Source organism: Dunckerocampus dactyliophorus, chromosome 9 (assembly GCF_027744805.1).
Source record: "Dunckerocampus dactyliophorus isolate RoL2022-P2 chromosome 9, RoL_Ddac_1.1, whole genome shotgun sequence".
Taxonomy (NCBI): Eukaryota; Metazoa; Chordata; class Actinopteri; order Syngnathiformes; family Syngnathidae; genus Dunckerocampus; species Dunckerocampus dactyliophorus.
Genome location: NC_072827.1, coordinates 4,820,310 through 5,108,667, shown reverse-complemented (window position 1 = coordinate 5,108,667; position 288,358 = coordinate 4,820,310). Strand labels below are relative to the sequence as shown.

Genomic DNA, 288,358 nt, shown 5'->3' with positions numbered 1-288,358 from the left:
CAGCGTGGTGTGACACATTCATTTTGTCAGAAATGTCTTCTTCTCTGAGGCGGCCCACCAGAACAATCCATCTTTTAAATGGTAATAAATTCATTCATTCAACGTCCGTGACCACTGCTGCTTTGCACATCCTGGAGGAAAAACAAAGCAAAAAAAGCTCATTAGACCCCGTACTGACATGTGGACGCTTGTCTTGACTTTTCGCCACGCTACTAAAGGCCACGCCGCATCCCGCATTAGCGTCGGCGTGATGTCCTCGCATGCTTGTGTCCATCCATCTACGAAGTCTTCGGCAATGCAGCGATACATAAAGTATTGCCAGCTAAAATTAGTCCTCACTTTTTCCTGCGTGGGCTTCTCAGCGATATGCAGCCTCGCCGTTTGCTAACCTCTTTGTCTGTTTGGCTTTTAAAGCTTTCGCGCATTGTGCCGCGGTGTCGTCGTTTCCTGCTGAATTAAGTGTTTTTTTATTTCAAGCTGATGCTGAAGTGCGAAGACAAGTCATAATAATGAGTCATTTTTTTTGTGGCTGCACAATCAACGCCTTCTGGGGGTGAAAAAAAACACACAGAAATAACAAGCAAGGACTTGACAATCACACTCGGCTGCTTTGTTTAGCCTCCAGTCTGAGTGCTCCTAACAAAAGACACATTCTTGCTGTTTTTGTGTTGTTTTTAATTTGCAGACATTGAGTGTGTACGTATAACAGTGATGGACATATAAAGTGCATATTTACTGAAGTTAGGAGGTCATAGAACACAACACACAGGACACAGGACAAGGAACAGTGGTGTACAAAAGGATGGGAGGGTTGTGCCTTGTCAGCACATGTGTCACTAAATGTCGCCCTTCGCCACTTTGCGGTTCAAACATTGCGACCTCTCTCTTATCGCATTGTTTCAAAAGGTAATTAACTCATTTAATCCCAGCCATTTTTCAAAAGACATCCCCTTCAGTAGCGGCCATTTTAGATGATTTTGGCTGATCTTCCAGGGCACACAGAATATTGTGTTGTATGGTTATATAAACATGGAGCCTACCAAAAGAAACATCAGACTCCCGTCTTTCATCAGAAAATAAAATGTGTTTCTACCTTTTTCTGTTCTTTAGCAATCAGCAGAAGAACATAGGTAAGTTTCAAGAAAATATCAGTTCCCAACTAGAAAAGGGAGAAAACCAGCTTTTTGTGAAAAGATACACTACTGGTCAAAAGTTTTACAACACCCCAATTTTTCGAGTTATTTATTGCAATTCAAGTCGTTCAAGTCCAGTGACTTGCTTGAAAGTGGTGACGTGCCAGAGGTTAAAGAAAGAGGTAAGGTTTTCAGAATTACAGTGCTCCCTCGCTCTATTGCGGTTCACCTTTTGCGGATTTGCTGTTTCGCAGATTTTTTTTGTGCTTTTTTTTTTTATTACAGCATGTGAACGGCCTTTAAGAAGAATTCCATTGAGGGAAGTTGAGTGTCTCTCTTCCCTCTCTCGTCTGTCTGCACCGCTTATTGTTTTCTGCATCCTGATTGGCTGTAGACCGTTGTCAGTCAATCTTCTTTGTGCCGCCCCCTGCCATGTCTTCTGTGTCATTGCTAGCTTGCCTGCTTGCTAGCTTGTAAATGAATTTTCGGTTCAAAGGAGAAGGACTGCAACAATATAGGATACAAAAACACTGCAGTACAGCAGAACGGCGCCAGGACGAAAAGGCACGGTCACATGAGTGAAATACGCATACGTGACTTAAGAATTTCTGTGTCTGACCTGTAGGTTGATCACTAAAATTCAAAGGAAGGTTTAAAGTGTTTAAACAAGAGAGATATGTGAGAAAATGTTATTGCCTGTCTGAGAAAAGTGTACAAAGTGTATGGTGAGGGGTTTTACAGTCTTAAAATGTATACAGTCACACTTGTCTATAGCGGCCACTAGAGGGAGTTTGCAAAGGTGGCTGCTATAGACAGGTGGCCTCAATAGACAGGTTGGCGTCCAGTTTGAATGTTGACCAGTAGAGGGAAAAAAAAGAAAAAAAAAGGGAAAAAAATAATAGCAATGTTGACCAGTAGAGGGCACTGTGTGACTGCGGATAAAAGTTGTACAGCACAACTAGGCTTGTTATTATCCACGACCCACAGAACAAAGCTGTGCTAGTAATGTCTTACGCTTCTTTTTAATATTTTACTTTTTATACGGCAGAGTGTCATTACAGCTTTAGTTCATCAGGAAGTGACGGGAAGTGACGGTGGGCGTCCCGAGCAGGAGAGCTAGGCTCAGTGCTAGCTGTGAGTTTGGAGAGAGTTGGGAAGTGTGTTTATGTTGGCGTGGATGTAAAGTCCTGCAGTGTTCTCCGCTGTTAATAAAGCCATTAAAGTGCATCGGCGACGTGAGTCTCTCCTTCCCCACAACAAGCGGCATTACAGTATTGACATACATTGTGCACATTGTCTCACACCAGGAAATAAACGGTGTCATTTCTTACAGGCATTGCCTGGACAGCTATGTAGTGGGGCTTGTTTAACCTTTGCCTTGTGGGCAAGCAGGAAGGAGAGACGATGCTGAGAGATGTGTGTGTGTTCTGAGCTGCTGTCTGGTGGCCGCGTTCAATAAACAAAGTTGGCAGAAGCAACAGGAGAAGTTTCCTTCTTTGCGTATGTTTTTTTTTTTTTATTGTAGCGTCGCTGGGAGCACGTCCTGTTCCCAGCCTACTTTGCGGTAATGTTTTGGTGCAAATGCTCTTAAAGTTACATGTTTGACCAGGAAATAGCAAGCTCAAAAGAAGACGGCTTTTTTATGTGGAACAACTGACAGTTTGTGTGGATCTTGTGAATGATTGTGACTGAGCTAGGACTCAGTAATTAAAGTCTACACACGACGGCTTCATTGATTGAAAAACAAAACTTTTTCGTGCATGAAGCTTCTAATTGAGTTGGTAATTTGGCCGCTATATGCGGTCAGATATTGACCAAGGGAGACAAAATGGGTGGCCGCTGGCCGCGTTGGACAGGTGACTGCTATACACAGGGTCTTTAACATGTAAATTTGCCGCGGGGGATTTTTCAGTAGCCGCAAGAGGCAGGTGGCCGTTCTATAAAGGTGGCCGCTAAGACGGGTTTGACTGTACAACATAATTACAAACAAACGTATATAACATATTTAAGCAAATTTGATGAATCATGTCAGGGACCCCTGAACTGTTATTTACAAAGTGCCCACAAGGCTTGCTGGGTACTCCCTTTGATTCAACAATATGGTGAGATATTAGATGCACAACGATGTTCACGTTATCGTTTAAATCAGCGCACACTTACATGGAGTCCAGAACGCTTCATGAATATTTTCATGAATGAATCTACCGCTGCACAGAATGAAACCAACACCCATAAGTCATTAACTTCATTTTCTGTTGTTAAATACGCTTTAAAAACTTGAGATAATGTCTCACATTTCTTATGACACAAACCAAAAAGCTCTGTTTTCGGTTCACCCTCCTGCCACAGATAATTTGCAGACCTGTGGGAAACTGCAATATGTTGTGTATTTTGTGCAAAGAAAAAATCTTGCTGGTAATCTTTGAGAGTAAATGTGTTTAGTCAGCAGTAATGAGGTCTCTTGTGGGGAGGAGCAGATTGAATGTTGTAAACTAATTGCTGCTTGCATGCGTTGCTGCAAAGGTGAAAACAAAAGGAAGGTTTCTGCTGTGCACAGGCTTGAAGACACACGTACGCCACCGCCACACTGGCTGTGTTTCCTCAGTCCGTTCCATTCTGCAGTTTTCAGGCCACTGCAGCTGAAGACTTCCAGTCAGCCGGAGGCCGCCAGCAAAAGAATTTTAAATTCAACTCCTAATGTACTCGAATCCAGCAGAGCCCGGCCCGAATATCTGATGTGTCACTTTCTTTCTTTTCTTGCGTTGCTGTGGAGAATGTAGCGGCCGACTTCCCGAAGCCAGCCCAGGGTGTTTCATCAAGGGCCCCGATGAATAATGTATTCATTCTGTACAATTGACGCCGCTGATTGGAGCGAAGGCATGAATAATTTTCGGATTCTTCTGCACGGCGGCGACTCAGAGCGGGTCAAACAATGTCAAAGCGCGTGAAAGGAGAGCGCGTTGTTTAGTCGTCGGTCTGATGAGCTCCGCAAAAGTGAAATGAACTGACGGATTATGTCGCTTTTCAGGGCAAACAAAACCGGGGCTTGTTCTTTGTTGTGCTCGTCTCTAAGCTCCAAATTGCTTTCCGATAATAATGAAATATGAACGCTAGCCCCCAAACATCAATAAAGCCGCGCAGGAAGCCGTGCATTTGCGATGAGTTATTGGGGCTGATAATTGCTCACTTCAAGTTTTATGACTTTCCCACCGCGTTCATTTATAAGTGTCACCGTTTTTTCTTTATACTCAAACTAAAGGCAAAAGCTGGAATGCAATGAGAAGAACAAATGAAGGCAGAAAGTTAATCCCGTTTCAACTCATGACACATTGTCTGTGTTTCCATGGCGCCCAGTAATCCAACTATTGATAGCCTCCTAAATGGAAGCATCCTTGGAATGGAATAAAATGTCATTATTGTACTGAAATACCATAATCCCTCCTTTATCACGTTTAATTGGTTCCAGGCCCGACCAGGATAAGTGAATTTCCGCAAAGTAGGATTCCTTCTGTGGTTTCCATCGTGTAGTGGTTATCACGTTCGAAAGGTCCCTGGCTCGAAACCAGGTGGAAACAAGTTATTTCTGCTAGTGCGATTGGCTGGCGACCAGTCCAGGATGTACCCCACCTGTCACCCGAAGTCGGCTGGGATGGGCTCCAGATGCCCCCATGACCCTAAAGAGGAGAAGCGGTATAGAAAATGGATGGATAGAAGGATTCCTTCTTTGTAAATTTGTAAATGTAATATATTTGTAGTATCAGCATAGAAAACCTGTATACCACTTTCTTTAAAACATTTATTTAGACATGAAATAACACCCCTGTAGTCACCGTTACACTCCCATTACCCAATATAGTAGACATAATAGGAGAACATAAGGCATGTAAGACGTAGAAACTCTGTTTACCACCTTCTAAATACACCTTTCACCATCATGAGAGCCCTCTAGACATGAAATAACACTCCTATTGTCACCTATACACTCACACACACAAAGTTTTTGCCCCCTTTCTGATTTCTTATTTTTTTGCACGTTTGTCACACTTAAATGTTTCAGATCATCAAACAAATTTAAATATAAGTCAATGACAACACAACTGAACACTTTATGCAATTTTTAAATGAAATGTTTTATTATAAAGGAAGAAAAAAAATCCGAACCTACATAACCCTGTGGTCTGACGAGACAAAAGTTGAACTTTTGGTGTGTCCCATTACATCTGGAGTAAAAGTAACGCTGCATTTCAGAAAACAAACATCATAGCAAACAATAAAATATGGTGGTGGTAGTGTGATGGTCTGTGGCTGTTTTGCTGCTCCAGGACCCGGAAGACGTGCTGTGATAAATGGAACCATGAATTCTGCTGTCTACCAAAAAATCCTGAAAGAGAATGTCCGGCCATCTGTTGGTGACCTCAAGCAGAAACCAAATTGGGTTCGGCAGCAGGACAATGATCCAAAACACGCCAGCAAGTCCACCTCTGAATGGCTGAAGAAAAAGAAAATGAAGACTTTGGAGTGGCCTAGTCCAAGTCCTCCAATGTGGCTGAATGACAACAATTCTGCAAAGATGAGTGGGCCAAAATTCCTCCCCAGCGCTGTAAGAGACTCATTGCAAGTTATCACAAACGCTTGATTGCAGTTGTTGCTGCTAAGGGGGGCCCAACCACTTATTATCTTTGTGGGGGGAATCACTTTTTCACACAGGGCAAGCTTTGGATGTTTTCTCCCTCAATAATAAAAAGTTTCATTTCAAACTGCATTTTGTGTTCAGTTGTGTTGTCACTGACTAATATTTTTAATTTGTTTGATGCTCTGAAACACTGAAGTGTGACCAACATGCAAAAAAAGAAGAAATCAGGAATGGGGCTTCACTTTAGCACACCACTGTAAGTCTCTGAATTTATCCTTTTTAATAACGTTGTTATACTGAAGCTAACCAATAATAAATAAAATCGTTCTTACCATTAATGTAACTTCTGGTGTTGCATGTTTATGCACGGAGGATTACTACTGCAACAACACATCCTCAGTAGGGTAAAACTAAGCTGTCTCACGACGGTGTAAAGCCATCACACATTCCCTATTGGTGGGTGAACAATCCAACGCTTGGTGAGTTATGCTTCACAATGATAGGAAGAGCCGACATCAAAGGATAATAAAGCGATGTCGCTATGAATGCTTGGCCGCCACAAGTTCTTCATTATTTCCTCAGTAAATAGTCTAAATGTATGTGCCTTAGCCATTAGTTCCGTATTAGTTCTTCATTAGTTCTTAGTTTTTCAGTAACTAGTCTAAATTTATGTTTCTTAGTCATTAGTTTCTTATTCGTTCATCATTACTTATTCATTAGTTCCTCGATAACTACTGTATTTTTGTGTACATTATTGTAAAGTGTGACCCTGTATCTTTCTTTCTTTTTGCCATCTTCTTTGTCAAAAGGGTTTACTCGGCAGAATTAGCTAGCTGAGGGAAGTTTACCGCACATTCTAGTATTAATCGAGTTTTGGTGTCTGACACGTAAAAATATTGGCTATGGCCACCCGCACTGCGGTAGAAAATTGATGGATGGATTCAAATGCATAAAATAGTTTTGTATTTTGAACGTTAACACTGTGATTTCTGTAAAGATTTACTTTAAAATGTCAGCGGAAAAAAATAAATACCTTTTGTCGTGTTAGGAAATGTCTAAGAGCCAGATGCAGTCATCAAAAAGAGCCACATCTGGCTCATAGGTTCCCGACTCCTTCCTTAATGCGAAATGCGTTGACCATTGATGGCCAGAGGACGGTGATCTTGGCCAAGAATAAAGTGGAATATTTTGTAGCCAACTTTGCATTAGAGCCTTTCGTTAGCTGGAAATACACCTTCCTGTTACTGAACTTTGTTAAAAATCTGACGGAGAAGAAATGTCATTGACTGAATTTTGTTGTGAACTATAGGTCGTCTTTCCAACAATTGAGTTGTCGACAACCTTCCATTTGCATTTAAAAATAATTGGTTATTGTGGCAAATATTGGTGTTCAATTAAAAAACAGTTAATTGGGATTAATTTACTGCAAAGCCTCTAAATCTAAGTAATTAGATTATTTTTAAATCAAGTCCCAGCACTAGACGTATGTGTTGTCAGTGTTCCCTGCCATAAACATCTTACATGTCAATCTGTTGTGCAGCACCACTGATCAGCATCCTGGGTTCACAGTCACACTTATGTAAGAGACCCAATAACTCCACTGGGACCGGACTCGGAGAGGGGCGTCCATCTGCCTGCGTCAGGAAAGCTGTTGTGTTGAGTGTGCCAGGAAGTGACCTTCAGGACGTGTGAAGCTCTGCTGCTGCGGCTCTTGAAGCTGGAGGTGCCTCATGGATGTCAGCCAGAAAGGTTCCGTCAGCCTCCAGCGGATCCGTCATGGCCGCCAGGCAGGTCAGTCTGTCCCGTCCCCACGGTGATATGCCTTCCTGGATCAGAGGAAGCAGTCAGCTGCCTTTCTGACCCCCAAAACACCTCAGGGGAGGAGGGGGAAAGAAGAACCTGCAAGGTGTGACTTGTATTTTAGGCTCCTCAATCTCTTGTTACATTGAAATATTGGCCCCTGCTGTTTCTCAATGGTTTGGGTGAGTCATGCACTAAAAAACAAGGCTTCACCTCAAATAGCATCTGTGGCTTAGAAAAAACAGAAACGTTTCAATGTGCTCAAACACCGTCCCAGAATCCAAAATGGTACAGCCAATCCTGTTGTTCTGGCATCGCCATGTGATGCTCACAAACAGCCACGTAAATTCAGTACGTAATCTCTTGTTTAAGTGAATTTTTGCAAAGTAGGATTCCTTATTTATAAATGGAATATTTTAGTAGTTAGAGAATAGAAATCCTGCCTACCACCTTCTAAATACGTGTTTTAGCATGATTAGAGCCCTCTAGACATGACATAACACCCCTATAGTCACCTGTACACTCCTATCACCCAATATAGTGGACAAAATAACAGAAAACAAGACATTTAAGGCAAAGACCCGTGATTGTGTGTGTTGCTATAAATGTGTTCCGTAGGGGAGCTGAGTGGCAAGCGGACAGGAAGTGACGTCAGGAGACAGAGTTGAGTTTCAGCGACAGTATCTTGCCTTTTTATTAGGGATCATTGTACCTGGTGTGAGATCATTCAAAGCTGCAATAAAAGCCTGTTGTTCCGTCCATGTGTCTCACCCAACATTACAGTAACATTACTGACACTTAGTGACCGGTGCACGATACTACATATTACAACGTGCCTTTCAATGAGTCTTCTGAATGTCTCATATTTGTATTTTACTTCATTTTCGTCATTTGATGGAAAATCATTTTGAGTGAACTTGCATGTTTTTGGCGTAATAATAGGCCGTAGTGGCACAAAACAGTGATGATTTATTCATGAATATATTTTGTGAGAGCAAAGCCACAAAAATTTGACAAGGACAAACAAAGTCAAATAAGCGCCTGGTACTCTCTGCACTTGAGCAACGCTTCTCCCAGCTCCGATTTGAGGAACTACGCTAATGAGTGTGTTGAAGAAGCAATCAATGATTGATTGTTAGCTGAGTTTAGCTGTGAAATCAGCACAAATAACTCCCTGAGAGTTTTTGCAATTTGCGCGGAGACGCGAGCCTCCACTTAAAAGAGCATTAATCATAACCAAAGCCCGACTCGCTTCCAGTACAATTAGGCTCAATTGGAGCGCCAGCGCTCGTCCGTATCGCAGAATAACATTTTAATTTGGTTTTTGCCTCACAATGACGCTCACGCGCTCCTCGTCAATATTAATGCTAATTTGCATGCGTTCCTCCTGCTGTGCGCATACGAGGAAGGAGAACGTTGTGATCTCATCATCATGGAGTCTGATTTAAGATCACACCACCCCTTCCATTTTTTTATTTATTCTACAACAGGTGTGTCCAAAGTGTGGCTCAGGGGCCATTTGTAGCCTGAGGATTTTTTTTTATTTGCCTGCAGCAGATACAAAAAAATAAAACATATGTACAAGAATAAAGTTAAAATAAAATTATATATGAAATATACAGTAAAAGTCAGAATTTTACAAGAAAAAATAACGTCATTCTAGTAGCATAAACTTGAAATATTAAAAAAATAGATAAATACTGAAAAAAATCATATTATTATGAGAAACAAACAAAACAACGAATAAAGTTGAAGTTTTTTGAAAATTACGTTGTGGAAAAAAATTGCAATAAAGTCAGAATTACAAGAAGAAAATTTACAAGAAGAAAGCTGAAGTAGTTGGAAAATAATAAAAAAAAACTATCTGTAATTTTATAGTAATAAAGTCAAAATATTAAGAGAAAAAAATCATATTTTAATGAGAAAAAGTTGCGTTTTTTCAAGAATAAGGTCGTAATCTTATAAGGAAAGATAATGTCATTTTAGTAGCATAGAGTTGAAATATTAAAGAAAGATGTCATAATAGTCATAGTATTATGAGAAACACCCAAAATAGAATCAAATTGTCAATTTTGGAAAATTAGTTTGTTGAATACAGTTATGATATTATAGAAATAAAGTCAAAATATTGTGAGAATAAAGTATGTTTTAAAAAATGAAAAAGTAAAATTTACAAAGATTATTTATGAAAAATGGAAAAATCTAAAACAAAAACAACAGCATAAATGGGTAAAAAAAAAAAAGCAAAGAGTGAAGTTGATACTAATAATAGGCTTTTTCATCTACATGACAAAGCTGAGATGCACTTTTAAAAAAAATATATACAGTATCTAACATCTTAGCATGTTTCTTTACAAAAGGTCAAAGTTGCATCCTTTCATTTTTCACTATGTGGCCATCGCCCCTGCTCGCCCCTGCTCTACAAGCAACCGAGGGGTGCAGTCCAACGACACACTCGACTGTAACTTGGCAAAGGCGCGCGCTTCAAGTCGCCAAAGGCGCCTGCAGGTCGTGTTGCTGCATGTGTGCGCGTCCAACATGCAGCACGAGGCCGTCCAATTGTCCCCGTGGACTGAAAACAACTTGTGTCCAATTAACTTCTGAAAAGGGGAACTCATCTTTTGAACAGCCTAGGGGCGTGTTTTTTTTCTTTTTTTTCTGCGTGTTTAAAAGGCGCCGTGGAGCTGTGCAGCGAGCGCTGCATGGAACCTGAAAGATGAAATATTTAGCGGCTTTGGAGAAGAAACAACATGGGAGTGTTCTTCTTCAAAGCCTTGGAGCTAACATCTGTGGACTTGATGTGAATACATCCATCCATATATTATATGTATATAGCATGCACATGGTGTCATATGCGTGTCACATACAGCGGCATGTTGTGACAAAAGGCATGTCAAACATGTAATGCAGTACTTTCCAGGGAGCTAATATTAGTCTCTGACGTACAGTAGAAGTGCTTAATAACACAGACAAACGGGTGCATCTGTATTAATGATCTATCTTTGACAATCTATGAAAAGTTGATTTATTTACAGTAAGTAGTTCAATTGAAAAAGTGAAACGCTTATATTGTATCAAGTCACCACACTCAGAGTGAAATACAGTAGTAGTACAGTACTTTTGGAGCTCAATCCATGACGGCCAAGTGTCTCACTAACACTTTTCTTGCCGACTGTGCTCTCAACTCCTTTGACATCATCAACCAGCTCCTCCCTTGTCAAGGCATGCGCCCCTCAACTTTCTCACATTCATCCTAACCACACCAGGTGAAATCTTTGGAGCTCCAGAGCGAGGGTGATTGTTATTTTGGATTTCTTCCATTCATCAATGATTGCACCAGTCGTGCTCTCTTTCTCACCAAGCCTCAAGGTCTTATTGTCCATGCTGGTCTTGTGCAGGTCTACAGTCTTGTGGAATGCTCTCACAGTCCATTCCAGTCTTGTGTAGGTCTACAATCTTTTTAATGGTCTTGTAGTCCATTCCAGTCTTGTGCAGGTCTACAATCTTGTTGATGGTCTTGTAGTCCATTCCAGTCTTGTGCAGGTCTACAATCTTGTTGATGGTCTTGTAGTCCATTCCAGTCTTGTGCAGGTCTACAATCTTGTTAATGGTCTTGTAGTCCATTCCAGTCTTGTGCAGGTCTACAATCTTTTAAATGGTCTTGTAGTCCATTCCAGTCTTGGGCAGGTCTACAATCTTGTTGATGGTCTTGTAGTCCATTCCAGTCTTGTGCAGGTCTACAATCTTGTTAATGGTCTTGTAGTCCATTCCAGTCTTGTGCAGGTCTACAATCTTTTTAATGGTCTTGTAGTCCATTCCAGTCTTGTGCAGGTCTACAGTCTTGTGGAATGCTCTCATAGTCCATTCCAGTCTTGTGCAGGTCTACAGTCTTGTTGATGGTCTTGTAGTCCATTCCAGTCTGGTGCAGGTCTACAATCTTGTTGATGGTCTTGTAGTCCATTCCAGTCTTGTGCAGGTCTACAATCTTGTCGATGGTCTTGTAGTCCATTCCAGTCTGGTGCAGGTCTACAATCTTGTTGATGGTCTTGTAGTCCATTCCAGTCTTGTGCAGGTCTACAGTCTTGTTGATGGTCTTGGAGTCCATTCCAGTCTTGTGCAGGTCTACAATCTTGTTGATGGTCTTGTAGTCCATTCCAGTCTTGTGCAGGTCTACAATCTTGTGGAATGCTCTCACAGTCCATTCCAGTCTTGTGCAGGTCTACAATGTTGTTAATGGTCTTGTAGTCCATTCCAGTCTTGTGCAGGTCTACAATCTTTTTAATGGTCTTTTAGTCCATTCCAGTCTTGTGCAGGTCTACAATCTTGTTAATGGTCTTGTAGTCCATTCCAGTCTTGTGCAGGTCTACAATCTTTTTAATGGTCTTTTAGTCCATTCCAGTCTTGTGCAGGTCTACAGTCTTGTGGAATGCTCTCATAGTCCATTCCAGTCTTGTGCAGGTCTACAGTCTTGTTGATGGTCTTGTAGTCCATTCCAGTCTTGTGCAGGTCTACAGTCTTGTGGAATGCTCTCATAGTCCATTCCAGTCTTGTGCAGGTCTACAGTCTTGTTGATGGTCTTGTAGTCCATTCCAGTCTGGTGCAGGTCTACAATCTTGTTGATGGTCTTGTAGTCCATTCCAGTCTTGTGCAGGTCTACAATCTTGTTGATGGTCTTGTAGTCCATTCCAGTCTTGTGCAGGTCTACAATCTTGTCGATGGTCTTGTAATCCATTCCAGTCTTGTGCAGGTCTACAATCTTGTTGATGGTCTTGTAGTCCATTCCAGTGTTGTGCAGGTCTACAATCTTGTGGAATGCTCTCATAGTCCATTGCAGTCTTGTGCAGGTCTACAGTCTTGTTCATGGTCTTGTAGTCCATTCCAGTATTGTGCAGGTCTACAATCTTGTTGATGGTCTTGTAGTCCATTCCAGTCTGGTGCAGGTCTACAATCTTGTTGATGGTCTTGTAGTCCATTCCAGTATTGTGCAGGTCTACAATCTTGTTGATGGTCTTGTAGTCCATTCCAGTCTTGTGCAGGTCTACAATCTTGTTGATGGTCTTGTAGTCCATTCCAGTCTTGTGCAGGTCTACAGTCTTGTGGAATGCTCTCATAGTCCATTCCAGTCTTGTGCAGGTCTACAGTCTTGTTGATGGTCTTGTAGTCCATTCCAGTCTGGTGCAGGTCTACAATCTTGTTGATGGTCTTGTAGTCCATTCCAGTCTTGTGCAGGTCTACAATCTTGTTGATGGTCTTGTAGTCCATTCCAGTCTTGTGCAGGTCTACAATCTTGTCGATGGTCTTGTAATCCATTCCAGTCTTGTGCAGGTCTACAATCTTGTTGATGGTCTTGTAGTCCATTCCAGTGTTGTGCAGGTCTACAATCTTGTGGAATGCTCTCATAGTCCATTGCAGTCTTGTGCAGGTCTACAGTCTTGTTCATGGTCTTGTAGTCCATTCCAGTATTGTGCAGGTCTACAATCTTGTTGATGGTCTTGTAGTCCATTCCAGTCTGGTGCAGGTCTACAATCTTGTTGATGGTCTTGTAGTCCATTCCAGTATTGTGCAGGTCTACAATCTTGTTGATGGTCTTGTAGTCCATTCCAGTCTTGTGCAGGTCTACAATCTTGTCGATGGTCTTGTAATCCATTCCAGTCTCGTGCAGGTGTACAGTCTTGTGGAATGCTCTCATAGTCCATTGCAGTCTTGTGCAGGTCTACAGTCTTGTTGATGGTCTTGTAGTCCATTCCAGTATTGTGCAGGTCTACAATCTTGTTGATGGTCTTGTAGTCCATTCCAGTCTGGTGCAGGTCTACAGTCTTGTCGATGGTCTTGTAATCCATTCCAGTCTTGTGCAGGTGTACAGTCTTGTGGAATGCTCTCATAGTCCATTGCAGTCTTGTGCAAGTCTACAGTCTTGTTGATGGTCTTTTAGTCCATTCCAGTCTTGTGCAGGTTTACAATCTTGTTGATGGGCTTGTCGTCCATTCCAGTCTGGTGCAGGTCAACAATCTTGTCGATGGTCTTGTAGTCCATTCCAGTCTGGTGCAGGTCTACAATCTTGTTGATGGTCTTGTAATCCATTCCAGTCTTGTGCAGGTCTACAGTCTTGTTGATGGTCTTGTAGTTCATTCCAGTCTTGTGCAGGTCTACAATCTTGTTGATGGGCTTGTAGTTCACTCCAGGTCCGTGTTCCGTGGGGGTTAGACCGCTTGCTGGTGGGTAGAGAATCAAATGCAAATAATTAATAACTTTCATTGAATGTTTTTTGACATTATGGGAATAAAACTACCAGGAAGATGACGGACTGTCCATGTCTTTGTGGGAATCACACATTCAGCAGGGGATCAAATACTTATTTTCCCACTGTAAAAGTATTTTGATGCACCACAGCATGAGTGAATGTTCATGACTCTTAAGTGATCATTGTATTTTCTGTATTTTCTGTTGACGAAGATAGTTTGTTTGCGACGAGGGCTCACTCTCACATGTTGCTGTGGCTAAAAATAACAGAGTGACCGTGCCAAGCGCAGTTTTTTGGGGGTTTTTTTCCAGCTGACTTAATGGTAATCGGTTATCCGCGGACATTAATGAGGGTAACTGAACTAAACGAGTCAAAATGCAAGATGATTCATTTAGCGCAATTAAAAATGAATGGATGTAATGTAACAAGCATGAGGGCCCAGCATGTCAAAAGAAACGTGGCTGAATAATTCACACGTGGAGGGAAACATCGGCGCGGATAATGAGCTGACTGGGAAAGGACACGGCGCAGATGAAGCGCCACCATTAATGTGGGCCGGGCCTACTGATGGTCTACCTACTGATGTATTTTTTGCACATTTGATCCGATAGCATCCCCAGGGACACAAACAGCACATTTTTACACTTTGAAAAAGGTGTGCGGCGCGTGCGCCTCTTGCACACACTTTAGATCAAGACTCTGCATGCTTGCTGGTGTATTTATTTGAAAAAGGAAGCGTTAAACAGATGCCCACGTAAGGTAAAAGTGTGCTGGTGTTCTTCTTCAAAGCTTCTTTTTAGCTGTGGAGTTTCAACAAAGCGACACGTCGTCTCTCCCGGGAGGTCTGTTGTTAAACTTTAATTCATAACGTATCAATAATTTAACCTGAACCTGTTCCTTCAGAAACCTGCCCCCCGCCCTCCCCCAACACACACACACACACACACACACACACACACACACACACACACACACACACACACAGCAGCGGTGTTCTTCTGCTGTGCCGCATGCGCATTTAATGTGCAAACACAGAAATAAACATATTGAAATTGTGTTTGTGCAGAAATGACGGGCTGGGAGAGGCACTAAATGTCAGTTACACTTATCCAATGAGGACTGTACAGTATTTACACTTTGACAATTTGTCACAGCGGATACCCGCACATTTGCCATTGAGCATTCAGCATTCACGGCCCCTTTAGATTCGCTGATATATGGTGAAAGAAATCCGATTTTTTCCCCTGCAAAAAACACATCTCATTCACTAGAAGTCGGTAATTATTAATAAATACTTGATAACACATTAATCCCTCGTTTATGATGGTCCTGGTTCCGATTGTGATAAGTCAATTTTCTCAAAGCAGGATTTCTTTTTTATAAATGGAATATTTTGGTAGTTAGAACATAGAAAACCTGCATACCCACCTTCTAAATACACGTTTTAACATCATTAGAGCCCTCTAGACATGAAATAACGCCCCAATAGTCATCTTTACACTTCTATTACCCAATATAGTAGACATGCAGTCATCCCTCATTGATGGTGGTTAACTCGTTCAATATCAAAGACATATTTATACGTCTTTTACATTTTTTTGCGTAAGTGACAAAAAGAGGTGATGACACAACTGCACACTTAAAGATGTCACTTTTAGAGCCGTTTTAAGCCATAACAGCGGCCACAAGGTGACAGACGTGCATTTGATAAGAGCTTGGCATGGATCTTTTGCATGTAAAAACACACTCGACAGCAAGGAGGAGGTGAGAGAGAGCGTGGAGGAGTGTAGCGTGCAGGAGGTTACGCATTGTAGGGAAATTTTAATGCATGCACACGCGTGCACACACAGTTCAGTTACAAATGTTAAAAATTTTAAATTGTTCATGGTGTTATATTTGTAAATAAATAGATATTTTGTCAATGTAAAACAACCCTTTTTGTGCTGTTTATGTTGTGGTATAGTTGCTTAGATATTGTTTTTACACGACTGTCATGCACAGGCTACGGGATCACTGCAGGCACACAAGAGACGGCTGCCGCTTTACGCATATACAGGTAGCATGCTACCGTGCTAACTTGTTAGCCTCTCCCAACTATCTATTCTAAATTTAAGAAAAAGTTTGAAAACATGCCTCGTAGTGTCTGTGACTGGTATTAGGGTACGTTTATGTGGCAACAACCTTGTATAAAATGTCTTTCTCTTGTCATTATGACTTTATTCCCATAATATTTTTAACTTATCCTCGTAACATTATAAATTTATATGTTGTTTTGTTTTCATAATGTTCCGACTTTAAAAAAAATCTTTTTTTTTCAATATTTCAACTTTAATATTTCAAGCTACTGAAATTGTGTTTTTTATTCTCATAATATTGCAACATTATTTTAAACATTTTTTACTTTTATTCTTCGGGTTACACCTTTTGTCTCTTAATGTTTCGATTTTTTTCTTGTAAAATAATTTTTTGCATACATTTTCTTTTCACATTATTGTGACTTTATGTCTGTCATATTTTGACTTCATTCCCATATTTTAAACTTTCCCCCAACCTAATTTTCCAAAAATGACAACTTTATTTTGTTTTGCTTCCCATAATATTACAACTTTTAAATAGTAGCATTTTTCTTCTTTCACATTTCAACTCTGTGGTACTAAAATGACATAATTTTTCCTCATAATCTGACAAGTTTATTCTTCTAAAATTTCTTGTTAGAATACAACTTTTTGACTATTTGACTATTTTGACTTTATTCTCATAGAATTACAGCTGTTTTTTTCATTTCTGCAGTTTTCTTTCTCGTCATTATGACTTTATTCCCATAAAATTTTGACTTTATTCTCTTTTAAAAATATATTTTTTGCCAATATGCAACAAAAATTTTGTTTTTTTACTCACAATATTGCAACATTGTTCTCGTAGAAATGATGATTGTTACTCATGAGACTGCAACTTTTTTGTCTTAATATTTTGACTTTATTCTTGTGCTGATTTTTCCATTTTTGCTGTTGTTGTTTTTTTTATATTATATGTTTAGAAAATAAAAAAATCTGCCCTGACAGGAAACCCTGGGTTAAAACATTTGCAAAAGTGTTTTTTTTATTGGTTAGGATGAAGAAAAAGTTTGGGATTGCAAAAAAGTTATCATTGTTTTTCAGGTTGGGATAAATAAAAGTGTTGTTGAAGCAAGCCAAATGTAATGTGGAGATACGTGTTTTTCACTATCTAAGCGGTGAAGAAAATCCCCTCCATCAATTCCAGCATCAGTCTCCGCTGTGACCACACGGGAAAGGTGGTGGCCTCTTATTATGGTCCTCTTATTTCCTCCTCTGTAGCCGGTGTAAAAACAAAGCCGGCAGGTGAAAATCGAGCGAACGCCGCCGCCAAGAAAGCACACACTCGGGCCGCCATCGTCACGCAACTCGCAGGAAAGCAATTACGGCAAATCCCCGGAGTCCAATGCGCAGCGGGTCCGAGCACTTGATACTTGTTGATTAGGATCTGTGCAATGCACATTCGCATTTGAAGAGCCGTCAGAGCCCGCAGAGGACTGAAGACCGACAGACTTCAGCCAGCCTGAACCTGTCAATACTAATACTCAATAAGTGGCAGCTGGCTGTTTTTCCCTATTTTTTCCATTTTTTTGCCATGATCGATTCTTCATGACTCCAAAAAAATCAACTCTTGAGGGAAAGTGTTAATGGAATTCTAAGAGCGGAACGACAACACACAGGGTCCTTCTTTGCCCGCGGCAGTGTCGTCGTGAGTGTGACATCACAACGACATCTCTCCTGACACGTGCCAACCTGACTCATTTTCAACACATTACGACACTTTACCACCTTCGTTAGCAAGTGTCGCTCCAGACTGAGAAAAATAACATGTAAACAACTTTAGTCATCCACTTGATAATCATCGTTGTACTTTTCCGTGACCACCATCTTCAAAGCACTGCCACGTGCATGCCAGGCCACCAGCTGGCAAAGTCACTTTTGCAAAGAAACACATAGCAACCATCATGCTCGCGTCCTCCGTTTTCATACAGACTACTGTTTTTAGCTACTGTCCAAAACAAGAAGGGATCTCACTCTGGTATGAAACTCCAGCGAACCACAGTGAGAGCCATTAGCCACAAATGGCAAAAACATGGAGCAGTGATGAACCTTCACAGGAGCGGCCGGCCAACCAAAATGTCCCCAAGAGCGCACTAATGACTCATCCAGGAGGTCACAAAAGACCCCACAACAAGGCTGGTAAGAAATGCCACATTTCCGGTTACACAACGGCACTATGGTCCGCCATTGTTGTTTTGGTTGCGTTGTAGTTTTAGAGAAATGGTAATAATAGTACGATAATAAAAGTTGGGCTTTTTTGTGTGAAAATTGTTGTCAGAAACAAAATTTATTTTTTCTTGAGGCAAAAAGTATCGTGGGTAGGTATTGTGGGGCGCGGGCGCCATTTTAGGACAACAGCGTTTGTTTATATCAGAGTTGTCGAAAGATACACAACATAACAAACACATGGGCCGCACAAAAGAGAAAGGCGATGGAACGTACCGAGGCCAGGGTGCAAGACCTCCCAATTTTTCGGTTTAAAGAGAAGACTGTCTTCAATTCAGAGGTATGTAAATGTGACGGGAGTGGCTCTGTCATTGGCAGCGGCACACACACATCGATGATGATACTTTGTGTTTCTGCCTGTCTCATTTTCCATCCATAACACTAATTTCTGCTTCCAACAACTAAACATAAGCATTCAAACCTACTGTAGCATTTTCGCGACATCCACAGTCAGACAGAGCACACGTATCCTCGCTGGCGCACTTCTGCGACATCACTGCCGTCAGCTGTTGTTGTTTTTGTTTTTTTTTCCATTTTCTATATTAAACGGCAAGGTCCACGTCCATTAAACGTTGATATTTACTTTGATTTATTTTTTACATTTTTGCAAATTGTGGTTGCAGCAGTGTGTTTATTATTGTGTGTTATTTTGTTAATTGATGTTTTTTTTTCCCAACAAAATTAGGTAAAAGTGATGTTAAAAGTTCAGTTGTCCATTCATTTGTCATTTGTAATGATTTTTGCATCATTTTCTGTAAAACTATAATTATTGTCTCTAAAATGTGTTTTGTGTTAACATTTTTGGGCGTGGAACGGATGGATTGCATTTACATTATTTTTGACGCAAAAATTTGTTCTGGTTGAAGTCGGACCTTCTGGAACAGATTAATGACATTAACGAAGGCGCCACTGTAGTAATAAGTGTCGACAAAGTGTCTTTTGTACATTTTTTCCAGTGTCAGAATTGGCAGAGAGAGATGGCAAGAATTAAACAATAGAAGCACTGTAGAATTAAACAGTAGAAGTACTATTGCTTGGATTTTGCACAGGTTGCTATAGCTTGCACACGTAGAAGGCACACACTCGTATCCTAGACCAGGGGTCACATCCGATCCGTCAAGCGTCTTAATCCAGCCCATTTCCACATTCCTTTTTTGAAACCTTTACCATGGAAACTGTAGCTGGCAACATGACTTGCAGCGCCTTTGTGGCACGCTTGAGTTGCAGTCAGATGCAATCTGTAGCTTGTACAACAATGCAATCCAAACAACACGTCAACACACACGACGCACAAAGTAACCTAGCTACTGCACCATGTGGGTATACAAGCAAATATCTACACGCAATACCCATGCCTAAAAAACACCCATATGCAGTATTCCCGCCGCAAGGCATGCTGGGTAGCTTATGGTACTCTTTCTCCCAACATTTTGCAGTGTTTGTCACATTTTTGCTCGATTGCAAAATATGTCGATTAGGTCGTCAGAGAAGTAAACACGGAGGATTTAACGTACTTTTGATATCCAATGTTTTATTGTTCATTGTTCATATTGTTGTCGCTGGACTGCCCAGCATGCCTTGCAGGCATTTGGACAGAACAGTTTTAAGTTATGTGTTATGTTTAGCTCTTAGTTGATGATTTATGTGATGCGTTAACTTGCTGTGGATGTGTTGTTTTCATTTAGCTGCACGGTGAGCAAGTATTCTGTTCTGCTTGATGTCACCTATATATATATAGACGGCCCCGCCGCCAAATATTTTAACCCAACGTGGCCCGCCAGTTAAAAAGTTTGCCCACCCCTGCCCTAGACTGACATGAGTCGGAACCATTTAGATGCTGACACAGAGCCACACTACTGATCCACGTATGGGAGCGGTACAACCTCTGCAAGGGTGGGACCTGAGAAGGCACTTTCTAGTTCGAGGCTTCTTCCTTCATGCATTGGATGGACTGAAGTCCAGCACTGAGCTTTGTGACATCTTCCAGACAACTGATTCACTAAAGATTGAAAATACAGAAAAGAGTGTCCGATTAATCTCTTCTCGGGATAAACAAACTTGTATGTTTCACCACGTATGTATTTTCCGTATTTTCCAGAAGTCGCACTTTTTTCATGGTTTGGCTGGTCCTGCGACTTATACTCCAGAGTGATTTATATATAGATTTTTTTTACACTGGCAGCCACGAGAGGGCTCTCTAGGGTTGTGTGCCAGTATCTGCTACTCTTATCACTCCTGAACCACTGAAAAGATCAACTTAAACAGACAACTGAGAAAAACAGAACACGGATGCCCTCAAAAAGAAAATCATACTCTGCAGATCACAAGATGCACGTAAACTTGTAAACTTGTTATGTGGTTTAGGCTATAGTTATCTGAATAAGCGTTAATAGCTACGTTAACATACCAGCTATTCACGTTACGTTAACAGATGCCCATTTAGCTTGTTGTTAGGCCTGCCACGATAATCGATAAATCGATTAATCGAACGGGAAAAAAACAAGTCGATAAGTAAGACGCCCTTGATAAATTGACATGCGCATGTTTGCGCGTGTTTCATCTGCTCGTCTCTCTGTACCACACTGGCTGGATGACAAGAGGGTTCACTCTGCATCTGTTTGTGCCCATTGGTTCTATCGTGGAATGAACAGAGAGAGTAAGCCCTCATCTCATTCAGCCTCTTTGTGGAGGCGGGGCTACCAGTGAGTCGATACCGAGCGTTAGCTTTGTGAGGCAGCATACGCTAACATGAATGAGGGCACAGAAGTGATGGTTTCTGAGACAAATGCCACAGACGACAGCTGGAGTGTGGGAGCACATGAACATGAAGACTGACACGGACAGTTTTTGTCAACGGGGAAAAAAAACAATACCGATGGAGGTACTCGGGCAGCGGAGCCTTAGTTAGACAGTCTAAGGCGTTTGGTCGGCAAATATAAACAAGACAGCGCAAAATGATGCGTTCAGACGGTGTCGCTCGCTACATTGCAAAAGAAATGCAACCATTCAATACTATTATATGGCATATATGGCATAAATGTTAAACAACATACATACAGGTATCTTCTGTGTCAAGCTAATGTGGTTCACACAGGTACACTATACTTGAGTACCATCTAGTTGCTCAAATGTGAGTTACACCTCTCATAACAATAATGAAAAAAGTGTGTAAAAAAAAATTGTCTCAAAAAAATTGTCGATAGTATCGGTTATCGCTGATAATTTGTAGTGCAATTATCGACCGGCAAAATGTGTTCTTGTGATAGGCCTACTTGTAGCCCAGTGTTACTTATATATTTTTTTTCTTCTTCTTTGTGCATTTGTGGCTGGTGTGCACAACTGCATTCTGCACATACAGTACAAAAAAACACGCCTCAATTTGGGGAGCGCCAAAAATCACTCGGCCCAAAAAAAACGAACGTGCGGTTGTGACTTAGGGTTTAAGTGAACTCCAGTGCGATATGCTAACGTCTGTGAAGATTTGGGCATATTTCTTTTACATAAATTGCAGTTGTGATGTTGACATGTGATACGTAAGCGCCTGGCCGTGGGGCAACGCACCTTTCGCCCGCCGAGTGAAATAAAACGCTTTCAGCAGGTTTACGTGAAAACGCTCTTGAACTTTCAAAGATGGCACCACAGGCCTCGCTGTGTTTCCCCAAACAATTAAGAACATTTAATTACCGCCAGGATTTCTCCCGCCCTCCCTCACGCTTACAAGGCGGTGCTCCCGGTGAGGAGTCAAAGTGCCGTCCCGGCGCTTGTAAATGGCGTGTCTGCCTTATGGGCCCTGCGAGATTGTTGCATATTTATAAGAAGACGGGCCTCCAGATGAAAGGACTGGCTGGCGCTGCGGGCTCCGTTTCCAATGGCTCCCTCGGGACGCCATTACTGTAAACAAGCGTGTTGAGAGAGGTGAGGAGGGGGCGGGGCTTCATCAAATATTCTTTGTCTGCTTTCTCGAGATAAAGAGCTCATTTTTCACTTTTTGCCCCTCCGAGGTGAATCTTTGCTTGTTTTTGGCCACGTTGCAGCGTCACCACATGCCTGTTGGCTTTTTTTCTTCCTCTACACCACTGCTGAAGATGGATTATCAACACACACACACACGCACACACACACACACACACACACACGCACACACACGCACTGATGTAATAACCTCGATTAGCTTGTTGCAGCTGTAAGTCAACTCAGCGCTATGTATCTTTTCATGAATACGTGTTACTTTGCTTTCATCTCTTTCTTTTTCACTTCAATCACACACTTTTATCTTGTTTTTGAAATTTCCCACGACATATCCCTCCTGTGTTGTTTCATCAGCACTTGTTTGGCAGTTGGCGGGATGTAACCAAGCCCCACCCACAAGTAGGCCTGTCACGATAATTGATAAATTGATTAATTGAAGCATTAAAAAAAAACAGTTTGATAATTACGACGCCCTCGATAAATGAGCACTTGCATGTATCCGTGTGTGTTTCATCTGCTCATTTCTCTGTACCACACAGGCTGGATGACAAGAGGGTTCACTCTGCATGTGTCTGTGCGCATTGGTTCTATAGTGGAATAAACGGAGAGAGTGAACCCTCATCTTCTCTCATTCAGCCTCTTTGTGGAGGCGGGGCTACTAGTGAGTGGACACAGGATGCTAGCACCAAATTAGCGTGGTGAAAATGCATATGCTAACATGAATGAAGGCACAGAAGTGATGCTTTCTAAGGTGAACGCAACAGTTCCAGTGTGGGAATATTTCCGCATGACCGCATGAACACAGACAAACCGATATGTCGCATTTGTTCGAAAGTAGTGACGAGGAAGCAGGGGAACGCGACCAACTTGTACGCACACCTGAAACATGACCATCCTTTTCAGTTTTCCCAACTGGAAAAAAACAATTACCGCTGGAGGTGCAGCCAACAATTCGGAAAATGTTACAAATGTTTGACAGACAGTCTGAATTGCCTTGGAGAACGTACACGTCACAAACAGCAATTCCTGAACCGTATAACCGAGTGAAAGAAGACGTGTTGAAGGACATCAAGCTAACGTGGTTCACACAGGTACACTATACTTAATTACACCTCTCATAACAATAATGAAAAAAAATCCAATTGTCACGGTGGTTCAGTGGTTACCATGTTGGCCAACACAGTAACAGCCTGGAGATCGGGAAGACCTGGGTTTGATTCTCCCTTGGGCATTTCTTCTTTTTTTTTTTCCCCCTGTCCTGTCCAGCCTTTAAGGCAGATAGAATTGTAGATCTAAATGCCGTCAAGTGCTCAACAGATTTACTCTGCCATGGAGAAGTGTGATATACACTTCCCCTGTTATACAGAATTTATTTGACGTAGATGCTTGTTATTAAGCAAATTTGGAGCAACTGGACCGGAGCAGGAGGGGACAGAGAAGAAGAGAAAAGAAAACAGGGGGCGGGGGGGTGCGGGGATGAGAGGGGGACAAAAAAAAAAGAGACAAGAGACAAGGACAACAGCAGCAACAACAACAATTGTGACAACAAGAACAGAACAACAGAAACATACAGAACGACATCAGCAAATAAATGTCCGTGACGACTATAAAGACGAACAAGGACATAAGGACAAAAGACAAAACAATATCAACAACCACAATGACAACGCTGTCAATGACAGTCACACATAATAGTAGTCATGAAATGATGAACTATGATAGTGATCACAATGACAATACTGCATTGAAACAGTCACACATAATAGTAGTCATGAAATGATGAACTATGATAGTGATCACAATGACAATACTGCATTGAAACAGTCACACATAATAGTAGTCATGAAATGATGAACTATGATAGTGAACAGAATGATAATTACTGTAATGCACATCATTTAAAAAAAACTATAGTCATACTGGTGAAATCACCGTCGCTGTAATAAAACCAACAACATAATAACACCCTGGTTAACTCGGTGAGTAATGTGGGGAATTACGTATGTACTGTGAGTGTGCATATGTACGTGTGTACAGGTATCTCTGTATGTGAGGAAGACTTCATATATATATAAAGGCGTAGGAATGTGTGGGCGTGTAATTGTCACTGAGAATGCATGAAAGGAAAGGGGCCGCCCTCCACCTCCCAGAGAGCCCCGCCCCAAATAGCCAGGCCGAGCCCCTGCCGCCAGAAGGCCACCAGGCCCACAGGGGCAGGCAGCACAAAGATCAGCCCCCCAAGAGCCAGCCCAGAGCCAGCCCAGAGCCAGCCCTCCCTCCCGGGAAGACCAGCAAGGGGCCGCAGAGAGGTAATCCCAGCCAAGGACAGGGCACTGGCGGGCCAGAGGACAGCCAACCCCTGAGACCAGCTAGAGATCACACCCCACAAAGGCAGACGAGTACCGGGGGCCACACACCGGCAGGCCCAGAGACGCCCCCAAAACCGGAAAGAAGCCCGCCCACACACGCACATACACACTCCTACGCACCCACGTGCACACACACACACACACACACACACACACACACACACACACACTTGGGCATTTCTGTGTGGAGTTTGCATGTTCTCTCCGTGCGTGTGTGGGTTTTCTCCGGGTACTCCGGTTTCCTCCCACATTCCAAAAACATGCATGTTAGGTTAATTGGTGACTCTAAATCAGGGGTCGGGAACCTTTTTGGCTAAGAGAGCCATAAAAGCCACATATTTTAAAATGTATTTCCGGGAGAGCCACATAATATTTTTAATACTAAATGTGGGCATTTTTAAGCAAGACCTCTAAAGTCTCTAAAGTTATTCTTTTTATTAACATTGTTATACTGAAGCTATCCAATAATAAATAAAATACTTCTTACCATTAATGCGACTTCTGGTGCTGCGTGGTTTTGCACCGTACTCCGTATCTTTTTCTTTTCACCATCTTCTTTGTCAAAAGGGTTGGCTCTACAGAATTAGCTACTTCTTGACATCTCAATGATGCGCGTAGGCTACCGCATTATCCAGTCATAATCGAATTTTGGTGTCTGACCCGGAAAATATCGGAAGGACAGCTGGCACTGGCCACCCCGCATTGAGGTAGAAAATGGATGGATGGACTAAAACGCATAAGAAAGTTTTATATTTTGAGCATTATTTTTAACACTGGGATTTCTGTAATGTACTTTAAAGGTGAGCGAACAAAAAAAAAACTAAAATACATTTTTATCGTGTTAAGACATGTTTGAGAGCCAGATGCAGTCATCAAAAGAGCCACATCTGGCTCCCGAGCCATAGGTTCCCTACCCCTGCTCTAAATTGTCCATAGGTATGAATGTGTGAATGGTTATTTGTCTATATGTGCCCTGTGATTGGCTGGCGACCAGTCCAGAGTGTGCCCAGCCTGTCGCCCGAAGGCTGCTGGGATGGGCTCCAGCCCCTGCGACCCTAAAGAGGAGAAGTGATATCGAAAATGGATGGATGGATATGTTGTCAATAATATTATAATAATTTGTAGCACAAGACTATAAATTATAGTAATAGTTTGTAGCTCAATTATCGACCAGCAAAATGTATTATCATAACAAGAAAAGAAATAATCGTACAAAGAGAAGTAAATTAAATTGAATAAGGGGTTGCGGCAGCAAGGGATTGCTACGATTTAAGACTCTTTTTTTTTTTTTTTTTACGAAAAAAGTGGTAATCTTGTGAGAATAAAGTTGGATTTTTTTTAGAAAGAACATTGTAGTTGCAAGTAAAGTATAAAGTCAGTTTTTTTCAGCGAAAAAAGACGTAAGCTTCCGAGAATGAAGTCGTAATCTTACTGACAGCTTTATTCTGGTAGCATTACGACTTTTCAACCTTCTTCTCATTGTACACTCATTTATTTTCATTTGAGAGTCGTACTCGAACGAGAATAATGTTGTATTTGTTGAAGAAAAAAAAACTCGTTATGACCATAAAGTCGCAAAATGAAATTGTATTTTTGAGAAATTGGATTGTTTACCCGAATCAAAGTTTAAGGTAAAGGAACAGGTTGGAATTGTACAAGAAAAAACGTTTTCATTGTATGTGAATGAAGATGACATCATACAGTATTTCGAGAAAAATGTTGAAATCTTATGGGGTTTTTTTTTACCCACTCAATGTCAAAGACGTAGTTAAAAGTTTTTATACACCCGTTCCAAATTTGACAATGCTATATAGTTAGATGGTGTTGTATTTGTAAATAAATTGTTATTTTGAAAACAAACCCCAAACCCCTTTTTGTGTTGTTTATGTTGGTATAGTTGTTTAGATATTTTAGCTGTTGCAAAAGCAAAAAATATTTGTGTCAAAGTGAAAGTTCTGCTTGAAGCGTGACTTTGGTTGGTTTTCCCCTTTTGTAGTTGGGAACTGATATTTTCCTGAAACTTACCCATGTTCTTCTGCTGATTACTAAAGAACGGAAAAAGGTAGAAACAAAGTTCTTTTCCCGAGGAAAGACGGGAGTGAAACGTTTCTTTTGGTAGGTTCCATGTTTATACAGCCATAGAACACAATATTCTGTGTGCCTTGAAAGACCAGTCCAAATTGTCTAAAATGGCCGCTACTGGAGGAAGGGTTGTCCTTTGAAAAATGGCTGGGATCGAATGAGTTAAAGGCTACGGTCTTTTGAGTGCATTCTAGTTGACTTGACCTTGTAACGCCCTTTAATTTCCTTCTTATTCCTCCAAAAAGTCATCGCAAATAATGACAGTGTAGAGGTTGTTATGGAAATAAAGTGGGGCATATTGCGCTGGTGATTGATAACGCCGTGTCGCCATTAAGGTTGCTGTCTTGATTGATTAGTGTTTATCTTCATGAAAGTATTTAATAAATATACTGCTTTATTGGATTCGTGCTTACTGCTGCTGTTTGCCTTTTATGAAGAGCGCTGCAGTGTTGTTTAGTTTGCAGCAGCGCATCAGCTGGACAGATTTAGGGATATTACACTAAAAAAAACAAACAAACACAGAAGTACTGGAAGTCATCAGCGCTTGATGGTATGACGCTATTCCCAGCAGTCAGGTTGTTTTCCAACATTTTGGGATTTTTTTCTTTGTGTTTTGCAAAGCACGCGTGTGGCGACATGTTGTCCCCCCCGATAAAATTGATAGATGTGGAGGTCATTTATCACGGTGGTGACTGGCTAATGCTATCAGCATGCTGGCAGCGGCTTTTAATCATCCGCTTATGGATGAAGAAAGCGCTATATTATCCAATCTCAATCCATATCCCGCAGAGCATGAAATGTTATTAAAAAGTTGCAAAGCGCCTACACGGAGGGCGACTTCTCCCAACTCGAGAGGCTTTTTTTTGTAGGTCTTTGTGGCGACTGTGAATCTGCATGCAAGGAGAATATATTGTATCCTCCCAGCACCAAAAGGCTCCCAAATCAATTGTGCCGCTGAGCTCATATTTCATATCATATAGCTCACAAAGCTCTGATGCACACAATGCGTTAGCATTTTAACACAAGGGAGGCGAGGGGGAGCCGGGGACTCTATGGTGGAATCCTCTTGTAATTGCTGTGTTATTGCTGCTGTTTCTGTGCAGGTGTCCCTTTATTGAGACACCGCGGATGCTTGTGCTCGCCTGAAGAACATCCTGGAGGCTGACGAAGCTTTGCTGTGCTTCACATCCTGTATGATTAACCTCACATTTTATACTCTTTTCAAAGCACAGCGGTACCTCGGTTAACGTCCGCTCTGGTTAGCATGTTTTTCAGTTGACAACCAAAATTTTGGCTCCAATTTTGTCTTGGCTCGCATTCGCCCACTTGTTTAGCGTCCAAAATACCGGCCGGGTAGTTTACGTCGCTATCTTGGATCACGCGGCCAATAATTTCATTTAAAAATGCTATGGCCGCAACAGCAGCCCTTGTTATCATTATGATGATGATTATTGTTATGTTCTTATGTTATTGATCCATCAGGTCTGGTGCTTGTCTCACCCAACAATTACTGACACCTAGTGACCAAATTACAATACTACACTCACAAATTGAATGGTGGTCTTAATGGCTTATTTTTGTATTTTAATTCATTTAACTCATTCAGTCCCATCCATTTTTCGAAATTCAATCCCTTCAGTAGCGGCCATTTTAGACTATTTTGACTGATCTTTCAAGGCACGCAGGATATTGTGTTGGATGGATATATAAACATGGAACCTACCAAGAGAAAGATTAGACTCCCGTCTTTCATCAGGAAAAAAAAGTGTGTTTCTACCTTTTTCCGTTCTTTAGTAATCAGCAGTAGAACATAGGTAAGTTTCAGGAAAATATCAGTTCCCAACTAGAAAAGGGAGAAAACCATCTTTTTGTGAAAGGACACATGTCAAGCATAACTTTCACTTTGACACAAATGTTTTTTGCTTTTGTGACAGCTCAAATATCTAAACAACTATACCAACATAAACACAAAAATGGATTATTTACATCAAAATGACAATTTATTTACAAACATAACACCATGAACTATTTACAATTTTCCACATTTGGAACTGAACTATGTGTGCATATGCATGCATTAAAATGTCCCTACAATGTGTAACCTTCTGCACGGTACACTCCACGCTCTCTCACTTCCTCCTTCTTGTCATGTGTGATTCTTCCATTGAAATGATCCCTGCCGAGCTCTTATCAAATGCTCTTCTGCCACCTCGTGGCCGTTTTTATGGCTTAAAATTGCTCTGAAGTGAAATCCATTAGTGGAGAGTTGCGTCATCGGCTCTCTTTGCTTCTCGCGCAAAAAAACGCAAAAGACGTATAAATACGTTGTTGGGATCGGGCGCTCGGGATTATAAAAACGTATAACTAAGTCTTTCGTGTTGAATTACAAGCACCGTCAGAAATATGAGTGGAAAAAGAAGTACGACGTACAAGTTGGAATCTTCACTCTTATGAGCATTAAGTGATGTTTTTTTTTTTTTAGAAAGACAGGATGTAGTGTAGAAGGATAAAAGTCATGTCTTTACGAGAGAGAAAAAGTTGTCATCTTTCAGAATAAAAATTAATTTGTCAGTGGAGAAAATAATCTTGTAATTTTACATGAATATGAAGTTGTATTCATGCTGGAGCTTTGCTTTACGTTCCATAATGTATGTGTATGTTATGTATGTTCTGGTGTACAACAGGCTGAATCGATGTCCGCTATGTCCGCTAATCCTACGAGAATTAAGTACAATTTCTTGAGGAAATAGATGGTAGAGAAAATTTATCATCTTACATAAGTCTTTAAAAAAAATAAAAATAAAATAGAATAAAGTTACATTTTATGTGGAAGTTTTGAAAATTGCAAAATGTCTTACGAGAGAGAAAAACGTCGTAATCTTACAAGAATTAAAGGGGGGTTTTTTTCGAGAAAAAAGCTGTCCCCCATCCAAAAGTAAAATGTTTTTTTCGGAAAAAAGTTGTCACATTACAAGTGTAGTCAGAAATATCAATGGGAAAAAACTTCATGTTACGACGGCGTATTAGGGCCACATTGAAGAAAATAATGATTACGAGAGATTTTCAGAATAAAGTTGGAAATTTACGAGAAAAAGTTGTACATTTACAAAAAACCTGTAAATTTAGGAGAAAAAAGTTGTGCATTTACAAAAAAAAGTAGTCATTATATTAGCTTTGCCCAAGGTCAAAGGTCACGTAAGTCCGCCCTTTTCATAGCTGTCTCAGGCAATACCTGTTACTACGGAGTTTTAAAATAATCTGAGATTTTTGGAATAAATTTACGAGAATACGCTCTATTTTCCCTCTGACACGTACGGCACCATGACACCTAACATTAGCACTTTCTTCTCGGAAATGCACGACTTTATTCTTGTACATTTACAACTTTTGTTCTTGTACATTTACGATTTTTTTTTTCAGAAATGTACGACATTACTCTCAAAATCTTAGATTTTTTTTTTTTTTTTTACAATGTAATACTTTGTCGTAGTATGTTACGGGAACAATGTTTTTTTTTTTTTTAGATAACAGCTAAGATAAAAAAAGAAAAAGTTGGATTGTGCGATTGTAGTGTAGCGTAATGTAAATGATGCCCATGTATCACACGGAGTGGGACAGGAGGACACAAACATTAGCAACACTAGCATGTGATGCTACAGTGCTAACATCATGCTAGGTTAGCATATTTGCTGAAGAATAAACAAAATAAATCAAATGCATTTGATGGATAGCTGGCAGAGCTTTAAGATGTGCAGCAAAGCCTGTTTTTCTTTGTGGTGTGATTTTTTTTTAAGATGTGCAGTGAAGCCTGCCTGGACCAAAGAATTTGAAAAGACAGTGTTTGAGCGCCTTTCCTCTCAAAAGTGGAGCAAAAAAGTTATATTTTTATGACATTTGGTGCGCATAAACACATATTACTGTTAGAACATCATTAAAAGGTACCTTTTGTGTCATGGGGACCCTTAAACAATGGGAATACAGACCAGCATGGTTGTATTTTTGTGTGCGCGTGCATGTGTTAGCAGGATTACACCAAAAACAGCTCAACAGATGTCTGCACCTGGCAAATGCACAAACCCCCCCTTAAATTCTGCTTGTGATCCGATAAAGACTCAAATCCAGCGAGCGCGGCGATGTGAAAAATCATCCACGATCTTTATCCCGATTGGCATTTCACGGCTTCTCGCAATCCTAACCTAAAAAAAAATAAATAAATAAAAGACAGAGATTGTGTATAAAGCCATGTGAATACTAAAAAAAAGTGCAAGGCTTTTCGCATCTCTCTCTCCGTGCATGTATGTGTGTCTGTGTTAGTTGCACAGACAGAATACTTCCTGCTTCATGCGGGAGGACCACCATACAATGCTCCCAAAACAACATATACTGTATATTGCGGTTTTCCAGAAATGAATTCATAAACAAATACAAGTGATATGTAGTATTCTGGTCACGAGGTGGCAGTAATGACATTGATGAGCCATTACCTTTCATTACATTATCTTAAATGCTTGATTGTAGGGCTAACATACTAACCACTCGGCCACCATGCAGCTAACGTCCTTTTTTTTTTGTCGACATGTTAGTTATGTTGGGTACTTATTTTCAACAAACAGAAAGCAATGGATTTGCATGGAACTTTTTTATTTAAAAAGAGTGCGATTGTACCTAAAATTCACTTGATTTAGGAAAGCCTATTGTCATAAACACTATCAGAATTCTTTTTTGGTATGATTTGCATGTAAATGCGCTAGTTTTTTCATTTATAAACGAAAGGAGAGTCATATTTTCTTGAATCAAGTTTAATCATTTTACACGTTTGCACGGATTTTGTGACGCTCTATGAAATTTGCTGCGCAGCCTTCACATTGGTCCGAAATCAGCAAAATTTGAGATTTATTTTCTGTGTGTGAGTCCGTTCTTGAGAATAGAATAGAATATTAGGTAAGCAGTTTTTGCTCTTAAATTAAGGCAAATATATATTAATCTCTTGCTGAAGAAGAATGAAAATTAAGTTTTTAGCTTGTTTTTAGGAAAAAAAACAAGAAATGGTTGCTTAAAATGGGACTTTTTTACTTTCTTGAAATTTAATTTCGGCATATCTGAATCTGTATCTGCATCTGTTCACCCATCTAAATTATTATCTGTACTCGGAATGGCGGGGTATGAACCGGAAGTGGGCGTGGTTTAACCGGAAATGGGTGGGGCTGAAGTCTGTACAGACGTTGCTACATTTATTGTTTATTATTCATCTATACGTGTACTGTGTGTGTGTGTGTGTGTGTGTGTGTAAGCCATCTGTAAGAGTTCAAAAATAGCACGTTAACGGCGGTAACTAGTTTATTTCATTAATTACATTTTTGAGTGTACTATTTAACGCATACGCATCATGGCAAGCCACTGCTCTCTGTCATGATGACAGACAGCGGCCCAGTGTAGCTCCCCACAGAGTCTGACGCACCATATATGTATTTCCAACTCTAAACAAACGAAATAAACGTCTCTAGTCCATTCGTCATTGCAACGACACTTCCTCATTGCCACTAGATAGTGTCACTGCACAATAGGTTTACGCAATCAACTGGGTTCTGCGCATGTGTAGAACGCGTCTACGTCTGGTCGGCTTATTTTTCGGCAGTCACGTGTAATCATCGCCATCCGTCGATGTATTTTACGGCAGCTTTTTTTTATATTATATCCATGGTGCAAGTGGACAATTTATAAGCCCTTTTCTCTTTGTTCCATAAATGATTTAACTTTTTTTTCGCAACTGAAAAACATACACACAAAAGCAATTGCTAGGAAGATATCTTTGGATGGATGGTATTTCCCTGTTTAGAAAAAAACTCCCGCTAAATCCTCCAGATCAGGGGTCTCAAACTTGTGGCCCGTGGGCCATTTGCAGGCCGCCGAGTCACATTTTGCGGCGCGTGACTTGTCTTTAAAGATTACTGTAATACGGCCTGCGACAAGCCAATGTTCCTCGTAGGATGCACGCATAAGCCTACACTGAGCTTAGAGGGAGTGAATCACTTAAAAAATGTGGTAAAAAAATTCCACCCATTTTCTATACCGCTTGTCTTCATTAGGGTCACGGGTAAGCTGGAGCCTATCCCAGCTGAATGCAGCAAAATATAAACTGTGAAATGATTTATTTATTTATTTATTTGATTCCCCCTATTACTGTACCAAGATATTATTGTTATTGTGAGCCATGTATCGCGTGTCGTATCGTGAGGTTCCCCCAGATTCCCAGCCCTACTCCCAATACTTGATGTGGCCTAGCCTCACTCAGACTCTACCTCCAGCGGCCCCCAGGTAAATTGTGTTTGAGACCCCTGCTCTAGATTAATCCATCATCGCACTGCACTTATGTTTCTTTACATTGAACTATAACTGCATTTCATGTGTTTTATTGTATTTATTTGTGTATGTCACACGTAACCGGATATGATGTTTACGTCTGCGCTACATGTATTGCGTCAGTTTTACGTAGCTCAGTCTTGGTGGATGTCATAAGATGATAGAAACATCCCCATGATAAAGTATTTGACCTAAGAGTCACTTATAAAATAACCTCCCAACATATTACATATATTAAGTATGGCTATTGACCACTTATGTTCATACATTTAAAAACAACATTGCAGAAGCGCTGTCCTAAAAATTTCCTAAAGAAGGAAGTGACGTAGTGCTTGCACAATACGTTCTAGGTACGTATTGTGCACGTATTGCGCAGTGTGTTCTAAATAGCTTACACTTACCTGCGAAATGCATCTACATTTTTTGTTAGTATTCTTGTTTAAATCACACTTATATGTAAACATTAAAATACAATATATTTAAAAAACACTTAAAAAATTCCAAAAAAAAGACTTTTAGTAGTGCCTATTCTCTTTTGTTCCTTTTCCTTTAAGTTAACATGTGATTAAACGTAGCTTCCAATTACGACACGAGATGGTCACATGAATGCACCATGGCAGCCGCGGAGTTTTGAGAGTTGTCATAACATGGGCCTTCAACAAACAGTGTGTGTCTATAAACGTGAGTAACCTGGTTATTTGCCATTCATTCAATGCTAGACGGTGTTTGCACCGTATCTGTGGTCATCAAACCGTTCCCCAGTGGCAAAGCTCCTGGGGTGCACGAGAAAAACACAAAAATACACAACGAAACTACAAAAGTACAACATAAAACCTCCCGGACCTAGTTGCGGGGAAAATGAACAAAAACTAAGGATACTGCAGGTAACACGCTAGCAGGAAAAAGTGACAAAACTCAAATAGCTGCACAAAGCATAGGCAGAGGAAAAAAGGACTAAACTAGGTCGCTGCTGAACAATCAAGCAGGAAGTAATAAATAGAAAAACACTCACCACTGCAGGGAAAACACAACTGCAAGGAACTAGGATACACAAGGCAAAAACAGGACCAGAGAGTAGTAATACAAAGGACTACTGTAGATGCTGGGAAGAGCAGGTAGCTGGCGTAGGGCTGACAACAATCTGGCACCTGCATTGAGTCTGGCTGCAGCTTAAGAAGGGCAGCCGGCTAATTGCCTGCAGGTGTGCCCAATTAGTCCCTCCTGCAAACTCAGGGGTGTGCTGCAAAGAAACACAGCCATAGGGCAGCAGAGCAGCACACAGAACATGACAGTCCCCCCCCCACAGTGCCACAAAATGAGTCCTTTTGGAAAATCTGTCCACAATGTTCAGAATAACAGTATTACCGTGTGATGAAGGTCGTCCAGTGATGAAATCCAATGCTATGTGGGACCACGGCCGGTATGGTATCAGGAGAGGGTGGAGAAGGCCACCCGGTGGACGATGGTAGGACTTACTTCTGGCACATGGTGACGTGATGCTGTAATCTCGCGAGAGTGTGCGTGACGCGCAGAAAACAAACAAGCAGAACATAGCACTCTGAAAAACATCAACTACTAAAACATCCGCAAAGTACCTTGATGCAAAACCAACATATTAAACACCCTAAACCCGACCAAGCCAAAACTGGAAGATCTGGAGGAGTCATGGACAAGTCACTCAAGATCCCAAGTGCAGCCGCCCAGAGAACTCATCTGGAGAGATGTCGCCACCAGGCATCAGAGACATCCTCGACTCCATCGATAAGAGGCTGATTTACATGACGGCCGCCTCGCTCTCGTCGAGGTGCTCCACAAGGAATTCCAGGCTATCCGTGAATCTCTGGACTTCAGCCAAAGTCACCATAGGTGACCACGCCCCAGTCTCTCTTTTTCTTACTAACCAAACGAAAAGCGCACCTACTAGATGCTGGAGATTTAATACATCATTACTATAAGACTCAGACTTCCTAAAATACTTTGAAATGAATGTTGAATGTTTTTAGACTTTAATGACCAACCCGGCATCTCGGCTAGTATTCTCTGGGAGACAGCAAAAGATGTAATGCGTGGAAAAAACATTTCATATTCATCATATAAAAAAAAGAAAGAAAGATTACTGGAATCAGAGTTGGAGAAAAAAAATCCACCACCTTGAAACCGCTCATGCTGACTCACAAGATGAGCACTTCTTGAGTAATCTAAGAAAACTGAAATTAGACTTAAAAGAAATTACCAATAAGAAAATTCAGTTCCAACTGCAGAAACTGCGTTTGGAGAAGTTTGAGCATGGCAATAAACCCGGAAAATACTTAGCTAACCAACTAAAAGTCAATAAAGAAAAAAGCTCTATCTCCTCCATTAGAAACTCAGGAGGTCATATCACTCACCTCCTGGAGGAAATTAATTCTGTCTTTAGGGACTTTTATAAAAATGTATATACACCTCAGATTAAACCATCTCTCCCAGAAATTGAAACATTTCTCAACACCATAGAATTACCCAAATTAAATGACGAACAGGTGACAAACTTAGATGTACCCATTTCATGAATAGAACTTCATGATGCTCTACAGCGGTTGCCGAATAACAAAGCACCAGGACCCGACGGTTTCCCTGCTGAATTTTTCTTTTTCTTCTTTCTTGGTTTTGGAAATTAAAGACAGTTTATGCCCGCCTCCAAACATGAACTCAGGTACAATCAGTCTCCTGTTGAAACCGGATAAGGACCCAACACTACCTTCCAGTTATCGTCCAATTTCATTGATTAATGCAGATCTTAAAATCATATGCAAAGTCCAAGATTGTCCAAGACTGGAAAAAGTTACCCCTCATATAATACACCTTGATCAATCCGGATTTGTCAAGGGGAGACACTCAACTAGCAATGCATGCCGTCTAACCAATCTGATTGATTACTCTATAATCCGCAAATTAGAAACAACAATTGTTTCATTAAATGCTGAAAAAGTATTTGATAGAGTAAACTGGAAATTTCTCTTCGCAGCGCTTTAAAAATTGGGCTTTGTAGATTCATTTAGAACATGGATTAAAATACTATATAACACTCCGAAGGCCTCTGTTCGGACCAACAATCAGATCTCTCCAGAATTTACTTTACAAAGACGTACTGGACAAGGTTGTCCACTCTCTCCCTCACTATTTGCTATCTTTATCGAACCTCTTGCAGCCGCAATTCGACAACATATAAATATTAAAGGGATTTACACAACAAGTGTATCATAATTCACATTTTTCACTTCACAAATCTATCTCACTCATTAACAATTATAGCACCTTCTCAGATTATTCCATTAACTTGTCTTAATCCACAGTACTGCCCATTAATTTTGGTTTCCAGAGCACTCCCTCTATACCACTGTGTTCAGGGAACATTAAGTATTTGGGTATTAACATTTCCTCCAACCTGTCAGACCTGATCCGCTTGAATTATACTCCACTATTGAAGTCAATAGAAGATGATCTTGCGTGTTGGAGAACCTTGCCCATCTCACTTACAGGCAGAGTATCCACCGTGAAAATGATGATTTTACCAAAGGTTAATTATCTGTTTTCCATGATCCCCACCAAACCATCTATAATATGGTTCAAGTCATTAGACTCATATATAAATACATTTCTTTGGAAAAATAAGCCAGCACGAATAAGTCTCAAAACGTTACAAAAATCTAAAGAATATGGGGGCTTAGAACTCCCAAACTTCTCCAACTACTTCCTTGCAAACAGGTTACAGTATATCTTAAAATGGATCAACCCTAACCCATTGGATTATTTATGGCTAGACATCGAACAATCACTTAGCCACGAAATCCCAATTTGTAACCTGCCCTTCATTAGCCAAATCCTCCGGAAAAATAATTGTTTTAAAAGTATAAATGTATGCACCACTCTGACAGCTTGGTGGGAATTTCTAAAAATAACTACCTGTAGATCCTCGCTCACTCCTTGCCAATACACTCCCATCTGGAATAATCCTGACATCTTGCTTAAAAAGAAACCATTAAATTATCCGGCACGGCACAAAAAAGGAATAAATTGTATGAAAAATATTATTAAAGGAAACAACTTTATCTCATTTAACAACCTTGTTACAGAGTATAAAATAAATCATAAACATATTTCTTGAATACATACAAATTAAATCTATAACTAAAGAAAGTTTCAGGACTATCGCATGGGAAAGCAATCCCACCATAGACACATTTTTAAAAATATCTGCCCCTAAAACATTATCTAAATTATATATTCTACTTTCGAAAAACGACAACACAATCGGCGTTCCAATCTGCAAATAGAAGATTTATCTACAAGCTGTGACCCTGAATTCTGGAAGCAAATACTGTATGTCTCAATGCTTCCCGGTTAATCAAAAATCCCAACCTACAGCTGGTTCAGTTTAAAATCCTTCATAGAGTACACTACACAGGACATAGAATGTTTAGAATGGGCTTAACTGACTAACATCTTTACACACTGCTCAGACCATAGAGTAGATGACTACTTACACTGCATGTGGGCCTGTGCTCCCATTTATAATTTCTGCCACAGAGTGTGTGAGGACCTATCTTTGACACTTGGGTTCTTCATTCCTACTTCCCCTTTATTATGCTTGCTGGGCGATCTCTCCACAATCGATGTAGAAACAAACCAAACACAATGTCTCATCACCACATTAAGCATCGCCAAGAAAACCATTCTCATCAGTTGGAAATCAAGAAAGAAATTGAACATACAGTAGATCTTTACAAAAATCTCCTGTTAGATCATATAGCTATTGAAAGAATGTCTGCTGAATCTAAAGAACAACTGTCAGAATTTCAGTCTATATGGGCACCAATAATTAATTCCTTGACCTGACTCTCGAGGGGCTGAGGGCGTCTAGCTCTGCCCCTGGAGGTCTCGCTCGTCTGGCTTAGGGTGTGGTCCTGATCTCTGAGTGGCCCTGGCGCCTCGGGGGCGGGCTGGCGTGGGCTTGGGGTCCCTGGTCTTCTTGGCTGGGCTGCCTTCCTGGGGGCTGGTGGGTCCGGGTTGGTTGATGGGGTGGGGGCAGGGTCGGGGTGGCCGTCCCGGGGGCGGAGTGGGTCGCCCTCCGGGGTGGTGGGTGGGCGGAGTGCCGCATCTTGCAGGTGCCAGGTGCCTACTGCTGCAGGGGGGACCCGTGTGCGTCTGGTGGCGCTGGCTCTTCCTCCGCCTCCCTTGCCTCTGGGGGTGGGGCGGGGTCTGCCCTGGGCCCTCATGTTCGGCTGCCACGTGGGGTCGTCCGGTGTGGTATGTGCGGGGCGGCCTCTCCCCTCGGTGGGCGCACGGGTGCTTCAGCCCAGCTCCCTCTGCGGCGCTATCTCCCCTGGGTGGGAGGGTTTGATGAGGGAGGGCATTTTATTTCTTTTTATTTATTTGTATTATTAGTATTGTTTTTTTAAATTATTATTACTTATTTTATTATGTATTTTATATATTTATTTGTGTATGGTATGTGTGACATGTGTGGACTGTGTGATGCCCTGCTCTCTTTGTGGCCTGCATGCTGGGATGACCGGGGTGGTCTACAGTCGGGTGTGGTGGGGGAGTGGAGTTGCCTTGCGGAGGCTCCTTTGCCCCTGCCATTCTACTGACCTGTCGCCCCTCAATTTTAATCGCACAGTAGACATTTAGGCTTTGGGGGGGGCTGAGCAGGTGAGGGGTCGACCGTGCTGCAGGTCTCCCCCAATTTTAATTGCATCGTTAGCTATCGTCCACATACAGCCCTATCATATACATGCACACAGATACACTCCTCAGGGACACAGAGACCAGCTCTTCAGAGCTGTCCTCTTTTATTTATTCATATTTTAATTGCATAATAGACACAATCACACCTCATCACTTACACGGGTGGAGCGGGCTGGATTGGGGTAACTCCTGCCTGTTCCGTGGAACCTGACTGCCAGTGTCGGGGATGTGGCCGTGGACCTGTCCGTTGGCCGTCGCGGCGCAGTGGCTCGCCCGGGGTGGCCTGGCTTGTGGGGTGCTTTTGCCTGGTCCGCCTGCCCTTCTTTGGGGAGGCCCGTTGGGGCCGGTTGATGCCGTGGCTTCCGCCGGACGGGCAGCTTGCTTTGCTTCCCTCGGACTAACCTGGGCCGTGGGCACCTCTGCGCTCTTGGGGAGGATTCGGCAGTCTGCGGGGGGCGGTGTCGGTACTAAGGATGGCCCACATTCCGCCGTGGTGGCTTGTGGTTGCTGCGCTGTGGTGGCTGCTGGGGCGCCGTGCTGTCTGGTGGGGTCAGGCTTGATAATGCTTGGGTGACGTGTTGGGGGGGGGGGGGGGGTGCCCTGGGGCCAGGCCTGCTGGGGGGGGTGGTGCTCTGCTGGGTGCTTGGGCGTTTGTCGCCGCTGGTCGTTGTGCTCTGCTGGGCCGCTGTCTGCGTCTTTGCCTCCCCTGGTCTGTCTGCGGGCTTGTCGGGGGTGGGGATCCGGTGCGCCGGTGGTGCGTCGTCTGCTCTGGTGGCATGTGGGTGGTCTGGCTCCCGGTGGCTTGTGGGGTCCGGCTGCTGGTCTGATGCTGGTCTCGCCATCCCGGCTCCGGTGCTAAGCCTCCCTGCGGCTTGGGGTGCGGCACTCCCACTCCCTCTCCGGGATTTCCTGCCCCGCTGGTGTCGGTTGGCGCTGTGTGGTAGTTCGCCCGGCTGCTCTCCCATTTGCCCACCCGCTTGCTCATTTGATGGCTTTCCTCCTCGCCAGCTCCTCTGTCTGCTTTGCTGGTAGCGTCCTGCCGTTGGGATGGGGTGGCCTGGGATCTTCCTGCTCCGTGGTGGTCCATGTTCTCCGCGCCTCTGCTTCTGGGTTGTATGTCTGGTACCCCGGAGTCCCCTCCTCCGCTGTGCCCTGGGTCCCCGACAGGGGACGTCTGGCAGCGAGGCTTCCGGGTATCGGGCAGTTGACCACAGTGTGTGCGTGTGTGTGCGTGAGCGCGTGTGTGTGTATGTGCGTGCTTTTATTTATTTATTTTTTTATTTTTTATTTTTTGGGGGGAGGGGTACACAGGGGTTTGCTTCGTGGGGTCGGGTGCTGGGTGTTACATCTCTGCCGCCCGGGCCTCCGACAGGGGGCGGGGGGTGGTGCCTCCTGCGTCCCTGGGCGGGGAGGTCCTGTGTCGGGGGTCGGTCATGGGGTGGCCCGGGGAGGGCCAGGCTCCGTTTCTTGGGGAGCTACAGCTCCCCCGCAGTACAAGCAGAGGATTGCAAGGTCAATGTGCTGGCAGCTAGCTCGTCCTTAATGCAAGTGTGTAGGGATTTGTGAAAAATACCCCGTAACACCACGTCGTTATAAGCGCTCTCGGCTGTTAATACCTGGAAGTCCACAGAAAAAGCATCAACAGAGCGACCCCTCTGTATAATGTCCAATAGGTGGCTATCTGCCTCCCTGTCTTTGATAGGGTGATCAAAAACTCTCCGGATTTCAGACAAAAAATACGAAAAATTTGAGTGCACGGTTGGTTTGGCCTTGCTTACCGCCCTAGCCCATGCAGCTGCCTGGCCATTAAGTAAGCTCATTATAAAAGCTATTTTAGCTGAGTCCGTGGAGTAAGTACTGGGCTGCTGGTCAAAAACCAAAGAGCATTGATGTAATAATTGCTCGCATGACTCAGACTCCCCCGAGTAACTTGTAGGATAAGGAATGCTTGGCTCTCGGTGAGAGGAGATCAGCTGAGCGGACGTAGGTGGTGGTCTGTCCACGGCCGCCATAGTGGGAGCGGCGATGTTCACGTGAGGCTCTGGGCCTAGGGAACACTCGAGTCTCTCGGCAATGGCGTTAACAATGGAGGATAACGCTGCGAGTGCCGCCATTATCTCCTTCAAGGACTGCTCGTGGTTGCCCACCATTTGTCCCTGATGGAACAGGGCAGACCGGAAGTGCTCGAACTCCGCGGAATCCATTTTATGGCCAGATTGTTCTGTGACGGGCAGCTGGCTAATTGTCTGCAGGTGTGCCAAATTAGTCCCTCCTGCAGACTCAGGGGTGTGCTGCAAAGAAACATAGTCAGAGGGCAAAGACGCTCGCATCTCCTTCTGCGACGGAGCGTCGCGGCCATCTTGTTTACGTATGTGTTCCACAGTGGAAGAAGATGCCAGTGTCTTCGTCACCTGCATATAAACGCACAAGCGACAGTGCGCAGGGATACGGCGGGAGACAAGTATAACAGCGAGCAATTTGTCACAAACAAGATGCTTTTCGATGGGATGTATGCCTGTGTTAACAGGTAATCAAAAAAAATTGTTATGGGAACGGCTTGCTAGTGTAAAGACTTGTTAGTTTGAAAGAGTCACTGCCGTCTCGTACGAGAAGTGAAGGAACACGAGCAGTCTTTTTACTCGACTTTTCTGTCCCAGTGACCTTCAAGAAACAGCCGCGACTTTATGTGAGACGCCAGGCGAAGCCAATCTTTGGCGGCACGACAATATTACCTCACACAGCGGATGCAGCCACCGACCATAAATCACCGTCATGACAGGTGCTTGAACCTTGCAGAGCTGTATGGACTTAAGCGTGACTCGCTCTTTTTAGTCCCACACGGAAAATCAGGCCTTCAAAGTCTAAACCAGGAGTCCTCAATTACATCCAAGTATTTCAGAAAAAAATATACTCCTCAAAAAAAGGAAGGGGACATTAACATAACACATCCTAGATCTGAATGAATGAAATATTGTTATATATCTAATACTTTGTTCTTTACATAGTTGAATGTGCTGATAACAATATATCTATATATATGGAGGTATTTAACCCAGGGGTGCTATATTAGCTTGCATCTTTGCTGTTTTTTCCCCATTATTGCTGTTGTTTGGGGTTTTTTTCCTAAATATTTGAACTTTATTCTTTAAGTCATTCAATCCCAGCCATTTTTCAAAAGACGACCCCTTCAGTATCGGCCATTTTAGACGATTTTGACTTTCAAGGCATACAGAATATTGTGTTCTATGGCTATACAAACATGGAACGTACAGTACCAAAAGAAACATTAGACTCACATCTTTCATCAGAACAACAAAGTTTGTTTCTACCTCTTTCCTTCCTTTAGTAATCAGCACTGGAACATAGGTAACTTTCAGGAAAATATCAGTTCCTAACAAGCATAACTTTCACTTTGACACAATTTTTTTGCTTTTGTGACAGCTCAAATATTTAACTAGACCAACATAAACAACACAAAAAAGGGTTGTTTTTCATGAAAATAACAATTTATTTACAAATATAACACCGTGAACTATTCACAATTTTCACATTCAGAACTGAACTAAGTGTGTGCATGTGGGTGCACGCACGTGCGCGTGTGTGCGTGTACATGCAATACAATTTCCCTACAAGGCAACACCTTCTGCACGCTACACTCCAGGACGGTCTCTCACTTCCTGCCTTGCTGTCATGCGTGATTTGCCAACTCTGCCAAGTTGTTATCAAATGCACATCTGCCAACTATTGGCCTTTGCAAATGCTTGAGTGGGGAGTTGTGTCCTCACCTCTTTTTGTCTCTCATGTCAAAAAATGTAAAAGACATATAAATATGTTGTTGGTATCGGGCATTTTTAAAAAGGTATAAATACGTCTTTGGTATTGAATGAGTTCATTATTTAAATTTCTGAAAAACTACGATATAACGAAGGAGCGATAATCGAACAGCGATATGACTGTACATAGAAAATGTGCACACAAATTCTGTCTTGGTTTTAGTGCATTTCCTGGTTAGTGTACGTTATGGTGAATACACTGAGTGAGTCCAACTTTTTTATCACAAAACGCTCCTTGTTAGTGGAGAAACCGGAACCGGAAGTCATCGTGCCCCGGCTATGATTGACTCTGTATAGTTCTACTCTAGGTAATGTTTCTCATTGATCACGGCTATAAAATAAGTCACAATGGAGCCAAAGAAAGTGGCAAGTGGCAGCATTTTGATAAAGAAGGTGAGAAACGCTGTTGAATTCAAGGACTAACTCATGACAAAACAGGAATGTGGTGGTGGTTGATCTCCCTGCCACATTGTGTCTTTGGCAACAATCACGTCTTCCCTGAAGGTGAAAGTAATCTTCAATGTTCATTCATTTAGAATTGTCTTTTGCATGCAAACCTAGAAAATGGTGTTTGGTGTTGACATTTTTGGATGAACTGGGTTGACATTGTTTCTTATTGGAAAAATTTATTTGGTCACGTTTCGGTTAGAGTCTGACATTGTGGAACGTTTTTTTTTCTGAATGTTTTTTTTTTTTTTTTTTTTAGATGTTTGACAGGCCAAATGAAAAGCTTTGGCTTGGCTGCCTATTTAAGACCCCAAGTGCTCCAAAAACGATGAGAAGTCCTGAAGATTCATTCTCGCGAAGGTTTGCTTTAATCTAGATTTAATCCAAACTAATCCATCTCTAATTAGTGTGTTTTTCTGTGTGTGGGTTTTTTTTTTTGTAGAGGATACACGCACAGACGGTTTAATGCCCCTCGTGGGGGAACCATTGGCGCCGCCGATCCCTGTGCCCGGTTTCATTTTTCGTAAATTCCTGATCGAAAACGTGAGCCTGTTGGGAAATTATTATCACGAGCGTATCATTTTTCATACGGTGATTGGTTATTTTCTGTGAGGAATGAGAAGCAGCACACACACGCTCACACACGCACACACACACACACACACACACACACAGTGAAGGAGCAGGTGTAATGGAGGAAATGAGTACACTACTTACTATTCATGGTGCCACCACTCAAGTCTCTCTTCTTCTACTATCTTATCAGTGGAGGATGTTTCTCTGCAAAATATACTGCACATAAACTGTAACTCCTCAGAGCACAATGCTTCTGTCCTAACATGCGCTTATATCTTATTATTGTATTATTATCTTATGACAGCCCTGAGCAGCATATAAACACTTTGTATTTACTTGATATATTTATTTGGTGGCTTTGTGGTTAGCATGTTGGCCACACAGTCAGAAGATCAAGAAGATCTGGGTTCGAATCTCCGTTTGGGCATTTCTGTGTGAAGTTTGCATGTTCTGCCCGTGCGTGTGTGTGTTTTCTCCGGGTACTCCGGTTTCCTCCCACAATGCAAAAACATGCATGTTAGGTTAATTGGTGACTTTAAATTGTCCATAGGTATGAATGTGAGCCTGCGATTGGCTGGTGACCAATCCAAGGTGTACCCCGCCCCTCGCCCAAAGTCAGCTGGGATAGGCTCCAGCATACCCTAGTGAGGATAAGCAGCGTAGAAGATGGATGGATATTTATTCATCATGTAGTTATTAGGGGTGTCACGAGACACCAAATTCACGAAACAAGACGAGACCGGATCCTCGGGAACAAGACGAAATGAAATTTTAACATAACAAAATATGACTGGAGTAACCAGCGTTTTTTATTTAAAGGGTCCCATCAACATGATTAATCAACTTTGCTTAAATATGTTATATGTTGTTTTTTATTATGTTCTACAGTGTTCCATTTTTGAAAGCGAACTGTAAATTCGCAAAAATGACATTTATAGTTTATAGCTAGCTCTCGCAATTCAGCCTAGTTTCCAGAAGTGACGTCATCGGGGTGACAACTCTCAGCTAAAGCAATGTAAACAAACGCTTCTCGAGGTAGATGGTCGACTTGCCTTAGGATATTTTTCATCAAATTGTAGTCATGACAAAATGTTGTGTTGCTGCTCAATGTTCACAGCATCCGAGTGATACCGTAAGTCTGTTTTCTTTTCCAAAAGAGGAAGGTTTATGACAACAATGGACAAAGCAAGTGCAGAGAACTATTGACACATCGCTCAGATCTTGGCTATAATCACTGTAAACATCCTCTGTCTCGTACACCGCCACGTTTGTTTACCTGAGTGACAGTAATCCGATCGCGTCACTTCCGGAAATGAGACCGACTTCGTTCAAGGTTCTACGTGATGTTCTTCCACAAGCACATGGAGGGAACGAATGTGTTTGTAAGCGGTTTGACACCTTTGAAAATTTATTTACAGTAGCCTGTAGAGCGATTAGTTTCTGCTGATATTCCCCCACCTGTGTCTCATTGTCTCCTCTTCTGCTTTTTTTTTTAGCTCAGTTGTTCCTCCGCCTCGCTCTCGCCTGTCTGCTTACCATTTTTTTTTAGGTTTGAGAAAAGTTTTGTCAGTTTGGTTGCCAAGACACACGAAAACTGCAACACAGCGTGAACGCTCTTGTTGGCACTTTGCGGCGTGGGCTCTATCCCCAAGACACTGAAGGACCTCTCCAAAGCTAAACTGAAACATACCTACTTCCCTTGTTTGGGAACAAAATCAAATGTATCGCACAGCTACAGGTTCTATAAGAACATTTAGCAAATTAGAAGCTTCAGCAAGTCACGTGCATGCCTGCCCCCCTGCCTCCTGGCCCCAACGTTGAGGCATCTGTTTCTGAACACCTCACCTTCGTAAAGGGACAAAGATGACCGCATAGGATGGAAGCAATGTGCTGCCATTGTTTAGTAGAGATCAGAACGCCTCTGCACGCTGCAACTATTAACTCTACACTTTAGGTAAGGAACTTGACTAAAAATAAAACAATCATCACCCCGTTCAAAGTCTTACTGTTGCACTTGCACCTTTAGAAGAACTAGCAATGTAAACCAGGGGTGTCCAAAGCACGGTTTGTATTACACTAATTTTGCTTTGTCACCTATAACACAAAGCTTATATAGCTTATAGTACAATATAATAGGGATGCTCCAATCAGGTTTTTATGCCGATGCCGATAATGATCATCCATGAGTGACATCATCGGATACGGATACCGATCACATCGATTAAGTGTACATTTTTAAATGTACTATTGGCTGTATCAGGGGTTGCCAACGTTTTTTCTTGTGAGAGCTACTTTTACTAAATGAAAATGGCCGACAACAGCCGGCCATCCAGTCCAACTAATCCAACCACCTTTCGGGCTATCCGCCTGAGACCTCCGACTGCCACGCACACACGGGCAGGGGTCCGGCATTTGGCTCATTTTGGCCGCCCGATCGGTGATCACATCGTGAGTTGCGAAAAGTCACGACACCCTGGCAAGTGCCCACCCGCCAAATGCTGCACCAAACTTAAGCTTTTTAAGGCGTGTTTTGCAGGGTGCAAAACTTATATCACTTTCACAACGACAGGAAGTCCCACACGGCAGACATGCTTGGGTAAAGAGGGCGGGTGACGGCCGCTATAGGCTGGATGCTGCAATGGGGGTGAAATTGGCATATGCCAATACTTGCTTTGTCACGGAAACCACATGCACTGATCGGCGAATCGATCGGAGCACCCCTAAAATATACTGACCTACACTGCCTTTAGCATCTTTACAAAACGTAGCCCAAATATATATATATATATATATATATATATATATATATAAAATTATATTATATTATATTCTTATATAATATATAATAATTATAATAACGTAACATGTTTTAACTGTTTTGTTGTTTTTGTCTGAAAGATCCTCTTTTTCTTTAATGTTTTGACTTTACTGTATATTACTAAAAATATTTTATTTTTCCTCATAATATTATGACGTTATTCAAGTAAAATTTAGATGTTTTCTCATTAAATTACAATATTTTATTTATTTATTTATTTTTTTACTTTATTCTTGTAAAATTACAGCAGCTTTGTCCATTTCTGCTGTTTTTTTTTTTAAGTTTTCAACTATTTAAACTCTTAAATTTCCTTATGGCTTTATTCCCATAATATTTTGCCTTTATTCTTGGAACCTTCGAACGTTTTCGCCTCCCAGCTATATTCTGTATGCTATTGTGTAGCTGAATAAGTGTTAATGTGTTACGTTAACATGGCAAACACCCACTCAACCTGTTGTTCTGTGTGCCATTGTGCAGTTGTTTTGTGATAAAAATACATGCACTAATGCAGTGTGTTTATAACATGACAAGATGCGCACCATATTGTACTCTAACTGGGAAATAAATGCACGTGAACCGAGGAAAATTTTCTGTGTACATTTTTTACATTAACCAAAAAATATGCTAACCGAGGTTCCACAGTATTACCGATTTATGGTGGATTATTATTGGCTTTCTGTGGGAAAACATGGAAATTTAAAAAAATGTTTTTGGTGTGGAACTGGTCTTGGTGGTTTTGTGCCGTGTTGAGTGTTTTGGCTGTTGTGTCTCCAAATTGCTCAGATGACTCAAATAAAAAGACTTGTATCATCAGCAACATGAAGCCTTTATTTTGCTGCGGCGTGTCAGCACCAGTCTTCAGGTGACATTTTGACAGCGGAGGCGTTGCTACAGGAATTCACGTATTTATTTGCCAGTGCAGAGAAGCGCCACCGCAAAGGTGGCCGCCCCGATAGCTGCTCCACACTTGAGCTGCGTGAGAGAACGTGTTCTCTTACAAGCACCCTCTCAAACCTCCATCACATGCTCCCACACAATCAGCTCTCCAATCTCGCACATTTGGAGCTTGCGGCCATGCTGTGATGAGGTGTGTGTGTGTGTGTGAGAGAGAGAGAGAGAGAGACACTCAGAAACGACTTTGGAGAATGCTTCTTCAATTGGGACCAAAAAAGGCCGTTTGGGGGAAAAGCTCATTTGAGTTGAAAAGTGACATTGTAAGTAACTTGGAGCCTGGAGCGCCGACTGCAGCAGTGTACTTGAAGTTGCCTTTGCAGACAATCCTCAAGTCAGCCTCGCTTGCGCTTGACTGCATGTTTCTTCTTTTTTTTTTCCCCTGTCCTGTATAGCCTTTAAGGCAGATAGAATTGTAGATCTAAATGCCCTCACGTGCTCAACAGATTTACTCTGCCAGGGAAAAGTGTGAGATACACTTCCCCTGTTATACAGAATTTATTTGACTTGGATGCTTTGTTATTATGGAAATTTGGAGCGGCCGGACCGGAGCAGGAGGAGATGGAGAAAAAGAGAAAAGAAAACAGGGATCAGAAAGGGACAAAAAAGACAGAGACAAGGACAACAGCAGCAACAACAATTGTTACAATAACAAAACAACAGAAACATACAGGACTACATCAACAAATGTGTGTGACGACTATAAAGACCCTGACGGAAGGGGCAAAATAATATCAACAACCACAATGACAATGCTGCATTGAAACAGTCACACATAATAGTAGTCATGAACTGATTATCTATGATAGTGATCACAATGACAATAACTGTAATGCACATCATTTTAAAAACTATCATCATATTACCGACATCATGGCAGTGACATTGACAGCATGACACACTGCATCACAAACTATATAAACTTCTGTGTGGAGAACACTGTGCCCTCCAAGTTGGTGCGGTGTTTTCCCAACAACAAACCCTGGGTGACCTCCGAGATTAAGGCCCTGCTGAACAAGAAGAAGAGGGTCTTCAACTCGGGGGACAAGGAGGAGTTATGCAGAGTCCAGAGGGAACTCCGGCACAAGATCAGGAAGGGGAAGGACTGCTACAGGAGGAAACTGGAGAAGCGGCTGGAGGAGAATAATGCCAGGGAAGTCTGGAGAGGCCTGCAGACTATCACAGGCCATGGTAAAGGAGTGGGGAGAGACCAAGCCAGTGGGGACAAGATCTGGGCAGATGAACTCAATCTGTTTTTTAACAGATTTGAGTCTGCCCTCCCTCCCTCCCCTACCAACTCACCACTCTTCACCCCCACATCCCCATCCCAGCCATCCTCTACTCCCCTCTCCATAACTGATGATCAGGTGAGAAGTCAGTTGAGGAAGATCAAGGCAAGGAAGGCCCCGGGACCGGACGGCATCAGCCCCAGAATCCTCAAGGACTGTGCTGACCAGCTCTGTGGAGTTCTCAGGCACTTGTTCAACCTCAGCCTGAGCCTGGAGAAAGTCCCGGCCCTGTGGAAGACCTCCTGTGTGGTCCCGATCCCAAAGACACCGCGTCCCAAGGAGCCTAACCACTTCAGGCCTGTTGCCTTGACCTCTCACCTGATGAAGACCATGGAGAGGATTATCCTGCATCACCTGCGACCCCTGGTGGGCACTCAGCTGGACCCCCTGCAGTTTGCTTACCGGCCTCGGATCGGAGTGGACGACGCAGTGATCTACCTGCTGCACAGATCACTGCTACACCTGGAGGACAGCGGGAGCGCTGTGAGGGTCATGTTTTTTGACTTCTCCAGTGCCTTCAACACCATCCAGCCGTCACTGCTCAGAGTGAAGATGGAGAGTGTGGGAGTAGACCAACACCTGACTGCATGGGTTATAGACTACCTCACCAACAGACCACAGTATGTGAGGCTCCGTCACTGTGTGTCTGACATGGTACTCTGCAGCACAGGTGCCCCTCAGGGTACGGTGCTCTCCCCTTTCCTCTTCACCCTCTACACCTCGGACTTCACACACAACTCCACACAGTGTCACATCCAGAAGTTCTCCGACGACACAGCCATCGTTGGTTGTGTTTCAGAGGGGAATGATCTGGAATACAGGACGGTCATCAGGGACTTTGTCAGCTGGAGTGAGCTTAACCAGCTGCAGCTCAACACCAGCAAGACAAAGGAGATGATCATTAACTTCCAGAGGAAAACATCTCACTTTACACCGGTGAACATCCAGGGAGCGGACATAGAGTTGGTAGACAGCTACAAATTCCTGGGTGTTCACCTTAACAACAAGCTGGACTGGTCCGTCAACACCCACGCCCTCTACAAGAAGGGCCAGAGTCGCCTCCACCTGCTGAGGAGACTGAGGTCCTTTGGTGTGTGCAGGACTCTTTTACGGACCTTTTGTGACTCTGTGGTGGCCTCAGCCATCTTCTATGCTGTGGGCTGCTGGAGAGGGGGCAGCACGGACAGGGACAGGAGCAGGATAAATAGACTGATCAGGCGAGCTAGCTCTGTCCTGGACGGTCCTCTGGACTCCGTGGAGGAAGTGGGGGAGAGAAGGATGTTGGCTAAGCTGACATCCATCATGAACAACACCTCTCACCCGCTACATGACACTGTTGTTTCCCTGAGCAGCTCCTTCAGCACCAGACTGTTACACCCACGGTGTAAGAAGGAGAGGTTCCGCAGGTCCTTCATAGCCTGTCAGGCTCTACAACACCTGCACCACCTGAACCATGTTGTAGACACTATGCTTTCTTTACACTGTTCTCTTTACTTGTCTTGCTGCTGTAACAAGTAAATTTCCCCGCTGTGGGATAAATAAAGTACATACAATACAATCACTGTCGCTGTAATAAAACCAACAACATAATAACACCCTGGTTAACTCAGTGAGTAATGTGGGGAAGTACGTATGTACTGTGAGTGTGCATGTGTACGTGTGTACAGGTATCTCTGTATGTGTGCAAGTCTTCATATATATGAAGGTGCGCAAGTGGGTGAGCATGTAATTGTCACTGAGAATGCATGACAGGAGAGGGGCCCCCCTCCACCACCCAGCAAGCCCCGCCCCAAATAGCCAGGCCGAGCCCCCACCGCCAAAAAGCCACCAGGCCCACAGGGGCAGGCTCCCTGGATGTTCACCGGTGTGAAGTTAATGATCATCTCCTTTGTCTTGCTGGTGTTGAGTTGCAGCTGGTTAAGCTCACTCCAGCTGACAAAGTCCCTGATGACCGTCCTGTATTCCAGATCATTCCCCTCTGAAACACAACCAACAATGGCTGTGTCATCGGAGAACTTCTGGATGTGACACTGTGTGGAGTTGTGTGTGAAGTCCGAGGTGTAGAGGGTGAAGAGGAAAGGGGAGAGCACCGTACCCTGAGGGGCACCTGTGCTGCAGAGTACCATGTCAGACACACAGTGACGGAGCCTCACATACTGTGGTCTGTTGGTGAGGTAGTCTACAACCCATGCAGTCAGGTGTTGGTCTACTCCCACACTCTCCATCTTCACTCTGAGTAGTGACGGCTGGATGGTGTTAAAGGCACTGGAGAAGTAAAAAAACATGACCCTCACAGCGCTCCCGCTGTCTCCAGGTGTAGCAGAGCTCTGTACAGCAGGTAGATGCACTTCCTTGTTGCATTACAGAGTATTGTCTGCTAGAAATGAGCAGCTACTGATTAGTGTGCTAAAATGTTTTTATTTTCCATCACAGCGCCATTTTTTGCAGGTGAAATAAACCCTGTATGAAGTCACGTTACCATGGTAATGAACTGCCACACATTCGACAGTAGTCATGATTAAGAGAAAGCCCTCTGCATGGCTAACGTTATGTTAGTAAGGTACATTAACCTGAATTTCACTGATTTGCTCGACGTTAATGTTATCTTGTTTTGGATCTTTCGCTCCATTCGGGAGATGATGCAACGTATAAGAAGTGCTGTTGTGGTATGTAAGTGCCGCGTTACAATGGATAATGGATTACGTTATAATGGATGTCACGGTGTTCAACTTGCTGTTTAGCCACATTTTCTGTCTGTTTTTATGGCAACGATATTGCAACATTATTATTTGTTTTCCTTTGTTCCTTTCGTTGCCTTGTCGCATTCTCTGGCCTCGTCAAACTTTCTGTGTTTTCCTTATTCGTTGTCTGCGTCGGTGATGTAAGCGCGCTGGTGACGTAAGCGATTTTTTTTTTTTTTGTTGTTGTTTTTTTTTACCCCTGTCCTGTCCAGCCTTTAAAGCAGATAGAATTGTACATCTAAATGCCGTCAAGTGCTCAACAGATTTACTCTGCCAGGGAGAAGTGTGATATACACTTCCCCTGTTATACAAAATTTAATTGACTTTGACACGGCACGGGCACGGGCGGCAGAGATGTATCACCCAGCACTCGACCCCACGGAGCAAACCCCTGTATGCCCCCCCCCTCCAAATAAATAACTAAAATAAATAAATAAAAGTACACAACCGCACGCACATACACACTCCTACGCACCCACACGCACGCACATATACACACCCCTACGCCCCCACGCGCACGCACATACACACTCCAACGCCCTCAAGCGCGCACACCCACGCACGCACACGCACGCACACACACACACGCACGCACGCACACACACAATGGTCGACTGTAAGCGATTTTTCAAAATAGAAGTACTCTAATTATTTGACGAATTGTACAACATACTAACCAGAAACCATACTATCCAGAAGAATACCAGTAACTTGCACTTGTAATCCCATCACAAATGTGGCTGGGTTTGCGATGGACGGCTTTTCCAGCCCAAAGGCTTCAATCAATTGGACAAATTGGGAAAGCATGTCGAAGCAAAGACACAGCAATGCTGTCAGAGCATGCTCACTGCAGCTGTATTCAAGAAAACCAGGAAGTAGGAAGTCAGACTTTAATTACTGAGTCCTAGCTCAGTCACAATCATTCACAAGATCCACACAAACTGTCAGTTGTTCCACATAAAAAAAAGCCGTCTTCTTTGGAGCTTGTTGCAGACAGTGACACCGTTTATTTCCTGGTGTGAGACAATGTGCACTGGTCAATACTGTAATGCAGCTTGTTGTGGGGAAGGAGAGACTCACGTCGCCGATGCACGTTAATCACTTTATTAACAGCGGAGAACACTGCAGGACTTTACATCCACGCCAACATCCACACACTTCCCAACTCTCTCGACACTCACAGCTAGCACTTAGCTCTCCCGCTCGTGACGTTGCACTGTCACTTCCCGTCACTTCCGTATATATAGCCCACGAGTGAGATTTCTTAAAATTTTCTTCAAAAAAGTTTAAGATCAGCCAACCAAATCCAAATTCAAAAACAAAATATTAAAAACAAACATAAAAGACAATACAGTACTAGCACAGTTTTGTTCTGTGGGTGGTGTACAATGTAGTAGTTATTTACAACTTTTATCCGCAGTCCCACAGTGCCCTCTACTGGTCAACCTGTCTATAACGGCCACCTGCGTATAGCGGCCACTTTTGCCGTCTCCCTTAAGTGGCCGCTATAGACAGGTTTGACTGTGTGTATATATATACTGTATATATATATATATATATATATATATATATATATATATATATATATATATATATATATATTGCTGCCACATTTCTGCCATCTGTTGCAGCACACCCCTGAGTTGCTGTGAGGAGCTGATTGAACACACCTGTACCTATTTAGGACAAGCTTCTTAAGTTGCAGACAGCACTCTGGTGCCAGATTGTTTCCTGACGTCCTACCGTGTCATGCTCCTTCCAGCATTTCTGCAAACGTGTATCTCGGCTCTCTGGTCACCTAGCATTATCTGTACCTGTTCTTGTAAGTGCCTGTTTCCCTGCTTGGCTTTCTTCAGCAGAGGTATTCTCATTCTGGTACTTTTCTGCTAGTTATTTTTGGTAGCAGCTTCCTTATTTCTGACTGTGTCTTGTCTCCTGCTTGTGTCCGTGCCTCGCAGTGTTTTTTGTTCTTCCCGTGACTAGGTCCGGATGTATTTTAGTTGAACTTTGTATTTTTGCATTTTTGTTGTATTTTGTAATTTTGTTCTATTTTTGCCATTTTTTGGAATAAATTTTTGTTACACGGAACTCTCATCTCTGCATTACTGGATTCCATAGTTACGGCCTGCGGCCGCTCCTAACATCAACAATAATATAAACGCAACACTTGTTGTAGGACTGTTTTTGGTCCCATTTTCGTGAGATGAACTCAAAGATCTAAAACGTTTTTCCACATACAAAATATCACCATTTCTCTCAAATTGTTGACAAATCTGTTTAAATCTGTGATAGTGAGCACTTCTCCTTTACTGAGATAATCCATTCCACCTCGCAGGTGTGCCATATCAAGAAGTTGATTAGACACCATGATTAGTGCACACGTGTGCCTTAGACTGCCCACAATAAAAGACCACTCTGAAATGTGCAGTTTTATTACAAAGCACAATGTCACAGATGTCGCAAGATTTGAGGGAGTGCGTAATTTGGCAGTACATTCAACCAGCCTCACAACCGCAGACCACGTGTAACCACACCAGCCCAGGACCTCCACATCCAGCATGTTCACCCCCAAGATCGTCTGAGACCAGCCACTCGGAGAGCTGCTGAAACAATCGGTTTGCATAAACAAAGAATTTCTGCACAAACTGTCAGAAACCGTCTCAGGGAAGCTCATCTGCATGCTCGTCGTCCTCATCGGGGTCTCGACCTGACTCCAGTTTGTCATTGTAACCGACTCGAGTGGGCAAATGCTCACATTCGATGGCGTCTGGCACGTTGGAGAGGTGTTCTCTTCACGGATCACGGATGAATCCCGGTTTACAGATTTTAACAAAATGGACCAGTCTTCTGCATCATTTTTTCACTTTCATTTTTGGGGTGTCTTTGATTTCCCCCCTCTATAGGGTGATCATTTTCATTTCAATCAAATGAAAATATTCAGACCCCTTTAAATTTTTCACTCTTTGTGTCATTTCAGCTATTTGCCAAAATCCCAAAAGTTCATTTTATTTCTCCTTAATGTACACTCAGCACCCCATCTTGACAGAAAAAACAGAAATGTAGAAATTTTTGCAAATTTAAAAAAAAAGAAAAACTGAACTATGACATGGTCATATGACATGGTCATTGGTATTTAGACCCTTTGCAGCAACATTCATATTTAACTCACATGCTGTCCATTTCTTCTGATCCTTCTTGAGATGGTTCTGCTCCTTTATTGGAGTCCAATAAAGTATTTAATTAAACTGATTGGACTTGATTTGAAAAAGGCACACACCTGTCTACATAAGACCTTACAGCTCACAGTGCATGTCAGAGCAAATGAGAGTCATGAGGTCGAAGGAACTGCCCAAGGAGCTCAGAGACAGAATTGTGGCAAGGCACAGATCTGGCCAAGGTTACAAAAGAATTTCTGCAGCACTCAAGGTTCCTAAGCACAGTGGCCTCCATAATCCTCAAATGGAAGAAGTTTGGGACGACCACAGTTCTGCCTAGACCTGGCCGTCCAGACGAACTGAGCAATCGTGGGAGAAGAGCCTTGGTGAGAGAGGTAAAGAAGAACCCAAAGATCACTGTGGCTGAGCTCCAGAGATGCAGTAGGGAGCTGGGAGAAAGTTCCACAAAGTCAACTATCACTGCAGCCCTCCACCAGTTGGGGTTTTATGGCAGAGTGGCCAGACGGAAGCCTCTCCTCAGTGAAAAAACACATGAGACTATGAGAAATAAGAGTCACTGTTCTGATGAGACCAAGACTGAACTTTTTGGTGTTAATTCTCAGCAGTATGTGTGGAGAAAACCAGGCACTGCTCATCACCTGCCCAGTACAATCCCTACAGTGAAACATGGTGGTGGGAGCATCATGTTGTGGGGGTGTTTTTCAGCTGCACGGAGAGGACGACTGGTTGCAATTGAAGGAAAGATGAATACGGCCAAGTACAGAGATATCCTGGAGGAATTAAGTAGAGCTACAATATGCAAAAACAAGAAGGGGGAGTGAGACAAAAAGCATTTTGAAAAATAAATTTATTGAAACCAACAATTAAACTGAAATAGGTTGCTTATCAGCTGATCAAAAGTTTCAGACCATCACTCAAAAAATAACAAAAAGCTCTCCAAACCAGAACAAAAATGTTGTCAGTAGTACTCAGTAATGAGTAGCTACACCGTTCTTGTTCATCACTTCAAAAATGGCTTTGGGTGTGCTTGATGCGAGTGTTTCCAGGAGGCTAGTGGGAGCATTGCTCCAAGTGGTGAAGATGGCTTCACCAAGGGCATCAACTATCTGGGACTGATGGCCATTTTGATAAACTTCCCTTGCCATCCATCCCCAAATGTTCTCTATGGGATTTAAATGAGGGGAACATGCAGGATGGTCCAAAAGAGTGATGTTATTCTCCCTGAAGAAGTCCTTGGTCAAGCCAGCATTGTGAACTGCAGCGTTGTCCTGTTGAAGAACCCAGCTGTTACCACACAGACGAGGGCCCTCAGTCATGAGGGATGCCCGCTGCAACATCTGCACGTAAGCGGCCACCGTTTGACGACCCCGCACCACCTGAAGCTCCGGTGTTCCACTGAATGAAAAAGCACCCGAGACCATGATGGACCCCCCTCCGCTGTGCCGGGTAGAAAACATCTCAGGTGGGATCTCCTTGTCATGCCAGTAACGTTGGAAGCCATCTGGACCATCAAGGTTACATTTTTTCTCATCAGAGAATAAAACTTTTTTCCACATTTCAATGTTCCATGTTTGATGCTCCCTGATGGTTATTGCGCTGCAGTCGGCACCAGTAAGGGCCTTAATGTGGGTGGAAGACCGCCCTGTGTCTTCATGGACAGCCAATTGGATCCTCCGGCTCAGCGCAGGTGTGATTTTTTTTGGGTCAACCACTTGACTTTTATGTTCCATAATGCTCAGGATCTTTCAAAAAAAAGTACAATGACTGATTTACTGCTCCCAACCTCAGCAGCAATGGCACGCTGCGAGAGGCCTCGCTTATGCAGCTCCACAATCCCACCACGTTGAAAAAGAGAAAGTTTACACTGTTCAGGGCAGATGGCAGACAGTGTGTGTGGCTTTACTGCTCAAAAAAATTAGAGGAACACTTCGAAAACACATCACATCTAAAGTGGGGGGAAAATGATCTTGAATATCTTTCCTGATAATAAGTGGGTGATGTATTAGTAACAAAATGATGCCACATCATTTGATAGAAATGAAAATGATCACCCTATAGAGGGGGGAAATCAAAGACACCCCAAAAATGAAAGTGAAAAAATGATGCAGCAGACTGGTCCATTTTGCTAAAATTGTATTGTATTGTATTGTATTGTATGTACTTTATTGATCCCACAGCGGGGAAATTTACTTGTTACAGCAGCAAGCAAGCAAGACAAGTAAAGAGAACAGTAAAGTAAAGCACTACAACATGGTTCAGGTGGTGCAGGTGTTGTAGAGCCTTACAGCGGTCGGTATAAAGGACCTGCGGAACCTCTCCTTCTTACACCGTGGGTGTAACAGTCTACTGCTGAAGGAGCTGCTAAGGGAACCCACAGTGTCATGTAGCGGGTGAGAGGTGTTGTTCATGATGGATGTCAGCTTAGCCAACATCCTTCTCTCCCCCACTTCCTCCACGGAGTCCAGAGGACCGTCCAGGACAGAGCTCGCTCTCCTGATCAGCCTATTGATCCTGCTCCTGTCCCTGTCCGTGCTGCCCCCTCTCCAGCAGCCCACAGCATAGAAGATGGCTGAGGCCACCACAGAGTCATAAAAGGTCCGTAAAAGAGTCCTGCACACACCAAAGGACCTCAGTCTCCTCAGCAGGTGGAGGCGACTCTGGCCCTTCTTGTAGAGGGCGTGGGTGTTGACGGACCAGTCCAGCTTGTTGTTAAGGTGAACACCCAGGAATTTGTAGCTGTCTACCAACTCTATGTCCGCTCCCTGGATGTTCACCGGTGTGAAGTGAGATGTTTTCCTCTGGAAGTTAATGATCATCTCCTTTGTCTTGCTAGTGTTGAGCTGCAGCTGGTTAAGCTCACTCCAGCTGACAAAGTCCCTGATGACTGTCCTGTATTCCAGATCATTCCCCTCTGAAACACAACCAACAATGGCTGTGTCATCGGAGAACTTCTGAATGTGACACTGTGTGGAGTTGTGTGTGAAGTCCGAGGTGTAGAGGGTGAAGAGGAAAGGGGAGAGCACCGTACCCTGAGGGGCACCTGTGCTGCAGAGTACCATATCAGACACACAGTGACGGAGCCTCACATACTGTGGTCTATTGGTGAGGTAGTCTATAACCCATGCAGTCAGGTGTTGGTCTACTCCCACACTCTCCATCTTCACTCTGAGCAGTGACGGCTGGATGGTGTTAAAGGCACTGGAGAAGTCAAAAAACATGACCCTCACAGCGCTCCCGCTGTCCTCCAGGTGTAGCAGTGATCTGTAAAATGTCACTGTAGCAACTCAAAATGATTCTCAGTAGTTTGTGTGGCCCCCACGTGCTTGTACGCATGCCTGACAACGTCGGGGCATGCTCCTGCTGAGACTACGGATGGTGTCCTGGGGGATCTCCTCCCAGATCTGAACCAGGGCATCAATGAGCTCCTGGACAGTCTGAGGAGCAACCTGGCGGTGCCGGATGGACCTAAACATAATGTCCCAGAGGTGTTCTATTGGGTTTAGGTCAGGTGAACATGGGGGCCAGTCCATGGTATCAATTCCTTCATCCTCCAGGAACTACCTGCATACACTAGCCACATGAGGTCGGGCATTGTCGTGGACCAGGAGGAACCCAGGTCCCACTGCACCAGCGTAGGTTCTGACAATGGGTCCAAGGATTTCATCCCAATACCTAATAGCAGTCAGGGTGCCATTATCTAACCTGTAGAGGTCTGCGCGTCCTTCCAGGGATATGCCTCCCCAGACCATCACTGACCCACCACCAAAGCGGTCATGCTGAATGATATTGCGGGCAGCATAACGTTCTCCACGGCATCTCCAGACCCTTTCACGTCTGTCGCATGTGCTCAGGTTGAACTTGCTCTCATCAGTGAAGAGCACAGGGCACCAGTGGTGTAGTTGCCAATTCTGGTGGTCTATGGCAAATGGCAATCGAGCTCTACGGTGCTGGGCAGTGAGCACAGGGCCCACTACAAGACGTCGGGCCCTCAGGCCACCCTCATGGAGCCTGTTTCTGATTGTCTGGTCAGAAACATTCACACCAGTGGCCTGGTGGAGGTCATTTTGTAGGGCTCTGGCAGTGCTCATCCTGTTCCTCCTTGCACAAAGGAGCAGATACCGATCCTGCTGAGGGTTGAAGGACCTTCTACGGCCCTAGAGGGAGTCTGCAAAAGTGGCCTCTATAGACAGGTTGGCGTCCAGTTTGAATGTTGACCAGTATAGGAAAAAAAAAGAAAAAAAGGGAAAAAAATAATAATAATAATGTTGACCAGTAGAGGGCACTGCGGACTGCGGATAAAAGTTGTACAGCACTACTAGGCTTGTTATTATCATGGTTCATGGATCATGGTAATTCATCCTGAACCTGCATATGAGTCAAACAGTAGCACATCACATAATACAATTCACAATTTTGCATGTCCAAAAAGGAGTAGGAAGAAGCAAAGCTTATTTAATCCTACCCCTCATCAGTTTCACATCAGTTGCAATACATTTATTCACCTGTCCAACGCAGCCAGCAGCCACCCATTTTGTCTCCCTTGGTCAATATCTGACTGCATATAGCAGCCAAATTATCAACTCAAGTAGAAGCTTCATGCACAAAAAAGTTTTGTTTTTCAATCAATGAAGGCGTCGTGTGTAGACTTTAATTACTGAGTCCTAGCTCAGTCACAATCATTCACAAGATCCACACAAACTGTCAGTTGTTCTACATAAAAAAGCCGTCTTCTTTTGTGATTGCTATTTCCTGGTCAAACATGTAACTTTAAGAGCATTTGCACCAAAACATTACCGCAAAGTATGCTGGGAACAGGACGTGCTCCCAGCGACGCTACAATAAAAAAAAAACATATGCTAGCATGCATGCGGCAGCGGGAGCAAAACTGAGTTCGGTTGTACTTAACTGAAGTATTTTATCAGTTATCAGTTATTATTAAGCCTCTAGCTTCCTTTTCGTAAGTAAAAACCTTGGCTATGATTGCACTACATTGTCATGTAGACCTACAAAGTACACTTGGAAGAACAAGAGGTGAATAAATGTATTGCAACTGATGTGAAACTGATGAGGGGTAGGATTAAATAAGCTTTGCTTCTTCCTACTCCTTTTTGGACATGCAAAATTGTTTGACTCATGCATGTTCAGGATTAAAACCATGAACCATGATAATAACAAGGCTAGTAGTGCTGTACAACTTTTATCAGCAGTCCGCAGTGCCATCTACTGGCCATTTGTTTACAAATATAACACCGTGCAGTATTTATAATTTTCACATTTGGACCTGAACTAAGTGTGTGCACGCGCGTGCGCGTTAAAATGTCCCTACAATGCGTAACCTTCTGCATGCTACACTCATCCACGTTCTCTCACTTCCTCCTTGCTGTCATGTGTGATTCTTCCATCCATGTGATCTCTGCAGAGCTCTTATCAAATGCACTTGTGCCACCTTGTGGTAATTTTTATGGCTTAAAAGTGCTCTAAAATGTTAATGCCTTAGTGGAGAGTTGCATCATGACCTCTTTTTGCCTGTCGCGCAAAAAAACTTAAAAGATGTGTAAATACATTGATGGGATCGGGTGTTTGGGTTTATAAAAACGTATAACTATGTTTTTGGTGTTGAATGAGTTATTTATCGTGTGATTAATTGATTTATTGATTATTGTGACAGGCCTAACTGTCCCTCAATACTGGAAATATGTGTGGGACATAATGTGGCAGGGAGGGCGTTCTGCCAGCCTGGACAGGCACGATCCCACACCTGCACAGTAAGTGCAAAATGTATCGCAAAACCTCCGGTCCATGCAGGGCGGAGCAAAAAATACACGGTTGCATCTCATCTCTATGTGTACTTATTTTGAGAACATGTCAATGAAGTGGGTCAGAATTATCACAACAAATATCAATTTGGAGCTCAGTATTATAAAACGTGGCCTTCAAGCCAAATCAATAAATTCTCTGTGCCCGCTCAGCATCTCCGTAATTAGCTCATTTGCCAGTTTATTAGGTAAACAGATTAACTTGATGCAGAATAATACGTCAGCCTAATGACAAATCCTCCTTTCATGAGGATTATAGTGTTAGCTTTTTATACCGACTGGCTTTGAGAGAGAGATGGTGATTTCAACTAATTATTATGTCAGAGGCTGTAATTTGTGGAGGTTTGGGCCCGATTACGCGGGGAAGCCTGGCACAGCACTTTGGAGTATAAAGCATCAGTGGCGGCTGGGATAAGTGCCCAAAAATAACAGAAACATCAATACCTGCACTGTCTAATAATGACAACCTCCGCAAACAACGGTGCCCCCTGTGCCAGAACCACTCACCCCCAACTGTATACAACAGGGGTGTCAAGATGGGGGGACATTTGTGGCCTGCATTCTGAAAATATTATTTAAAAAGAAAAATCAAGAATCAAGTCAAAATATTAAGAGAAAATAGTTGTAATTTAACGAGAAAAATGTCAGTGTAAAAAAATGTATTAACACAAAAGACAAAACGGTACAAAATGTCCACAGGAGAAAAAAATACAACACAAACCTCCGGGCCTAGCCACGAAAAAAACTCAACTGAAAGTACAAGAACGGAAAGTGCTGCACACACGGATAGCAGGGTCAGTCAAAAATGTATAACAAAAAAAAAACACTGTAGAAAAACTAGCAGGTACAAGAAAAAAACAAAAATCACTGCTGCACTAATGCGAGGAGGAAGCACAAAATAAGATACGGGGGCAGGGTTGACCAGACAGGAACACAAGATAGCATGCGAACATGAGAAGACAAACAATTTGGCAATGGATAGCAAGCAAGACAGGCTCTAAATAGTCCCTGCATTGATTGATTACAGGTGTGCATGAGCTCCTCCCCTGGGTCGGCAGATGTGCTGCAACAGAGAAACAGTAGAGGGCAGCAAAACAACACCACAGCTCATGACAAAAAAAGTCGTAATTTTGCAAGAATAACATTAATATGATGAGGAAAATAACGTAATTTTAGTAGCATTAAGTTGCAATATCACCACTGAGTATTAGGGCCACATTTAAAAAAAAAAAAAATATTTTGAGAATGAAGTCGTAAATGTCCGACTTATTTTCTCATGAATTTACCAATTTGACGTCTTTATTTTTTCAGCTCCGTCGTAAAATATTAAAGAAAGATGTTATTTTAAAAATATAAATTAAATATATATATATATATATATATATAATAATATATATTATATATAATATATATATATATATATATATATATATATATATATATATATATATATATATATATATATATATATATATATATATATATATAATATAATATGAAAAACAAGTTGTAATTTTTTTGGAAAAGTAGGTTACCTGCATATTTACGACTTTATTCTTGTAAATTTATATATATATATATATATATATATATATATATATACAGTGGTATGAAAAAGTATCTGAACCTTTTGGAATTTCTCACATTTCTGCATAAAATCACCATCAAATGTGATCTGATCTTTGTCAAAATCACACAGATGAAAAAACTGTGTCTGCTTTAACTAAAACCACCCAAACATTTATAGGTTTTTATATTTTAATGAGGATAGCATGCAAACAATGACAGAAGGGGGAGGAATAAGTAAGTGAACCCTCTGCCTAAGGAGACTTAAAGAGCAATTGAAACCAATTTTTACCAAACAATTCAAGTCAGGTGTGTGCCCGATCACTGATGAGTGGTTTAAAGCTGCCCTGCCCACTATAAAACACACAGAATTGGTAAGAATTGTCTTGATGAGAAGCATTGTCTGATGTGCAGCATGGCTCGCTCAAAAGAGCTGTCTGAAGACCTGCGATCAAGAATTATTGATTTGTATAAAGCTGGGAAAGGATACAAAACCATCTCTAAAAGTCTGGATGTTCATCAATCGACAGTCAGAGAAGTTGTCTACAAATGGAGAGAGTTTGGCACTGTTGCTTCTCTCCCAAGGAGTGGCCGTCCACCAAAGATGACGCCAAGAGTTCAGCGCAGAATCCTCAGAGAGGTAAAAAAGAACCCTTGAGTGTCTGCTAAAGACTTACAGAAATCACTGGTACAGTCCAATATCTCTGTGCACACATCAACTATATGTAAAACAATGGCAAGAATGGTGTTCATGGGAGGACTCCACGGATGAAGCCACTGCTGTCTAAAAAAACATTGTTGCTCGTTCAATGTTCGCAAAAAGGCACTTGGACACTCCACAGAAGTTTGGGCAAAATATTTTGTGGACTGATGAAACCAAAGTTTAATTGTTTGGGAGGAACACACAACGTCATGTGTGGAGGAAAAATGGAACAGCTCACCAACATCGACACCTCATCCCCACCGTGAAGCATGGTGGAGGGTGCATCATGGTTCGGGGCTGTTTTGCTGCCTCAGGGCCTGGACAACTTGCAATCATTGATGGAAAAATGAATTCAAAAGTTTATCAGGATGTTTTGCAGGAAAACCTGAGGCCGTCTGTCAGACAGTGGAAGCTAAAAAGAGGATGGATGCTGCAACAAGACAATGATCCAAAAGACAGAAGTAAATCAACTTCAGAATGGTTTCAGAAGAACAAAATACACGTTCTGGAGTGGCCAAGTCAAAGTCCACACTTGAACCCCATTGAGATGCTGTGGCATGACCTCAAGACAGCGAATCATGCCAGACATCCCAGGAATCGGACTGAACTACAGCAGTTTTGTAGAAAAGAATGGGCCAAGGTTAGTCCTGATCGACGTGCCGGACTGATCTGCAGCTACAGGAAGTGTCTGGTTGAAGTAATTGCTGCCAAAGGGGGGGCCACAAAATATTAAATATCTGGTAAATATATTGGTAAAAATTGGTTTCAATTGCTCTTTAAGTCTCCTTAGGCAGAGGGTTCAGTTACTTATTCCTCCCCCTTCTGTCATTGTTTGCATGCCATCCTCATTAAAATATAAAAACCTATAAATGTTTGGGTGGTTTTAGTTAAAGCAGACAAAGTTTTTTCATCTGTGTGATCTTGACAAAGATCAGATCACATTTGATGGTGATTTTATGCAGAAATGTGAGAAATTCCAAAAGGTTCAGATACTTTTTCATACCACTGTATATATATATATATATATACTGTATATATATATATATATATATATATATATATGGAGTGCTCAAGAGAAGAAGCAAACCACTTCCTCCAGGACACCTTGAGTGACCCACTGAGGGAACAAGATCTAGGACCCAACAAAGCGCTCACCTGCCCTGCCCCACCGACAGCAGAGTTCAAGTTGACGGAGCCTAGCCTGAAGGAGGTTGAAGAGGTTGTCAAGGAGCCCGCTCAGCATCTTCCCCAGGCCCCAGCGGTATACCGTACCTCGTCTACAAGCGCTGCCCAGTGCTTCTCCAGCACCTGTGGAAGACTCTGAAGGTGATCTGGCGAAGGGAGAGTGGCCGACCAGTGGAGGTGTGCAGAAGGAGTTTGGATTCCCAAGGAGAAGGACTCGAAAAACATCAACCAGTTTCGGACAATCTCACTATTAAGTGTGGAAGGGAAGGTGTTTTTCAGCATTGTCTCAGAAAGACTGACCAAGTTCCTACTACATCGACACTTCAGTGCAGAAGGGGGGGATTCCTGGAGCCCCTGGCTGCCTAGAGCACACCGGAGTAGTGACACAGCTCATCAGAGAGGCCCGAGAGAACAGAGGTGACCTTACTGTGTTGTGGTTGGACCTGACAAACGCCTTCGGGTCCATCCCACACAAACTAGTGGAGCTTGCCCTACACCTCCACCATGTTCCCAGCAAGATCAAGCTCCTGATTTTGGATTATAACTCCAACTTCAGGCTCAGGTTCACTTCTGGGTCAGGAACATCAGACTGGCATCACCTTGGGAAAGGAATAATTACCAGTTGTACCATCTCTGTTACCCTTTTCGCATTGGCGATGAACATGGTGGTTAAGTGATGGACAAGTTCCGGTTTTCTATCTCTGGGTCTGCAATCCCATCCATCACAGAGCAACCAGTCAAGAGCCTAGGGAAGTTCTTTGACTAGAGCCTGAAAGATTCTGCTGCCATACAGGACACTGGCGAACAACTAGGGGCGTGGCTCACTGAAGTGGACAAGTCCGGCCTGCCTGGTAGATTTAAAGCCTGGATCTACCAGCACTCCATTCTGCCCAGAGTCTTGTGGCCTCTCCTCGTCTACGCAGTCCCTGTCACAACTGTGGAATCCTTCGAAAGGAAGATCAGCGGCTTTCTTCGGAAGTGGCTGGGCTTTCCGCGTAGCCTCAACAGCGCTGCCCTGTACGGGACAAGTAACACCCTCCAGCTACTCTTCAGTGGGTTCATTGAAGAATTCAAGGTGGTACGTACAAGAGAAGCCCTCCAGTATAGCGATTCCAGGGACAGAAAGGTGTCATCAGCTAGGATCGTAGTGAGGACAGGAAGGAAGTGGAGGGCAGAGAAATCAGTGGAGGTGGCAGAGTCACGCCTCAGGCAAAAAGCGCTGGTAGGGGCCTTGGCAACAGGGAGAGCAAGCCTGGGCTACTTCCCAAAGACCCAAGTGAGCCAGGCTCGGGGAAAGGAGAGACACCATCTACTCCAGGAAGAGGTTTGAGCAGGCGTGGAGGAAGAGCAAGTGAGCAGGGTAGTGGGACTCCGGCAGCAAGGGGCCTGGACAAGATGGGAGAGCACGTTGCAACGTAAAGTCACCTGGTCAAACATCATGCAGGCAGGTTTCCACCGAATCCGGTTCCTTGTGCAGGCAGTCTACGACGCCCTCCCGACACCAGCGAACCTCCATGTGTGGGGGAAGAAAGAGAGGCTGCCTGGAACATCTCCTAAGCAGCTGTCCAAAGTCCCTGGCTGATGGTCGCTACCGCTGGTGCCATGAACAGGTTCTGAAAGCAGTTGCTGAAAGCATAGCCTCGGCCATCAGCACCAGCAAAAAACACCATGCTCCAATCAAGGCAGATCCCTTCATCAAAGCTGGAGAGAGACCCCGGGCATGTCCACAGAGTACATCAGGACTCCTCCACTCAGCCACTGATTAGCGCTTGCACGTTGACCTGGGAAAACAACTGAGGTTCCCCCAGCACATCGCACCAACGTCTCTCCGACCAGACATGATCATTACCTCAGAGGCTTCAAAACATCTGATCATGCTGGAACTGACAGTGCCCTGGGAAGAGCGTATTGAGGAAGCCAACGAAAGGAAACGTGCCAAGTACCAGGAACTGGTGGAGGAGTGCAGGAGAAAGGGCTGGAGGACATTTTACGAGCCAATAGAAGTTGGCTGTAGAGGCTTTGCAGGACGTTCTCTCTGCAAAGTCCTAGGCCATCTGGGTATAACAGGTGCGGCCAAGAAGAGGGCCATCAAATCCGCAAGCGAAGCTGCAGAGAAAGCCACAAGGTGGCTGTGGCTCAGAAGGGCAGATCCGTGGGTTGCTACTGGGACGCAAGCCGAGGCATGATCAACCCCGACTGGGTCACCAGGGGGTGGGTGTCTGATGTTGCGAGACCCGAAACACCCAATGAGCCCAGGATACATCACTGATGATGCGTCCCAGTGCATCCAGGAGATGTTTCTTTCAAGTATGTTGTAAAATATTAAAGCCCTGTTATTATTTTTTTCAATATATAATATGAAAAATGCCCTGCGATTGGCTGGCGACCAGTCCAGGGTGTACCCCGCCTGTCGCCCAAAGTCAGCTGGGAGAGGCTCCAGCATGCCCCCGCGACCCTAATGAGGAGAAGCGGCATAGATGTCACGTTCCACGGGCTCTTTCTGGTTGCCCCCGTCTCCCGTGCCTTTTCTGTGTTTCTGTCCAGATCCTTAGTTCCTGGCTGGAGGCGGAGCTGCTGAACGCACCTGTAATTGAGTGCCTACGCCACTACTTAGGCTGACTACGGACAGCTGGAGAACGCCGGATTATTCCTTCGCTACACCCCGTTCCAGCCGTGTGTGTCCCTCAGCCTCGTACTGTTTCCAGTCTCTTGCTAGCGCTCAGCAGACCCTGCCTCCAACAGGCATTATTTGTGTTCTATTTTTTCATGGTGAACCTGTTTTGTCACCATCGCTTTACGTTGTGAATTCTGGAACAGAATAAATTCTGTGCTCACCTACCTGCCTCCAGCCTCTGCATTTGGGGTTCCCAGACCGGCACCTAACCGCACCGTGACAGAATAATCCGGCCATAATATGGAACCTGGTGACACGGACCCCCTTAAGAAATCACTTCGTCTCCAAGCGATGCGTCTCACCAAGCAAGAGGAGCAGTTCGGTGCACTTGGAGCCAGTGTGCAGGGGTTGGCCGAGCGACAAGACGCTCGTATGGCCGCACTTGAGTCGCAGCTCAACGCTGTGCTGTACGCCCTCCAGGGTCACCCGGCTCTCACTCTACCACAAGCCGCTGATGTCGCTCCGGATCATGCGCCCCTTCCTGTCCCCGAGTCCAGCTCGGCGGTCGTGTGCCCCCAGCTTTCTAAGCCAGAGCGATTCTCCGGGGACTCTGGGGACGTGCGCACCTTCCTGACCCAATGCGAGTTGCATTTCGAGCTGCAAGCGGCCGCTTTCCACTCGGAGCGCGCTCGCGTAGCCTTCGCCACGTCGCATCTCACCGGCAAGGCGGCGGCCTGGGCTATGGCAGAATGGAGCCGGCGATCGGCCATCTGTTCTTCCTTCTCCGCGTTTGCCAAATCCCTGGAGCAGATATTCCAGCGGAATCAACCCTGAGGCTGCGCCAAGGTCGCCGCAGCATATCGGATTACGCAATCGAGTTCCGTGCGCTCGCGGCGGAGAGCGACTGGAACCCCTCCGCGCTGTTGGATGTGTTCGCTGACGGACTCGCTGAGCGGATAAGGGACCACGTGATCCCTCTGGAGACTCCGGGGAATCTCGACGAACTGATCGCTCTGGCCGTGCGAATAGAGAAGCGTTTGGGCCACCGGGAGCAGGACCGCCTGTCCCGTCGAGCAGCACCAGGTTACGACCGGAACCTTTTCGAAGAGCGCCCTCTCTACAACCGGCCGCCATCCACCACGGGAACCACGCCATTGCTGGCGCCGGAGGAGCCCATGCAGCTCGGTGGGCACCGTCTCACCCCAGCAGAGAGGAGGCGGCGCATGCGGCTTCACCTCTGCATCTACTGCGGACAAGCGGACCACACCATCTCCCTCTGCCCCATTCGTCCTGGCCACCAACGCTTCCAGACCTCCACCTCGTTTCATCCTAGTTCGCCGATGGACTCACAGACTACGCAGCCGCCTCCTGCTGCTCCAGCGGCCACCCGATTGCATCTGCCAGGTACACTCGCATGGTCTGATATCAATGTCGATATCGATGCTTTTATTGACTCAGGCTCGGACGATTGTTTTATTGACGAGTTTTTCGTTGCTAATTCCGCTATACCTGTAGTTCCGCTAGCAACAGCTAAAGTGGTTCGTTCCCTGGATGGGCGTCACCTGGCTAATGTCACTCACAAGACACGCCCCCTCTCGCTCCATCTGGCTGGTAATCACCGTGAAATTATGACATTTTTTGTCATCCCCTCGCGCTCTGCTCCCGTGGTGCTGGGGCTTACATGGTTAGGCAGACACAATCCGCACATAGATTGGGCCAGACCTGCCATTGTTAGTTGGAGCGTGTTTTGCCACACGCACTGTTGCAAGGGGGTGTGCGCCTCCTCGCAGGAAAGTATCGACCTCACCTTGGTTCCTAACATGTATCATGATCTCAGAGAGGTTTTCAGTAAAGATAAAGCCACATCACTCCCCCCCCACCACCCTTATGATTGCTGTATTAATCTCCACCCGGGTGCGGTTCTCCCTTCCTCACGCCTGTATAATGTTTCTAAACCTGAAAGAGAGGCACTTGAAGAATACATCTCCTCCTCACTTGCCTCCGGTCTTATCCGCCCCTCCTCCTCACCACTTGCCACTGGTTTCTTTTTCGTTGAAAAGAAGGACAAGTCACTCCGCCCCTGCATTGATTATCGCGCCCTTAATAATATCACAGTTAAAAACAAATATCCACTTCCTTTATTAGATTCCGCATTTAACTCTCTGCATTCTGCAAATTTTTTCACCAAGCTTGACCTCCGCAATGCTTACCACCTCTTCCGCATCCGCGAGGGGGATGAGTGGAAGACTGCCTTTAACACACCATTGGGTCATTTTGAATATTTGGTTATGCCTTTTGGCCTCACGAATGCTCCCGCAGTTTTCCAGGGTCTCATAAACCATGTCCTCCGTGATATGCTTGGACGTTTTGTTTTTGCGTATTTAGATGACATTTTAATTTTTTCCACTTCTCTCGAAGAACACATTCAGCAGGTCCGGTTAGTCCTCCAAAGACTTCGCGAGAACAAGCTTTTTGTTAAGGCTGAAAAGTGCACTTTTCACTCTTCATCCGTTTCTTTTCTGGGGTTCATTGTGGAGAAGGGGCAACTCCAAGCCGATCCTGCCAAGATCCAGGCAGTGGTTGACTGGCCCACTCCTACATCACGTAAGCACCTTCAAAGGTTTCTGGGCTTCGCAAATTTTTACCGTCATTTAATTCGGAATTTCAGTCGGGTTGCAGAACCTTTGACCAGGCTCACATCTACTAAAGTTCAGTTTATGTGGACCCCAGACGCTAACTCCGCCTTTGAGAAGCTTAAGTCCTATTTCACCTCTGCTCCGGTTCTTGCTCACCCTAACCCTCACTCTCCTTTTGTTGTCGAGGTCGACGCTTCCGATACCGGCGTCGGGGCCGTCCTCTCCCAGCGCTCCACCATCGATCACGAGCTGCACCCCTGCGCCTTCTTCTCACGCCGCCTGACCCAAGCAGAACGTAATTACGATATTGGCAACAGGGAGCTGTTGGCGGTCGTCTTGGCGCTGCAGAAGTGGAGACACTGGCTGGAGGGCTCGGAGGTCCCATTTGTTGTACACACAGATCATAAAAACTTGGCCTACCTCCGATCTGCCCGGAGACTTAATCCCAGGCAGGCGCGCTGGGCACTTTATCAGGCCAGGTTTGACTTCACGCTAACGTTCCGCCCTGGATCCCAGAACGGCAAGCCGGACGCACTCTCCAGGATGCATTCCCCACCTATGGACTTACCTCAACTAGAGACCATCCTTCCTCAGTCCCGCATCCTGGGAGGCCTTCAGTGGGACGTGGAGAAGCGAGTGGCGGAGGCCATCAAGGACTCCTCTCCTCCGGGGGACTGCCCCGCTGGTCGCCTGTTTGTGGTCTCAGAGCTGCGCCCGGAGGTTCTACGTTGGGCTCACGAATCCAAGCTGGCTTGCCACCCGGGGGTATCACGCACAATCTTCCTCCTGTCTCAGCGGTTCTGGTGGCCTTCCCTCCGCTCGGACGTCAAGGAGTTTGTGGCCGCCTGTGCTAGTTGTGCCCGGAATAAGCCGTCCCATCAAGCCCCAGCGGGGCTGCTGCGCCCCCTGCCCATCCCCTCCCGACCGTGGTCCCATGTGGCACTGGACTTTGTGACGGGTCTCCCACCATCCAATGGCAACACGGTCATTCTTACCATCGTGGATCGTTTTTCCAAAATGGCCCATTTTGTCGCCCTCCCCAAGCTCCCCTCGGCACTGGAGACAGCTCAACTTTTGGTCAAAGACGTCTTCCGGCTTCACGGTATTCCCTTCGACGTGGTCTCGAACAGGGGACCACAATTCTCTTCGGCAGTTTGGAAGGCTTTCTGCAGGGCCTTGGGCACATCAGCAAGCTTGTCCTCCGGCTCCCACCCTCAAACTAACGGCCAGTCAGAAAGAGCTAACCAAGATTTGGAATCCGCCATCCGCTGCGTCTGCCACCAGCAACCAGCCTCATGGTCCTTCAATCTGCCGTGGATTGAGTATGCGCGCAACACCCTGGTCAGCTCAGCCACAGGCCTCTCACCTTTCCACGGGGCCTACGGGTACCAACCTCCAGCTTTCCCTTCGCTGGAGGCGGAGTCGGCGGTCCCTTCCGTGTCAGCCAACCTGCGCCGCGCCCGCCTAGCCTGGCGCAATACCCGGACAGCACTGGCACGTATGGCCGAGCGTAACCAGCATTTGGCCAATCAACATCGGTCGGTGGCCCCTGAGTACAAGACTGAACAGAGGGTGTGGCTATCTACTCGCGATCTACCCCTGCACACAGACTCCAAGAAACTACAACCCAAATACATCAGTCCTTACCCTGTGGAACGGTTCATCAGTCCCTCGGCCGTCATGCTGAGGCTCCCGGATAATTCATCCTACTTTCCATGTGTCCCTCATCAAACCAGTCAGTGTCAGCGACCTAAGCCCTCCGGAGGTGCCTCCTCCTCCTCCCAGGCTCATCGACGGCCATCCCACATTCACGGTCAAGGCCATTCTGGATGTGAGAAGAAGGGGCAGGGGTTTTCAGTACTTGGTCGACTGGGAGGGTTACGGCCCCGAGGACCGCTCGTGGATCTCTCGTGCCCTCATTCTGGATCCCCAATTACTATCCGAGTTTTACAGTCGCTTCCCGGAGAAGCCAGGTAGGCCGCCAGGTGGCGCCCTTTGTTAAGGGGGGGAAATACTGTCACGTTCCACGGGCTCTTTCTGGTTGCCGTGCCTCCCGTGCCTTTTCTGTGTTTCTGTCCAGATCCTTAGTTCCTGGCTGGAGGCGGAGCTGCTGAACGCACCTGTAATTGAGTGCCTACGCCACTACTTAGGCTGACTACGGACAGCTGGAGAACGCCGGATTATTCCTTTGCTACACCACGTTCCAGCCGTGTGTGTCCCTCAGCCTCGTACTGTTTCCAGTCTCTTGCTAGCGCTCAGCAGACCCTGCCTCCAACCGGCATTATTTGTGTTCTATTTTTTCATGGTGAACCTGTTTTGTCACCATCGCTTTACATTGTGAATTCTGGAACAGAATAAATTCTGTGCTCACCTACCTGCCTCCAGCCTCTGCATTTGGGGTTCCCAGACCGGCACCTAACCGCACCGTGACAATAGAAAATGGATGGATGGATTTATAGTATGAAATACACGCAAAACAGCAAATAAAGTTGAATTTTTTTGGAAAAAAATGTGGTTCAATAAAAGACAGTTCTAAATATTATGGAAATGAATTTGCAAGAACAAAGTTGAAATGTAAAAAAAAACCCAGCAGAAATGAAAACAAGCTGCTGTAATTTTATGAAAATTAAGTCAAAAATATAAATAAAAAAAAGTCCTATATTTTCTAGAATCAACTACAATGTAATGACGATGTGTATGTGTTGGCGGACGTGTGCACGTGGGCTTGCCTGCATGTTGTGTATATACAGAAGAACTTTTGGCATTTTTCTCAAATCAAATATGTGCCTTGGCTGAATGAAAGGTTGGGAAACACTCGTTTATGTCATGTTTCAAGTGTTCGGGAGGGTGTAAAGTCGGTGAAGAAGACCGCCGATATTAAATTTGTTCCGCTAAAAACTGTCCACAAGCAGCCGAGTCGCCGGCTAAATCAATTTCACAATCTTCTATAATTTCCTCTGCTTGTGTTCCTCGCTGTCAGCTTCTAAAAAGACCGTCCTGAGAAAGTAGAGCAGGACGTTGGGAGGTTTAGATCTTTTTTTTTTCATTTCCTTTTAATCGAAGTTAGGGAAAGTGACTCTGAAGAAGTACTCCAATAAAGTATTGAAGTACCCTTGACTGAGAAGCCTCTTGTTATATCACGTACTGTATTAAAACATTTCAATACAAATCCTTGACTGGAGGTCTTTCACAGGACTTGTCTCATTCACCTGCACAAAATTAAAAAATAAATCAGCTCCTAGAAACATAACAATGCTCACTTTTGATGGTACTGTTCTCTCCTTGGTTCATAACAGTCTGAATGAATTAACTTTTAATAACATGTTCAATTTTATATATATATATATATATATATATATATATATATATATATATGCACACTATATATATATACTGTATATATATATATATATACAAAAAAAACAACAAAGATGGAAAAAAACTGCTGTAATTTTACAAGAACAAAGTCCAAAAATGAAAACAAAACAATTGTAATCTAATCTTAAAAAAAAAGTCAGAAATGTACAAGAATTAACGTCATAATATAGAAAAAATAACATCATTTTAGTAGCATAAAGTTCAAATATTGAGGAAAAAAAGATGTCATTTTTTTAAAGTCATAATATTAGGAGAAACAACAATAAAAAAGTAAAAATGAATAATTTTGGTATTTCTGGAAAATTTGGTTGTGGAAAAATGTATAATGTTACGGGAATAACGTCAAAATGTTCTGGAAATAAAGTCATAATTACGGGAAGAAAATTTACAAGAAAAAAGCTGAACTACTTGAAAAATAAATAAATAAATAAATAAACAAGAGCAGAAATGGGAAAAACTGCTGTAATTTTACAAAAATAAAGTCTGAAAATTAATCCAAAACAGTTGTAGTCTAATGAGAAAAAGTAAAAAATATACAAGAATAATAGCAACAATAAAGACGTTAATTTTTAAAAGTGGTATCATATTAAGAGAAACAAAAAAAAAACCTGACTAAAGTTGTCATTTCTGGAAAATGAGATTGCAAAAAAGTTACAGTGTTACGAGGAAAAAGTCCAAATATGATGGGAATAAAGTCATAATTACACGGAAAAAAAAGACAAGCAGAAAGTTGAAATAGTTAAATACTTAAAAAAAAAAAAAAAACAACAGCAAAAATGGAAAAAACTGCTGTAATTTTTACAAGAAGAAAGTAAAAAAAATAAACTAAAAATTTCTGATCTAATGAGAAAAACTCAAGAAGAAAGTTGAAATCATTGAGAAAACCCCCCCAGCAGAAATGGAAAAAACATCTGTAATCATCGGTGAATAAAGTCAAAATATTAAAAGACGAGAAAACGAGAAAAAAGTCACAATTCAATCGTGTCGCTGTCGCTGTAGCTTGGTTAATATAGAAGAATAAAGTCAAAATATTCAAAGAAAAAAGTCTAAGGAGAATAATCTTGCAATAGAGATGAGATAAAAACACAGGCATAGTCATTCCGTAGCACAGCAAAATATGTTTAAAAAAAGGTGTAATATCAAAAACAAACAAAGTTTTATTTTTTTTTTTTTAGTTTGGGGACAAAATTTTACTATTATGTGAAAAAGTCCCCAAAATTAAAGTAAAATAAAAAAATCAACAGTAAAGTAAGAGTAATATTAGACTCTACAGTCATGGCCAAAAACATTGGCACCCCTGTGCTTCTGTCAGATAATGCACCACTTCTCCTTGAACAAACGTCTTTTGTTTGCACTCAAGCAACACAAAAAAAGCTGAGAAAAAACCCAAATTGATCATTCCACACAGAACAAAAACATTGGCACCCTCAATTTCATATTTGAGAGCACAACCTTTGGAAAAAAAAGAACTGAAATCAATCCCCTCCTGTAACCATCAGCAAGTTTCTTTCATCTTTCTATTGGAATTTTGGCCCACCCGTCTTTTGCCAGCTGCTTCAGGTCTAAGGGTGCCTTCGCCTGGCCTCACCCGCCTCCAAAACCAATTTAAAAAGGACCATCAACAAATGGTAAAGATAGTAACGCTGACGTTTGTGTGCTGTTGCTCAACACGGGTGTACCACAGGGTTCAACGCTGGGACCTATGTCATACAGTATATACATACGAAGCCCAACTGAATGTACCCCTTCCAGCTACGATGGGGTCTCTCCTGCTGTCAGCGCTGAAGCAACAGTTTTGAATAAAGTTACTGTAACCTAAAAGGAGCGCGTGCTAGCAGCTGTCAAGGTCAGGCACGAAGGCAAACAATGAAAAACACTTGACGGCTTGTCTAAGTCGTCACTCATGTTGTTGAATTTCTCTCACCTGCATCGGGCTCTGTGACGGCAACGGCCTTGAGGCGTACATTTCAAGTGCGGCGTGATGGACAAGATGGCAGCTGAGCCCCACAGGTGTACATATGCATGCGGGACGCCGCTGTTCTTTTGCTTTTATTCCAGCGTGTGACGGTCAGTCATAACAAGTATGCGCTAAAAAAAAAAAGAAGAAAAGAATGAAAAAGGTGCGACAAAACCACCTGCTGTCACCACTAATGTTGTCGCTTTTGTTGTTAAAAAAACAGTATTTACCCGAGGACCGGAGGACGCCAGTCATCTCCATGGCAACCGGCATGTTTCAGTTTGCCAACAGAGGTGTGGAGAAACACAATTTAGCACTTTGGGCTAAATGCCTGTCTGAGCACGGCGCCGTGTTAGCTCACATAGCTTGTTTGGTTTTCGCGACACCTCTCTTAAGAACGAGGATAAGGTCATGTGATATCTCCAACACGGCACAGACCCGCAGCCCTCTGGTAGCCATAGGTGGATTTGTACTCGCTTACTGCTTGGCAGCCGTGTTTTTTGGTCTTTCTTAATTCCTCGTTTCCTCCAATGCAGCCATGGCATCACCTTTAATGTCCCTTTACAAAACAGAGAAGTCATCTTTACATTCATTATAATTATTTCAGTCAATATTATTATTATAATAATAATTATCCTAATTAGACGCTAATTATCGGAATTAGGGCGGCCAGACTCAGCCACCATACGGCATATATGTTTATACATAAACATTAATCAATATACACTCAACAAAAATATAAATGCAACACTTTTGTTTTTGCTTCCATTTTTTATGAGATGAACTCAAAGAACTCTTCCCATATCCACAATATCACCGTTTCTCTCAAATATTGTTCCCAAATCTGTCTAAATCTGTGATAGTGAGCACTTTTCCTTTGCTAACCCACCTCACAGGTGTGCCGTAACAAGATGCTGATTAGACACCATGATTAGTGCACAGGTGTGCCTTAGACTGCCCACAAGAAAAGGCCACTCTGAAATGTGCAGTTTTGTTTTATTAGGAGATGGGGGGGTCTGGGGACTCAGAAAACCAGTCAGTATCTGGTGTGACCACCATTTGCCTCGTGCAGTGCAACACATCTCCTTGTCAAAGGGTTGATCAGGTTGTTGATTGTGGCCTGTGCAATGTTGGTCCACTCCTCTTCAATGGCTGTGTGAGGTTGCTGGATATTGGTGGGAACTGGTGTACGGTGTTGTATGCGCCGATCCAAGGCATCCCAAACATGCTCAATGGGTGACATGTCCGGTGAGTATGCTGGCCATGCAAGAACTGGGATGTTTTCAGCTTTCAAGAATTGTGTGCAGATCCTTGCTACATGGGGCCGTGCATTATCCGGCTGCAACATGAGGTGATGGATGTACTGCCAAATTCTCTGAAACGCCTTTGGAGACGACTTTTGGTCAAGAAATGAACATTCAATACATGAGCAACAGCTCTGGTTGACATTCCTGCTGTCAGCATGCCAATTGCACGCTCCCTCAAATCTTGCGACATCTGTGGCATTGTGCTGTGTGATAAAACTGCACATTTCAGAGTGGCCTTTTATTGTGGGCAGTCTAAGGCACACCTGTGCACTAACCATGGTGTCTAATCAGCATCATGATACAGCACACCTGTGAGGTGGGATGGATTATCTCAGCAGAAGTGATCACTGTCACACACTTACACAACAATATTTGACAGAAATGGTGATATTGTGTATGTGGAGCAAGTTTTACATCTTTGATTACGACTATATATATATATATATATATATATATATATATATATATACATATACATACATATATATATATATATATATATAGTCATAATATTCAGAGAAAAAAACAAAAAAAACAACTACAGTTTCATACAGTTTCAGTGAGTGAGTGTGTGGTGAAGCTATAGTCGCTAGCCGGCTAGTAGCTAGCCAGTGTGGTGTGGCGAAGTGTCACTACACCAGCAAAGTAGCTCTTGGGCGTAACAATGTTTACAACAATAATAATAATAACAATGTCGCTGTAGCTTGGTTAATATACAAGAATAAAGTCAAAACATTCAAAGAAAAAAGTTGTAGTCTAAGGAGAAATAGTCTTTTACGAGACGCCCATGGTCGCTCCTCTTCCATCACCTCCGGATAGAAGGAGTTTTACAAGAATAACGTTATAATATTATGAGGATTTTTGTTTTTTTTGCGTAAAGTTTATTTTTTAGAAGTATATCCATCCATTTTCTATACCGCTTCTTCTTTTTAGGGTCACGGGGGTATGCTGGAGCCTATCCCAGCTGACTTCGGGCGACAGGCGGGGTCCTGGACCGGTCGCCAGCCAGTTGCAGGGCAGGGCACATATTAGACAAACAACCATTCACATTAACTTTTTTGGAATGTGGGAGGAAACCGGAGTGCCTGGAGAAAACCCACACACGCACGAGGAGAACATGCAAACTCCACACAGAAATGCCCAACGGAGAATCGAACCCAGGTCTTCCCGATCTCCAGACTGTTACTGTGTTGGCCAACATGCTAACCACTAGGCCACCGTGCGGCCCTTTGTTGCGAAAAACATACCAAAAAAAAAACAACAAATAATTTTGCGGAATATGTTATAATGTTACGAGAATAAAGGCAAAATATTATGGGAGTAAAATCATAACTACAAGAAGAACATTTAAAAGAAGAAAGTTGAAATAGTTAGAAAATAAAAAAAAATAACCCACAGCAGAAATGGGAAAAACTGCTGTAATTTTACAAGATAAAGTAAAAACATTTCAACTAAAAAGTCGTAATCTCATAAGGAAAAAGTCTGAATTTTACAAGAATAACATCATAATATTACGAGGACAAATAACATAATTTTAGTAGCATAAAGCTGAAATATTAAAGAAAAAGACCATTTTTTAAAGTCATAATAATAGGCGAAAAAAACAAAAAAAAACAACAAAGTAAATTTGGTTGCGGAAAAAATTACAATGTTACGAGTATAAGAGTGTTATGAGAATAAAGTCAAAATTACAAAAAGAAAGTTGAAATAGTTGGGAAATTTAAAAATAAACATCAGAAATGGAAAAAAAAACTGTCACGTCTTCGGCCAGGCAGAGTTCTGGATTCCAGGACGCAGAGTAAACACACAGCGGTTGCTATACAAAAAGATTTATTACCAAGGGCAATAAATAAAAAAATACACACAAATGATACACAAAGGATAACAAAAAGACTCAGGGCATATTGCAAGAAGAAAACGGAAAATCACTGCCGAAAACTAAGGCAGGAATAAAGGTAGCAAGTAAACTTAGGGAGCTGCAATACAAAAACTATGCAGAACTAACTAGCGTTAGTTAGGTGTGTCTCATCAGCTCAATTAGTGGAGCAGCATGCACTGAAACAGACAGCAGACAGGCGGCAGCAGAGCGACATACACTGGACATGACAAAAAGCTTTAATTTTAGGTGAATAAAGTCAAAATATTAGTAAAAATATATCTATACAGCACAGTATAAAGTAAGATTTCCTTATTTACATTTATTCACACGGCAATCTATGACGATGTAGTTTTTGCCATAAAAGTAAAAGCAGCAGTTAAGAGAGATGCTAAAGAGAGAAGCACCTAAGAACGACCATAAAGGCACCTTTCATTGATCCAGTACCGAGGCAAGTCTGCAGTCAATGCTCATATCGACATTCTGGATGTTCTTATAGTATCCTTCAAGATCCCTTGTTTTCCTTTTTTTTTTTAGCATTTTTTTAGTGTTCTTGGAAACACCAAAAAAGAAATTCTCAAAAGAAACAAGTCAATGCAAATATGTCAAGGACACCTTTTAGTTTTCAGAGTGGCGGTCGGATGCGTTGCTGTTGGGGTGTTAGGGGCGATGGCTTGCAACAGTTCGGGCCTCAGTGGGATTTAGATGCTTTAAAAAAAAATATTTACATATCAAAAGTGCCCTTTGGAGTAGAGTCAAACCTCCAGCACATTCAGCATTCACGGGCCTGTAAATTTGCTGATTTTTTTATAAGAAAAATATTCAATATTTTTTTCCTCCGAAAGCAGATGGTTATTTTCCGCAGAAGACACATCTCATCCACCGTAAATTGGTCATAATTTATAAATGGGTGATGATATAGGTATAGAGTACACTGTATAGCATTCATGTACAGTCGTCCCTCGTTTATGGTGGTTAATTGGTTCCAGACCTGACTGCAATCAGTGAATTTTCACAAAGTAGTGTAAGCTATTTTTTGTGACGCCCTTATTTGGTACCACCCCCACAGGATGTGCTATTATTTTGAAGGCGGGAAGTGTTGTAGTGTGTGTTGAGGTGACTTGATGGAAGTGATGAGAGAGACTAACTGGCGAATAATAAACGTGCCTCCTGCAGCTCCGGCTCCTGTGCTTTTGTCCACTCTGCACTCCCACAATATTAGTGGAAATCTTCATCTGCTCTGTTACATTGGTGGCAGCGGTGGGATCTATCCAGAGAGGAAGCCCAGCTGTTTCTGTGACGGTAAAGCGTGAAGTTTAGGCAGTTAATGACAGTTAGCCAACCTGCTAACTTGTATTAGCTTAGCTGCTAAAGTAGTATAGTGAGGACGTGCACGGAGCTCACGTGTTGGCTCGCCGTGAGTAAGAAGGATGTGGAAGCGTGACGAAGACCTGCTGGATTACACATCCTCTCGCTTGGAGAGGCCTTTTTCCAGTAATGTGAAAATTTAACTGCCGCCACTGTTCTCTGGGGACGACGACGAAAGTTTCTCCTGCTGGCCAATATGAAGTGGCTGTGAGGGCGCTCGTGGCAGGTACCGGCAGCAACTATGATGATGAACTAGCCCGAATTCTCCCTACAAGATTATCCAAGGCTGCTTTCTTGCTGTGGGACAGTTTACCTGCGACAGTACAAGCGGATTATCCTACAGTAAAGGAGAAGCTGCTGGATGCTTTTCGACAGAGACATTTCCTAGACAACTTCAGAGCTAACCTTGCTGCTCGACGTCGTGCCCCGGGTGAGAGCCTGGACGTCTATGCCGCTGATATAGGGAAGCTCGTGGACGAGGCCTTCCCTAATTATGGGAAGCCGCACAAAAGGAAGAAAAATTTCGTAGATTTCTAGCTGGACTTGACCCATGCCTTAAGGCGAAATGCCAGGAGCAGGGAGCTTCTGATTTAGCTGAAGCCCTGATCATTGCAGGCCGCTGTGATATAGCCCGAGAAACTTTGAGAAGCGACTACACCTGCCACCCTGTCAGCGTACCTGCAGGTAGGGGTGCCCCCACCCAGGTGCATGTCATCTCAGAGGAGGCTCGCTGGCATCGTACCATGGAGGTGCTTGCAGAAGACATGAAGGAAATGAGGAAAGACATTCGAAGACTTTCGGCTGAAAATGAACGGCTCAAGTGTCGCGGCGGGAGCAGCGAGGTCTCCTCCCCCATCCCTGGGCGATGTCGATGCCAGTGTGGGGCCCGGGGTTGCCAGTCCTTGCATCCCTGGTCTGAGTCGCGAGGACGTTCGCCTTCTCCAGGATGGCGGGCCCGACGTGAGGACCAGTACACCGGACCAGATCGCCGCTCTCTATCTCCCTACTTTGACCGAGCTGCTTCTCCTGAGGGGCGGAGCCAAACACCGACCAAGACCAACAGCTTCTACGGCAACTCAGCAAGACGACAAGGGGTGAGATTCCTCTCTCCAGGCCGCCAAGACCCAGCCAACCCGCCGGGAAACGGGATGTAGCTGGTGTTGTGGCCCAGACACCAGCTACCACACCGGAGGTAACCTCTCCACCTTCTCAGAGTCACGTTGCTGCATTTTCTCCGCCCACTGAGCAACACGAGGGAGCATTGAAGGTACGGAACTCAATATTCTGATAGACTCTGGTTCCTCTGAATCATTCATTAGTGCCAATTTACGCCAGTCTGTTCCGGCCCTGCGCCAGCGCCCCCTTAGCACAAATATTATTGCAGCTAGGGCCGTAAATAGACAGCTACTGGACACACTAGGGACTGTGATGACTACATTACGCTTAGGTAATCAGACATGGCAGCATGTTTTCCATGTACTACGGAAGTCCACTCAAACTGCAATTCTCGGTCTGGACTTCCTGACGGCACACCACGCACTGTTGGATTTTAACTTGCTGAGCAATAAGGACTTGATTCCGGTATGTTGTAATGTGTCCCTCACGTCTACTTTAACACTGGCCCCATTGAGTGAGATGCTGGTCCCGGTGCGCGTCTCTCCCGCCGGGCCGGTTGACCACCTCCCTGAATTTATTGGTTACATTGAGCCTAACCCTCAGAGTAAGAGTGAGTGTGTGGTGGCTCACACGCTTAACTCTGTCAAAAATCGTGCTACAATGGCCCGACTGCTGAACCCTACCAATCAAGGCCTGACGCTGCGAGAGGGCACCCATCTCGGGGAGCTCTTCTCTGTGAATGAGGGGGAACTAGTGACACCTACAGTCCCCACCCCTGCGATGGTGTCCCGGGTGGCTGCAACTATAATTCTGCCGGTGTCCTTGGCAGAATCCCCTGTTAATGCTTTGCAGATGGGACAATTGAGGGCCCTGCTAGATGAATATAGCGACATTTTTAACACCTCCAAAGCAGTAACTGGTAAATGCACCCTTATAAACACTGCATTAACACAGGTGATCACCCACCTGTGAGACAGCAAGCCTACCGGGCCTCTCCTGAAAAGAGGGAGGAGATGGACAGACAAGTGGATGCATTGCTTGACGACGGGGTAATTGAAGAGAGCTGCAGCCCATGGGCCTCCCCTGTTGTTCTTGTAAAGAAAAAGAATGGTGATTGGAGATTCTGCATAGATTATAGACGCTTGAACAGCATCACAGTGAGGGACTGCCATCCCCTGCCTCGCGTGGATGACACTCTCGACGCACTGGCGGGGTCCTGTTGGTTCAGTACCTTGGATTTTTCAAATGGCTATTGGCAGACTGAGGTGGCTGAGGAAGACCGCCGGAAGACAGCTTTCACCACGGGGAGGGGCCTGTATCAGTGGCGGTCCATGCCCATGGGTCTCACCAACTCACCTGCCACATTTCAGCGCATGATGGAGCTGGTTCTTCACCTGGCAGGTGTGAATGGTCTATTTGGACGATGTGTTAATATTCAGCCCAACGTTTGAGGAGCACCTGGCCAGCCTGCGAGAGGTGTTCTCGCGTATACAGGCCACGGGGCTCAAGCTTAATCCCCGGAAATGTCACCTTGCGCGGGACCATGTGGTGTTCCTGGGCCATGTGGTTTCACGTCATGGACTGCAACCAGATCCGAGAAACACGGACAAGGTAAAGACTTGGCCCACACCACAATCACCCACTGAAGTGAGGGCCTTCTTGGGCCTGTGCTCGTACTACAGGCGATTTGTGAAAGACTTTGCTCATAAGGCTGACCCCTTGCATCATTTAATTGCAAAGATGTTTCTTTTGAATGGACTAATGATTGTAACGCAGCTTTTGAGTATTTGAAATCTGTGCTCTCGTCCGCCCCAGTAGTTGACATGCCGGATTATGCTGCTCCTTTTCAAGTGTACACTGATGCCTCAAATGAAGCTGTAGGGGCGGTGTTAGCTCAGGATAAGGAGGGGCTGGAAAGAGTAGTGGTTTATGCCAGCCAGTCACTTACTAACACCCAGCGACGTTGGTCTACATTTGATAAAGAACTATGGGCTGTAGTGTGGGCCGTCCGTTTAGTTTGGCATTATATTGGGGCGTCTGACTTTACTATAATAACTGACCACAAACCTCTTCTAGGGCTCCGGGGCATGGCCATTGACAAAGATCCATCCAGAAGAGGGCCAGATGGATCTTGGAGCTGGACCCCTTTAACTGGGTCATGCAATACATGCGGGGGTGTTCACCTTGACAACAAGCTGGACTGGTCCGTCAACACACACGTCCTCTACAAGAAGGGCCAGAGTCGCCTCCACCTGCTGAGGAGACTGAGGTCCTTTGGTGTGTGCAGGACTCTTTTACGGACCTTTTATGACTTTGTGGTGGCCTCAGCCATCTTCTATGCTGTGGGCTGCTGGAGAGGGGGCAGCACGGACAGGGACAGGAGCAGGATCAATAGGCTGATCAGGAGAGAGAGCTCTGTCCTGGACGGTCCTCTGGACTCCGTGGAGGAAGTGGGGGAGAGAAGGATGTTGGCTAAGCTGACATCCATCATGGACAACACTTCTCACCCGCTACATGATACTGTTTTTTCCCTGGGCAGCTCCTTCAGCAGCAGACTGTTACACCCACGGTGCAAGAAGGAGAGGTTCTGCAGGTCCTTCATACCGACCGCTGTCAGGCTCTATAACACCTCCACCACCTGAACCATGTTGTAGTCAATATGCATTTCTTTACACTGTACTCTTTACTTGCGTATCCTGCTTGCTGCTGTAACAAGTAAATTTCCCCGCTGTGGGATAAATAAAGTGCAAATACAAATACATTCATGTTGCGGTGAACTGGATCCAGGCCGGGGGCTCCCGTCCGCCTAGGGGGAAGCTGAGAGGCCGCTCCCGGTGGCTACGGAAGCTCTGGACGGAGTTCCCAAGGCTGTCGCTGGTCAATGGCCTTTTATGCCGAACGGTGAACTCCTGCCCCCTGGGGGAGGCCCAACATCAGGTGATCGTTCCTGCAGCACTGGTCCCTGAAATTCTCTTCCATCTGCATGGGGGCTCGCTTTCCGCACATTTCGCAGCCGAAAGAGTGTGGGAGCAGGCTCAAGAACGGTGCTACTGGCCTTCCATGCTCAAGGATATTCGGCAGTGGTGTGAACAGTGTGTGCCATGTCAGACTCGCAAAACCCCCGTACCAAAACACCGTGCTCCGATGGGGGGTTACAGGCTGTGAGGCCATTCCAAAGAGTGGCAATGGACATTTTGGAACTTCCCATGACATCTAGGGGAAGTAGATATGTGCTGGTGATTGAGGATTATTTTTCAAATTTGTCAACCTTTATGCTCTCCCCAATCAAACTGCTCAATCGGTTGCTCTGTGTCTGTTTGAGGATTATGTGGTAGTGTAGCCGGGCTCCCAGTGTATCCGCAGGTCCCGGCTATACTGCGTTGTGTTCTGGTGTACGATGGAGGGACACAGAGATGGCTTTGGAACAGGAGTTTATTCCTGCAGTGTGGTGGAATATACAATGAGGACATGCACGTGAGCTCCTCAACAGCAACGGGCCTGTACAAGAACAAGGCACATTCAGGACAATGCCCGACAGCACTCTCACGCACACCCCCACCCCCAATAAGAGAGAAAAACGTGGCTGTTAGCTAATTAGTTAGCTTGCTCTCCCACAGTCAAAAACACCCCCAAAACCACACTACACGACATATTATTAAAGAAACATAAATAAGTAACAACATAGGTCCCATTAGGTTAATATAAAGCAATATTTTAACCACTGAAATGTTATTAAAAAACTTAGTTGCTCCCACACCAACGTACCTGTCAGCCAGCACAAACATGGACTGACTGACAACGTGAGCAACAGTATGACATCCCCTGAGCCTTCAAAATAAAAGCTCATACCATGGCAAAGGAAATACGAAAATAAAGTTACAAATGTTAAATTATAACTTAAGAAGAAACCAAAACAAATCACAAAGTTGGGATTTTGGAGAAATTAACCCATAAACAAAAACATTACAGACAGGATAATACATGTTTTTTTCCGCATCTGTTACACTAGCACATGGCATCCCAGAGGCTGTACATAGCGATCAGTTTGAGGCAGAAATTGAACAAATGCTGTGTGAACTGCTAAGCATTAAGAAAACTCGCACTACACCATATAATCCCAAATCCGACGGTATGGTTGAGCGTTTTAATCGTACCCTTATCGATCAGCTAGCCAAATCGCTGCTGGCTTGCAGGGGTGAATGGAATGACTATTTGAAGCAGGTGGCTTTTGCTTACAACACGTCAGTTCACGCGAGCACGAGGTACACTCCCTATTACCTCGTACATGGTCGGGAGGCTCGGGTCCCCGTGGATGTGTTAGTGCCAAGGCAACCAGATAATGCTGTTTTTTCTGTCTCTCATGCTGACTTTGTCTCTACTATGGTAGAGAGGCTTGAGGTGGCTTTTGTGAACGCCAGGCAGAGTGCAGTAGTTGCTCACGAGAGACAGAAATTGTATCATGACTCTAAGGCCCGTCATAAACCGTACAGCATAGGGGCCTTAGTGTGGCTGCATAACCCCCAGGAAAACCGGATGAAACTGGCTCCCCATTGGAGGGGCCCCTTTAAGATCACAGGGGTCCTGGAGTCGGAGGGGGTGTCAGGCCTCACATATTGCATCAGTGACCCCCTCGCTGAGGATGGATGGGCGCAGGTAGTTCACTACGATAGGTTGAAACCATATGCCAGTGGTCTTATTCCAGAGCCCCCCTCAGAGACCCGCCCTTGCCCTACTCTTGGTTCACCTCCACGGTGGGAGGAGTTGCCTGCTTCTGTTGCGCAGGATGAGTATATGGTGGGATCGCAGGAGTATTGGCCATCCTTGCCTGTGTCGCGTGCAGGGAGGACCGTGAAACCTCCAGCGCGGTTCAGGGATTTTGTTACCTACCTTTGAGGCCTGGTGGTTATGTTCTTTTGCCGTTCTTTTGTGATTGTGTGTAATATTGTTTTTGTTTGTTTTTTTTTTCTTTTTCTCAAGGGCCGTTATGCACCTTTACTGTTTATATGCTGTATATGGCAAGTAAAAAAAAAAAAGATCAAACATGTCTGTGGGATATGTCAATTGCAGATGTTTGTGTTCTATGTGCCACTATTTGAGTTTACATTACTGAGTAAACAAGGATGTTTGATTTTGTTGGGGGGGAGGCATGTAAGCTATTTTTTGTGACACCCTTATTTGGTAGCACCCCCACAGGATGTGCTATTATTTTGAAGGCTGGAAGTGTTGTAGTGTGTGTTGAGGTGACTTTATTGGAGGTGGTGAGAGACAAGAGGGCGAAGATTATCAGAGCCCTGTAGACATGAAATAACATATAGTCACTTTTATACTCCTATTATTCTTTGTTTACATCACATTGCAAAGGCTACAGGATCACCGTAGGGACATAACAGACGGCTGCTGCTAGCATAGCAAGCTAGCGAGCTAACTACCGGTAGTTAGCCTCTCCAATTACATTTTTCAAAACTTAAAGTGTTTCAAACGGAGTGGAGAAGAAGGACTAAGAAGCCGAAAACTTACCACTCCCACGCGGAATGAGAGGAGAAACTTTTTTTCAGTTCGATCTGAGCCATGGCATGTCCTTCTCGGCCGTGTTGCCATTCTATGCCATTCTAGACGCCCTGCACCTCGGGCGCTTACTCCATTCAGTTTTTCTGTGATGTCATTGCCACGCTTTATATAGTGGATTTATACTTATGTACTTTATATTCATATAGTGTTGGACCACATCGAGTCACATCGAAAGTTGAACCCCACTTTAAGCCTTTGAAACTCATGGATCGGCGCTTCAGGACAAGATAAAAGATATGTATGATATACATTCACTTTATCTATCTATCTACAGATGAAATTTCAATAAAATCTGATTAAATATGTTAATTTTGCCCCGGAATTATTGTGTACATGCAGTTAGTAGTGTGGTGTGTGTAGTGAGGCCCAAGTGAAATGACACTTGCTTTACTTCCCAGACTTTTTGATGATCACAAAAATGTATATGGCTATTCTGTTGACTTGTAAAACAAATGTCACCGCCTAATTTATGATGTATTTTGTAGTGGGTCAATCACAGATTTTGTCTTGACTCAATGTTAAAGCAATGGGAACCAAAGGCACCACTTCCCACTATGAAATTTGCTCTAACTTCTTTAATACTTGGGGGAGGGAGGTGAATAAGGCATGAAATTACAGTTCAAGTGATGTTTTGTCAGATAGAATGAATCACAGACTTGATTTAATTCAACCTGTTAATTCATTCATGGTTAATTCAACCTGAAGTGTTGGTTGAACTTCATTCAAATTAAATGTGAATGCATTTGCCATTAATTGTTGTTTACTTGTTTGTTTACAACCATAATGAATTTATACCTGAATGTGATATAGTGAGGGACTGTTAAAGCCCCCCCATCCCCGCTGTCACTGTTCTTTGATGTCTAGGAAGAAAAATTGAGGCTGCTGTGGGACGTGTGGATGAATCACTGCTGTCTGTCATTGCTCATATTGGCTTTGTATCAGCGGATTGTCATGATTGAAAAGCTTTTTTACTTTTGTTTCTCTTTAGCATTTGCACATATTTTCAGAAGAGACAGCAATTTGTGGTTCTTTTCCCAACAGGATAATGCAGCGAGCTTGAATCACTTCATCTTGACTTCATTGGGAAGAGGAAGGCCTTTTACTGCAGCCACAGCATTTTGCACCATGCAGCCTACAATCCTCTTAGCTGTCGCCACGGTGCTGATTCCGATGTGGGGGGTGATGAGCACGTTAGGAAGCCCCAGCAGAGGATGGTCCCTGCAGGAGATGGAAAAAGAAAGAATAAACAAAGCCTTCCTCCCTGGTCTTTCTTTTTATGAGGTGAGGTGAGCTTGACCTCGGTAACGGTTCTGGATGAGTCACATCTAAAGCGGCAGCGCGGATGCTTCCCGTGTGGAGGGCTTGGACTAAAGCCTCCTGGTCCACAACTTGACCTGAAAAGAGCACCGTCAGCTGGAAGAAGAAGAGGCTTTGAAGCGGTGTGGCGCCCACCTCGGCTGATGTTGATCAGCGTGGCAGAAGGCTTCATGAGCGACAACTCTTTGTGGCTGATGAGGCCGCTGGTGTCGGAGGTCAGCTTGACGGCGAGCAAGACAAAGTCCGACCTCCTCAGCAGGTCGCTCAGGCTCTGGCAGTAATTGGCTTCGACGGCTCGCTCATCCTCCACGCTCCTGCAATGAAAGCGTCTCCGTTTTGTTCACCAGCAGGAGTCAAAGCGCCCTTTTGGCCTTTTACCTTTTGGTTCTGTTGTGGTAGAGGATCTTCATTTCAAAGCCTTTGCATCGCTGAGCGATCTTGTAGCCGATCTCCCCCATTCCGATGATTCCCAGAGTCGACCCTGTCACTTCCACTCCCATGAGGCTTTGAGGCATGCGGAACGTGCCCTTGTCGACGGAAATTTGATGACCTATGATCCGGGAAAACCACCACTCCAATCATTCCTCGCTTACGGTGATGGTAATGGTTTCATTTGTTTTGAACATGCATACAAGTTACATTGGAATACTGTACATCACATAGTACACCCCCCTGTTTCACGTCAACTGCAATACATTTGTTCACTTCCTGTATTCCTAATGTACTCTCAATTTTAACTACATCGAAAATGATAAGGCAGTATAACAATGTGGTACAATAGGAGTCATAGTTTAAAATCACAGTAATCTGTAATCACTGTGATCACTGTCTTGCTACTATATGTTGTACATTTCTAATGTGAGATTTCCAGCTCAATATTATCATCTATTGTGACCCCCCAGAAATGTATTTTCATTCCCCCGGTCAATGTCTACGCTGTCAATTTGTGTTTGCGCTTAAATGTCCTTTCTGCTATTACCAAATAACATTATTTTAGATTTACATTGGGTCATGGATAATCTGTTTTTATCAAACTCTCACATGTTTTTGTGACTTTTTTTATTAGCTCTTGTGTGCTTTCTCCAGAACAAAATGCAGTAGTTTATGGCGGTTAATTGGTTGCGGACCCGACCATGATAAGTGAATTTCTGCAATGAAGGATTCCTTATTTATAAAAAGAATATTTTTGTAGTCAGAGCATAGAAAACCTGTTTACCACCCTTTAAATACACCTTTTAAGATGATTAGCGCCCTCTAGACATGAAATAACACCCCTATTATCACCTTTACACTCCTATTACCCAATATGGTAAACACAATGAGTGAAAATAACATAATATAGAATCACACAGAGTTCCTTCCTGTTGGTTTTTTTACTTTCTGTTCTGTACAGTACTTCCAGACTAGTGTAGAACACAACATTTCATCATGACGCATTATCTGAATGTCTCATTTTTGCCTCCGAATGCGTCTTTGGCAGCTCTTATGCTGTCAACCTCTAGCGACCATCATTAAGGATAAAGATGAATGAATGCTAATGAATGCTAGAGGGGTCATGGATTGTTTCATGTTCTTGTTTTGGATTTCATGAGAGGGAAAAAATAATGTTCTCACCCTCAAGAATGTTCCTCGCGGAGGCCAGAAGCAGACCCACAGCTAAGTCCGCAGTGGCATCACTCACCACACCAGGCGTGTTGGCCACCTTCACCCCGAGGTCGTTGATGGAGCGCACGTCCATGTGGTCGACGCCCACCCCGCCGCTGACAACAGCCTTGAGGAAGGGCAGCGACCTTAACAGGTTGAGCTCCGCCTCTGGGTAGTACTTCCACATTAGCAGGACCTGGATCCTGGGAGCGTGAAGCTGCGGGTTTTGAAGGAAGTCCTTGTAGCAAACAATGTGGAAGTGTTGCCTGATGATGTCAGCCATGTCCTCCAGGAGGCCGAACTCGCCCCCCACCTCCGACACCAACGCCCATGGTCGCTCCTCTTCCATCACCTCCTGATAGAAGGAGTTATGTATAAAATGGCTGTAATTTGACAAGAATAAAGTCAAAGTATAAAGATGAAAAAGTCGTAATCTAATGAGGAAAAAAAGTCTCAATTTTCCATTCATCCATCCATCTTCTTCCTCTTATCCGAGATCGGGGCGCAGGAGGCAGCAGCCTGATCAGGGAAGGCCACACTTCCCTTGCCCCAGCCACTTCATCCAGCTCCTCCCGGGAGATCCCGACGTGTTCCCAGGCCAGTTGAACTACGTAGTGTCTCCAGTGTGTCCTGATTCTTCCCTGAGTCCTCCTACCGGTTGGACGTGCCCTGAACACCTCCCCAGGGAGGCGTCCGGGAGGCATCTTGACCAGATGCCTGAGCCACCTCATGTGGCTCCTCTCAATGCGGAGGAGTCTCTCCCGGATGACAGTGCTTCTCACCTTATCTCTAAGGGAGAGCCCAGCCACGACACGGAGAAAATTCATTTTGGCCGCTTTTACCTGCGATCTTGTCCTATCGGTCACTACCCAAAGCTCATGACCATAGGTGAGGGTAGGAACATGGCTGGACTGGTAAATTGAGAACTTTGTCTTTCGGCTCGGCTCCCTCTTCACCACAACGGACCGATGCAGAGTCTGCATCACTGCAGATGCCGCACCAATCCGCCTGTCGATCTCGTGTTCCATTCTTCCCTCACTCGTGAACAAGACCTCGGGGTACTTAAACTCCTCCACTTTGGGCAGGATCTCATCCCCGACCCGGAGATGGCACTCCACCCTTTTCCGAGCGAGAACCACTCTGACTTGGAGGTGCTGATTCTCATCCCAGCTGCTTCACACTGGGCTGTGAACCGATCTGGTGAGAGTTGAAGGTCATGGCTTGATGAAGCCAGCAGGACCACATCATTTGTAAAAAGCAGAGACCCAATCCTGCAGCCACCAACGCACCTAGAAATTTTATCCATAAAAGTAATGAACCGAATCGGTGACAAAGGGCAGCCCTGGAGGAGTCCAACCCTCACTGGAAATGGGTCCGACTTATTGCCAGCAATGTCAACCAAACTCTGACACCGGTCATACAGGGAACGAACAGCCTGTATCAGGTGGTGTGGTAGCCCATATTCCTGGAGTACTCCCCACAGAATTTATCGAGGAACACGGTTGAAGGCTTTCTCCAAGTACACAAAATACAAACTCCTATGCACCCTCAAGGAACCTGCTGAGGGTGTGGAGTTGGTCCACAGTTCCACGACCGATGAAAACCACACTGCTCCTCATGAATCCAAGATACAACTATGTGGAGGATCCTCCTCTCCAGAACCTTACCTTAAGGTCTAAAACCCCAAATACTCTTTTTTTGTTGTTGTTGCTGTTGGGTTTTTTGTTGTTTTTTAGGAGTAAGACTCACCTGGAGCAGCTCTTTCCTCGGGTGGGACACAAAGTTCTTGATGTTGAGTTTGCATTCGTGGTCACTTTTTCACCGGCCAAAGTGAGACATTAAACAAGACAAGTTAATGTGAAAACGTCTCCTCTCCACGGGGCGTACAGCACTGGGGTCAGCAAGTAGAGCAGTGGGGGGGAACCTGCGGTTCCGAGTGTTCCATGAAAAAACTTAACAATCGTTGAGTAGTCACAAATATGACAGGACATATTTAGCATTGATTGTTGTTAAGAAATAGTTGCGCAGCTTTAGCAAGGAGAGTAATTAAAATGGCATCATTTATTTCACAGTGCGTCCGCGTCTCCGTGTTCGTTATTGTGACAAATGTGACGCGATTACAGCGGCCTGCGGCTCGATGCATATGCATGAACATATCAATCTGGTCCGTGCACAAACATCTTTAACTGACTTTATCCACACGTGAGTGATAAGCAGTACGTCGTTTAGGACTTACCTGTTTCCTATGTGAGGAGCAAACTAAGATTTCCAGCGAGAAAATGAATGAGGAAATAACACATCATCATTATTTGTTTACTGATCCACTGCTGAAATGCAAACAATTCTCTGTTTAATCATCCTTTGCAGCAGGATCTCAGAATTACATTCAAATCTGTCAGTCCATCTGTTTCCGGAGAGCAAATATCTGATTAGATTTCTGAAAAAGTAGCCTGGATTTGCCAAGACATTGAGGCCTGCTGCAGGAAAAATGACTAACAGTGGAGTACACAATGGATCTCCGCACATTCACGATTCATCATTCACCGCCCCACAATTCATATTGTCCCCACAAAAGAATTCCCCTAAATCGGGTCCACACCAGACATTCATAAGTGAATTTGTTCAAAGTAGGATTCCTTATTTATGAATGGAATATTTTTGTAGTTAGAGCATACAAAACCTGTTTAAAATACATTTTAGAACAGTATTAGAGCCTTCTAGACATGAAATAACACCCCTACAGTCACCTTTACACCCCTGTTGCCCAATATAGTAGACATAATAGGAGAAAATAAAGACTCGTGCTCGTGTGTTGTTGTAAATGTGAGCTGTGCGAACCCGTATACAATACTACATATCATTACAACGTTTGTAATTTGAATGTGTGTTCTATTTGTATTTTAATTCATTTAGCCACTTTTATGCTTTAAAATGCCTAATTTTGGCACTAAATATGTACAATTTGCTTTAATGTGCTTTTGTTTTTTTTTTGTTTTTTTTTTTTTTGTTTTTTACTAATAATAGGCCATATTCAACCACAAAACAGCAAGATTTATTTTATTTATTTTTCTTTTATTTTGTTTGGTGGTTTTATTTTGAAACCTGGGCTTTTATTTTGCAAAATACACCGGAAGCTGAAACAGTTCCTGGCTCTTGGCAGCGTGATTGCCGACGCAGACTTGACAGGTCCTGTCTAAACATCCAACTTTCTTTCTCACGCCTTCATTTAACTTAAACTTCAAACTACCTCGTCGCGTGCGAGTGACTCCGTGCCTTTTGTCTTCATGTTTCAGCTAAAATCAAAAACTCCCAAACTGAATGGTTGTACTCTGTACTTCCTGGTTGTCTGCTACTCCTATTGTCGGGATAGCAAGCTACTACTGTGTTTGTCATGACGTACAAATTGAGTAAGTACGTGCAACGTTATTTAACACTGCAATGCTATATGTCAGTGTTGTTTGTACGCTGTTGTAACGTATGTTTCAAATCAGATAGCTGCACCTTCTTATACTTCCTTGTTGGGTCCCATCCATGTTCGTGTCCACCCACACTGTGTACATTTCTACTCTTGTATTCTAATTATTTATTCCACTGCGTTGTTCCTCTGGTATTGTCATCAGCCCATTCCATTGGAGGAGAACATGTTATTTACATGTGGTTGCAGTGCAGTCCTGATTTTATTATTTTAAGCAAGGACTCTAAATGGACAGGTTTTCTAAAGGCTGTCTGCTCAAGTTCCACTTCCGTAGTTTTGCCCTGCGCGGGTTTGCACCCATGATGGTGAGCAAGATTGTGAGCATGTACTCGGCACACTGCTAGGCCCTTAATTACGCCAATAGAGGGTCAAAAGGACCAGATTTGTCATGTTTGCAAAAATGTAAAAAATTATGTCAAATTAAATATCCTCTTTCTAGAACCAAAAAACAAGTACCTTGCCAGTTAATATAGAAGATGACAAAAAACAGCAGCTGGTGGCAGAGATGTTGACTCATGGATGATTTGTATCGCATTCGGCAGCATTAAAACCTAATTGGCACATCGCAAATACATATATATTCATTCTGTTCAGTAAATAACATTCATTCATTTAATCAAAGTGAATGCACAGCGCATAACTAGTGAATAGATTGTACACTTTTCAACGCCTAGCTTTGCCCAGCTCTCCTGCTCACCATCATGGCGGACTTTTCTGCTCCTTGGCTACTGCTTACCATGCTTGCTTACATGGATTTGCGTCTGACAAGGCAGTCCTATCCATTTAGAGAACTTGATTTTAAGGGTCCCTATACTTTTTTTTGTTTTGTTTTGTTTTATAATCATTTATGATATTTATTCAAACAAAAATTATGTCTTATATCGAGTAAAATGGATTAACACCATTCTTTTTTTAATTATTTTTTATTTATTTATTTATTTTATAGGGTCCCTATACTTGAGGGAGTCATTATTACTAAATGGTTCCAGAGCCTGGGCTGCATGGTGGTCTAGTGGTTAGACACTAAGAGCTTGGAGATCGGGAAGACCTGGGTTCGATTCTCCCCTGGGCATTTCTGTGTAGAATTTGCATGTTCTCCCCGTGTGCGCGTGGGTTTTCTCCGGGTACTCCGGGTTCCTCCCACATTCCAAAAACATGCAGATGAGGTTAATTGGCGACTCTAAATTGCCCATAGGTGTGAATGTTTGTTTGTCTATATGTGCCCTGCGATTGGCTGGCGACCAGTCCAGGTTGTACCACACCTGTCGCCCAAAGTCAGCTGAGATAGGCTCCAGCATGGCCCCGCGACCTTAATGAGGAAGAAGCGGTATAGAAAATGGATGGATTGGTTCCAGAGCCCAACCGTGATGAGTGAATCTCCACCAAATATCAGTCGTTATTTACAAATGGAATAGTTTTGTAGTTATAGCATAGCATCTTAACATTATTAGAGTCATCTAGACATGAAATAACACCCCTATAGTCACCTTTACACTCCTGTTACCCAATGTAGTACACCTAATGAGAGAAAATAACACATAATTATTGAGCAGGGGTGTCAAACTCGTGCCATGGAGGGCCGAGACACTGCATGTTTTCTTTCCAGCCTGTCACTAAAGAGGTGATTTTAATGATCAACACCTTCAGTTTGAGGGAAGGAGCTCATCAATTAAATCACGTGCTGAAGAAACTGGTTGGAGAGAAAACCTGCAGCGTCTCGGCCCTCCAGGGCATGAGTTTGACACATGTGATATAGACTCACACATTTGGAGAGTTCCTTGTTCTTCCCTTTTTTCTTACGGTACTTCCTGCTGTGGCTATTGTCTCATCAATGTAACATTACTGACACCAAGTGACAGTGTAGAATACTACAGTCAGTGTGTCTTAATGCCTTATGTTTGTTTTTTAGTTCTTGTTTTTTTTTTTCTGAACTATTAATAGGCCATAGTCAACCACAAAACGTCGAAGATTTATTAATGACTGACTGACAAGTGTACTTTGTTTTCAGGCATGGCAGTGTTTGACAACTGCACTGTGCTTTTCGAGCTGAAAAACTTGTCGTTCAAGGCGAAGAGGAGTGTGACGTCACTGGTGACCGAAAACGGAGGAAAACTTTGCTTTGTGGTCAACAAGCAAGTAAGTCCATCATTGTGTGCTGCAAGCTTTGCCTTCCTACTACCAACATTTGTTTGTAGGCACTTCCTGCTTGGTTTGCTTATGCGGAAAACCATAGTACTACTAACTTCACTCTCCATTTCTCGCGGAAATACCTATAGAGGTGATTCGGTTGAGAAATGTGGAATTAGTAGCAGGTAACTAGTTTTTACAGAAATGTTGAATTTGGGGGGAAATTTTGAATTTTCATTTCATAGAATGAGCGTATTTTAGCAAGAATGTCCTGAATTAGTTGACTGGTTTGATGTTGTAACACTTTGAATGGGTTGAGAAATGTGGAAGTATTTAGGAGTCTTTGGATCAAAGTATTTTTGAATTTTTTGAAAAGTATGAATTTTGGGGAATTGAAAGCCTGAATGTCTTGAATATGTTGAACAGTTTGATGTTTGAATGGCTTGAATCGGTTGAGAAATTTATTCGGACGTCCATTGGAAGAAGCTCATTGAAACAAAGCAGCAAAGCAGCATCGGTTGAGAAATTTGACAGTAGTAGCAGGTAACTAGTTTTAGCGAAAAGGGTGAATTTTGGGAAAATTTTCAATTTTTGTCCAGTATAAATGTTGGGAGTCTGAATGGCGTGAACGTGTTGAATAGTCTGATGTTGGAATGGATTGATTCGGTTGAGAAATTGAATCGGCCGTCCATTGGAAGAAGCCCATTGAAACAAAGCAGCATTGGGAAAAATTTTAAATTTTGCAAAATTTTTAAATTTTTTGTTCTGTGGCTCATAGCATGATTGTCCTGACTTTGTTGAATGGTTTGATGTTGGAATGAGGTGAATCGGATGAGAAATGTGGAAATAGTAGCATCTTCAGAAAGGTAACTGGTGTTACAAAAAACGTGAATTTTGCAAAATTTATGATTTTCTTTACATTTGAAAAAATATGGAGTTAATGTCCTAAACGTGTTGAACAGTTTGATGTTGGAATGGCTTCAATCGGTTGAGAAATGTGGGCCGTGAAAATTTTCTTAGAAAAAGAAAAATTTAGGTCCCGGAAAATTTGGAAAAAGTGGGAATTTTTTGAATGTCTAAAATAGTGAATTTTGTAGTGCTTAGTTAGTGGAACCTTTTCATAATTGGAATGTTTTGAATTCGTTGAAAGATTTAGAAACTGTGGATGTTTGAAAAATGGCCCATTCATTTTCAATGGGAACATTTTGTGGAAATGTTAGAATTTTGGGAAATGTGGAAATTTGAGAAACATGGAGAAAAGAGAGCACACTTGGCGTGAATAAGTGGAACACTTTTGTGTTGAAATATTTGGAATACGTTGAAAAATGTGGTTTGTGGAAGCAGCCAAAAAATGAGACGGAATAAAAAGAAGAAGAATTATTATTGTGTGAATGCCTTTGAAGGCATTCACACAATAATAATAGTAATTCTGATCTTATTATCATAATATTTTTACTTTATTTCAATTTTTTACGCAACCTAATTAAACTGTATTTTGTTGTTTTCTTTGGTTTTTATAATATTGTGATTTAAAAAAAACATTCATTAATATTACAACTTTACTGTATTAAAATGCCATTATTGTTCCTAAAAAAAATGTACGTCTTTTTCTCGTTAGATTACAACTTTTTTATCTTAATATTTTGACTTCATTCTTGTCAAATTACTGCTGATTTTTTTTCCATTTTTTGCTGCTTTTGTTTTTTTTTTGGTTTAGTTTTCTTGTTAAATGATATATTTTTTTGAATGTCCCGGGGTCCAATAAAAAAACAGCCAGAGGCCGCAAATGGCTCCCCTGGGCTGCACTTTGGACAGCCCTGTACGAGGTGACTGTGATAGTCTTTGCTGTGTCTGATAACAGTGTGAGTCACAGTAAAACATGACTACCACCAAAGCCGAAGCTTACAGTGGAATTTAAGGGAAATGCTGCTGGTGTAGAACACGCAGAAAATTCTGGAGCCACTCTTTATATTCCGTATGTGTGAAGAAGCAGCCCTAATGCTCCTTATACCTCTCACAGTGCTCCTTCGTGGTCGTCAGCGACGTGTCCCACCTGAGCACCAACAGGCTGCGGAGCATCCAGAAGTACCAAACGCCAGTGGTGGGTGTGGAATATGTACACACCTGTCTGAGAAGAGGCGTCCTCCTGCTTATCGAGGACTACAAGCTGGATACTTCCTCGCCTTCATCTCCCTCGCTTCCTCATACCTTGCCTGTTCAAGGATTCAACCATCAAGGTAACTTTTTTTGTGTTGTTTTTGTACTGTGATATATTTACAGACACTCACCCGCCATGACATGGCGTGCTGTGTCAAATATGATACCTTTACCAAGTCTGGACCAGAATGACAGTCAGTAGAGCACAGACCCCCACCAAGGCCAAACAATTGCAAACATGTAGGAGCTCACAAAATTTGATACACCCCTCTCTCACACTTTAGTATTTTATTATATCTTGTCAGTGACTATACTATAGTAAATAAACTTGGATATAACAAGAACATGTTCAACTTGTAGGGGTGTAACCATTCATTCGCTACATCGATTTATATTCCTACGATTCAACTACATCGATCTGGGTTCTCAAGTTTCCATTCAGAATGACATATATATCAATCTAACAGCGTTAAAAAGGTAATCCATCAATTGAATCGATACTAGGAATTGAAGAATTGGATTTAAGCACGGCAGGCTTTATATGTATGTGTGTCTTTTTAGCACTTTTAATAATAAACACTTGTTTCCGTTTGCCTGTCGGTGATGTCATCATCTTCCGGGTATGCGGTGGTCATGGGAGTTGTAGTGGACCTGTGAAACACAGTTCATTCGCTGCTGCTTCTTACACTGATCCGTACGTCAACATTGTCGCCATATTGGACGTGGCAAGAGTCGGCGCGGAGAAGATGCCTCATTCATGTGCTGCATTCATTCATTGTCATCTCCCTCTCTATGTTCAGACATACTCGCATACACATATGCACATGCATGAAGCATGTCAGTCATGAAGGGTTTGGATTGCACTATTTAAAGTTAAAAAATTATCATGACAAGCTATACCACCCTCTATTCATCCTGATTTTGTCTTGATTTTTCGGACATTTTTTGTACTCATTGATAATTTATTCTTAAGTATGTAAGCATTATTAATACATTTATATCGGATTCCCTTACAAAAGACAACGGGATTCTAGGAAATTTCACCTGCACTGTGCAGTATCCAGGTATTTATTTCACAGTCACACTGCTTGAATTTTTGGCTGAAAAGGTTTGAAAGCTACTGAATCATTTCGGATCGTATTGTTCTAAATGAACCAATATTGTCCTTGAATGGTATCGGCAACCATGAATCCAACTGTTATTAAAACGTATCGTTACACCCCTACCAATTTGTGTGGTTGGTGTGAATATTTAGGGTGAGTCTTAATCCTCTTGGGCATGGAATTGAGCAGACTGTTAGTGGAATCCTCTTCCACTCCTCCATGATGACATCACTAGAGGAGCTGCTGGATGTTACACACCTTGCACTCCTCCACCGTCCTTTCTTCCTGCCACTTGAGGAGATGCTCACTTAGCTTCACGTTTGGAGGAGACATACATGTCCACTCCTCCTTCACCATTATTTGGGGTGTGTTTGGACACTTTATCAGGTTGGAAAACTAACATCTGCTTCACAGTGTCACAATACATGTGGCAATTTAGCTTTCCCAAAAATGAACCACAGCTCTGCCAGTGCCGGCAGCACTCGTGCAGCCCTGGGCCGTGATGCTGCTACCACCACCAGTGGACTGGAACGTCAGAATGTCACAGAACATGTTGAAAGTCACGTGTCCCAAAAGTAAACCACAGCTCCCCAGCGCCGGCAGCACTCGTGTCCGGTGCAATTATCTTCCCACTCACTTGTGTTGCCAGATATGTACACAATCACGGCTGCGTGTGCAAAATTCCATATTTGCTCCGCCCCACAGGATGCTGAATTGGAATGACGGGAAGTGGAACTGAATTGACATAAATTTATTTAAATTCCTTACAGCCATGTAACAGGAAGAATTTGTCAAGCTTAGCAAATGTTTTGGGCTTAAATACTAAAAATACTTTGCAAGCACTAAAATAAACACAAATTCCCTCCATTTGGAACACAGTCATCCCTCGCTATATGGCAGTTCAAATATCCCCGCCTCACTGAATCATGTTTTTTCAAATAATCATTCATTCATAAATTTTGTTGTTGACTATGGCCTATTATAAGTAAAAAAATATTGAAAGACAAATTATATGTAGCATTCTGGTCGTTAGATAACATTACCTTTCACACTGCATGGAGATTGGCTACTGAGCCAGCAGAGCTGAACCGACATGCCAAGGCTGAGATCAAATGAAACACTTTCTTAAGTTTAGAAGAAGTATGCCAGCAGTGGCCGTCTGGTATGTCCCTGCAGTGATACCTTCGTTATGTGATATAAACAAAGAAAAGAGGAGTGTAACCTTGACTATAGGGGTGTTATTTCATGCTTACAGAGCTCTAATAATGTTAAATGATGTGTCTGTCATAAACGTGTTTTCTATGTTCTTACTACGAAAAAGTTCTATTTATTAACATTGAATCCTACTTCGCGGAAATTCAAAACATGATTCTGGCATAGACAAAATTATAATTTCATGGAATTTCCATTCTACTTTCTTGAAATCAAATTTGAATGCTAGTTCCTGTTTGCAACCTCAAATTCACATTCACGTAATTTAATTGGAATTTGGGAGACATTTTCAATTCAGTTCAGAATTTTGCCTGGTTGACTTTACACTGACTACTCGAAAGTACAGTATATACTGTACAAGTTTGCTTTCTCTGGCATTGTCCCTTGATGATATACAGTGGGAAGAAAAAGTATGTGAAGCCTTTGAAATTTCTCACATTTCTGAGCTTCATCTAAATGACAAGAATGAACAAACACACTCTGTTTAAACTAATCCTACACAAACAATTATGTGTTTTCTATTTGTATTGAAAATAACAGGTAAACGTTCACAGGACAGGGAGGAAAATGTAAATGAACCTCTAGGCAACAGATTCCCCGAGAACTAATCAGAGTTGGGTTTGAGCCAACCTGGAGTCCAAGCAATGAGACAAGATTGGAGGTGTGTGGCTTAAAGCTGCTCTGGCCAACAGAACACCACGCCAGTTTAGAATAGACTCTTGTCAACAAACGTTGCCTGATGTGAACCATTCCTTGCTTAAAAGAGCTCTCAGAAGACCTATGATTAAGAGTAGTTGATTTGTATAAAGCTGGAAGAGGTTACAAAAGTATGTACCGGTAGACAAGTTGTCTATAAATGGAGAAAGTTCAGCACTGGTGCTTCTCTTCCAAGGAGTGGCCGTCCTGTGAAGATGACTGCAAGAGCACATGCAGAATACTCAATGAGGTCAAAAATAACCCTAGAATGTCAGCTGAAGACTTACAGAAATCACTGGCACATGCCAGCATGTCTGTTGACAAATGTACCATACGTAAAATGTGAAACAAGCAAAGGTTTCACGGGAGAACACCAAGAAAGAAGGCAATTCTGTCTAAAAAAAATCCATTGCTGCGTGTTTTAAAGTTTGCTAAAGAGCACGTGAATGTTGCACAGCATCCATCCTCACTAGGGTCGCGGTGTTGCACAGCACTACTGGCAAAATAATCTGTCGACAGATGAAGCCAAAGTTGAATTGTTTGGGAGTAACACGTGTAGCTACGACACGTGTGGAAGAAAAATGGCACAGCACACCAACATCCTAACTATGAGGTAGAACCCACCGATTAACACATATCACTGATCAGTCAACATCGGTGAATATGTAATTGATATATTCACTGTTGCCCGTCCCTGTGTGTCTCTGTGCTGCACCTTGCTGGGGTACCTGGTCCCACCCCCTCACACACAGACCAGCGAGGTGCAGCTCTGCCAGTCACACTCACTCGGCTGCAGCACAGAAGACGACGAGAGAAACGGCGAAAGAAACTGCATTTTTTTTTTACACCATGGTAAGCTGTGACTTGCAATACAATATAACACAAACTACACTTTAGTGCCCCATGAGAATAACGTCTTTGCGGAATCACGTTGTCAGGGTCGTTTTTTCCAGTCATTTTTGCAGAGTGTATTACAGCGTTCTGACATGGTGTAAGTCGCATCTCTGTGAGATAAAGATAGATGCAACTGTTAATCCACATGTCTACTACTATTTAATGTAAGACTATTATATTTGTATTGTATTTGTATTTGTACTTTATTTATCCCACAGCGGGGAAATTTACTTGTTACAGCAGCAAGCAAGATACGCAAGTAAAGAATACATGGTGACTACAACATGGTTCAGGTGGTGCAGTTGTTGTAGAGCCTGACAGCGGTCAGGACCTGCGGAACCTCTCCTTCTTACACCGTGGGTGTAACAGTCTGCTGCTGAAGGAGCTACCCAGGGAAAAAACAGTATCATGTAGCGGGTGAGAGGTGTTGTCCATGATGGATGTCAGCTTAGCCAACATCCTTCTCTCCCCCACTTCCTCCACGGAGTCCAAAGGACCGTCCAGGACAGAGCTCGCTCTCCTGATCAGCCTATTGATCCTGCTCGTGTCCTTGTCCGTGCTGCCCCCTCTCCAGCAGCCCACAGCATAGAAGATGGCTGAGGCCACCACAGAGTCATAAAAGGTCCGTAAAAGAGTCCTGCACACACCAAAGGACCTCAGTCTCCTCAGCAGGTGGAGGCGACTCTGGCCCTTCTTGTAGAGGGTGTGGGTGTTGACGGACCAGTCCAGTTTGTTGTTAAGGTGAACACCCAGGAATTTGTAGCTGTCTACCAACTCTATGTCCGCTCCCTGGATGTTCACCGGTGTGAAGTGAGATGTTTTCCTCTGGAAGTTAATGATCATCTCCTTTGTCTTGCTGGTGTTGAGTTGCAGCTGGTTAAGCTCACTCCAGCTGACAAAGTCCCTGATGACCGTCCTGTATTCCAGATTATTCCCCTCTGAAACACAACCAACGATGGCTGTGTCATCGGAGAACTTCTGGATGTGACACTGTGACACAGGAGGTCTTCCACAGGGCCGGGACTTTCTCCAGGCTCAGGCTGAGATTGAACAAGTGCCTGAGAACTCCACAGAGCTGGTCAGCACAGTCCTTGAGGATTCTAGGGCTGATGCCGTCCGGTCCCGGGGCCTTCCTTGCCTTGATCTTCTTCAGCTGACTCCTCACCTGATCATCAGTTATGGAGAGGGGGGTAGAGGATGGCTGGGATGGGGATGTGGGGGTGAAAAGTGGTGAGTTGGTATGGGAGGGAGGGGGGGCACACTCAAATCTGTTGAAAAACAGATTGAGTTCATCTGCCCAGATCTTGTCCCCACTGGCTCGGTCTCTCCCCACTACTTTACCATGGCCTGTGATGGTCTGCAGGCCTCTCCAGACTTCCCTGGCATTATTCTCCCCCAGCCGCTTCTCCAGTTTCCTCCTGTAGCAGTCCTTCCCCTTCCTGATCTTATGCCTGAGTTCCCTCTGGACTCTGCACAGCTCCTCCTTGTCCCCCGAGTTGAAGACCCTCTTCTTCTTATTCAGCAGGGCCTTAATCTCAGAGGTCATCCAGGGTTTGTTGTTGGGAAAACACCGCACCAACTTGGAGGGCACAGTGTTCTCCACACAGAAGTTGATATAGTCTGTGATGCAGTGAGTCATGCTGTCAACGTCACTGCCATGGGGACTACAGAGCGCTTCCCAGTCTGTTGTCTGGAAGCAGTCTCTGAGCCTAGCACTGCTCTCCTCAGACCACTGCTTCACAGGCCTCTTCACAGGGGGTTGTTTATTCACTACTGGACTGTAGTCTGTGACAAGATGGACGAGGTTGTGATCAGAACGACCCAGCGGAGGGAGGGGGGATGAGGTGTATGCGTCCTTGATGTTTGCATACAGGAGGTCCAAAGTTTTATTGTCTCTAGTGTGGCATTTGACATACTGGGTGAAGGTGGGAAGAGCAGAGGACAGGGAAGCATGATTGAAGTCACCGGAGATGAGGAGGAGGGATTGGGGGTGCTGGTTCTGAAGTTGAGAGACGATGGTGTGGATCTGCTCTATAGCTGCAGCAGCGACCGCTGAGGGGGGGAATGGAAACAGTCATAGCAATAACATGTGAAAACTCCCTCGGAAGGTAGTATGGCTGCATGCTAACCGCTAACAGTTCCACGTCTCTGGTGCACAGTTGCTCCTTCACACAGATGTGTCCCGGGTGGCACCATCTATCATTCACAAACACAGCGATTCCCCCTCCCTTCTTCTTGCCGCTCTCGTTGCATTCCTGTCCGCTTGTACCAGCTGGAATCCGTCCAGTGTGATGTGTGAATCCGGAAAAAGTTCACTCAGCCAAGTCTCCGTGAAGCACATGAGGCTGCATTCCCGGTACTCCCTCTGCAGTCGGGTCAGCGCCGTTAGCTCTTCCATCTTGTTGGGGAGAGATCTTACGTTCCTCATGATGACAGATGGTAGACATGGCTTGTACCGTCTTTTCCGCTTCTTGCACTTCACTCCCGACCTGCATCCTCTTCTGCTCCTCCGTTGCTCCTTGGGGATCTCCGGCCTCTCCGCGCAGAGAGGGGAGCCTTGGTTGAATGGGGAGCCGTGGCTGAAGAGGTTTCCCACAGTTGAACTGAAAAGTTCAAAGAGCATCAAGGCGCAGACTAGAAAAGTAACAATATGAACCTCCATAGCTGCACACTCGACCAAATGAGACCAAAAGAAAAAGTAAGAAGAAGACTAAAATACTATAAAAACACTAAAAGGTGGAAGAAAAATACAGAGCTGCTGTAACCGGTTGCCACTCACACGACGCCATTTTATACAGCGGTTTAATGTGAAATCAAGATATATGCAATTGTTAACTCCCAGGTCCATCCTTAATATGAGACAGCGTCCCACAGTAGGATTAACATTATATATCCTGTGTATAGCAAAGCTTTTATTTCATATATCAGCCACTATATCGGCATTGGCCCCCAAAATCCCATATGGGTCTGGCTCTGCTATGAAGCATGATGGAGGGAGCATCATGGTGTGGCCGTGCTTTCCAAGTCCTGACCTCTCCCCGATTGAGATGCTGTGGTGTGACCTTGAGAGCTGTTCACACCAGACATCCCAGGAATCTTCCTAAACTGCGACAGTTTTGTACAGAGGAATGGTCCCAAATTCAACCTGATGGTTGTGCACGTCTGATCTGCACCGACAGGAAACGTTTGGTCATTTGGTTATTGCTGCCAAAGGATGTTCAACCACTTATTAAATCCAAGGCTTTGCTTACTTTTTCCTCTCATATCTTGTGAATGTTTACATGCTATTTTTTTTATAAAAATATGAAAACATATCGTCGTCTGTTAGGTGGTAGGGTGGCAGTGGCTCAGGAGGTAGAGCAGGTTGTCCAGAAACCGGAAGGTTAGCGGTTTGATTCTCGCTCCCTCCACCCAGTTACTGTTGTTGTCTCCTCGGGCAAGACACTTCACCCACCTTGCCTGCTGTGCTGCCTACACTGGTGTATGAATACGAATGCATGTTTGGTGGCGGTTGGAGAGGCCGTAGGCATGAATTGACAACCACATTTCCGTCAGACTACCCCAGGGCAGCTGTGCTACAGATGTAGAGTACCACCACCAGTGTGTGACTGAGGAGTGAATGAATAATTGCTTCACTTCATTGTGAAGTGCTTTGGGTACCTTGAAAGTGCTGTAAAATCTAATCCAGTATTATTATTGAAGAAGACTGCTTGTTTAATCGTGTGATTTAGATGAAGATCAGACTACATTTCATGACCAGTTGATGCATAAATAGAAGACATTTGAAAGGTTTCACATAATTTTTCTTCTCACTGTATGCTATCATAGAAATGTGAGGTAAATTATTGAAATTCTGTGAAAATGTGTTGACAACATTTTATGTACCATAGGAAGTAGTCGCACATGGCTGAGCGCATGCCAAAAAACACCTCAAAAGTCAGCACTGTTAGCGAGAGTGAGAGTCATCAAAGTCTTCAGCTCGCTCAACTAGCTCACCTTTGGCCGTTGTTAGATGTACTTGTTTAATAGGAGAGACCGGGGGAAAGAAACCCCCCCACCCCGCTCTGCACCAAAACACGTTCAGCAGCTGCTATGTCTATTGGCCACAAACTAAGGCTGTGATTTTTGCTGCACAAGTGTGTTAAAACATCAGCTAGTTAAGGTGTTTGTGTTAATGCACGAGCACAACTATTGTCAAAACACAAGTAAAGGTAATAAGTGTTGTGTGTGTGTGTGCATGCGTGCACATGTGTCGGCAGCACATTCACAAAGCGATTGACCGCATTGGTTCTTTGGTTCCTCAGCTTTGGACAAGAGGTCTATAAGACAGCAAATATGTTCAGCCAGGGATGTCCAAACTTTTTCCAGCAAGGGCCACGTAGTGAAAAATGAAAGGATGCAACTTTGCCACTTCAATGTTTTGTAAGAGGTTATATGTATTTCAAGAAAAAACACTGCACCTCAGCTTTGTGATAAAGGTGAAAAATGATACTATTTTTATGAACTTTGGTCTTTGCTGGGGGTTTTTTGGATTCCAGTTTTGCTGTTTTTTGTTTTTGCGTTTTCCATATATTGCCACTTTCTGCTAGTAAATTTTCTTCTTGTCATTATGACTTTCTTCCCATAATATTCTTTTATACTTTTTCCCCAGCCTAATTTTCCAAAATTGCGAGTTTATTTTGTTTTGTTTGTCATAATTTTACCACTTTTAAAAATCATTTTTTCTTGAATAATTCAACTCTGTGCTACTAAAATGACAATTTTTCCACATAATATTATGAGTTAATTTATTTAGTTTAAAAATAATGTTTTTTTCTTAATAATTGGACTGTATTCTCAAAAATTACAGCTGTTTTTTCCCATTTTTGCTGTTGTTGTTTTTTTAAATTTCAACTTTTCTTCTGGTGCTATTATGACTTCATTTCAATAGTATTTTGACTTTTTCTTGATAGATTACTTTTTTTCTCTTAATATTTTGTCTTTGTTCTTGTTAAATTACTGCCGATTTTTTTTAAAAACTCTATTTAATTAAAAAAAACAGCCACGGGCTGGAAATGGCCCTCGGACTGCACTTTGGACACCCCTGTCCTATAAGGAAAAAAAGACTTGAAAGCCTTATATAGTAATCATTTAGCTCATGTTATGCACGGCATATTAACTCATTCAATTCCAGTGACGAAGACGCTCGCATCTTCTTCTGCTGTGGAACACATGTAAACTAGATGGCCGCGGCACTCCATCGCGGATGAAGATGCGAGCATCTTCATCACATGCATACGAACAGAGAGGCGACAGTGCGCAGGTACACGGCAGGAGACAAATATAACGCTGAGCCATTTGTGAGGTCAGATTTTTTTTGAGGAGGCATTTTTATGATATAAATGTATTCCTCTTTCGAACGCATATTGTTTTTAGAAGCCAAACTCTTTACTTAAATAACCAAGCAACTAAGCAGAAGTACGTTCCTCATCACGGAAATCCGACTGACTGTTGATATAGTCCACTGCTGATGGGGATGTCATACAACCTCATATAAAAAAATCCCAATTATCTCTTTAAAACTTCTCTTAAAGTGACATCCATTTGTGTGCACTTGCGTCATCACCTTCGTAAAAGACGTATAAACACGTCTTTGGCATCGGGCGTTTGTGTTTATAAAAACGTATAAATACATCTTTGTTATCGAATGAGTGAAGAGACATGGCAGGCGAGCTTTGGCAACATCTTGCAGTGGTACTTGAATCCCTCACATTTGCTGTTTGGAGGAAAAGGAGCTGCAGGAGCAAAGATATGTGTAGGTGGGGAGGGGGAAAAAGGGCAAAAGATTTAGGTTTTTGCTTGCACAAACCCTACCTACCTTGATATATGCCCACAAGTGGTGCAGAGTGCAATAAATATGTGGTGCAGACGTGAGGACTAATGAAAAAAGAAAGAAATAAAAAAAACGCAGCACAGTGTGTACTCCTCTCCTTTGTTTACACAGTGCAGACAGATTGAATCAGATCCAACACCCACCCGGTTTCAGCTGAGTGACTCTTAGCTCTTGTCTATCACCGCCTTCATTTGCTCGTTGCACCGACACAAGTCAAGAGTTCTGTTCCCTGTTGGCTGATGTACGAGCCCCGTGATAAAGTCTCCGTGCCGGGCCCAGTCTGCTGTTTACATGGCGGCTGGAGGTCAGATGGAGGTTTCTAGCACCCGGCAGAGCAGTCACACATAAGGTTGTGTTTGTACATCAGGTGTGTGTCGGCGTGCCCAGCCACATTCCTTTGCGAGGCCGATGTCACGGGTGTGGATCCTGCATTCGTCCACATTTGTGCATGTCACACATCGTATTGTTGTATTCTGCTGCAGGTCACATGAGTTTTTCTGCTTTTTGCATTTGCAGCGCTTGCAGCCGACAGAGCGGTTGCCGAGCTCTCGGTGGATGAAAGCTTGCCCCCGGAGAAGAGTGGAGACATCCTGGGCAAGTTCAGGTGTGCACAGCCGTTATCACAACAGGATTAGTCATAGGGGAGCGGCGTTCCAATTGCCATTGCTATTGCACCTGTAGCGCTTTTCCACCCATTTAGGGCAGGATTTCCACTACTACTTCAACTCAAGAGACTAATTAGACCCATGCTTACAGTAATATACATGATGTACTGCCATAGTGTCAACATACATGTACACTGTACATGAAGGATGATAAACACATTATACTCTACATACAAGAAACATGAATGACAAAGCCCATTTGCCAAGACATTGCGTGCCTCCCTGATAATCATAGTTTTCAGCATTTTAATTTTGACAATCAGCAACCCAACTAAAAAAAAGCATTTTGGGAAAATCCACCCGTAGCATTAGAGCTGTGGATGCACTGATCCACATTTATTCTACTAGTATAAAATAATGTATTTACATGTACTGTATGTACTTGCATTGTTTGAAAATGACTATGGATATCTTTGTGAGGTTGGTTGTTGTGTAAGGCCTTTCCATATGAGCAATGTCAGAGAAAAATCCCCCCCATGTCACTGCCGTCTACTACGACAAGGCTTATCTGTGCAAAGCTCCTTCAAAAAGGGCTCTTGAATAACTCCAATAAAATACAGATCTTGTCATTTCTACTGTGGAATTTCCTAGGATTTACACGGAGTGGGACGAAGACATTCCCGCATATCCGGATGACTTCAGCGTGGCCAAGTATTCCATCTTTCAAAAGGTAACTCGGTGACAGTGAGCAGCATGGCTTTGCTGCACTGTAATTGTCGCCGGTAGTAATGCATGTTCTCCTTTTCGCAGAATGGCAGCAGCGCCTGCTGTGTGCTGGAGCTGCAGAGCGCCAAAGGAGAGAAAGGGCAGCAGTACCGCGTGGTGCGGTACCGTAAGGGAGATGTGGGGGCCAACGTAAGTTATTTTGAATCAAATGAACTGAAATATTGGACACATGGAGCTGGTGCTAACAGGAAACGGTGGAGAGGGACATGGTGGTGTTCCCGCCCACTTCAGAGGAGGCTGTGGAGGTCTACAGGACCCTGACAGAGTCTCTGCCCGCTTCCGGTCTTCAGCCGAGGATCGACATGCCCCAACAGGCCCGAGACCTGGGCTCAGCCCCCCTGCGACAGGTTTTCTACACCCCACCTCTGACTTTAAATCAAAAGTTACCACAAACATGCAAGTAATTATGAAAACAGTAGCAGCAAATTAGCCTCGAGAGGGCGCAAGTGAGACATAAAACATTATTATACCATAAAACAGCCCAAGCTTCCTCTGTGGATCAGAGGTAATACCGGCAACATTATGAGGCAACATAAAAGTTATTGTGAGGGGACACAAAGGCTGCACCAAACAAAAACTTCCCTCTGTTACCTTTCAAGGGTTCCTCGTTGCTGTAATGATGCGCCTCGTCAGTGGCTTCCTCTTTTAACACTAATAAATATGAACCCGATCGTAAGATGTGAGAAACGTGCAGCTCTCATTTTTTTAATGCATCAGAAGACATTTGTATGATTCACATTTGCAGATTTTCCTCAGCACCATCACTGATGCCTTCCTATGAAGTACTATTTGACTTCACAGGAATGAATGCTAATGGTGCACTTAAGTTGCATTCACGCGGCGATGCTGGAGCCAAGGACGCTCTGACACAGTCCCTCAAAGAGCCTCGGCTCCTCGGCCACCTCGCCGTTTTTCTGCAGCACTTTTGTTGCCGCCGATGACGTGGTTGATGCGTGGCTCTTTCGATTGGCAGCTGCTGCTGGAGGAGAAACTGAGCGCAGGAGTCTTGTCACACGATGTGGGCGTCTTTGTGGAGCTGCTCTGGACCGAGGCCCTGGGTTGCCTTGGCAACATCCTCCAAGTCCCTGTCAACAAACTCAGCCTCAATGACGTAAGGCTACCGCTTGTACTCACCACTGTCTAACCTCTCAGATAGCTCGTAAACAGTCGCGAGTGACTATCATGTCCATTCAGGCTTTTTCTGTGCTGCATATCTTGTTCACGGTCAGCAAGTCTTCAATGAGGACACAATTGTAGTGTTTGCATGCTCTCCCTGCGTTTGTGTGGGTTTTGCACGAGTATCCACGTCCCAAAAACATGCGTGTTATGTGAATTGTAGCCACTAAATCAGAGGTGCCCCAAGCGCAGCCATTTGCGCCCTGCGACTGTTTGACATTTGACAGGAAAAAAAACATCAGCAAAAATGGGAAAATCAGCAGTAATTTTACAAGAATAAAGTCAAAATATTAAGTGAAATGTTCAAGATTCAAGCCTTTACTATATTTGCATAATAAGAAATTCGATCTGCAATAAACCAGAATGTGTGGCTCAGGTGTGGCTTTCTCCATGTGACTCTTAGTTTCGTGGTAGGTTATGTTTTCACCCTGTGAGCATCATTGGCTTAACTTAGAGCTAGCAAGCCGCATTTACAGTAGTCTTTCCTGTCAAGTCGCGGGCAGCAAAATCTGACTTGGCGGGCCACAAATGGCCCGCGGGCCGCAAGTTTGAGACCCCTGTTCTAGCGAGGGGAAAAAAAGGCACCATTTTACGGGAATACACCCATAAAATTATGATGACAAATAATTTTTCTATTTTGTTGTTTTTGTAGCTTAGAGTTAAAATATTAAAGAAAATTTTTTTTTAAAGCCGCAATATTATGAGAAAGAAACAAAGCAAAATAAAGATATAATTTTTGGAAAATTTGGTTGGGGAAAAAGTTATATTATGGGAATAAAGTCACAATATTACATAGTTTACGAAGATGATTTAAGAAGAAAGAAATATTTATGTAAAAATACAGCAAAAATGGGGGAAAAGAGCTAAGTCTAAATTTTTTTTTCACCGATTTCACAAAGCTGAGATGCATTTTTTTATTTAGATATGCTGTATATAAAGTGGTGTGAAAAAGTGTTTGCCCTCTTCCTGATTTTTTTCCCTGTGTTTGTCACACTTAAACGTACCAGATCATCTAACAGATTTAAATAATTGTCAATGATAACACAACTGAAGACAAAATGTTTTGAAATAAAACTTTTTCTGATTATTAAGTGAGGAAAAAAAATCCAAACCTGCATAGCCCTGTGTGGAACAACAATTCTGCAAAATTCCTCCCCACCGCTGTAAGAGACTCATTGCAAGTTATCACAAACGCTTGATTGCAGTTGTTGCTGCTAAGGGGGGCCCAACCACTTATTAGCTTTAGGGGGCAATGACTTTTTCACACAGGGACATGTAGCTTCGGATTTTTTAATAATAAAAAGTTTCAATTAAAAACTTCTTTTTGTGTTCATTTGACTTGTCGGGGGGGGGGAACACATTGTAACTTCGTGGCATATCTACATGGGTTGGTGTACAAAATTCAAAGTAGCCGGTGCATAATGTAATTTTTCAATATGTGGCCGTCACTGGACACCCCTGCTTGGACACCTCTGATATACACGGTAATGTACATATTTAATTTGATGTAAGTCTCACCTGGCTGTAAGTCGCAGGACCGGCTAAACTATGAAAAAACTGTGGGCTTATACTGTATATTTTTGGTAAATTTCATTTGGAATGACGGCTGAAACGATGTGCATGTTTTTTTAGGTGAGCAGAGCAGAGGGCTTGTTGATTCAAGCTCAGAGAAACCTGCTGGAGGGGCAGCACATGGAAGTGGCCCGACTTCTGTTTGAAGTGTACACCCTGCTGCCACACAGGATGCCCACCATGACCCTCAACACCAAGCTTTTTTCTCAGAAGCTGGACCTGTGTCAGGTACACACACATGCACAAACGTCCAAAACAGATAAGCCTACATCGTGATGAATATTGCCGCCGTGTCACAAAACAGCACACCCAAAGAGGCTTTTTATTTTGCCTCCTCAATTTTGTGGCGCTTTTGAAGCGAGTCGAAAAAACGCTTTGATGAACTTGCTAAAATACCCTCGAGCTTGTTTTTTTTTTTTTAGTTGTTGCTGCTTTTGAGCATTTTAAACGCTCACAGCTTTCACGTGGCAAAGAATATGCTCGTTGAAATGTTTTGATTTCGCTGTCTTCGTAATGATTCAGGTGTAATTGTTAACATTGCTCTTGCTGTCACTTATTAGAGGTCAAATTCAGAGGCAAAAAAGACAACGTGAGATCACCTCAAAATAGCAAAATAACAGGAGGGAAGATGGTTCTGTTTGCTCCCCCTTCCATCATTAAGCCACAGGATGGAGAATCAAATTAGACCTGGCGCTAAAGATAACGCAACACTGACATTATAGACTGCCAAAGAAGGTGATGCGGGGTTGCCATGGGAACAACAAATGCTACTGTCTTTGTGGCAGGCATGTCCAAACATTTACTGAGAACTCAAAGGATGCGGCGGCCTGTGTGATATGTTTTCATTTGTAAACAGGCTGAAATGAATCCACCATGAATATGCAAAGATGATTTATTTTGACTTATTAATGGTATTTCATTTATTTTTTATTGTATTGTATTTTTTTGTATTGTATTATTCCCTTTATGTCATTGTGGAACCGCTACCGTGCTACGCCTTCTGTGGATTTTCTGTGAATTTTATATTATGCGAATAGAATGACAAAGATTTCAATTTTGAACCTTGCAAAAAAAATTTCTCTTTACAGTGTTCCCTCGTTTATCGCCGGAGATAGGTTCCCAAAATAACCTGCGATAAGTGAAATCCGCAAAGTAGCCAACTTAATGTTTTTACAATGATTATATATGTTTTAAAGCTATAAAACCCCTCACCATCCACTTTATACACTTTTCCCAGACAGGCATGAACATTTTATCACATTTCTCTCTTGTTTAAACACTCTCAAAATTGAAATTTTCTTTAATTTTAATGATCAACCTACTAGGTTGGACACAAGAAATTAAGTGACTCACACGTATTTCACTCCCTGACCGCGCCTCCTGGCACCGTTCAGCTGTAGCGTTTTTGTGTCCTTGTTAAAACATATCACTCCTGTCATCATATATCATATTTTACTCCTTCTTATCGTCCTCTATGAACTGAAGATTCATTTACAGTATTCCGTTATGGCGCCGTACACCGCAGAATTTCTACCTTCCTTCAGCATGTCTAGAAGTCCGACTTTTTTGTGGCTTCCCCTGCTATTTGGGGACAGAACGTTTCGTCGACATTGTGGGTTTTGTCAGGGACAAAACCACACAGCATTCAGAGTCACAGGTTAGCTTCTTTTGTTTCTTCTATTGTTTTCAATATTGGCGGTTAGCAAGCAGCTCACATGGTTAGCAAGTTTGCTCGCCATGACCACAAAAAGAGACGCCACAAAGGAGATTGAATGACAATGGTCTACAACCAATGAGGACGCAGAAGACAATGGGCGGTACACAGAGAAGAAAGGGAAGAGCAATTTTTTTAGTGTTTATTGAGGAGTATTTTTTAGGGCTCTCAATTGATTACATTATTTAATCGTGATTGATCAAATTTTGTCCATAGTTAACTTATAATTAATGACAGATAGAAATACATTTTTTAATCTATAATAAGTAGGGATGCCAATTTCTTGGTAAACGATTCAATAACTACCGTATTTTCACATAAGGCGCACCGTATTAAAAGGCGCAGTCTCAGTTACAGGTGCTATTTCTGTATTTAACATGTACATAAGGTGCACCGTATTATTGGCCGCAGGTATGCACGCTAAAACAGACCGTGTCGCTCAGAAGTCAGTGAGGAAGCGACAGTGCTTTATTTCTTTGGACAGATTAAGAGCAGAAATCTCATTCATTTTATCAAAACCACTTGAAATCAGGATGGTCATCATTCAACACAACAGTCTCAGTCATGGTGCACAACTAAAAACATCACACAGCAACGCAAAAACAGACAAGACACTACCGCTATTTGTGCAGAACAATAACTAACAACTATGTAGCTCATACATGTAACTTTAAGAGCATTTGCACCAAAACACTACGCAAAGCACGCTGGGGAACAGGAAGTGCTCCCAGCGACGCTATAATACGCTAGCATGCATGCTATCGTATGTTTTTAAAAAGGCAGCGGGAGCAAAACTGAGTTGGGTTGTACTTTATTGAAGTATTTAACAATGTACTCACGTTATTTTTGATCAATCCTCATCCACAAATCCATTAAAGTCCTCATCTTCTGTATCCCAAATAAATAGTGGGGCAAGTTCTCCATCAAACACGCCAGGTTCCCTCTCGTCATTGTCAGTCAGAGTCGGTCTTGTTGCCGTGCGGCACTTCAGAAATGATGCCGGTTTTTGTGAAAGCTCGAACAACACTGCATCAGAAGCACTGCCTCCGAGTCTTAGTGAAGCTTTGTTTGCTAGCTGTCATCCATCGCTCCCACGCCGCTAGCAAATTCACTTTAAACGGCGTGTTTACACTGATGTCCAGCGGTTGGAGTTCCTTCGTCAAGCCTCCTGGAATGATGGCAAGCTCCGAGTTAATTTGCTGCACTTGGTTTTTCACAGCGGCTGTGAATTGGGCGCGCATGGAGTCAGATCAACAAGGACGGTGACACGTGTGAAAAAAACATCCGGTCTCTTTCCGTACATGTCACTCAGTCACTCAGCCATTTTCTCCTCGTCCTTCCAGCCCCTTTGATTGGTCCGGCTGGAAACTTTTCTTTAGGCAACGTCTTCCTCTTAAAAATCACCACAGATGGCAGTTTCCGTCCATTACTATGGCAACCAAGCACAACAGTAAAAGCCGACTTCTCATGTCCCGTTGTGTGTATCGCTACCTTCTCTCCTCTACAGTGTGGTTCACCGGGATGTCGAAAGTGAGCAGCATGTCGTCCATGTTGGTGATGTAGTTGGGCTGGATGTGTTTTTCTGCAATGTTTTTACTGCAGCAGGAGTGGAAGATGGCCAGCTTTCCTTGTAATCCGCTGGATGTTGCTGTGCCACGGTAATCCTTGTCCGGATGGATAGATGGCGCGTTTCATAAAATATACTTATGTAACTACTGGGGGCGTGCGTCCTCAGTCACGTCCACCTTTCCTGTATATAAGCAGCGTGTCGGCAGGAGACGCTCTAAGTCAGTCGAGTGGCGCGCTCATAAAAGTCACACAGCAACACTCACAGATTTTCGAACTCGGTACACACATAAGGCGCACCACATTATAAGGCGCCCCGTCCATTTTGGACAAAATGTAAGACTTTTAAGTGCATCTTAAGGTCGTGAAAATACGGTACATTAAAAATAAAAATAATGTAAAGGGATATCAATTTTGGAAATACGGGCCATTATTTTATTCAAAAAATAATATAGAGTTAGAAATCCCCCAGTTTTTGCATGTTTAATGCGAGCATCAATTTGTCCCACTTAGTTTGACAGTCCTTGAACGCACCCTCTATCTTTCTCCCACGCTGCACACTGCATTCCCACTGTATTTCTTTCACCTCATATTTGCTCCCAAATTCTGATACTATGTGGGAATGCATAATAAATGGGAATGCATAATAAATAAGATCAATGAGATGGCTATACTGTACGTATACTGTACGTATGTTTTGCTGATGTGTTGAAAATTTGCCCTGGTGACTAGCTAGTGTGCTGCTACACATCCGTTCTGGTCTTGAGCCATGGTCACATTGACACAAGCCTCCAAATAGCTGTCCTCGGCTATGCCTGTCAGTAAATAGCGGCTCATAACCCTCATTTTAGCTCGCAGTTCAAAGCAAAAAATCAGCTGAGAGAAGCCTTGCATCTCGTTAGTGGGGGCACTCATATGCCAAGATACCACTGCATAAATGACAATACAGCAAGTACCTGCAATGCTCCAGTAACTTCTCGCTTCTCTCTGACAGGCGACGTACACCGTGACAACTCAAATCACAGCGACGGCAGATACAAATGACTTTGGTCTTGTTGCGAGAGCCATCTGCCAGGGCTTTGAAGCTAAACTTACCAATGAAAATACCCTTTTCTTTCTCCATTTCTGCTCAATATTTGCTCCCGCCTGTGGCTCCGCTGCTTTTCCTCAAACTGCGGTGTGGGCCGAGGGTCGAGGGTCAAACAGGATGTGTGCACGTTAATCGCGTGTCAAAAAAAATTGTCCCGTTGATGGAAACATCCGTGAACACGTTAACTATGACAGCCCTAGAATTTTTTTTTAATGTGGCGTGACCAATAAAAACTGTGCCGCTGTCCAAGTAATTATGATATTGTTATTTTAAGGCCAAATTCCAACCCAGGCCAATCCAACTTTATCTGTAAAGCACTTTGAAACAACCAGTGCTGTACAGAATAATAAATAAAAGACATAGTAAATAAGATGGATAAAAGTAACAGCCAAAATAAAATACAGTAAAAACAGAAACAGTTAAATGAGTCAAAATAGTATTACTACAATTATAGGCGTGAAAAGATACTACCCTATAAATCTTAACAAGTACAGTACTTATCTCATGAATATGGTGTCATTTAGTTGCTATGGAAACATCAGACACGCACAGCACACATCCACACTGTTCCTCCTTGACCAGTTAATCCGAGACATCCTGAACGTGAGCGAGATGACCCTGAGGAGCCCCACCCCTTCCAGCGTGGGAAAGTTCCGCGCCCTGCGTTGCAGCATCGAAGCGGTGGACCACGGCGGCCCAGAGTCTCGCGCTGTGGCGTCTCTGCTGCGGGACAGGTGAGCCTCTCTTTCACCTGCGTGTAATGTGTGACCAGAATGAACGAAAAGCGGCGTTCTGCGTCGAGACATTCAGTGTGGCGACTACCTTTTCACATGCGATGCTTTTGAAGCCTTTTCCGACAATCTCAGTAGAAGGTTAGCGCAGGTGTATGGAGCCATGTGCCGCAGTTTAATCCGCACGACGAGGCCTTTCAGCCACGGCTCCCGTGGGTCTCACTCACGCTTGATGATCCCCAGTGGGCTCATAAAAAGCTTGCTTTTCATCCAAAAGAGAGACACAGCCTGTGAACCTGCATTATTTTTGCCTGTTTTTTGCTTTTTTCAGCGCCGTGCAGATACATCAGGTGCTGCGAGTCAGCAGAGCCGTGGAGCTTCAGACTTTTAAAGGCCAGCTCGGCAACATCAAGTCCCTCCTCCACTCCTCCAGTGCCAGTAACTTTGTCGGAATTCTGTCAAGGTGAGCTGGAGCGCGACACACACACACACATAGATAACAACTTGTGGGTCTCAGGGGATCCAGCATATGCTGAAATCCATTCTGTAGGACCACATTAGTAACATCAACTTATGTTGAAGTTGACATCATGCACGTCAGTGTATGGAACCATGTGACTTCTTCCAGCTAACCAGCAAAGACTGGCACTGATAATAACAATAATAATACAGTAGCTCTTTAAAATTCCTGGCTTGTCTCTATTATGGTTTTTCAAATATATGTTTATTAATAAAGAATTGGTGTTTTGTGGCAGATTACAGCTTATTATTAGTAAAAAAAAAAAAAAGCAAATGTGACATACTTTTTGCCTAAAAGAAGCATTTTCAAGCATAAGATCGGCTAAACAATGTTAAATACAAATATAAGGCATTCCAATATGTAGTATTCTACACTGGTCAAAGGGTGTCAGTAATGTTGATGAGACAATAGCCACCACAGGAAGTGCTGTACAGAACAAGAAGTGAAAAAAAAAAAAAGTACAACAAAAAAAACAAGTAACTCTCCCAATGCTAACGTGTGAGTGTACATGACCCAAATCGCTGTGGTGGTACTAATGTATTTGTGGTGGGCCGCCAGAAATAAATAAACGTATCGGAAAGAGTGACATCACTTGCCATGATGCAGGGCAGATCTACAAGCACAATAGAAATCATGTTTTAAATGATTACCAATTATTGATTGGCTGGCGACTAGTCCAGGGTGTACCCCACCTCTCGTCCGAAAAGGCAGCTGAGGTAGTGCTCCAGCATACCCGTGACCCGAGTGAGGACAAGCAGGCACAGATAATGAATGGCTGGATGGACGTATTAAAACTACTGTCTTATCTTTGCCAAGGCAGCATTTTCCACACTGTTCTTTCGAATAATAATAATTACAGATGCACGATATCTTTATTTTTAAACTGATACCGATAATGTTCTGCTCCTCAAGACCGATTATGGTACCAATAACCCATAACGTTTCTATATCTACTTTTTAAAATTTTTATTTAAGTGTCGTGTGTGCACACCTGCAGGTAAGAAGGGCTGGAACAAATTAGGATTTGACCAAGTGTACCTGTTGATTTGTCCTAATCAAACATCATGACATTACTACTACCACGTCACTACTATCAGGAGAACCAGAGTATAGAGCGGGAGGAGCCACCTGCTGTGGCACACGCTCCGAGCAACCAGTGTGACGCCACGGAGGTCTCTGGAAAACCTTTTGCACTTTTCAAACGGCGCACCGCTGGCGCTTCAGGTGGCTGATAAGGTTTTTTGTGTGCTCGATGGTGCTTTTTCCTCTTCATCGTGGAGCATTTGGTACAGGGCCCTTCCTCTTAAAGTGGATGTTTGTTTACAAGTGAGCTCAGGGGAAGTTACGACAGGCCATTAACATCACAGGCAGGAGAAAAGAGCAGCGCTTAATTTGCTCACCATACCACGCCTCATTTTTTTAAATGATCGGTTATCAGAGGTTTTTTTGCCTCATTTAACCCCAGCCATTTTTCAAAAGACAACCCCTTCAGCACTAGCCATTTTAGAACATTTTGACTGATCTTTCAAGGCACACAGAATATTGTGTTCTATGGCTATATAAACATGGAACCTACCAAAAGAAAGATCTTTCATCAGATAAAAAGTTAGTTTCGACCTTTTTCTGTTCTTTAGTAATCAGCAGTAGAACATAGGTACTGTAAGTTTCAGGAAAATATCAGGGAGGGAAAAAAACAGCCTTTTGTGAAAGATAGATTTCAAGCATAACTTTCACTTTGACAGAAATATTTTGTGCTTTTGTGACAGCTCAAATATCTAAACAAATATGGCAACACAAAAAATTGTTGTTTTTCATCCAAATTACAATTTATTTAGAAATATAACACCATGAAGTATTTACAATTTTCACAGTTGGAATTGAACTATGTGTGTGCACGTGTACGCACGTGTGTGTGCATGTTCATGCGTTAAAATTTCCCTACAATTTGTAACCTTCTGCACGCTACACTCCTCCATGCTCTTCCACTTCCTCCTTCCTGTCATGTGTGATTTTCCCTTCACTTGATCTCTGCCGAGCTCTTATCAAATGCACTTTTGCCACCTGGGGGCCGTTTTTATGGTAAAGCGCTTTGAAGTGAAATGCATTTGCTCTTATTGCCTCTCGCTCAAAAGAACACGAAAGATGTATAAGTACGCTGTTGGGATTGGGCGTTCAAGATTGTGAAAATGTATAAAAATACGTCTTTGGTCTTGAATGATTTAATGTTATCCGGTTTATCGCTATGAAATCGTAATTCCCTCATATCGGTCCAATAATTATCGTGCACCCCTAATAATAATAATAAAAATAATAATAATACATCTCATTAGGCAGTCAGTGTGCGGGGAACGTACAGGCAAAAAATATCAGAATTGCATGATATGACATGATGAATGTTACCGTTCTCAGGTCATAAAGAATGAACCAATGTTTGTGTCCTCTGCCCTTTGTGTACTGATAAATGCACTGCAGTGGATTTCTATGTTGAAGGCAACAATGTGTTCTCAGGGGTCTGCTGCTGCCTTATGTTGGAGTGGAGCACCACGGCATTGACAGAACAGACGCTGGCAGCCTTGGAAGTGGTATCTACTTCAGCGATAGCATGAGGTCAGAAGAATGCCTTTTAAAACGTCCATAGACATCACGCATCCGACACCTTTTATTTGCTCTTTTTTTTCCCTCTTCTTGAAGATGCACATGGTCACTAAGCTATGTGTCCTCCTACGTCCTGCAGCACTTGTCTCAAGTACGCCAAGCCCAGCGCCACAGACGGCTCTCGGCTGCTCATGGTGTGCGACGTGGCCCTGGGGGATTGCATGGAGCTCCACCGGAAAGACCCCACACTGACTCGGGCCCCCGAGGGACACGACAGTGTGCGTGCCGTCCGCCGCACTTCCTTCATTCAGTCAGAGTTTGAGGTAGGGCTGAGGAGTGTGTCAGTGTGACAAAATAGTTTAATGAGCATACGTGCTGCAGCTGGAAGTGAAATATCAGTCAATCTATGGATATATCAATGGATTAATCAAACATTAATAATCAATCGATTGTGTAAAACACAACAATGAAAGATAAATGGAGTGCAATACTTGGGTGCAACCAGTAGAGGCGCTGTTGATTCCATCCTTTTTACTGGTGGCCTTGCCAAGAAAATCCACAAGTAATTGACACGGCCTTAAAAATGTCTATTTTTGACACACGGCTCGCTCCCCCTTCCCCTCTGAACACTCATGCTAGTGTGACGTTGATGTTCTCGTCCGATGTCAGTTCAACATTTGCAATAGAAGTGACGAAGTGAATCTTCAACTTGTATGACTTGGTTTTCCTGGTTTTGGTACATTGTCTTGATTTTCATATAATATTGCATATAACAAACTGGTCAGTTTGCCCTCTACTGTATTGTTCTGCGAATTTGAGTGCCCAGCAACTCACTGGTCTTAATAACCTGTCATTGGACCAAAAAGTGATTCTCTATTTTTTGTCAGAAATTTGTACATTTCTGACAATTTCCATATGAGTTATTGTGCAAACATGGTTCAAGCACGAATAAAGAAACTAACAGGCCTGCCAAGCTTGAGGACATTTGATGAGTATAGTCCCCCCCCGCCTCGTTCCACTGATATAGGTTAACATTGTGAGACACTTGTGGGACATACCGTTTTACATCCATGACGCACTTGCCATCAGGGTTATACTTAATATGAAAACCAAAGTGGTTCCAAATGCCAGATCCTGAAGGATGGTGGAGGATCTCGAATATCAGGTACATATTTAAGGCATTAGCAGGGTTCCCACATGTCCTGAAAAAACCTAGAAAATGATTGACCATTTTTAGTCATGGAAAACATTGAAAATGGAAAACAAAAATGCAAATGTTTTGGAAACAGTTATCCTGGAAAATGATTTATCCTCTCCCTGCCTTGTGAATGCAAACGGGTTAAAAGTTAAGCGCACGTAATCTCACCTCACATTATCTTCTGGGCAACATTACAGTGCTTATGACACCAAAAAAATGCTTGGAAAAAAGCAATAAAAAATAAGAGTCATCCTTAAAAGCATCCTTAACGAATGCACATCATGTCAAGCCACATATCTCAGTTGTGATGGCAGACGGAGCCACGATCGCATCCCCACTCTTTAAAACACATCAACAGCAGTGCAATTCCAACACCATATACAGTATCTATCTCCAACTCACAAAAACGTCTCTAGTCCACTCGACCTGGGAACGACACTTCCTCATTGTCACTAGACAATGAGGTGAGATACATTCACTGACACTTCGAAAATCACAGCGACGTTGGTGTGGTCTAAATAAACAGCAAGGCAAAGAAAGACAGTAAGTCCATATTCTTATATCTCAGTAACCTAACTCTTACTGCAGAGGTACAATTTGCTGCATTTAAGTATGCTCGGAAAACCCCAAAAAATACATCTACACCCAAAAAATGTGAATTCAACTTAAGTCACGTAGTGTCTTTGAATGTAACCTTTCATGGCTCATAATACCCTACCTGAACAAAACAAACGCACGAAAAGCAGCAGGCCCAGACAACATCTCTAAGGCGGTCCACTCCAGGTTTGCTCATCAGAGCTAGCTGATGTGCTTGCTGACATATTTAACCTGTCGCTTGCACAAGCATCTGTACCGACCAGCTTTAAGTCCACCACCATAGTGCCCGTACCCAAGAAGAGCAACATGACCTGCTTCAATGACTATCGCCCTATAGCACTCACTCCTATTGTAATGAAGTGCTTTGAAAGAATAGTCATGACCCACATCAAAAAGAGCATCCCGGGAACTGTGGACCCTCTACAGTTTGCATATCGCCAGAACCGGTCCACGGATGATGCAGTCAACACTGCCATCCACACAGCCCTTTCTCACCTACAGGGCCAGGACACATATGTCAGCATGCTATTTATAGACTATAGCTCTGCTTTTAACACAAACACAAACTCACAAGCTCCTCACACTTGGCCTGTCACCCTCCCTCTGTAACTGGGTGTTGAACTTTCTAACAGGCAGGCCCCAGTCAGTCAGAGTCCACAATCGCACATCCAGCTCAGGAATTGTGAGCACTGGGACCCCACAAGGGGTGTGTGCTGAGTCCGCTCCTCTACACGCTCTTCACCTACGATTGCGTGGCCTCCCAGAACAACACAAGCATCATTACATTTGTGGATGACAGCCATCGGCCTGATCACTGGTGGTGTTGAAACATCATACAGAAGAGAGGTGGCGGACCTCATAGCTTGGTGTCGTGATAACAATCTCCTTCTCAATACAGATAAGACTAAAGAGATGATGATCGACCCAAGAACAAGGGAAAAGGAGCCGCATAGACCCCTGTTTATTGATGAGACTGAGGTGGAGAGGGTGAAAACCTTCAAGTTCCTTGGCACACACGTCAGCGAGGACCTCACCTGGTCTCACAACACCCAACAAATTCTGAAGAAGTCCCAAAGGAGACTGTACTTCCTGAGAAGACTGAGGAAATTTGGCATGTCCACCACAATCCTGAGTTGCTTCTACAGATGCACTATGGAAAGTGTCCTTACAGCCTCCATCACTGTTTGGTACGGTAACTGTACAACACGTGATAGGAAGCCACTCCAGCGGGTGATCAAGACCTCACAGAACATTGTTGGGGCGGCCCTCCCCTCACTGCAAGACATTAATAAAACTAGAGTACTATGCAGAACACACAACCTCATCAAGGACAGCACACATCCATAACACTCATTATTCACACTCCTACCGTCAGGCAGACGCTACAGGAGTTTGAAGTCCAGGACCACAAGGCTGGCAAACAGCTTTTAGCCACAGGCCATCAGGCTTCTCAACGAAGCACTCACACACGCCGCACGCAACACACGCACACACTCATAGCACTTTATTTATTTATTTATTTATTTATTTATTTGTTTGTTTGTTTGTTTGTTTGTATTTATTTATGTTTCTTATGTTCTTATTCTATCTTGTGTTTTCTTTCTTTTCTTGGGAGAATGAACAGAATAAGAATTTCATTGCATAGTATAACTGCCTGTTTTACTATGCATATGACAATAAAACTCTTGAATCTTGAAAAGAAAGATTAGACTCTCGGCTTTCATCAGAAAAAAACATTTGTTTCTACCTTTTTCCATTCTTTAGTAACCAGCAGTAGAACATAGGTAAGTTTCAGGAAAATATCAGTTCCCAAACAAAAAAGGGAGAAAACCCAACTTTTTGTAAAAAGATACATTTCAAGCATAACTTTCACTTTGACATGAATTTTGTGCTTTTGTGACAGCTCAAATATCTAAACAACCATACCAACATAAACAACACAAAAAGGTGACAACACAAAAACATTAAAATAACAATTTATTTACAAATATGACACCATGAACTAGTTACAATTTTCACATTTGGAACTTAACTGGGCCGCACAGTGGTCTAGTGGCCACACAGTCACAGTCTGGAGATCGGGAAGACCTGGGTTCGATTCTCCGTTGGGCATTTCTGTGTGGAGTTTGCATGTTCTCCCCGTGCATGTGAGGGTTTTCTCCGGGTACTCCGGCTTCCTCCCACATTCCAAAAACATGCATGTTAGGTTCATTGGTGACTCTAAATTGTCCATAGGTATGAATGTGAGTGTGAATGGTTGTTTGTCTACAGACCCTTTCCAAAAAATCAGAATATCATGGAAAAGTTGTTTAATTTCCATAATTCCATTCAAAAAGTTTAACTTTCATAGATTATAGATTCAGGGCCCACAATTGAAATGATTTCAAGTATTTATTTGTTTATTTTTACATAATTTGGGCTTCCAGCTCATTAAACCCACGAAAACAGGAATTCAAAAAATTTGAATCCAAGAAGAAATCAGCCCAAATTTTGCAGGGCATGAATGTTTTAAACTGAGTGTCACACACTAATCATCTACTAAACTCAAATCACCTGCACAGGCTTCCCCAGGTGTCATTAAATTGCTTCAGTTTGGTTCAATTGTCTCAGTTGGGTTCAATATGGGGAAGACTGCAGACATGACAACTGGCCAGAAGACCATCATTGATACCCTCCATAGGATGGGTAAGCCACAAAAGTTCATAGCTAAGGAGGCTGGTTGTTCTCAGAGTGCTGTGTCCAAGCATATCAATGGAAAGTCTAGAGGAAGGGCAAAATGTGGCAGGAGAAGATGCACCAGCAAAAGAGATGACCGTGGGCTTCAACGGATTATCAAACAGGGAAGATTCAAGAATCTGGCAGAGATCGAGAAAGAGTGGAATGAGGCGGGAGTCACAGCTTCAAAAACCACCACATTCAGACGCATCCGGGAGATGGGCTACAACTGTCGGGTTCCTCGGGTCAAGCCACTTGTGAACCTGAGCCAACGTAGGAAGCGTCTCCACTGGGCCAAGGAGAAGAATGACTGGACTGTTGGCCAGTGATCCAAGGTCCTCTTTTCCGATGAAAGTAAAGTCTTTCATTTGGGAATCAAGGTCCAAGGGTTTGGAGGAAGACGGGTGAGGAACAGAACCCAAACTGCCTGAGGTCCAGTGTGAAATATCCACAGTCCGTCATGATTTGGGGTGCAATGTCCGGTGCAGGTGTTGGTAAACTCTGCTTTCTTAAATCCAAGGTCACCGCAACAGTCTACCAGAATGTTTTAGAGGACTTCATGATTCTTTCTGCTGAGGATCTGTATGGAGATGCAGATTTCATCTTCCAGCACGACCTGGCCCCTGCCCATACCGCCAGAAGCACCAAAACCTGGTTTGATGCCCATGCCATCACAGTGCTTGACTGGCCAGCCAACTCACCGGACCTAAACCCCATTGAGAATCTATGGGGTATTCTCAAGAGGAACCTGAGGGGCACCAGACCCAACAACAAAGAAGAGCTGACAGCAAGCATCAAGGAAATCTGGGCTTCCATAACTCCCAGGCAATGCCACAGGCTGATTGCTTCAATGCCACGTGGCATCGAGGCAGTGATTAAGGCAAAGGGGTTCCCAACCAAGTACTGAAGATTGACATATCGTTTTGAAAGTACCATATTTTGATTGATTTGATGTGATCCTAATTTCTTTCTTTTTTTTCCTGCAAAAACTGAGAAGTAAATGGTGATTTCTTCACAGTATTCAAATTTTTTGAATTCCTGTTTTCATGGGTTTTATGAGCTGGAAGCCCGAATTACGTAAAAATAAACAAATAAACACTTGAAATCGTTTAAATTGTGGGACCTGAATCTATAATCTATGAAAGTTTTACTTTTTGAATGGAATTATGGAAATTAAGCAACTTTTCCATGACATTCAAATTTTTTGGAAAGGGCCTGTATTTTACTACTCAATGTATTATTATTGGGATTTATATTACTACTGCATTGCTCATTATTACCTAGATTGCTACTACATCTTTCTATTCCTTGGGGTTGGGCGATATGGACCTTAGCATGTATCACAATATTTGTGGGCTGTATCAGGACATGATGGAGTCTTGTATAAAAAGCTAACCTGAACCCCTACACTGCGCTCCAAATGATAATGCAAATGATATTTTTCTCTGATCGCACATCACATCACATCAACCTTTTTAGAGTAAAATTTTTTGGCAAAAATTAAAAAAAAAAAAATTGAATTCCTGTTTTCGTGGATTTTATGAGCTGGAAGCCCAAATTACGTAAAAATAAACAAATAAACACTTGAAATCGTTTAAATTGTGGGCCCTGAATCTATGATATAGATTATATAATATATAATCAATAATCAATAATATTATATATATATAATATATCATATATACCCCTAAAGAGGAGAAGCGGCATAGAAAATGGATGGATGGAACTTAACTGTGTGTGCGCACGCGTGTGTGCATGTGCATGCGTAAGGCTTAACAATTACCTTAGTTTTGAGAGCATAATTTGCCAACTTTGTGGAAAACACTGTATTCCCGCGCACGATTCCTTCATTCAGATGTCTATGAGATAGCGGGAATGTAAAAAAACACAGAAATGGCGGCAGGCAGACGCGGTAGTTTGCTTTCGCGAAATGTTGTTTACAGACAACGTTGAGAAGCTAATTGCTGATGCTGTATCCATTAGTTTCACAACAGATATGTGTTAATTCCACGACAGGAGATATGTGATGATACACATATTGGTATCTGTTGGAAATTGAGAGTTGGACGATATCGGCAAAAAAGCCAGTATTGGTCATTTCTAGTTGTGGTGAGTAGTTATTAATGCACTGTATGTAGTACATTCGTTACATACATTTACAGCATAAGCGCTGTCGGCTGGCGCAGTTTCAGAAGTCAGTGCTGCCTCCGCCTGTTGACAAAGCGGTTCATTGGGCAACTTATATAACAGACACAACACAATAGGCCACAACAGGTATGTTTTTGGTTTGTCTGGCAGTGACTGACACTGACAGATGTATGCGAGATGCAAGACAAGTGAGAAGCGGTCCCTGTTTAGCTAGTCTTGACCCATACAACCCATACTATTCTAAGATTTATAGAATATATCCAGTGGAAATAATGTTTATTAACTTACTGCCACCTTGGCATGCTTTTACACGGCCGAGTGTCCTCTGGGTTTGTGACTTTGTGTTTATTTCCATCTGCATCAGTGCTGTTTGGGTCGAGGAAAGATAGTCAGGACAGCAGATGGTTGAAGCACCCTCTGGTAATACACCTTCACTCCCAAACTTTCTTTTATTTACAGTCCTCGAAATGTGCCGATAAGTGAATTTCCGCAAAGTAAGATTCCTTATTTATTAATGGTATTTTTTCTTAGTTAGAGCATGGAAAACCTGTTTGCAACTTTCTAAATACAACTTTTAACATGATGAGAGCCCTCTCGACATGAAATAACACCCCTATAGTCACCTTTATACCCAATATAGTCGACATAATAATAGAAAATAAGAAATCCACATAAATAAGATAGATTCATATGTTAGCATTGACAGCATACTTTCTGCGGTGGCGATTGTCTCATCAGTGTCACGTTAGTGACACCTAGTGACCAGTGTAGAATACTGTTTATGGTTAACACATTCACACAGGAGCTGCGGTTGGACACAACTCACACCAGTCGCTCGCACTCTCCACACTGCTAACATTCAGCTAAACACAGTCAACTCTAGCTTCGTCACACACGTCGCTTCCCAGGCCCCACTCAGTCAGATATTACACTACATAGCACATACTCTGAATGCCTTATATTTGTATTGCCATTACTGTCGCTATTTTTATGCTTGAAAATTCATCATTTCGATCAAAAATATATACAATTTGCTTGAATGTGTTTTTTTTTTTTTTAATAATAATAGGTCGTATTTGACCACAAAACTGTGATCATTTATGAATTCATACATTTTTGAAAACCACAATAGAGTGAGGGCACAATGTTAGAACCGCGATGTAGCGAGGGACGTCTGTATAACAACAGAAAATCAACAAAAATGCACCACCACAATATAAAAACACTGGATTCCATGCATAGTTCCAAGTTCTTGAGGTGACGTCACTTCCTTCTCCGGTTTCCGACAGGATTGTTTTTCAGTGGTGTAAAAAAGGATAAATATGTCAACATTGGAGCATACATCTAACACGGAAATATGACTTTCAGGGTTGTTTTGCACGGTAAAAATAACCAGTTGAGCATGTGTTTTGGTGTCATGAGCACTTTAAGGCACAGCGTGTCTATTTCTAGCCGGCACAGCGCCCCACTTTAAGCTACCAGCCAATCAAATTTGCATTTCCGCTTAGAGCAGTTGTGCAGCCCAGTGCTTCAGCTTCTGTTGACTTTGTCACGAGATTTAGCGACTTTTCAGACCCTGTTAAGGGCGCCTGGAGACATACGGTAGCGATCAACTATAACTTAAAAAGTGACGCTAGTATTGACCCATATGACTTGTCTGTGAAAATTACCAGGAAAATCATTTTCGGGAAAGAGCAGGAACCCTGATTACCCATGTTGCAGCATGCTAGCTTGGCATATACTGTAGCTTCCGTCTCAGCAGCTTGGTCTGAATGAATGTGGGAGGCGCAGCTTAATGGATCTGCACTTGGCACTGCAGCCTCAGGCGGAGTAGTCGAGTCCAGATCTTCATTGCTAGAAGTTGATAAAATCACATGTTGTTCGATGCATTGCATATCCTGAACCGAAACCAATGTAGCTAGTAGACTAGTAGCTCACAATGGATGAGTTGGCGCCCCCTGTTCTACACTGTGTTCTAAATTATTATGCAAATGACATTTTTCTCTGATTTTGCTAAATAGTCAATATAAATTCCAGTCATCATCATTCAGTCATCAAGCTTTAAAGTACAATTTGAATGTTATGGAACAACCCACCCAGTGATAACAGTATTTTTTTCAAAAATAAAAACTTAAAATGCACTGTTCCACATTATTATGCACAACAGAGTTTCAAAGCATGTCGCTGGTTGTTAAGAGACGAAAATGGTCATTTGTTGAATTTGCAGCTATAGGAGGTCATACTTACTGAACGCAAGAGCTATTTCAATCACTAACATTTGAACAAGCCAAGTTACATGTTAACATAAGATCCCTTCACAATTCTTACATTGAACTTGTGAGTTTTTGGAGCGTTTCTGCTTGAATTTCTTTGCAAGATGTCAGAATAGCCTCCCACAGCTGCTGTTTTGTTGTGATCTGCATCCCACTCTCATAGATTTTTTGCTTGACAATACTCCGCAGGTTCTCAATTGGGCTGAGGTCAGGGGAGAAAGGGGGCCAAATCATGAGTTTCTCTTTTTTATGCCCATAACAGCCAATGACAGAGAGGTAGGTATTCTTTGCATCATGAGATGGTGCACTGTCACGCATGAATGTCATTTTGCTACAGAAGGTACGGTTTTCATATTGTACCATGGAAGAAAGTGGTCAGTCAGAGACTCTGCATACTTTGCTGAGGTCATTTCACACCTTCAATGACCATAAAGGGTCTACCAGCTCTCTTCCAATGATTCCGGTCCAAAACCTGACTCAGCCATCTACTTGCTGACATCACAGCCTTGTTGAGATATGCTGGCCATACTCTACTTCATCCATCCGGACCACCCAAGGTTGCACGGCCCTCATCAGTAAAAAGGATTGTTTGAAAATTCATTTTCATGTATTTGTTGGCCCACTGCAACCATTTCTGCTTGTGAGTATTGGTTAGGGGTGGCTAAATAGTAGGTTTATGCATGACTGCAAGTCTCTGGTGGATCCTACACCTTGAGGTTCATGGGGCTTCAGAGGCACCAGCAGCTTCAAATACCTGTTTGCTGCTTTGTAATGGCTTTGCTCTCTTGATTCCAATCATTTGTCTGGCAGAAACCTTTCTCATTATGCCTTTATCAGCACAATCCTGTCTGTCTTCTGAATCAGCCACAAATTTCTTCACCATCCAAAAATGTTTGTGAATGATTGAATGTTTACATGCCATGTCCAAGGCATTGCAATATTTGACGCTTTTTTTGTCCTTTTTCTTTTCCGTATTGCTTGAAATCTGTGGCGTACTTAATCATGTGGAACATAATTTTTAAGTCATTTACTTTTATTTGGGCTCACCTGGCAAACTAATCGTCCTACATTGATATCAGTAATCCAAGAGATTCAAGAGATTCAAGAGAGTTTTATTGTCATGTGCATAGTAAAACAGCAGTTATACCATGCAATGAAAATCTTATTCTGTTCATTCTCCCAAGAAAAGAAAGAAAACAAATGAAAGAATAAGAACATAAGAAACATAAACACATAAACATAAATACCAATAAATTAAGCAACAACAACAGAAGAGACATTAATACAAGTAAATAATACAAATAAATAACTAAATAAATAAATAAAGTGCTATGAGTGTGTGCGTGTATTGCGTGCGGCGTGTGCGAGTGCTTCGTTGAGAAGCCTGATGGCCTGTGGGTAAAAGCTGTTTGCCAGCCTTGTGGTCCTGGACTTCAAACTCCTGTAGCATCTGCCTGACGGTAGGAGTGTGAATAATGAGTGTTGTGGATGTGTGCTGTCCTTGATGAGGTTGTGTGTTCTGCGTAGGACTCTAGATTTATAAATGTCTTGCAGTGAGGGGAGGGCTGCCCCAACAATGTTCTGTGAGGTCTTGATCACCCGCTGGAGTGCCTTCCTATCACGTGTTGTACAGTTACCGTACCAAACAGTGATGGAGGCGGTAAGGACACTTTCGATGGTGCATCTGTAGAAGCAACTCAGGATTGTGGTGGACATGCCAAATTTCCTCAGTCTTCTCAGGAAGTACAGTCTCCTTTGGGACTTCTTCATAATTTGTTGGGTGTTGTGAGACCAGGTGAGGTCCTCGCTGATGTGTGTGCCAAGGAACTTGAAGGTTTTCACCCTCTCCACCTCAGTCTCATCAATAAACAGGGGTCTATGCGGCTCCTTTTCCCTTGTTCTTGGGTCAATGATCATCTCTTTAGTCTTATCTGTATTGAGAAGGAGATTGTTATCACGACACCAAGCTATGAGGTCCGCCACCTCTCTTCTGTATGATGTTTCAACACCACCAGTGATCAGGCCGATGACTGTAGTGTCATCCGCAAATTTAATGATGCTGGTGTTGTTCTGGGAGGCCACGCAATCGTAGGTGAAGAGCGTGTAGAGGAGTGGACTCAGCACACACCCCTGTGGGGTCCCACTGCTCACAATTCTTGAGCTGGATGTGCGATTGTGGACTCTGACTGACTGGGGTCTGCCTGTGAGAAAGTTAAACACCCAGTTACAGAGGGAGGGAGACAGGCCAAGTGTGAGGAGCTTATTTGTGAGTTTGTGGGGGCTGACTGTGTTAAAAGCAGAGCTATAGTCTATAAATAGCATTCTGACGTATGTGTCCTGGCCCTGTACGTGAGAAAGGGCTGTGTGGATGGCAGTGTTGACTGCATCATCCGTGGACCGGTTCTGGCGATATGCAAACTGTAGAGGGTCCACAGTTGCCGCCGGGATGCTCTTTTCTAGTCTGTGATGTGCTGGAGCCCCGCCCACATGCGCCGAGGGTCTGAGGTGGAATAGTAGCCCTCCAGCTTCTGTCTGTACTGTCTTTTGGCCTCCCGTATGGACCTCCTCAGGTCATATCTGGCCTTTTTGTAGTCATCAGCGGTGCCCATGACAAATGCAGTCGAACGAGCACGTAGCTTAGCCCTTACATCACAGTTCATCCACTGTTTTTGGTTAGGGTATTTTCTGTAATACTTGGTGGTGCTAACAGTCTCTATGCATGTGCTAATGTAGCCAGTAACAGCAGAAGCATATTCATCCAAATCAACAGTACAATCTTCCCTCCCCGCTGCAGTTTTAAACACATCCCAGTTTGTGCAGCCAAAGCAGTCCTGAAGTACTTGATCAGTTTCTTCATTCCACACTTTAACTGCTGTACTTACAGGGGGAGCTTTTTTAAGAAGTTGTCTGTATGTTGGATAAAGGAATATAGAGATGTGGTCAGCCTTTCCAAAGTGGGGTCTTGGAACAGCCTTCAAAGCACCTTTCATGTTGCTGTAGACTTGGTCCAGGATGTTATTTTCCCTTGTGGGAAAGCTCACATGCTGGTAATATTTGGGGAGGACAGTCCTGAGGTTACAGTGGTTGAAATCGCCAGATATAATAAATACAGCGTCTGGGTGTTTGGTCTCATGTTTATCAATGATGTCATGCAGGAGGCCTAGTGCATTAGCAGTGTTAGCTCGTGGTGGGATGTAAACAGCAGTTAAATACACAGCGCTAAACTCACGAGGCAAATAAAAAGGTCTGCATTTCACCATCAGCAGCTCAATGTCCTGCAAGCAGTGCTTTTCCATCGTCTGTACGTCTGTGCACCACCGTTTGTTTACGTAAACACAGACGCCGCCACCTCTGTGTTTACCAGACGCTAAAGTCCGATCTCCCCGGTAAGCAGCAAATGATTCCAACTGGATCGCCGAGTCCGGTATATCCTCCGTCAGCCAGGTTTCTGTGAAGGTGAGGACACAGCATTCCCTGATCTCACGTTGAGCTGTAATCCTTGCTCGTAGTTCGTCCATCTTGTTTTCAAGAGAGCGGACGTTGGCTAGCAGCAGGCTTGGTAGCGGTGGCCTCGTCGCTCTAGCTTTTAGCCTAGCATGCAGGCCGGCTCGCTTGCCTCGTTTACGCCTCGGATGCTTTGCTCGCCGGGTATTCAGCTCACCAGGCCCGCAGGCTGCTGCGTTCTCCCGGCGCAGAAGAAAGGCAAAGTCTGAGAAGCTAAATGAAAGTTCATGGTGAACCCTGCCGATGTTCAAAAGTGTCTCTCTGTTGTAATATACTGGGTGAGTGTTTTGAATGTCCAAAATGAACAATAAAATAGCAAAAAATAGAAATAGAAAAATAGAAAAACACGGGAGAGTGTCACAGAGACGTCTGCCACGGAGGGCGCCATCTTTGATAACCCCAAAGAGCCCCAAGACACAATGCCATCCGTCAATTTCATTGAAAAACAAAAAAATGTATGTTTATGATACAAAAATCCTATTTGCATAATTATTTGGAACACTGTGTAAATGTCACGCCTGTTGCGTGGTCGTGCAGGTGTGAATCCCCGTATGCAGAGGCAGGACACTTCCAGGTAAGTAGAATGGCTTTACTGAACACTTTGCACACAAAAAGGTACAGCAACCAAAAACTACTGTGCAAAAATAAGAGTCCGAATGCACCGCGATAAACACTGAAATAATAATGGATAGAGGAACTAAAAGCTACCTGTGAGATAGGCAGGCCACTGAACGAGCAGGCAGGAAGGCTAGCACAGGATCAGCGTAACACAAAGATACTAAAATGCCTGACTCGAGAGTCAGCTGACATGAAGCGTAGTCGGTAGAGTCCAAAACAGAGGAATACTCCTACGCCTTCCTGCAGCAGCTGAGGAGCATAAATGCAAGTCCTGATGGGAAACAGCTGCGCTCCTCCAGTGGCTCCGCCCACCTCCGGAAAACCAGCATCTGAGAGACAGACCATAACATTGAGTAGTAAAGAGCATTTAACCAGTCTAAAGGGTCTACACACAATAAAGTGATAAGGAAAAGGCACACATGTCACAGCAGCGCGTGACAGTAAATATGCTTTTAAACATTATTAGAGCGCTCTAAGCATGAATTAACACCCTTATAGTGACCTTTACACTCATTTTACCCAATACAGTAGACATAATGACAAAAAATAAGACAGAAATAAGAAATAATATTGACTCATGTTATCATTGGGAAAGTTCCTTGTTGTTGTTCCGGTTTCGGGACAGTTCTTGCTGCGGTGGCTGCTGTCTCATCAATGTAAGATAATGGAACATTATTGACACCTACTCACATTTTAGAATGCAACATGTCACAACGTGTCTTTCAGTGTGTTTTCTGCATGCCTTGTATTTGTATTTTATGTAATTAAGCCATTTTTATGCTCAAAAATGGTTAATTTAGTCCAAAAATACGTTAAAAAAAATGATGTGCTTAAATAAGCATTTTTTTGACTGACAGGCCGTTGTCAATCAGAGTGAAGGCGGCATGGCAAAGGATGGCTTTAGACTGTAGGACACCTGAGCACAGCACTGGTGCCTTCAGCTTCTCTCCAGAAGGACTAAATATCTTTGTCTAGCTCCTGTTAGCACAAATATTGCTTCAGCATATCTTATGTCATCTTTTCACGCTCCAGGATGATGAGTACGTGGTGTACAGGCCTGAGCAGGTCCAGCTGAGATATGTGGTACGCTTCAGCGTGGATGGAGACCAAGTGAAGGGGTTCAGTCCCGCTATCGACACGTCGACTGAGACTCGCCTGCTCCCGACTGTCTCAGGTGAGCACAGCCCTTACATGCTGCGAGTCAGAGAGTCACGTTTGTTATTTATATTATTTATTTGATTTTTCTCTGCATTAATGGTGTCAGCGCTAGGTCGGCTTCAAGTGTCTTTGCCTTTAAATATCTGCCTTTGTCTGGTTCTGTGGAAGATGAATGAAAAAAAGAAAAAAAATTAGAATAACCTCAGGGGTCTGTGTGCACAAAGGCTGCTATTGTACCATCACTCCTAATTGGCACTTAAAGTTCCTCGCAATGAGTTTCCTCACAGGATCAGTTGGCAAAGTAGCTGAGCACAACTTTTAGCAACAACTCCTGCAACTAATAGAATACTTAATGGACCGTCCTGTTGTCCCCACGGCAGCCGAGTGTCAGCGAGCGGCGTGGAAAGTATTTGTCATTACAAAGGAGTGCAACGGATTCAAATGGCTCCTTTTTCAAGCCCACAAATTGGATCTTTTAGACAAAACATAGCCACTATTTGAATATGTTTGGTTGCCTGGAACACTCTGGAGGGGAGCTAATGACACCTGTAATGATATATTCTGTGCGTGTGTGTGTGTGTGTGTATGTGAAGAGGTGCTTGGTTCTAATGTTGGGATAGAAGGCATGCGGAACCCACTGGAGGATGTGACTGCAGGACTGCTGGACAGCTCGGGGCAGCAGCTCCCCCTGCAGGCCGTCCATGTGAAGTGCAAATTGGTGGATCTGCTCTCCCAGGTCGGGTGTGTCCTTCGTAAACATCACATAACCCCAATTGCAACCAGGAAGGCTAGCGTTTATGTACTGTATGGCTTCAATCTGCTTGCAGGTGATTATCTTCCAAAAGTACACCAATCACAGCACGGCGCCCATTGAGGCAAAGTATGTCTTCCCGTTGGAGGACTCGGCAGCAGTGTGTGCCTTTGAAGCCTTCATCAATGGGAAGCATGTGGTGGCACAGGTACACATCCAAACAACCACAACACATTAGCGGTACATTGTAGGCACATATAGCATTGAATTAGAGGTGTAGAGCAGGGGTGTCAAAAGTGAGAATGCCCCAAAAACATACTTTAACAAGAATAAAGTCAAAGCATTTAAGAGGAACAAGTTGTCGTCTAAGGAGAATAACTAAACTATAATATTCATGAGGAAAAATAAATAGCATAAAGTTGAAATATTAAAGGAAATTGTTTTAAAGTCATACTATTGTGAGAAATGACAATGAATAAAGTTATGAAAAAGTTATATGGTATGACAAAGTCAAAATGTTATGAGAGTCATAATTATGAGAAAAAAATGTACAAAAAGAAAGTTGAAATAGTTGCAAAATAAAACATAAAATCAATAGCAGAAATGGAAAAGACTGCTGTAATTTTATGAGAGTAATGTCAAAATATCAAGAGAAAAAAGTTGTATTCTAACAAGAAAAAAACCCGCAATTTTGCATTTTTTTTAATTATTATTATTATGTATTTTTTTTTACCCCTGTCCTGTCCAGCCTTTAAGGCAGATAGAATACGGGCAAATGCAAATGATCTAAATGCCCTCAAGTGCTCAACAGATTTACTCTGCCAGGGAGAAGTGATATACACTTCCCCTGTTATACAGGATTTATTTGACTTAGATGCTTGTTATTAAGCAAATTTGGAGCGACCGGGCCGGAGCAGGAGGGGACAGAGAAGAAGAGAAAAGGAAACGGGGGGGTGCGGGGATAAGAGGGGACAAAAAAAGAGACAAGAGACCAGGACAACAGCAGCAACAACAATTGTGACAACAATAACAGAACAACAGAAACATACAGAACTACATCAGCAAATAAATGTCTGTGATGACTATAAAGACCCTGACGGAAAGGACAAAATAATATCAACAACCACAATGACAATGCTGCATTGAAACAGTCACACATAATAGTAGTCATGAAATGATGAACTATGATAGTGATCACAATGACAATACTGCATTGAAACAGTCACACATAATTGTAGTAATGAAATGATTATCTATTATAGTGAACAGAATGACAATAACTGTAATGCACATCATTGTAAAAAAAAAACGATAATCATACTGGTGAAATCACCGTCGCTGTAATAAAACCAACAACATAATTACACCCTGGTTAACTCGGTGAGTAATGTGGGGAATTACGCATGTACTGCGAGTGTGCATATGTACGTGTGTACAGGTATCTCTGTATGTGGGGAAGTCTTCATATATATAAAGGTGCAAGAATGTGTGGGCGTGTAATTGTCACTGAGAATGCATGAAAGGAAAGGGGCCGCCCTCCACCTCCCAGAGAGCCCCGCCCCAAATAGCCAGGCCGAGCCCCCGCCGCCAGAAGGCCACCAGGCCCACAGGGGCAGGCAGCACAAAGATCAGCGCCCCAAGAGCCAGCCCAGAGAGCCCACCCTCCCCGGAAGACCAGCGAAGGGCCGCGGAGAGGTAATCCCAGCCAGAGACAGGGCACCGACGGGCCAGAGGACAGCCAACCCCTGAGACCAGCGAGAGATCACACCCCACAAAGGCAGACGAGTACCGGGGGGCCACACAACGGCAGGCCCAGAGACGCCCCCACAACCAGAAGGAAGCCTGCCTACGCCGGAAGCGCCAATCCACGCACTCACACAGTGGTCGACTGCCCGACACCCGGAAGCCTCGCTCTTTCCCCCGTTGGTAACCCAAGGAGCAGCGGAGCCGGGGACCCCGAGGTCCCAGACATACAACCCAGAACCCGCGGCGCGGGGAGCAGGAAGACAGGCCACCCCATCCCAACGGTAGGACGCCGCCAGCAAGGCAGACAGAGGAGCTAGCGAGGAGGAAAGCGGGCAAATGAGCAAGCGGGCGAGCAAACGGGCGAGCAGCCAGGCGGACCACCACACAGCGCCAGCCGACACCCGTGGGGCAGCAAACCGCGGAGCGGGAGCGGGAGTGCCACACCCCAAGCCGCAGGGAGGCCAAGCACCAGAGCCGAGACGGCGAGACCAGCAGCAGACCAGCCGACGGACCCCCGACCACACCCCCCACCCCGGCGCAAGCCCCCGGCATCCAGCCCGCCCCACCCATGTATGTGATAAGGTGTGGTTGTGTCTATTATGCAATTAAAAAATAAATAAATAAAATAAAATAAAAGATAGCAATGTTTTAATATTAAACCTGTAATGTTATTGTTGTAATATTATGACAAACAAACTAAAAAATATGAAGTTGTCATTTTTAGCCAATTAGGTTGTGGAAAAATGTATAATGGTACGACAATACCAAGTCAAAATATTATGAGAAAGTTGTAATTATGCAAAAAAAAGAAGAAAAAAGTTTAAATAGTTTGAAAATTAAAGAAATTAATCCATCACAGAATTGGGGAAAAAAACAGCTGTCATTTTATGAGAATAAAGTGAAAATATTAAGAGAAATATTAAGAGAGTTTAATTTTCCCATGAGATCATATTTCTCCTATTATAGAGAAATACTGTATGATTAGAAATACTGTACTGTATTAACTTTATGCATTATTTTAGCAGTTTGAAAATGTACAAAATCAGCAAATTTTAATATGTGATTTTAAAAATCAAGGGTTCGTATGTTCTCTTTACTCGCGTTATGAATTATCTTCACCCATCTTTTTTGCAGTACAGTGAGTGAGTGAAGATTGCTTTTATAATTATTACCCCATATCTCCACACAAAATGTCAGATATGGTAATACTAAGGAACAGTAAAGAGTGTGATTTTTGATCACGGACATATTTTGCTTTGTTCAATATTGAAGTATTTCTCGCCACCTTGTGTTGTCTATTTTTGATATGAGATGACCAACTCATTTTTTCGTCTATTATGATACCCAAAAATGTATTTTCTTTCACTCTTTCAATTTCCACTCCGTTTATTTGTATTTGATTGTACGTATCCTTCCTGCTATTTCCAAATAGCATTATTTTAGTTTTCCTGAAGTTCAAGGATAATCTGTGTTCATCAAACCATGTCTTTAATATGACCATTTCATCCTTCACCTTTTTAATGAGTTCTTGTGTGCTTTCCCCACAACAAAAGGCAGTGGTATCAACCGCAAATAAAACCAACTTTACATCCTTTGTTACTTTACAAATGTCATTTATATACAAATTGATCAGTTTTGGTCCCAGTATTGACCCCTGGGGTACTCCACACGTAATATTTAAACCAGATGTATATTTTCCTAGCTTTACAAATTGCTTCCTGTATGCTAGGTAGCTTTTCACCCAATTCAAAACCAATCCTCTGATTCCGTACTTTTCTAATTTTGTTGTTAAAATATTGTGATTAATTGTCAGATACATAAAATACTGCAACTGCACACCTTCTGTTGTGTATAGCAGTAGTGATTTCCTCCGTGATTTCAATCAGTGCCATAGAAGTTGAAATGTTAGCTCTGTAACCATACTGACTGCCTGCTAGTAATTCATTCTTATTAATATATTTGTCCAACCTGTTATTAAATAGCTACTCGATAATTTTAGAAAATTGTTCGGTAGTTTGTAAATTAATGTTTATCTCCATTTTTCTCCACTTTAGCTATTTTAATTTTGTTGGGAAATGTCCCAGTCTGAAACGATAAGTTACTAATATACAGTGGCTTGAAAAAGTATTCATACCCCTTGAACTTTCCCACATTTTGTCACGTTCCGACCACAAACATACAGTATGTTAACGCTTCTACAATCTCATTGATGACCCTTTTAATTGTTTCCATTTCGATTCCATGACAATCAGTTGATGTTTTTTGAAAAGGTTTATAATGGTGATAAAGTCCTAATTATGAGGAAAAAAACGTACAAGAAGAAAGTTGAAATCGTTGGAAGAAAGGGAAAAACAGCTGTCATTATATGACAATAAAGTGAAAATATTAAGAGAAAAAAAAATTATTTTGTAACAAGAAACCCCCCCACCCACAATTTTACAGCAATATAGCTGTAATGATATGAGGAAAAATAATGTCATTTTAGTAGCATGAAGTTGATTTTTTTTAAAGTTGGAATATTATGAGAACCAAATAAAACAATGATTAAAGTTGTTATTTTTAGACAGTTGGGTTGTGGAAAAGTTATCATGGTATGACATTAAAGTCAAAATATCATTAGAGAAAGTCACAAATCATGAGAAAAAAAATGTACAAAAAGAAATATGAAATCCTTGGAAAAAATATCAATAGCAGAAATGGGAAAGACTGCTGTAATTTTGAGATTAAAAGTTGTGTTTTAACAATATATATATTTTTTTTACAGCAATAAACCTGTAATACTATGAGGAAGAACAGTCATTTCAGTAGCATGAAGTTCTAAGTGGGAATATTGAATATTGGTAATAAATATCATTCATCCTTCCTTTCAAACGTTTGGACACCCCTGGCGTAGACCGTTAAATATGATATATGAATGACGCCATGCCAACGGTCATCCATATTGGGAAAAGCTTTACAACGTGGCAAAAAGCCCAAGAAAAAAGAAACCCACGCTGAGTTCTTATTGCCGGTGCTGACTTTCAAGCATTTCAACCTGCATGTTCTTGGCTGTCAGGTGAAGGAGAAAGAGCAGGCTCGCAGGGAGTACAAGCAGGCCATCGAGAAGGGTCACGGAGCCTACCTCATGGACCAGGACGCTCCTGTACGCACACGCCGCCACACACACGAGCAGTAAATACAGAAAAGCAGAGTCACACCTCACCTCCAATGTGGCCTCCTCCCTCCCTCGCAGGACGTCTTCACCATCAGTGTAGGAAACCTGCCGGCGGGTGCCACCGTGCTCATTAAAGTGACCTTTGTGTCCGAGCTCATCGTCAAGGACGGCGCCGTGCTCTTCTCCCTGCCCGGGAGTGTTGCGCCGTGGCGGGAAAGTGCAGCGCTCAATCAGACCACACAGGTAAAGGCTTTTAAAGGGATGCTGGCATGCTTTTTGTAATTTTATTTGGGCAAATTAAGCATCACAGTGGGTTTTTGCACTTTCAACAGGTGACTGTGGACAAAGTGTGTGTAACTGATGAATCAGCAAGTACAAGGTTTGCTTAAAACTCATTGGTTATTCCACATGAGCAATATTTTTTTTATATAAATGCATTATCCATGAATCTCCATCCTGTGGCACACCGAGTAAGAACAGCTTTTGTATGTGCTGAGCTTTTTTCCCCTCCTTCCTTGTGCCTTTAGCAGCTATGACTGATTAGCTAAAACGGCATTAAAATGCGGGGTTTTAGCACCCCCTGCTGTTTGGGCCAGCAAATGACAGCCTGCAAGTGTTTCATCATGCTGGACTCACCCATGAGTGTTGGCTGCTATTCTTAAAATGTGTTGAAATGTAAACGTGCATGTGTAGCGTGCGCTAACAATGTTGTTTGTTGCTTTCAGGGAGTTCAGCCTGGACATGTCCATTGAGATGCCTAATGAGATTGGCAGCCTGTCTTGCATCACGCACAAAGTCAAGATGAAGGTCCTTTGTCCCTTTACTTGTGTTTATTATTTAATAGGAACAAATTGTTGGGTTTTTTTTATGTCTTTGTACGCTTCATATTGAAAGTGGCGACACAAAAGCTTATTTTGATGTTTTTTTCTTCTCTCTGATGACGATATTTATAAAGTTTGTGTGATCCTGCAGAGGACCGACTGCAGGGCGGTGGTGAGCGTGCTGCCGGGGCAAGTCATGGGTCCGGATGGCTTCCAGCTGTCAATCACTCTGTCTGAGGTTCATCTGCCCAGGATGTGGGTGGAAAAACACCCTGACAAGGACAGCCAGGTCTGACAGTCCTGCCTTTCTGCCAGCTTTTATCCGTCTCCTTTTTTTTGTTTCTTCTTCTTTTTTTGTGTAACCATCTCGCACTTCATCCCTGCAGGCTTGCATGCTAGTTTTCTACCCAAACTTTGATGTCAAACCCAGCTCCAGATCTGATGAAGTTGTCATTTTGCTGGACACGTCCGAATCCATGCGGGGAGAACCCTTACGCTGGTCCCGGGTGATCGCCCTGCACATCATCAAAACCCTCCAGCTTAACTTCAAAGTCAACATCGTCTTGTTTAACACCGGTGAGTACCGGTTCTTCATGGTGTCATTCGGTCGGCATAAAAATCCATCACTGGCAATGTTCGAAGACATTGCGTGGTAATGCTTAAGAGATGACAAGCCGAAGAAAAACTGACCTGAGGTGGAAAGGCGCAAATGGCGAAATGCAGAATGAATGTAAGAGTAGAAGAAGTGCTGAAGCTGCGCGGGAATGTGCTGAAATCTAAAACAAATGAATGTATGAACGATACCTAGCATGATAGCACTAAGTGTTTATCTAAGTTTCTACTCATGAAAACGGCTAAAATGTTACTATGCTAATATAAGTTATACTAACGTTAACATGCAAAACCTAGCATGATAGCCCTGCATGTCTGCCAATGTTAACAACAATGAAAATTGCAAAAAATGCTACACTTTGCATGATAGCACTCGGTGTTTCTATGAGTTTGCACTTATAAAAAACATCTAAAAAAGTTAGAGTTGTGCTTGAGAAATGTGGCAACGGTTGCAGGTGGTTTTTCGAGAAAAGTGGGAAATTTGCATCAAGCGAACATTTTAGTGACGTGAAGAATAGGTCGCCCGAATGTGTTGAACAGTGTGATGTCGGAATGGCTTGACTGAACTGAGAAATCTGGACATTGAAATAAATCTTAGAAGAAGAGGAAGTAGTCTAACAAAAAAAAGTGTGAATTTTGCGAGAAAAAAAATGTAATGTGAAAAATGGTCTATTTTAAAGTCCTGAATGATGGTTTCATGGTGGAATGATTGGGATCAGTTGAGAAATGTGTGCATGGTGGTCCAAAATAAGATGAGCATCATACAATAGTTATAGTTTTACATCCGACCAAGGGCTGGGCAATATGACCTCAAAGCAATATCGTGATAAATTGGGCAGTTTTACCTCGATAATGATAAATGCACGATAAATCCCCAACCACTATATATCTTTGCCATCTGAAAATAATTGCAGGAAATGCAAATTAACTGCTTTTCGTTGATTTATTGACCCACTGGCACACATTACTTTCAATGAAATATAATGCACGTAATGGGACACACCTATTCCGCCTATAAAGCCTTCTGAAACCTCTAAAAAGCGCCAACAATGCTTCACTTCCATAATGTGCTTTGGGTGGTTACGACAGTTTTCATACTCACTTTACATTTGGTGTTCTTTTGCTCACCATCATCTTTGTGGAACCCAAAATAAATCTCCGTGGGTCTGCGGTCCTCAAATACTGTATGAAGGTATGGTACATACCTGGCATACTTCATCCTGTACACACATGTACTAAGCTACACATGCAGCCTCATACCATGACTGATACCACATCTCATGCACATTACTAATGGACACTTATCACACTGCACAACAAGAACCACCTTGATATCAACCCAACCTACCACAACCATGTCAGCTCATATTTTCCAATAATAATAATAGCATTTATAAATATCGTGACTTTCTCATTTTTCCAACAATTCTATTCGATTCCAGACAGTCCATTGTCATGTTACTTGCTGGATAGGTAGCCATCATTCAAATGATCATTTACACAATGATCATGAGGTTGAGAATTTCACATGTTCCTGCAGCCATGTGACCATCTGTTAGCGACACCAAATAAAGCATGGGATCATTAAAAAGCCGCACGGTGGTATAGTGGTTAGCACGTTGGCCACACAGTCACAGTCTGGAGATCGGGAATACCTGGGTTCGATTCTCCCCTGGGGCATTTCTGTGTGGAGTTTGCATGTTCTCCCCGTGTGTGCGTCGGTTTTACTCCACATTCCAAAAACATGCATGTTCGGTTAATTGGTGACTCTATGAATGTGAGTGAATGTGAGTGTGAATGGTTATTTGTCTATATGTGCCATGTGCCGTTGGCTGGCGACCAGTCCGGTGTACTCCGCCTGTCGCCCAAAGTCAGCTGAGATAGGCTCCAGCATACCCCCGCGACCCTAATGAGGAGAAACGGCATAGAAAATGGATGGATGGATCATTAAAAACTGCTACCAACAGCAAACTAATCGTGGTTTCCTACAAAGACACTTTTATCATGTTTTTATTATCTTGTTCTTTGTGAATTGTGAATTTTGCATAATTGGCAAAACATAATGTACATGTTTTGTTTTTGTTTTATTTATCCGGATATTTCAAGTCAAGTGTATCTTTCGGAACGGTGTTACGATGCATACAAACCGGAAAAAAAAGTATTTTTAGCGCATGAGTGGGAAAGCACTGCTCCAGTATCTCATTGATAACATAGCTGGTTAGCTACGTCAGCGAGTGCAGCTTGTAGGGCTGAGATGTCATCGCGCGTCAACACGAGTTGCCGATGTGAACCAAGAAAAGTTGTAGGAGACTGATGTATATACAGATGCGTCAAAATGTTACTCTAGTTTGATTCACTTTGTTTGGACTTATTTCAGGAGCAAAATGCGAACGAAAGGGTTGAAAAACGTAGTCGCACGTGTGCTCCCTTTTTGTTTCTTCTACTCGCACTATTTCTAGGTGCCTATGCGAGTGAAATGCTGGCACTGTACAGTCGCTCCTCCATCAGAACCATCAGCCATTCCCTCATCGTCTGTTTTCCTTCTTGTTCAGGCTGGATGGGTGAAGGAGTCACGTGATGACACACGCTGTACCTCGTCTTAAAGGGGAATGAACATAGCATACCAGCACACACGGTCAAAACAGACAAAAAATACTTTTATTTTCTTTTTTATTAAAACACCGAATTTACCGACATGGGCAAAATGACGTCAGTTATCGTAGTAAATTTTGGTCATGATAAATTTTACCTGCTAGGGCAAGCAAAAGCCAACACCTAACTATCAGTGAGCGTGTCACACAGTGAAATGAGCAGGAGTGTCACGAGACAGAAGGCTGGCTGTGCTTCCCAGCATGCTTTGTGGTACTTGTTTTGTGTAGGAGACACTGGAATTTAACAAAAAGGGACTAAGGGCAGCAATAGTGGCGACTACAGAGCATAATATCGACAGCTAAGGCCCAATAACAGCTGTAAAGGGAGGTTGCCTTAAACAAGGGCTGTCCAAAGTGCAACCAGAGGACATTTGCCGACCCCACGGTCTAAAAATATAATTAATAAAAAAAAAGTAAATAAAAACAATAACAGCAGTAACAGCAAAAATTGAAAAATAGCAGTAATTTTACAATAATAAAGTCCACATGTGAACAGAAAAACTTGTAATTTTTTTTACGAGAATAATATCGTAATATTATATATAAGGAATTGTAACATCATTTAGGTACTAAAAAGTTGAAATATTAAAGAAAAAAGACATTCCCTTTTTAAAGTCATAGTATTATAAATGAGAAACAAACAAGACAATGAATAAAGTTGTAATTTTTGGAAAATTAGCTTGTGAAAAATGTTATAATATTTTGAGTACGAAGCCAAAATACAGTGTTATGGGAATAAAGTCATAAATACAAAAATTATTTTATATTTACTAGGAAGCAGCAGAAATGGGGGGAAAAAACAGCTGTAATTTTACGAGAATAAAGTCAAAATATAAAAAAAAGACATTCTAATGAGAAAAATTATTATTATTGAAATTTTAACGAAAAAATAAGTTACTTTGTAAAACTTGCAATATTATAAGAAACACGCAAACTAAAAATAAAGTTGTCGTTTTTGGAAAAAGAGGTTGGGGAAGTTTTTGAAGTTTTATTATGGGAATAAATATGATAGTACTAACTCATTCAATACCAAAGACATATTTATACGAGAGAGTGTGGAGGAGTGTAGCACGCAGAAGGTTACACATTGTACGGAAATTTTTACACATGCACACGCGCGTGCACACACAGTTCCGTTCCAAATGTGAAAATTGTAAATAGTTCATGCTGTTGTATTGGTAAATAAGTTGTTATTTTGATGTTAAAAAAAAAAACTTTTTTGTGTTATGTTGGTGTAGTTGTTTAGACATTTGTGCTGTCACAAAAGCAAAACATTTGTGTCAAAGTGAAAGTTATGCTTGAAATGTATCGTTTCACAAAAAGCTGGTTTTCTCCTTTTTCTAGTTGGGAACTGATATTTTCCTGAAACTTACCTATGTTCTACTGCTGATTACTAAAGCACAGAAAAAGGTAGAAACAAACTTTACTTTTCTGCTGAAAGACGGGAGTCTATTGTTTCTTTTGGTAGGTTCCGTGTTTATATAGCCATACAACACAATATTCTGTGTGTCTTGAAAGATCTGTCAAAATTGTCTACAATTACCAGTACTGAAGGGGTTGTCCTTTGAAAAATGGCTGGAATTGGATAAGTTAATATCATAAAATAATATAATACAATAATGTTCCGAGAAGAAAATTTGCATTATTTAAGAAGAAAGTTGAAATAAATTTGGGAGTATGTGGCCCTCCCTGGTAAAACTTTGGATACCCACGCATCCCTTGCCGTAAACATTAAATGTAACTCTACTGCTTTCCCATGTCCCAGAAAAGATTAATTTAATTCCCAATTCTCTGAACTTTTGGGTGGAGGATTTTGGGGTGTCCACTGTATTCATGTATGTGTGATTGAGTGGGGTGTGTTTTTTTGTTTTTGTTTTTGTTTTTTTAATAATACTGTGTTGTCTTGTCAGATTACACGCAAGCTTTCGTGACAGCACTGCCGCTCCACGAAGCTCGACAGGCAGCAGAGGAGTTCATCCATGTCAGTTGTAACTACTGATGATCTTGTTTATGTTGAACTGAACTGTGACGTTATCATTCACTGGTGTTAAGACGTACACTATTTTCCAGACTATAAAGTCACTCTGGAGTATACTGTAAGTTGCATCAGTGAAGAAATGTGTCCTGAAGAAGAAAAAAACAGATATCCAAGTCGCACTGGTGGCATTAATTTAAATGTATTTCACAACATTCCAGAGCAAGAACAGTCACAAGCAAGTCCACCAAGCTCCCGTTCTCATTCCGCATCAATCACTCCTGTGAATTAGTCCAGAGCGCCCTTTCGTGGCTGTTGACGGTCACAGTTTTTCCCCTGGTTCAGTGTGTATAATTTTAATTGTAATAGAAGTTGAGAAATTGTATGAATGTACGTTTTGCACTGTTGGATCTTAAGGAGGTTTTAAAGTAGAGATTCAAAATTCAAAAAGAAGAAAGGAGACAAAAAAAATTTGAGGAAGCAATTTATTGCAACAAGAATTAAACTAAAAATCAGCTGATCAAAAGTTTAAGCCCAGAGCTTAAAAAAATGAAACCACACTAAAATAGAAATAACATTTTCAAGAAAAGGAGTGAGGAATGAGTAGCTGTGCTATTCTTGTTAATGAGCTGAAAAATGGGTTTGGGTATGCTTGATGCCACAGTTTCCAGGAGGCTGGAAACTATGGCACTGTTGCTCCAAGTGGCGAAGATGGCTTCACGGAGGACATCCACTGTCTAGAACTTATATCCATTTTTGCAAACTTCCCTTGCCATCCATCCCCAAATGTTCTCCATTGGATTTAGATGAGGGGAACACACAGGACGGTCTAAAAGAGTGAGCTTATTCCTCTGGAAGAAGTGCTTTGTGAAGTGCAGTGTTGTCCTGTTGAAAAAGCCAGTCATTACCACACAGACGACGAGGGCCTTCAGTCGTGAGGGATGCCCCCTGCAACATCTCCACATAGTCATTTGCCGTTTTATGCCCCTGCGCAACCTTCAGCTCCATTGTTCCATTGAAGGACCATGACGGAGCCCCCTCCACTGTCCCGTGTGGAAAACATTTCAGAAGGAATCTTCTTGTCATGCCGGTAACGTTGGAAGCCATCAATACTGTCAAGGTATAAAGGCATAAAACTTTCATCTATCTTTCAATGTCCCGTGTTTGGTGCTCTCCTGCAAATTCCAAACCTTGAAGGAGACCAGGTCTTTGAAGATGATGTTTCTTCTCTGGCAGATGCCTTCTGATGGTTATTGGACTGCACTCGGCACCAGTAACAACCTTCATTTGGGCCGAACATGTTCTTGTCGCTTGACAAACAGCCAACTTGATCCTCCGGCTCAGGGCTTGTGAAATCTTTTTGGGTCTACCACTTGATTTTTTTTGCTCCATAACCCTCAGGATGTTTGAAGAAGTTTGAAATGACTGTCTTACCGCGTCCGACCTCAGCAGCAATGGCACGCTGCGAGATTGCTTGCTTATGCAGCTCAGCAATCCCACCGCATTCAAAGGGAGCTGTCACGATCCATGAGTTAGCCTGCGTGACAGTTTAGTTTGTTTCCACTTTTATACCTTAGTTCCTGTTTGATGTTCTTATTTTGGTAGTGCTTCCTGTTTTGCCTGGTTTGTCTCCGCCTGCTTTGCTTTCTCCTTTATCAATTGCACCTGTTGCTAATTTGAGTTCTCCTTCTATTGAGTTGAGGTGCGTGGATCTCAGTTTGTTGTTGCATTGTTAGTGAAAGCCTGACACGCTACTGCAAACCTGTCGATCTTGAGTTCCTGCTGCTGCGCTGAAGCCATTATTATAACATACATTTTTCCTGCAATTGGTTCCTGCTTTCTGCATGCTGGGGTCATCGCCACAATGCCAAAGCCAAGACGTGACAAGAGCAAGCTTTTTTGCCTTTGGTATTAGGAGATCATGACAGTGTGAATACTTGACATTAAATCACATTCAATCCACATTTTTGCCAAGATTTTGCCTTTGAAAGGCTGTGTCCTTAAATGTTTGATTAGCTGATGAACAGCCTCTTTCACTTTAATGCTTCTATGCAATAAATTCCTTGCTCTAAACATTTTTTGTCTCACTCCCATTTCTTCTTTCTATATTTTGAAGCTCTACTTAGAACCTCCTTAAGGTCCAACAGTGCAAAATGTACATTTCAACTGGTCTTGAGATTTTGATCAGCAGTGTCTTTTCACACATTTGCTGCATGACCAGCCAAATGCCACTTATTGTCTGGAAAATACAGTAGGTTGTCATGCAAACTTGCTTCAGCTAAGCCAGACGTGGTATTACAAGACCTGAAATGTTATGAATAGAAAAATACTGTGCTCTGTTTTCAGGCTGTCTTGCCAGTGGGGGGCAGCACTGAGCTTTGGCGGCCCCTGCGAGCGCTCAGCCTGCTGCCTCCGTCGCGCGGCATCCGCAACCTGCTCCTGCTGTCTGACGGCCACCTCCAAGATGCGCAGGTCACCTTGCAGCTGCTCAGGGACAACGTGCAACACAGCCGCCTCTTCACGTGCGGCCTCAGGTCAGGAAGAATATGTTGTGTCTCTGCGGAGGTGGTATTGTGATGGTGATAGGCACCATGTCCTCTGCTGGTCTATGGTGAAGATACACTTAAGCTGTTGGGGGCATATTTTTGACTGACAAAGGATCCACATTTTGTTATTAGTTATGGTTATTTTGTGTGAATTCAATTTACTAAATTTAAATTTACTGCAACACCGGAAAGGGCCTGGCTGCTCAGTGCGATATAACATTACTTTGAATGAAATGTCAGTTACATATGTCGTATTTTAGCAAGTAGAACGTCAGCACAGTACCATGTAGGGCAGGGGCGTCCAAAAGTTTTCCACCAAGGGCCACACACTAAAAAAAATAAAAGGATGCACTAAGAAGTTTTAGATATTTCAAGACAAAACTGCAGCTCAGCATTGTGATATAGGTGAAAAACAGCCTAATTTTCCAGAAATTACAACTTTGTTCTCATATTATTGCAAAAAGTAATCTTTTTTCTTTAATATTTCAACTCTATGCGACTAAAATAATTTTTGTTTTCTCATAATATTACGGGTGTTTTCTTGTAAAACTATTTCTTGTTAGGAAACAACCTTTTTCTCTTAATATTTTTTCCTGTAAAATTACAGGCGTGTTTTTCCATTTCCCCCAACTATTTTAACTTTCTTCTTGTTAATTTTCTTCTCGTAATATTATGACTTTATTTCCATAATTCTTTTTAAAAAGTGTCTTTTTTTAAAAGATATTTAAACTCCCTGCTACTAAAATGACACTATTTTTCCTTATCATTTATTTGCAAATTTTTATATTTGTACTTTATTCTTAGAAAATTACTGCTTCCTTTTATGTATCGCGGACCAGTGAAAAAACAAATGGCCCCCAGGCCACACTTTGGACTCCCCTGATGTAGGGGACAGCTAAGCAACAACTGCTAAAGACTAGCATTAAAATGACCAGAGAAGCTTGCGAGTCCCGTAATTTCCAGACTATAAGACACTCAAAGAAATGCGTGATAAAGAGGAATAAAACAGAAGTGGCACTGGACAATAAGTGGCATGTACTGGTATTTACTGTGTGATGGAGCTGTCATCAGAGCCCCACTCTTAACATCATTCAATTCACAAGAGAAAAAGACGAAGCCAGTGGGAGGGGCCAATGTTTACACCTATATGTGTGACAAACTCAAGCTACGCAAGCTGAAATAAGTCACATTTTTTTAAGTATATGGATAAAGTTAAAACTTGTTTCATAAATGTCATAATGTTCTGGAAGAAGACCCTTTTAATACGTGACATGACGCCTCGATGCATCACGGTGTGTAGAAACGTACCAAACAGCTGTATTTTAACACCAAAACGTCATTTTTTGTATTCACAAATGAATGAAAATAGAGTCCAAGTCATACGTATTTTGGCCACTAGGTGTCGCCAAAAACACCCACCACTCCACTTTAACTTTAAGGCTTTAAGGAAAACAGCACTTTTTTGCAATTTTGCCGATCATCAACTATCCTTATGTGAAACATGGCCACACATTGATCCCTTTTCTGCACGTTCTAAAGAGAGAAAAACAGCTAGCATGTGGGACCTAACAATGCACGTAACGGGACACACCTATTTCGACTATAAAGCCCTAAAAAAGTCCTCCAAAAAGCACCAACAATGGTGTATTTACATGACTGACCTGTATATAAACCAAGCTACAGCGACATTGTTATTGTGGCAGCTAACAGGAAGAACTATTTTTTTGGTGTAATGACACAGAGCCACTACCGAAAAGGTAACGGGTCCACTTCAAAACAGTGCGATTGGACACCAATCTGTAGTGACTGGGCAAGCACGTGAACAACTAGGAAGCGACAACCAAATGATCTGTAAAGTATTAGCCCACATGCCATGTTTGTTTGTACACGGCTAGATGGACTGTGTGTACAGCGGTGATATCAAGCTCTATGTATCACAATCAATATCGTGGTGACTTACTCCATGGACGGTTGTCTGTCTGGTCCAGCTGGCCTGGCCTGGCCTGGGGCGTCTTTTCCCGTCGATTTTGGGTAGGTGGAAAAAAGTTTGTATCACTGCAAGGATTGTTACCGCTAACAATTCTTTGTTCGTTGTGATGCAGTCTCTCGGGAGCAATGTCCTCCTCGCCTTATACACCAAGCCTTTCCATCGATGGCAACACTGTATGCCACTCAGCGCATGGCTTGGCAAGCTCCACAGTTACACCACCAAGTCATGCCGGTCCTGACTCTGTCCCCTCACCCCGCTGTGGGCTCAGTGTCTAAAACCTGAAGTTCATCCTAAGTATATTCAGGCTTAGAAGTTAAGGTTCTGGATCCTCACTTGTCCAAAAGTAGTCGTCAGCGGCGACTGTGAAATAAATGCACCCGGGAAGGAAGATCCCGTAATGTTTCAAATGATCAGAGTATTTCAAAATACTGTGAGTATCACACGTTATCATGAATGTAGCTGTTACTGCGTGCTCATAGCATGTATATAAAACCATAAAACCTTGTTGAGGATATGTTTAGAGGGCTTTATAGTCAAAATAGGTGTGTCCCTTTAGGCGCATTGTTAGCTCCCTAATGCTAACTGTTTTTCTTACACCTTAACGACATTGTTCTCAAAGGTTCTATGATTGATGGTGACAGTTTCACCCTGCAACTGATACTGTCTTCAACAGGGAGCTTAAGTACGTTTAGCAGGTTTTTACCTTTACCTTTTACCTTTAATTTTAGCCCGACAGCCAATCAGCACATGCTGAGAGCCCTGGCTCAGGCCGGGGGCGGAGCCTATGAATATTTTGACACCAAAAGCAAGCACAAGTGGACGGAGAAGGTGAGAATAAAGGTCACTCTCGTACAAGATGCTGACTGACAATGCTAAATGACCGCTCTTTTTTTGTTGTTGTCACGTCTCGGTGGCAGGTGGCGTGCCAGTTGCGGCGCATGGCGTCTCCTGGCTGCAGGTCCGTGTCGGTGAAGTGGCATCAGTTCAGCTTGTCGGCGCCCCCTCCTGTGCAAGCTCCCAAACAGCTCCACGCACTCTTCAACGACTGCCACACGCTGGTCTATGGCTTTGTGCCGCACTGCACACAGGCAGGTTACCATGGCTTCTGTGAGTCACTTCTGGTTGTGGGATGTCACAGATTTAGTTGATGCATCAAAACACTGAAAGCGTCATCAATCATACAAGATAGAATGGAACCTTTAACCTTAAATAGTCCAGTGGAAATAGAATTTATCCATTGCAGGCCATCATAAACCCTTTACTTCACCCAAGTAATGTTTTAAGTTATATTTAAGTTAGACCTTCTTGTTTTTTTTAGGCTTCTTGTTAAATTATATTTTTAGAATGTGCCGCAGACCAATAAAAAAAAAAAAAAGGAAAAGGACCTCTCCTGGCTTATCATAACCACACAATGACTCTATATTATTTCTCAACCCGCACAGGTATCATATCATTAGATTTGCACATTACTTACAGACACATAGTCCCTAAGGCAGAAGCGCATTAGAAAACAAAAAGCGTCCAGTATGCTCTGTATCATTCAATTTGTGTGCCTAACTGTGCCACAAGCTCAAATTAATGAATTATTACGGCCACTAAGTGTCGCCAAAAACAACCACCACCTCACTTAGAAAACCTGCTCATGACTTTCTAAATGCGATTTTACCATTATTAGAGCTCTCTAGACATGAAACTTTACGCTCATTTTACCCAATATAGTCGATATAATCAGAAAATAAGACATTTAAGACATAAATAACATGTAAGACGTGGACAGGAAGTGACATCGTGGATTCAGAGTTGAGATTTAGCAGGAGTACGGCCATGTTCTTGTGATGATAATGACTATTATTATTATTGTGCTTGTTGTGAGATAAATAATTATAAAATAATAGCCTGTCATTGGCAGTCAAGTCCGGTGTGTGTTGCTAGTGACACCTAGTGGCCAGTGTAGAATACAGTTCATCAACATTTGTAATGCCTCAAACTGTGTTTAGAACATTTGTATGCATGAAAATGCTTAAATCTGCATTTTTTTGGACGTAGGCCGTAGTAACCACGAAACAGCCATCATTTATTCATTGATTTTTTCGAAATCGCGATAGGGTGTGCGATGTTGGAACCGCAATGGAGCAAGGGATGACTGTATAAGTCGCACCTGGCTATAAGTCACAGCATCAGCCAAACTATGAAAAAAAAGTGTGACTTACAGTTGGGAAAATCACTTGCATCAGGGCATGTTTTCTTTTCTCTGGTCACATTAATCGCTAACCTCCTAAATACTTGACGCAGGCCACCCTGCTGGGCGAGCTGAGCGGCCAGGAGCTGAGAACCGTGGTGTCAACTAGCGAACTGCAGACGACCAGTGGCACGGTAACCCTTACAGTGAGCTCCAGAAGTTGGTGTCTGTACATTAAGGTGTGTATTTGCATGTTTCAGTTTCTTCACAAGCTGACAGCGAGGGCTCTCATCAGAGACTACGAGGACGGCAGCTTGGATTGCAACCAAGTCGAACATGAGGTGCGTTTCTTTGGCAGTCACGTCATGAATCAGTCAAATGGAGATGACGTGGATTTCTATGTCTCCCCAGGGGAAGAAAACCCAGCTGAAATCTTTCATCGTTGACTTAAGCAAGGAGTACTCCATTCTGTCTCAGTTCACCAGCTTTGTGGCCGTTGAAGAAAGGGTTGGTTCTCACTTTGATTGAGCGGCCATCACCACACATTAGTCAAGTATTTTCCACCTTTTAGGAACCGGGTCAAGCAGAGAAGGCCTTCACAGACATCCCCAAGTTGTTGGCCGAAGAAGACGTGGACTTTCTGCCCTACATCAGCTGGACGTCTCATCAGAGCAGCGTGGAAGAGGAAGAAAAGGATAGCGACGTAAATGCCGCATGAACTTGGTTGTTCATTTTTATTATGAGCCTCTTTGTAAGTTGCTTTTGTCTGCCACTTCTTGCAGGGTTCACAGTCTGGATCAGACGCTCTCGTTTGCGAGTTGTCTCCCCAGTATGAACCCACGGTTTGTCTCGACTTTTTTCTTACGGACTTATTCATCAGCACACTTAGTGGCTCGCTGGCTGCAGCATTAGGCACTCATTAGCTCTCAGCGTGATGCACTGCCAACAGTGGCCCAAAGAACAGCCCAGATTAACAGCCCTGCAGATCTGTATACAGTGGATACCTGCACTGGTCTATTTTTTTCCCAAAATAGACCATTTTTTCCATAGAAAACACATCTCATTCACCAAAGGTTGGTGATAATTTATGAATACGTGATAATACAGGTCAAACTTACAGAATACCATATTTTTTAGCACTATAAATTGCATTTTTTTCATAGTCTGGCTAATCCTGCGATTTGTAGTTTCAGGTGCGATTTATATTGCAAAATATACATGTGCATGGATCAGATCAAGGGTACCCCAGTGTTACATTTAAAATTTGAAACTGGTGGAGAGACCTTGGTAATGTTATCAACACAAACTTCAAACATTGCAAAACACACACCCAACATACCAGAGCTCGAGACGTCTTCCATTTCCCATAGCAACCCTCCGAAGTTCACTCTTTCTTAAATGTAAAGTACATAACTCAGTGTCCACTCGGTGTTAGACTTTTGTTCAAATAATCTTATTTTACTCTTTTATACACAAAAAATTACTTTAGTTGCAGAGTTGAGTAATTATTCCATGAGTCTATATCCCATTGTAATCATCACGGGGTTTGTTTTTCCATGGAATTATGTTCTTCAAAACTTTCATTGGCAGGCGGACACAAAGGTAATGTACTTTTCACTCATGATTACACAACAGTTATAGAATAAAACACATTACAAACCAATTTCAGACATCATTCTTTAATTCTAAGTAGAAATCATGACAAAATGATCAGAGAAAATATTGTTAATTTCACAACAAAAGGAGACATGCTTTACATGTAACATTTCAATGTCCAAATATAGACACTTTTTACAACATAGCCGTGCTAGCGCAAAATAAAAACATGAACAGGCTTAATTTATGGTTTGGTAAGCTTCCTCACTCTATAAACGTCAGTGATAGGGATAGTACACGTTGTTAGAACAACTATTTCAAATACTACTACAAAGGGTACCCTTGATCTGAGCCATGCACATATACAGTATTCCCTCGTTTATCGCTGTTAACTGGTTTCAGACCTGACTGTTGATTGAATTTCCGTGATATATGAATCAAGGTTAATAAATGGAATATTTTTGTTTTTGCTGCATAGAAAACCTGTTTAAAACCTTTTAAATACCCTATAATCACTTTTACACTCATAACCAAATATAGTGAACATAATATTATACTGTATTGTAAGAGAAAATATGACAGAATTGAGACATAAACAAGTCGCTACAAAAGGCAGCATGTTTAGAAGCCATCATGGTGTTTACAGAAAAGTTGTCAGAAATCACTCACTCACAAGAGCAAAGATACTTTCCGCTGTGCAACAGCAAGGTAGGACGCACATGTGAGAGACACAACACGTGAGTGGATGCTGCATGATGGTGAGCCAATCAGTGCGAGGATGCTGAACAATAACTTCCTGTACTGTATAGTATGTGTACCCAGGCCTTGTATTTAGCATTTTATATGCTTAAAAATACTTTTTTTAAGCCAAGAATACATCAAATTTGCTTCAATATGCCTTGTTTTGACATCCACGAAACAGCATGATTCCTGAAAAACCATGGAGTAGTAAGGGAGTGATAATTAAACCGTGATATTGTGAGGGATTACTGTATAATTGAACATGTTTTTAAATGTTAATGCATACTGAATGACATGAAGAAAGGAGTGAACATTCCCGTCGACAGCCGTGAGAGGGCGCTGTAGGCTTGTGACAACTAGAGTCCCTGTATATAGAGAGTTACGACAGCTGAGATTACGCCGCCGTTTGTGTGACATCCTCATCAGCTGTCACTTTTCCCCTGCTTCATCCCCTGAGCCGGGCTCTGGCCAGTTTTTGGTGTTGAAATAAGTAGTGTCTGGTTGGCTGGCCTGTCAACTTTCACTTGTTTCCCAGTGTTGACATGCTACTCTTGGGACATTGGGCATCCTACTATTTTTTTCCCCAGAGGAACTGATGGAAATAATCTCTCTGCTACCTTTAAACCTGCATTAACTGTACAAGTGTTAAGTAACAATCTTATCTGACACATAAGTGTAAAAAGAAGTGAACCGCTGTAATGCTTGAAAACCATTAAAAGCGTGCATGTTAACATTGATAACAAATTTCACAAAAACGCTGCCACCTCCACCAAAAAAACTCAGAAGAAAGGCTTTTTTGACTCCAAAATAGAGGTTCCGCTGTCCTGTAAGAGGAGAAAGCCCTCACTGTTATTGCACATGCGCTGAATGAGAATTTAAAAGAATTTGAAGCTTGTCTTTTCTCTGTTCTTCTTCCTGTAGAGCCCCTCTTCTTCTCTGTCATCCCCACAAATGTCGCCAGTCTATTCACTGACGGCTCGTAGGAGGTTGAAGAGGGCTGCGATGGAGAGAGAGGCAGCTGTTGTGATGATGGATGCGGAGTCCAGCGGGACAGAGACGGAGGAGGAGGAGGGCGAGGAAGCCGCTGTCCTGATGAAGCAGGCGGAGTTCATCGAGATGGAGGAGGAGGCCGCCGTCCCGATGGAGTACATGGAGTCCAGGGAGACGGAGGAGGCCCCCGTCCTGACGAAGGATGCAGAGTCCAAAGCGACGGAGGAGGATGAGGAGGATGCCATAATGGGCTTTGGATTGTTTGACGACGAAGTAGCCCTCCCTGAAGCTTCATTTTCCAGCGGAAGAACCAGGCACAGTAGCCTTGGTGGATCATTTGATCTTGCTTCTCATCCTCTTCCTCCTCCTGGAACCACAGATCCAAATGCAAAAATATTTCCTAAATGTTTTGGCTTACCAAGTGCAAGTATCCAGCATGATGGGTCATCGGATGCCTCTCCTCTTCTGCGTGGAACTCAAGAAGCTAACCAGTTTCAATTCGGTATGCCCCCTAAACCCCAACCCATCCACCCATCCCGTGACTCTCCTCCACTGCCTCCTCCTCTTCTTTGCGGAGTCCATTCATCCTCAGATGCTCTTTCAGGACCTCCTCTGGCTCCTTTTCGTCGTAAAGCCAGACATCCAAATGTTAACCGACTTCAATTTGGCATACCACCTGTCCATCCGTCCTTTGATGCTCCTCCACTTCCTCCTCCTCCTCCTCCTCCTCCTCCTCCTCCTGGAGCCACAGATCCAAATGTCAAGGAATTACTTTTAAATCTCGGATCAGTTCCGCCCCCTCCGCTGCCACTTGGCCATGGAACCCTGCAAGGTCTGTCTGTGACTCCCGACTGTTATGAAAAAGCAAAAGAAACCAGCATCCAGCACAGTCAGTGGGCTCCTCCATGTGTGGAAGTCATGGAAGCAAATGTAAAGCTCCAACAGCAGCAAGTGGGAAAAGTTGAAGAGACGTATGAGTGGTTTGGTGGCTTTCTTGTCGGACAAGCATCGGCCGGTGTATCGACTCCGATGACTGGCGCACTTTTTGGAAGCAAAGCACCTTCAAGCCAAGGTTTTGGTTTTGGTTTTGGGGGTTCTTATAATGTGTTGTACAGTGCACCATTCACATGTAGTTCACAAGCAGGACTTGCTCAGCAGCTCAGCAGCCAAAAAAGCCAGTCTCAGTTCCAGTCTTCAGACCAATCTGCTGAAAACGAGTCATCGGCAGGTTTTTCTTTTGGGGGCCGAACTGCGATCAAATCCCCACCCTTTTTGTGGAGAACAGCGGCCGGCTCTGCAACGTCTGTGCCAAGACCCGGAGCTGTCCTCAGTCAGATGCCGTGGTGAGTCTCAAATCACGAACGCTTTCTAGAAACAGAGTTGAAAGAAGGTAACATCAGAGCCGTAACAGAGCAAAGACCACGCATGTGTAAAAGGATTGGCTTTCTTACTGATGTCAATCGAAACCGATATAGGCAGCAGCGCTTGCCCTCAAACTCGTGTCTGGCCATATCTGGTGTTTCCTTTACTGTGATGCCACTGGATGCATTTCACAAATAAACAGTACTTGTGCAGAGGCAGTCTGCCTCACTTCCGCGTCGGGGGGGGGGACATTAAATATGGCCACATATGCACTCGGTATCTTTGTTGAATTCCGCTGCATGCGGTTGTGTGAGTGTGAATGATGTGATGCATGAAGACATGAAATAGTTGAAAACAAGGCAGTCAAAGAGCCGTGAAAGCTTATCTTCCGCGTCGGACGTAATGAATGTAGCAGATGAAAATAACGCTTCTAACATGTCTCTCTCCATGAATACACTTTTGTATGCGTCCTTCATCACTTCACTGCGCTCTTTTCCCATGGGGGTGTCGCGTATGAACATGAATTTGTTGCAAACAATGGAATCATGTCACGCGTTCCAATATGGCTGGAGCAGACTTCATCCCCATCTTCTTTTTCTCTTGCAACAAAGCGGGCTTTGTTATCTTGGTGGTATATTTATGAGGCTTTTTGAATACGTGGACACCTGTACAGTTGGAACATTTTGATCAGGGGTGTCCAAACGTTTTACTTAAAAATGAAAGGATTCTAGGACCACTTTGAGATTTTGTAATGCTGAGGAATTAGATATATTTCAAGAAAAAAGTGCTTCTCAGCTTTGATAGGTGAAAAAGCCTATTATTAGTATCAACTTTGCTATTTGCTATTTTTTTCCCATTTTGCTGTTTTTTTTTAAATAATTTTCCACATATTCAACTTTCTTCTTCAGTAATCTTTGTAATTTTTTTAAATCGTGACTTTATTCCCATAATATTTATGTCACGATGTGGCTTACGCCAAAAAGGTTGGAACCCGTTATGCAGACTGACACAGCGCTAGTAAGAATACTGTTTATTACACAAAGTAATAAATGACAACAATACAAAAATAACTACAAAAAGATAACTAAGGAACACAGGGCTTGAGCCAAAAAACTACAAGGAACGAAAAACACTGCAAGGCAGGAAAAAGGGGACCAGCAAGGGGGACCAGTTGGGAGCCAAGGAATGAGGAACAGGAAGCAGGGTTGGCAAGGGAATAACTGGCGACTAGATCGTGGCTAGGCAGAGGTATATATGGGGAGCAGCAGATTGATCACAGGTGACCCTGATTACTCATCAGTGCAGCCATGACACTGCAAGGACAAAACAGAGGCGGCAGCAGAGTGCAACACAAACACAGAACATGACAGTACCCCCCCCCCCCCCACAAGTCGCCCCTTGGCGGCATACCTGGTTTGTCGGGATGGAGAGAGTGGAAGTCGCTGATGAGTGTTGGGTCCAGGATACAGGAGCGGGAGACCCATGAGCGCTCCTCCGGTCCGTACCCCTCCCAGTCGACCAGGTACTGCATCCCCCTACCCCTCTTCCTCGAGTCTAAAATGGCCCTTACCGTATACGCTGGGAGGCCATCGATCATCCGCGGAGGAGGCGGAGGCTCAGCAGGAGGACACAGTGGACTGGAGGATACTGGTTTAAGACGGGACACATGGAAGACGGGATGAATCTTGAGCGATGCAGGTAACTTGAGTCTGATGCAGCTGGGCTGATGATGGATTAAATCGTGTATGGTCCCACGAATCTGGGTGCCAGTTTCCTATTGGTGTTGGCTAAGGGTAAGTCCTTGGAAGATAACCATACTTCTTGGCCGGGTTGATAGTTCGGGGCCGGGGTCCTGTGACGATCTGCCAACCTGCGGTTGCGAGTTGTAGTGCGGGATAGGGCTGCTCTGGTCTCACGCCAAATCCGGTGGGCCCGGCGGATGTACTGATGGACAGAGGGAACAGCTACTTCTCTTTCTTGAACTGGAAACAAAGGTGGTTGGTATCCAAGGGCAGCTTTAAAGGGTGACATGCCTGTGGCTGTGCAGACGAGTGAATTGTGGGCATACTCGACCCAGGGGAGGTGGGTGGACCACGAAGATGGGTTGCGATGGCAGATGCACCTGAGAGCGGCCTCCAAGTTCTGGTTGGCCCGCTCAGTCTGACCGTTAGTCTGGGGACGGTATCCTGAGGATAAGCTCACCAATGCTCCCAATGTCTTGCAGAAGGCCTTCCACGCTTTAGATGCAAATTGAGGGCTACGGTCCGACACAAGGTCCATAGGGATGCCGTGTAGACGAAATACATGTTTGACCAGCAGGCGGGCTGTTTCCATAGAGGATGGCAACCTGGAATGTGCAATAAAGTGTGCCATTTTAGAGAATCTGTCCGCAATATTAAGTGTGACCGTGTGTCCTCGGGATGCCGGCAGGCCTGTGATGAAGTCACAAGGGCGGGACGGGACTGGGAGAGGTTGGAGCAGTCCTGCCGGCGACTGGTGGGAAGACTTGCTTCTGGCGCAGACTGAGCAGGCGGCGACGAAGGCTTTGACGTCTGACAACATGGAGGGCCAACAAAATCTTTGTGCCAGGATAAATCTGGTGCGTCCAACTCCTGGATGGCAAGCCAACTTAGAATTATGTCCCCATTGTAACACCTCTGACCTGAGACCGTCGGGCACGAACAACATATCCTCCGGGCAAACGTCAGGAATGGTAGTCCCGGAGTTGGCCTTTCTCTCCACCTCCCACCGGAGAGCCCCCAACACCCGAGCCACGGGCACGATGGTGTCCAGGGTCTTGTCTGCCTCCGCCGGGCCGTAGATCCTGGAGAGCGCATCAGGTTTGACGTTGCGGGACCCCGGCCTGTAGGTGATAGTGAAGTCAAATCTGGTTAGGAAGAGCGACCAGCATGCTTGGCGTGAATTCAGTCTGTGTGCTGATCTGATATAAGCTAGATTCTTGTGGTCAATGAAACGGTGAACGGTTTGGCTGCGCCCTCCAGCCAATGCCTCCATTCCCTCAGCGCAAGAACGATGGCCAGCAGCTCTCTATTCCCCACGTCGTAGTTTCCCTCTGCTTTGGTAAGGCGACGCGAGAAGAATGCACACGGGTGGAGCCTCTGGTCAGCCGGGGATCTCTGGGACAGGACCGCTCCCACTCCTGTATCCGAGGCGTCAAACTCAACGAAAAATTGAGCAGAGGAGTCAGGGTGAGACAGTATAGGGGCTGAAGTAAATAGCTGCTTAAGTCTACAAAATGTTCTTTCGGCCTCAGTGGACCATACAAATGGTTTATTAACAGATGTTAGCCTTGTCAGAGGTTCGGCAATAGAAAATTCCGGATAAACCTCCTATAGAAGTTGGCGAACCCCAAGAACCTCTGTAAAGGCTTCCTTGCTGTCGGAGATGGCCAATCGACCACCGCCTGAATCTTGGCGGGATCGGCTCGAAGTTTGCCGCTCTCCACAATGTAACCCAAAAAAGACACAGAATTGGCGTGGAATTCACACTTCTCAACTTTGACGTAAAGTCTATTTTCCAATAATCGAAGTAGGACTTGACGGACTTGTCGTACGTGTTCCTGCAAATCATGAGAGAAAATCAAAATATCATCGAGGTACACAAAGCAATTCTTATTGATAAGGTCACTAAGAACATCAATAATGAGATTTTGGAAGACAGCTGGAGCGTTGGTTAATCCGAAAGGCATAACAAGGTATTCGAAGTGCCCCAGGGGCGTATTGAAAGCTGTTTTCCACTCGTCTCCCTCCCGAATCCGGACCAGGTGATAAGCACATCGAAGATCGAGATTGGTGAAAAATTTAGCATTGTGCAATTTAGACTTTATTTCCATAATTGTAATAACTTCTTTCCAACATAATTACTCATAAGAAGTACGGCTTAAATATTTTTTTTTTCTGTAATATTTCAACTCTATGCTACTAAAATTTCGTAATTTTTTTTCATAATATTACAATGTTATAACATTTTAACTTTTTCCGCAACCTAATTTTCCAAAAATTTCAACTTTATTCTTTGTTTTGTTTGTTTTTCATAATATTAGGCATTATTACAAGTAGTCCCCTGGCCCCACTTTACACAAAACCTTTTTTTTTTTTTGCTTGTTTCTTGAACATGTTTCCCTTTATGATGGACTATCTTAGCAACATCTTTTCCCAAAACTCACTTGACGTCTCGCCACAAATACATTCGTTTGCTTGAGCTGGTGCCTACTGCAACCACATGTGATGTCATGTGCAACCCAGCAATAAGCTAAATACTGAAACATGCAATGTAAGTTACAGAAAAAGTGCCATATTTATTTCAAACATTTAGTCAAAACAAAATAGCCATTTCTGTGTCACAGTCAACTAAAATAACATTGCTATCAACAAGTAAAAGAGGTTATTCTTAATAAATCCACAAATAACAATTCCATTAAATATTGCTGGCAATGATAATTTGTAAAGCTGCATATTTCTACGTGGCACAAACTATATAAGAACAAAGTAAAGCGCAAAGTATGAAGCTAAAGCAACCAGTGAAATTATAAACGATGACACTGAGGGATTCTTCCATGAGGTGTGACATTAGATTCCAAGTATTAAAGGAAGACGCCTGACTTACTTGCCAATCATCATTGAAAACTAATAATAGAATGTAGTCATTAATTGATTACTGTAATTTGCGGTTTATAAGCCACTACTTTTTTCTCATGCTTTCAACCCTGCGGCTTATACACTGATGTGGCTAATATGTGCTCACGTCCGTGTGCTTCCGAGCAGCACGCTCATCATAGAGAACACGTGGAGAGATGTCGGGAGTTTCATGCAGTAAATTGTAATATCAAATGTGACCAATAGATGTCGTGGTATCCTCAGTAATGTTGAGCAAATGTCTGAAGAAGAGTCATTTACGTCCGTCCGGTATTCTGGCATGAGAACATGGCAGCACACCGCGGCTGCTCGAAGACTGTTGCTGGGCCACGCCAGGGGTCAGACTCAACATGAATGCCAGGAGGGGGCAGGACACACATTAATTATTCAACTACAGTACTATAAGAATGAAAACTAATTCACACATGCCTCCGTTTACGATCGGCCATCGTTTCAACAGATTGAGACTGGCAGTTCCCACCAGATGCGTATCATTTAGACAATATGCCAGTCATTTAGTTGCTTTCCACCGTGTTCTTCTTAATGATATACATGACCTCAAATGACTGAAGTGTCAAAGTATCCATATTTTCACGAGATAATCAATTTTAGAGCGTAAAGGTGCGGTATCGGAGGTACTGACATTTCAGTATCGATCTGCACGTAACTAGTTGGCAGATCTGTTAGTGTCTTTCGGCATGCATGAAACCTGGTGCCAGCACCTCATCATACAGTGGTTTGTACAAATACAATAATTCTGAGAGAAAATAATTGAGAGACGCTGCTTCATGCAAATATGTTAAGCGTGTCCCAAAAAGATAGACAATGACCGTGGTGGGACTGGGATATGAAGTCTGAACACCAGATACTCGTGCCTTCCATCCTGTTGTGTTAGAAGCAATTGTCGCTGGCAAGCAAGTATGGTAAGCGTCACTCCGGCCGCTGGCGTCAGGTACCAACCCGATGGTGGGACGACGTGGGAAAGTTGCAGAAGTCACCCGTTTCACTGGGTTCTGCGTTAAAAGGCAAAGGCGGATAAAAGTCCGACTTCTCTAACGGCTTTGGTGCAACTGTTTTGCAGGATCTCTGTGAAAGAGGCGCATGTTAGTGATTAAAATGTCCGATGCAGTGTAAGGCGCGTGTGTGGAACGTCACATGTTAATCACATGTTGCTATCATGTGTTTGCAGGAAAGGGGTGTCAGCAGGTGGCCAGAATCTGTTGAAATGGACAAAGATCTTCGAGATGCAGATTTCAGTAAGACACCTTCTGCACATTGGCACATTTTTTTAACGATACGATACTAAGTAAAATATCACAGACACCAATGCCAGTACAGCAACGAGCCGTTAAATAATGTACTATTTTAGCACTGTCTAAACTAATCAAAAACCCTGATTGCCTGTTTTACATGAACTACAGTGCCAGTCAGTGCTTACACAGAAGATCCTTGGGTTATACGCCACTTCTGTTCCTAACTCCTAAATCAATTCCAGTTTGCTAGGGATGCCATCCATCAGTATCAGCCAATTTCCATGGCCAAGTGTGTGATACTGTAGGCATATGCCGATCAGTGCCGATCACAACAATCAACCACCTTCTATGTTCGTGTATTTTGTCATTTAGTATAATTTTAACACGTAGCAACACGTAGTATCGGTACAGTTCAAGTCAACAAAATGACAGAGGCCAAATTTCTCCACCATTTTCACTCTGTCCATCAGTTATGTGATATGTCTTATTAATGAATGTTTTATTAATAAACATGACGGAAATTCTCAGGGGTTTCCAAACTTTTGCATACGACTGTATGTGTTGACACATACAAGCTATTACGACTTATTAGGTTATGATATTCACGTCAACATGTGGGAAATGTACTTGTATGGCGCTATCTGCTTACACATTAGTTAGACAGCTGCATAGCCATGTGAAATACCCACTAAATCTACACGACTGCGCTGCCAGATGTGGAACTCGCCTATTATTAGTAAAAACAATGTGCATATTTAAGTAAATCATATGCATTTTTTGCCCAAGTGAAGCATTTTCAGGTGTAAAAATTGTTCCATTAACTAAAATATAAATACAGTCAAACCTGTCTTAGCGGCCAACTTTATTGAACGGCCACCTGCCTATAGCAGCCACTGAAAAATCCCCCCCAGCAAATTTACATGTTATAGACCCTGTGTATAGCAGTCACCTGTCCAACGCGGCCAGCGGCCCCCCATTTTGTCTCCCTTGGTCAATATCTGACCGCATATAGCGGCCAAATTACCAACTCAAGTAGAAGCTTCATGCACGAAAAAGTTTTGTTTTTCAATCAATGAAGCCGTCGTGTGTAGACTTTAATTACTGAGTCCTAGCTCAGTCACAATCATTCACAAGATCCACACAAACTGTCAGTTGTTCCACATAAAAAAGCCGTCTTCTTTTGAGCTTGCTATTTCCTGGTCAAACATGTAACTTTAAGAGCATTTGCACCAAAACATTACCGCAAAGTAGGCTGGGAACAGGACGTGCTCCCAGTGACGATACAATAAAAAAAAAAAAACATAAGCAAAGAAGGAAACTTCTCCTGTTGCTTCTGCCAACTTTGTTTATTGAACGCGGCCACCAGACAGCAGCTCAGAACACACACACATCTCTCAGCATCGTCTCTCCTTCCTGCTTGCCCACAAGGCAAAGGTTAAACAAGCCCCACTACATAGCTGTCCAGCCAATGCCTGTAAGAAATGACACCGTTTATTTCCTGGTGTGCACTGGTCAATACTGTAATGCCGCTTGTTGTGGGGAAGGAGAGACTCACGTCGCCGATGCACTTTAATGGCTTTATTAACAGCGGAGAACACTGCAGGACTTTACATCCACGCCAACATAAACACACTTCCCAACTCTCTCCAAACTCACAGCTAGCACTGAGCCTAGCTCTCCTGCTCGGGACGCCCACCGTCACTTCCCGTCACTTCCTGATGAACTAAAGCTGTAAAAAGTAAAATATTAAAAACAAGCGTAAGACATTACGAGCACAGCTTTGTTCTGTGGGTCGTGGATATATTCTATCAGTTATTATTAAGCCTCTAGCTTCCTTTTCGTAAGTAAAAACCTTGGCTATGATTGCACTACATTGTCATGTAGACCTACAAAGTACACTTGGAAGAACAAGAGGTGAATAAATGTATTGAAACTGATGTGAAACTGATGAGGGGTAGGATTAAATAAGCTTTGCTTCTTCCTACTCCTTTTTGAACAGGCAAAATTGTGAATTGTACTATGTGATGTGCTACTGTTTGACTCATGCATGTTCAGGATTAAAACCATGAACCATGATAATAACAAGCCTAGTAGTAGTGTACAACTTTTATCCACAGTCCGCAGTGCCCTCTACTGATCAACATTATTATTTAAAAAAAAATGTCCCCCTTTTTTTTTCTTTTTTTCCTCTACTGGTTAACATTCAAACTGGACGCCAACCTGTCTATAGAGGCCACCTGTCTATAGTGGCCACTTTTGCAGACTCCCTCTAGTGGCCGCTATAGACAAGTTTGACTGTATAAGCCATTAAGACCACCATTGAACTTGTGTATGTAGTATTCTACATTGGTCACTCGGTGTCAGTAATTGTTTGGTGTGAGAATCACCAGACTTGATCTCAGAAACAGGATGTTAATGCAGGTTTAAATGATCTCACAACTGGCACAATAATAATACTCAGAATAATAACACAGGTTACTGTTGCCGCTATAGCGCACAACAAGCTAAAACTCAACTCATAACCCCCGACATCACTTCCTGTCCACCAACAATTCTGCTCCCCTACAAGGAGAACTGTCTTTAATGGCTTATTTTCTCTGATTATATCAACTATATTGGGTAATAGGAGTGTAAAGGTAACTTTAGTGGTGTTATGTCATGTCTAGAGGGCTCTAATAATGTTAAAGTGTATTTAGAAGGTGGTTAACAGGTTTTCTATGTCATAACTCTGAATATTCCATTTCTAACAATGGAATTGTGGAAATTCACTTATCACGGTCAGGTCTGGAACCAATCCGCAATAAACGAGCGATTACTGTAATCCATGTCATTGGTATCGGCCGATGTCACTCATGGATGATCAGTATTGGAATCGGCAGCAGAAAACCCTGATCAGAGCACCCATACTGACGACAAATGAGGAACGGGTACCTCTGCACGCTCTTTCCAGCGACCGCAAAGCAGCTGCACATCGTGCCAAACAGGAAACCGCAAACCAAAATAAGAGCACAAAACAGGCAGCGAGGCAAAAACTTAAGGAAAAGCAAAACTAAAGGCCAATCTCTCATGCGGAACATAAAGTGCTGATTACGCGAGGGGAGTGCCAGTCTATATGTTGGGCATGTCTTGCGCAATAGCATGAGAAAGGCTGCTACGACACTGCTAGCTAGTTAAGCGACGTAGGATGGATGAAACCACTCTCTTATTATCTTTGTAAAGGCAGAATCGTTGCTGCATCTTTAATATTGGATGTTGTTAGATTCAGCACGTGTACCTAAAGAAGTGTCCAGGTAGGGTATATGTAGCGAAAGAACATTAACCGTTCCGGTGGTGCAATGTTGATATCGCTGTCTTGCAGGACGGCTACTGGGAGCTGACCGCAGAGCTGGGCAGGTGCATTGACGTCGACCTCGACGTCCTTGCCAATGAGTTCCTCACAAGCAAAGGCATCCGCTCTCTCGGTGAGATGGTCTTCCATCCTTGTAGGCCGCACCTGCTTCAGGGAGCAGTGCAGTGAGCTCACGTCTTGTCTTGTGCAGGCGTGAAAGCCCACGCTGACATCCTGAGGCTGCTGGCGACTCTTGTGGTCCTGCAGCTGATGAGGTTGGAGAAGCTGCCGGAAGGCCAGCTGCTGCGTACGCTGTTCGCTTTCGAGGAACCTCCGATCAGGTAAGGGTCTTCACACCCACGGGCTCCTGGTTCTGGAAATGTAAACAGCCCTCAAAAAAAATTTTGGCGGCAGAAGCAGGCCGGCCCGCTGGCAGATCGTCAAGAATGCGGTGGACTGGGTCCGCTGGGCCGACCGCCAGTACCCCTGCGTCTGCAGCCGGCTTGAGATGGGTTCGACCTGGGAGTCCGTCACCCGCCAGCTCCTGGGCTACGAGGTCTTGCCCGCCTTGTCGCCTCTTGCTGGCCTGAACCTGAGGAGGAACACGTCCGCCGCATGTCCCCCTGTGGTCGTCCAGTGAGGACACCCGGCAGCATGGCAGGAAAGAAGGACGGGTCGCAACATTAGGTACACAAGCTGAAGCGATTCCACACGACAGTATTTATATACTTTTTGGTATTCAGTGTTCCCTGGTTTATCGCGGGGGATAGGTTCCCAAAATAACCTGCAGTAAGTGAAATCCGCAAAGTAGCCAACTTTATTTTTTTTTCAATGATTCTACATGTTTTAAGGCTGTAAAACACCTCACCATACACTTGATACACTTTTCTCAGACAGACATGAACATTTTCCTGCATTTCTCTCTTGTTTAAACACTCTCAAAGTCCAAACCTTTGTTTGAATTTTAATGATCAACCTACTAGGTTGGACACAAGAAATTATTAATAGTGACTCACACGTATTTCACTCTTCTGGTCGTGCCTCTTCATCATCCTGGCGCCGTTCTGCTCTACTGTAGCGTTTTTGTATTATTGTCAAAACATATTGTTCCTCTCGTCGTACTTTCCTCCTTCCTTCCTCCTTTCATAATAGCACCCTGCAGCCGCAACTGCTTCCTCTTCTGCCTTTTGGGTCCGACCGCAGGTACCTTTGACGGTGCAGAACATTTTGGAAACAGCAAGTCGGCGAAAGGTGAACCGTGATGTAGCGAGGGAACACTGCAGTACTGAATCTCGTTGGGTCGGCGCTTCTCAGCTGAAATTTTTGAAGTCACGTTTCTCACAATGTTTTTTTCCATGTCCTTCCCCTCCCGCTCAAGCTTGACATATATATATATATATATATATATATATATATATATATATATATATATATATATATGTGTGTGTGTGTGTGTGTGTGTGTATATATACACTGCTCAAAATAATTAAAGGAACCTGGACCAGGGCATCACTGCGGTACCTGGACGCATGGAGGAGATTCCAGGAGACAGGTAGTTACTCCAGGAGAGCTGGACAGGGCCATAGAAGGTCCTTCAACCCTCAGCAGGATCGGTATCTGCTCCTTTGTGCAAGGAGGAACAGGATGAGCACTGCCAGAGCCCTACAAAATGACCTCCAGCAGGCCACTGGTGTGAATGTTTCTGACCACCAATCAGAAACAGGCTCCATGAGGGTGGCCTGAGGGCCCGACATCCTGTAGTGGGCGCTGTGCTCACTGCCCAGCACCGTAAAGCTCGATTGGCATTTGCCATAGACCACCAGAATTGGCAACTACACCACTGGTGCCCTGTGCTCTTCACTGATGAGAGCAAGTTCAACCTGAGCACATGTGACAGACGTGAAAGGGTCTGGAGATGCCGTGGAGAACGTTATGCTGCCCGCAACATCATTCAGCATGACCGCTTTGGTGGTGGGTCAGTGATGGTCTGGGGAGGCATATCCCTGGAAGGACACACAGACCTCTACAGGTTAGATAACGGCACCCTGACTGCTATTAGGTATCTGGATGAAATCCTTGGACCCATTGTCAGAACCTACGCTGGTGCAGTGGGACCTGGGTTCCTCCTGGTCCACGACAATGCCCGACCTCATGTGGCTAGTGTATGCAGGTAGTTCCTGGAGGATGTCCAGGAGCTCATTGATGCCCTGGTCCAGATCTGGGAGGAGATCCCCCAGGACACCATCCGTAGTCTCATTAGGAGCATGCCCCGACGTTGTCAGGCATGCGTACAAGCACGTGGGGGCCACACAAACTACTGAGAATCATTTTGAGTTGCTACCATGACATTTTAGCAAAATGGACCAGTGTGCTGCATCATTTTTTCACTTTCATTTTTGGGGTGTCTTTGATTTCCCCCTCTATAGGGTGATCATTTTCATTTCTATCAAATGATGTGGCATCATTTTGTTACTAATACATCACCCACTTATTATCAGGAAACATATTCAAGATCATTTTCCCCCAGTTTAGATCTGATGTGTTTTCCAAGCGTTCCTTTCATTTTTTTAAGCAGTATATAAAGATGCCCTTTAATAACTAACACACGGGTGTCCAAAGTGCAGCCCGCTGCGGTTTTTATTGGCCCACGCCACATTATAAATGTCTAATTTAACAAGAAAACTTAAAAAAAAAAACCCACAACAACAACAAAAATGGAAAAAGCAACAGTAATTTTACAAGAATAAAGTCAAAATATTAAGAGACAAAAGTTGGAGTATAATGAGAAAAGGTCATAATATGATGAGAATAAAATGACATCATTTTAGCAGCAAAAGGTTGCAATATTAAAGTCGTAATATTATGAGAACCAAACAAAACAATGAACTCAGTTGTAATTTGTGGAAAATTTGGTTGCAGAAAAAGATGTAATGTTGTAATGTAAGAAGAAAGTCAAGGGGCAATGGGCAAGGGCAATGACGTAATTACAAGAATAACATTTACAAAAGGAAAGTTTAAATAGTTAAATTAGTTGAAATTTAAAAAAAAAGTGAAGTTAAAAAAACGACAACAGAAATGTAAAAACAGCAGTAATGTTTTCAGAATAAAGTGAAAATACTCAGAGATGAAAGTCGCAATTTTATGACAATAACTTGCAATATTAGGAGGGAAAATGCCATTTTAGTAGCATAGAGTTGAAATATTAAAGAAAAATGTTACTTTTTAAAAGTCATGATATTATGACAAACTAAAAAAGAAAATATAAATTCATTGTCAAATTCATGTCAGTCATTTTTGGAAAATTAGTTTGGGGAAAAAGTTATAATATGGGAATAAAGTCAAAATATGAGAATGAAGTCATATTATAAGAAGAAAATGTATGAAGATTATGAGGCAACAGCAGCAGGAATGGGGGGGAAAAGAGCAAAGAGTGAATTTGATTGTAGTAATTTGCTTTTTCACCGATATCACACCGCTGAGATGCACTGTTTTCTTGAAATGTATCGAACTTCTTAGCATAACTGCACAAAATAGCAAAGCTGCATCCTTTCATTTTTCTCTGTGTGGCCCTTGTTGGAAAAAGTTATTTGAATGGGACGGTGACAGATAGCCTGTAATGCTAAAATATTTAGCTGGTTGATAATTGTACTACAAATTATCGTAGAGAAATGATAATATCGACTTTTTTTAGACCATTTTTTCGTAAATGTTTTCATTAATTTTTTATTAAGTGTCATGTCACATTTGAACCCCTAGATGGTGCTCAAGTATAGTGTACTTTAGTACGTGTAGTGCATGCGCCTGTACAGACTCAACCTGTCTCTGTTAAGAAACAAAAACAAAACACTCCAATAAAACCTAGACACACACACACACACACACACACACACAGTTATGTAGTGTATTGTCCAATCAATGTAGCGGATCATGTTTGTGCTGGACCACCGCTGAGTTGTGGCGCAATATGCAATGTTGCTGATATGCCCTTCAACATGTCTTCTTTTACGCAGTTTTATTGCTGTTTGTGACATGTGCGTGTACGTTCTTCCAGGCAATTTGTACTGTCTGTCAAACATTTCCCCAAATGTTGGCTTTTCAACCGTATTGAAAGGTTGCATTTCTTTTGCAATGTAGCGAGCGACACTGTGATTTTGCGCTGTTTTGTTTAATATTTGCTCCGCCCGTCAAACGCCTCAGTAAGCATCGACTGTCTGGACGAAAGCTGTACTGCGCATCCACACTGGAACCGTGGCATTTGGCTTAGAAACTATCGCTCTTGTGCCTTTATTCGTATTTGCGTCTGCTTGCTCAACGCTAACTGCTAGTACTCGGTGTAGCCATTCACTACACAGGCCCCGCCTCCATGTACTGGGACAAAGACGCTGAGTAGCCGACAGGAGGTTCACTCTCTCCGTTCATGCCACTATAGAACCAATGTGCACGCACACATGCAGAGAGAGAGAGAGGAGCCTCTTTGTTAAAGATTCTCTTACGATATCAAATACCAACGTATGTACATACTCTATTTTATTATCTGAAGGGGATCAATCATCCAAACATCCTGTGATTATCTGTTTATTCTGGAGAAGTGGAAAAGTACTGTGAGTGGACTGAGAGAAAACGGTTGAGATAAAGAAGCACCTGGTCTGCGAGGCATGACCAAGGCTGTCAGGACAGGACAGCTCCAGGCAATTCAAGGACAAAAAGCACATTCCGCAGTCACGCGCTAAGCAGCCGCTTCCTCAACGGTCCACTCCCGGAACTACCTGTGACTAATATCGAAACTTAACTTACCACGTCCATCTATGTGTTACCATGCCCATCTATGTCAATAAAAAGAAGCAGGAGAGTGTGGCACGGATTCTCTCTCCTTGCGCAAGAAAATCTCAAGCCTTCCAGTCTGGGTCATTTTGTTAATTCACAGGTTGGGGGCAAGTTCCCCTGACACTCTTGTCATCCAGCCTGTGTTGCACAGAGAGATGAGGAAATGGAACAATATGCACATGTCAATTTATGGAGGCGTCCAAATTATTGACCTCGCTCTTTTCTATTGTTCGATTCATCGTTTTATCCATTATGGTGACAAGCCTAGCGAAGGAAAAGAAGGGCAAAATGGGAGGGTTGACAGAAGGGATGAGAAAGCGATGAAGCGTTTCTTTCGTCATGCATTTACTGTGTAATCAACTAGAGTTCACGAGAGGCTTGCCGCCGGAGCACACCTCCTCAACCCGGTGTGCGTGCACCGCCGTTGAAGCCTGCATCCAGCCTTTGCCTTTAGCGGGGGGGTCTCAAACTCAGTTTACCCGGGGGCCACTGGAGGTAGTCTGGGTGAGGCTGGGCCTCAGCAAGTATTGGGAGTAAGGCTCACGATAACGATCATATCTATAACGATATCGCGTATGCTGCAGGAAACACGTCCAACATGTTAGCTCACTTAAAGCGGCATCATTCGGCAGTGAACGTTACAGCTACAAGAAAGAATACCTTAGTTAGCTTAGTGCTAACACCGATAACGTCGGCATATAAACAACCTCTAGCAAACAAATCTGACCGGGCCAAAGCAGTAACACGTGGTATTGGAGTTTGTATAGCCACGAGATTACGACCACGTTCAGTTGTTGAGAGCGCTGGCTTTAAGGACAGTCATGGAACAAATGATTAGACCACCCTCGTTTCTCCAGTTTCATTTTCATTTTAATGCCTGATACAACTACAGGTACCTTTGTTTGGACAAATATAACAATAACAACAAAAAATAGCTCATAACCGTTCGATTTTTTGGCAGTACAATGCTGTAGCTATTCATGTTAGCAATTTGGTTATTATCAAGAAAAGCATGGAAGTTGCCGGATATCAGCTCTTAAATTAAACTCTTATGAGTTATATTTGTTATCATCATATTTGTCCAAACAAATGTACCTTTAGTTGTACCAGGCATTACAATGGATCAATAAACTGAGGAAACAAGGCTGGTCTAATCATTTTTTCCATGACTGTACATGATTACAGTTCTTGTACCTCGCTACAAAATACCATCACGTCCTCACTTTAGCCAGAAAGTTATACCAGCACTTTATGAAAAAGCTAATTAATTGTCCATAGGTATGAATGAGAGTGTGAATGGTTGTTTGTCTAAATGTGCCCTGCCATTGGCTGGCGACCAGTCCAGGGTGTACCCCGCCTGTCGCCCCAAGTCAGCTGGGATGGGCTCCAGCATGCCCCAGCTACCCTATTGAGGATAAGCGGTATAGAAAATGGATGGATGGACAGATGGTTGGACTTCACGTGCAACGGACAGATTTAACTAACTGTCCATTACATTTCACTAAGTCTAATTGGTCGCTTTTATTTATTTTAAAAAATGTGTTTGCATTTTTTTAAATAAAAGCACTTTAAGACATTTTTTCTGCCTTTTTTTGTGCCGAAAATGACCCACTTCAAGAAACTGAACCGAACCAAAATGACATATTAGTGTACCGTTCCACCCCTAGTATTTACTTACCTGTTACATGATGTGCTGTCATTTCGTGTGTGTGCGTTAGCACCACGATTGTAGGCAGTGTTCTGTTTCGTGACCCCCATTTCGCCATGTGACTCTTAGTTCCGTGGTAGGTTATGCTTTCACCCTGTGAGCATCATTGGCTTAACTTAGAGCTTGCGGGCCGCATTTTCATTCTTTCTTACATTCAAGATCCAAGAGAGTTTTATTGTCATGTGCATCGTAAAACAGCAGTTATGCTATGCAATGAAAATCTTATTCTGTTCATTCTCCCAAGAAAAGAAAGAAAACACAAAAAATAAGAACATAAGAAACATAAATACCAATAAATTAAGCAACAAAAACAGAAGACACATTAATTCAAATAAATAATACAAATAAATAAATAAATAAATAAAGTGCTATGAGTGTGTGCGTGTGTTGCGTGCGGCGTGTGTGAGTGCTTCGTTGAGAAGCCTGATGGCCTGTGGGTAAAAGCTGTTCGCCAGCCTTGTGGTCCTGGACTTCAAACTCCTATAGCGTCTGCCTGACGGTAGGAGTGTGAATAATGAGTGTTGTGGATGTGTGCTGTCCTTGATGAGGTTGTGTGTTCTGCGTAGGACTCTAGTTTTATAAATGTCTTGCAGTGAGGGGAGGGCTGCCCCAACAATGTTCTGTGAGGTCTTGATCACCCGCTGGAGTGCCTTCCTATCACGTGTTGTACAGTTACCGTACCAAACAGTGATGGAGGCGGTAAGGACACTTTCCATAGTGCATCTGTAGAAGCAACTCAGGATTGTGGTGGACATGCCAAATTTCCTCAGTCTTCTCAGGAAGTACAGTCTCCTTTGGGACTTCTTCAGAATTTGTTGGGTGTTGTGAGACCAGGTGAGGTCCTCGCTGATGTGTGTGCCAAGGAACTTGAAGGTTTTCACCCTCTCCACCTCAGTCTCATCAATAAACAGGGGTCTATGCGGCTCCTTTTCCCTTGTTCTTGGGTCGATGATCATCTCTTTAGTCTTATCTGTATTGAGAAGGAGATTGTTATCACGACACCAAGCTATGAGGTCCATCACCTCTCTTCTGTATGATGTTTCAACACCACCAGTGATCAGGCCGATGACTGTAGTGTCATCCGCAAATTTAATGATGCTGGTGTTGTTGTGGGAGGCCACGCAATTGTAGGTGAAGAGCGTGTAGAGGAGTGGACTCAGCACACACCCCTGTGGGGTCCCAGTGCTCACAATTCCTGAGCTGGATGTGCGATTGTGGACTCTGACTGACTGGGGCCTGCCTGTTAGAAAGTTAAACACCCAGTTACAGAGGGAGAGAGACAGGCCAAGTGTGAGGAGCTTATCTGTGAGTTTGTGGGGGCTGACTGTATTAAAAGCAGAGCTATAGTCTATAAATAGCATTCTGACGTATGTGTCCTGGCCCTGTAGGTGAGAAAGCGCTGTGTGGATGGCAGTGTTGACTGCATCATCCGTGGACCGGTTCTGGCGGTATGCAAACTGTAGAGCAGGGGTCACCAACGTGGTGCCCGCGGGCACCAGGTAGCCCCCCACGGCCACATGAGGTGCCCGCAAGCCTGCTTTTCATTCAGGTTTTCAGTTAACAACGTGAGAACACTAGAGAGAAAAGTATTCTGAAACATAAAATGTGAGTTGTGGATACCAGCATTTTGTGAATGTTTTGGTAAAACAAGCATATTTGATCTGTTTGGGTTGAAATAAGGTATGAAAATCTTTTCTACAAAAATGAGTAGCTCGTGGCCTTATTCATTTTCTAAAAGTAGCTCTCGCAAGAAAAAACGTTGGTGACCCCTGCTGTAGAGGGTCCACAGTTGCCGGGATGCTCTTTTTGATGTGGGTCATGACTATTCTTTCAAAGCACTTCATAACAATAGGAGTGAGTGCTATAGGGCGATAGTCATTCAAGCAGGTCACGTTGCTCTTCTTGGGTACGGGCACTATGGTGGTGGACTTAAAGCAGGTCGGTACAGATGCTTGTGCTGCTTTTCGTGGGTTTGTTTTGTTTAGAACCCTGCGCACATCAGCTGATGTCACCATGAGAGGTGAGTCCTGTGTGCTCCCCAGGTTCAGCCACCCTCTCTGCTCATCAGGAGTTTGGGTGTCAAAGCGGGCATAGAACTCATTCAACTCATCAGGAAGTGTGGTTTGGCTGGACGTGGCTACGCTACTCTGCTGTCGATAGTCTGTGATGTGCTGGAGCCCCACCCACATGCGCCGAGGGTCTGAGGTGGAATAGTAGCCCTCCAGCTTCTGTCTGTACTGTCTTTTGGCCTCCCGTATGGACCTCCTCAGGTCATATCTGGCCTTTTTGTATGTACTTTATTTATCCCACAGCGGGGAAATTTACTTGTTACAGCAGCAAGACAAGTAAAGAGAACAGTGTAAAGAAAGCATAGTGTCTACAACATGGTTCAGGTGGTGCAGGTGTTGTAGAGCCTGACAGCGGTCGGTATGAAGGACCTGCGGAACCTCTCCTTCTTACACCGTGGGTGTAACAGTCTGGTGCTGAAGGAGCTGCTCAGGGAAACAACAGTGTCATGTAGCGGGTGAGAGGTGTTGTTCATGATGGATGTCAGCTTAGCCAACATCCTTCTCTCCCCCACTTCCTCCACGGAGTCCAGAGGACCGTCCAGGACAGAGCTAGCTCGCCTGATCAGTCTATTGATCCTGCTCCTGTCCCTGTCCGTGCTGCCCCCTCTCCAGCAGCCCACAGCATAGAAGATGGCTGAGGCCTTTTTGTAGTCATCAGCGGTGCCCATGACAAATGCAGTCGAACGAGCACGTAGCTTAGCCCTTACATCACAGTTCATCCACTGTTTTTGGTTAGGGTATTTTCTGTAATACTTGGTGGTGCTAACAGTCTCTATGCATGTGCTAATGTAGCCAGTAACAGCAGAAGCATATTCATCCAAATCAACAGTACAATCTTCCCTCCCCGCTGCAGTTTTAAACACATCCCAGTTTGTGCAGCCAAAGCAGTCCTGAAGTACTTGATCAGTTTCTTCATTCCATACTTTAACTGCTGTACTTACAGGGGGAGCTTTTTTAAGAAGTTGTCTGTATGTTGGATAAAGGAATATTGAGATGTGGTCAGCCTTTCCAAAGTGGGGTCTTGGAACAGCCTTCAAAGCACCTTTCATGTTGCTGTAGACTTGGTCCAGGATGTTATTTTCCCTTGTGGGAAAGCTCACATGCTGGTAATATTTGGGGAGGACAGTCCTGAGGTTACAGTGGTTGAAATCGCCAGATATAATAAATACAGCGTCTGGGTGTTTGGTCTCATGTTTATCAATGATGTCATGCAGGAGGCCTAGTGCATTAGCGGTGTTAGCTCGTGGTGGGATGTAAACAGCAGTTAAATACACAGCGCTAAACTCACGAGGCAAATACAAAGGTCTGCATTTCACCATCAGCAGCTCAATGTCCTGCGAGCAGTGCTTTTCCATCGTCTGTACGTCTGTGCACCACCGTTTGTTTACGTAAACACAGACGCCGCCACCTCTGTGTTTACCAGACGCTAAAGTCCGATCTCCCCGGTAAGCAGCAAATGATTCCGACTGGATCGCCGAGTCCGGTATATCCTCCGTCAGCCAGGTTTCTGTGAAGGTGAGGACACAGCATTCCCTGATCTCACGTTGAGCTGTAATCCTTGCTCGTAGTTCGTCCATCTTGTTTTCGAGGGAGCGGACGTTGGCTAGCAGCAGGCTTGGTAGCGGTGGCCTAGTCGCTTTAGCTTTTAGCCTAGCATGCAGGCCGGCCCGCTTGCCTCGTTTACGCCTCGGATGCTTTGCTCGCCGGGTATTCAGCTCACCGGGCCCGCAGGCTGCTGCGTTCTCCCGGCACAGAAGAAAGGCAAAGTCTGAGAGGCTAAATGAAGGTTCATGGTGAACCCTGCCGATGTTCAAAAGTGTCTCTCTGTTGTAATGTACTGCGTGAGTGTGTTGAATGTCCAAAATGAACAATAAAATAGCAAAAAATAGAAAAACACGGGAGAGTGTCACAGAGACGCCTGCCACGGAGGGCGCCATCTTTGAAATCATCAACATTCTTACATTTACAGTAGTCTTTCCTGTCAAGTCACGGGCCGGAAAATCTGACTTGGCGGGCCGCAAATGACCCGCGGGCCGTGAGTTTGAGACCCCTGTTCTGAAGGTATGCGTTGCATTTAACTTTGATACTACGTAGATCCTTATAACAAATACCTTGTGAACACTAAAATGGACTTGTTATGCATTGTAATTTCACACCATAGAGGTAGGAAAAACCTTAAACTGGAGGGAAATTTTGAGATTTGGGTCTAGTAAACTTACTCTTTTTCAATTGAATTTTTGTTAATTCGTGTTAATTTTTATGTTAATTTTTATACCGAACCACAACAAATGTAGTAAATGAAGATACATGTATGTGTATGCGTGTGCTTTTTTGGGTGAAGCAAGATGGCCGACAATGGCTTCATGGGGTCAGCCGTGACGCCCCTTCCAATAGAATAGAGTTCAGTGCGTTGGACGTACTGCCCGGCCGAGGTCCCGCCCTCGAGAGCCATATACCTCACCGTGATTGGTTCGTTCAGCTCCGCACACGACAAGTGTCATTCGTATCGAACTTGCGGGCCACACTAACAACAATCTTTCATATTAAGACACGGGCCACCAACTATCGTCCCGGGGGCTGCAGTTGGCCCGGGGGCGCGAGTCTGAGACTAGATTGATCATTAAAATTACATTTATTTCTGAAAGCTATCATATTTTTCTTTTTTTTTCCTGTAAATCCTGTAAACAAAAAAATATATAATGAACGACAAAAATTCTATAAAACCGAAAAAAAATCAACTTTTACTTCACTGCCTGGCAGTCCAACGCCTTCCCGCCTTCACTCGCTCGCTCATTCATTCATTCATTCCTCGACTCAGCTCGGCGGAGGAGAAGCCGTGAAGCCGCTGACTCCGCTCGGCGCCGCCGCTTCTCCGCCGATCTTTGTTAAGAAATGAAGGAGGTGCTGTGATCTGTGGTCCAGCCTATGTCTGTCTGTAGTGATCTCGATCATCAACACACCTTTACAGTACATTGCTTAATGGATGTCTATGGAGCTTCCTGTCCCCCTCCTCCTATCCCCCTCCAGTGTTTCCGGTTTTCTTCATTCATATTTCATATTCATATTCCTTCTTCCCTGTTTCTGTAATCCCTGGAGAAGTTACGCTTTCTCCATATTCCACTTTTCAGAAAGAACTGTTAACACAGACATTGGAATGTGAATACAAATAATTAGTTTTCTCTCGTCAGCAACTACACGTGCTTTCTTTTCTTTCTTGTGGTTTATTTATTGATTATCGGTTGATTTATTTTCTTATTCTTAAAAAAAATAAATTAAAAAAATGAATTGAGAATAAGAAAATATGTCAACTACTCAGTTAAATACATTTTATTTATTTATTAGAAAATAAATCAACCAATCAGTAATCGATTAATTTGATTTATTACTGATTGGTTGATTTATTTTCTTATTCTTAATTTAAAAAATTTCAGCCGTCTATATCTGCCGTATGATTATTATTATTATTTTAACAGTGAGAAATACATTTTATTTCTAACTGATTGGTTGATTTATTTTCTAATTGTTGATTAAATTTTTCATGTTATTTTGTGTTAAAAAATAAAGATATTTGAGACCATTGGAATGTTTTTATCAGAGCTTTTCTTGTGGAAATCCTGATGCGGCCCAGCCTCACCCAGACTGCCTCCAGAGGCCCCCAGGTAAATTGAGTTTGAGACCCCTGCTTTAAATTATTTTCTTTTCAATGTTTTAAAAATGAAAATCACAAAATGCTTGATTTGCACATTCAACTGAAGTTGTTGAACACTGAACAAACAATAAACACAACAGTAAGTCAGCTTTGGGTTTTCGGCTGCACGTGTAGTGCCGTCCGTGTCCACTAGAGAGCCACGTTTATCTCTGAAGTAGCGGACACGGCCTCATCTATGAAACAAAGTAAGTAACCAAGCCTAATATAATCACATTGTCTCTTAATGTTCACCTCATTATGTAATAACGGCGCATTGTGTCATAATTGCCTTGCATTTTGTTCTAAAGTTATTGAATGCATTTTGCAATAACTTGTTACATGTTGCAAATGTGGACGCTGAAGTTTTTTGGCGCATTTTGTAATAAACCACTGAAATTGATGCCTCAATTACCAAAAAACAACATGAAGCATGTCACCTTATTTAGAATTCATTTGAAGAAAAGTAGAAGGGGCAACACGGGCTCCTCCTGACCTGAAAATAAAGATTGTTCAACATCATGGTTTATGGGAAGGCCACAAAAAGCTACCTAAGAGATTTCTGGTTCTGGTTGAATTTCCTTTGAACATGCATTCAAGTTACGTGATTATGCGTCATACGTCACAATTCCACATGTTCAAACGGAGAAGGAAGAAAGAAGCAAAGCTTCTTCAGTCCTACCCCGTTTCAGCTATCACGTTCCACTGTGACGAACAGAACGAGGAAATGGAAGAGCACAAACACAGTTATATACATTTTAATTTCAAATTTTGTATTTATTGTTGGTTTGTGTCTGTGTGATACTGCTGGCTGTAGAACAAATTGCCCCTTGGGGAGCATAAAGTTTACCTTGACCTTCACACATATCTTTCTCTCTTCCATGCTTTGTAAAGACATCAAACAAAAGGCAGCTAACAACGCACGTAATGGGACACACCTATTACACCTTCTGAAAAAACCTCCAAAAAGCGCTCCCTTTACATAATGTGACCTGCATATTAACCAAGCTACATTGTTATTATTAACACTGTTACACCCAAGAACTACGTTTCCTGGCGTAGTGACACCACGCCACGCCACACCGGCTAGTGAATAGCGTCAGCACACATTCGCTCACAATGCCTCAGGCCACTAGCGAAAGGTAACGCTACATGTTGGAGCTGCCGCCACTGCTGCTGGGTTTTTGACGCTAGGGGTAGCGTTCCTTTCTTTGTTGCTATTAGTGATGTGCGGATCGATACTAAAATATCGATACTGGCGATACCAGCTCTTTATGCTCTGATATCGACTCTCAAATCAAAATATCGATACTTCCGTCGTTTGAGGTAATGTTTGTCTGAAACGACCGATCGTAAACTGAGCCGTGTGTGAATTGTGAATAAAGTTTTCATTCTTCCAGTAGTTCTTAATAATTGATCATTGATTCGAATGGTTTTATTTGACTTATTTTCTTTTTTATTGTTTAGAATACCATTTTCACATGTTTTATCAGATTTTGTCCTCTGTTTTTCACTTGTTGTATATCAGCTTGGCTATATTGTAAATCACCCCAGGACCTCAATATATGTCAGGGTCTAAAATAGATTACGGTACTTAAATTACCGTAATTTCCGGTGTATAAGACGCTACTTCTTCCTTCCGCTACTTCTTCCTTAAAGTTTGAACCCTGCAGCTTATACAGCGCTACGGCTAATTTATGCCCATGTACTTAACTCGTGACTTCTCCTATACTTAAGTACTACAACTAATCGTTTAAATACTGTGCCGCTTGCTGAATGAATCATTGCAGCTCAATGAACTGCTTTGGTAGGAAAGCTAAATTCTAAACTCGCATTGGTACATGTTTGTATATTTCTCAGGTATGTATTTTGAGTGTTAAGTTGCTATGTGATGATTTTAGCGTTCTTTGTAAGATGAAACGGTGAGTCAGACTATCATGTGGCGTAATGACCTCCTGAGATTTCCGATGAGTTGACGAGCTCGTTGTGAGTTCCCTTGTAGCTTGTGATTGGCTCCTGTCAAATAAAGAGCTGCCTGGTCCTCACAGACTCGTGCGTGCCACAATATGTCTTTTTACGACGTGGACATGTGCGGCTTATAGTCCGGTGCGGCTTATATACACAAATCTGGTTTTCTCTCTACATTTAGTGGGTGTGGCTTACATACACTTACATTATGAATTGATTTAAATTTATAATGCCTTTAATTTGCATGTGTTATTTATCCTATGATATGAAATAGAATACTTTTCACCAGACACAGGAGGTGAATTTGTACAGTATCGGTAACAAATCGGTATCGCCGTTACCTGCCTAATTTTACTCGATATCTGATCGGAAACAAAATCAGTGGTATTGCACATCATTAGTTACTATGTGAAATCAATGTGCCCACGAAGGAAGCTCTGCAAATGCTTCAAATGACCAAAATACTATAAGTATGACATGTTATCATGAATCTGCCTCTTTCTACAGGCTCACAACATGGATAGAAAACCATAAAACCTTGTTGGAGCTTTTTGGAGGTGTTTTAATTGGCAGAATAGGTGTGTCCCATTACGTGCATCCATTACATGCCTGGGGTTGTGGATGATGGGAAAATTCCCAAAAAAGTGCACTTTTCCTTTAAGAAGACTGTCCGTTACCTCTTTGGTGTTATCAGATTTTGCAACTCCGGAAACAGTTTTCAAAATCCTAAAAATGAAAGTGATTTTTGTGCTGATGTGTTCTAATTGCATGCCAGTGTTTGTGGGGAAGACATAAATCTTTGCTACGTCTGCACAGGGAGTCCGGATGACTTCCATGCTCCTTTAGATGATTCGGCACACTTCAGAGAGGACAGGGCCCCCGATTGACAGTGATGTTCCCCACACAAAGGCGTGAAGTGGAGCGGCGTGAAGTGGAGCGGCGTGTCGCTGCGGTCTTGTGCTGCGTTTTTTACACAACAAAGTTAATGACAATTGGTCTCGTTTAATCCCGTGGGACAAACGTTTATTTACAACAGCGATAAAACCCCTTCTTTGACAATCCAGCCTTTTGTTGCTTTGATCAATGAAATTGCGCCCAATTGCATTAGGCTTTTTGAACAAGAATTAAAAAAAAACAAAAAAAACTCCATTCCAGGGTCTCTGCGGGTTTCAACAAGTCAAATTGAAGGCTTTTTTCACACTTTTTAAAAAATAGCATAATGAATACAATTGAAGACCCGTTGCACATCCATATTGGCAAAAAAAACCACATGAAGGAAAGTGGATACATTGTGAGCGGGCTGCAGGGTCTCCAGTTCCACTTTGTAGTTATGTTACAACGTGCTCAAAAATTGCATTTGTTCGAAATAAAAGTCACATGAATACGTTTTAAGATCTTTCAAAATCTCATTCAAGACATTTTATGAGATCTTATTTTTAGATGGTGCTCATGGGATACATTTCAGTAAGCGTTTTTATGACCGTAAAGTCGTTCCTCGACACTGCACCATGTGAGTTTTGTGGCTTCACTCGATTACGGTTTTTGCTGTCTTGGTTGACAATGTCCTTTCTTAGTAGAAAAAACATTTGCATATTTAACTCAAGATGTATTTACAGATGTATTAACTTACCTACTGTATGTCCTGTTCTACTGCTGATTACTAAAGAACGTAATCTAATCCGGGACGGGAGTCTAATGTTTCTTTTGGTAGGTTCCATGTTTATGTAGCCACAGAACACAATATTCCGTGTGCCTTAAAAGATCAGTCAAAACAAAAAATACAAATATAAGGCATTCAGAGGACGCATTCAAAGACATAATATGTAGTATTCTACACTGGTCACTAGGTGTCAGTAATGTTACTGTAGTGACAGGTCTATTGTGTGGTTCTGAGCTGAGTGTGGGCTATGGAGGGCAGTGACGTTCGGCACATTGGGTTAGGGGTAGAGCTAGCTTTTAGGAAATAAGGCCGTAAAAGACGAGAACTATTAAGTGTTGAAATGTTGATGCTGTGTTTTGAGCATCTGCCCGTAAGAAATAGTGCCCTGTGTCTATTTCAAAAAGGCTGACTAATTTACCACCATCCTGACATAGTGTCATTCAGCTGCCATTGCATTGACGAGAGTATGTTATGTCTTGTATATGTCTAATATGTCTGTTATGTGCGGCGGGCGCTGGACCCCGAATGCAGAGGCGGGAGGCAGGTGTACAGGTGAGTAAGTCTTTAATTAATCATAGGCTGAACACAAGGCGATGGTGTGGGAGTCAAGGGGCTGAACAAAGAGGGGGCACCATGAAGGAAGCACTGGAAAGAGCCGAGGGAGTTCTTGCCTGGGGGAGCCGGGAGTACTGGGCACACCTCCTGGGAGACACTGAGCACGCTGGACTACAGGTTTGGGGAATGAGGAGTCTGCCGGGACTGCCAGAAGAAGAAAAAGTCCAAAGAGCCAGAATGGGTGTCCGTGTGCGTGGCACAAACCGTTTGGGAATAATCCAGCGTCTCCCAGCTGCCATCCATCCGCTTAAAAGGATGTGCTGGCTCATCAGAGGCAGGTGCGCCCAGTAGTCCCGCCTCCAGCCGGAGAGAGGTCACCTGAAATGGTAAAGCACACGCCCAGGAGAAGGCAGGGAAACACAGGCGGCAGGGACAGGAAGTGAACCCTGACAATGTCTTACTTTATGTTATTTTGCCTGCTACATTGGGTAATGAATGGGGGTGTTAAGAAGACTATAGGGGTGTTGTTTCATGTCTACAGGGCTCTAATCATGTTAAAAAACACATTTGGAAGATCATCAACAGTTTTTATATGCTTTAACCAACAAAATATTCCATTTATAAATAAGGAATCCTACTTCACTTGTCACGGTCGGGTCTGGAACCGATTAACTCACACTAAATATTCCAACCACACAATTTAGACATGTTCACTGTGAGCTGGACTCACTTGTGTTGTCAAATACAATGGTGTGAAAAAGTGTTTGCCCCCTCCTGGTTTCTTATTTTTTGCATGTTTTGTCCCACTTAAATATTTCATTTCATCAAAGAAATGTAAATATTAGTCAGTGACAACACAACTGAACAAAAAAAAGTGTTTAAAAATGAAACTGTTATTAAGGGAGAAAAAACATCCAAAGCTCCATGTCGCTGTGTGAAAAAGTGATTGCCCCCTAAAGCTAATAAGTGGTTGGGCCCCCCTTAGCAGCAACAACGGCAATCAAGTGTTTGTGATAACTTGCAATGAGTCTCTTACAGCGCTGGGGAGGAATTTTGCAGAATTGTTGTCATTCAGCCACATTGGAGGCCTTTCCAGCATGAAGCGCCTTTTTAAGGTCATGCCACAGCATCTCAATAGGATTCAGGTCAGGACTTGGACTAGGCCGCTCCAAAGTGTTCATCCATTCAGAGGTGGACTTGCTGGTGTGTTTTGGATCATTGTCCTGCTGCAGAACCCAAGTTGCTTTCAGCCTGAGGTCACCAACAGATGGTCAGACATTCTCCTTCAGCAGAATTCATGCTTCCATTTATCACAGCAAGTCTTTCAGGTCCTGAAGACCCTCACACTACCGCCACCATATTTAACTGCTGCTATGATGTTTTTCTGAAATGCGGCTTTACTTTCACGCCAGATGTAATGGGACACACACCTTCCAAAAAGTTCAACTTTTGTCTGGTCAGACCACAGAGCATTTCCCCAAAGGTCTTGGGGATCATCAAGATGTTTTCTGGCAAAATTACGACAAGCCTTAATGTTGTTTTAGTTCAGAAATGGTGTTGGTCTTGGAACTCTGCCATGCAGGCCATTTTTGCCCAGTGTCTTTCTTATGGTGGAGTCATGAACACTGACCTTAACTGAGGCAAGTGAGGCCTGCAGTTCTTTGGATGTTGTTGTTGTGTGTTTTGTGACCTCTCAGATGAGTCGTCGCTGCACTCTCGGTGTTGGCCGGCGACTCCTGGATATGTTCACCATTGTTTTTTGTTTTCACTGTGTGTGAATAATGGCTCTCACTGTGGTTGGCTGGAGTCCCAAAGCTTCAGAGATGGCTTTATAACATTTTCCATACTGATAGATCTCAATTAATCTGAGTTATGTTTTAACAGGGGAGGCACATCACTCTTTCACACAGGGCCCATGTAGGTTTGGATTTTTTTTCTCCCTGAATAAGTTTCATTTAAAAACTGCAGTTTGTGTTCAGTTGTGATGCCATTGACTAACACTTCAATTAGTTTGATATTCTGAAATGTGCAAATAAATAAATCAGGAAGGGGGAAAACACCATGTATGTACAAAGTAATGGCGGTGTGCGTGACCGATTTGCTGATTTCATACTCATACAGAGCACGTCACGGAGGACCAATCAAATAAAACCACACCACTATCTTCCAGGAAGTTGTTCACACTTGTGCTATCGAGGCAGCATGGACGAGAAGAGGCAATGTGACGCTGACGCCTCCATCCGTCTCGCTGCATTTCGTGGTGAAAGTGCAGTGATCCCTTGGGAGGCGGGGCTTGAATAAATTTGCTCCATAAAGCCCAGAAGCACGTCCCGCCCTCGCCCTGGCACTGACTCTGCAACCAAAAGCCACCATGAACCCAACTCTGCTCGCCGCCTTCACCTTCCTGCTGCCGTTCAGCGCTGAGGCCCAGGAGCCCACCTGTCAAGTTGTCTGGTAGCACACTTATGTTGACTGTTGCTTTTTTGTTTGGTTCTTGTGTCTAACGCCTTTTTTTGCCCAGCAGGATGTTCAGGGTGAACTGTGTGCAACCTTTCAACGCGCTCATCGGCCAGGCGGCGGCCTGGAGCAGCCAGACCTGCAGGGACAGCCTGCAGGAGACGTGCATGTACCGGGTAAAAACGGCATATTCAATCCTCGCCACAACACACCCGGATTATGTCCAACCGATGCATGCATCCTAGGGCTGCTTTAAGTGGCGGTCGTATCGCTTCATCATTCAGTGGGCCCGCCTTTCACTCTTAGGTACACCATCTAGGGAGCACATTCTGTAAGTCTAGTCAAATAAGTCAATTCAATGACCACAATATGATTTCATTCAATAATGTCATCATGGACAACTTCATAAATGATTCCATTTTGTAATTCATGTGGACCAAAAAAAATATGTCAAAGATGCCAATTTGTGCAAAATATGAAAAATATGTTGAAAAAAATAATGCATGGGGAATATGGATATTTAATACGTACTTGTTAAATTCAGTATATATTGTCAAAGCCCAGTTGACACTATTTGGTCCTTTATTCCTACCTTTTTTTGAAACAAAAAAACCCACTTCTACTTACTTAAGCCCTGCAATGGAATTATTTAGAATATTGCAACTAAAGTGTCACAATCTTAAGGTGTAACATGTGTTTCAGCAACTAAATTTACCCTGTGTAGAAAATTATATCATTCTGTGCACTCTGTAAATAATTATAATACCAAAAATGTAACTATACAGAAATAGTAATAAATATAAACAGTTCATCAACATTCAAAGTATAACAATACTTAAAAAATACAAAGTTGATCACAGTATGCAAATGTATTTCTGTCTGCAAGATTAAAAATACAAAATAATAAACACATTTAGTTACAGTTAGTGATACGTGACAATGTGCTCCAAGGGAGTGCAAGAAAGTTGTTGTGTGACAAGTTGTGTTGTTGTGTTGTTTAGTTTGTGAAGTACTCGCCCTCCGTCCTCCAGATGACGCACACGTCGCCCAACACCAACAAAACCAACCAAATCACCTTCCAGTTCAGCCCACCGTCCTCCCCAAAGTTCTGCAAAGTAAAGGTGTGTGTGTCTTTTAGTCTAACATTCAAATGATTAGGTACACTAGCACAATGTCATCTCTGATGAGGGCTGTAGATGCTGTTCCTAATGTTTTGGCTACCTTGTGGACGTACATGAAAACCCTCCATCCTTGTGTCCTTCCCTGGCAGGCGTCTAGCAGCTCCTCAGTCAACACCACCGCCAGCAGCCCCAACGACTACTGCCTCCTCTACAACCTGATGAACGGTGAGTGATGCGTTCAAGGACCCGCAGCAATTCACTTGAGTTTCTGATGCTCTTTCCTCACCATACAGCCAGCGGGATGACCAAGGCGACCGGCTTCAAGGAGATCTGCTTCGGCCAAATGTGCCCCTCCAAGGAAACGGCCACGTGCCTCTAAGACGGATGGGCTCGCTGAGATGCCAACCACGTCGTCTGCTTCTTCCTGTTTATGCGCTATTGTCATTAAAGCTGTCAGCAATACTCACTGCTGCATTTTTTGTAGCGTTTGTCACCGTTAAGAACACCGCATCGGCGCTGGGGGCATGTTACACTTTCTGGATGACAAACATAGCGTAATGTTGTCATTCATGAATCACATCATTCCAGGTACGTCTTCAGAATTTTTACTTTTAAAAACTATACTGGCTATTTGTGGAGAAAATGATTGGGCCACTTGCATGCACTTCACCAAAAAAACGTTTATTTCACAAAATACAACTCCAAAAGCATGAACGTACAAATGCAATATACAAGCAAGTCTTCTCCCGGTGCAAAGCGTATTGCTGGGGTGTCCAAGGTGCGCCCCGGGGTCCATTTCGGGCCCATGGCACATTCTAAAAAATTGACTATAACAAGAATACTACAAAACAGCAAAAATGAAAAAATCTGCAGTCATTCTACAAGAATAAAGCCAAAATATTCTAATAAGAAGTTGCGAACTAACACGAAAAAGCCAATATTTTATGACAATAACATCCTAATATTAAAAGGAAAAATAACATACTTTTGGTCGCTTTAATTTGAATATTAAAAACATTTTTTTAAAGTCGTGATATTATGAGAACAAACAAAATGGAAAAATCGTCTGTAATTTTCCAAGAATGAGGTCATAATATTCATAGAAAAAAGTTCTAATCCAACAGTAAAAGTTGTACGGGAATAACGTTATTACATTATGAAGAAAAATAACATCATTTTAAGTTGTAATATTATGAAAAATAAACAAAACAAAGTTGTCATTTTTGGAAAACTTTACATGAAAAAAAGTTGAAATTGTTGGAAAATGAAAAACAAAAAAAACAAAAACAATTTTCCGAGAATAAAGTCATAATTTTAAGAGAAAAAAGTAATAATCCAACCAGAAAACGTCTTACGAGAATAACGCTACATTATGAAGAAAAATAACTAGCTTTTTTTTTGCCAACATCCGATATGCCAATATTGTCCAACCTTCAATTTCCGATTACGATATCAAACGATACCGATATGTGTAACGTCACATATCTCCTGTGGTGGAATTAACACATATCTGTTGTGAAGCTAATGGTTACACCATCAGCAATTAGCTTCTCGACGTGGCTGTAAACAACACTGTACAACAGTAAGCAAACATCTGAGAAATACTCGCAACTGGGCATGGCAAAGCGTGGCTCGAGGAACTCCACGTTTGGTGAATCCAGCGGCTGTGCATTTTCTGCCAACGACAAACTCCTAGACCAGTGGTCTCAAACTCACGGCCCGCGGGCCATTTGCGGCCCGCCAAGTCAGATTTTGCGGCCCGTGACTTGACAGGAAAGACTACTGTAAATGCGGCCCGCAAGCTCGAAGTTAAGCCAATGATGCTCACAGGGTGAAAGCATAACCTACCACGGAACTAAGAGTCACATGGCGAAATGGGGGTCACGAAACAGAACACTGCCTACAATCGTGGTGCTAACGCACACACACGAAATGACAGCACATCATGTAACAGGTAAGTAAATACTAGGGGTGGAACGGTACACTAATATGTCATTTTGGTTCGGTTCAGTTTCTTGAAGTGGGTCATTTTCGGCACAAAAAAAGGCAGAAAAAATGTCTTAAAGTGCTTTTATTTAAAAAATGCAAACACATTTTTTAAAATAAATAAAAGCGACCCATTAGACTTAGTGAAATGTAATGGACAGTTAGTTAAATCTGTCCGTTGCACGTGAAGTCCAACCATCTGTCCATCCATCCATTTTCTATACCGCTTATCCTCAATAGGGTAGCTGGGGCATGCTGGAGCCCATCCCAGCTGACTTGGGGCGACAGGCGGGGTACACCCTGGACTGGTCGCCAGCCAATGGCAGGGCACATTTAGACAGACAACCATTCACACTCTCATTCATACCTATGGACAATTAATTAGCTTTTTCATAAAGTGCTGGTATAACTTTCTGGCTAAAGTGAGGACGTGATGGTATTTTGTAGCGAGGTACAAGAACTGTAATCATGTACAGTCATGGAAAAAATGATTAGACCAGCCTTGCTTCCTCAGTTTATTGATCCATTGTAATGTCTGGTACAACTAAAGGTACATTTGTTTGGACAAATATGATGATAACAAATATAACTCATAAGAGTTTAATTTAAGAGCTGATATCCAGCAACTTCCATGCTTTTCTTGATAATAACCAAATTGCTAACATGAATAGCTACAGCATTGTACTGCCAAAAAATCGAACGGTTATGAGCTATTTTTTTGTTGTTATTGTTATATTTGTCCAAACAAAGGTACCTGTAGTTGTATCAGGCATTAAAATGAAAATGAAACTGGAGAAACGAGGGTGGTCTAATCATTTGTTCCATGACTGTCCTTAAAGCCAGCGCTCTCAACAACTGAACGTGGTCGTAATCTCGTGGCTATACAAACTCCAATACCACGTGTTACTGCTTTGGCCCGGTCAGATTTGTTTGCTAGAGGTTGTTTATATGCCGACGTTATCGGTGTTAGCACTAAGCTAACTAAGGTATTCTTTCTTGTAGCTGTAACGTTCACTGCCGAATGATGCCGCTTTAAGTGAGCTAACATGCTGAACGTGTTTCCTGCAGCATACGCGATATCGTTATAGATATGATCGTTATCGTGAGCCTTACTCCCAATACTTGCTGAGGCCCAGCCTCACCCAGACTACCTCCAGTGGCCCCCGGGTAAACTGAGTTTGAGACCCCCCCGCTAAAGGCAAAGGCTGGATGCAGGCTTCAACGGCGGTGCACGCACACCGGGTTGAGGAGGTGTGCTCCGGCGGCAAGCCTCTCGTGAACTCTAGTTGATTACACAGTAAATGCATGACGAAAGAAACGCTTCATCGCTTTCTCATCCCTTCTGTCAACCCTCCCATTTTGCCCTTCTTTTCCTTCGCTAGGCTTGTCACCATAATGGATAAAACGATGAATCGAACAATAGAAAAGAGCGAGGTCAATAATTTGGACGCCTCCATAAATTGACATGTGCATATTGTTCCATTTCCTCATCTCTCTGTGCAACACAGGCTGGATGACAAGAGTGTCAGGGGAACTTGCCCCCAACCTGTGAATTAACAAAATGACCCAGACTGGAAGGCTTGAGATTTTCTTGCGCAAGGAGAGAGAATCCGTGCCACACTCTCCTGCTTCTTTTTATTGACATAGATGGGCATGGTAACACATAGATGGACGTGGTAAGTTAAGTTTCGATATTAGTCACAGGTAGTTCCGGGAGTGGACCGTTGAGGAAGCGGCTGCTTAGCGCGTGACTGCGGAATGTGCTTTTTGTCCTTGAATTGCCTGGAGCTGTCCTGTCCTGACAGCCTTGGTCATGCCTCGCAGACCAGGTGCTTCTTTATCTCAACCGTTTTCTCTCAGTCCACTCACAGTACTTTTCCACTTCTCCAGAATAAACAGATAATCACAGGATGTTTGGATGATTGATCCCCTTCAGATAATAAAATAGAGTATGTACATACGTTGGTATTTGATATCGTAAGAGAATCTTTAACAAAGAGGCTCCTCTCTCTCTCTCTGCATGTGTGCGTGCACATTGGTTCTATAGTGGCATGAACGGAGAGAGTGAACCTCCTGTCGGCTACTCAGCGTCTTTGTCCCAGTACATGGAGGCGGGGCCTGTGTAGTGAATGGCTACACCGAGTACTAGCAGTTAGCGTTGAGCAAGCAGACGCAAATACGAATAAAGGCACAAGAGCGATAGTTTCTAAGCCAAATGCCACGGTTCCAGTGTGGATGCGCAGTACAGCTTTCGTCCAGACAGTCGATGCTTACTGAGGCGTTTGACGGGCGGAGCAAATATTAAACAAAACAGCGCAAAATCACAGTGTCGCTCGCTACATTGCAAAAGAAATGCAACCTTTCAATACGGTTGAAAAGCCAACATTTGGGGAAATGTTTGACAGACAGTACAAATTGCCTGGAAGAACGTACACGCACATGTCACAAACAGCAATAAAACTGCGTAAAAGAAGACATGTTGAAGGGCATATCAGCAACATTGCATATTGCGCCACAACTCAGCGGTGGTCCAGCACAAACATGATCCGCTACATTGATTGGACAATACACTACATAACTGTGTGTGTGTGTGTGTGTGTGTGTGTGTCTAGGTTTTATTGGAGTGTTTTGTTTTTGTTTCTTAACAGAGACAGGTTGAGTCTGTACAGGCGCATGCACTACACGTACTAAAGTACACTATACTTGAGCACCATCTAGTGGTTCAAATGTGACATGACACTTAATAAAAAATTAATGAAAACATTTACAAAAAAATGGTCTAAAAAAAGTCGATATTATCATTTCTCTACGATAATTTGTAGTACAATTATCAACCAGCTAAATATTTTAGCATTACAGGCTATCTGTCACCGTCCCATTCAAATAACTTTTTCCAACAAGGGCCACACAGAGAAAAATGAAAGGATGCAGCTTTGCTATTTTGTGCAGTTATGCTAAGAAGTTCGATACATTTCAAGAAAACAGTGCATCTCAGCGGTGTGATATCGGTGAAAAAGCAAATTACTACAATCAAATTCACTCTTTGCTCTTTTCCCCCCCATTCCTGCTGCTGTTGCCTCATAATCTTCATACATTTTCTTCTTATAATATGACTTCATTCTCATATTTTGACTTTATTCCCATATTATAACTTTTTCCCCAAACTAATTTTCCAAAAATGACTGACATGAATTTGACAATGAATTTATATTTTCTTTTTTAGTTTGTCATAATATCATGACTTTTAAAAAGTAACATTTTTCTTTAATATTTCAACTCTATGCTACTAAAATGGCATTTTTCCTCCTAATATTGCAAGTTATTGTCATAAAATTGCGACTTTCATCTCTGAGTATTTTCACTTTATTCTGAAAACATTACTGCTGTTTTTACATTTCTGTTGTCGTTTTTTAACTTCACTTTTTTTTAAAATTTCAACTAATTTAACTATTTAAACTTTCCTTTTGTAAATGTTATTCTTGTAATTACGTCATTGCCCTCATATTTTGACTTTCTTCTTACATTACAACATTACATCTTTTTCTGCAACCAAATTTTCCACAAATTACAACTGAGTTCATTGTTTTGTTTGGTTCTCATAATATTACGACTTTAATATTGCAACCTTTTGCTGCTAAAATGATGTCATTTTATTCTCATCATATTATGACCTTTTCTCATTATACTCCAACTTTTGTCTCTTAATATTTTGACTTTATTCTTGTAAAATTACTGTTGCTTTTTCCATTTTTGTTGTTGTTGTGGGTTTTTTTTTTTAAGTTTTCTTGTTAAATTAGACATTTATAATGTGGCGTGGGCCAATAAAAACCGCAGCGGGCTGCACTTTGGACACCCGTGTGTTAGTTATTAAAGGGCATCTTTATATACTGCTTAAAAAAATGAAAGGAACGCTTGGAAAACACATCAGATCTAAACTGGGGGAAAATGATCTTGAATATCTTTCCTGATAATAAGTGGGTGATGTATTAGTAACAAAATGATGCCACATCATTTGATAGAAATGAAAATGATCACCCTATAGAGGGGGAAATCAAAGACACCCCAAAAATGAAAGTGAAAAAATGATGCAGCACACTGGTCCATTTTGCTAAAATGTCATGGTAGCAACTCAAAATGATTCTCAGTAGTTTGTGTGGCCCCCACGTGCTTGTACGCATGCCTGACAACGTCGGGGCATGCTCCTAATGAGACTACGGATGGTGTCCTGGGGGATCTCCTCCCAGATCTGGACCAGGGCATCAATGAGCTCCTGGACATCCTCCAGGAACTACCTGCATACACTAGCCACATGAGGTCGGGCATTGTCGTGGACCAGGAGGAACCCAGGTCCCACTGCACCAGCGTAGGTTCTGACAATGGGTCCAAGGATTTCATCCCGATACCTAATAGCAGTCAGGGTGCCGTTATCTAACCTGTAGAGGTCTGTGTGTCCTTCCAGGGATATGCCTCCCCAGACCATCACTGACCCACCACCAAAGCGGTCATGCTGAATGATGTTGCAGGCAGCATAACGTTCTCCACGGCATCTCCAGACCCTTTCACGTCTGTCACATGTGCTCAGGTTGAACTTGCTCTCATCAGTGAAGAGCACAGGGCACCAGTGGTGTAGTTGCCAATTCTGGTGGTCTATGGCAAATGCCAATCGAGCTTTACGGTGCTGGGCAGTGAGCACAGGGCCCACTACAGGACGTCAGGCCCTCAGGCCACCCTCATGGAGCCTGTTTCTGATTGGTGGTCAGAAACATTCACACCAGTGGCCTGCTGGAGGTCATTTTGTAGGGCTCTGGCAGTGCTCATCCTGTTCCTCCTTGCACAAAGGAGCAGATACCGATCCTGCTGAGGGTTGAAGGACCTTCTATGGCCCTGTCCAGCTCTCCTGGAATCTCCTCCATGCGTCCAGGTACCGCAGTGATGCCCTGGTCCAGGTTCCTTTAATTATTTTGAGCAGTGTATATATACACACACACACACATATATATATATATATATATATATATATATATATATATATATATATGTCAAGCTTGAGCGGGAGGGGAAGGACATGGAAAAAAACATTGTGAGAAACGTGACTTCAAAAATTTCAGCTGAGAAGCGCCGACCCAACGAGATTCAGTACTGCAGTGTTCCCTCGCTACATCACGGTTCACCTTTCGCCGACTTGCTGTTTCCAAAATGTTCTGCACCGTCAAAGGTACCTGCGGTCGGACCCAAAAGGCAGAAGAGGAAGCAGTTGCGGCTGCAGGGTGCTATTATGAAAGGAGGAAGGAAGGAGGAAAGTACGACGAGAGGAACAATATGTTTTGACAATAATACAAAAACGCTACAGTAGAGCAGAACGGCGCCAGGATGATGAAGAGGCACGACCAGAAGAGTGAAATACGTGTGAGTCACTATTAATAATTTCTTGTGTCCAACCTAGTAGGTTGATCATTAAAATTCAAACAAAGGTTTGGACTTTGAGAGTGTTTAAACAAGAGAGAAATGCAGGAAAATGTTCATGTCTGTCTGAGAAAAGTGTATCAAGTGTATGGTGAGGTGTTTTACAGCCTTAAAACATGTAGAATCATTGAAAAAAAAATAAAGTTGGCTACTTTGCGGATTTCACTTACTGCAGGTTATTTTGGGAACCTATCCCCCGCGATAAACCAGGGAACACTGAATACCAAAAAGTATATAAATACTGTCGTGTGGAATCGCTTCAGCTTGTGTACCTAATGTTGCGACCCGTCCTTCTTTCCTGCCATGCTGCCGGGTGTCCTCACTGGACGACCACAGGGGGACATGCGGCGGACGTGTTCCTCCTCAGGTTCAGGCCAGCAAGAGGCGACAAGGCGGGCAAGACCTCGTAGCCCAGGAGCTGGCGGGTGACGGACTCCCAGGTCGAACCCATCTCAAGCCGGCTGCAGACGCAGGGGTACTGGCGGTCGGCCCAGCGGACCCAGTCCACCGCATTCTTGACGATCTGCCAGCGGGCCGGCCTGCTTCTGCCGCCAAAATTTTTTTTGAGGGCTGTTTACATTTCCAGAACCAGGAGCCCGAGGGTGTGAAGACCCTTACCTGATCGGAGGTTCCTCGAAAGCGAACAGCGTACGCAGCAGCTGGCCTTCCGGCAGCTTCTCCAACCTCATCAGCTGCAGGACCACAAGAGTCGCCAGCAGCCTCAGGATGTCAGCGTGGGCTTTCACGCCTGCACAAGACAAGACGTGAGCTCACTGCACTGCTCCCTGAAGCAGGTGCGGCCTACAAGGATGGAAGACCATCTCACCGAGAGAGCGGATGCCTTTGCTTGTGAGGAACTCATTGGCAAGGACGTCGAGGTCGACGTCAATGCACCTGCCCAGCTCTGCGGTCAGCTCCCAGTAGCCGTCCTGCAAGACAGCGATATCAACATTGCACCACCGGAACGGTTAATGTTCTTTCGCTACATATACCCTACCTGGACACTTCTTTAGGTACACGTGCTGAATCTAACAACATCCAATATTAAAGATGCAGCAACGATTCTGCCTTTACAAAGATAATAAGAGAGTGGTTTCATCCATCCTACGTCGCTTAACTAGCTAGCAGTGTCGTAGCAGCCTTTCTCATGCTATTGCGCAAGACATGCCCAACATATAGACTGGCACTCCCCTCGCGTAATCAGCACTTTATGTTCCGCATGAGAGATTGGCCTTTAGTTTTGCTTTTCCTTAAGTTTTTGCCTCGCTGCCTGTTTTGTGCTCTTATTTTGGTTTGCGGTTTCCTGTTTGGCACGATGTGCAGCTGCTTTGCGGTCGCTGGAAAGAGCGTGCAGAGGTACCCGTTCCTCATTTGTCGTCAGTATGGGTGCTCTGATCAGGGTTTTCTGCTGCCGATTCCAATACTGATCATCCATGAGTGACATCGGCCGATACCAATGACATGGATTACAGTAATCGCTCGTTTATTGCGGATTGGTTCCAGACCTGACCGTGATAAGTGAATTTCCACAATTCCATTGTTAGAAATGGAATATTCAGAGTTATGACATAGAAAACCTGTTAACCACCTTCTAAATACACTTTAACATTATTAGAGCCCTCTAGACATGACATAACACCACTAAAGTTACCTTTACACTCCTATTACCCAATATAGTTGATATAATCAGAGAAAATAAGCCATTAAAGACAGTTCTCCTTGTAGGGGAGCAGAATTGTTGGTGGACAGGAAGTGATGTCGGGGGTTATGAGTTGAGTTTTAGCTTGTTGTGCGCTATAGCGGCAACAGTAACCTGTGTTATTATTCTGAGTATTATTATTGTGCCAGTTGTGAGATCATTTAAACCTGCATTAACATCCTGTTTCTGAGATCAAGTCTGGTGATTCTCACACCAAACAATTACTGACACCGAGTGACCAATGTAGAATACTACATACACAAGTTCAATGGTGGTCTTAATGGCTTATACAGTCAAACTTGTCTATAGCGGCCACTAGAGGGAGTCTGCAAAAGTGGCCGCTATAGACAGGTGGCCTCTATAGACAGGTTGGCGTCCAGTTTGAATGTTAACCAGTAGAGGAAAAAAAGAAAAAAAAGGGGGACATTTTTTTTTAAATAATAATGTTGATCAGTAGAGGGCACTGCGGACTGTGGATAAAAGTTGTACACTACTACTAGGCTTGTTATTATCATGGTTCATGGTTTTAATCCTGAACATGCATGAGTCAAACAGTAGCACATCACATAGTACAATTCACAATTTTGCCTGTTCAAAAAGGAGTAGGAAGAAGCAAAGCTTATTTAATCCTACCCCTCATCAGTTTCACATCAGTTTCAATACATTTATTCACCTCTTGTTCTTCCAAGTGTACTTTGTAGGTCTACATGACAATGTAGTGCAATCATAGCCAAGGTTTTTACTTACGAAAAGGAAGCTAGAGGCTTAATAATAACTGATAGAATATATCCACGACCCACAGAACAAAGCTGTGCTCGTAATGTCTTACGCTTGTTTTTAATATTTTACTTTTTACAGCTTTAGTTCATCAGGAAGTGATGGGAAGTGGGCGTCCCGAGCAGGAGAGCTATGCTCAGTGCTAGCTGTGAGTTTGGAGAGAGTTGGGAAGTGTGTTTATGTTGGCGTGGATGTAAAGTCCTGCAGTGTTCTCCGCTGTTAATAAAGCCATTAAAGTGCATCGGCGACGTGAGTCTCTCCTTCCCCACAACAAGCGGCATTACAGTATTGACCAGTGCACACCAGGAAATAAACGGTGTCATTTCTTACAGGCATTGGCTGGACAGCTATGTAGTGGGGCTTGTTTAACCTTTGCCTTGTGGGCAAGCAGGAAGGAGAGACGATGCTGAGAGATGTGTGTGTGTTCTGAGCTGCTGTCTGGTGGCCGCGTTCAATAAACAAAGTTGGCAGAAGCAACAGGAGAAGTTTCCTTCTTTGCTTATGTTTTTTTTTTTTATTGTAGCGTCGCTGGGAGCACGTCCTGTTCCCAGCCTACTTTGCGGTAATGTTTTGGTGCAAATGCTCTTAAAGTTACATGTTTGACCAGGAAATAGCAAGCTCAAAAGAAGACGGCTTTTTTATGTGGAACAACTGACAGTTTGTGTGGATCTTGTGAATGATTGTGACTGAGCTAGGACTCAGTAATTAAAGTCTACACACGACGGCTTCATTGATTGAAAAACAAAACTTTTTCGTGCATGAAGCTTCTACTTGAGTTGGTAATTTGGCTGCTATATGCGGTCAGATATTGACCAAGGGAGACAAAATGGGGGGCCGCTGGCCGCGTTGGACAGGTGACTGCTATACACAGGGTCTGTAACATGTAAATTTGCTGGGGGGGATTTTTCAGTGGCTGCTATAGGCAGGTGGCCGTTCAATAAAGTTGGCCGCTAAGACAGGTTTGACTGTATTTATATTTTAGTTAATGGAACAATTTTTACACCTGAAAATGCTTCACTTGGGCAAAAAATGCATATGATTTACTTAAATATGCACATTGTTTTTACTAATAATAGGCGAGTTCCACATCTGGCAGCGCAGTCGTGTAGATTTAGTGGGTATTTCACATGGCTATGCAGCTGTCTAACTAATGTGTAAGCAGATAGCGCCATACAAGTACATTTCCCACATGTTGACGTGAATATCATAACCTAATAAGTCGTAATAGCTTGTATGTGTCAACACATACAGTCGTATGCAAAAGTTTGGAAACCCCTGAGAATTTCCGTCATGTTTATTAATAAAACATTCATTAATAAGACATATCACATAACTGATGGACAGAGTGAAAATGGTGGAGAAATTTGGCCTCTGTCATTTTGTTGACTTGAACTGTACCGATACTACGTGTTGCTACGTGTTAAAATTATACTAAATGACAAAATACACGAACATAGAAGGTGGTTGATTGTTGTGATCGGCACTGATCGGCATATGCCTACAGTATCACACACTTGGCCATGGAAATTGGCTGATACTGATGGATGGCATCCCTAGCAAACTGGAATTGATTTAGGAGTTAGGAACAGAAGTGGCGTATAACCCAAGGATCTTCTGTGTAAGCACTGACTGGCACTGTAGTTCATGTAAAACAGGCAATCAGGGTTTTTGATTAGTTTAGACAGTGCTAAAATAGTACATTATTTAACGGCTCGTTGCTGTACTGGCATTGGTGTCTGTGATATTTTACTTAGTATCGTATCGTTAAAAAAATGTGCCAATGTGCAGAAGGTGTCTTACTGAAATCTGCATCTCGAAGATCTTTGTCCATTTCAACAGATTCTGGCCACCTGCTGACACCCCTTTCCTGCAAACACATGATAGCAACATGTGATTAACATGTGACGTTCCACACACGCGCCTTACACTGCATCGGACATTTTAATCACTAACATGCGCCTCTTTCACAGAGATCCTGCAAAACAGTTGCACCAAAGCCGTTAGAGAAGTCGGACTTTTATCCGCCTTTGCCTTTTAACGCAGAACCCAGTGAAACGGGTGACTTCTGCAACTTTCCCACGTCGTCCCACCATCGGGTTGGTACCTGACGCCAGCGGCCGGAGTGACGCTTACCATACTTGCTTGCCAGCGACAATTGCTTCTAACACAACAGGATGGAAGGCACGAGTATCTGGTGTTCAGACTTCATATCCCAGTCCCACCACGGTCATTGTCTATCTTTTTGGGACACGCTTAACATATTTGCATGAAGCAGCGTCTCTCAATTATTTTCTCTCAGAATTATTGTATTTGTACAAACCACTGTATGATGAGGTGCTGGCACCAGGTTTCATGCATGCCGAAAGACACTAACAGATCTGCCAACTAGTTCCGTGCAGATCGATACTGAAATGTCAGTACCTCCGATACCGCACCTTTACGCTCTAAAATTGATTATCTCGTGAAAATATGGATACTTTGACACTTCAGTCATTTGAGGTCATGTATATCATTAAGAAGAACACGGTGGAAAGCAACTAAATGACTGGCATATTGTCTAAATGATACGCATCTGGTGGGAACTGCCAGTCTCAATCTGTTGAAACGATGGCCGATCGTAAACGGAGGCATGTGTGAATTAGTTTTCATTCTTATAGTACTGTAGTTGAATAATTAATGTGTGTCCTGCCCCCTCCTGGCATTCATGTTGAGTCTGACCCCTGGCGTGGCCCAGCAACAGTCTTCGAGCAGCCGCGGTGTGCTGCCATGTTCTCATGCCAGAATAGCGGACGGACGTAAATGACTCTTCTTCAGACATTTGCTCAACATTACTGAGGATACCACGACATCTATTGGTCACATTTGATATTACAATTTACTGCATGAAACTCCCGACATCTCTCCACGTGTTCTCTATGATGAGCGTGCTGCTCGGAAGCACACGGACGTGAGCACATATTAGCCACATCAGTGTATAAGCCGCAGGGTTGAAAGCATGAGAAAAAAGTAGTGGCTTATAAACCGCAAATTACAGTAATCAATTAATGACTACATTCTATTATTAGTTTTCAATGATGATTGGCAAGTAAGTCAGGCGTCTTCCTTTAATACTTGGAATCTAATGTCACACCTCATGGAAGAATCCCTCAGTGTCATCGTTTATAATTTCACTGGTTGCTTTAGCTTCATACTTTGCGCTTTACTTTGTTCTTATATAGTTTGTGCCACGTAGAAATATGCAGCTTTACAAATTATCATTGCCAGCAATATTTAATGGAATTGTTATTTGTGGATTTATTAAGAATAACCTCTTTTATTTGTTGATAGCAATGTTATTTTAGTTGACTGTGACCAGAAATGGCTATTTTGTTTTGACTAAATGTTTGAAATAAATATGGCACTTTTTCTGTAACTTACATTGCATGTTTCAGTATTTAGCTTATTGCTGGGTTGCACGTGACATCACATGTGGTTGCAGTAGTTTGACAGCCTCGTCATCGATACGCACGTCACTATTTTGTGGCTTTACAGGATCGATGTGGGTGACAGATGTATCTATCAAGCCTTTAAATAACTTTTTGACGGCTTTACATAGGAATGTTGTGGGTGACAGGTGTATCTATCAAGGCTTTACGTGACTTTAAGTGTATAGGAGTGATGCAGGTGACTGACTAGTGTTTCTATCGTGACGATAAATGACGTTTATGTCACGTCTGAATGAAAAGAAGGTCTTCTTGCAGGCTGCGATAAGAGTGGAAGGCAGGTGGACGCCGGAGGAAGCAGCGGAGGAGCAACGAAGACCTGAGGACCGACCGGTAAGACCTGATGAATATTGCCTACAAGGTATACCGTTAGAAAAGCAAAAAGGCAATTTTTTACTAAGTATTTGTTGAAATGGCTGGACAATATATTTTTATAGGGAAGGAATGGTATGGGTGACATTGACGTTTGATCATTTTAACGAAGTGGATCTTATAGTTCATCGTATCGACGACCACAGCAGTATTCATTCCTCTTTTTACACTTCTATGACACTTCTAAATCAGATATGAACGCTTTTAGCTCCATAAGAACTCCCGAGTCCTTAAAAAGTTTTTCAGTTTTCCTGTTCATCAAGCTTTAAGGTTATTGCATTGAAAAGGACAAGCATGACATTTAAAAAGTCATCACAGCAATAAGTAGGTGCATTCAGCTATATGGAGGACCAAATGGCACAAAATGAATAAAATAAATATGTCATTAATCAATTAAATCAATAAATAAATCATTCAATAATTAATTTAATGTAAAACAATATATTTATTTGGCTATTTATTTATGTAATGATTGAATTATTTCACTATTTAATGATTACACGTACTTGATGAATTATTCTGTGGCAACCACCCATCAAATTCTGTGGGCGGGGCTAACTCCAATCAAGCCCAATGATTGGCGTTAGGGTGACGTCATCTATGTCTGAGTCCGCTTGTTTCGGTCTATTAAATAAATGACACAAATAGTGAATTAATGACACATTGAATGAATTATTGAAAGCTCAATTTATTGATTTGATGAACGACACTTTTAATGATGTCATTCGGTCCCATGTGGTCCTCCATACAGCTTTTCACGTCACATTTCTTCACTGAGCTGTCAGTGTGTGACGCCATTATGGTTTGGTCACTTTCAATGTGAAGGACATGGTTGGCGATGAGAATGATTGGATGTAATAACGTGTGACATTTAAGCTGCAGGCGTCGAGTGGATTCATCCCTCCTGGGTCGGAGTAAGCTTGACAGAATGCCTCTAAAGCAGGGGGGTCCGAAGCTTTTCCACCGGGGGCCACATCCTGAAGAATGAAAGGATAGTTAGAGTGGTCGTGTGATGATGTTTGGGATGAGGTCAAAAAGCCTAATAGAACTTTTTCCTCAACCTATTTTGACAAAAATGGCAATTCTATTTGTTCTCATAATAATACACTTTTTAAAAATAACACGTTTTCTTTCATATTTCAGTTACTAAAATTACATGATTTGACTTTATTCTTGTAAAAAAAAAAGTTCTTGTTGGAATACAACTTTTTTCCAACATTACAAAATTGTAAAAGCCTTTTTCCCGTGACTTAATTTTTTTACTTTCCTATAAAATACTGCTGATTTTTCCATTTTCATTTTATATTTTTAGTTGAGCTGCGAGCCAATAAAACAGCTACGGGCCGCACTTTGGACACCCCCACTCTAAAGAGTATTTGTGTTGCAGCGTTCTTTTATTGACGGAGCATTGAAGTGTTTGATAAGTTATTGTGTGCTATGATCAAGCCTCAGCCTATCAACACTCCCTCTTGACGACAAACATTCTCACCAACTCCTGGACTCCTTCCTGGTCGAGGTAACGTCAAACTTTACTGCAAATCTTTCAAAATGCGTGTCTGATGACGTCGTGTCTTTCAGTAGAACGCTGCATGTGCGCCACGATGGGGACGCCTGGAGGGGCGTTCTTTCTCCTCCTCGTGCTGATCGCCGCAAGGATTTCAGGTGTCATGATCAATACGTCCTTTCATGCTGGATGCGTACACCAGCAGTTATTGAAATGGAACACTATCCACACTGTTATATACCAACTGGCAACACTCTTATTTACACCCGCTGACTACCTTTTCAAGGTGGCGCCAATGTTGCTACTCACACTGGCCAAATAATTGTAACTAGAAATACTTGTGGCGTAGCTGTTAGTTAGCAAAGAAGAGTTACAGTATGATCAATGTCATGATGCAGCAATGTCATATTAGTGAAGGTGACTGTCATGTATTTCCATATGTTGGCATATTACACACAGAACAGTTAAAATTGGATCCTCCACTCATCAGTCTCCTCGATTGTGGCGCTGACAAAATCCAAGTGGGCGTGGATTCAGCTAAGATGAGACTAATTGGTCGTGACCCACTCAATGGCAACCTGATTGACAGCACGTGTTCCCAGGCCAGGGAGAAAGATGGTGTGGTGTGGTACGAAGTTGGCACTCAGGAAGGTGCCTGTAGAAACACACTGAAGGTAACATTAATATTGCGGCTCTCACTTTATTCCCATAATATTTTGACCTTAACTTATCGCAACCTAATTTTCCAAAAATTATCAGTTTATTCATTGTCTTGTTTCAAAGTATTTTGTAGGGCAATGCTACACAAATGTCATTTGATTTGTTAGCAATATTATGAGATTATTCTTGTAAAATGCTCGGAATTATGACTTTATGATATTTTGACTTTATTTTTGTACACTTTTTCCATAACCTAATTTTCCAATTAATACATGTTTCTTGTCTTGTCATTCATATTTTTTTAAAGTTTATTTTGTAAACTCTTGCAAAAATATTTTGATTTTGTAAACTGTTTTTCCATTTCTGCTGCTGTTTTTTTATTTCCTAAATATTTATGTTCTTCTCGTACTCATGACTACTCCCATAATGTTTTGATTATGCAACATAACTTTTTCCACAACCTAATTTTCCAGAAATTCTGTTTCTCACTAAAAAAGTAGAAAATTGCAACTTTTTTCTCATTTTTTGGACTTTGTAAAAATGCTATTTTTCATGTTTGTTGTTTTCTTGTTAAGTTTAAAATGTGCAGAGGGCTGCAAAGACAAGCGTATATTTGAATGAAATGTTTTCATTTGTTTTTCAGACCAACGGCACACATGTCACCTACTCCAACACTTTATTCATCTACCCAGCAAACAGTTCTTCCGTTCTGCCAGCGAGTCTTCCTTTCTCATGCGAGTATCCCCTGAAGACAGACGCCAGACTGAATGTGGTCATCAGACCGACCGTGGTGTGAGTTGTCATGAATGAATGGAGATGAAATGATACAGGTTTCAGCCATGTTATGTCAGTATGGTGTAATTAGGGATGGAACGGTACAGTCAAACCACCTTACGGATCGACAGTTTTACCATATTTTTCTGTGTGGGCGCATGCGTGGGGGCGTGTGCGGGCCGGAGAAAAGCCCTGGTAATGTCCCAACACTTGACCTCAATGTGAATTATGTAAAGCAGGGATGCAGGGCCCACTTTGATATTTGTGTATATTTTTTACATTTTGTTTTGAAATGTTATTTCTACAATGAAAGCAGCGTGCTGCCATTGTTCAGCAGAGATGAGAAGGCTGCACATTAGTAACAGAGCAGCTTTACTAAAAATAAAATAATCATCACCCTGTTCACTCTTACTGTGCACCGTGTCCAAAGTGTGGCCCAGGGGCAGCCCGTTCCTAACACGAAGCTTGTATATAGCGTACAGTCCAATAAATGTACACAGCAAAGTGGCCCCCACATCCATTTTTGCATTTCTGTGTGAAGGACCAAAGAAGAGGTTGTCCAGCCCCAGGTCCCCGATGAGCCACCAAGCCAATCCGGAGCTGCAGAGGGGGTGCCACCACGCAGGCCAGTAACAGCGTTACATTTCCTCAGAACGTTAGAGCATTGCTCCACAAGCAGGCCCATAATAATTAGTATGAGCCGTAATAAAATGAACTTGCTTTATGAGTATGTGTGTCTTTTACTGACAGGGTGGACAATGTCTTTGTTGGCTCGGGTGCCAAACTGGGAACCTCCATGGTCCTGTTCAAGAACTCCTTCAAGAACTCCTTCGATGCAAAGACTTACGCAGCAGGTACGGTGGTCCTTCCGGTGGGCTCAGCGTTATATGTGGGGGTCTCTGTGAGAGATCCCCGCTTGGCGGTTGTTTTGGAGGACTGCTTCGCTTCTCACTCATCAGACACAAAGAGTCCTGGCCAACATCACCTCATCCAAAACAAGTACGTCTTTGCTTAGTTGGGGTGAATATGGAGACCAGATGCAGAATACTGATGATCAACTTTTTTATTAGAAGCCCCACTAACCGCCAGCAAGTGTTAGTGGTTGAGAGCGGCGTATCCCACCAGGCTCGTTTCTCCGCCCTGCTCTTCCTTCTTCAGGGAAAACACCAAGATGTTTACCTCCACTGCAGCCTCAGCCTGTGTGACAGAAAGACCACCTCTTGCAGTCCCAAGTTGGATCCGTCACTCAGTAACCTTAATTGTGGCTCTGACAAAATCCAAGTGGGTGTGGATTTAGCTAGCATAAGACCCACTGGTTATAGTGCTCTGACTGGCAACCTGGCAGACGGCAAGTGTTCCTGGACCAGGGACAAACATGGTGTCGTGTGGTACGACGCTGACGCTCAGACGGGTGCCTGTGGAAACACACTGACGGTAAAAAGCAGCACACGCACGTAGACATTTATTTTGAAGACCTACACCTTGGAATCATGTGGATGAAATCTGTTTTTCAGATCAACAGCACACATGTCATCTACTCCAACGCCTTATTCATCTATCCAGACAGCTGTACTTCCTTCTTTCTGCCCCTGGTTCTTCCTTTCTCATGCGCGTATACCCTGGACACACCCACAAGACTGAAGGCACCCATCAGACTGAACCTGCCGTGAGTTGTCATGAATAAATAGGACATTGACACAATTAGCTATGGTTTGGAATGATTCTAGTAAACTAGAAACTTGATGAATGGCCTGGGGTTGTATCTGACAGGTTGCTGTATTGTGTATTTACTACTAAAGTGTTTATTTAACACGGCATTTGTATATGTTGACTGTTTTGATACTGAAAGGAGTTCTGTGGAATTTTTGTGTGAAGGCCCAGCAAAGAGGTTGGTCACAACCAGGTCCCTGATGATCCATCAAGCCAATCCGGAGCTGTGAATGAGGACCCACCAGGCAGGCAAGTATAAGGCTTACATTTACACAGAATGTTAGCGCATTGGTCCATAATAACACGTATGAGGCAGAATAAGATGCGCTTCGCATGCAGCCACATAATAATGAGAGGAGAACTCGTGTCTTTTACTGGCAGGATGGAAGGTGTCTTTGTTGGCTCGGGTGCCAAACTGAAAGCCTCCATGGTCCTGTTCAAGAAATCAGACTATGCAGAGCCTTATGCGGCAGGCGCGGTGGTCCTTCCAGTGGGTTCACCATTATACGTGGAGGTCTCTGTGGACAAGAAAGATCCCAGCTTGGCGGTTGTTTTGGAGGAATGCTTCGCTTCTCACTCATCAGACCCTGACCATCTTGAACGAAACCTTCTCATCCAAAACAAGTATGTCTTTGCTTAGCATGGGTGAATACGGAAACAAAATGCAAAACACTGATAAATGCTGTTTTTCTTAGATGTCCCACCGACCGCCAGCGAGTGTCTGTGGTTATGAGCGGCTCATCCCTCAAGGCTCGTTTCATTACCTCGTTCATCCTTGTTGGAGAATCTGGAGATGTTTACCTCCACTGCAGCCTCAGCCTGTGTGACAGCATGACTTCTTCTTGCATTCCGGTGAGTCGCATACAGTTAGTTACAGTTGTGTTGTTGTTGAAGAACCTAGTTGGAATGTTATGTTGTTCCACACGTAGTCCTGCTCCGGCAGAGCCCGACGTCATGTCTTCAAGTCTTCTCCACTAAAGCCACTAACCATTGGACCAATCACTTGTAAGTGTTTTTTCATGAAGTTATCATGCTGCATTTTAACGTAATGTGGAAATAATGACCATGTTTTCCCTTCCTCTTTATTTCCAGGGGAGAAATCATCTGAGTGACATCCATGGCATTGGACTTTGAGTTTGATAGTCTACATGTAAATGTCAGAAAAGTGTGATTGAAAAATCAGCATTTTAGGTCCCAAGTGTTCAATGATGCTTGTATTTAATGACAAAGAACCCAAAATAGCAGAAATACTTTGAGCACTGTAAATAACGTACAATTGAAATGTTTCCCCGCTGAAGTACACGATTGACTTTTGGAATTTGTTAATGTTCTGGCTTTTTGGGTTGTTTTTGTTCTTTGTTTGGGTTGAAATAAGCTATGGAGTATATGGATGGATTTTTTGAGTGTATTCTATTGATTTTGTTGCATATTGATTGGATGACCTGCCCAGGGACTTGAGAAGGAAAGAAGCTGCATGCAGTTGGATCTGGTGTAATGCATGTCTTTAAGAATGTGCTCATGTCCCTGTTCAATGAACAATAAAGTGAATTGTTGCAGAGTCTCCAGGTGAGCGGCTCCTAAAATTCTGTTTACACTTACAGCTCCCTGCATAATCATTGGCACCCCTTGTTAATTTGTTTAGCTTCAAATCATATTTTCTAAAAAATAGGACCAAACAGAAAATTGTATTTAAGTATTTTTAGAAAATAAAAAAAACCCAGACTAAATAAATTTTCTACAGAGCAGAGCCTCTGTTTCTTTGAGACAGACCAAACAACCATCAGGTGCCCCCTGAAGTATGGGGAAGGATCGGTGATGCTGTGGGCCTGTTTCTCTTCCAAAGGCCTGAAAGAAAATCTGGTGGCCTCTGCCCAGAGCTGAAGATGGTCGTCACTGGGTCTTTCAGCAAGATAATGACCCTAAACATGTGGCCAAATCCACACAAATGGTTCACCAGACACAGAATCAGCCATCATACTGCCATGTGTTGGCATCATGACGTCACAATCCTGCCAGCAGGAGACTAAAAACCCAACCAGTGGGTACAAAAGGAAAATGATAGAGCACCCCTCAGACCCACTGTCAGCAGCATTAACTCTAACTTACAATATTGCTAAGTATTGGGCCAACAAACAGCCCTGGTGGGCAAAACACATCACGTCCAAAACTCAATGGACTTGTCAAGAAAATCAGACACTAAACTATTCCAACCCAGCATGCAGTGGAAACTGTGAGGCAACGTTTACACTTGAACACACCCTCCAAGATAGATCCGCTCTCCACCCAGAACAAATATGTCATTTGCTGGAACTTTTTTCAATTCATTGACAAAGCACCAAGTCACTGGTACAGATACAGTATGTGGATGACACATGGGCCAAAATTAGAAGCGAAGAGGTGCCAGCCTTCACCGAGCATATTAACTCTTTGGACAAACACATTCTGGACTGTGAAGAACACCGTGTCGGTGTTTACAGAAACCCCACACACGCTGACCAATACCTACTTTTTGATTCACACCACCCACTGGAACACAAACTGGGAGTTATCAGAACCCTCCAACACAGAGTTGCTAATGTTCCCACCAGCCCACAGGCCAAAGAGAAAGAGCATAAGCACCTGAGGGATGCGCTCAAAACCTGTGGTTACCCCAGCTGGTCGTTTGCGTTCCAGAAAGAACAAAAGCAAGGTGGATGAGGAAGAAAAGAGTAGCAGACGCACTAACATTGTCATCCTGGGAAACTGAGATTTCTGACAAACAACATACCAGTACACTTCAAACCTGCTGACACTTTGAGACATCAGAGGTTGGTCCACCCCAAAGACAGGACACCCCATACCCACAAGAACAATCTGGTGTCTGCTGTCCATTGCAGTGAGGAATGCATTGATTTCTACACTGGGGAAACCAAGCAGTCACTGAGCAGACGCATGGCAGAACACAGACAGGCTAACTCTTCAGGTCAAGACTCTGCAGTCTACCTGCATCTTAAAGAGACAGAGCACTCTTGTGAGGACAAAAATGTACACATTCTGGGAAGAGGCCCCTCTCCATCGTATCCTAACTTTCATCTTTTGACACCACGAAAGGGCCAAGCAACCATTCTGGACCCGCCTCCTCCTTTAGAGGAGAAATAGATTGGATCTTGTACCATGCTCTCAGACTACAGCTGTCTGACTGGTGTGTGTCCCACCTAGTCGTTGAGCATGAACTAGACTAGAGCTGTCCTATCTAGTCTGACCGGTGTGTGTCCCACCTAGTTGTTGAGCATGAACTAGACTAGAGCTGTCCTATCTAGTCTGACCGGTGTGTGTCCCACCTAGTTGTTGAGCATGAACTAGACTAGAGCTGTCCTATCTAGTCTGACCGGTGTGTGTCCCACCTAGTTGTTGAGCATGAACTAGACTAGAGCTGTCCTATCTAGTCTGAGTGGTGTGTGTCCCACCTAGTCGTTGAGCATGAACTAGACTAGAGCTGTCCTATCTAGTCTGACCGGTGTGTGTCCCACCTAGTCGTTGAGCATGAACTAGACTAGAGCTGTCCTATCTAGTCTGAGCGGTGTGTGTCCCACCTAGTCGTTGAGCATGAACTAGACTAGAGCTGTCCTATCTAGTCTGAGCGGTGTGTGTCCCACCTAGTCGTTGAGCATGAACTAGACTAGAGCTGTCCTATCTAGTCTGAGCGGTGTGTGTCCCACCTAGTTGTTGAGCATGAACTAGACTAGAGCTGTCCTATCTAGTCTGACCGGTGTGTGTCCCACCTAGTCGTTGAGCATGAACTAGACTAGAGCTGTCCTATCTAGTCTGAGTGGTGTGTGTCCCACCTAGTCGTTGAGCATGAACTAGACTAGAGCTGTCCTATCTAGTCTGACCGGTGTGTGTCCCACCTAGTTGTTGAGCATGAACTAGACTAGAGCTGTCCTATCTAGTCTAAGTGGTGTGTGTCCCACCTAGTCATTGAGCATGAACTAGACTAGAGCTGTCCTATCTAGTCTGAGTGGTGTGTGTCCCACCTAGTCGTTGAGCATGAACTAGACTAGAGCTGTCCTATCTAGTCTGAGCGGTGTGTGTCCCACCTAGTCGTTGAGCATGAACTAGACTAGAGCTGTCCTATCTAGTCTGAGCGGTGTGTGTCCCACCTAGTCTTTGAGCATGAACTAGACTAGAGCTGTCCTATCTAGTCTGAGTGGTGTGTGTCCCACCTACAGGTACACTGCAAAAACAAAACTTTATAAAATGAAGAACGGACACACACACAGAAAATATAGTGTTCTTCTTTTTTCTAATAAGCTAAAAATAAGCTTATTTGAATTATTCTTCAACAACAGATGAATATGTATTTGTGTTAAATTAAGAATACATCTGGTTTCTAAACTTTCTAAATGTAAGAATGGACTCACACACGGAAAGTACATCTACACTGCAAACAATAGAGCATTTCTTAAAGATTTGCTGATTTGGGACCAATGTGAAGGCTGCACAGCAAATTTCATAGAGCATACCGAGATTTATTCAGTTAAATCTAGTCATAAAATCTGTGTAAATGTGTCAAATTGTTCCACTTGATTCAAGAAAATATGACTCTTTTTATCTGGTTTCTAAATGTAAACGCTAGTGAATGTACATGCAAATCGAAGAATTCTGATAGCGTTCATGACAATATAGGTTTTCCTAAATGAAGTGAATCTTAGATACAATCACACTCTTTTTCAATAAAAGTTCATCCATATCATTTGCTTCACGCCTGTTGAAAATGAGTAAGCAACATAACTAACATGCCGACAGGGAAAGATGTTAGCTGCGTGGTGGCCAAGTGGTTAGAATGTGGACCCCCCCAGTCAGACAACCTGTCAGGTTCAAGCAACCTAAAACATTCACAACACAATGAGAAAGAAAAAAGAAGACAACAAGATTGCTTTTACTTGCGAGGAGAACAGACAGAGATGTACTCAGTTTACAACCTCGACCCGTTCTGAGCGCATCTCCTGCCTCCTGCCTTTTTATTCTGTTGGGGAGTTCCTAGTTACACAGAGCACGTTGCAGCTCTCAGGGGAGGGGGAGCACTCAAGCTGCGTGTGTCAATACAATCTTTAAAGTAACTGAGTGGGTGTGTAAGAGTGTGTGTGTGTGTGTGTGTGTGTGTGTGTGTGTGTGTGTGTTCACATCAACAAACAATCAAGATTGTGTATCTGTTAACATGCAGCGGGATCAGAAACAGGAGGTTCAAGTTCAAGTTCAGGTGGACCGGATGATACAGCAACGGTGTGTCTGTGTGTTTAAGATGAAAGTACATCATAAATCCAACAGTTACACCAGAACATTCCAAGCATCTCTGTTGTTTAGCAGTTCCTGTTTCTTCTTCTTTATCTACACCAGGGGTCTCAAACTCAATTTACCTGGGGGCCGCTGGAGGCAGAGTCTGGGTGAGGCTGTAATAAAATAATGAAATAAAATGTATTTCTTACTGTTAAAATAATAATAATAGTCATACGGCAGATATAGACGCCTGAAATTTTTTTTAAATTAAGAATAAGAAATTAAATCAACCAATCAGTAATAAATCAAATTAATCTATTACTGATTGGTTGATTTATTTTCTTATTCTCAATTCATTTTTCAAATTTATTTTTTTTTAAGAATAAGAAAATAAATCAACCGATAATCAATAAATAAACCACAAGAAAGAAAAGAAAGCACGTGTAGTTGCTGACTAGAGAAAACTAATTATTTGTATTCACATTCCAATGTCTGTGTTAACAGTTCTTTCTGAAAAGTGGAATATGGAGAAAGCGTAACTTCTCCAGGGATTACAGAAACAGGGAAGAAGGAATATGAATATGAAATATGAATGAAGAAAACCGGAAACACTGGAGGGGGATAGGAGGAGGGGGACAGGAAGCTCCATAGACATCCATTAAGCAATGTACTGTAAAGGTGTGTTGATGATCGAGATCACTACAGACAGACATAGGCTGGACCACAGATCACAGCACCTCCTTCATTTCTTAACAAAGATCGGCGGAGAAGCGGCGGCGCCGAGCGGAGTCAGCGGCTTCACGGCTTCTCCTCCGCCGAGCTGAGTCGAGGAATGAATGAATGAATGAGCGAGCGAGTGAAGGCGGGAAGGCGTTGAACCACTGAACTCTATAACTGGAATGGCCCCGATCGCTTGCTGCGCATTGGAGGCTTGAAGCCACCGGAAGTATAGAAGTCGCCATGTTGTTTCACCCAAAACAAGAAAGCCGCACAACTAAGAGGAGTTCGAGATGCCGTCTTGTGCTGCTATTAATTGCACAAATCGTGATACTCGTGAAAATCGCGAGAAGGGACTTACATTTCACAGGTAGGTAAATGCTTATGAATAATACAAATAGTTTAAAAATAGATACTTTAAATCTGTAAGCATCTTTTCATCGAAGTACTTGTAAATGAACCCTTATTCTCCTTTAGATTTCCACACTGCAATGCTCAACTTCTAAAGCAATGGCTAGTAAATATGCGGAGAGACAGGTGGATTCCTGCAGCCAGATCGCAACTCTGTTCAAGTCATTTCACCGAGGAGAACTTCGACAGGACCGGCCAGACTGTTAGATTAGGACAAAATGCAGTTCCAACAATATTTGACTTTACTGATCATCTTCAAAAGCAGGGGTCTCAAACTCAGTTTACCCGGGGGCCACTGGAGGTAGTCTGGGTGAGGCTGGGCCTCAGCAAGTATTGGGAGTAAGGCTCACGATAACGATAATATCTATAACGATATCGCGTATGCTGCAGGAAACACGTCCAACATGTTAGCTCACTTAAAGCGGCATCATTCGGCAGTGAACGTTACAGCTACAAGAAAGAATACCTTAGTTAGCTTAGTGCTAACACCGATAACGTCGGCATATAAACAACCTCTAGCAAACAAATCTGACCGGGCCAAAGCAGTAACACGTGGTATTGGAGTTTGTATAGCCACGAGATTACGACCACGTTCAGTTGTTGAGAGCGCTGGCTTTAAGGACAGTCATGGAACAAATGATTAGACCACCCTCGTTTCTCCAGTTTCATTTTCATTTTAATGCCTGATACAACTACAGGTACCTTTGTTTGGACAAATATAACAATAACAACAAAAAATAGCTCATAACCGTTCAATTTTTTGGCAGTACAATGCTGTAGCTATTCATGTTAGCAATTTGGTTATTATCAAGAAAAGCATGGAAGTTGCTAGATATCAGCTCTTAAATTAAACTCTTATGAGTTATATTTGTTATCATCATATTTGTCCAAACAAATGTACCTTTAGTTGTACCAGACATTACAATGGATCAATAAACTGAGGAAACAAGGCTGGTCTAATCATTTTTTCCATGACTGTACATGATTACAGTTCTTGTAGCTCGCTACAAAATACCATCACGTCCTCACTTTAGCCAGAAAGTTATACCAGCACTTTATGAAAAAGCTAATTAATTGTCCATAGGTATGAATGAGAGTGTGAATGGTTGTTTGTCTAAATGTGCCCTGCCATTGGCTGGCGACCAGTCCAGGGTGTACCCCGCCTGTCGCCCCAAGTCAGCTGGGATGGGCTCCAGCATGCCCCAGCTACCCTATTGAGGATAAGCGGTATAGAAAATGGATGGATGGACAGATGGTTGGACTTCACGTGCAACAGACAGATTTAACTAACTGTCCATTACATTTCACTAAGTCTAATGGGTCGCTTTTATTTATTTAAAAAAATGTGTTTGCATTTTTTTAAATAAAAGCACTTTAAGACATTTTTTCTGCCTTTTTTTGTGCCGAAAATGACCCACTTCAAGAAACTGAACCGAACCAAAATGACATATTAGTGTACCGTTCCACCCCTAGTATTTACTTACCTGTTACATGATGTGCTGTCATTTCGTGTGTGTGCGTTAGCACCACGATTGTAGGCAGTGTTCTGTTTCGTGACCCCCATTTCGCCATGTGACTCTTAGTTCCGTGGTAGGTTATGCTTTCACCCTGTGAGCATCATTGGCTTAACTTAGAGCTTGCGGGCCGCATTTACAGTAGTCTTTCCTGTCAAGTCACGGGCCGCAAAATCTGACTTGGCGGGCCGCAAATGGCCCGCGGGCCGCGAGTTTGAGACCACTGGTCTAGGAGTTTGTCGTTGGCAGAAAATGCACAGCCGCTGGATTCACCAAACGTGGAGTTCCTCGAGCCACGCTTTGCCATGCCCAGTTGCGAGTATTTCTCAGATGTTTGCTTACTGTTGTACAGTGTTGTTTACAGCCACGTCGAGAAGCTAATTGCTGATGGTGTAACCATTAGCTTCACAACAGATATGTGTTAATTCCACCACAGGAGATATGTGACGTTACACATATCGGTATCGTTTGATATCGTAATCGGAAATTGAAGGTTGGACAATATTGGCATATCGGATGTTGGCAAAAAAAAAGCTAGTTATTTTTCTTCATAATGTAGCGTTATTCTCGTAAGACGTTTTCTGGTTGGATTATTACTTTTTTCTCTTAAAATTATGACTTTATTCTCGGAAAATTGTTTTTGTTTTTTTTGTTTTTCATTTTCCAACAATTTCAACTTTTTTTCATGTAAAGTTTTCCAAAAATGACAACTTTGTTTTGTTTATTTTTCATAATATTACAACTTAAAATGATGTTATTTTTCTTCATAATGTAATAACGTTATTCCCGTACAACTTTTACTGTTGGATTAGAACTTTTTTCTATGAATATTATGACCTCATTCTTGGAAAATTACAGACGATTTTTCCATTTTGTTTGTTCTCATAATATCACGACTTAAAAAAAATGTTTTTAATATTCAAATTAAAGCGACCAAAAGTATGTTATTTTTCCTTTTAATATTAGGATGTTATTGTCATAAAATATTGGCTTTTTCGTGTTAGTTCGCAACTTCTTATTAGAATATTTTGGCTTTATTCTTGTAGAATGACTGCAGATTTTTTCATTTTTGCTGTTTTGTAGTATTCTTGTTATAGTCAATTTTTTAGAATGTGCCATGGGCCCGAAATGGACCCCGGGGCGCACCTTGGACACCCCAGCAATACGCTTTGCACCGGGAGAAGACTTGTTTGTATATTGCATTTGTACGTTCATGCTTTTGGAGTTGTATTTTGTGAAATAAACGTTTTTTTGGTGAAGTGCATGCAAGTGGCCCAATCATTTTCTCCACAAATAGCCAGTATAGTTTTTAAAAGTAAAAATTCTGAAGACGTACCTGGAATGATGTGATTCATGAATGACAACATTACGCTATGTTTGTCATCCAGAAAGTGTAACATGCCCCCAGCGCCGATGCGGTGTTCTTAACGGTGACAAACGCTACAAAAAATGCAGCAGTGAGTATTGCTGACAGCTTTAATGACAATAGCGCATAAACAGGAAGAAGCAGACGACGTGGTTGGCATCTCAGCAAGCCCATCCGTCTTAGAGGCACGTGGCCGTTTCCTTGGAGGGGCACATTTGGCCGAAGCAGATCTCCTTGAAGCCGGTCGCCTTGGTCATCCCGCTGGCTGTATGGTGAGGAAAGAGCATCAGAAACTCAAGTGAATTGCTGCGGGTCCTTGAACGCATCACTCACCGTTCATCAGGTTGTAGAGGAGGCAGTAGTCGTTGGGGCTGCTGGCGGTGGTGTTGACTGAGGAGCTGCTAGACGCCTGCCAGGGAAGGACACAAGGATGGAGGGTTTTCATGTACGTCCACAAGGTAGCCAAAACATTAGGAACAGCATCTACAGCCCTCATCAGAGATGACATTGTGCTAGTGTACCTAATCATTTGAATGTTAGACTAAAAGACACACACACCTTTACATTGCAGAACTTTGGGGAGGACGGTGGGCTGAACTGGAAGGTGATTTGGTTGGTTTTGTTGGTGTTGGGCGACGTGTGCGTCATCTGGAGGACGGAGGGCGAGTACTTCACAAACTAAACAACACAACAACACAACTTGTCACACAACAACTTTCTTGCACTCCCTTGGAGCACATTGTCACGTATCACTAACTGTAACTAAATGTGTTTATTATTTTGTATTTTTAATCTTGCAGACAGAAATACATTTGCATACTGTGATCAACTTTGTATTTTTTAAGTATTGTTATACTTTGAATGTTGATGAACTGTTTATATTTATTACTATTTCTGTATAGTTACATTTTTGGTATTATAATTATTTACAGAGTGCACAGAATGATATAATTTTCTACACAGGGTAAATTTAGTTGCTGAAACACATGTTACACCTTAAGATTGTGACCTTTAGTTGCAATATTCTAAATAATTCCATTGCAGGGCTTAAGTAAGTAGAAGTGGGTTTTTTTGTTTCAAAAAAAGGTAGGAATAAAGGACCAAATAGTGTCAACTGGGCTTTGACAATATATACTGAATTTAACAAGTACGTATTAAATATCCATATTCCCCATGCATTATTTTTTTCAACATATTTTTCATATTTTGCACAAATTGGCATCTTTGACATATTTTTTTTGGTCCACATGAATTACAAAATGGAATCATTTATGAAGTTGTCCATGATGACATTATTGAATGAAATCATATTGTGGTCATTGAATTGACTTATTTGACTAGACTTACAGAATGTGCTCCCTAGATGGTGTACCTAAGAGTGAAAGGCGGGCCCATTGAATGATGAAGCGATACGACCGCCACTTAAAGCAGCCCTAGGATGCATGCATCGGTTGGACATAATCCGGGTGTGTTGTGGCGAGGATTGAATATGCCGTTTTTACCCGGTACATGCACGTCTCCTGCAGGCTGTCCCTGCAGGTCTGGCTGCTCCAGGCCGCCGCCTGGCCGATGAGCGCGTTGAAAGGTTGCACACAGTTCACCCTGAACATCCTGCTGGGCAAAAAAAGGCGTTAGACACAAGAACCAAACAAAAAAGCAACAGTCAACATAAGTGTGCTACCAGACAACTTGACAGGTGGGCTCCTGGGCCTCAGCGCTGAACGGCAGCAGGAAGGTGAAGGCGGCGAGCAGAGTTGGGTTCATGTTGGCTTTTGGTTGCAGAGTCAGTGCCAGGGCGAGGGCGGGACGTGCTTCTGGGCTTTATGGAGCAAATTTATTCAAGCCCCGCCTCCCAAGGGATCACTGCACTTTCACCACGAAATGCAGCGAGACGGATGGAGGCGTCAGCGTCACATTGCCTCTTCTCGTCCATGCTGCCTCGATAGCACAAGTGTGAACAACTTCCTGGAAGATAGTGGTGTGGTTTTATTTGATTGGTCCTCCGTGACGTGCTCTGTATGAGTATGAAATCAGCAAATCGGTCACGCACACCGCCATTACTTTGTACATACATGGTGTTTTCCCCCTTCCTGATTTATTTATTTGCACATTTCAGAATATCAAACTAATTGAAGTGTTAGTCAATGGCATCACAACTGAACACAAACTGCAGTTTTTAAATGAAACTTATTCAGGGAGAAAAAAAATCCAAACCTACATGGGCCCTGTGTGAAAGAGTGATGTGCCTCCCCTGTTAAAACATAACTCAGATTAATTGAGATCTATCAGTATGGAAAATGTTATAAAGCCATCTCTGAAGCTTTGGGACTCCAGCCAACCACAGTGAGAGCCATTATTCACACACAGTGAAAACAAAAAACAATGGTGAACATATCCAGGAGTCGCCGGCCAACACCGAGAGTGCAGCGACGACTCATCTGAGAGGTCACAAAACACACAACAACATCCAAAGAACTGCAGGCCTCACTTGCCTCAGTTAAGGTCAGTGTTCATGACTCCACCATAAGAAAGACACTGGGCAAAAATGGCCTGCATGGCAGAGTTCCAAGACCAACACCATTTCTGAACTAAAACAACATTAAGGCTTGTCGTAATTTTGCCAGAAAACATCTTGATGATCCCCAAGACCTTTGGGGAAATACTCTGTGGTCTGACCAGACAAAAGTTGAACTTTTTGGAAGGTGTGTGTCCCATTACATCTGGCGTGAAAGTAAAGCCGCATTTCAGAAAAACATCATAGCAGCAGTTAAATATGGTGGCGGTAGTGTGAGGGTCTTCAGGACCTGGAAGACTTGCTGTGATAAATGGAAGCATGAATTCTGCTGAAGGAGAATGTCTGACCATCTGTTGGTGACCTCAGGCTGAAAGCAACTTGGGTTCTGCAGCAGGACAATGATCCAAAACACACCAGCAAGTCCACCTCTGAATGGATGAACACTTTGGAGCGGCCTAGTCCAAGTCCTGACCTGAATCCTATTGAGATGCTGTGGCATGACCTTAAAAAGGCGCTTCATGCTGGAAAGGCCTCCAATGTGGCTGAATGACAACAATTCTGCAAAATTCCTCCCCAGCGCTGTAAGAGACTCATTGCAAGTTATCACAAACACTTGATTGCAGTTGTTGCTGTGTGTGTGTCCGTTCTTCATTTTATAAAGTTTTGTTTTTGCAGTGTACCTGTAGGTGGGACACACACCGCTCAGACTAGATAGGACAGCTCTAGTCTAGTTCATGCTCAACGACTAGGTGGGACACACACCGCTCAGACTAGATAGGACAGCTCTAGTCTAGTTCATGCTCAACGACTAGGTGGGACACACACCAGTCAGACTAGATAGGACAGCTCTAGTCTAGTTCATGCTCAAAGACTAGGTGGGACACACACCACTCAGACTAGATAGGACAGCTCTAGTCTAGTTCATGCTCAACGACTAGGTGGGACACACACTACTCAGACTAGATAGGACAGCTCTAGTCTAGTTCATGCTCAACGACTAGGTGGGACACACACCGCTCAGACTAGATAGGACAGCTCTAGTCTAGTTCATGCTCAACGACTAGGTGGGACACACACCAGTCAGACAGCTGTAGTCTGAGAGCATGGTACAAGATCCAATCTATTTCTCCTCTAAAGGAGGAGGCGGGTCCAGAATGGTTGCTTGGCCCTTTCGTGGTGTCAAAAGATGAAAGTTAGGATACGATGGAGAGGGGCCTCTTCCCAGAATGTGTACATTTTTGTCCTCACAAGAGTGCTCTGTCTCTTTAAGATGCAGGTAGACTGCAGAGTCTTGAGCGGATCTATCTTGGAGGGTGTGTTCAAGTGTAAACGTTGCCTCACAGTTTCCACTGCATGCTGGGTTGGAATAGTTTAGTGTCTGATTTTCTTGACAAGTCCATTGAGTTTTGGACGTGATGTGTTTTGCCCACCAGGGCTGTTTGTTGGCCCAATACTTAGCAATATTGTAAGTTAGAGTTAATGCTGCTGACAGTGGGTCTGAGGGGTGCTCTATCATTTTCCTTTTGTACCCACTGGTTGGGTTTTTAGTCTCCTGCTGGCAGGATTGTGACGTCATGATGCCAACACATGGCAGTATGATGGCTGATTCTGTGTCTGGTGAACCATTTGTGTGGATTTGGCCACATGTTTAGGGTCATTATCTTGCTGAAAGACCCAGTGACGACCATCTTCAGCTCTGGGCAGAGGCCACCAGATTTTCTTTCAGGCCTTTGGAAGAGAAACAGGCCCACAGCATCACCGATCCTTCCCCATACTTCAGGGGGCATGAGGTGCTTTTCTGCACTCTTTTGCGTTCGCTTGTGTTTGCTGCCAAAAAGCTATCTTGGTCTCTGGACCGAACGGAAAAGGTTTTTCCATGCATGCCTCCCAAACACCTGATGGTTGTTTGGTCTGTCTCAAAGAAACAGAGGCTCTGCTCTGTAGAAAATTTATTTAGTCTGGGTTTTTTTTATTTTCTAAAAATACTTTTGAAGCTAAACAAATTAACCAGGGGTGCCAATGATTATGCAGGGAGCTGTAAGTGTAAACAGAATTTTAGGAGCCGCTCACCTGGAGACTCTGCAACAATTCACTTTATTGTTCATTGAACAGGGACATGAGCACATTCTTAAAGACATGCATTACACCAGATCCAACTGCATGCAGCTTCTTTCCTTCTCAAGTCCCTGGGCAGGTCATACAATCAATATGCAACAAAATCAATAGAATACACTCAAAAAATCCATCCATATACTCCATAGCTTATTTCAACCCAAACAAAGAACAAAAACAACCCAAAAAGCCAGAACATTAACAAATTCCAAAAGTCAATCGTGTACTTCAGCGGTGAAACATTTCAATTGTACGTTATTTACAGTGCTCAAAGTATTTCTGCTATTTTGGGTTCTTTGTCATTAAATACAAGCATCATTGAACACTTGGGACCTAAAATGCTGATTTTTCAATCACACTTTTCTGACATTTACATGTAGACTATCAAACTCAAAGTCCAATGCCATGGATGTCACTCAGATGATTTCTCCCCTGGAAATAAAGAGGAAGGGAAAACATGGTCATTATTTCCACATTACGTTAAAATGCAGCATGATAACTTCATGAAAAAACACTTACAAGTGATTGGTCCAATGGTTAGTGGCTTTAGTGGAGAAGACTTGAAGACATGACGTCGGGCTCTGCCGGAGCAGGACTACATGTGGAACAACATAACATTCCAACTAGGTTCTTCAACAACAACACAACTGTAACTAACTGTATGCGACTCACCGGAATGCAAGAAGAAGTCATGCTGTCACACAGGCTGAGGCTGCAGTGGAGGTAAACATCTCCAGATTCTCCAACAAGGATGAACGAGGTAATGAAACGAGCCTTGAGGGATGAGCCGCTCATAACCACAGACACTCGCTGGCGGTCGGTGGGACATCTAAGAAAAACAGCATTTATCAGTGTTTTGCATTTTGTTTCCGTATTCACCCATGCTAAGCAAAGACATACTTGTTTTGGATGAGAAGGTTTCGTTCAAGATGGTCAGGGTCTGATGAGTGAGAAGCGAAGCATTCCTCCAAAACAACCGCCAAGCTGGGATCTTTCTTGTCCACAGAGACCTCCACGTATAATGGTGAACCCACTGGAAGGACCACCGCGCCTGCCGCATAAGGCTCTGCATAGTCTGATTTCTTGAACAGGACCATGGAGATTTTCAGTTTGGCACCCGAGCCAACAAAGACACCTTCCATCCTGTCAGTAAAAGACACGAGTTCTCCTCTCATTATTATGTGGCTGCATGCGAAGCGCATCTTATTCTGCCTCATACGTGTTATTATGGACCAATGCGCTAACATTCTGTGTAAATGTAAGCCTTATACTTGCCTGCTTGGTGGGTCCTCATTCACAGCTCCGGATTGGCTTGATGGATCATCAGGGACCTGGTTGCGATCAACCTCTTTGCTGGGCCTTCACACAAAAATTCCACAGAACTCCTTTCAGTATCAAAATAGTCAACATATACAAATGCCATGTTAAATAAACACTTTAGTAGTAAATACACAATACAGCAACCTGTCAGATACAACCCCAGGCCATTCATAAAGTTTCTAGTTTACTAGAATCATTCCAAACCATAGCTAATTGTGTCAATGTCCTATTTATTCATGACAACTCACGGCAGGTTCAGTCTGATGGGTGCCTTCAGTCTTGTGGGTGTGTCCAGGGGATACGCGCATGAGAAAGGAAGAACCAGGGGCAGAAAGAAGGAAGTACAGCTGTCTGGATAGATGAATAAGGCGTTGGAGTAGATGACATGTGTGCTGTTGATCTGAAAAACAGATTTCATCCACATGATTCCAAGGTGTAGGTCTTCAAAATAAATGTCTACGTGCGTGTGCTGCTTTTTACCGTCAGTGTGTTTCCACAGGCACCCGTCTGAGCGTCAGCGTCGTACCACACGACACCATGTTTGTCCCTGGTCCAGGAACACTTGCCGTCTGCCAGGTTGCCAGTCAGAGCACTATAACCAGTGGGTCTTATGCTAGTTAAATCCACACCCACTTGGATTTTGTCAGAGCCACAATTAAGGTTACTGAGTGACGGATCCAACTTGGGACTGCAAGAGGTGGTCTTTCTGTCACACAGGCTCAGGCTGCAGTGGAGGTAAACATCTTGGTGTTTTCCCTGAAGAAGGAAGAGCAGGGCGGAGAAACGAGCCTGGTGGGATACGCCGCTCTCAACCACTAACACTTGCTGGCGGTTAGTGGGGCTTCTAATAAAAAAGTTGATCATCAGTATTCTGCATCTGGTCTCCATATTCACCCCAACTAAGCAAAGACGTACTTGTTTTGGATGAGGTGATGTTGGCCAGGACTCTTTGTGTCTGATGAGTGAGAAGCGAAGCAGTCCTCCAAAACAACCGCCAAGCGGGGATCTCTCACAGAGACCCCCACATATAACGCTGAGCCCACCGGAAGGACCACCGTACCTGCTGCGTAAGTCTTTGCATCGAAGGAGTTCTTGAAGGAGTTCTTGAACAGGACCATGGAGGTTCCCAGTTTGGCACCCGAGCCAACAAAGACATTGTCCACCCTGTCAGTAAAAGACACACATACTCATAAAGCAAGTTCATTTTATTACGGCTCATACTAATTATTATGGGCCTGCTTGTGGAGCAATGCTCTAACGTTCTGAGGAAATGTAACGCTGTTACTGGCCTGCGTGGTGGCACCCCCTCTGCAGCTCCGGATTGGCTTGGTGGCTCATCGGGGACCTGGGGCTGGACAACCTCTTCTTTGGTCCTTCACACAGAAATGCAAAAATGGATGTGGGGGCCACTTTGCTGTGTACATTTATTGGACTGTACGCTATATACAAGCTTCGTGTTAGGAACGGGCTGCCCCTGGGCCACACTTTGGACACGGTGCACAGTAAGAGTGAACAGGGTGATGATTATTTTATTTTTAGTAAAGCTGCTCTGTTACTAATGTGCAGCCTTCTCATCTCTGCTGAACAATGGCAGCACGCTGCTTTCATTGTAGAAATAACATTTCAAAACAAAATGTAAAAAATATACACAAATATCAAAGTGGGCCCTGCATCCCTGCTTTACATAATTCACATTGAGGTCAAGTGTTGGGACATTACCAGGGCTTTTCTCCGGCCCGCACACGCCCCCACGCATGCGCCCACACAGAAAAATATGGTAAAACTGTCGATCCGTAAGGTGGTTTGACTGTACCGTTCCATCCCTAATTACACCATACTGACATAACATGGCTGAAACCTGTATCATTTCATCTCCATTCATTCATGACAACTCACACCACGGTCGGTCTGATGACCACATTCAGTCTGGCGTCTGTCTTCAGGGGATACTCGCATGAGAAAGGAAGACTCGCTGGCAGAACGGAAGAACTGTTTGCTGGGTAGATGAATAAAGTGTTGGAGTAGGTGACATGTGTGCCGTTGGTCTGAAAAACAAATGAAAACATTTCATTCAAATATACGCTTGTCTTTGCAGCCCTCTGCACATTTTAAACTTAACAAGAAAACAACAAACATGAAAAATAGCATTTTTACAAAGTCCAAAAAATGAGAAAAAAGTTGCAATTTTCTACTTTTTTAGTGAGAAACAGAATTTCTGGAAAATTAGGTTGTGGAAAAAGTTATGTTGCATAATCAAAACATTATGGGAGTAGTCATGAGTACGAGAAGAACATAAATATTTAGGAAATAAAAAAACAGCAGCAGAAATGGAAAAACAGTTTACAAAATCAAAATATTTTTGCAAGAGTTTACAAAATAAACTTTAAAAAAATATGAATGACAAGACAAGAAACATGTATTAATTGGAAAATTAGGTTATGGAAAAAGTGTACAAAAATAAAGTCAAAATATCATAAAGTCATAATTCCGAGCATTTTACAAGAATAATCTCATAATATTGCTAACAAATCAAATGACATTTGTGTAGCATTGCCCTACAAAAATACTTTGAAACAAGACAATGAATAAATTGATAATTTTTGGAAAATTAGGTTGCGATAAGGTCAAAATATTATGGGAATAAAGTGAGAGCTGCAATATTAATGTTACCTTCAGTGTGTTTCTACAGGCACCTTCCTGAGTGCCAACTTCGTACCACACCACACCATCTTTCTCCCTGGCCTGGGAACACGTGCTGTCAATCAGGTTGCCATTGAGTGGGTCACGACCAATTAGTCTCATCTTAGCTGAATCCACGCCCACTTGGATTTTGTCAGCGCCACAATCGAGGAGACTGATGAGTGGAGGATCCAATTCTAACTGTTCTGTGTGTAATATGCCAACATATGGAAATACATGACAGTCACCTTCACTAATATGACATTGCTGCATCATGACATTGATCATACTGTAACCTTTACATCTGCTAGCATGGCTGTTCTTATCAGGTGACTAACATTCTGACACCACATGGGTCCACATTCAATATTCTCTATCATTCTGCTGTACAGTTGGTTGTAAAAAATGGAACATACCTGCACAGTAGGCCAGATAGCAAATGCGTGGCTTGACCAGTTTGTACACGTAGTAGGTGGAAACTGTTGTGGAGCACAGCTTGACATGGATGCTGTGTCTGTCGCTAGGGTTGCACTTTCCACGAGAGCAATAACACACGTCCCGAATCACAATTTCACCCAGCTGTGTGGGATGAGGTTCTACCATCGTCACTGGTCCACTGGTTCCACACTTATAGAGTTCTACTCCACATGTCTCAGGAATATGTGCACTCTTGTCCTCCAGGAACAGACGATACCAGCCCTTCCACTCAACTCTCTTGTCACATCTCTCCTTGCTTGAGTGGGCACTAAATTGTGTGGAACGCCAGTTGTCCCTCAGGTCAGTGTAGCTGTCATAAGGGTCGGCACAGGTCGTCTTCCCACCACGTTCGATGCAGTCCATGCCTGCTGGACATGTGGTGCCTCCACACGGGAACTGGACGGCTGGTGAAGAACAGACATGATATGTAACTGCATGCAGCTTGTAGTTTGCATTTCTTTTTTATTCATCAAATTCAAGACTTTGATGGTTTTGCAGATTACTACACGTTTAGCCAACACCGCTTGCGTTAGCCTGTTTTGCGGTTTACATCAAAATGTTGCCTCGGTGGGCGTACATTTTCCAGTCAGCGCCCACCTGTGATGTCATCGGCGGTTGTCTCTGTAGTTCTTTGCTAACTAACAGCTACGCCACAAGTATTTCTAGTTACAATTATTTGGCCAGTGTGAGTAGCAACATTGGCGCCACCTTGAAAAGGTAGTCAGCGGGTGTAAATAAGAGTGTTGCCAGTTGGTATATAACAGTGTGGATAGTGTTCCATTTCAATAACTGCTGGTGTACGCATCCAGCATGAAAGGACGTATTGATCATGACACCTGAAATCCTTGCGGCGATCAGCACGAGGAGGAGAAAGAACGCCCCTCCAGGCGTCCCCATCGTGGCGCACATGCAGCGTTCTACTGAAAGACACGACGTCATCAGACACGCATTTTGAAAGATTTGCAGTAAAGTTTGACGTTACCTCGACCAGGAAGGAGTCCAGGAGTTGGTGAGAATGTTTGTCGTCAAGAGGGAGTGTTGATAGGCTGAGGCTTGATCATAGCACACAATAACTTATCAAACACTTCAATGCTCCGTCAATAAAAGAACGCTGCAACACAAATACTCTTTAGAGTGGGGGTGTCCAAAGTGCGGCCCGTAGCTGTTTTATTGGCTCGCAGCTCAACTAAAAATATAAAATGAAAATGGAAAAATCAGCAGTATTTTATAGGAAAGTAAAAAAATTAAGTCACGGGAAAAAGGCTTTTACAATTTTGTAATGTTGGAAAAAAGTTGTATTCCAACAAGAACTTTTTTTTTTACAAGAATAAAGTCAAATCATGTAATTTTAGTAACTGAAATATGAAAGAAAACGTGTTATTTTTAAAAAGTGTATTATTATGAGAACAAATAGAATTGCCATTTTTGTCAAAATAGGTTGAGGAAAAAGTTCTATTAGGCTTTTTGACCTCATCCCAAACATCATCACACGACCACTCTAACTATCCTTTCATTCTTCAGGATGTGGCCCCCGGTGGAAAAGCTTCGGACCCCCCTGCTTTAGAGGCATTCTGTCAAGCTTACTCCGACCCAGGAGGGATGAATCCACTCGACGCCTGCAGCTTAAATGTCACACGTTATTACATCCAATCATTCTCATCGCCAACCATGTCCTTCACATTGAAAGTGACCAAACCATAATGGCGTCACACACTGACAGCTCAGTGAAGAAATGTGACGTGAAAAGCTGTATGGATATGGAGGATTGAAAGTGCCAAAATTAAATAAATAAATATATCATTAAATAATTAATTAAATATGTCATTAATTAATTAAAATGTATTTAATTCCAATTTTAATTAATTAATGACATATTTCATTAATTAATGACATATTTCATTAATTAATGACATATTTAATTAATTATCTAATGATGTATGTATTTATTTAATTTTGGCACTTTTAATCCGGTGTAGTGGCTCATGAATTTATTTTATCTGTCAACCTCGCCCATCAAATTCGGTGGGCGGGGCTAACGCGAATCTTGTCTTATCCCCTGCTTTGGTCTGCCGTGAAACCGAAAGTAGAAACATGGCGGCTGTGTTGATGGAGGATCTCCGTGAACTTTCTACAGAGTTGGTGAGAGATGTCTTAGACCTTGCAGAGTACGTGGAAGCAGGACCTGCTGACCCCGAGCATGTAGCGTGTAAAGCAGAGGAACTTATTGAAGTTGTTGGAGTTATTTCCGCACTTTCTGACCAAGATGTTGACCGTAGAGTGACTGCAAATTTAGAAGAAGTACTTCGCCGCTTTTCTGGTACCAGGGTGCAACAGGAGCACACACAGGGACCAGGGCGTTTGGCATTTGACATACCGAGGGCCGCTCTGGAACATCACGTTCATTGTGGATTACCAGCCTGTCAAATTGCAGCGATGCTCGGAGTGTCAAAGAGAACCATCAGGAGGCGCATGCAACAATACGGTTTAAGGTTTTTACATTAAATTCATGAGTTTTCAGTTTATGAATTGCCAGTCTCATCCACTCCGAAACGATATTACATTTAGTGAATCACTCGATGTTAATGTTTTTTGTTTGTACAGAAAGACAGACCTGTATTCAGCTGTGAATGATGAGGAGTTGGACCGTATTGTCAGTGAAGTCCACAGAAGACATCCAAACACCGGCTACAAGCTACATGCGTGTTCCAAGTGAGTACAATATGGGCAATATTTAACGATATACAGTACAACATCACTACCTCTCGTGTGATATTGCTTTTATACTAAAGTTCAACCACAGCTTTTAGCAGTGCTGAGTAAGGAAATGTTAATAGAGGGTGATGAAATAAATTATGTTAAGCTATATAGCTCCGCGGAAAAAAAAACGGTTCCCTTAGTCTGTTGCCAGGCAACGCAGCACACACCCTAGGCAATCACAGTGGTACTTTGTTGTTCCAGTACTGGTCAAGTATATTGAACAAGTGTTTCTAATGAAGTTGGCATTGAGTTTATGGTTATTTATTTTATTTTCCTCCCCTCAGTCTCAAGACTGCAAGAGTCTTTACGCAGAGTTGATGCAGAGGGAGTCTACATGAGGCGTCTAAGACTGCGTGTATTAAGATGACGGCAGTATTCTGTTCCTGGCCCAAACTGTTTATGGCATATAGATGGCAATCATAAGCTCATCAGGTCAGTGATACTAGCAGATAAATAATTCCTCTTTCTATAGATGTCATTAGAATTGTTTTACAATAAAGTTGTACCTTTTTGTCTTCACAATTGCCTGACAGATGGAGATTTGTTGTCCATGGTGGGGTGGATGGATTCAGTCGTTTAGTCGTCTACCTGACTGTGGCTGGCAATAACAGAGCTAGTACGGTCTTACAGAGCTTTATCGCTGCTGTTGAGCAGTACGGGCTGCCATCAAGGGTACGGTCTGATAAAGGGGGCGAGAATGCAGATGTAGCAGAATTCATGATCGGGAGCAGAGGTACAGACAGGAATTCGCACATCACAGGCAGAAGTGTCCACAATCAACGGTAAATAAATATGTTTGGCAACTAGGCTCACACAAGCAGCATACCAGTTGAATGTACTTCTTTGGCATATGTCACACAAATGATCACCTTGTCATTTTTTTTCCTAAACACAGAATAGAAAGGATGTGGAGAGATGTGTATGAACATGCCCTGGACCTCTTCTATCAGATCTTCACTTCATTGGAAGATCAGGGAACACTGAATCCAGACAATGAAGTCCATCTTTTTGCACTGCACTGGAGCTTCCTTCCACTAATCCAGCAAAGCCTCGACTCTTTCAGGGATGCTTGGAACTTTCATGGTCTTAGACCTGAAAGGAATCAGTCACCACAGCAACTCTGGAGAAGATACAGAGAGCAAGGCCCTGTGGAGGATCCTACTGAGGTTAAAGATCAGCTTTTAACACTTTTTAAATGTCTGTTCCTCCAAAGGAATTATTGGAGAAAATATTTTACTTCAGAGGTTAAAGCTTTCAAAGATCAACCTCTGAGCTGTAGTTTCTATTGTGTATATTCTGCATAACTACTAATTTAAGACTTTTTGGTCACCAAGTTGATGAGAAATTAAATGTTGCCTATTCAGTTTTATGAAAAAATTGTGTAATGATGTGTAAGACTAGTTTCAAGTACAAGATTGATCATGCTTGTCCTCCATTCAGGTTTATGAAGACTATGGGATCGACTGGAACGGACCTCAGTCTTCATGGAGGCAGTGTCAGTCCCCGAGGTTCAGCTGGCCCGTGAGCTCTCGCTGGAAGAGGTGGCCATTTTGCCAGCTCCAGGAGCTTCTGTAACTGATGCACTTAGATCATATGTAGAGACTGTGCAAGTTTTATCAAGAATCATAGCAGACTGATGTCCAACCTATGCTTTTATTTAGCATCTTACAACAAGCAAGCATAAACTGAAAAAGTTTGCTTTCCTTAAAAAAAGGGGTATAAAAAGCTGTTTTACTTTGAAGCTCTACCATAATCATTGTTAAGATCTTGTAAATGCACTTTATGCATAGCTCCACTCCTTTTCTTCCTGTCTCATTATTGGCCACAGAATGAATAACATGAATGCTGTTCTGTTAACACTGAAAGCTGAACGTGCAGAACTGTTTGGTTTTAGTAAGTGGAAAAAATATTATGAATTTATCAACTACTGCACAGTATGTTTCATGTTTTCAATTGACCTGACCTACTGAACAGTGCATTCAATGACATCTGTCTGAAAACTTCAACAAGTCCTAATCCAGTCTGTGCACTACTTATGGCAGAGACAAGTGCTTCCTTGAAGTCCATGTAGGCTTTGAAATGAGCTGGCAGCTTTAGTGTTTCAAAGCATGTGGCGGACGTAGGAAGGGTTCCCCCAGAGATCACTTTCAGTTCAGGAGGAATCTTCTCCCAGCCAACCCAGAATGTCAGCAGCTGGGCCAATGTACCTGATGAAGCTAAAAGTCATAAAATGGATTCAAGACAACATTTAGTTAAACTTTAATTGATCATATCTATCCATGAGACATGGAAGCATTTGTAAAGAGAGCAATACATTTTTCAAATAAGGTGTTAATACCCGTTTCAATGAACATCCTTAGAAAGCCAGTGAAGCGGCACGTGGACTCAATGTCAAAGTTTTCATCATCACTGTCCTCAGCTGGCCATGTGATTTTTTTCTAGGAGCATCTTTAAAAACACATTGTAATTATTTTAAAGTGAGAACTTTTTTGGTGAAGGAATATGCAGATCACATTCTTGGTAAATGGAAAAATAACCAGCTTAGTCATTGAAAACACATGTAAATTCATTAAGTAAAGTTACAAATGTAACTAAATTGACATACCTGGGGTGTGAACTGCATTTCAGCCATTTTAGGGAAAAGAAGTGAGACAACATCTGGCCTAGATGTCAGCAGGGGCCATACCATCACATCTTTCAGTCCCTTTCTCAGCTGTTTAATTTGGCGCATGGTCCTCCCAATGACCTAGGAGACAGGCCCGGCCCATATTACAGACAAAATCCTCAACCCAACTTTTACAAAAGTTGGCACAGTAGGTTCATAAAAGCATAATGAAGTGTTTTATAAAATCCATTCAAACTAGTACAGAATATGTCAATCCTTAATAAAGGTATTAACACATTTTCGAATAATGTATTCCATTTTATACATTTGTGCAACTGATGTCTTTAGTGCTCAAATGCCGTGGTGAACACTTGACTGTATCGCCTTTTTAAAGTATATTATTAAAAGGTAAATTCATAAAACCAGATGTGTTACATTTTGTTTTGTATAATCATTTTCCTACTGTGTCAACATTTACGAATTTTTTTTTTTTTTTTTTTTTTTTAATATGACACTGTTCTATCAGCACTTGCAGGAGTGAGAAATATTGAGGTAGTTAAAATGTATATGAATTAAATGCTGGTTTTCAAGAACTTTAACATGACAATGGGCAAAAACTAAAGATTATTTTAAATGTTTTCCATCTCTGCCAGTGTTGACATAACATAACAAGCCAGGGTTCACAACACTTTCCATAATTTCAACAACTACAGCAATGAATTTTGTCACTTAACCAGCAGGAACTCACTGCATGCAGTAGAAGTTTGTTATGTAGCCATCATCGATTTGTTTTGTTGACTGCCGGGAGATCCCAAGACAGGGAAAGATCTGAAACTGTGTGCTTCTGTTCTGGCGTAAGTTCTTCATGTTCAAGCTAAAATAAAAGACCATACAAGTTATTACATTTGCCCAAACAATTTTGCAAGGCAAAGTTTATGATACATACCAGTTTTATGATACTCCTGATGTGCAGATCAGGACAGTCTTCTGTAACAACAGTCGCTGTTTCAGGGTCCCCATTGAACAGTACATGAACTACAGCAGGACTTAATCCTGTGACACGGGGGCAGGAAACTGTGGGCCAATATCCTTCCGGTAACCCGGAAGAGGTCGCTTTCAATAAGCACCTCTGATGCTGCTGGAACAAGATGGTCAGGTTCACCCTCAAAAAGCAGTGTTCGGCCCATTCCTCCTGTAAAGTACCAAGAGAGCAGGGGATAAAGTCACAACAATTAACAACTGATATACATTTCAAAATTGCATCAGCTTAACATTCAAAATAGTAAGAGACTTACCAAGATCTAGACTGAATCCAAACTGCAGTTTGGATATTATTGTTGTCATAAAGTACCGCATCACTCCCTCTCCGACAGCAACATCACCTGAAACAAAAAACTAACACAGTGGAAACACAGTGGCTGACTAATGCAGTTAACTGGATAGGGTAACATAACTTTGGGTGTAATTCTAGAATAGCATCCTTAATATTTACTATTCCAGATAACAGAATATTGTGCTTTTCATAAGTGGTCATCAAATTATATATTTTTTTGGATCCCATTCTCCCATGTAACAATTCCATATAAGATACTTGAGTTGTATAAACTTTACTGATAGATTTATATTACCTACCAAGAAGAGTACAGTGAAGTGGACATGCCCATTCTTGCGGCTGTTTATAGAATGAGAGAAGTTCCCGTTCCCTGTCCTCTTCAGAGTCCCTTACATCCATTTTCATTCTCAATGGTTTTCCAGATGCATGTTTCTACAGCAGATTCTCTTTGAAAACTTTGGCAGCTTGAGCTGGTTCTTTAATAAGTTTCCATTCTAGACAACAATAATAAAGTTATCTATTCCAGAGAGACATGTGAGTTGGCATGTCACCTGCAGATACAGATATCCTCTCAGTCTACAGAAAAGGAGGAAAGTTCTGACAAACATCAGACCGAACATCTTCAGAATCTGTTACAAAGCTGAGCTGACATAAAAACAGCAAAACAACATTCTGAAGAAAAACTAAACATTTTAACAAAATATATAACCCAGTTGAGTGTTAGTGTGTAATTGTATTCTCTTATCTAATTATATCTTGCAGGTGTCATTTTTCTATTGACTGAGTTTAAGTTACACACCATCTTACAGCAACCCTATTGTGATGCCACAAACCATTGTCTGTTTCTTTGTGATCCAAGTCCTCGTCAATCACTGTTGGTACAACTGCACTCTCAGCTGATGTTCCAGGCCTCACTGGAACACTGTCACTGACTGGGGCTGTCTATCATTTTCTTCACTTCGGCCTCCCTCTTGTTCTCTCTCTGATTCCTACATCGGTGTCCTTGAAGTTAACAAAATTTAAATTAAGATCATATTTTATTATTTGTGTGCAAAACACTCGAAGAGAGACATTTTCCAAAATAAAAATTCAAATGCTACCCTTGCATTTCTTTAAGAATTACATACCCATTGCAACTCAATCTGTGCAGCTTCATCTCTGAAAAGAGAACTTCCTCTTGACAGGTGATGCAGGGGATGACTGGACCAGATGCAGTTTGTGAGCTCTCCTAACAACAACAAATTGTGTTTAACTAATGATTAAAAGTCACCAGTGAGCTTTGTTTTGATTATGTATAAAACTGTCTCTGTAAATCGATGTACACAATCTGTGGGTAGATCCTGTTGAAGTGGACGTATGTAGATTGTAGCCTGTCCAATCATCGTCGATGGATCTTTCAGATAGGCAATGGTGTATCCAGTGCTGGGACACGGAAGCAACACAAGATTTCGACTACGAGTAGATCCTGCAATTTTTAGAAATTCTAAGCCTCCCCCTTCTTTGAGCTTCGGAAACACTTCCATCAGTTTATTTGTTATAACCATGGGATCGTTGTCACTCCCTGTAAAAAAAAAGAAAAAAGAAGAAGAAGAAAAAAAAAAAAGACATAACTCATATTGACTCACCTCAAGCCCGTGACAACTATTATTCACACTATGAAAATAATTTTAACGAGCCACAGACAGTACAAACTATTTTTTTTGCTTTTGGTTTTGGCAAATTCCTAATTTCATACTGACCTGAAAATGTCACTTTTTGCTCTCAGAGTCCAGAAGTGAGGAGGTCTGCTTTAAGCAGTACGCTTGGAACTTTATCCGCCTTGTGGTCAGCCAAACAACAAAAAGTGTGTGTGTGTGTGTGTAGCTTCTTCGACGCACTTGGACTTGTGCTGGTCGTCTCATCATATTCCTTCTGGCTCCACCGTTATACGGCGCGAAGAGCCTTGCTACCTCGGCTGCAACACAGAAAAATGTCACAGCTCACTGGTCACCAATCAGCCTCAACGTCTATCTTGGCATGTTACTGCCAGCTAACACTATTTACCGATTAGCGAACTAGTTTTATGCTCCCGCCATTTAGCTACATTGAACATGTACACAGTAATGAGCCTACCGCAAATACACTTTCGATCCAACTCCAAATTGTTCTAAATTAACCTCTACCTGTGTCCTGAGTCATTGATTAGTAGCACACCTGGCTAACATTCAATTATTTAGCTTACCTTGGACAGGTGTAACGTGACGTGATGGAGCAGCAGGTATTTGCTGTGACTGAGCCGCCGGAGCCGGAGGAGTTCTGCTCAGAGCTTCTTCAATCAAATTCGCTGCTTCTCTCAGCAGCTCTGGGCAGGTTTTTGACATTTTGTCCTGCGCCTCACGCGATGTATCATCATTGGGGCTAGAGGACCGAGTTGTCAATAAAGTTTTGTTTGATAGAGTATCCAAACCAACGTAGAGGTGAATAGCGCCACCCATTGTATCAGAATGTGTTCACAAGCGCTGCATCAATCCATTATCTGGAATCGATTTGCCTTGACTTAATGTGCAGGCTAACCAATCAGGTGTTAGGATCTGCCCACCGACTTTGATGGGCGAGGTTGACAGATAAAATAAATTCATGAGCCACTGTACCGGATTAAAAGTGCCAAAATTAAATAAATAAATACATCATTAAATAATTAATTAAATATGTCATTAATTAATTAAAATGTATTTAATTCCAATTTTAATTAATTAATGACATATTTCTCTGTCTCATATTTCTATGTCATTAATTAATTAAAATGTATTTAATTCCAATTTTAATTAATTAATGACATATTTCATTAATTAATGACATATTTCATTAATTATCTAATGATGTATTTATTTATTTAATTTTGGCACTTTCAATCCTCCATATATGGAGGACCACATGGGGCCGAATGACATCATTAAAAGTGTCGTTAATCAAATCAATAAATTGAGCTTTCAATAATTCATTCAATGTGTCATTAATTCACTATTTGTGTCATTTATTTAATAGACCGAAACAAGCGGACTCAGGCATAGATGACGTCACCCTAACGCCAATCATTGGGCTTGATTGGAGTTAGCCCCGCCCACAGAATTTGATGGGTGGTTGCCACAGAATAATTCATCAAGTACGTGTAATCATTAAATAGTGAAATAATTCAATCATTACATAAATAAATAGCCAAATAAATATATTGTTTTACATTAAATTAATTATTGAATGATTTATTTATTGATTTAATTGATTAATGACACATTTATTTTATTCATTTTGTGCCATTTGGTCCTCCATATAGCTGAATGCACCTACTTATTGCTGTGATGACTTTTTAAATGTCATGCTTGTCCTTTTCAATGCAATAACCTTAAAGCTTGATGAACAGGAAAACTGAAAAACTTTTTAAGGACTCGGGAGTTCTTATGGAGCTAAAAGCGTTCATATCTGATTTAGAAGTGTCATAGAAGTGTAAAAAGAGGAATGAATACTGCTGTGGTCGTCGATACGATGAACTATAAGATCCACTTCGTTAAAATGATCAAACGTCAATGTCACCCATACCATTCCTTCCCTATAAAAATATATTGTCCAGCCATTTCAACAAATACTTAGTAAAAAATTGCCTTTTTGCTTTTTCAACGGTATACCTTGTAGGCAATATTCATCAGGTCTTACCGGTCGGTCCTCAGGTCTTCGTTGCTCCTCCGCTGCTTCCTCCGGCGTCCACCTGCCTTCCACTCTTATCGCAGCCTGCAAGAAGACCTTCTTTTCATTCAGACGTGACATAAACGTCATTTATCGTCACGATTAAAACACCAGTCAGTCACCTGCATCACTCCTATACACTTAAAGTCACGTAAAGCCTTGATAGATACACCCGTCACCCGCATCGATCCTGTAAAGCCACAAAATAGTGACGGGCGTCTCGATGACCGCTGTCATATTTAGTCCATTGAAGTAGTTCACCTGCTGCCTTGAAATTGAAATTTCGCCCAATTTAAGTGATGTATTTGTTTTGACTAGCAAAAGTAACATTATTCAATAAAATACCGCAGCAGGACTCGAACATCTGTCTCACGTGCCTCAATATGCGGCGTTATTTTCACACAATTAGTTTGCATTGTCACGCGCTACGGTGACACTTGTCGCCTGTTTTAGTTTTGTGCTGTTTTTCATTATGTGTACAGTATGAGATTGCTGACTTCTCTGTTCACTTGCTCAGACTGTGACACCTCCTGAGCTGGGCGGAGCTACCCAATTCTTGCAGCTGTGTTCAATCAGCAACCCTTTTTAGTCTCCTCACCTGCAGCCAGCCAGTGCTGGATTATTCTCAATGGTTGTGCTTCCAGACCATGTGCTTTTCTCCTGCTACCACTTACCTTATCCTCCTGTTGCAATTTCATCTGGCTACTCCCAACCAGCTCTGCCGTCCTGCTGCACCAGACCTCCGTCCAGCTCATGTGGTAGTTCCAGTACCTTTTTGTTCATTGCTGTCCGTGTTTTTGCCCACGGTGCCCTCCTTAGTTTTTGCACCGTCGCCCTGAGTTCCTGTTTTTGTCTCCTCTGTTTGCACATTAAATATATACTGCTAAAAAAAATTAGAGGAACACTTCGAAAACATATCAGATCTAAACTGGGGGGGAAATGATCTTGAATATGTTTCCTGATAATAAGTGGGTGATGTATTAGTAACAAAATGATGCCACATCATTTGATAGAAATGAAAATGATCACCCTATAGAGGGGGAAATCAAAGACACCCCAAAAATGAAAGTGAGAAAATGATGCAGCACACTGGTCCATTTTGCTAAAATGTCATTGAAGCAACTCCAAATGATTCTCAGTAGTTTGTGTGGCCCCCACGTGCTTGTACGCATGCCTGACAACGTCGGGGCATGCTCCTAATGAGACTACGGATGGTGTGCTGATATTTCCTACGTCAGTTTTTACCCGCATGTCCATACGGAATGATGGTGTGACATGACATTTATTCCCTCGGATGACTAAAATGTCCACTGAATTATGTTAATGTTTCTTTGTGTTACTCACGTTAGGATTTGGAGGAAGCCATGCTGCAGCTGCAACAGCAACTATGATGACCAGAAGAGTAACAGGCAAGTAGCACGGGCGCATATGGAATAAACTAAAGGTAGATATGATTTGAACCTTGTAATAATTACAATTGCAATGTTTTACAGGCTGAGACACCCACTGTCAAGACAAAGCGCACCCACTGAATAAGCAGGAAACGGCAGCACTCCTTTCTTTCTTTCACTACTTTTCTCATGTTATGTTGCATTTACGTCTGTGTAGGCTCTAGGTCGTACAGGAGTTGTCCAACGAGGGAAAGGCTTCTTGAGACGTCATCTGTACTTCTGTGAAGAAGGTGTCGGACGTTTCGCTCCTCATCCGAAGAGCTTCGGATGAGGAGCGAAACGTCATGTCATGTAATGCAGCTTTTGAGTATTTGAAATCTGTGCTCTCGTCCGCCCCAGCAGTTGCCATGCCGGATTATGCTGCTCCTTTTCAAGTGTACACTGATGCCTCAAATGAAGCTGTAGGGGCGGTGTTAGCTCAGGATAAGGAGGGGCTGGAAAGAGTAGTGGTTTATGCCAGCCAGTCACTTACTAACACCCAGCGACGTTGGTCTACATTTGATAAAGAACTATGGGCTGTAGTGTGGGCCGTCCGTCAATTTAGGCATTATATTGGGGCGTCTGACTTCACTATAATAACTGACCACAAACCTCTTCTAGGGCTCCGGGGCATGGCCATTGACAAAGATCCATCCGGAAGAGGGCCAGATGGATCTTGGAGCTGGACCCCTTTAACTGGGTCATGCAATACATGCGGGGGCCTTGTCACATAAACGCTGATGCCCTCTCAAGGCACCCCGACAGGGACACACAAGGTACGCCTGTCCAGGTGAACATTGTTGACACTCACCCCACAACAGGTGAAATGTCCCCCTTGGGTGCAGTGGTGCAGCCTGCTGAGCCTGGCACCAGGGGGCAGCCCCTGCATGTCCTTTTGGCTGACACTGAAGCCCTGAAAACACAACAGCAGAATGATCCCGACATTCGTGTTGTGAACTGGATCCAGGCCGGGGCCTCCCGTCCGCCTAGGGCGAAGCTGAGAGGCCGCTCCCGGTGGCTACGGAAGCTCTGGACGGAGTTCCCAAGGCTGTCGCTGGTCAATGGCCTTTTATGCCGAACGGTGAACTCCTGGTCCCTGAAATTCTCTTCATCTACATGGGGGCTCGCTTTCCGCACATTTCGCAGCCGAAAGAGTGTGGGAGCAGGCTAGAGAACGGTGCTACTGGCCTTCCATGCTCCAGGATATTCGGCAGTGGTGTGAACAGTGTGTGCCATGTCAGACTCGCAAAACACCGTGCTCCGATGGGGTTACAGGCTGTGAGGCCATTCCAAAGCGTGGCAATGGACATTTTGGAACTTCCCATGACATCTAGGGGAAGTAGATATGTGCTGGTGATTGAGGATTATTTTTCAAATTTGTCAACCTTTATGCTCTCCCCAATCAAACTGCTCAATCGGTTGCTCTGTGTCTGTTTGAGGATTATGTGCTAGTGTAGCCGGGCTCCCAGTGTATCCGCAGGTCCCGGCTATACTGCGTTGCGTTCTGGTGTACGATGGAGGGACACAGAGATGGCTTTGGAACAGGAGTTTATTCCTTCAGTGTGGTGGAATATCATTCAACAGACTAAAGAAGCAGAACAAAAGTATAAGACATACAAAAACAAGTTGACAACTATCTTGAGAGTGTAAGAGGGAATATTATAGTCACGTACTAAATAAGAACAAAAATAACATGAGAGCAACTTGGGGCATCTTAAATAGTATTATAAAGAACAACGTTACTATCCTCCCTATTTCATGGTTGGAAACACTTACAGGAATGACATGAATGCGGTAGCTGAAATGTTTAATGAATATTTTGTAAATATTGGACAAAAACTGGAAGAAGAAATTCCAAAACAAGACACAATTGATGAAGGGATTGATATTATTGATCGGAATCTTAATTCTATGTTTCTCACTGCTGTAACCAAAAAGGAGATCACTGACATTGTTAAACATTTTAAGGCAAAAACATCAACTGATTGTCATGGAATTGAAATGGAAACAATTAAAAGGGTCATCAATGAGATCGCAGACCCGTTAACATATATTAGTAACTTATCATTTCAGACTGGAATATTTCCAAGCAAAATGAAAACAGCCAAGGTGGTTCCAATTTTCAAAAAAGGAGACAAACACCAATTTACAAATTATCGACCAGTTTCCTTGTTACCACAATTCTCAAATTGTGGAGAAGCTATTTAATAATAGGTTGGACAAATTTATTAATAAGAATGAATTATTGGCAAGTAGTCAATATGGTTACAGAGCCAACATTTCAACTTCTATGGCACTGATGGAAATCACGGAGGAAATCACTACTGCCATAGACAACAGAAGATGCGCAGCTGCAGTATTCATGGATCTGACAAAAGCTTTCGATACAATTAATCACACTATTTTAATTTCAAAATTAGAAAGGTACGGAATTAGAGGTTTTGTCTTAAATTGGGTTAAAAGCTACCTAGCAAAGAGGAAACAATTTGTAAAGCTAGGAGAATATACATCTGGGAGTCTACACTATGTGTGGAGTACCACAGGGGTCCATACTGGGACCGAAACTGTTTAACTTGTACATTAACGACATTTGCAAAGTAACTAACAACTTAAAATTGGTCTTATTCGCCGATGATACCACCGCTTTCTGTTCTGGTGAAAGCACACAAGAACTCATTTAAAAAGGTCAAGGATGAAATGGTCATATTAAAGTCATGGTTTGACAGGAATAGATTATCTCTGAATTTAAGTAAAACTAAAATAATGCTATTTGGTAATAGTAGAAAGGACACGTACGACCAAATACAAATTAATGGAACGGATATTGAAAAAGTGGAAGAATATAAATTCCTTGGGGTTATAATAGATGAAAAAATGAGTTGGAAATCTCATATTAAATATATACAGCAAAAGGTGCCGAGAAATATCTCTATATTGAATAAAGCAAAATATGTTCTTGATCAAAAATCACTCCACACTCTGTACTGTTCCTTAGTATTACCATATCTAACGTATTGTGTGGAGATATGGGAAATAATTACAAAAGCAATCTTCACTCACTCACTGTACTGCAAAAAAGATCTGAGGATAATTCATAATGCAAAGTATAGAGAACATACAAACCCTTTATTTTTAAAATCACAGATATTAAAATTCGCAGATTTAGTACACTTTCAAACCGCTAGAATAATATATAAAGTTAATAATAACTCGTTACCCAAAAATCTAATTAAGTATTTCTCAATCAGAGAGGAGAAATATGATCTTAGACGAAAATTAAACCTAAAACATTTATATGCGAGAACAACGCTGAAAACCCACAGCATTTCCGTGTGTGGAATTAAACTATGGAACGGATTGAGTAAAGAACTCAAACAATGTACAGAGATGAGCAAATTCAAAAAACAATACAAGCAGTTGATGTTTGCTAAATACAAGGCAGAAGAGTCCTGATTGTTCTGTCAGGTTTGTTATTTTATTTTATTTTTTTTTTTATTTAATAAAATAGTATTTATTTATTTTTATTTTTTTTTAATAATTTTCTTTATTGTGTTTAAAAAAAAAAAAAAAAAAGAAGGAAAGGGAAAAAAAAGAAAAAGCTTTGTTCTTATTTATTTAGTATTGTCATCATTATTATCATTATTATGAATGTTCTTTCTTTTTTTGGGGGGAGGGCTATCTCACCGTTATCTATTATGTGTTATCCTGACTATCACTGAAAACATGACATGGAATCCAGGAAGTGAACTACATGTACTGTACTAGATGTAGAATGGATGGGGGGTAGGATTAAATAAGCTTTGCTTCTTCCTACTCCTTTTGGACATGTGGAACTGTCAAAGAATGATTCACGAGATGTATTCCATTGTAACCTTCATGTTCAAATAAACTAAACCAAACCAAACCAAACCAAACCAATATACAATGAGGACATGCACGTGAGCTCAACAGCAACGGGTCTGTACAAGAACAAGGCACATTCAGCACAATAAGAGAGAAAAACGTGGCTGTTAGCTAGTTAGTTAGCTTGCTCTCCCACAGTCAAAAACACCCCCAAAACCACACTACATGACATATTATTAAAGAAACATAAATAAGTAACAACATAGGTCCCATTAGGTTAATATAAAGCAATATTTTAACCACTGAAATGTTATTACAAAACTTAGTTGCTCCCACACCAACGTACCTGTCAGCCAGCACAAACATGGACTGACTGACGATGTGAGCAACAGTATGACATCCCCTGAGCCTTCAAAATAAAAGCTCATACCATGGCAAAGGAAATACGAAAATAAAGTTACAAATGTTAAATTATAACTTAAGAAGAAACCAAAACAAATCACAAAGTAGGGATTTTGGAGAAATTAACCCATAAACAAAAACATTACAGGCATGATAATACATGTTTTTTTTCCGCATTTTTTTCCGTTACATTCACCCCTCCTTAATTTCGCCAAAATCCTAAACATTTGAAGATAACAGCATGCAATAAATCAACCCATATCACGGGATACAATGTTCACACATACCCAAACCAAGATGACCTCTGCAATCACAGTCCTTAATACAGCATAGAAAGCTACTTACTAAATAAGCTAAGAGAGAACAGGAGTTGATCAGGCTGCTGTTTCTCCTAGTAAATGTAGAGCCTTTTACTCCACATAAGATCTTGGCACTAAATACCACTGTCGTGAACATGTCACTGCCAAACAAAGTACAAAACTACAGTATTGCCATGGGTCTATAGCCATATCAGAACAAATTCAACAAGGATTGAGATTTCCTAATAAACTCGTCCACTAAACCCTTAGAAAGCGGCTTCTGCACCATATTCTCTATCAATCTGTTTACTGCTTTAACAACCCTGCCCGTACGTGTCCTAACAACACGACCCTCAGGCCCTGAATCTTGGGCTGGTGGAAGACCACCATTCACTGTTGCGGCCAAGATGTCACAAGACCCTGTCTCTCTCATGTTAGGGACTCCTGTCAAGGGGCCCTTATAGTCAATGACTACCTGTGACTCCGAAAACCCACTAGGACTGGGTGAGTCTTTCAACGATGAGACCTTCTCACTTTGTCCCATGCTCCCGTCAACTACAGAGTCGGTCTGGGAGTCTTCGCACATCATGTGACCAGCGTCTCTGATTGGGAAACATGACATGTCATTCTCTTGTTCTGACTCCATTTCCTGTTCTAGTGACTCACTGTCAGCATTGAATGACAAACGCAGCCATGATCGAGTCCTATCCACAGAGTTCTTTTCTGCCAGACCATTCAAAGTGCTGGGTGGCCTATACGGAGACCCACCGTTCCCATCTGAGGCAACTGACTCAGCTTCTGCACTGGTCTGGTTAGGGAATGGTAAAAAGCTCACGTCCAGTATCAACTTCCGATGCACAACTTTGGTCTTCCCAGTCACATCTTCGATTCTGTAGATATGGGTTTGGGGATTGCAATCAATGATTGTATAAATTGTTGGTTCCCACTTATCAGCCAACTTCTTTTTCCCCCTTTCTGCTTTGTTGGCAAGCAAGACTCTATCTCCAACATGCAGACAAGTGCCCCGGACCCTTTTGTTGTAACCATCAGCTTGATGTAGCTGCTCTTTTCGTGCATGTCTCTGGGCAATAGCAGCAGCTTCATGAAGATTTGTCATAAGTTTGCTGGCATAAGATCTGCTGTCAACCACATTGGCATCCTTCAAGACCTGCTTGAAGACCATGTCGACTGGGAGTCTCGGAACTCGACCAAACATCAAATAAAATGGAGCATATCCAGTTGTTTCATGCACTGTGGCATTGTAAGCAAAAGTCAAGGTTTGTATCTGCTGTACCCAATGCTGTTTGGCTGCTAATGGCAAGCAACGTATCATGCTGCCAAGCGTTCTATTGAACCTCTGTTTGTCTGTTTCCCATGGGGTGATATTCTGTTGTATGTGACTTTGCCACCCCTGTGAGATTGAAAAGTTCTGATATGAGATTGCTTTCAAAATTGGCTCCCTGATCAGAATGGATCCGCTCGGGAAAACCATATATGCAAAACACATTATCCCACAACTTCTTTGCAACTTGTTTTGCCGTCTGATTTACACAGGGGAAAGCATGGGCCTCTTAGTAAAGTGGTCCGTTACTACCAGAACATCCACTGACCTCTGTTTGCTGTCCTCAGCGCTCCAAAAATCTATGCACACCAACTCCATGGGTGCGGAAGTGTGGATGCTCTCCAAAGGAACCCGTGCAGCTGGTTCAGGGGTTTTAGCGAGAATACATCGCTGGCAGCATTTCACATATTCTTTAATGTCTCTTTCGATTTGCGGCCAGAAAAAACGTTGTCTGGCGAGGTGTAGGGTCCTGGCTTGCCCTTGATGACCTGCAAGGTCATGCACACCAGAGAGAGCCTTGGTCTTCCAAATAGCAGGTAGGACAAACTGGTATCTTGTGTGTCTGGTCAATGGATCTCTGAGTCTATACAGGACGCCATCTTGGATTTTCAGATGGTGCCACTGCTTACATAGTGCTCGTGCCTTAGGAGCTAACCTACTTCTCTCCCTCCTAGATGGCTGTTTTCCACACGCCACAGATAGCAGGACCTCCTGGATGTCTGGATCTGTCACCTGACTGCGCCTGAGCTCTTCTGAGGACAGAGCTGACAGTGTGTCATGTCCTGAGGGCACCATCTGGGGAAGAGCCTTGATAAACTGAACGGCCCGTGTTTCTGCGGCCTTTTCCCAGTCAATGTGAGCCTCGAGCATGGACTTTACATCAGACGAAGTGACACCCAGGGTGACAAGACCAGAATTATCTGTCTGAAGACACTGAACTTTGCACCGAAAAACATCCTGCACTCCTCCTTTCTTTGTCCCATTAGCCTCTGCCAAGAGGTTCTCATATGGCTCACTGATCAGCCTTTGACTCACTGACCGGGTAAATGGATCTCTACTTAAAGCATCTGCCACGATATTCTTTGTTCCGGGGATATACTTGATACTAAAGGTGTATGGGGACAACTTGGCCACCCACCGTTGTTCGCACGCATCGAGTTTCGGTTTCGGCATTATGTATGTCAGGGTTATTATCAGTCCATACTGTAAAACAGTGACCCTTCAACCAATGGCCGAATTTTTCACAAACACTCCACTTCAATGCTAAAAATTCTAAGCGGTGGGCAGGGTACCTCTTTTGTGAGCCAGTGAGGGTCTTGCTTGCAAAGGCTATTGGACGAGCCTTGGTCTCTCCCTCCGGTATCTGAGACAAAACTGCCCCAAGACCATCGAGCGAGGCATCGATGGACAGGATCAGCGGTTTAGTGAAGTCTGGGTGAGTGAGGACTACACAGTTCAAAAGCTTCTCTTTGAGACTGACAAAAGCAGAGTTGCAATCATCAGTCCAGTCAGTCGGTTTAAGCTTTCTGAAGACTCCTGACTTTCCATTTATTTTACCAACCTTTCCCCTCCGTTTTTGACCTGCGGTGAGAGCAAACAGAGGCTTTGCAATTGAAGAGCAGTTTGGTATGAAGTGTTGGTAGTAAAATACCATCCCTAGAAATGACTTTACTCTTCGAATTGAAGGTGTGCAGCCATCATCTTCCATCAACTCTTTCTTTGCCATTTTGACAATGACTTCCACTTTATCAGGGTCAACAGCGACTCCATCTCCATCAATGACGTGGCCAAGGAATTTCACAGACCTTCGGAGCAGGTGACATTTTTTTGGGCTCAACTTAAGGTTGTGCTCTCTTAATCTCTGGAAGACGATCTCCAGCCTCAGGAGTGCTTCTTGTTCCGATGGGGCAAAGACTAACAGATCATCAAGATAACATAGCAAACTGCTGAAGTTGAAGTCCCCAAAAATGCTCAGCATCATTCTCATAAAGGATGCAGGACTATTACAAAGGCCTTGCGGCATCCTGTTATATTCATGCAAGCCCAGTGGTGTTGTGAAGGCGGTATACTTCTTGTCTTCCTTGTGCATGGGCAGGTTATAAAACCCTGATGTTAAATCCATAGTGCTGAAGACAGAGTTCCCACCAAGGGCAGCCAAACAGTCAGCCTGATGTGGCAGAGGGTGAGCATCCTTAATTGTATGTACTTTATTTATCCCACAGCGGGGAAATTTACTTAATTTAATGGTCCTTGCATTCAGCCATCGAAAATCTGTGCAAATTCGGAGGTCGCCATTCTTTTTCCACACCATCACTAGAGGGGAGGCAAATTCACTCAGTGATTTTCGAATGATTCCCTGCTCTTCCATCTCAGTGAGGACTTGGCGCAGTTTTTGATAATGAGCTGGAGGGACTCTGCGGTATGGGAGGCGGAAAGGACGGTCGTCTGTGAGTCGAATTCTGTGCACAAAGCCCTTGGCTTCACCACAATCCAGGGGAAAACATCCTCATATCGCTCCAGCATTTCCAGCAGTTGAGTTTTAGTAGAGTGGCTCACCTGGCAACTATCAATATCAACATGTCCCAAGCCAAGGTTCTTCAACTTCTGTTTTGGGTCAGTAGTAGCAGTACTTATGTTGTTTTGATCATGCTTTACTTCATCTGTGTCCTTCTTTCCCTGACAAGAGCCTTGAAACTGTGTGAAGTCTTCAGCGGCAATGCATGGAGAAAAATCTGCTAGCTTACAGTTTCTTTTCAAAGTGACGGGTTTTTCAGTGATATTGGTCACTTTCATGGGAGTCCAACCATCTCCCCACAAAGGTGTGACCACTCTGCCAATAACAATGCCTCGCGGGACACACTTACCAGTTGTGTGTTCCACCACCACCGTGCTACCAGGTGACATCAGGACATTACTGGGCAACCGGCCCCACAACAAGTATTCCTGTTTAGGCAGTAGTGTTACTGCCTGAGTCAACTTAACTGTGCCCACTTTATCTGGTACATCAGTCCCTCTCCACCTTGTCAGGTTACCCATCATCTTCAGAAACTGCTCACACTCTGCAGACTCCTGTCATCGTTCTTCATTTGATGGACTACATACTTCAACATGTTAGTGCCTATGATGATCTCATCTTCCTGTCCGGCAACTACCAGGACTGGAACCATGCACTTAACTCCATACAATTCCACTTCCAAGTCATACATGCCCTTTTGAGTCACCTGTACTCCCCCACAGCCGACAAGGATAACACGCTGTGTCATTTCTTGCTGTTGCGTCAGGATGTTCTCTGATACAAGTTTCTGTTCTGCCACTTCACTTATTGTGCAAGCCATTGATCCAGAATCAAGCAGTCCTCGCAACTGAACAGAACCATTGATTGTCACTGCAGCATGAAATAACTCGCCATACGGGTCAACTCTGTGGATGTTTTGAACTATGACTGCAATCATTTGGTATCACTTTACATACATTGGCATACACTTCCTTCAAATCTTCAACACATTTGAGGGTTGTTTCTTTGGCGCTCACACGTCCCCTCTCTATATGTGAGCCATCTGGTTTAAAGATGACACACCCTGTACATCTCTGGGTTGAGACTGAGTCAGATTGGGTCGGCCGTTCTGTCTTGACCTACGCTGTCGGAATTCTCGCTTCCAGTGACCTGGTCTGAAACAGCCCATGCAAAGGTTTTCCTGCCTGCAATGCATTGTGGTGGAATGATCAATGGCCTGGCAGACTTTACAAATCCTTTGAAAGACACGTGCTTGTTCCCTTCTAGGTTCTGTGGCCACTACTGCATGGACTTTCTGCTCCAACACACGGTCCAGCAAGCCGATGAGCGACTGAATGCAAGTATTCTCTGCTGGAGAAGTGGACGACAGCCCTGTCGCATTCTGTTCAACAGTGAACTCCCTCACCTTTTCGACAGTTACACCTTGCGGGGTTGAAATCTGAGCATGGGCCCCTACCTGCCTGTGCGGTGATGGGCGACGCATTTTACCTTGGGTCTTTGTTTTGGCCTCTCTCTGATGTTCTATGACAGGGGTAGGGAACCTATGGCTCGGGAGCCAGTTGTGGCTCTTTTGATGACTGCATCTGGCTCTCAGACATTTCTTAACACCATAAAATGTGTTTATTTTAATTTGTTTTCCTGACATTTTAAAGTAAAACATTACAGAAACAGAAACATTACAAAATTCAAAATATGCATTGTAATGCATTTTAACCCATCCATTTTTTTTTCTAGCGCAATGCCAGCTGTCCTTCCCATGTTTTCCGTGTCAGACACCAAAACTTGATTATTATTGGGGTTGTCCCTCCTTTAATCAAACCTTCTTTAATCAAATAGTCAGCTAGCTAATTGTGAAGAGACAACCCTTTTGATGAAAAAGGAAAAGAAAGAAAGATACGGAGTAGGTCACAAAACCATGCAGCACCAGAAGTTGCATTAATGGTAAAAAGTTATTTATTATTGGTTAGCTTCAATATAACAACATTATTACAAAGAATACATTCAGAGACTGATATTCTAAAATTGCTAGTATTCCTTAAATACTGTATACACACATTTGGTTGTATTCGGTGTTAAAAAATATGATATGGCTCTCACGGAAATACATTTTAAAATATGTGGCTTTCATGGCTCTCTTAGCCAAAAAGGTTCCCGACCCCTGTTCTATGAGGTGTTCCTGTATCTCATGTGATGTCCACTTCTCTGCTGTTCTACACTTGAGAACACTTGAGAGTGCAGTGTCAGGACAGTGTTTTACAAACATCATGGTGACTTCATGAGCAGGGTCCTCAATATTCCCTGTCTCCTTAGACACTCATCAGCCACATCCACTGCTTTGTTCAGGCGGATCCAATAAGCCATTGGACCTTCTCCTGCCAGAGGTAATGTGTTGTAAAAATCTGCAAGGGGCATTGTCGAATATGTTACCTCACTGAAATGCTGCTTAAGAATATCAAAAACAAGCTTGGGGTCTTCAGCAGGCTTTAAAGAAGGGATACTGCGGAGTGTGACCTTTACAACATCTCGAGCCTTTCCCATCAGTTTCGACGTTACCTCTTGTGAGTGTTCATGTGTTGGAATGCCCCTTTTCCTCAAATAGACATCCATAATTTCTTCCCATTCATGTATTGTGTGCTTATCAGTTCCATCACCCCTGAAATGTGGTGGCTCTTTGACATCAGCTTGCATCACAAACTTCATTCCAGATATTTAACTCAAGATGGGCCTCTGCTATATTTACACTAGATGTGGGAGTACTTTTGTCATTCTGACTACCTGCAGTCTTCTGTATCTGATTAGCAATGTTCTCACCAATTTGGTGGGCTAACTGTGTTATAAGGCTTCCTATGTCTGGGGAGTGGCTGCTTCCATCAAACCATTGCTGCCTGGGAGGAGATGCATCAGCGTGCATGTGGGTTAAACATGGTGTACTGAGACCAACCACTCCAGTTCCCCTCCCCATGCCTGTAAAACTAGTGACAGACTTAGGTTCATGCTGTCTTGGTGTGAGGCTTTCATGGTTCGCGTGAGTGGAAGATAAAACTGGGTGACCCACCACACTAACACCCTTAAGTGGAGTTGCATAACCTCCCAAACCCCGACCTCGCCCAAGACTTGCATGAACACTGTCATCATAGGTAAGCAATCCCTTACCAGCCTCACTGTCTGCCATTGTAGCCAATGTGTTCACTTTCATCCAGTGACAATATAGAAAGGCAAATGAAACTTATTTTACATACACACAAACAAATTTGCTAAATTCAGGTTCATGAAAAAAAAATATATCAACAGTCCTCAGTGGCTTCAGTGTGTAATCTATATATACTTTTTTTCCTCCAGCGTCAAAATCTTTACAGTGTCCCTACTGTACTTGTTCCAGCAACCACCGGTGATCACGCTGACGATGATCTGAAGAGAAGAAATCCCGGTCACGGCACCAATGTAGCCGGGCTCCCAGTGTATCCACAGGTCCCGGCTATACTGCGTTGTGTTCTGGTGTACGATGGAGGGACACAGAGATGGCTTTGGAACAGGAGTTTATTCCTGCAGTGTGGTGGAATATACAATGAGGACATGCACGTGAGCTCCTCAACAGCAACGGGCCGTGCAAGAACAAGGCACATTCAGGACAATGCCCGATAGCACGCTCACGCACACCCCCACCCCTAATAAGAGAGAAAAACGTGGCTGTTAGCTAATTAGTTAGCTTGCTCTCCCACAGTCAAAAACACCCCCAAAACCACACTACACGACATATTATTAAAGAAACATAAATAAGTAACAACATAGGTCCCATTAGGTTAATATAAAGCAATATTTTAACCACTGAAATGTTATTAAAAAACTTAGTTGCTCCCACACCAACGTACCTGTCATGGACTCACTGACGATGTGAGCAACAGTATGACATCCCCTGAGCCTTCAAAATAAAAGCTCATACCATGGCAAAGGAAATACGAAAATAAAGTTACAAATTTTAAATTATAACTTAAGAAGAAACCAAAACAAATCACAAAGTTGGGATTTTGGAGAAATTAACCCATAAACAAAAACATTACAGACAGGATAATACATGTTTTTTTCCGCATCTGTTACACTAGCACATGGCATCCCAGAGGCTGTACATAGCGATCAGGGCAGACAGTTTGAGGCAGAAATTGAACAAATGCTGTGTGAACTGCTAAGCATTAAGAAAACTCGCACTACACCATATAATCCCAAATCCGACGGTATGGTTGAGCGTTTGAATCGTACCCTTATCGATCAGCTAGCCAAATCGCTGCTGGCTTGCAGGGGTGAATGGGATGACTATTTGAAGCAGGTGGCTTTTGCTTACAACACGTCAGTTCACGCGAGCACGAGGTACACTCCCTATTACCTCGTACATGGTCGGGAGGCTCGGGTCCCCGTGGATGTGTTAGTGCCAAGGCAACCAGATAATGCTGTTTTTTCTGTCTCTCATGCTGACTTTGTCTCTACTATGGTAGAGAGGCTCGAGGTGGCTTTTGTGAACGCCAGGCAGAGTGCAGTAGTTGCTCACGAGAGACAGAAATTGTATCATGACTCTAAGGCCCGTCATAAACCGTACAGCGTAGGGGACCTAGTGTGGCTGCATAACCCCCAGGAAAACTGGATGAAACTGGCTCCCCACTGGAGGGGCCCCTTTAAGATCACAGGGGTCCTGGAGTCGGAGGGGGTGTCAGGCCTCACATATTGCATCAGTGACCCCCTCGCTGAGAATGGATGTGCGCAGGTAGTTCACTACGATAGGTTGAAACCATATGCCAGTGGTCTTATTCCAGAGCCCCCCTCAGAGACCCGCCCTTGCCCTACTCTTGGTTCACCTCCACGGTGGGAGGAGTTGCCTGCTTCTGTTGCGCAGGATGAGTATATGGTGGGATCGCAGGAGTATTGGCCATCCTTGCCTGTGTCGCGTGCAGGGAGGACCGTGAAACCTCCAGCGCGGTTCAGGGATTTTGTTACCTACCTTTGAGGCCTGGTGGTTATGTTCTTTTGCCGTTCTTTTGTGATTGTGTGTAATATTGTTTTTGTTTGTTTTTTTTTTCTTTTTCTCAAGGGCCGTTATGCACCTTTACTGTTTATATGCTGTATATGGCAAGTAAAAAAAAAAAAGATCAAACATGTCTGTGGGATATGTCAATTGCAGATGTTTGTGTTCTATGTGCCACTATTTGAGTTTACATTACTGAGTAAACGAGGACGTTTGATTTTGTTGGGGGGGAGGCATGTAAGCTATTTTTTGTGACACCCTTATTTGGTAGCACCCCCACAGGATGTGCTATTATTTTGAAGGCTGGAAGTGTTGTAGTGTGTGTTGAGGTGACTTTATTGGAGGTGGTGAGAGACAAGAGGGCGAAGATTATCAGAGCCCTGTAGACATGAAATAACATATAGTCACTTTTATACTCCTATTATTCTTTGTTTACATCACATTGCAAAGGCTACAGGATCACCGTAGGGACATAACAGACGGCTGCTGCTAGCATAGCAAGCTAGCGAGCTAACTACCGGTAGTTAGCCTCTCCAATTACATTTTTCAAAACTTAAAGTGTTTCAAACGGAGTGGAGAAGAAGGACTAAGAAGCCGAAAACTTACCACTCCCACGCGGAATGAGAGGAGAAACTTTTTTTCAGTTCGATCTGAGCCATGGCATGTCCTTCTCGGCCGTGTTGCCATTCTATGCCATTCTAGACGCCCTGCACCTCGGGCGCTTACTCCATTCAGTTTTTCTGTGATGTCATTGCCACGCTTTATATAGTGGATTTATACTTATGTACTTTATATTCATATAGTGTTGGACCACATCGAGTCACATCGAAAGTTGAACCCCACTTTAAGCCTTTGAAACTCATGGATCGGCGCTTCAGGACAAGATAAAAGATATGTATGATATACATTCACTTTATCTATCTATCTACAGATGAAATTTCAATAAAATCTGATTAAATATGTTAATTTTGCCCCGGAATTATTGTGTACATGCAGTTAGTAGTGTGGTGTGTGTAGTGAGGCCCAAGTGAAATGACACTTGCTTTACTTCCCAGACTTTTTGATGATCACAAAAATGTATATGGCTATTCTGTTGACTTGTAAAACAAATGTCACCGCCTAATTTATGATGTATTTTGTAGTGGGTCAATCACAGATTTTGTCTTGACTCAATGTTAAAGCAATGGGAACCAAAGGCACCACTTCCCACTATGAAATTTGCTCTAACTTCTTTAATACTTGGGGGAGGGAGGTGAATAAGGCATGAAATTACAGTTCAAGTGATGTTTTGTCAGATAGAATGAATCACAGACTTGATTTAATTCAACCTGTTAATTCATTCATGGTTAATTCAACCTGAAGTGTTGGTTGAACTTCATTCAAATTAAATGTGAATGCATTTGCCATTAATTGTTGTTTACTTGTTTGTTTACAACCATAATGAATTTATACCTGAATGTGATATAGTGAGGGACTGTTAAAGCCCCCCCATCCCCGCTGTCACTGTTCTTTGATGTCTAGGAAGAAAAATTGAGGCTGCTGTGGGACGTGTGGATGAATCACTGCTGTCTGTCATTGCTCATATTGGCTTTGTATCAGCGGATTGTCATGATTGAAAAGCTTTTTTACTTTTGTTTCTCTTTAGCATTTGCACATATTTTCAGAAGAGACAGCAATTTGTGGTTCTTTTCCCAACAGGATAATGCAGCGAGCTTGAATCACTTCATCTTGACTTCATTGGGAAGAGGAAGGCCTTTTACTGCAGCCACAGCATTTTGCACCATGCAGCCTACAATCCTCTTAGCTGTCGCCACGGTGCTGATTCCGATGTGGGGGGTGATGAGCACGTTAGGAAGCCCCAGCAGAGGATGGTCCCTGCAGGAGATGGAAAAAGAAAGAATAAACAAAGCCTTCCTCCCTGGTCTTTCTTTTTATGAGGTGAGGTGAGCTTGACCTCGGTAACGGTTCTGGATGAGTCACATCTAAAGCGGCAGCGCGGATGCTTCCCGTGTGGAGGGCTTGGACTAAAGCCTCCTGGTCCACAACTTGACCTGAAAAGAGCACCGTCAGCTGGAAGAAGAAGAGGCTTTCAAGCGGTGTGGCGCCCACCTCGGCTGATGTTGATCAGCGTGGCAGAAGGCTTCATGAGCGACAACTCTTTGTGGCTGATGAGGCCGCTGGTGTCGGAGGTCAGCTTGACGGCGAGCAAGACAAAGTCCGACCTCCTCAGCAGGTCGCTCAGGCTCTGGCAGTAATTGGCTTCGACGACTCGCTCATCCTCCACGCTCCTGCAATGAAAGCGTCTCCGTTTTGTTCACCAGCAGGAGTCAAAGCGCCCTTTTGGCCTTTTACCTTTTGGTTCTGTTGTGGTAGAGGATCTTCATTTCAAAGCCTTTGCATCGCTGAGCGATCTTGTAGCCGATCTCCCCCATTCCGATGATTCCCAGAGTCGACCCTGTCACTTCCACTCCCATGAAGCTTTGAGGCATGCGGAACGTGCCCTTGTCGACGGAAATTTGATGACCTATGATCCGGGAAAACCACCACTCCAATCATTCCTCGCTTACGGTGATGGTAATGGTTTCATTTGTTTTGAACATGCATACAAGTTACATTGGAATACTGTACATCACATAGTACACCCCCCTGTTTCACGTCAACTGCAATACATTTGTTCACTTCCTGTATTCCTAATGTACTCTCAATTTTAAATACATCGAAAATGATAAGGCAGTATAACAATGTGGTACAATAGGAGTCATAGTTTAAAATCACAGTAATCTGTAATCACTGTGATCACTGTCTTGCTACTATATGTTGTACATTTCTAATGTGAGATTTCCAGCTCCTATTATCATCCATTGTGACCCCCCAGAAATGTATTTTCATTCCCCCGGTCAATGTCTACGCTGTCAATTTGTATTTGCGCTTAAATGTCCTTTCTGCTATTACCAAATAACATTATTTTAGATTTACTTTGAGTAAATAATCTGTTTTTATCAAACTCTCACATGTTTTTGTGACTTTTTTTATTAGCTCTTGTGTGCTTTCTCCAGAACAAAATGCAGTAGTTTATGGCGGTTAATTGGTTGCGGACCCGACCATGATAAGTGAATTTCTGCAATGAAGGATTCCTTATTTATAAAAAGAATATTTTTGTAGTCAGAGCATAGAAAACCTGTTTACCACCCTTTAAATACACCTTTTAAGATGATTAGCGCCCTCTAGACATGAAATAACACCCCTATTATCACCTTTACACTCCTATTACCCAATATGGTAAACACAATGAGTGAAAATAACATAATATAGAATCACACAGAGTTCCTTCCTGTTGTTTTTTTACTTTATGTTCTGTACAGTACTTCCAGACTAGTGTAGAACACAACATTTCATCATGACGCATTATCTGAATGTCTCATTTTTGCCTCCGAATGCGTCTTTGGCAGCTCTTATGCTGTCAACCTCTAGCGACCATCATTAAGGATAAAGATGAATGAATGCTAATGAATGCTAGAGGGGTCATGGATTGTTTCATGTTCTTGTTTTGGATTTCATGAGAGGGAAAAAATAATGTTCTCACCCTCAAGAATGTTTCTCGCGGAGGCCAGAAGCAGACCCACAGCTAAGTCCGCAGTGGCATCACTCACCACACCAGGCGTGTTGGCCACCTTCACCCCGAGGTCGTTGATGGAGCGCACGTCCATGTGGTCGACACCCACCCCGCCGCTGACGACAGCCTTGAGGAAGGGCAGCGACCTTAACAGGTTGAGCTCCGCCTCTGGGTAGTACTTCCACATTAGCAGGACCTGGATCCTGGGAGCGTGAAGCTGCGGGTTTTGAAGGAAGTCCTTGTAGCAAACAATGTGGAAGTGTTGCCTGATGATGTCAGCCATGTCCTCCAGGAGGCCGAACTCGCCCCCCACCTCCGACACCAACGCCCATGGTCGCTCCTCTTCCATCACCTCCTGATAGAAGGAGTTATGTATAAAATGGCTGTAATTTGACAAGAATAAAGTAAAAGTATAAAGATGAAAAAGTCGTAATCTAATGAGGAAAAAAAGTCTCAATTTTCCATTCATCCATCCATCTTCTTCCTCTTATCCGAGATCGGGGCGCAGGAGGCAGCAGCCTGATCAGGGAAGGCCACACTTCCCTTGCCCCAGCCACTTCATCCAGCTCCTCCCGGGAGATCCCGACGTGTTCCCAGGCCAGTTGAACTACGTAGTGTCTCCAATGTGTCCTGATTCTTCCCTGAGTCCTCCTACCGGTTGGACGTGCCCTGAACACCTCCCCAGGGAGGCGTCCGGGAGGCATCTTGACCAGATGCCTGAGCCACCTCATGTGGCTCCTCTCAATGCGGAGGAGTCTCTCCCAGATGACAGTGCTTCTCACCTTATCTCTAAGGGAGAGCCCAGCCACGACACGGAGAAAATTCATTTTGGCCGCTTTTACCTGCGATCTTGTCCTATCGGTCACTACCCAAAGCTCATGACCATAGGTGAGGGTAGGAACATGGCTGGACTGGTAAATTGAGAACTTTGTCTTTCGGCTCGGCTCCCTCTTCACCACAACGGACCGATGCAGAGTCTGCATCACTGCAGATGCCGCACCAATCCGCCTGTCGATCTCGCGTTCCATTCTTCCCTCACTCGTGAACAAGACCTCGGGGTACTTAAACTCCTCCACTTTGGGCAGGATCTCATCCCCGACCCGGAGATGGCACTCCACCCTTTTCCGAGCGAGAACCACTCTGACTTGGAGGTGCTGATTCTCATCCCAGCTGCTTCACACTGGGCTGTGAACCGATCTGGTGAGAGTTGAAGGTCATGGCTTGATGAAGCCAGCAGGACCACATCATTTGTAAAAAGCAGAGACCCAATCCTGCAGCCACCAACGCACCTAGAAATTTTATCCATAAAAGTAATGAACCGAATCGGTGACAAAGGGCAGCCCTGGAGGAGTCCAACCCTCACTGGAAATGGGTCCGACTTATTGCCAGCAATGTCAACCAAACTCTGACACCGGTCATACAGGGAACGAACAGCCTGTATCAGGTGGTGTGGTAGCCCATATTCCTGGAGTACTCCCCACAGAATTTATCGAGGAACACGGTTGAAGGCTTTCTCCAAGTACACAAAATACAAACTCCTATGCACCCTCAAGGAACCTGCTGAGGGTGTGGAGTTGGTCCACAGTTCCACGACCGATGAAAACCACACTGCTCCTCATGAATCCAAGATACAACTATGTGGAGGATCCTCCTCTCCAGAACCTTACCTTAAGGTCTAAAACCCCAAATACTCTTTTTTTGTTGTTGTTGCTGTTGGGTTTTTTGTTGTTTTTTAGGAGTAAGACTCACCTGGAGCAGCTCTTTCCTCGGGTGGGACACAAAGTTCTTGATGTTGAGTTTGCATTCGTGGTCACTTTTTCACCGGCCAAAGTGAGACATTAAACAAGACAAGTTAATGTGAAAACGTCTCCTCTCCACGGGGCGTACAGCACTGGGGTCAGCAAGTAGAGCAGTGGGGGGGAACCTGCGGTTCCGAGTGTTCCATGAAAAAACTTAACAATCGTTGAGTAGTCACAAATATATGACAGGACATATTTAGCATTGATTGTTGTTAAGAAATAGTTGCGCAGCTTTAGCAAGGAGAGTAATTAAAATGGCATCATTTATTTCACAGTGCGTCCGCGTCTCCGTGTTCGTTATTGTGACAAATGTGACGCGATTACAGCGGCCTGCGGCTCGATGCATATGCATGAACATATCAATCTGGTCCGTGCACAAACATCTTTAACTGACTTTATCCACACGTGAGTGATAAGCAGTACGTCGTTTAGGACTTACCTGTCTCCTATGTGAGGAGCAAACTAAGATTTCCAGCGAGAAAATGAATGAGGAAATAACACATCATCATTATTTGTTTACTGATCCACTGCTGAAATGCAAACAATTCTCTGTTTAATCATCCTTTGCAGCAGGATCTCAGAATTACATTCAAATCTGTCAGTCCATCTGTTTCCGGAGAGCAAATATCTGATTAGATTTCTGAAAAAGTAGCCTGGATTTGCCAAGACATTGAGGCCTGCTGCAGGAAAAATGACTAACAGTGGAGTACACAATGGATCTCCGCACATTCACGATTCATCATTCACCGCCCCACAATTCATATTGTCCCCACAAAAGAATTCCCCTAAATCGGGTCCACACCAGACATTCATAAGTGAATTTGTTCAAAGTAGGATTCCTTATTTATGAATGGAATATTTTTGTAGTTAGAGCATACAAAACCTGTTTAAAATACATTTTAGAACAGTATTAGAGCCTTCTAGACATGAAATAACACCCCTACAGTCACCTTTACACCCCTGTTGCCCAATATAGTAGACATAATAGGAGAAAATAAAGACTCGTGCTCGTGTGTTGTTGTAAATGTGAGCTGTGCGAACCCGTATACAATACTACATATCATTACAACGTTTGTAATTTGAATGTGTGTTCTATTTGTATTTTAATTCATTTAGCCACTTTTATGCTTTAAAATGCCTAATTTTGGCACTAAATATGTACAATTTGCTTTAATGTGCTTTTGTTTTTTGGGTTTTTTTTTTTTTTTTTTACTTATAATAGGCCATATTCAACCACAAAACAGCAAGATTTATTTTATTTATTTTTCTTTTATTTTGTTTGGTGGTTTTATTTTGAAACCTGGGCTTTTATTTTGCAAAATACACCGGAAGCTGAAACAGTTCCTGGCTCTTGGCAGCGTGATTGCCGACGCAGACTTGACAGGTCCTGTCTAAACATCCAACTTTCTTTCTCACGCCTTCATTTAACTTAAACTTCAAACTACCTCGTCGCGTGCGAGTGACTCCGTGCCTTTTGTCTTCATGTTTCAGCTAAAATCAAAAACTCCCAAACTGAATGGTTGTACTCTGTACTTCCTGGTTGTCTGCTACTCTTATTGTCGGGATAGCAAGCTACTACTGTGTTTGTCATGACGTACGAATTGAGTAAGTACGTGCAACGTTATTTAACACTGCAATGCTATATGTCAGTGTTGTTTGTACGCTGTTGTAACGTATGTTTCAAATCAGATAGCTGCACCTTCTTATACTTCCTTGTTGGGTCCCATCCATGTTCGTGTCCACCCACACTGTGTACATTTCTACTCTTGTATTCTAATTATTTATTCCACTGCGTTGTTCCTCTGGTATTGTCATCAGCCCATTCCATTGGAGGAGAACTTGTTATTTACATGTGGTTGCAGTGCTGCCTTAAACACAGTCCTGATTTTATTATTTTAAGCAAGGACTCTAAATGGACAGGTTTTCTAAAGGCTGTCTGCTCAAGTTCCACTTCCGTAGTTTTGCCCTGCGCGGGTTTGCACCCATGATGGTGAGCAAGATTGTGAGCATGTACTCGGCACACCGCTAGGCCCTTAATTACGCCAATAGAGGGTCAAAAGGACCAGATTTGTCATGTTTGCAAAAATGTAAAAAATTATGTCAAATTAAATATCCTCTTTCTAGAACCAAAAAACAAGTACCTTGCCAGTTAATATAGAAGATGACAAAAAACAGCAGCTGGTGGCAGAGATGTTGACTCATGGATGATTTGTATCGCATTCGGCAGCATTAAAACCTAATTGGCGCATCGCAAATACATATATATTCATTCTGTTCAGTAAATAACATTCATTCATTTAATCAAAGTGAATGCACAGCGCATAACTAGTGAATAGATTGTACACTTTTCAACGCCTAGCTTTGCCCAGCTCTCCTGCTCACCATCATGGAGGACTTTTCTGCTCCTTGGCTACTGCTTACCATGCTTGCTTACATGGATTTGCGTCTGACAAGGCAGTCCTATCCATTTAGAGAACTTGATTTTAAGGGTCCCTATACTTTTTTTTGTTTTGTTTTGTTTTATAATCATTTATGATATTTATTCAAACAAAAATTATGTCTTATATCGAGTAAAATGGATTAACACCATTCTTTTTTAAATTATTTTTTATTTATTTATTTATTTTATAGGGTCCCTATACTTGAGGGAGCCATTATTACTAAATGGTTCCAGAGCCTGGGCTGCATGGTGGTCTAGTGGTTAGACACTAAGAGCTTGGAGATCGGGAAGACCTGGGTTCGATTCTCCCCTGGGCATTTCTGTGTAGAATTTGCATGTTCTCCCCGTGTGCGCGTGGGTTTTCTCCGGGTACTCCGGCTTCCTCCCACATTCCAAAAACATGCAGGTGAGGTTAATTGGCGACTCTAAATTGCCCATAGGTGTGAATGTTTGTTTGTCTATATGTGCCCTGCGATTGGCTGGCGACCAGTCCAGGTTGTACCACACCTGTCGCCCAAAGTCAGCTGAGATAGGCTCCAGCATGGCCCCGCGACCTTAATGAGGAAGAAGCGGTATAGAAAATGGATGGATTGGTTCCAGAGCCCAACCGTGATGAGTGAATCTCCACCAAATATCAGTCGTTATTTACAAATGGAATAGTTTTGTAGTTATAGCATAGCATCTTAACATTATTAGAGTCATCTAGACATGAAATAACACCCCTATAGTCACCTTTACACTCCTGTTACCCAATGTAGTACACCTAATGAGAGAAAATAACACATAATATTGAGCAGGGGTGTCAAACTCGTGCCATGGAGGGCCGAGACACTGCATGTTTTCTTTCCAGCCTGTCACTAAAGAGGTGATTTTAATGATCAACACCTTCAGTTTGAGGGAAGGAGCTCATCAATTAAATCACGTGCTGAAGAAACTGGTTGGAGAGAAAACCTGCAGCGTCTCGGCCCTCCAGGGCACGAGTTTGACACATGTGATATAGACTCACACATTTGGAGAGTTCCTTGTTCTTCCCTTTTTTCTTACGGTACTTCCTGCTGTGGCTATTGTCTCATCAATGTAACATTACTGACACCAAGTGACAGTGTAGAATACTACAGTCAGTGTGTCTTAATGCCTTATGTTTGTTTTTTAGTTCTTGTTTTTTTTTTTCTGAACTATTAATAGGCCATAGTCAACCACAAAACGTCGAAGATTTATTAATGACTGACTGACAAGTGTACTTTGTTTTCAGGCATGGCAGTGTTTGACAACTGCACTGTGCTTTTCGAGCTGAAAAACTTGTCGTTCAAGGCGAAGAGGAGTGTGACGTCACTGGTGACCGAAAACGGAGGAAAACTTTGCTTTGTGGTCAACAAGCAAGTAAGTCCATCATTGTGTGCTGCAAGCTTTGCCTTCCTACTACCAACATTTGTTTGTAGGCACTTCCTGCTTGGTTTGCTTATGCGGAAAACCATAGTACTACTAACTTCACTCTCCATTTCTCGCGGAAATACCTATAGAGGTGATTCGGTTGAGAAATGTGGAATTAGTAGCAGGTAACTAGTTTTTACAGAAATGTTGAATTTGGGGGGAAATTTTGAATTTTCATTTCATAGAATGAGCGTATTTTAGCAAGAATGTCCTGAATTAGTTGAATGGTTTGATGTTGTAACACTTTGAATGGGTTGAGAAATGTGGAAGTATTTAGGAGTCTTTAGATCAAAGTATTTTTGAATTTTTTGAAAAGTATGAATTTTGGGGAATTGAAAGCCTGAATGTCTTGAATATGTTGAACAGTTTGATGTTTGAATGGCTTGAATCGGTTGAGAAATTTATTCGGACGTCCATTGGAAGAAGCTCATTGAAACAAAGCAGCAAAGCAGCATCGGTTGAGAAATTTGACAGTAGTAGCAGGTAACTAGTTTTAGCGAAAAGGGTGAATTTTGGGAAAATTTTCAATTTTTGTCCAGTATAAATATTGGGAGTCTGAATGGCGTGAACGTGTTGAATAGTCTGATGTTGGAATGGATTGATTCGGTTGAGAAATTGAATCGGCCGTCCATTGGAAGAAGCCCATTGAAACAAAGCAGCATTGGGAAAAATTTTAAATTTTGCAAAATTTTTAAATTTTTTGTTCTGTGGCTCATAGCATGATTGTCCTGACTTTGTTGAATGGTTTGATGTTGGAATGAGGTGAATCGGATGAGAAATGTGGAAATAGTAGCATCTTCAGAAAGGTAACTGGTGTTACAAAAAACGTGAATTTTGCAAAATTTATGATTTTCTTTACATTTGAAAAAATATGGAATTAATGTCCTAAACGTGTTGAACAGTTTGATGTTGGAATGGCTTCAATCGGTTGAGAAATGTGGGCCGTGAAAATTTTCTTAGAAAAAGAAAAATTTAGGTCCCGGAAAATTTGGAAAAAGTGGGAATTTTTTGAATGTCTAAAATAGTGAATTTTGTTGTGCTTAGTTAGTGGAACCTTTTCATAATTGGAATGTTTTGAATTCGTTGAAAGATTTAGGAACTGTGGATGTTTGAAAAATGGCCCATTCATTTTCAATGGGAACATTTTGTGGAAATGTTAGAATTTTGGGAAATGTGGAAATTTGAGAAACATGGAGAAAAGAGAGCACACTTGGCGTGAATAAGTGGAACACTTTTGTGTTGAAATATTTGGAATACGTTGAAAAATGTGGTTTGTGGAAGCAGCCAAAAAATGAGACGGAATAAAAAGAAGAAGAATTATTATTGTGTGAATGCCTTTGAAGGCATTCACACAATAATAATAGTAATTCTGATCTTATTATCATAATATTTTTACTTTATTTCAATTTTTTACGCAACCTAATTAAACTGTATTTTGTTGTTTTCTTTGGTTTTTATAATATTGTGATTTAAAAAAAACATTCATTAATCTTACAACTTTACTGTATTAAAATGCCATTATTGTTCCTAAAAAAAATGTACGTCTTTTTCTCGTTAGATTACAACTTTTTTATCTTAATATTTTGACTTCATTCTTGTCAAATTACTGCTGATTTTTTTTCCATTTTTTGCTGCTTTTGTTTTTTTTTTGGTTTAGTTTTCTTGTTAAATGATATATTTTTTTGAATGTCCCGGGGTCCAATAAAAAAACAGCCAGAGGCCGCAAATGGCTCCCCTGGGCTGCACTTTGGACAGCCCTGTACGAGGTGACTGTGACAGTCTTTGCTGTGTCTGATAACAGTGTGAGTCACAGTAAAACATGACTACCACCAAAGCCGAAGCTTACAGTGGAATTTAAGGGAAATGCTGCTGGTGTAGAACACGCAGAAAATTCTGGAGCCACTCTTTATATTCCGTATGTGTGAAGAAGCAGCCCTAATGCTCCTTATACCTCTCACAGTGCTCCTTCGTGGTCGTCAGCGACGTGTCCCACCTGAGCACCAACAGGCTGCGGAGCATCCAGAAGTACCAAACGCCAGTGGTGGGTGTGGAATATGTACACACCTGTCTGAGGAGAGGCGTCCTCCTGCTTATCGAGGACTACAAGCTGGATACTTCCTCGCCTTCATCTCCCTCGCTTCCTCATACCTTGCCTGTTCAAGGATTCAACCATCAAGGTAACTTTTTTTGTGTTGTTTTTGTACTGTGATATATTTACAGACTCTCACCCGCCATGACATGGCGTGCTGTGTCAAATATGATACCTTTACCAAGTCTGGACCAGAATGACAGTCAGTAGAGCACAGACCCCCACCAAGGCCAAACAATTGCAAACATGTAGGAGCTCACAAAATTTGATACACCGCTCTCTCACACTTTAGTATTTTATTATATCTTGTCAGTGACTATACTATAGTAAATAAACTTGGATATAACAAGAACATGTTCAACTTGTAGGGGTGTAACCATTCATTCGCTACATCGATTTATATTCCTACGATTCAACTACATCGATCTGGGTTCTCAAGTTTCCATTCAGAATGACATATATATCAATCTAACAGCGTTAAAAAGGTAATCCATCAATTGAATCGATACTAGGAATTGAAGAATTGGATTTAAGCACGGCAGGCTTTATATGTATGTTTGTCTTTTTAGCACTTTTAATAATAAAGACTTGTTTCCGTCTGCCTGTCGGTGATGTCATCATCTTCCGGGTATGCGGTGGTCATGGGAGTTGTAGTGGACCTGTGAAACACAGTTCATTCGCTGCTGCTTCTTACACTGATCCGTACGTCAACATTGTCGCCATATTGGATGTGGCAAGAGTCGGCGCGGAGAAGATGCCTCATTCATGTGCTGCATTCATTCATTGTCATCTCCCTCTCTATGTTCAGACATACTCGCATACACATATGCACATGCATGAAGCATGTCAGTCATGAAGGGTTTGGATTGCACTATTTAAAGTTAAAAAATTATCATGACAAGCTATACCACCCTCTATTCATCCTGATTTTGTCTTGATTTTTCGGACATTTTTTGTACTCATTGATAATTTATTCTTAAGTATGTAAGCATTATTAATACATTTATATCGGATTCCCTTACAAAAGACAACGGGATTCTAGGAAATTTCACCTGCACTGTGCAGTATCCAGGTATTTATTTCACAGTCACACTGCTTGAATTTTTGGCTGAAAAGGTTTGAAAGCTACTGAATCATTTCGGATCGTATTGTTCTAAATGAACCAATATTGTCCTTGAATGGTATCGGCAACCATGAATCCAACTGTTATTAAAACGTATCGTTACACCCCTACCAATTTGTGTGGTTGGTGTGAATATTTAGGGTGAGTCTTAATCCTCTTGGGCATGGAATTGAGCAGACTGTTAGTGGAATCCTCTTCCACTCCTCCATGATGACATCACTAGAGGAGCTGCTGGATGTTACACACCTTGCACTCCTCCACCGTCCTTTCTTCCTGCCACTTGAGGAGATGCTCACTTAGCTTCACGTTTGGAGGAGACATACATGTCCACTCCTCCTTCACCATTATTTGGGGTGTGTTTGGACACTTTATCAGGTTGGAAAACTAACATCTGCTTCACAGTGTCACAATACATGTGGCAATTTAGCTTTCCCAAAAATGAACCACAGCTCTGCCAGTGCCGGCAGCACTCGTGCAGCCCTGGGCCGTGATGCTGCTACCACCACCAGTGGACTGGAACGTCAGAATGTCACAGAACATGTTGAAAGTCACGTGTCCCAAAAGTAAACCACAGCTCCCCAGCGCCGGCAGCACTCGTGTCCGGTGCAATTATCTTCCCACTCACTTGTGTTGCCAGATATGTACACAATCACGGCTGCGTGTGCAAAATTCCATATTTGCTCCGCCCCACAGGATGCTGAATTGGAATGACGGGAAGTGGAACTGAATTGACATAAATTTATTTAAATTCCTTACAGCCATGTAACAGGAAGAATTTGTCAAGCTTAGCAAATGTTTTGGGCTTAAATACTAAAAATACTTTGCAAGCACTAAAATAAACACAAATTCCCTCCATTTGGAACACAGTCATCCCTCGCTATATGGCAGTTCAAATATCCCCGCCTCACTGAATCATGTTTTTTCAAATAATCATTCATTCATAAATTTTGTTGTTGACTATGGCCTATTATAAGTAAAAAAATATTGAAAGACAAATTATATGTAGCATTCTGGTCGTTAGATAACATTACCTTTCACACTGCATGGAGATTGGCTACTGAGCCAGCAGAGCTGAACCGACATGCCAAGGCTGAGATCAAATGAAACACTTTCTTAAGTTTAGAAGAAGTATGCCAGCAGTGGCCGTCTGGTATGTCCCTGCAGTGATACCTTCGTTATGTGATATAAACAAAGAAAAGAGGAGTGTAACCTTGACTATAGGGGTGTTATTTCATGCTTACAGAGCTCTAATAATGTTAAATGATGTGTCTGTCATAAACGTGTTTTCTATGTTCTTACTACGAAAAGTTCTATTTATTAACATTGAATCCTACTTCGCGGAAATTCAAAACATGATTCTGGCATAGACAAAATTATAATTTCATGGAATTTCCATTCTACTTTCTTGAAATCAAATTTGAATGCTAGTTCCTGTTTGCAACCTCAAATTCACATTCACGTAATTTAATTGGAATTTGGGAGACATTTTCAATTCAGTTCAGAATTTTGCCTGGTTGACTTTACACTGACTACTCGAAAGTACAGTATATACTGTACAAGTTTGCTTTCTCTGGCATTGTCCCTTGATGATATACAGTGGGAAGAAAAAGTATGTGAAGCCTTTGAAATTTCTCACATTTCTGAGCTTCATCTAAATGACAAGAATGAACAAACACACTCTGTTTAAACTAATCCTACACAAACAATTATGTGTTTTCTATTTGTATTGAAAATAACAGGTAAACGTTCACAGGACAGGGAGGAAAATGTAAATGAACCTCTAGGCAACAGATTCCCCGAGAACTAATCAGAGTTGGGTTTGAGCCAACCTGGAGTCCAAGCAATGAGACAAGATTGGAGGTGTGTGGCTTAAAGCTGCTCTGGCCAACAGAACACCACGCCAGTTTAGAATAGACTCTTGTCAACAAACGTTGCCTGATGTGAACCATTCCTTGCTTAAAAGAGCTCTCAGAAGACCTATGATTAAGAGTAGTTGATTTGTATAAAGCTGGAAGAGGTTACAAAAGTATGTACCGGTAGACAAGTTGTCTATAAATGGAGAAAGTTCAGCACTGGTGCTTCTCTTCCAAGGAGTGGCCGTCCTGTGAAGATGACTGCAAGAGCACATGCAGAATACTCAATGAGGTCAAAAATAACCCTAGAATGTCAGCTGAAGACTTACAGAAATCACTGGCACATGCCAGCATGTCTGTTGACAAATGTACCATACGTAAAATGTGAAACAAGCAAAGGTTTCACGGGAGAACACCAAGAAAGAAGGCAATTCTGTCTAAAAAAAATCCATTGCTGCGTGTTTTAAAGTTTGCTAAAGAGCACGTGAATGTTGCACAGCATCCATCCTCACTAGGGTCGCGGTGTTGCACAGCACTACTGGCAAAATAATCTGTCGACAGATGAAGCCAAAGTTGAATTGTTTGGGAGTAACACGTGTAGCTACGACACGTGTGGAAGAAAAATGGCACAGCACACCAACATCCTAACTATGAGGTAGAACCCACCGATTAACACATATCACTGATCAGTCAACATCGGTGAATATGTAATTGATATATTCACTGTTGCCCGTCCCTGTGTGTCTCTGTGCTGCACCTTGCTGGGGTACCTGGTCCCACCCCCTCACACACAGACCAGCGAGGTGCAGCTCTGCCAGTCACACTCACTCGGCTGCAGCACAGAAGACGACGAGAGAAACGGCGAAAGAAACTGCATTTTTTTTTTACACCATGGTAAGCTGTGACTTGCAATACAATATAACACAAACTACACTTTAGTGCCCCATGAGAATAACGTCTTTGCGGAATCACGTTGTCAGGGTCGTTTTTTCCAGTCATTTTTGCAGAGTGTATTACAGCGTTCTGACATGGTGTAAGTCGCATCTCTGTGAGATAAAGATAGATGCAACTGTTAATCCACATGTCTACTACTATTTAATGTAAGACTATTATATTTGTATTGTATTTGTATTTGTACTTTATTTATCCCACAGCGGGGAAATTTACTTGTTACAGCAGCAAGCAAGATACGCAAGTAAAGAATACATGGTGACTACAACATGGTTCAGGTGGTGCAGTTGTTGTAGAGCCTGACAGCGGTCAGGACCTGCGGAACCTCTCCTTCTTACACCGTGGGTGTAACAGTCTGCTGCTGAAGGAGCTACCCAGGGAAAAAACAGTATCATGTAGCGGGTGAGAGGTGTTGTCCATGATGGATGTCAGCTTAGCCAACATCCTTCTCTCCCCCACTTCCTCCACGGAGTCCAAAGGACCGTCCAGGACAGAGCTCGCTCTCCTGATCAGCCTATTGATCCTGCTCGTGTCCTTGTCCGTGCTGCCCCCTCTCCAGCAGCCCACAGCATAGAAGATGGCTGAGGCCACCACAGAGTCATAAAAGGTCCGTAAAAGAGTCCTGCACACACCAAAGGACCTCAGTCTCCTCAGCAGGTGGAGGCGACTCTGGCCCTTCTTGTAGAGGGTGTGGGTGTTGACGGACCAGTCCAGTTTGTTGTTAAGGTGAACACCCAGGAATTTGTAGCTGTCTACCAACTCTATGTCCGCTCCCTGGATGTTCACCGGTGTGAAGTGAGATGTTTTCCTCTGGAAGTTAATGATCATCTCCTTTGTCTTGCTGGTGTTGAGTTGCAGCTGGTTAAGCTCACTCCAGCTGACAAAGTCCCTGATGACCGTCCTGTATTCCAGATTATTCCCCTCTGAAACACAACCAACGATGGCTGTGTCATCGGAGAACTTCTGGATGTGACACTGTGACACAGGAGGTCTTCCACAGGGCCGGGACTTTCTCCAGGCTCAGGCTGAGATTGAACAAGTGCCTGAGAACTCCACAGAGCTGGTCAGCACAGTCCTTGAGGATTCTAGGGCTGATGCCGTCCGGTCCCGGGGCCTTCCTTGCCTTGATCTTCTTCAGCTGACTCCTCACCTGATCATCAGTTATGGAGAGGGGGGTAGAGGATGGCTGGGATGGGGATGTGGGGGTGAAAAGTGGTGAGTTGGTATGGGAGGGAGGGGGGGCACACTCAAATCTGTTGAAAAACAGATTGAGTTCATCTGCCCAGATCTTGTCCCCACTGGCTCGGTCTCTCCCCACTACTTTACCATGGCCTGTGATGGTCTGCAGGCCTCTCCAGACTTCCCTGGCATTATTCTCCCCCAGCCGCTTCTCCAGTTTCCTCCTGTAGCAGTCCTTCCCCTTCCTGATCTTATGCCTGAGTTCCCTCTGGACTCTGCACAGCTCCTCCTTGTCCCCCGAGTTGAAGACCCTCTTCTTCTTATTCAGCAGGGCCTTAATCTCAGAGGTCATCCAGGGTTTGTTGTTGGGAAAACACCGCACCAACTTGGAGGGCACAGTGTTCTCCACACAGAAGTTGATATAGTCTGTGATGCAGTGAGTCATGCTGTCAACGTCACTGCCATGGGGACTACAGAGCGCTTCCCAGTCTGTTGTCTGGAAGCAGTCTCTGAGCCTAGCACTGCTCTCCTCAGACCACTGCTTCACAGGCCTCTTCACAGGGGGTTGTTTATTCACTACTGGACTGTAGTCTGTGACAAGATGGACGAGGTTGTGATCAGAACGACCCAGCGGAGGGAGGGGGGATGAGGTGTATGCGTCCTTGATGTTTGCATACAGGAGGTCCAAAGTTTTATTGTCTCTAGTGTGGCATTTGACATACTGGGTGAAGGTGGGAAGAGCAGAGGACAGGGAAGCATGATTGAAGTCACCGGAGATGAGGAGGAGGGATTGGGGGTGCTGGTTCTGAAGTTGAGAGACGATGGTGTGGATCTGCTCTATAGCTGCAGCAGCGACCGCTGAGGGGGGGAATGGAAACAGTCATAGCAATAACATGTGAAAACTCCCTCGGAAGGTAGTATGGCTGCATGCTAACCGCTAACAGTTCCACGTCTCTGGTGCACAGTTGCTCCTTCACACAGATGTGTCCCGGGTGGCACCATCTATCATTCACAAACACAGCGATTCCCCCTCCCTTCTTCTTGCCGCTCTCGTTGCATTCCTGTCCGCTTGTACCAGCTGGAATCCGTCCAGTGTGATGTGTGAATCCGGAAAAAGTTCACTCAGCCAAGTCTCCGTGAAGCACATGAGGCTGCATTCCCGGTACTCCCTCTGCAGTCGGGTCAGCGCCGTTAGCTCTTCCATCTTGTTGGGGAGAGATCTTACGTTCCTCATGATGACAGATGGTAGACATGGCTTGTACCGTCTTTTCCGCTTCTTGCACTTCACTCCCGACCTGCATCCTCTTCTGCTCCTCCGTTGCTCCTTGGGGATCTCCGGCCTCTCCGCGCAGAGAGGGGAGCCTTGGTTGAATGGGGAGCCGTGGCTGAAGAGGTTTCCCACAGTTGAACTGAAAAGTTCAAAGAGCATCAAGGCGCAGACTAGAAAAGTAACAATATGAACCTCCATAGCTGCACACTCGACCAAATGAGACCAAAAGAAAAAGTAAGAAGAAGACTAAAATACTATAAAAACACTAAAAGGTGGAAGAAAAATACAGAGCTGCTGTAACCGGTTGCCACTCACACGACGCCATTTTATACAGCGGTTTAATGTGAAATCAAGATATATGCAATTGTTAACTCCCAGGTCCATCCTTAATATGAGACAGCGTCCCACAGTAGGATTAACATTATATATCCTGTGTATAGCAAAGCTTTTATTTCATATATCAGCCACTATATCGGCATTGGCCCCCAAAATCCCATATGGGTCTGGCTCTGCTATGAAGCATGATGGAGGGAGCATCATGGTGTGGCCGTGCTTTCCAAGTCCTGACCTCTCCCCGATTGAGATGCTGTGGTGTGACCTTGAGAGCTGTTCACACCAGACATCCCAGGAATCTTCCTAAACTGCGACAGTTTTGTACAGAGGAATGGTCCCAAATTCAACCTGATGGTTGTGCACGTCTGATCTGCACCGACAGGAAACGTTTGGTCATTTGGTTATTGCTGCCAAAGGATGGTCAACCACTTATTAAATCCAAGGCTTTGCTTACTTTTTCCTCTCATATCTTGTGAATGTTTACATGCTATTTTTTTTATAAAAATATGAAAACATATCGTCGTCTGTTAGGTGGTAGGGTGGCAGTGGCTCAGGAGGTAGAGCAGGTTGTCCAGAAACCGGAAGGTTAGCGGTTTGATTCTCGCTCCCTCCACCCAGTTACTGTTGTTGTCTCCTCGGGCAAGACACTTCACCCACCTTGCCTACTGTGCTGCCTACACTGGTGTATGAATACGAATGCATGTTTGGTGGCGGTTGGAGAGGCCGTAGGCATGAATTGACAACCACATTTCCGTCAGACTACCCCAGGGCAGCTGTGCTACAGATGTAGAGTACCACCACCAATGTGTGACTGAGGAGTGAATGAATAATTGCTTCACTTCATTGTGAAGTGCTTTGGGTACCTTGAAAGTGCTGTAAAATCTAATCCAGTATTATTATTGAAGAAGACTGCTTGTTTAATCGTGTGATTTAGATGAAGATCAGACTACATTTCATGACCAGTTGATGCATAAATAGAAGACATTTGAAAGGTTTCACATAATTTTTCTTCTCACTGTATGCTATCATAGAAATGTGAGGTAAATTATTGAAATTCTGTGAAAATGTGTTGACAACATTTTATGTACCATAGGAAGTAGTCGCACATGGCTGAGCGCATGCCAAAAAACACCTCAAAAGTCAGCACTGTTAGCGAGAGTGAGAGTCATCAAAGTCTTCAGCTCGCTCAACTAGCTCACCTTTGGCCGTTGTTAGATGTACTTGTTTAATAGGAGAGACCGGGGGAAAGAAACCCCCCCACCCCGCTCTGCACCAAAACACGTTCAGCAGCTGCTATGTCTATTGGCCACAAACTAAGGCTGTGATTTTTGCTGCACAAGTGTGTTAAAACATCAGCTAGTTAAGGTGTTTGTGTTAATGCACGAGCACAACTATTGTCAAAACACAAGTAAAGGTAATAAGTGTTGTGTGTGTGTGTGCATGCGTGCACATGTGTCGGCAGCACATTCACAAAGCGATTGACCGCATTGGTTCTTTGGTTCCTCAGCTTTGGACAAGAGGTCTATAAGACAGCAAATATGTTCAGCCAGGGATGTCCAAACTTTTTCCAGCAAGGGCCACGTAGTGAAAAATGAAAGGATGCAACTTTGCCACTTCAATGTTTTGTAAGAGGTTATATGTATTTCAAGAAAAAACACTGCACCTCAGCTTTGTGATAAAGGTGAAAAATGATACTATTTTTATGAACTTTGGTCTTTGCTGGGGGTTTTTTGGATTCCAGTTTTGCTGTTTTTTGTTTTTGCGTTTTCCATATATTGCCACTTTCTGCTAGTAAATTTTCTTCTTGTCATTATGACTTTCTTCCCATAATATTCTTTTATACTTTTTCCCCAGCCTAATTTTCCAAAATTGCGAGTTTATTTTGTTTTGTTTGTCATAATTTTACCACTTTTAAAAATCATTTTTTCTTGAATAATTCAACTCTGTGCTACTAAAATGACAATTTTTCCACATAATATTATGAGTTAATTTATTTAGTTTAAAAATAATGTTTTTTTCTTAATAATTGGACTGTATTCTCAAAAATTACAGCTGTTTTTTCCCATTTTTGCTGTTGTTGTTTTTTTAAATTTCAACTTTTCTTCTGGTGCTATTATGACTTCATTTCAATAGTATTTTGACTTTTTCTTGTTAGATTACTTTTTTTCTCTTAATATTTTGTCTTTGTTCTTGTTAAATTACTGCCGATTTTTTTTTAAAACTCTATTTAATTAAAAAAAACAGCCACGGGCTGGAAATGGCCCTCGGACTGCACTTTGGACACCCCTGTCCTATAAGGAAAAAAAGACTTGAAAGCCTTATATAGTAATCATTTAGCTCATGTTATGCACGGCATATTAACTCATTCAATTCCAGTGACGAAGACGCTCGCATCTTCTTCTGCTGTGGAACACATGTAAACTAGATGGCCGCGGCACTCCATCGCGGATGAAGATGCGAGCATCTTCATCACATGCATACGAACAGAGAGGCGACAGTGCGCAGGTACACGGCAGGAGACAAATATAACGCTGAGCCATTTGTGAGGTCTGATTTTTTTTGAGGAGGCATTTTTATGATATAAATGTATTCCTCTTTCGAACGCATATTGTTTTTAGAAGCCAAACTCTTTACTTAAATGACCAAGCAACTAAGCAGAAGTACGTTCCTCATCACGGAAATCCGACTGACTGTTGATATAGTCCACTGCTGATGGGGATGTCATACAACCTCATATAAAAAAATCCCAATTATCTCTTTAAAACTTCTCTTAAAGTGACATCCATTTGTGTGCACTTGCGTCATCACCTTCGTAAAAGACGTATAAACACGTCTTTGGCATCGGGCGTTTGTGTTTATAAAAACGTATAAATACATCTTTGTTATCGAATGAGTGAAGAGACATGGCAGGCGAGCTTTGGCAACATCTTGCAGTGGTACTTGAATCCCTCACATTTGCTGTTTGGAGGAAAAGGAGCTGCAGGAGCAAAGATATGTGTAGGTGGGGAGGGGGAAAAAGGGCAAAAGATTTAGGTTTTTGCTTGCACAAACCCTACCTACCTTGATATATGCCCACAAGTGGTGCAGAGTGCAATAAATATGTGGTGCAGACGTGAGGACTAATGAAAAAAGAAAGAAATAAAAAAAACGCAGCACAGTGTGTACTCCTCTCCTTTGTTTACACAGTGCAGACAGATTGAATCAGATCCAACACCCACCCGGTTTCAGCTGAGTGACTCTTAGCTCTTGTCTATCACCGCCTTCATTTGCTCGTTGCACCGACACAAGTCAAGAGTTCTGTTCCCTGTTGGCTGATGTACGAGCCCCGTGATAAAGTCTCCGTGCCGGGCCCAGTCTGCTGTTTACATGGCGGCTGGAGGTCAGATGGAGGTTTCTAGCACCCGGCAGAGCAGTCACACATAAGGTTGTGTTTGTACATCAGGTGTGTGTCGGCGTGCCCAGCCACATTCCTTTGCGAGGCCGATGTCACGGGTGTGGATCCTGCATTCGTCCACATTTGTGCATGTCACACATCGTATTGTTGTATTCTGCTGCAGGTCACATGAGTTTTTCTGCTTTTTGCATTTGCAGCGCTTGCAGCCGACAGAGCGGTTGCCGAGCTCTCGGTGGATGAAAGCTTGCCCCCGGAGAAGAGTGGAGACATCCTGGGCAAGTTCAGGTGTGCACAGCCGTTATCACAACAGGATTAGTCATAGGGGAGCGGCGTTCCAATTGCCATTGCTATTGCACCTGTAGCGCTTTTCCACCCATTTAGGGCAGGATTTCCACTACTACTTCAACTCAAGAGACTAATTAGACCCATGCTTACAGTAATATACATGATGTACTGCCATAGTGTCAACATACATGTACACTGTACATGAAGGATGATAAACACATTATACTCTACATACAAGAAACATGAATGACAAAGCCCATTTGCCAAGACATTGCGTGCCTCCCTGATAATCATAGTTTTCAGCATTTTAATTTTGACAATCAGCAACCCAACTAAAAAAAAGCATTTTGGGAAAATCCAGCCGTAGCATTAGAGCTGTGGATGCACTGATCCACATTTATTCTACTAGTATAAAATAATGTATTTACATGTACTGTATGTACTTGCATTGTTTGAAAATGACTATGGATATCTTTGTGAGGTTGGTTGTTGTGTAAGGCCTTTCCATATGAGCAATGTCAGAGAAAAATCCCCCCCATGTCACTGCCGTCTACTACGACAAGGCTTATCTGTGCAAAGCTCCTTCAAAAAGGGCTCTTGAATAACTCCAATAAAATACAGATCTTGTCATTTCTACTGTGGAATTTCCTAGGATTTACACGGAGTGGGACGAAGACCTTCCCGCATATCCGGATGACTTCAGCGTGGCCAAGTATTCCATCTTTCAAAAGGTAACTCGGTGACAGTGAGCAGCATGGCTTTGCTGCACTGTAATTGTCGCCGGTAGTAATGCATGTTCTCCTTTTCGCAGAATGGCAGCAGCGCCTGCTGTGTGCTGGAGCTGCAGAGCGCCAAAGGAGAGAAAGGGCAGCAGTACCGCGTGGTGCGGTACCGTAAGGACGATGTGGGGGCCAACGTAAGTTATTTTGAATCAAATGAACTGAAATATTGGACACATGGAGCTGGTGCTAACAGGAAACGGTGGAGAGGGACATGGTGGTGTTCCCGCCCACTTCAGAGGAGGCTGTGGAGGTCTACAGGACCCTGACAGAGTCTCTGCCCGCTTCCGGTCTTCAGCCGAGGATCGACATGCCCCAACAGGCCCGAGACCTGGGCTCAGCCCCCCTGCGACAGGTTTTCTACACCCCACCTCTGACTTTAAATCAAAAGTTACCACAAACATGCAAGTAATTATGAAAACAGTAGCAGCAAATTAGCCTCGAGAGGGCGCAAGTGAGACATAAAACATTATTATACCATAAAACAGCCCAAGCTTCCTCTGTGGATCAGAGGTAATACCGGCAACATTATGAGGCAACATAAAAGTTATTGTGAGGGGACACAAAGGCTGCACCAAACAAAAACTTCCCTCTGTTACCTTTCAAGGGTTCCTCGTTGCTGTAATGATGCGCCTCGTCAGTGGCTTCCTCTTTTAACACTAATAAATATGAACCCAATCGTAAGATGTGAGAAACGTGCAGCTCTCATTTTTTTAATGCATCAGAAGACATTTGTATGATTCACATTTGCAGATTTTCCTCAGCACCATCACTGATGCCTTCCTATGAAGTACTATTTGACTTCACAGGAATGAATGCTAATGGTGCACTTAAGTTGCATTCACGCGGCGATGCTGGAGCCAAGGACGCTCTGACACAGTCCCTCAAAGAGCCTCGGCTCCTCGGCCACCTCGCCGTTTTTCTGCAGCACTTTTGTTGCCGCCGATGACGTGGTTGATGCGTGGCTCTTTCGATTGGCAGCTGCTGCTGGAGGAGAAACTGAGCGCAGGAGTCTTGTCACACGATGTGGGCGTCTTTGTGGAGCTGCTCTGGACCGAGGCCCTGGGTTGCCTTGGCAACATCCTCCAAGTCCCTGTCAACAAACTCAGCCTCAATGACGTAAGGCTACCGCTTGTACTCACCACTGTCTAACCTCTCAGATAGCTCGTAAACAGTCGCGAGTGACTATCATGTCCATTCAGGCATTTTCTGTGCTGCATATCTTGTTCACGGTCAGCAAGTCTTCAATGAGGACACAATTGTAGTGTTTGCATGCTCTCCCTGCGTTTGTGTGGGTTTTGCACGAGTATCCACGTCCCAAAAACATGCGTGTTATGTGAATTGTAGCCACTAAATCAGAGGTGCCCCAAGCGCAGCCATTTGCGCCCTGCGACTGTTTGACATTTGACAGGAAAAAAAACATCAGCAAAAATGGGAAAATCAGCAGTAATTTTACAAGAATAAAGTCAAAATATTAAGTGAAATGTTCAAGATTCAAGCCTTTACTATATTTGCATAATAAGAAATTCGATCTGCAATAAACCAGAATGTGTGGCTCAGGTGTGGCTTTCTCCATGTGACTCTTAGTTTCGTGGTAGGTTATGTTTTCACCCTGTGAGCATCATTGGCTTAACTTAGAGCTAGCAAGCCGCATTTACAGTAGTCTTTCCTGTCAAGTCGCGGGCAGCAAAATCTGACTTGGCGGGCCACAAATGGCCCGCGGGCCGCAAGTTTGAGACCCCTGTTCTAGCGAGGGGAAAAAAAGGCACCATTTTACGGGAATACACCCATAAAATTATGATGACAAATAATTTTTCTATTTTGTTGTTTTTGTAGCTTAGAGTTAAAATATTAAAGAAAAATTTTTTTTAAAGCCGCAATATTATGAGAAAGAAACAAAGCAAAATAAAGATATAATTTTTGGAAAATTTGGTTGGGGAAAAAGTTATATTATGGGAATAAAGTCACAATATTACATAGTTTACGAAGATGATTTAAGAAGAAAGAAATATTTATGTAAAAATACAGCAAAAATGGGGGAAAAGAGCTAAGTCAAAAATTTTTTTTCACCGATTTCACAAAGCTGAGATGCATTTTTTTATTTAGATATGCTGTATATAAAGTGGTGTGAAAAAGTGTTTGCCCTCTTCCTGATTTTTTTCCCTGTGTTTGTCACACTTAAACGTACCAGATCATCTAACAGATTTAAATAATTGTCAATGATAACACAACTGAAGACAAAATGTTTTGAAATAAAACTTTTTCTGATTATTAAGTGAGGAAAAAAAATCCAAACCTGCATAGCCCTGTGTGGAACAACAATTCTGCAAAATTCCTCCCCACCGCTGTAAGAGACTCATTGCAAGTTATCACAAACGCTTGATTGCAGTTGTTGCTGCTAAGGGGGGCCCAACCACTTATTAGCTTTAGGGGGCAATGACTTTTTCACACAGGGACATGTAGCTTCGGATTTTTTAATAATAAAAAGTTTCAATTAAAAACTTCTTTTTGTGTTCATTTGACTTGTCGGGGGGGGGGAACACATTGTAACTTCGTGGCATATCTACATGGGTTGGTGTACAAAATTCAAAGTAGCCGGTGCATAATGTAATTTTTCAATATGTGGCCGTCACTGGACACCCCTGCTTGGACACCTCTGATATACACGGTAATGTACATATTTAATTTGATGTAAGTCTCACCTGGCTGTAAGTCGCAGGACCGGCTAAACTATGAAAAAACTGTGGGCTTATACTGTATATTTTTGGTAAATTTCATTTGGAATGACGGCTGAAACGATGTGCATGTTTTTTTAGGTGAGCAGAGCAGAGGGCTTGTTGATTCAAGCTCAGAGAAACCTGCTGGAGGGGCAGCACATGGAAGTGGCCCGACTTCTGTTTGAAGTGTACACCCTGCTGCCACACAGGATGCCCACCATGACCCTCAACACCAAGCTTTTTTCTCAGAAGCTGGACCTGTGTCAGGTACACACACATGCACAAACGTCCAAAACAGATAAGCCTACATCGTGATGAATATTGCCGCCGTGTCACAAAACAGCACACCCAAAGAGGCTTTTTATTTTGCCTCCTCAATTTTGTGGCGCTTTTGAAGCGAGTCGAAAAAACGCTTTGATGAACTTGCTAAAATACCCTCGAGCTTGTTTTTTTTTTTTTTAGTTGTTGCTGCTTTTGAGCATTTTAAACGCTCACAGCTTTCACGTGGCAAAGAATATGCTCGTTGAAATGTTTTGATTTCGCTGTCTTCGTAATGATTCAGGTGTAATTGTTAACATTGCTCTTGCTGTCACTTATTAGAGGTCAAATTCAGAGGCAAAAAAGACAACGTGAGATCACCTCAAAATAGCAAAATAACAGGAGGGAAGATGGTTCTGTTTGCTCCCCCTTCCATCATTAAGCCACAGGATGGAGAATCAAATTAGACCTGGCGCTAAAGATAACGCAACACTGACATTATAGACTGCCAAAGAAGGTGATGCGGGGTTGCCATGGGAACAACAAATGCTACTGTCTTTGTGGCAGGCATGTCCAAACATTTACTGAGAACTCAAAGGATGCGGCGGCCTGTGTGATATGTTTTCATTTGTAAACAGGCTGAAATGAATCCACCATGAATATGCAAAGATGATTTATTTTGACTTATTAATGGTATTTCATTTATTTTTTATTGTATTGTATTTTTTTGTATTGTATTATTCCCTTTATGTCATTGTGGAACCGCTACCGTGCTACGCCTTCTGTGGATTTTCTGTGAATTTTATATTATGCGAATAGAATGACAAAGATTTCAATTTTGAACCTTGCAAAAAAAATTTCTCTTTACAGTGTTCCCTCGTTTATCGCCGGAGATAGGTTCCCAAAATAACCTGCGATAAGTGAAATCCGCAAAGTAGCCAACTTAATGTTTTTACAATGATTATATATGTTTTAAAGCTATAAAACCCCTCACCATCCACTTTATACACTTTTCCCAGACAGGCATGAACATTTTATCACATTTCTCTCTTGTTTAAACACTCTCAAAATTGAAATTTCCTTTAATTTTAATGATCAACCTACTAGGTTGGACACAAGAAATTAAGTGACTCACACGTATTTCACTCCCTGACCGCGCCTCCTGGCACCGTTCAGCTGTAGCGTTTTTGTGTCCTTGTTAAAACATATCACTCCTGTCATCATATATCATATTTTACTCCTTCTTATCGTCCTCTATGAACTGAAGATTCATTTACAGTATTCCGTTATGGCGCCGTACACCGCAGAATTTCTACCTTCCTTCAGCATGTCCAGAAGTCCGACTTTTTTGTGGCTTCCCCTGCCATTTGGGGACAGAACGTTTCGTCGACATTGTGGGTTTTGTCAGGGACAAAACCACACAGCATTCAGAGTCACAGGTTAGCTTCTTTTGTTTCTTCTATTGTTTTCAATATTGGCGGTTAGCAAGCAGCTCACATGGTTAGCAAGTTTGCTCGCCAGGACCACAAAAAGAGACGCCACAAAGGAGATTGAATGACAATGGTCTACAACCAATGAGGACGCAGAAGACAATGAGCGGTACACAGAGAAGAAAGGGAAGAGCAATTTTTTTAGTGTTTATTGAGGAGTATTTTTTAGGGCTCTCAATTGATTACATTATTTAATCGTGATTAATCAAATTTTGTCCATAGTTAACTTATAATTAATGACAGATAGAAATACATTTTTTAATCTATAATAAGTAGGGATGCCAATTTCTTGGTAAACGATTCAATAACTACCGTATTTTCACATAAGGCGCACCGTATTAAAAGGCGCAGTCTCAGTTACAGGTGCTATTTCTGTATTTAACATGTACATAAGGTGCACCGTATTATTGGCCGCAGGTATGCACGCTAAAACAGACCGTGTCGCTCAGAAGTCAGTGAGGAAGCGACAGTGCTTTATTTCTTTGGACAGATTAAGAGCAGAAATCTCATTCATTTTATCAAAACCACTTGAAATCAGGATGGTCATCATTCAACACAACAGTCTCAGTCATGGTGCACAACTAAAAACATCACACAGCAACGCAAAAACAGACAAGACACTACCGCTATTTGTGCAGAACAATAACTAACAACTATGTAGCTCATACATGTAACTTTAAGAGCATTTGCACCAAAACACTACGCAAAGCACGCTGGGGAACAGGAAGTGCTCCCAGCGACGCTATAATACGCTAGCATGCATGCTATCGTATGTTTTTAAAAAGGCAGCGGGAGCAAAACTGAGTTGGGTTGTACTTTATTGAAGTATTTAACAATGTACTCACGTTATTTTTGATCAATCCTCATCCACAAATCCATTAAAGTCCTCATCTTCTGTATCCCAAATAAATAGTGGGGCAAGTTCTCCATCAAACACGCCAGGTTCCCTCTCGTCATTGTCAGTCAGAGTCGGTCTTGTTGCCGTGCGGCACTTCAGAAATGATGCCGGTTTTTGTGAAAGCTCGAACAACACTGCATCAGAAGCACTGCCTCCGAGTCTTAGTGAAGCTTTGTTTGCTAGCTGTCATCCATCGCTCCCACGCCGCTAGCAAATTCACTTTAAACGGCGTGTTTACACTGATGTCCAGCGGTTGGAGTTCCTTCGTCAAGCCTCCTGGAATGATGGCAAGCTCCGAGTTAATTTGCTGCACTTGGTTTTTCACAGCGGCTGTGAATTGGGCGCGCATGGAGTCAGATCAACAAGGACGGTGACACGTGTGAAAAAAACATCCGGTCTCTTTCCGTACATGTCACTCAGTCACTCAGCCATTTTCTCCTCGTCCTTCCAGCCCCTTTGATTGGTCCGGCTGGAAACTTTTCTTTAGGCAACGTCTTCCTCTTAAAAATCACCACAGATGGCAGTTTCCGTCCATTACTATGGCAACCAAGCACAACAGTAAAAGCCGACTTCTCATGTCCCGTTGTGTGTATCGCTACCTTCTCTCCTCTACAGTGTGGTTCACCGGGATGTCGAAAGTGAGCAGCATGTCGTCCATGTTGGTGATGTAGTTGGGCTGGATGTGTTTTTCTGCAATGTTTTTACTGCAGCAGGAGTGGAAGATGGCCAGCTTTCCTTGTAATCCGCTGGATGTTGCTGTGCCACGGTAATCCTTGTCCGGATGGATAGATGGCGCGTTTCATAAAATATACTTATGTAACTACTGGGGGCGTGCGTCCTCAGTCACGTCCACCTTTCCTGTATATAAGCAGCGTGTCGGCAGGAGACGCTCTAAGTCAGTCGAGTGGCGCGCTCATAAAAGTCACACAGCAACACTCACAGATTTTGGAACTCGGTACACACATAAGGCGCACCACATTATAAGGCGCCCCGTCCATTTTGGACAAAATGTAAGACTTTTAAGTGCATCTTAAGGTCGTGAAAATACGGTACATTAAAAACAAAAATAATGTAAAGGGATATCAATTTTGGAAATACGGGCCATTATTTTATTCAAAAAATAATATAGAGTTAGAAATCCCCCAGTTTTTGCATGTTTAATGCGAGCATCAATTTGTCCCACTTAGTTTGACAGTCCTTGAACGCACCCTCTATCTTTCTCCCACGCTGCACACTGCATTCCCACTGTATTTCTTTCACCTCATATTTGCTCCCAAATTCTGATACTATGTGGGAATGCATAATAAATGGGAATGCATAATAAATAAGATCAATGAGATGGCTATACTGTACGTATACTGTACGTATGTTTTGCTGATGTGTTGAAAATTTGCCCTGGTGACTAGCTAGTGTGCTGCTACACATCCGTTCTGGTCTTGAGCCATGGTCACATTGACACAAGCCTCCAAATAGCTGTCCTCGGCTATGCCTGTCAGTAAATAGCGGCTCATAACCCTCATTTTAGCTCGCAGTTCAAAGCAAAAAATCAGCTGAGAGAAGCCTTGCATCTCGTTAGTGGGGGCACTCATATGCCAAGATACCACTGCATAAATGACAATACAGCAAGTACCTGCAATGCTCCAGTAACTTCTCGCTTCTCTCTGACAGGCGACGTACACCGTGACAACTCAAATCACAGCGACGGCAGATACAAATGACTTTGGTCTTGTTGCGAGAGCCATCTGCCAGGGCTTTGAAGCTAAACTTACCAATGAAAATACCCTTTTCTTTCTCCATTTCTGCTCAATATTTGCTCCCGCCTGTGGCTCCGCTGCTTTTCCTCAAACTGCGGTGTGGGCCGAGGGTCAAACAGGATGTGTGCACGTTAATCGCGTGTCAAAAAAAATTGTCCCGTTGATGGAAACATCCGTGAACACGTTAACTATGACAGCCCTAGAATTTTTTTTTAATGTGGCGTGACCAATAAAAACTGTGCCGCTGTCCAAGTAATTATGATATTGTTATTTTAAGGCCAAATTCCAACCCAGGCCAATCCAACTTTATCTGTAAAGCACTTTGAAACAACCAGTGCTGTACAGAATAATAAATAAAAGACATAGTAAATAAGATGGATAAAAGTAACAGCCAAAATAAAATACAGTAAAAACAGAAACAGTTAAATGAGTCAAAATAGTATTACTACAATTATAGGCGTGAAAAGATACTACCCTATAAATCTTAACAAGTACAGTACTTATCTCATGAATATGGTGTCATTTAGTTGCTATGGAAACATCAGACACGCACAGCACACATCCACACTGTTCCTCCTTGACCAGTTAATCCGAGACATCCTGAACGTGAGCGAGATGACCCTGAGGAGCCCCACCCCTTCCAGCGTGGGAAAGTTCCGCGCCCTGCGTTGCAGCATCGAAGCGGTGGACCACGGCGGCCCAGAGTCTCGCGCTGTGGCGTCTCTGCTGCGGGACAGGTGAGCCTCTCTTTCACCTGCGTGTAATGTGTGACCAGAATGAACGAAAAGCGGCGTTCTGCGTCGAGACATTCAGTGTGGCGACTACCTTTTCACATGCGATGCTTTTGAAGCCTTTTCCGACAATCTCAGTAGAAGGTTAGCGCAGGTGTATGGAGCCATGTGCCGCAGTTTAATCCGCACGACGAGGCCTTTCAGCCACGGCTCCCGTGGGTCTCACTCACGCTTGATGATCCCCAGTGGGCTCATAAAAAGCTTGCTTTTCATCCAAAAGAGAGACACAGCCTGTGAACCTGCATTATTTTTGCCTGTTTTTTGCTTTTTTCAGCGCCGTGCAGATACATCAGGTGCTGCGAGTCAGCAGAGCCGTGGAGCTTCAGACTTTTAAAGGCCAGCTCGGCAACATCAAGTCCCTCCTCCACTCCTCCAGTGCCAGTAACTTTGTCGGAATTCTGTCAAGGTGAGCTGGAGCGCGACACACACACACACATAGATAACAACTTGTGGGTCTCAGGGGATCCAGCATATGCTGAAATCCATTCTGTAGGACCACATTAGTAACATCAACTTATGTTGAAGTTGACATCATGCACGTCAGTGTATGGAACCATGTGACTTCTTCCAGCTAACCAGCAAAGACTGGCACTGATAATAACAATAATAATACAGTAGCTCTTTAAAATTCCTGGCTTGTCTCTATTATGGTTTTTCAAATATATGTTTATTAATAAAGAATTGGTGTTTTGTGGCAGATTACAGCTTATTATTAGTAAAAAAAAAAAAAAGCAAATGTGACATACTTTTTGCCTAAAAGAAGCATTTTCAAGCATAAGATCGGCTAAACAATGTTAAATACAAATATAAGGCATTCCAATATGTAGTATTCTACACTGGTCAAAGGGTGTCAGTAATGTTGATGAGACAATAGCCACCACAGGAAGTGCTGTACAGAACAAGAAGTGAAAAAAAAAAAAAGTACAACAAAAAAAACAAGTAACTCTCCCAATGCTAACGTGTGAGTGTACATGACCCAAATCGCTGTGGTGGTACTAATGTATTTGTGGTGGGCCGCCAGAAATAAATAAACGTATCGGAAAGAGTGACATCACTTGCCATGATGCAGGGCAGATCTACAAGCACAATAGAAATCATGTTTTAAATGATTACCAATTATTGATTGGCTGGCGACTAGTCCAGGGTGTACCCCACCTCTCGTCCGAAAAGGCAGCTGAGGTAGTGCTCCAGCATACCCGTGACCCGAGTGAGGACAAGCAGGCACAGATAATGAATGGCTGGATGGACGTATTAAAACTACTGTCTTATCTTTGCCAAGGCAGCATTTTCCACACTGTTCTTTCGAATAATAATAATTACAGATGCACGATATCTTTATTTTTAAACTGATACCGATAATGTTCTGCTCCTCAAGACCGATTATGGTACCAATAACCCATAACGTTTCTATATCTACTTTTTAAAATTTTTATTTAAGTGTCGTGTGTGCACACCTGCAGGTAAGAAGGGCTGGAACAAATTAGGATTTGACCAAGTGTACCTGTTGATTTGTCCTAATCAAACATCATGACATTACTACTACCACGTCACTACTATCAGGAGAACCAGAGTATAGAGCGGGAGGAGCCACCTGCTGTGGCACACGCTCCGAGCAACCAGTGTGACGCCACGGAGGTCTCTGGAAAACCTTTTGCACTTTTCAAACGGCGCACCGCTGGCGCTTCAGGTGGCTGATAAGGTTTTTTGTGTGCTCAATGGTGCTTTTTCCTCTTCATCGTGGAGCATTTGGTACAGGGCCCTTCCTCTTAAAGTGGATGTTTGTTTACAAGTGAGCTCAGGGGAAGTTACGACAGGCCGTTAACATCACAGGCAGGAGAAAAGAGCAGCGCTTAATTTGCTCACCATACCACGCCTCATTTTTTTAAATGATCGGTTATCAGAGGTTTTTTTGCCTCATTTAACCCCAGCCATTTTTCAAAAGACAACCCCTTCAGCACTAGCCATTTTAGAACATTTTGACTGATCTTTCAAGGCACACAGAATATTGTGTTCTATGGCTATATAAACATGGAACCTACCAAAAGAAAGATCTTTCATCAGATAAAAAGTTAGTTTCGACCTTTTTCTGTTCTTTAGTAATCAGCAGTAGAACATAGGTACTGTAAGTTTCAGGAAAATATCAGGGAGGGAAAAAAACAGCCTTTTGTGAAAGATAGATTTCAAGCATAACTTTCACTTTGACAGAAATATTTTGTGCTTTTGTGACAGCTCAAATATCTAAACAAATATGGCAACACAAAAAATAGTTTTTCATCCAAATTACAATTTATTTAGAAGTATAACACCATGAAGTATTTACAATTTTCACAGTTGGAATTGAACTATGTGTGTGCACGTGTACGCACGTGTGTGTGCATGTTCATGCGTTAAAATTTCCCTACAATTTGTAACCTTCTGCACGCTACACTCCTCCATGCTCTTCCACTTCCTCCTTCCTGTCATGTGTGATTTTCCCTTCACTTGATCTCTGCCGAGCTCTTATCAAATGCACTTTTGCCACCTGGGGGCCGTTTTTATGGTAAAGCGCTTTGAAGTGAAATGCATTTGCTCTTATTGCCTCTCGCTCAAAAGAACACGAAAGATGTATAAGTACGCTGTTGGGATTGGGCGTTCAAGATTGTGAAAATGTATAAAAATACGTCTTTGGTCTTGAATGATTTAATGTTATCCGGTTTATCGCTATGAAATCGTAATTCCCTCATATCGGTCCAATAATTATCGTGCACCCCTAATAATAATAATAAAAATAATAATAATACATCTCATTAGGCAGTCAGTGTGCGGGGAACGTACAGGCAAAAAATATCAGAATTGCATGATATGACATGATGAATGTTACCGTTCTCAGGTCATAAAGAATGAACCAATGTTTGTGTCCTCTGCCCTTTGTGTACTGATAAATGCACTGCAGTGGATTTCTATGTTGAAGGCAACAATGTGTTCTCAGGGGTCTGCTGCTGCCTTATGTTGGAGTGGAGCACCACGGCATTGACAGAACAGACGCTGGCAGCCTTGGAAGTGGTATCTACTTCAGCGATAGCATGAGGTCAGAAGAATGCCTTTTAAAACGTCCATAGACATCACGCATCCGACACCTTTTATTTGCTCTTTTTTTTCCCTCTTCTTGAAGATGCACATGGTCACTAAGCTATGTGTCCTCCTACGTCCTGCAGCACTTGTCTCAAGTACGCCAAGCCCAGCGCCACAGACGGCTCTCGGCTGCTCATGGTGTGCGACGTGGCCCTGGGGGATTGCATGGAGCTCCACCGGAAAGACCCCACACTGACTCGGGCCCCCGAGGGACACGACAGTGTGCGTGCCGTCCGCCGCACTTCCTTCATTCAGTCAGAGTTTGAGGTAGGGCTGAGGAGTGTGTCAGTGTGACAAAATAGTTTAATGAGCATACGTGCTGCAGCTGGAAGTGAAATATCAGTCAATCTATGGATATATCAATGGATTAATCAAACATTAATAATCAATCGATTGTGTAAAACACAACAATGAAAGATAAATGGAGTGCAATACTTGGGTGCAACCAGTAGAGGCGCTGTTGATTCCATCCTTTTTACTGGTGGCCTTGCCAAGAAAATCCACAAGTAATTGACACGGCCTTAAAAATGTCTATTTTTGACACACGGCTCGCTCCCCCATCCCCTCTGAACACTCATGCTAGTGTGACGTTGATGTTCTCGTCCGATGTCAGTTCAACATTTGCAATAGAAGTGACGAAGTGAATCTTCAACTTGTATGACTTGGTTTTCCTGGTTTTGGTACATTGTCTTGATTTTCATATAATATTGCATATAACAAACTGGTCAGTTTGCCCTCTACTGTATTGTTCTGCGAATTTGAGTGCCCAGCAACTCACTGGTCTTAATAACCTGTCATTGGACCAAAAAGTGATTCTCTATTTTTTGTCAGAAATTTGTACATTTCTGACAATTTCCATATGAGTTATTGTGCAAACATGGTTCAAGCACGAATAAAGAAACTAACAGGCCTGCCAAGCTTGAGGACATTTGATGAGTATAGTCCCCCCCCGCCTCGTTCCACTGATATAGGTTAACATTGTGAGACACTTGTGGGACATACCGTTTTACATCCATGACGCACTTGCCATCAGGGTTATACTTAATATGAAAACCAAAGTGGTTCCAAATGCCAGATCCTGAAGGATGGTGGAGGATCTCGAATATCAGGTACATATTTAAGGCATTAGCAGGGTTCCCACATGTCCTGAAAAAACCTAGAAAATGATTGACCATTTTTAGTCATGGAAAACATTGAAAATGGAAAACAAAAATGCAAATGTTTTGGAAACAGTTATCCTGGAAAATGATTTATCCTCTCCCTGCCTTGTGAATGCAAACGGGTTAAAAGTTAAGCGCACGTAATCTCACCTCACATTATCTTCTGGGCAACATTACAGTGCTTATGACACCAAAAAAATGCTTGGAAAAAAGCAATAAAAAATAAGAGTCATCCTTAAAAGCATCCTTAACGAATGCACATCATGTCAAGCCACATATCTCAGTTGTGATGGCAGACGGAGCCACGATCGCATCCCCACTCTTTAAAACACATCAACAGCAGTGCAATTCCAACACCATATACAGTATTTATCTCCAACTCACAAAAACGTCTCTAGTCCACTCGACCTGGGAACAACACTTCCTCATTGTCACTAGACGGCCCGTGAGATGCATTCACTGACACTTCGAAAATCACAGCGACGTTGGTGTGGTCTAAATAAACAGCAAGGCAAAGAAAGACAGTAAGTCCATATTCTTATATCTCAGTAACCTAACTCTTACTGCAGAGGTACAATTTGCTGCATTTAAGTATGCTCGGAAAACCCCAAAAAATACATCTACACCCAAAAAATGTGAATTCAACTTAAGTCACGTAGTGTCTTTGAATGTAACCTTTCATGGCTCATAATACCCTACCTGAACAAAACAAACGCACGAAAAGCAGCAGGCCCAGACAACATCTCTAAGGCGGTCCACTCCAGGTTTGCTCATCAGAGCTAGCTGATGTGCTTGCTGACATATTTAACCTGTCGCTTGCACAAGCATCTGTACCGACCAGCTTTAAGTCCACCACCATAGTGCCCGTACCCAAGAAGAGCAACATGACCTGCTTCAATGACTATCGCCCTATAGCACTCACTCCTATTGTAATGAAGTGCTTTGAAAGAATAGTCATGACCCACATCAAAAAGAGCATCCCGGGAACTGTGGACCCTCTACAGTTTGCATATCGCCAGAACCGGTCCACGGATGATGCAGTCAACACTGCCATCCACACAGCCCTTTCTCACCTACAGGGCCAGGACACATATGTCAGCATGCTATTTATAGACTATAGCTCTGCTTTTAACACAAACACAAACTCACAAGCTCCTCACACTTGGCCTGTCACCCTCCCTCTGTAACTGGGTGTTGAACTTTCTAACAGGCAGGCCCCAGTCAGTCAGAGTCCACAATCGCACATCCAGCTCAGGAATTGTGAGCACTGGGACCCCACAAGGGGTGTGTGCTGAGTCCGCTCCTCTACACGCTCTTCACCTACGATTGCGTGGCCTCCCAGAACAACACAAGCATCAGTACATTTGTGGATGACAGCCATCGGCCTGATCACTGGTGGTGTTGAAACATCATACAGAAGAGAGGTGGCGGACCTCATAGCTTGGTGTCGTGATAACAATCTCCTTCTCAATACAGATAAGACTAAAGAGATGATGATCGACCCAAGAACAAGGGAAAAGGAGCCGCATAGACCCCTGTTTATTGATGAGACTGAGGTGGAGAGGGTGAAAACCTTCAAGTTCCTTGGCACACACGTCAGCGAGGACCTCACCTGGTCTCACAACACCCAACAAATTCTGAAGAAGTCCCAAAGGAGACTGTACTTCCTGAGAAGACTGAGGAAATTTGGCATGTCCACCACAATCCTGAGTTGCTTCTACAGATGCACTATGGAAAGTGTCCTTACAGCCTCCATCACTGTTTGGTACGGTAACTGTACAACACGTGATAGGAAGGCACTCCAGCGGGTGATCAAGACCTCACAGAACATTGTTGGGGCGGCCCTCCCCTCACTGCAAGACATTAATAAAACTAGAGTACTATGCAGAACACACAACCTCATCAAGGACAGCACACATCCATAACACTCATTATTCACACTCCTACCGTCAGGCAGACGCTACAGGAGTTTGAAGTCCAGGACCACAAGGCTGGCAAACAGCTTTTAGCCACAGGCCATCAGGCTTCTCAACGAAGCACTCACACACGCCGCACGCAACACACGCACACACTCATAGCACTTTATTTATTTATTTGTTTGTTTGTTTGTTTGTTTGTTTGTTTGTATTTATTTATGTTTCTTATGTTCTTATTCTATCTTGTGTTTTCTTTCTTTTCTTGGGAGAATGAACAGAATAAGAATTTCATTGCATAGTATAACTGCCTGTTTTACTATGCATATGACAATAAAACTCTTGAATCTTGAAAAGAAAGATTAGACTCTCGGCTTTCATCAGAAAAAAACATTTGTTTCTACCTTTTTCCATTCTTTAGTAACCAGCAGTAGAACATAGGTAAGTTTCAGGAAAATATCAGTTCCCAAACAAAAAAGGGAGAAAACCCAACTTTTTGTAAAAAGATACATTTCAAGCATAACTTTCACTTTGACATGAATTTTGTGCTTTTGTGACAGCTCAAATATCTAAACAACCATACCAACATAAACAACACAAAAAGGTGACAACACAAAAACATTAAAATAACAATTTATTTACAAATATGACACCATGAACTAGTTACAATTTTCACATTTGGAACTTAACTGGGCCGCACAGTGGTCTAGTGGCCACACAGTCACAGTCTGGAGATCGGGAAGACCTGGGTTCGATTCTCCGTTGGGCATTTCTGTGTGGAGTTTGCATGTTCTCCCCGTGCATGTGAGGGTTTTCTCCGGGTACTCCGGCTTCCTCCCACATTCCAAAAACATGCATGTTAGGTTCATTGGTGACTCTAAATTGTCCATAGGTATGAATGTGAGTGTGAATGGTTGTTTGTCTACAGACCCTTTCCAAAAAATCAGAATATCATGGAAAAGTTGTTTAATTTCCATAATTCCATTCAAAAAGTTTAACTTTCATAGATTATAGATTCAGGGCCCACAATTGAAATGATTTCAAGTATTTATTTGTTTATTTTTACATAATTTGGGCTTCCAGCTCATTAAACCCACGAAAACAGGAATTCAAAAAATTCGAATCCAAGAAGAAATCAGCCCAAATTTTGCAGGGCATGAATGTTTTAAACTGAGTGTCACACACTAATCATCTACTAAACTCAAATCACCTGCACAGGCTTCCCCAGGTGTCATTAAATTGCTTCAGTTTGGTTCAATTGTCTCAGTTGGGTTCAATATGGGGAAGACTGCAGACATGACAACTGGCCAGAAGACCATCATTGATACCCTCCATAGGATGGGTAAGCCACAAAAGTTCATAGCTAAGGAGGCTGGTTGTTCTCAGAGTGCTGTGTCCAAGCATATCAATGGAAAGTCTAGAGGAAGGGCAAAATGTGGCAGGAGAAGATGCACCAGCAAAAGAGATGACCGTGGGCTTCAACGGATTATCAAACAGGGAAGATTCAAGAATCTGGCAGAGATCGAGAAAGAGTGGAATGAGGCGGGAGTCACAGCTTCAAAAACCACCACATTCAGACGCATCCGGGAGATGGGCTACAACTGTCGGGTTCCTCGGGTCAAGCCACTTGTGAACCTGAGCCAACGTAGGAAGCGTCTCCACTGGGCCAAGGAGAAGAATGACTGGACTGTTGGCCAGTGATCCAAGGTCCTCTTTTCCGATGAAAGTAAAGTCTTTCATTTGGGAATCAAGGTCCAAGGGTTTGGAGGAAGACGGGTGAGGAACAGAACCCAAACTGCCTGAGGTCCAGTGTGAAATATCCACAGTCCGTCATGATTTGGGGTGCAATGTCCGGTGCAGGTGTTGGTAAACTCTGCTTTCTTAAATCCAAGGTCACCGCAACAGTCTACCAGAATGTTTTAGAGGACTTCATGATTCTTTCTGCTGAGGATCTGTATGGAGATGCAGATTTCATCTTCCAGCACGACCTGGCCCCTGCCCATACCGCCAGAAGCACCAAAACCTGGTTTGATGCCCATGCCATCACAGTGCTTGACTGGCCAGCCAACTCACCGGACCTAAACCCCATTGAGAATCTATGGGGTATTCTCAAGAGGAACCTGAGGGGCACCAGACCCAACAACAAAGAAGAGCTGACAGCAAGCATCAAGGAAATCTGGGCTTCCATAACTCCCAGGCAATGCCACAGGCTGATTGCTTCAATGCCACGTGGCATCGAGGCAGTGATTAAGGCAAAGGGGTTCCCAACCAAGTACTGAAGATTGACATATCGTTTTGAAAGTACCATATTTTGATTGATTTGATGTGATCCTAATTTCTTTCTTTTTTTTCCTGCAAAAACTGAGAAGTAAATGGTGATTTCTTCACAGTATTCAAATTTTTTGAATTCCTGTTTTCATGGGTTTTATGAGCTGGAAGCCCGAATTACGTAAAAATAAACAAATAAACACTTGAAATCGTTTAAATTGTGGGACCTGAATCTATAATCTATGAAAGTTTTACTTTTTGAATGGAATTATGGAAATTAAGCAACTTTTCCATGACATTCAAATTTTTTGGAAAGGGCCTGTATTTTACTACTCAATGTATTATTATTGGGATTTATATTACTACTGCATTGCTCATTATTACCTAGATTGCTACTACATCTTTCTATTCCTTGGGGTTGGGCGATATGGACCTTAGCATGTATCACAATATTTGTGGGCTGTATCAGGACATGATGGAGTCTTGTATAAAAAGCTAACCTGAACCCCTACACTGCGCTCCAAATGATAATGCAAATGATATTTTTCTCTGATCGCACATCACATCACATCAACCTTTTTAGAGTAAAATTTTTTGGCAAAAATTAAAAAAAAAAAAATTGAATTCCTGTTTTCGTGGATTTTATGAGCTGGAAGCCCAAATTACGTAAAAATAAACAAATAAACACTTGAAATCGTTTAAATTGTGGGCCCTGAATCTATGATATAGATTATATAATATATAATCAATAATCAATAATATTATATATATATAATATATCATATATACCCCTAAAGAGGAGAAGCGGCATAGAAAATGGATGGATGGAACTTAACTGTGTGTGCGCACGCGTGTGTGCATGTGCATGCGTAAGGCTTAACAATTACCTTAGTTTTGAGAGCATAATTTGCCAACTTTGTGGAAAACACTGTATTCCCGCGCACGATTCCTTCATTCAGATGTCTATGAGATAGCGGGAATGTAAAAAAACACAGAAATGGCGGCAGGCAGACGCGGTAGTTTGCTTTCGCGAAATGTTGTTTACAGACAACGTTGAGAAGCTAATTGCTGATGCTGTATCCATTAGTTTCACAACAGATATGTGTTAATTCCACGACAGGAGATATGTGATGATACACATATTGGTATCTGTTGGAAATTGAGAGTTGGACGATATCGGCAAAAAAGCCAGTATTGGTCATTTCTAGTTGTGGTGAGTAGTTATTAATGCACTGTATGTAGTACATTCGTTACATACATTTACAGCATAAGCGCTGTCGGCTGGCGCAGTTTCAGAAGTCAGTGCTGCCTCCGCCTGTTGACAAAGCGGTTCATTGGGCAACTTATATAACAGACACAACACAATAGGCCACAACAGGTATGTTTTTGGTTTGTCTGGCAGTGACTGACACTGACAGATGTATGCGAGATGCAAGACAAGTGAGAAGCGGTCCCTGTTTAGCTAGTCTTGACCCATACAACCCATACTATTCTAAGATTTATAGAATATATCCAGTGGAAATAATGTTTATTAACTTACTGCCACCTTGGCATGCTTTTACACGGCCGAGTGTCCTCTGGGTTTGTGACTTTGTGTTTATTTCCATCTGCATCAGTGCTGTTTGGGTCGAGGAAAGATAGTCAGGACAGCAGATGGTTGAAGCACCCTCTGGTAATACACCTTCACTCCCAAACTTTCTTTTATTTACAGTCCTCGAAATGTGCCGATAAGTGAATTTCCGCAAAGTAAGATTCCTTATTTATTAATGGTATTTTTTCTTAGTTAGAGCATGGAAAACCTGTTTGCAACTTTCTAAATACAACTTTTAACATGATGAGAGCCCTCTCGACATGAAATAACACCCCTATAGTCACCTTTATACCCAATATAGTCGACATAATAATAGAAAATAAGAAATCCACATAAATAAGATAGATTCATATGTTAGCATTGACAGCATACTTTCTGCGGTGGCGATTGTCTCATCAGTGTCACGTTAGTGACACCTAGTGACCAGTGTAGAATACTGTTTATGGTTAACACATTCACACAGGAGCTGCGGTTGGACACAACTCACACCAGTCGCTCGCACTCTCCACACTGCTAACATTCAGCTAAACACAGTCAACTCTAGCTTCGTCACACACGTCGCTTCCCAGGCCCCACTCAGTCAGATATTACACTACATAGCACATACTCTGAATGCCTTATATTTGTATTGCCATTACTGTCGCTATTTTTATGCTTGAAAATTCATCATTTCGATCAAAAATATATACAATTTGCTTGAATGTGCTTTTTTTTTTTAAATAATAATAGGTCGTATTTGACCACAAAACTGTGATCATTTATTAATTCATACATTTTTGAAAACC

General features: G+C 42.9%; 9 protein-coding genes, 2 long non-coding RNA genes and 1 pseudogene across 29 annotated transcripts; 6 read left to right on the top strand and 6 right to left on the bottom strand.

The window, feature by feature from the left end:
- Positions 1-63,630: 63,630 nt before the first annotated feature.
- Positions 63,631-65,978, top strand: LOC129187274 (uncharacterized; annotated as a pseudogene).
- An 18,779-nt stretch (positions 65,979-84,757) lies between these two features.
- On the bottom strand, positions 84,758-89,227 carry LOC129187766 (probable 2-ketogluconate reductase). The gene is made up of 5 exons (XM_054787448.1): positions 88,507-89,227; positions 87,271-87,442; positions 87,028-87,206; positions 86,873-86,969; positions 84,758-86,793 (listed from the first exon to the last, which is right to left on the bottom strand). The coding sequence occupies exons 1-5, from the start codon at positions 89,003-89,005 to the stop codon at positions 86,637-86,639; spliced, it is 1,104 nt and encodes a 367-aa protein (XP_054643423.1). The 5' UTR covers positions 89,006-89,227; the 3' UTR covers positions 84,758-86,636.
- A 2,440-nt stretch (positions 89,228-91,667) lies between these two features.
- Positions 91,668-176,931, top strand: LOC129187758 (protein mono-ADP-ribosyltransferase PARP4-like). Of its 6 annotated transcripts, none has more exons than XM_054787417.1 (37): positions 91,707-91,722; positions 91,830-91,943; positions 94,020-94,147; positions 96,159-96,375; positions 106,589-106,676; positions 107,329-107,407; positions 107,488-107,592; positions 107,652-107,810; positions 108,437-108,574; positions 110,272-110,439; positions 115,164-115,315; positions 115,644-115,775; positions 118,341-118,439; positions 118,567-118,750; positions 132,513-132,654; positions 133,232-133,374; positions 133,466-133,597; positions 138,191-138,277; positions 138,368-138,532; positions 138,622-138,668; positions 139,015-139,096; positions 139,262-139,399; positions 139,497-139,686; positions 144,284-144,354; positions 146,695-146,882; positions 149,613-149,712; positions 149,802-149,972; positions 151,177-151,257; positions 151,324-151,404; positions 151,475-151,570; positions 151,635-151,766; positions 151,846-151,905; positions 154,322-155,733; positions 161,597-161,663; positions 165,019-165,121; positions 165,200-165,329; positions 165,403-176,930. In XM_054787417.1, exons 2-37 carry the CDS (start codon positions 91,928-91,930, stop codon positions 165,626-165,628), a joined length of 5,709 nt encoding a protein of 1,902 aa, XP_054643392.1. In that variant the 5' UTR covers positions 91,707-91,722; positions 91,830-91,927; the 3' UTR covers positions 165,629-176,930. The 6 variants fall into 6 exon arrangements, with proteins under 6 accessions (XP_054643396.1, XP_054643392.1, XP_054643393.1 ...); XM_054787418.1 differs by lacking the exon at positions 91,707-91,722 and having other exon boundaries at positions 91,729-91,943; positions 165,403-165,675; positions 166,141-176,931; XM_054787421.1 differs by lacking the exon at positions 91,830-91,943 and having other exon boundaries at positions 91,668-91,722.
- Positions 176,932-184,660: 7,729 nt separating this feature from the next.
- Positions 184,661-186,033, bottom strand: LOC129187777 (uncharacterized). Its single transcript, XR_008572466.1, has 3 exons — positions 185,322-186,033; positions 185,136-185,250; positions 184,661-185,022 (listed from the first exon to the last, which is right to left on the bottom strand). It is a non-coding gene; the product is annotated as an uncharacterized LOC129187777 (long non-coding RNA).
- A 5,510-nt stretch (positions 186,034-191,543) lies between these two features.
- On the bottom strand, positions 191,544-197,315 carry LOC129187771 (protein mono-ADP-ribosyltransferase PARP4-like). Of its 3 annotated transcripts, XM_054787457.1 has the most exons (5): positions 196,761-197,309; positions 193,311-193,413; positions 193,103-193,232; positions 192,757-193,029; positions 191,544-192,291 (listed from the first exon to the last, which is right to left on the bottom strand). In XM_054787457.1, exons 1-4 carry the CDS (start codon positions 196,848-196,850, stop codon positions 192,804-192,806), a joined length of 549 nt encoding a protein of 182 aa, XP_054643432.1. In that variant the 5' UTR covers positions 196,851-197,309; the 3' UTR covers positions 191,544-192,291; positions 192,757-192,803. The 3 variants fall into 3 exon arrangements, with proteins under 3 accessions (XP_054643432.1, XP_054643433.1, XP_054643431.1); XM_054787458.1 differs by having other exon boundaries at positions 192,010-193,026; positions 196,761-197,315; XM_054787456.1 differs by having other exon boundaries at positions 192,010-193,029; positions 196,761-197,305.
- Positions 197,316-198,540: 1,225 nt separating this feature from the next.
- LOC129187762 (uncharacterized) lies at positions 198,541-205,015 on the top strand. Of its 5 annotated transcripts, none has more exons than XM_054787442.1 (14): positions 198,541-198,775; positions 200,261-200,330; positions 200,396-200,476; positions 200,778-200,992; positions 201,622-201,770; positions 202,294-202,377; positions 202,503-202,751; positions 202,823-203,186; positions 203,267-203,418; positions 203,628-203,711; positions 203,844-204,086; positions 204,158-204,314; positions 204,392-204,467; positions 204,555-205,015. In XM_054787442.1, exons 3-14 carry the CDS (start codon positions 200,404-200,406, stop codon positions 204,572-204,574), a joined length of 1,866 nt encoding a protein of 621 aa, XP_054643417.1. In that variant the 5' UTR covers positions 198,541-198,775; positions 200,261-200,330; positions 200,396-200,403; the 3' UTR covers positions 204,575-205,015. The 5 variants fall into 5 exon arrangements, with proteins under 5 accessions (XP_054643417.1, XP_054643416.1, XP_054643415.1 ...); XM_054787441.1 differs by having other exon boundaries at positions 200,393-200,476; XM_054787440.1 differs by having other exon boundaries at positions 200,127-200,330.
- A 7,840-nt stretch (positions 205,016-212,855) lies between these two features.
- Positions 212,856-214,079, top strand: LOC129187778 (uncharacterized). The gene is made up of 3 exons (XR_008572467.1): positions 212,856-212,998; positions 213,070-213,184; positions 213,298-214,079. It is a non-coding gene; the product is annotated as an uncharacterized LOC129187778 (long non-coding RNA).
- Positions 214,080-217,316: 3,237 nt separating this feature from the next.
- LOC129187760 (uromodulin-like) lies at positions 217,317-232,286 on the bottom strand. Of its 4 annotated transcripts, none has more exons than XM_054787432.1 (15): positions 232,212-232,286; positions 222,812-222,881; positions 222,666-222,749; positions 221,769-222,233; positions 221,344-221,558; positions 220,570-220,718; positions 219,963-220,046; positions 219,589-219,837; positions 219,154-219,517; positions 218,922-219,073; positions 218,629-218,712; positions 218,254-218,496; positions 218,026-218,182; positions 217,873-217,948; positions 217,317-217,785 (listed from the first exon to the last, which is right to left on the bottom strand). In XM_054787432.1, exons 3-15 carry the CDS (start codon positions 222,736-222,738, stop codon positions 217,766-217,768), a joined length of 2,331 nt encoding a protein of 776 aa, XP_054643407.1. In that variant the 5' UTR covers positions 222,739-222,749; positions 222,812-222,881; positions 232,212-232,286; the 3' UTR covers positions 217,317-217,765. The 4 variants fall into 4 exon arrangements, with proteins under 4 accessions (XP_054643407.1, XP_054643408.1, XP_054643406.1 ...); XM_054787433.1 differs by having other exon boundaries at positions 222,666-222,746; XM_054787431.1 differs by having other exon boundaries at positions 222,666-222,746; positions 222,812-223,015; positions 232,212-232,273.
- Positions 223,793-227,570, top strand: LOC129187768 (uncharacterized). 3 transcript variants are annotated; one of them, XR_008572461.1, is made up of 6 exons: positions 223,793-224,318; positions 224,431-224,538; positions 224,871-225,018; positions 225,120-225,368; positions 225,482-225,752; positions 226,027-227,570. XR_008572461.1 is itself a non-coding variant. In XM_054787450.1 (4 exons), exons 1-4 carry the CDS (start codon positions 223,921-223,923, stop codon positions 226,159-226,161), a joined length of 912 nt encoding a protein of 303 aa, XP_054643425.1. In that variant the 5' UTR covers positions 223,793-223,920; the 3' UTR covers positions 226,162-227,570. The 3 variants fall into 3 exon arrangements, 1 of the variants encoding a protein (XP_054643425.1); XR_008572460.1 differs by having other exon boundaries at positions 223,793-224,538; XM_054787450.1 differs by lacking the exons at positions 224,871-225,018; positions 225,120-225,368.
- A 4,991-nt stretch (positions 232,287-237,277) lies between the features above and the next one.
- LOC129187765 (uncharacterized) lies at positions 237,278-275,870 on the bottom strand. Of its 2 annotated transcripts, none has more exons than XM_054787446.1 (2): positions 274,933-275,870; positions 237,278-245,615 (listed from the first exon to the last, which is right to left on the bottom strand). In XM_054787446.1, the coding sequence occupies exon 2, from the start codon at positions 239,720-239,722 to the stop codon at positions 238,427-238,429; it is 1,296 nt and encodes a 431-aa protein (XP_054643421.1). In that variant the 5' UTR covers positions 239,723-245,615; positions 274,933-275,870; the 3' UTR covers positions 237,278-238,426. Both variants share the same exon structure in this region, with proteins under 2 accessions (XP_054643421.1, XP_054643422.1).
- On the bottom strand, positions 247,050-253,458 carry LOC129187767 (glyoxylate/hydroxypyruvate reductase B-like). Its single transcript, XM_054787449.1, has 5 exons — positions 250,667-253,458; positions 249,436-249,607; positions 249,193-249,371; positions 249,038-249,134; positions 247,050-248,958 (listed from the first exon to the last, which is right to left on the bottom strand). The coding sequence occupies exons 1-5, from the start codon at positions 251,163-251,165 to the stop codon at positions 248,802-248,804; spliced, it is 1,104 nt and encodes a 367-aa protein (XP_054643424.1). The 5' UTR covers positions 251,166-253,458; the 3' UTR covers positions 247,050-248,801.
- On the top strand, positions 253,886-286,149 carry LOC129187764 (protein mono-ADP-ribosyltransferase PARP4-like). Of its 2 annotated transcripts, none has more exons than XM_054787445.1 (13): positions 253,886-254,100; positions 256,188-256,315; positions 258,327-258,543; positions 268,756-268,843; positions 269,496-269,574; positions 269,655-269,759; positions 269,819-269,977; positions 270,604-270,741; positions 272,439-272,606; positions 277,325-277,476; positions 277,805-277,936; positions 280,499-280,597; positions 280,725-286,149. In XM_054787445.1, the coding sequence occupies exons 1-13, from the start codon at positions 254,085-254,087 to the stop codon at positions 280,933-280,935; spliced, it is 1,692 nt and encodes a 563-aa protein (XP_054643420.1). In that variant the 5' UTR covers positions 253,886-254,084; the 3' UTR covers positions 280,936-286,149. The 2 variants fall into 2 exon arrangements, with proteins under 2 accessions (XP_054643420.1, XP_054643418.1); XM_054787443.1 differs by having other exon boundaries at positions 280,682-286,149.
- The last annotated feature ends 2,209 nt before the right edge of the window (positions 286,150-288,358 follow it).

Bases quoted from the DNA above. Each gene is read 5' to 3' on its own strand.
- LOC129187766 (XM_054787448.1), bottom strand. From the start codon at position 89,005: ATGAATGGAAAATTGAGACTTTTTTTCCTCATTAGATTACGACTTTTT. The intron at 87,207-87,270 runs GTAAAAGGCCAA...CTTTCATTGCAG, and splicing joins TACCACAACAGAACCAAAAG to GAGCGTGGAGGATGAGCGAG. The intron at 86,970-87,027 runs GTGGGCGCCACA...TGCTCTTTTCAG, and splicing joins GCTGATCAACATCAGCCGAG to GTCAAGTTGTGGACCAGGAG.
- LOC129187758 (XM_054787418.1), top strand. The intron at 96,376-106,588 runs GTAACTTTTTTT...TTGCATTTGCAG, and splicing joins TCAAGGATTCAACCATCAAG to CGCTTGCAGCCGACAGAGCG. The intron at 146,883-149,612 runs GTCAGGAAGAAT...CTTTAATTTTAG, and splicing joins CTCTTCACGTGCGGCCTCAG to CCCGACAGCCAATCAGCACA.
- LOC129187771 (XM_054787457.1), bottom strand. From the start codon at position 196,850: ATGTTGCTATCATGTGTTTGCAGGAAAGGGGTGTCAGCAGGTGGCCAG. The intron at 193,233-193,310 runs GTGAGATGGTCT...TGTCTTGTGCAG, and splicing joins CAAAGGCATCCGCTCTCTCG to GCGTGAAAGCCCACGCTGAC. The intron at 193,030-193,102 runs GTAAGGGTCTTC...TTTTGGCGGCAG, and splicing joins TTCGAGGAACCTCCGATCAG to AAGCAGGCCGGCCCGCTGGC.
- LOC129187762 (XM_054787442.1), top strand. From the start codon at position 200,404: ATGTGCGCCACGATGGGGACGCCTGGAGGGGCGTTCTTTCTCCTCCTC. The intron at 202,378-202,502 runs GCCAGTAACAGC...TTTTACTGACAG, and splicing joins GAGGGGGTGCCACCACGCAG to GGTGGACAATGTCTTTGTTG. The intron at 204,315-204,391 runs GTGAGTCGCATA...TTCCACACGTAG, and splicing joins TGACTTCTTCTTGCATTCCG to TCCTGCTCCGGCAGAGCCCG.
- LOC129187760 (XM_054787432.1), bottom strand. From the start codon at position 222,738: ATGTGCGCCACGATGGGGACGCCTGGAGGGGCGTTCTTTCTCCTCCTC. The intron at 218,713-218,921 runs GTGAGTTGTCAT...TTTTGTGTGAAG, and splicing joins CCCATCAGACTGAACCTGCC to GCCCAGCAAAGAGGTTGATC. The intron at 218,497-218,628 runs GCAAGTATAAGG...TTTTACTGACAG, and splicing joins AATGAGGACCCACCAAGCAG to GATGGAAGGTGTCTTTGTTG.
- LOC129187768 (XM_054787450.1), top strand. From the start codon at position 223,921: ATGGCGGCTGTGTTGATGGAGGATCTCCGTGAACTTTCTACAGAGTTG. The intron at 224,319-224,430 runs GTTTTTACATTA...TTGTTTGTACAG, and splicing joins ATGCAACAATACGGTTTAAG to AAAGACAGACCTGTATTCAG. The intron at 225,753-226,026 runs GTTAAAGATCAG...TCCTCCATTCAG, and splicing joins CTGTGGAGGATCCTACTGAG to GTTTATGAAGACTATGGGAT.
- LOC129187765 (XM_054787446.1), bottom strand. From the start codon at position 239,722: ATGTGTTTTGCATATATGGTTTTCCCGAGCGGATCCATTCTGATCAGG.
- LOC129187767 (XM_054787449.1), bottom strand. From the start codon at position 251,165: ATGAATGGAAAATTGAGACTTTTTTTCCTCATTAGATTACGACTTTTT. The intron at 249,608-250,666 runs GTGAGAACATTA...CCCGGATCATAG, and splicing joins CGCGAGAAACATTCTTGAGG to GTCATCAAATTTCCGTCGAC. The intron at 248,959-249,037 runs GTCAAGCTCACC...CATCTCCTGCAG, and splicing joins CATCCAGAACCGTTACCGAG to GGACCATCCTCTGCTGGGGC.
- LOC129187764 (XM_054787443.1), top strand. The intron at 268,844-269,495 runs GTGTGCACAGCC...GGAATTTCCTAG, and splicing joins GACATCCTGGGCAAGTTCAG to GATTTACACGGAGTGGGACG. The intron at 269,760-269,818 runs GTAAGTTATTTT...TGGTGCTAACAG, and splicing joins AGGACGATGTGGGGGCCAAC to GAAACGGTGGAGAGGGACAT.